The sequence below is a fragment of the Tympanuchus pallidicinctus genome, unplaced genomic scaffold (genome assembly GCF_026119805.1).
Source record: "Tympanuchus pallidicinctus isolate F22 unplaced genomic scaffold, pur_lepc_1.0 scaffold1, whole genome shotgun sequence".
In the NCBI taxonomy this organism is placed as follows: domain Eukaryota; kingdom Metazoa; phylum Chordata; class Aves; order Galliformes; family Phasianidae; genus Tympanuchus; species Tympanuchus pallidicinctus.
Genome location: NW_026294618.1, coordinates 14623040 through 14900283, shown reverse-complemented (window position 1 = coordinate 14900283; position 277244 = coordinate 14623040). Strand labels below are relative to the sequence as shown.

Genomic DNA, 277244 nt, shown 5'->3' with positions numbered 1-277244 from the left:
CCGAGGTGGGTCCGTGGCCGCGCTCAGGTAGCGCGCCCGGCCTGGAGTCTCGCCCCGCGGCCGCGAGGGGAAAAGGATGCGGGAGGGGCGCGGAGAGGGCGCTCATAAATAGACGGGAACACCTGAGAGGAAACGGCATCTTCCTCCCGGGGGCCGGCGGCAGCCGCGGGGCTGCGGGCGGGGCAGCGGCCCTCCGGAATGCGGCTCTGCCGAGCGAGGGCCGGGGTCGGCCCGCGTCACGGGCCACGCGCGGCCGAAGCTGGGAAGGCCCTCCGCGTGCGCCGTGCCCAGCCCAGCTGCAGCGCGGACACGCGGCGTCGTGCGCCGCGTCTGGGGGCTTCTGGGTATCCGAGGAGGAGAGCCCGCGCCTCCGGCTGCCTGTGCTCCGTCACCACACTGCACAGGAGTGCTCCCGGTGCCCACACAGAGCCTCCTGTGCTCCGGTTTGTGCCCAGCGCCTCTTGTTCTGGGCGCCACGGACGGAGTCTGGCTCTGCTCCCTTGCCCTCCCTTCAGGTGTCTCTGGACGTGGAGATGCCCCCGAGCCTCCTGTTCTGCAGGCTGGGCGGTCCCAGCTCCCTCAGCCTTTTCTGGTGGGAGAGGTGCTCCATCCCCATCATAAAGAGTTCTCGACAACTCGGCAAAAAAAACAACAAAACACCTCTTCCAACTTCTGACTTCAGGGAGGTCCATCTACCATGGCTGCAAGCCACAATTTTTCCTTTATTGAGGGTCTGTTGCTTACATACACAAACCTGAAGCAGTACAGCCATAAGTTGTAAGCCTTTCCAGTAGGCTCAGGCTTGCAGTGGTTTCCCCAAAGAAAGCAAGAAGTGACTTGGTGCCAACAGCAACAAACCGATGTGTGGCACAGCTCTTTCTGCCCAGTGAGCCCTGCAACACGAAACGAAGCAAAGTCTTCAGTGACTTGATGTGAGGATGTGCAGCAAGCTGCCGGTTAGCTCGTGCATCAGGATTAGTACTGAGTGGTTCTGCTTTAGTAACCTGCCCTGCTGCTTTCATATTAGAGTCCTCCATTGTGTCAGTGTTCTTCTTCTTATGAACTAAGTTTTTGCATTGATTTTTCTAAAAGACAGAGGAGCCTCCAATGGAACATAGTGCTCTGAATCTGTAACTGCTCAGGAATTCTGGATCTCTTGGCAGAAAGCTGCAGGTTATTCCCTGAAGTTTATTAAACATTTAAAATATATGGATTGGGTATCTTGCCTATAATCCTGCTAAATGTACGTATTTTGCCTGCATATCACATAAATCACTGTGCTTCCCGCAAGCACAAAACTTTCACCTTGGTTTTAAGTACACAAAAAATGAAAATGAAATGTTTGTCTTCCTAGCTGGAAGAACAGCTAGGTGAGTGATTTGCATACCCATTTAAGTTCACAATTAATTCTAATTGGTTGTAGCAGGAAAATGGAGGTATAATTATCTGAAAATATCCGGTGCTTTTCTTATGAGTTGAACACCAGGTCTCTCCTTTTAGCTTGTAGCTGGTCTTTTGTCTGCAGTTAAAGAGACTGGTTAATAGCTACAAATAAGCGGTTTAAATTAGTTTTCTTCACTGTGTGACAAGCAATTACAAGTGTGGTTGCATCCGCAGCTTCAGAAGCAATGGCATGATGTTTTTGTAAGTAAAGCAAAGAGCTGCCTTCAGAAAGGAAAAAAAAAAAAAAAAAAAAAAAAAAAAAAACAACCACCCACACCTTTTCCCAATTAATTCTGAATCAGTCCTGTAAATGTGAACCCCCCAAACGTATCTACATACATGTAAGTAAGTTCACAGGAGTGCAGTGCCACTGGGCTCCATCTGCAATAGGCAATACATACGTGTATAGAAAGGCTAAGCTTATTTCTCTGATTCAATAGTAGACACATCCCTACACAAATATTTGGAAGTCTTAATCTAAATTCTCACCTGAAACTGCACAAGGACTGCTTTAGAGACTGCCCATAGCTAGTTCTGAGGCACAGTCTGGTCACGAGGAATGATTCTAAATAAACCCAGGGAGGTGGTGTTACTGAGAGTTTCATGAAATACATGCACCAAGTAATCGACCTGCTGAATGAAGCTCCTGGGTTCAATTAACAAATTGTCTGAAAATAAGCTCATACTGTCATGGCATAAGAAATCAGCTGGTTTTAAAACACAGTCCTTGCTTTTACAATGATTTTCAGTCTTTTTTGTATGCATATGCTGAGAAAATACAAAAATGCATTTCCTCGCATGACTTTAGCATCTTCAGAGTTCAAACCTGAAGGACACATTTGTTTATACAGTAAACTCCATTATCATTACAAATAGTTGTCAGCTAAGGCATTAAGTTACATGATTGCATCTGTCCAAAGCTTCCATTGGAAAAAGATGCAATGTTTGGAGAAGGTGTTCTTGTGCAGTTATTTAGGAAAGCGTGCATTAGACCATGACAAAGAAATGTGTTTTAAAATAATGGTCCCTTTGTAGTGACAGGGCAGATGAGTTACATGAACAAAAAGGCTCCTGCCCTACACAGCTTAAAATCCAGGTTTTCAATTAAAAGTGAGGCACGCAAATGTCGGCTGGGAAGAAATTAATAGGAAAATAAGCAGTTTATGCTGTAGTGTACCTTTGGTATCAGCTATAAATTGTGTGCTGAGGGCTTTCACAGGCATTACGATAAAACTTGGTCTTCTGGTGCCTTTTTTTTTTTTTTTAAGAGATTTCATTACACATTTTTAGCATTGTTAAGAATTTCCTCCCTCTGTGAAAAGACTGTTGTCTCTGTGTTGTCTGTTGGACAGTGAGACATCGGCTGGTGAACAGCAGCACTCCGCTTTGCACTGACACACTGACAGCCCTGAAAGTTGTATGCAGAAATCCTTCACCTGATGCCGTGAAAAAGCAGGTTGGAAAGTGATACGAAGAAGCTAGCATAGCCAGAGTAGGGAACCTGTAAGAGTTGTTGGTCATGTAAGTGGAACAGTTTTCAATAAATATTACTTACTTTCATGCTGTTGGAAATACTTGCATATAACGAGCAAGAAGCAGTACTTAGAATCACAGCATGGTTTGGGTTGGAAGGGACCTTTAGGATCATCCAGTTCCAACCCCCTGCTACAGGCAGGGACTCCTCCCACCAGACCAGGGTGCTCACAGCCTCATCCAGCCTGGCCTTGAATGCTTCCAGGGAGGGGACACCACAACCTCACTGACAACCTGATCCACTGTCTCAGCCCCCTCACAGCAATGAATTTATTCCTAATATCTCTCTAAATCTACCATCTTCCAGTTTAAAACCATTTCCCCTTATCCTGCCACCACACGCCCATCTAAAAAGTTCCTCTCCAGCTTTCCTGTAGCGCCCCCACTACTTCATGAGGAAATTCCACCAACAGCTGTCAGTCAGAGCTCAGGAGGGGATGTGTTGGTTAAGTAATCCCCAGACAGTGACTCGATGTGCTATGAACTACTTCTGGTGTTCTGTGATTAAGTTTCTGTGGTTCCATAAGTGCTCACGGTTTTATAAAGACGAACTCAAAGGCATCTCAGCCCCAGAGAGGTCACTCGGTCTGTCAGAATGCCGTAGCCTCAATGTAGCAGACATTTCCTGTAAGTGTTGTTTAGCCAAATGACCATGTAAGATATTGGGTTGTTTACAGTACCAGCCTAACCACGTGACATTAAACAATGAAGAACCAAAAGAGAACATCTGTGGAGAGGATAGGCAGAGGCAGTGGGACAATGTTATCAGATGCACCTCACAGGGTGCAGTTTTTATTCCTCTCTCTCTGCTCCGTAAGATAGTTCTGAAAACACAGGAACAATCCTTAGAACTCCTTTTAGCACAACAGATGAATAAGAAAACAAGTTTCAGTATTAGCTCTAGGGAGATTATCCCTTTTCCAGAGTAAAGTCTTATTTTAGCTTTACCTCTCTGGCTGTGATTAGGCTAAAATATCTGAGACTTCATTCTAAAGAGAAAAAAATGTTTCTGCGGAAGCTAATGCCAATCAACCAAACCAAAAATTCTGCTATTGAATTTTGCCATTTGTAGCTAGGTCTCACCATTCCTGCAAAGCAGCCTTTTGCCATCCCTTGAAGTCTTTCAAATATCCAAACACAATAAGTTTCACATGCATCCACTGTTTACTAGTCTAACGTAATCTCTAATTAGTCAGTTCTGCTATATTGGTAATTCAGTGCCCCGTGTGATTCCTGTTCATGTCGGTAGGAATTCTTTAATGATGGCACTGCTCACTGCTAGGTCATGTCAGTTTTGTTTTTCTCTTTAGTTATTAGGGAAAAAAGATAAATACTTTTCTACACTCAGTTGCTAAAATCTCCCTTTAGCTCTTTTAGGACATTTTGGTTTTAGATTCTGGATTTCTTGTGTTTCATTCCTACAGAGCAAAGAAGCCTCTCCACTTATAAGGCAACAACTATCGAAAACAAACAAACAAGCATTTGGGCCAACCTTCTCCCATCTAAGTACTTACGTTTTGTAAGTTCTGCGATGGGGAAATGCATCAGTGTCACCTGGGAACTCCTGCTCAGCCCATGCTGCTTTTCAGTTATGACCTGTCAGCAAATTCAAGCAGGGTTTGTACAGAGGGATGTGGGAAAGCTCACTAGACTTTTCAGCAGTAAGTAGCAGCTCTCAGGTGCAGATCTTAGAAATGGTAATTTCCTGACTAAAGGAGCTCATGCTTGCATGACAAGGACAAAACAACTGACTTGAGCAGCAAGACATTGCTCTAATAAATGAAACACCTTTGCAAAGCAAGTTCTATTCATGAAATAATTTATGGGAAAAAATGCAAACTGACAGTGCAGTGTTTTTAGCTTGCAATAACTTCAGTGCAAGTGGGGTACTGTCACTGATGATCAAAAAGTGTGGGTATTAGAGGCTCTTTTTCAAAACTGCAGTAAAAGCAATGAACTGCAAAGCTAAATTATGAGTTCATAAATTGTTGTTTAGAGCTTAATTAGGCGTGTATAAGACTGTGAACATGAGGTAGATGGAAAGAGAATCTACCTGTCAGTCTATGAAACAGTCCTCAGGAGCTGACAAGGTTACCTATTTTACTGCCCTATTTTTAAAAAGTCATATTAAATGCTTATGGATAAATGTATCATTGATAAATCATTTAGTTTCCTGTTAAATTGCAACAGCACCATGGAAATAACTGCTTTTAATAAGATTCTAAGGTTCCTGGGCTGTCTCCTAGTTGAAAGGGGAAACCTAACTTTTCCTGATATCTGATGTTACAGGTTCTCAAACTGATCCTTACTACACAGAGAGTTCAGTTCCCAGGATCCCTCCCACTTGCCCTAGGTGAGTGCAATAAGATAGGACTAAATCTCTTCTCTGTTTGCATTGTTTCTGAAAGAATAGCACACCTTATTCTTGCCAGAGTTGCTTAAGATTTACTTTTAATTCCAAGATAAGGTTGGTGAATAAGATAAGTTTATTCTAAGAGAATATATTAGTATAGGAGGGGATGTAAAGTACGTAATAAAAAAGCAGTTTGAAGTGATGCTTACCAAATAAGTTTTCCTTTCAGTTGCTTCATGCTCACAGATAAGGCAGATTTACTTTTTGGAATTTTCTTTTTCTGTCCCTTTGAACCAGATTGCCCCAGATAGTTTTCTAAGACATGTGGTCATTGCCACTCAGATCAGGATGGTTCCTTCTGTGCTGAACAGCGTGCATGTTCAGTCCTGATTTTAATTCCATTTGGTTAGAAGTAGGAACTTCTCCTTGAGGGGTTTCTGAAGGTGGTCCTTGTGTGTTCACCTGAGTTTGAATTTCTCTCTTTTGGAAGATTTTTGTTATCAGACCTTCAGGGTCCATTCGTGTTACTCGTCTCATTGCTTGCCATTCCTTTTACACTCTGTATAAAAGTTGCACCTGCTAACAGGATAGGTTTATTCCTGTAACACATAATGCCTGCTTCAATTAGCATTACCACTATCTCCTCTACACACAGCTTTGAAGCTCTTGCTCTGAAAGTTCCTCCCTTACTGCTTCTGACTGTGACACTGGAGCCAGCATAGCTTGAGGTACTTCCTCATTGCCAGCAGACTGCACAGTGGACAGAACCGGTGGTGTGCACAGAAACAGGGCTGTCAGCTGATGAATGGAAAGGTGGTACGGGGGATGCCGCCGCCTGGAACAGCCCAGTGCAATTAAACTTGTCACTGAGTCAGAGCCCAAATGTTTCTGCATTTGTTCCAGGACCCACCTGCTCTTCTCTTCCTTTGTCTGGCTTCAGTCATCAAGAAATTGTTGCCATATGTCCTACGAGGAAGCCTTCATTTTTCAGAGCAGCAGGACAGGGGAATTTTGCTGAGGTTAGAGACCTGAGAAGAAGTGATTCTGGAGCCTCGCACCAGCCAGCCACTGAGCATGAAAGTACTTCACTGAGACTTTGCTAATTACATCTTGATGTCCCATCTGATAAGAGGCCCTCTGCAAGCATTTGGGCCTTGTCCAACGTGTGTCCATTCGTGAGAGGTCATTATAATAATGTAGTCCCCTCCACAACACACACAAATCCTTAATGAGTAACAGTTGGGCACAGCAGCAAGTAGAGTTTCTGAGAGCAACTTCAAGTCACGCACAAACTCAGATATATGTTCTCTCTCCATGATTCCAAGAACCAATATTTGTATTGACAGTAAATTTAACCTGTTTTTACAATATATCATATTTGTGGGGCATATTTGAAACAGGGCCATGAAAATGTAAGTAGCCCAAATGAAATGTTCCATCCTTTTTAGTAGCAGCTACCACTGTTTGAAGAGTGAGATACAACATATCTGCATATAACAAAACCAGTTCATAACACTGGCTTGCTCTGCTCTTACAGAGATCAAAATATCATAACATCATTTCGTAACATTTTGCCTACACAGCTTTCATGTGGTGAGCAAATCTGCCTGACACATTACTTCTTGATTTACTTCATCCTCTTCTTAATTTTGACATTTTTATTTAGCCTTATGATTGTGTTTGCTTTTAATAAGGAGTAGTGAGCACTAAAGATTTCATAGCAACACTGGCTCTGTCGCCTCCTCTTATTTAAATACAATTACAGCATTGAGAAAACAATGAAGAGCTTAACTGTTCTCAGTTTCCATTTGGAAGTACCATATTATAATGAAATTCCACAAGAAAAAAAAGGTAGAGTAGCCAAAAAATTTAAAAGCACATCACTACTTTGTGAAACTAATCACCAGAACATAAAGCCATGCTAAAGGTACGGAAGCATCAGTGACTGTAGACACAATTTATAATTACAAGGAATATAAATCTTTATGCTCTGGACTTCTAGTTCTTAAACTATTGCTAGCTGTTCTGTGGAAGAAACGTGTGTGCATGCCAGGTAGTTTGCTTTTCAGATTTTTTGCACTTTTTATGAACTACTTAGCTACCATCAGAGAGGACGTGAGAGCACTGGCCTGATTCCCAGGCACAGTGAAGGTGCTTCCTCTCTTCCTGACTACACCCATTTCTATTACAGAACTACTGTGACACAGTGGAGAAATACTGACTCTGAGATCCTGCAGTTCATAATGCTACAGGGGACTCCTGAAGCTGAATGGAGCACTGTTCCTGCCGTGCTCCAGTTGGGTGAATGCTATGAATCGTATGATGGATGGTTCTGGGGGTGCACTGCTGCTTTAAACAGGAAGCTCCTCTAGGATCATCCCAGCTCACAAATGAGGCCACTTCCTTAACAATACAATAACAGGAATTTGATCAGAAACTTCAAAATTTGATTCTAGAAGGTTGCTTTCATTCTTGCATTATCTCCAGTTACTAGTTATACAAGTTGTGCTTGTTTAAAAAAACAGGCTTTTCACACAGACAAATCTCGCTCTTTTATGATTGTTAAAATATCATCCTATTTTTGTCTTTTTTTTTTTTTTTTTTTTGCCTAGACCAGATTTACATTGCCAATATCACATATGATTCTGTAGGAAATACTTCTAAGAGCTTTTCTTATCCCTATGCGATACACCAGGAGAACAGGAGTTTTAGACACACGCTGTTCAGATGCATGTGGCTCCAGAGGTAAGCCTCAGCCTCAGCCCTCCTTGTTTTCATTTGCTAACCTCTATACAGATACAAGAAGTACCACAGCAAAATATAACAGAATGCTCTATACTGCAGAACTAAATTACTATCCTTGTTTTGACTGATAAGATTTGCTTTCAGGAGCACCAGGAAAGGTCGAGGGTAGGAAATCATCTCACCTAGTGAGTGCTGTGTCCAGTTCTGGGTTCCCCAGCACTGGAGAGGCACGCGCATAGTGGAGCAAGTTCTGTGAGAGAAAGGTGACCCAAAGCAGAGCATGTGTCGTACAAGGAGAGGCTGAGGCAGCTGGAATTGTTTAGCTGGGAGGAGGGAAGGCTCAGAGAGATTTTATCTGTGTGTGTAAATACTAAAAGGAAGGTAGTAAAAGAACCAGCAGAACCAGCATCTTTTCAGTGCTGTCCAGTCAGAGGACAAGAGGCAATAGGGTGAACTGAAAGACAGGAAATTCCAATCACATAGAAAAAATACCCTTTTTGCAGTGACTGTAGCCAAACACTGAAGCATGTTTCCCAAAGGGGGTGAGGAGTCTTTTGCCCTGAGGATCCTCAAATTCCAACTGGACAAGGCACTGAGCAACCTTCTGTGCTTGTGCCAGGCTTAAGCAAGGTGCAGCTGGTGCTAGGTAATCTGATGGTGTCCCTTCTAGCCTCAGCTATTACTGTTCCATGTTTCAATCAAATTAGGGCAGCCTGAAAGTTTTCAGATAAAGTTTGTCCTACACAAGTGGAGCCCATCAGCTCAAGAAGCCAAGCACAGCCTCAAGTTATTGTTGCCCAAGAGTTTATAGTCATGAATACAGGATTTGTGCATACCAGAAGTGAAATGCACACGGACAAAGGCTTGAAGAGCAGACTTCAACAGTTCCCTTTGGCAGTCTATTCTAAAACACTACTAGATGACCTCCAAACGGAATTTCCAAGTGAAAAGAGACCTTTGACTGAAAAAAGTCACAAAATCCTCTCAAATTGCTGTTGAAGTCTGTTCATTCAAGGAACCTGCTGGGAAACAGTATGATTCAACCATGCACAGAGTTGTGTTGTTAATATATTTGAAGAACGTGATTAAACTGCTAACTCTTAGAAATAGCTAATTGTGGCTTTTCTGGATATTGTGCAACTATGTCATTAGAGAAAGGGAAAATACATGGAGATGCTTCTCTCCACTCTTTTACTGAATCTTTTCTCAGAAATTAAGTTACACTCCAGGCCTTTGGAATTGTCTGGCCTGGTGCCACAACTTGAGTAGTGCTGTGGATAGAGCTCATGTCAGCTACTCCTTTCCTTGCCTTGAAAAAAGAGTGGTTTTTTTCCTAGCTGTGCTCAAACTTACTCTGGATTAAATTCTCTTTCCCTTTTTTTTTTTTTACCCTTCATTTCCCCTCTCACCTCCTTATGGGTCATGGCACAGCACATACCTATAGGCACACTGCACTTAAGCTTTAGGTTCTCTCTTGGATAAGAGATGCTGAAGCCTCTGTTCCTCTGTATGCTTCAGCAATTCAGTCATTCCTCTTGGATCTACAGGGTAATCTGTGCAGGCCTTAACAGAAATGTGACAACTTCCCTACTTTATTCTGATAGACTCCAGTTGTCTCTTTTTGGCCAATGTGAACTAATCTGTCCAGAAAAATTCCAAACACTATTCAGTTACAGATGGGTTCTTACATGCTTAAGAAAGAAGGTGAAGCTGGACCTGCATTTCTCCGCCATGTGCTTGGTGACCTTTCTTCAAACTATTATGGAAGAGGACTATCAGGGTCTCCAGCACGACGGTTCTACATAAAGAATAAAAAGATATCCTTGTTCTAAAATTTTACACTGAGAGAAATGCCACAACCATCAGTTAAATTATTGAGTCCTGGCAAAGGTATGCAAATTGAGGAGGAGTAAAGCTGCATCACGTAAGATAAAAAATATTCACTATTCAGTCTTTGCAATGCATAACTATTTATCTCATGTACATGAAGCCTCCCATAGATTATTAAAAAAACTGTCACAATCTCATATATTAAATTGAGCAGCACTATGCAGTAGGAGTATATGTGTGTGTTTTATACCTGATGTGAAAAAGCCTGTTGACAGATATGCTTGTTTTGAAGGGATTATATGGTGTATGCTCTTTAATTGCACAATTCTCATATTTGCTTATGTACACACTTTGGTTTGTCTGACAAGTTGAGAAGTGCTCTTTCTTTTTTTTATCCCATGCTGCCTTCTATCCCAGGTCATAACACCCATATGCATGCTGTGCTGCTTGGAACTCGAGGCTCTGCTATCCCAGGAGGAGCGCTGGATGTTTCCTCCAGGATTCAGTAAAACAGCCAAACCCTTTTGGGAAAGGGTAGTTTGCTTTCTTTATTAGCCCAAAGCTAGACACTGTTTAAATCCTCCAAAAATCTGCACTTTGCTAATCTAGCTCAATGCTGCATAGAAAAAAAGGAAAAAGGGGGAAAAAAAAAACATGGATTTTCTTTATGCCTGCAAGGCATGCATTCTTATTGGGGAACAATGCACAGACACCGTACAAAGACACTATGGTGCTAAGCAGGAGATAAAGCAGAAAGAGAGGATGCAGTATGGATATGGAGGAGCTAATACACAGCTACCTGGTGGGTTTTCAGAGAAGGATAGCTATCATTGCCTACATTGTTCATTTTTTCTCTGCAGAGAGAACAATACCAATGAAATTGCCTCAAAACTCCAATGTCTCAGTCAGGAAATGGCAGAGACTGGCTATCCCAGCTTGGTGTCTGGTGCTAGTTATACCTGATAGATACACATCATCTTACAAGGAACGCATCTAAAGTATTAGCTAGCTTTTCTCAACGGTCTAAAATGGAGTGGAATACAAATATCCACTTGTTTTCACCATTTGAAATGGTAACCTCAAAAAAATTATTGCCTTGTCCTGAAGGATTAAGAGAGTGCTGGGAAACATTCATGAACACCTACTTGGGTAAAGCTCCGCTTCACCATGTTCTGAAAAAAACGAGCAGCCCGGGATAGCTGAAACCTCTCACTGATTTCACTGTCTTTCAGAATTTATGGGGAACTGAGCCTGTCACCTCCTGACAGAGCCTGAGAGTATCCATAAACAACACGAGACAAGAAATATTTTGTTCTTAGTAGCTTAAAGGCAGCAGAGTTCCACAGTCATAAAGCTACCACACAAGCAATGCTGATCTCAACAAAGAGAGACTAGTGAAATTAATGTCAGACATGTTTGATTCCCTGCTCTTTACAGCAACTTTAAGTGATTGCCTACAACCATGTACAGTGTCAAGTTGCAAAATACCTTGCAACACATTGTCCTCATTTTTGCAGACCTCATGGTATTTTCTTAAGCTTCCAGTGTCTTGTGCTGTTCTGCCTGGAGTGTTTTGTCACAGATTAGTTTTTGGGCTTCATTGGGCAAGCCCTTAATTGCTATGTGGAGCTGTATGTCATGTTTAAACAGAGCACCATGCTAAATTCACAAAGTGTACAAGAAAATATTTAAGGAGCCATGTAAGGTTGCTAAGGAAATGTAAACAGACTGATAAACTGCATGAGTGTGTGCAAACAGGCCAAAACTCACTCTGGGGTGTGACTTCTGGTTTCTTCTGCATTCGAGGGTCTTCTTTTCCCTGACACCTCTTTTTCATTAAGTGAGGATAAGAGTTTGCCTGACCACTATGTGAGACCACACGTGCATCCTGTAAATGCTTGGTTTCTCATTTTCTGGGAAGCAGGAAACAACAGACCAAAGAGTCGGAAGAGTTTTGGATGCCTACCTCCAAACCTGGAGGACTGCTCATGAGACAAGGATCCTATGTCCTTGCATCCATAGCAGCTGCCTCTCAGAGCCCTGGCAAAAGTGCCAGTGCTGAAACTTGCACACACTCCATTTCTGCATGAGTGTTTATGAACCTCCACCTCTGAACCAACAGTCAAAGTGTTTCCCATATACTTACAATAACTTTCTCTTATTTTTTTTTTTGCCTCTCAACTTGGATACAGAAGAGCATTTACTTCTGGCCTGACAGGACAGTGACCTTGCACTCGCACTCCTCAGTACGTGGTTTAGATGTTAGTCCCTCTGTTTCTGTAGTGTCTGCCATGGGAAGAAGCAGCCCATTCAGTATTCCTTCTCAGATAGCAAGACACAGATTTTCAATGTGAGAATTAATTACTTCCATGTTACAGAACGGATTTGCAGATTCTATTTTGTGTCATTTCACTCATGATCTCCTTAGAGCTTTTTGGCTGAAAGTGTCAAAGCAGCAACAGCCCATATTGTGAAAAGGTTATTTTTATTTCTCACTTTGTTGAAGTCTCCTCTGTAGGCTTACTGACCTCCTAGGGAAAGTGATTTGCCTCTCAGCATTAATGTGGTTAAGCAGATAATTAGAGCCTCTGCCAGGTCACTGTTTCACTTTCTCACTACTTGGGCAACCCGCTTGGTCAGACATCTTAGATATGCCTGATTGGGGAAGAGAGGCAATCAGCATGGCTGAGCATTCTCTTACTCTGCAAAGCATTTAAAAGCCTTCTGAACATGTGTGCTGTAAGTGAAAGGAGAAATGTTCTCAATCACTCAGGAGTCTGAGCACAGATCACACTATCCACTGACCAAACCCATTGCCTAACATGCCTTCTCCCTTCAGCACTGGTGGCTGTTAGTCTGTAGCCATCAGGATGAATCTGGAAGAGCGCTGATGCTGCTGCCTTTGAGTGACATGTGCCAAGCACCCTCCCACAAGCACAGCTTATCTGCCACAGCATAGAGAGAAGTGAATGGCTTGTGATTTATCACCAGAAGCTTCCACAATTTAGCTCTAAAAACTCTGAATGCTCAAAGGAACTCTTGCCAAAAAGCATTGGCTGCTGCACTGCCTGGAACAGCTTCCACATAAAACAGACCCACAGTAGAGACTTCTGGTGACTTTTATCTTTAGCAAATGCCATTCACTAAAGCCTTCTCAAGCTGAAAAGCTAAACCACAACTAAACTTCGGTAAAACTTTTCCTCAGTCTAACACCAACACTGTGCTCGTGCAGGTTATTATCAGCAAAGCACAGGTTGTAGTATCTCCCCAATACTACAGTCTTCACACAGTAGACAAACTCTGTATGAAAAGATATTGTTAGCATAAATGAACCCACCAAGAGAATGAAGTTTAAACAGGTGGCTGTACGGAAATTTCTGCAGCGCTGCTGCTGGTTTCGTGATTTTGGGTCTGTTTCTTGACACAGGGCCAGAGAAACTGCTCTGCTCTTGCGAGTTCTGAAAGAGCACATCCATTACAGAAGTCTCATTATGAAGAAACTTGCCCACAGGTATCCAAGGCAGTTTAGTTAAAGCAAAAAGTCTGGCTAGATATAGTTTATTTGGCAGGTCTTCACCCTACAGCTGGATGGAAGCAGCAGTCAGAGAAGCAGTGCAGCACAAGCCATCAGCTGCTTCTGACAATTACTCTGCATTTGAGTTGACCACACTCAGCTACAAGTTCTGTGACCATGATAAAAGCAGCCTCATTTTGTTAGATTAATACGCATACACTTGCATGTATGAAAACATTTCAACCTTTGTGAGGCAATCGTTGAGACACGTTTTATTAAATAATTAAAAAAAAAAATCCCTATGGCAATAGTAGGAGATGTAATCACTCAGTTTATGTATATAAAACCACATTAGTTTGGCTGCCATCCAGGCAAGCAGCAAGCAAGCACTATTACTTGATTTCTCCCATAGATCAAAGCCAGTCAGCCCGTAAGCAAGACAAGATCCTTCCTCACTGCAGGGCTCCCTGTAGCCATTTATCCGGAAATCTCTTCCAACTGCACAGAAATTTCCCTCAAACAGTAACAAAGGTGTCAATCAGCACTTGCTGCCTTGGGGATCTCATCTGGGACAGAGAGGGATCTCTCTCGATCCACCAGTCCTTGGATGATTCTCCTAACCCTGGGGAATGCTGTGCTGAGGAGGTTGCTCCAGGCGGCTGTTGTGACACTGGGTATGACTGCCTCTCGCCAACGCTTTGTGGCGTGCTTTTCTACTCTTTTCCCTATCTCCTCCTCTGAAAATGTGGCTTGTGAAAAAGATAGGGTCATGGAAGGCTCTGTGCTCGAGGCAATGTAAGCGTTTTGCCAGACTCTGCACAGCAAAGGTTTGAAACCTGGGCACATCCAGGCCTAGTTCATGCCTTTCAGTCAAGCCAACCACACGACTGCTGTGCCCACTGGTGGCAGTGAGCAGCCACACGGCGCCATGCAATGTGCTCGATGCCAGCTGAAGTCACAGGGCCTCGGGTCCCTGTCAGGACGTGGCTTGTCCTCCCCACCACTGCACGAGGGAGTGCGGGTGGTTTGGGCCGCACAGAGCCGTGCAATACCACCGTGTAATGCAGTAGGGTGGGAAGCTTGTCCAACAGGCATAAGAGTAGGGGGTGGTGAGTGAAGGATGGACACGATTAAATCCCAGCAGCTTCTGGTTTGCTGCAGCCACGGTGCAAATTAGCAGGGTAAGCACAGGAGCAGCTGAAGCAGGTGCACAAGTGCAACCTGATCTGGGCTTGCAGACTCAGGCTGCCCACACGCCAGAGATCAAATATAGGGACGCAGAGGGCTGGCTGGTTCTCACATAGCGGGCAGAAGCGTGGGCAGGAGCTCACGGCCAGGCCCAGCCGAGTGGGCAGCCATCCCTATCAGCAGCGTGAAGCCACAGAAGAGCTTGGTAGTGCAACGCCAGCAGGCAGATTTGTAACTTCAAACCCTTTCATGTGGCTTCGCCATTGCCAGATCTGCCCCAGCTTTTCTTGTCATGGCCACAGAGCTGTTTCACTTATTTTTTTCATTGACCGGGTGTCTCATTCTCTTTTGTTTCACTTTTGTTTACCTTTATAAACAAAACCACAATTGTTTTATGCAGATAGCAGTAACAAGCATTTGTTCCAGATAGGGAAACAGGTTTGTAACACTTGCAAGGTGACGTTGTGAGAAGCAGGGCTGCCAGGATGGCACTGAGAAGCAGAGATGTGCAGCATCTGAGAGCACCGAGAGCACTGAGAAGCAGGGGAGCAGCATACAGGAGCACAGGCAGAGGAAGACAAGAGATGGGCACAGGCTGGCACTGGAGGTCCCACAGCTGTAAACAGCTCCATCGTGGTCAGCTAAAAAAGCAGGCATGCCTGGGCTGGACAAGATTGGCTTTAGGGATAACAAAGAGAACTATATATCATAAAGTCAGGTGTCACCTGGCTTTGCAAACCAACCAACAAAGACAAAGGTGTATGAGTATGTTAGCAAACAAACATGTCAGCTTGAGCCCACTGCCCTTAGGACCCAGAAGAGCAGTGGAAGGGAGAGCGTGAGAGCAGGAATAGGGATAGAAATGAAGAAGTGTGTGTGTTACAATTTTAATTACTGCTTTTTTATTGCTGTATTTAAGTATCATTCTTGTGTTATTACTATTAGATTTTCTGTAATAGTAGACTAATCTAGATCTAGATCTAAGCTGATGATGATTCCCAAATTAAACTGAGTGGAGTTGAATTATACTAACAATAAACACTTGCCTTTGTTTATAGATAAACATATAGGATATGCTGCTTTTTTTCCCATAAGCGAAGCTTTGAACATAACAAAACTCAACATAGGCTTTCTTTATAGTTCTTGGAATACATCTTGGAAGCCTCAGCAAGAGAGGCATTACACTGAGTAGAGGCTCTGCAGAGTAGACTGGGTGCCTTGACAAGGTCCTGGTGAGATAGCAGCTCAGCAAATGCATGGCAGAAGAACCTGCATCATCCTGATTCATCCAGCTGACTATGTGACTGCACTATATTTCCTAGATTTTAAACCTGAGATGTCTTAATTTAATGTATGATCTAATCATGTACTTGTGAATCTATCGTAAAACAATTGTCCTTAGTATTGTGTTTTCTCTTCTTGTCAGTGTTCTGAAATAACATCTGGATTGAATACAAGATCACTCAGGAGTTCAGATTTAAATGCTATTTAGTGCTTAAAAACAAATAATAGAGATTACTACTAATTGCAGGTATGCATCTTTTCTTACCCAGTAAGTGCACAGCACTTTACAAATGTTGACAGAGTCAGTCTTGCAGTGCCAAGAAAACTAAAGCAAGCATAGATTTCAGCACTCAGTGTGAAACAAGTCTGGTAATACATGTAATATAAGCATGTAATAGTTTGTGCTGACTCTTAAGCCTGTTGACTCACTGTGTAACCAAAACCTGGGTAAAGGAGCCGGGAGTGGCTGTTTGGGATAAGCAGCAAAGACCATGCAGCCTGGAAGGTTGCTAGGGTGGGACACTGCAAACACAAGGCAAAAGCTTGAACAGACGTTTATTTCCTCATCTTATTTTTTTCCTATGGTTGTAGAGTTCCAGAAAGCAATGAGTTACAGTGAGTGTGACACTGAGCAGGTTGGGCTCAACGTCTGTGTGTGTTGGAATTGCATCTGCTTTGAGATGGGGAATTGGAAGAAGAGAAATACTGGAGAACATAAGCAGAGCCAGGCCTCCTCTGACAACCACCTCAGGTATTTCCTTTTACAAATAAATGAAGTTGATATGTAACCACTGTTACATTGTTAGCCCCTGTCCTTCCCACTGGAAATTTATTTTTGAGTCTCATTAGCTTGTTCTGATATCAGTAAAAATCACTTTGGGTACTCCAGTATCCACATGCACTTGAATTTGAACAGTACACTTCCTTTCGTGTTTCTTCAACTCAGAATTTAATTTGAAGTCAAATTCCCATCAATGGTTCTACACTGGAAACTGTATCTAGAAAGCACCTGGTGCTGCTGCTGCTTTCAGTGTGTTAAATCATCCCCATCTTGTTTACTTCCCCCAATGCCAGTGCACTAAAGTATATCCAGAAAGGAAAAAGAAGTCTGTGCAGGCATGGCAAGAATGGGACGAAGGAAGCTTTAGCTGCCTGATCTCCCTCCTCAGCACTGCCAGTTATTAACTGCACAGTTTAAAGGCAACCAGGGGGAACAGGAGAAGGCTACTGCAAAATCCCTCAGCTTATTCAATGGCTTGATTCTATTAAGGCTTTTATTTAAAAAAAAATCCACTGGTGGAGTTAATTGATATTTGCCCCTACAGCTACAAACTGCTCCTTGTTATTAACATATTTTGTAAAAGTTGAAATGAAAGAAATTGAAAATGACAATAAAGTAGAGCATGATTTTGTCTGCAGAATAATATTATATCCGTGGAAGTAATTTGCTGTAAATGCAACAATTTTGCTATCACTTTGATGTGTGTGTTTAAGGTGTTTTCCTTAATTAGCCTGTTTATGCATCCCCGCATTATTCTGAATTAGATACTTAGCATTGGCAGCCCAGAATCCCGTGTTGACTTGTCCTGCTCTGCATTATGGGATCTTTTTTCTCTTGGCAAAGTTCTTGGATTGTTAGCAGAAAGAATGGAGATCACATTAACAAGGCTGTATGCTTTTCTTGCTGGTATTAAATAGATGTGCATTTCAAGCCATTTCAGCTATTCAGTACATTTTAAGCCATGTTCAAACCACAGTCAGACAACCCAAGAAATCCACTGCTGAACTCTACTGTTCTTAAGAAGAAAATGATATGCTTGCATTTGGAGTAGCTTATCAATTTTTTGTTTGTAAGCATGAGTAAAAATCAAATACAAAAGTGTGATTAAAACCAAACCAAGTGTCTTCAGTGCTGTCTGACTTAAATCACAACCTGTCATTAGCCAATGACCAACTCCATCTCACTAGGCAGGTAAGACCCACCCTCAGCAGACTTCAAGGCATGCATCATGCAATTCAGATGTTTTTCAATATTCTTCCATTATCAACATGGATACATGATTTCATACAACTATGGTCGATGATTTTATTGAAGTATTTACCAAGCAAGAACGTATAGTAAAAAATGTGTGGTAGAAGGATTTGCCTTGCAGCAGGTGGCTCCTTCTTACGCTGCTCCTGACAAACTGTCCTGAGCAGAAACACTACAAGTAATTAGTCTACTGGAAATTGCACTTAGCTGTAGTCACTAAACTTTGTTGTACAAAAATAAGAAAAGTTCCTAGAAATAATCGGACAAAACAATCAAAACATTTCAAAGAGTAAAAATACTAAAAATTAAGAAGTGCAAGTCCCTTCTGATTTTATCAAGGTTTTCTTCTTAAAATGAACGAAGAAAGATGAAAAGATTCAGGCAAAAGAGTTGTTCGTGTTACAGCAGTAGAAAATGCTCTTTACTGCACTTTGTACGCAACACTATCCCCTGAATGGCGAGATAGCAACTCACCAGTTTGCATGAGATAAGCAACTGTGTGAAGCCCAGGTCAGAATCCTAAAAGCTGTTTGCTGTAGAATAAAAGATGATGTCTCCGAGTTCTTACATTTTTATTCTTTCTCTGACTGCTGTTTCCTAGCGCATGCTTTCCTAAATGACTAGCTGCTAAATCTCGTCTTTGAACATATTGAGGACGAAGCTGTACAACCATTTTCCTTGACTTTAGGAGAAAACAAGGTTATGTTTGTGGATTAGGTCCAACAAAATATCTTTATGAACTAAAATATTGAGAGCTTGTAACATTCAGATTGGGTCTGAAGTAGTTCTGTAGATAAACTTGTTTTAAAGTTCCATAATGCTGGGATATAACCATCTTTGATGAGCAAATACCTACCGTGAAGCCCTACTGAAGCAGACATTGGGTGATGCTGTTGTAATTTCAGATGACATACACTCAGTGATAACTTGGACCAGTTCTAGTACAGACAGCAGCCTTCCCAGAAGCTCCCTTCATGTCTGATTCTGTCTTGGGGAACACAGCTGGATAGGAGAAGGCCTCAGCTGCAAAAATCTCATCCTGGTAATGTGTTTTCTCCTGTCATTGGTCAGAGGCCCAACAAGGTCATGACAATTGGACCTCTCAGGTTCTGACGTTTTGAGGTTCTGACTTGCAGAATAAAACAGATGTTTTTGGCTGGTTTTACCATTGTTCTGGTATATGTAGGCAGTGTTCTAACACAGACAGTGGTGCTGATGTTTGGCTCACAGTGGTAAGCTCTTCATGGCCAGTAAGGTGATACTGCTTTAACAAAATACTACTTTATTAAAAAAACACATATCTGGCTATTTTTCCTGATCTGTATTAAAAGTTAACCTTCATGTCAGGTGAAAAGACAAGGAAACCATGGCGTGAATAAGGAAGCATCCAGCTCTGAGTTGACTGCTGTTACTGAGCAATCCTATACAGAAATATTACTTGTTCGTACTGCTGCTGAACCTGGTTGTCATGAAAATCAGAATCTTCAGCAGAATTAATTGAATCTCCAATGATCTCAAAATTTAGTACTGTTTTCTAAACTGAAAAAAATAATGAGTTTCAGTGAAAAATAATAGAGAAATATATAGTTTTATGTCATAGAATCATAGAATCAAGGTTGGAAAAGATCATCCAGTTCAACTGTCTACCTACGACCAATACTTGTCACTAAACCATGTCCTCAGTACAACATCTAAAAGTTCCTTGAACACCTCCAAGGGTGGTGACTCCACTGCCTCCCTGGGCAGCCCACTGCAGTGCCTGACCACTCTTTCAGAGAAGTTTTCCTGACATCCAGCCTGAATCTCCTCTGGCACAACTTGAGGCCATTCCCTCTCATCCTATCACTAGTTACACAGGAGAAGAGGCCAACCCACACCTTGCCACAACTTCCTTTCAGTTGTAGAGAGCAAATTGTAAAGAATCTTTCCTGAGCCTCCTTTTCTCCACACTAAACAATCCCAGTTCCCTCAGCCTCTCCTCATAAGGCTTCCTCACAGCTCCATTGCCCTTCTCCAGACATGCTCCAAGGCCTCAATGCCTTTCTAGTAGTGAGGGACCGAAAACTGAAGACAGTACTTGAGGAGCAGCCTCACCGGTGTTGAGTACAAAAGGATGATCGCTTCCCTGCTCCTGCTGGCAATGCTATTTCTGACACAAGCCAGGATGCCATTGGCCTTCTTGACCACCTGGGCACACTACTGGCTCATGTTCAGCCGAGCATCGACCAGCTTCCCCAAGTCCATTTCCTCTACACAGTCTTTCAATCATTCTGCCCCAAACCTGTAACATTGCCTGGGGTTGTTGTGGCCAAAGCACAGGACTCGGCACCTGGTCTTGTTGAACTTCATCCTGCTGGCCTCAGCCCAGTGATCCAGCCTGTGCAGATCCCTCTGTCGGGCTTTCCTATCCCCAGGCAGATTGACACTTCCTCCCAGCTGGGTGTCATCTGCAGACTTACTGAGAAAGCATTCAATCCCCTCGTCCAGGTCATCAGTAAAGATACTGAACAGGACAGGTTCCCAGTACTGTCACTTGAGGAACACTACTCATGACTGGTCTCCATCTGGATTCAAGTCCACTCACCATCACTCTCCGAGCCTGGCCCTCCAGCCAGTTCTTTACCCAGCAAAGAATGTACCTATTCAAGCCACAGGCTGCCAGCTTCTCCAGAATACTGTGGGACACAGTGTCAAAGATTTTGCTGACGTCTAGGTAGACTGCATCAACACCCTCTCCCTCATCCACAGATGAGTCACTTGATTGTAGAGGAGATCAGGTTGGTCAGGACCTGCATTTCATGAACCCATGCTGGTTGGGCCCGATCCCCTGGTTGTCCTGCACATGCCTTGTGAAGTCACTCAAGATGATCTGTTCCATGACCAAGGTCAGGCAGACAGGTCTGTAGTTCCCTGGATCCTCTTCATGACCTTTCTTGTAGATTGGAGTCATGCTGGCAAGTCTTCAATCCTTTAAGACCTCTTCAGTTTTCCAGAACGCTGATAGATGATGGAAAGCAGCTTGGCAATCACCTCTGCCAGCTCCCTCAACACCCTCAGGTGGATTCCATCTGACCTCATGGACTTGTGGCAGTCCCAGTGCTATAGTACATCTCTTAACTGTTTCCACCTGCATCGTAGTGGGGTTTATTCTGCTCCCCATCCTAGACTTTCAGGTCTGAGTTTTAATGACAGGCAGAAAGAAGGCATTGGGTACTTCATCCTTTTCCTTATCCTCAGTGAACATGTTCCCTGTGACATCCAGTAAAGGATGGAGATTCTCCTTAGCCCTCCTCTTACTCTTAACATATTTGTAACAAAAAATGTTTGCTCTCTTTTACTACAGTTGCCAAGTCGAGTTCAGGCTGGGCTTTTGCCTTTCTAATTTTCTGCCTGCATATCTTAACAATTTCTTTGTACTCTCCCCGAGTTGCCTGTCCCTTTTTCCACTGAAGACAGACTCTTTTTCTCCTGGAGTCTCAGAAAAGGGTCCCTGTTCATCCACAGTGTTCTTCTTCCCCGCCAGCTCATCTTACAGCACAGAAGGACAACTTCTTCCTGTGCCTGTAACACTTCCCTCTTGAAGAGCGACCAACCTTCTTGGACCCCTTTGCCCTTCAGGACTGAATCCCAAGGGACTCCCCCTACCAGTGTGCTGAATACATCAAAGTCCAGCCCCTGGAAGTCCAAGGCAGCAGTTTTGCTGGCCCCCCTCCTGACTTCACCAAGAATCAAGGACTCTACCATTTCATGGTCACTCTGCCCAAGACAGCACTCAACCTCCACACTCCAACCAGTCCTTCTCTGTTTGTGAACGGCAGGTCTAGGGGAACCTCCCCTCATAGGCACTCTGACCAGCTGCATCAGGAATGCACCAGCTGCTTCTTCCACACACTCCAGAAACTTCCTGGACTGCCTTTTCTGCACCATACTAAATTTCCAGTTTATACTGCGGAGTTGAAATCTCCCATGAGAACAAGGGCAAGCAATCACGCAACTTCTGCCAGGTGCTTGTCGAATGTCTCATCTGTCTCTTCATTCTGCTTAGTAGGTCTGTAACAGATCCCCACTAGGATGTCAGCCTTGTTGGCCCTCCCCCTGGGCCGTACCCATCCAGACTCAACCTTATCATTCCCAGCCCTGAGGTCAACCATATCAAAACAATCTCTAGCATAGAGCCATGCCACTGCCCCTCCTTCTTTGCCTATCTCTTCTCAAGAGCTCATAGCCATCCATCACAGCATTCACAGCCATCCTTAGCAGCTCTCATAGCCTAGTATGGCTCACTGGTGCTTGGAAATGACAGGAAAAAAAAAGTGTATATTCTTTTAAAACTTGAAATATTAGCTTTTTAAGTCATTAACCTCCGTTAACATTATTAATTTTTGACTGAGCCCTCATTGTTGCTGCCCCACACACAGATTTGTCCCTGCAGCTTCTACAAAAAAAATGGAGGAGATCATCCAGGGAATACACCTGCAACATTCATATTTTGTTGATTATCAGTTCTTAAATGCTGGCCAGCCGAGGTGCATTCTGCCTTTACAGAACCTTTCCAGCTTTTAGAAATTTGTCATGTTCTCCAAAAGACTAAAAGTTCTTTCCCTTGTGATTGTAAGTACTATGGAAAATCAGAAACTGAGGATTCAGAAGATAAACAGTCTAGATCGTGTGGAACATTTGAATTCTTCAACATCTCAGTGGTCCAATTAAACCATTTTCTTTATGAAGACTCAGCTTCATGAAAAACTGAATATACTAATAAAAATGTGAGTCATCGTGCCTTTCTTACCGAGCCTTTTTATCTTTCTGTGTCCGAGGCAACAATAAACATGATTTATATGCACTATGTTTAATTTCCTGCAGTGTTCTGATCTTGCATTGGTGCAGGGGAAAAGTCAATGAAGATGGATGGTGAACAGAATGCAAACTGGGAGGCAGGCAGTAAATGTGGTCACAAATGGGAGGAGATCACACTGCAGAGATAAGTAACACTTCTACATTTCTAAAGCTGCTGCTATTTAGGGTATATTAGAAGAAAAGCTTTAATATGACTGGTAAGGCAGAAAGATAGACTTGTCTGTACCCACAAAAAATACCAGTTTAAATTCTCTTGTGCAGATGAATCATAATGCAGTGCATAGCCCTTACTAGTATTGTTCCCCCCACAGCACTGCCAAACAGGACCACATTTCTTTCAGGATGTTCATGTAACTGTTTTCTGTAAAGGCTGGATGACCCAAACCAACACTGGTCCTAACTGCTGCAGCAGTTCTTCTCACTGAACTGCGTTGACCATATGCCACATACAGTATCACAGGAACTTTCTGTTTCCTCATGTGCCATGGAGATGGCACGGAGCTGCATCAGGAGAGGTTGGGTATTAGGGAAAGGTTCTTGGGTATAAGGGAAAGGTTCTTCACCAGAGGGGTGGGCACAGAACAGGCTCTGCAGGGCAGTGGGCACGGCCCCAGGCTGCTGAGTTCAAGGGGCGTTTGGACAATATTCTCAGACACAGGGTTTGAATTCTGGATCTGGGGCCATGAGTTGGACTCGATGACCATTGTGAGTCTTCCAAAATGGGAAATTCCAAGATTCTAGGTTCCACAGGGGCACAATTTGCAAAATTTAATTCCATTTTTTGAAGTCTAAAGAGTGTTTTCCTAGTGGAAAATTACTAACGGCTATTTTCTGCTTCCTTAATTTCAGAAACATTGTTGGGACTTTCTGTTTTGGGACACTGAAATTGGCTCTGGAAGGCCCTTGCTTTCTTTTATTGGCTTTGATAGTATCCTCCATACAATTGTGTTCTAGTTCCTGTTGAAGTGGTGCTATTTAACTGCACGCTATTTATCTTTCTACTAGGGACAATGAAGTCTCCAGCTTCTGACAGCACCATGACCTTCCTGCCTCCATGCAGACCCCAGAGACAACCCTGCGGCACAAAAGAGGCTCCACTGGCTGCCCGTGAGAACTGGAGTGAAGAAGGATGCCAGAGGAGCTGCTTGAAACGGCAATCAGCACGGGGGGCTGCTACCAGGAAAGCATTTCAGTGTGAAAGTGCAAATCCATATTGACTTTGTTCCTCATAAGGTTACTTACCATGGCTCAAGAAGCCAAGAGCACTGATTTAAAACCATGTTAGTCACAGGCAGGGGAAATTTCAAGGCGAAGGAAACTGCATGTCTCAAAAATGTACATTTCTGTAGAAAAAAGCCTGAGAGAGAAAGGAAACCAGCATCTCTTTCCAAGGAACAGCTATTTGCTGGGCAGTTGCAGCCACTGGAGGGGAATATCCCAAGAAGCCTAGCTTTGTTGTCTTCGGAGTAAAAAAAAGGTCACATTCTATAGGACAACAATAGTCTTTGTGAGCAGATGCTGCTTTATGGATCTTTCTGTGGTCTTAATTGTGAATTATGCTACTTTTTTGTCCACGGAAATGCAGTCCTATAGTTAGAGACAGGCATTTTGGGTTCTGTTTCTCTCCCTCCTCCCTTCCCAATGAATATAGAGATCCTTAACCTACTTTTAGTTATTATACAGCTCAGAGCCTGTGCCCGTTCCCTCAAAGGACAACTGGAAGGCTGCCACTGACTTCAAAAACAGCATGGGCAGGCTTCTTGTTAGTTAACATTTGTAAAGTGCTTGGAGGTACTTAGGCAACAGATGTTACATAAATGCGATTAATTTTATAACTTCACTATCATGTCTGCAATGTTGTATTGCAACTTTGTAGCAGGCGTGAATGGTGAAGTGCTTCATGGTGAAGTGCTGGATGCAGGATTAAGGTTTAGTTAAGCAAAGACAAACGACCTTACCAAATTCAATGCAACTATTCATCCACATAAATAAAGCTTCTACCTTAGTCTCTTAGAATAAGGAAACCACTTGTGTGTGTGTTTTTGTTTGTATGAAAACTCTTCTACAAGTACTTGTTAGCACGGGCTCTTTACGTCTGGTACAGACATAAAACATAGCTGCTAGATGTCATACGCTTGAATCATCACAGATGTCCAGGGAACAGCAATATGATAATAGACACAGAAGGAAAATCACATTTCATACTGATCTCTCAACCACTCCTGTTAGCTTTTTCCAGTTAATTGTTAAAATTTAATTTTATCTTTCAGTGAACCAGAGAAGTCCGCTAACACTTTCAAGCAATGTGGGTCATGTTTATACTTGGGAGGAACTTCTAATGTGCAAATTAATAAAAAGCTATTTATCATTTTACAGTATTTAGGCAGATGTTTCAAAATTGATGGACATTTTAAAATGATTTTCAACACGAATCTTCTAATCAATTTCTTGGTATGACTGAAATCCACCAGGTTGAGGCCATTACAGGCCAAGATTTGAAAAAGATCTCCATATTTTAGAATCCATACCATCACTACAAGAAAGACATTGAGGCCCTGGAGCATGTCCAGAGAAGGGCAACAAAGCTATGAGGGGTCTGGAGCACAAATTCTTATGTGGAGGCTGAGGGAGCTGGGATTGTTTAGTGTGGAGGAGGCTCAGAGAAGATCTTATTGCTCTCCGCAGCTACTTGAAAGGAGGTTGTGGCGAGGTGTGGGTTGGCCTCTTCTCCTGTATAGCTAGTGATAGGATTGCAACTAGGCTGGAGGAATCCCAGGCATATATACAGACTAAGAGGAGCAGTCCTTGAGAAAATCTCTGCAAAGAAGGACCTGGGTGTCCTGCTGGATGAAAAACAACGTGAGCCAGCAGTGCAGCTCGGAAAGCAAATGGTATCCTGGGCTACAATAGAAGAGGGGTGGCCAGCAGGGACAGGGAGGTGATTGTCCCTCTCTCTTGTGCTTGTGAGGCCCCATCTGGAGTACTGCATCCAGGTCTGGAGCCCCCAGTACAAAAAAGACAGGGAGCTGTTGGAGAGGGTCCAGAGGAGCCACAAAGATGATCAGAGGGCTGGAGCACCTCTGCAGACAGGCTGAGAGAGCTGGGCTTGTTCAGCCTGGAGTAAAAAGGCTGCATTGTAACCTCATTGCAGCCTTCCAGTACCTAAAAGAAACCTATAAATAGAAGGGGAGTCAACTCTTTGAAAGGGTAGATAAGAGCAAGGAGAAATGGTTTTAAGTTGAGGTAGGGAAGATTTATTTTGGATGTCAGAGGAAGTTCTTTACAGAGAGAGTGGTGAGGTGCTGGAACAGGCTGCCCAGAGAGGCTGTGGATGCCCCGTGCCTGGAGGTGTTCAAGGCCAGGTTGGATGGGGCCCTGGGCAGCCTGGTCTGGTATTAGATATGGATGTTTGTGGCCCTGCACAAGGCAGGAGGGATGGAGCTTTATGATCCTTGAGGCCTCTTCCAACCCAAACCATTATTTGATCCTGTGATTCTATGATTCTATGAAGAGAGGGAATTGCCTCAAATTGTGCCAGAGAAGATTCACGCTGGACATAAGGAAAGACTTCTCTGAAAGAGTGGTTGACATGCACCACAATGTGCAGTTTATTGCTGAACTGCTTGCTATTTCTTAGTTTATTTTTAATCAGTTGCTATTAAGCACATAAGCAAGGACAGACATTGGGAGGAGCCCTGGCCCTGGGCTGTGGGAAGGAGCCAATATTTTCAGTGTAAGCTTAGTTCCTGCCTCCCAGCAGAAAGGCAGAATCCAGACTCCAGAATAAGGCACTAACATCTTATCGCTAATGTTTGGCTGGCTATGGATAATAGATTTAAACTGTTATAGTCCTAATGAGTTCACCACAGTAACTTAATTAAGCAATTGAACATGACAGGCAATGCATTGTAGGGGGATTATTTTATGCCTTCAGTAAAACAAAAACAAAAACAAAAACAAAAACAAAAAAGAAAGGGATTTCAGCTACCAAGAACCCTCCGAAAACAAATCTCCTGTCCACCACGCTGAGACTAAAGACAACAGAAAAGAATTGTATCTGCAGAAGCCAGATACACATCACCAGCTCTTCTCCAACAGAAGCTATCAATAGCTGTACTAGCAATGACTTCCAAGTTAAGACCTTACCTTCAGGTTTTCATTAGGTGGCATCACATCAATTACAAGCAAATTACATGAATTAAAATAAAAAATGCCATTAATTACAAAACCTTACATTTAGGTTTTGGAAAAGGAATTCAAAAATTGAGAAGTCAGAGTTAAACCAAGAATATCTGAAGCTACTGCTGTTTTTGGAGTTTTTGAGATCAGTATGCTGCTCACTGCACAGAGAAATAACAGATTTTGATTTAATCTGTTTCAGTCTGGAGCAATGAAACAAAGAACAACACGGAGGGTGTTGTGTTCCAGCTTGCAACTGCAGAAGTTTAGCCTTCCTTTTCATCTTTGCTTTTCTACTTGAGCTCTGCTACAAGGCCTCATTGGGCTGTACTCAATCTTCTTGTAGGTCCTTTCCAACCTTGTGATTCTGTGATTCAGCAGCAGAAGTGCGCTGAAGCGTCCCTGCTGCATACCTGATTAGTGTCAGGTGCAGGTAGGAGTTAGGTGCAAACATATTCATCTAACATGGACTGTACTGGCACTGCACAGTATTTGGAAGACTATTCAAAGACCAAACTATGAATTTCATTCTAAACTTCTTCCCTACGTGCCATCCCTACACTTGCCACTGATGGAAAACCTATCAAGTATCCCCCTCACATCTTATTTTTGGTATCAGTGATAAACTGTGTCTTCACAGCAGCGTATGTGTCCACTGAAGAACGGCAGATCAAAAGATGAAGATGTCCAACTTATGCCAGAATTAGCAAGCAGCCAAAATGATGAAGACACCATTCCTATTTAGTGACACCTGAACAACCACTGATAGATAAACCAGTGCTGGTTAAGGAGAAAGAGAGCAGCCATGGAGCTTGGAGTCATCCTCATCTCACACCACCCCTAGATGCAGCACAGACATTCCAGCAACCCCGCCACCAGAGTGAGAGCTGACATTGCCATTTATTTTCCTTCCCTGTTATCTGTCTTAATCACATTAGGAACACACAGTGCTTTCTGTGTTTGGATCTCTAATTATTTTACTCAGTAGGGTAAGTATAATCATCCTCATTTTGAACCACTGTGAGAAGATGAAACAATTTGCCCAACATCTCATAGCAATTCATTTATATAGATGCTTTTCTGTCTATGGCAATCCTAATAATGCATTGCCCTTAGCAATATGTTGTAGCAACGAATCTCGCATGTTAGCTGTGCCCCACACCTCACTATCGGTGTCTCCCAGCAATCTCCACAAAAGACCTGCACCCACCTTGCACCACAGTGCTGCACAGTGCTGTGTCCAGTGGCTGGAACAAAGCTATCTGCTTCGTTCTCTGCAAGGTGAGTAACAAAAACTTTGACATTTTCCCCCGTTCACTCTGATAACGTAGAAATAAAAACCCAGATGCATGCTGACATTTAATTTCTCCCAGTTATTTGTTCTCAGAACAAATACATCACTGAACTTGTCTTCCTCATGGACTGATAAAGTGGTGCACGTAGAAGTTAAGTGAGTTCATGTTCCTTTTTTTAAGCTCTCTTTTGTTGAACTGTTCTTAAGAAAAGTGTATGGCCACCACCCCACCAGTGGTACAGGTGTTCTGTTCAGCATCGTCACTACACTGTGGCACACGAAACCCCTGCTTCCATTCGGTGAGACTGACTTTTGAGAAGCTTTTCCATCAGAGCACACAATTTGGTCTATGTGTCCTCTTTGTATCCATTATTATCACACAGTGTGGGCTATAAAACCAAGCCTCTTTCTGTGGTGCCAACTGGCATCTGTCACCGCTCACTCCTTATCAGCTACCTCTGCCAGATCCCAGCATTAAACGAGGCCATGCCACGCCATCACTGGGATTAGAACTAATGCACTGAGTTCTTCCTGCCCTGTTTATTTTTATCAACTTATTTCGATTGCCACTCTGGGCATCTGAGCTCCAGAAATTGTGGGCGCTGTAATGAGCAGCACATCCACGCGGATCCCGACTGCTCTCTGCCTCGGTCTGTGCATTACGGGGAGGTGCAAAATCCTGCAGTGAGGGAGCAGCAGCCCTACCAGGGTGACTTCCACACCACTGCCACAAGCGCCCAGGGGCTGGGAGGATGTGGGAACGCAGGGAAGGACAGCTGTGGGCCTGCAGCGGGATTCTGCTAATGCCCTGCAGCTCCCGACTGGAAAATTTTACTCCAGTTTCCTACCCTGCTGTGTCTTCATTGGATACTGTGAAATACAACAGACAAGCAGGTACCTGGATTTTATAACTTCCTCCTCTAACATCTAACGACAAAAACTTTGTACCATCCATGGAGCAAAATCCGAATCAGGTCAGATGCCAAGGCTCAGAGCAGGGCTGTGGCCATGAGATAAACAGCTTGGTTCCCATGTGCGGAGGAAAGCAAACGCCTCACTGCAAAGACAGAAAGCACCTGGTGGCTGCTGAATGCCAGTGCAGAGTGATCTCCACTCACTTCCATAAGTATTCTGGACATCTGTATTGCCTCTTATTGTTTCTGATGGAAATACACTGCAGTGTTAGAACACATTTTCCTTCACAGCCACAACAAATTTCTCCCCCAATTTCTCCCTTTACGTCCTTTCTTACTACTGCACAAAATTCTTCAGCTTCTTTATTGTTTACACCTCCCCTAATGTTTATTTGCTTGTTCAGCCTCTCAGTCCCTCTCCACATACTTTAGACTGAACCCCGAAACTTTTAGCTCTCTGGTCTGAGAATAATACAAACGTGAGGCATACAATGAAGAAAACAAAGTTAAAAAAGTTGAGGAAAAAATGGAAACTAATCAAGCTTCCAAGGTAAAATGTTGTGAAATTCTTGTACAGGCTGTTTTAAACAGCAAAAGTATGTACAAGTCCAGAAAGCAGTAAGATTCATGGAGGAAAACTAGTTCCAGTGCTATGAAACAGAAAAGTATCTCCTCTGGGCAGCTCAGCTGCACACCAGTAAGGATAGGAGGTGGATGGGGAAGAATTCATGTCAGCTTCTTTGCTGCTACCCAAGCATCTTGCATTGGCCAAGGTCAGGCAGAGGCTGATGAATCAGAAGGACCTCTGGCCTGATTCAATGCATCAGCCCTTACATATTTTTATCTTCCACGCTGGATGGGTGGATTAGTTTGTTGCTTCCATTTGGCTTCTGTATCAATCATAAACTGCACCCAGAGGACACATGACTGTGTTCTTCATAATGTTTCTGGGACTGAGGTCAGGGAAGGAGTTTCAGAAGAGCTCCTTGAGGTATGTCCTCATGTAGGAAGTGTGCAGCAGGGGATTGGGGGCTGCTAAACAGCCCAGCAATTGCACAGCCTTGCCTGCTGCGCCAGCCTGGTGCTGGAAGCAGCGTGCACAGTGCAGCTCCATTGGCCTCTACAGCAGGGTACCTTACTCACCAAAGCCCAGGATAGTGCTCCTTATGAGAAAAATGTCAGCACCCTGCAGAGCAGCACTGCTTATGGCCACTGAGTTGCCCTGCGTTCCCTGCGTGAAGTTTGTCAGGATGAGCTCCAGGTCACTGGCAGAGGTTTCACTAATTGAAGCTTACACATTCAGGCCACTGCATCTTAGTTTCCTATTCACAGGCTCCACTTTTATCACTTTCCTCTTTTTCTGTTTCACTCGGCTGTAATGCTTGGCTTGTATCATTCATGGCAGGAAGTAATGGGGGGTGGCCAGCAAAAAGTGAAATGGTCAATGGAGACTCATGGACACAAACATGAAGGGGTTTCAGTTTTCTGTTTTCTTACGAAGTAACTGACAACTACACTTATTTAGCTCAAGGAGTGAGGCCAGGTCTGGAGTCCCCAATGCAACAAGGATGGAGAGGGTCCACAGGAGGGCCACAAAGTTGATCAAGGGGCTGGAGCACCTTCCCTACAAAGACAGGTAACCAATCACATGCTATTTTCATGAATGCACAATGTACTCTGTGATTGCCTAACTTGGACTGAGACAGTGATAAGCTGCTGTTTTCACCCATGCAATTCAGTTAAATTTTTGCTCTCTTTGTACCTAACAGTTTCAGTAAAGCAGCCCCTGCATTTGCTGCACTTGAGTCCTCCTGAACATAAAGGTTTGAGAACTGGAGAGGATATGTAAGGCACAATCACAAGCAGCAGACTTGGGTCCTAAGGATGCTGTAGATTTTCAGAAAGAATCCAACATGTTTCCAGCAGATTAAAATATCTCTCCAGTGGGTAAAGTCAAAGCTTCATTGACTCTGAAGGGAAGATATTTTTGTTTCTTAATGATCATTGCCATAACTGACTCTGTTACAAGCAAAAGCCACAGAATAAATACTTTGTGCAGGTAGACTATTTTTCAAGGCAGAAATACTGCATATTCTTTAATCAAAGATATCCAGTGCTTTCTCCATCCTTTGACAATGAAAATCACATCCTTAATTGTACTTTATAGGTCAGTTCTCTTCCTGGACTTCCCTCCAGGATACTGTGATGTTTATCGAGCCTCTGTTCACCAGCAAATGAAGAGAAGAACTGGAGTTCATGTTTTCCTAAGCAATGAAACATATCACTGAACGCTCCCAAGGCCAAATGCTGCCAGCTGCAGACACTCCCCAGTGCACTTCAATCCTCTTCTGACTTCACTTATAAAATATCTGGGGCAGACACACACTCTGAACTCATTCGTACCTGCTGGGAACAATTTTCAAGAGCTCAGGAATAAACAAACCTTCTTCATCTATTTGTCTTCATTTTATCAAACCAAAGCCAGATTATATTAAATTACGTATTTGATCATATTAAAATCATCTTAGTACATGCATCTGCAGTACTCAGCAACTTATAAACATCTGCTTCACGTGTGAGATAAGAGTTTTGGGGGATACTGAAGGACTGACATCCTGATGTGTGTTTGTACACGCAGGATCAGGGGCACAGCTTTCTGGAAAGTCATTTCTAGACAGGAAAACGATACGCTACGTCTCACACTGTGACAGATCTCGTAGTAATACCAAAATCTTCAAGAAAGATCCTGTAAGAGTGTGACTCAGACCAGTCTTGACTGTCAGCATGAGTAAGAGATCAAATGCTCAGGAAAAAAGGGAGTATCAAAGCAAGGAGCCGCAGCTTCATTACTATTCTACGGTGCACGAATCCAAACACATCTGCCACCTGGCTGACAGAAAAGTGGGGAATGCCAAATAAAGGGAAAAATACAGGTAAGGAAGGATGTGAGATGAAGGACTACTTCAGGAATTCATGTAAATGTGACTTTGTCTTAAACAAGATGAGCAGAGATACTAGTAAAACAGAGTAACTCATGGAGAACATACTTGATATGTCCAATCTTTGCAGGCACTGGAAAAGTTGTGTTTCGAGGATTTGTATTCTTACTATAAGTTCACAGTTGTGATTTTTTGGGGAATGTTCATATCAAAAATGTTCTATGGTAAAAATATGGAAAAAATAATATTTTTCACATAATGGGAATTCCTTAAAACGTTTTCTATTTTCAACCACGATTTTAGAATTACATCCCAAACTTCATGTTCTTTATTGTGCGTGTGAATTCAGCAGGTTTTCTATGCTATTTTCACTTGATAATTCAAAATTCTATTTCTGCGTTTAGTGTCATATGCTGCCTTATGTGTTGTTCTACCAGATAAACAAGAACTATTTTTAACCAAATCAGCACAGCGACATGAAGTCACCAGCTCCTCATGACTGAGGAACACTTTTCTGATGTACTTGCAAAGTTATGCATACATTATGCATTTTTCTACAGAAATCTCAAACAGAGATTGTTCTGAAATCCAACAAAAGTGGACCTGCTGGCATGCTGCATCCAAGGTGTACAGCTCAGGGAATCCCCTCAGCCAGTCCCAGGAGGTACTTCAGCTCCCCAGTGCCAAAGGACAAATAGAGGGACATACATGACCTCCTGTGACAACCATGAGCAGCCACATGAGGCATTGTGTTGTCTACAACAAAAAAGTACAGCTATTGTTAATCATAGAATGCATCTCAGCAGGGCTTGAGCTGGAAGCTCAAACCGCTTACTAGCAGTGTTCCTCAGGTCTGGCCTTGTTCAACATCTTCATCAGTGACCTTGATGAGGGGATAATGGCCACCCTCAGCAAGTTTGCTGATGATACGAAGTTGGGAGGATTGGCTGACACACCTGAAGGCTGTGCTGCCATTCAGCAAGACCTGGACAGGCTGGAGAGCTGGGCAGAAAAAAACCAGATGAAGTTTAACAAAAGCAAGTGTAGAGTTTGCATCTGGGGGGGGGAATAATTGCATGCACCAGTACAGGTTGGGGGATGAGCTGCTGGAGAGGAGCTCTGCAGAGAGGGACCTGGGTGTCCTGGTGGACGACAGGCTGGCCATGAGCCAGCAGTGTGCCCTTGTGGCCAAGAGGGCCAGTGGCTTACTGGGGTGCATTAAATAGAGCGTGGCCAGCAGGTCGAGGGAGGTGATCCTCCCCCTCTACTCTGCCCTGGTGAGGCCTCATCTGGAGTACTGTGTCCAGTTCTGGGCTCCCCAGTACAAAAAAGACAGGGATCTCTTGGAAAGAGTCCAGCGGAGGGCCACAAAGATGGTGAAGGGCCTGGAGCATCTCTCCTATGAGGAAAGGCTGAGTGATCTGGGTCTGTTCAGCCTTGAGAAGAGAAGACTGAGAGGGGACCTGATCCAGGTCTATAAATGTCTGAGGTGTGGGGGGCAGAATGGCGAGGCCAGACTCTTTTCAGTGGTGAGTGCAGACAGGACAAGGGGAAACGGCCGGAAACTGCAGCATAGGAAGTTCTGCACAAATGTGCGCAAGAACTTCTTTACAGTGAGGTGACGGAGCACTGGAACAGGCTGCCCAGGGAGGTGGTGGAGTCTCCTTCTCTGGAGATGTTCAAGACCTGCCTGGATGCCGACCTGTGCGACCTGCTGTAGGGAACCTGCTTTGGCAGGGGGTTGGACTCGATGATCTCTGGATCCCTTCCAACCCCTTCGATTCTGTGATTCTGTGGAAGGGCCCTCACAGCGCACACAGCCCCAAGCCCTGCCCTGGGCTGGTTGCCCCCAGCCGGATCCGGCCGCCCAGGGCCCATCCAACCTGGTCTCCAGGATGGGGCACCCACTGCTGCTCTGGAAAGTCGTGCCAGGGCCAGACCGCCTCTGAGAATTCAGTGGGAACTGATCAGCTCTCGCAGGCCTCTGCGGAAGCCGTTTGGTTCTGGTGCTGCCCTGGCACAAACCAGCCTCGCTTCTGCTGGTCCCTGAGGATGCTTGGGCAGGAGCATCTCTGTTTTCTGCTCTCCACAATCCCTGCCCATTCGGCTTCACGACGCCAGTCAGAGATGTGGAATTAAAGAGCTGTGCTCAGGCACCGGCTTTCAAGGGGCAGGATCTCCCTCTGGAGGCCTTCAGCAGCAACTGCTTCTCCCAAGTTTCACAGACCTGGGCAAGAAGTTTCTGTGGAGTCAAAACGCTGCGACAAATCCAAAACTTTGCACCCGACTGGATTTCCTTGCGTTCTACTTTGGCTCGCAACCCTAAACCTTCTGCCTAATGTGGACGTAATCTGCCAACAGCTTCAGAAGTTCCTGGACACATCAGGGTGTAAATAGAGACCCTTTGGAAAAGGAGGGAGAAGAAGCAATTTGTATTGAGAATTTAGCATCAACCTTTAATATAGTAAAGTATCGTGCTAGATTGAATGCATTTCGTTTTGTGCCTTCCACTCTTCCTGAGCTCTACGTTTCACTTTCACTTCAAAACAAGTAATTTTCTTGAGTCTCTTGAACTTGTGTTGACCACACATGGCAGTTTCCTCCAACAGGAATGTGCTCCATGTCATTACACTGTGACACTTCTAAGGGATCTGCTCAGACTGAAATTGTAATAAATTGCAAAAGGTGTTTGAAAAGACATTCCACGATGCCAGTACCTGGGAATGAATATATAAGAAGCTTCTGTGGACTTTCAGACACTTTATTTGACATAACATTCAGGACTAAAGAGGAATTAGCCTTTCAAATTCTACCAGTCAGCACACTGAATACAAAGTAACCAAAAAGCATTTTTGAAGGTGAGTTGTTTTTTTGTTGTTGTTGTTTGTTTGTTTGCCTTTTTTTTATTTGCATGTGTGTATTGTTAATTTTTTTTTTAATAGTGATAGGTTTTTCTCAGACTTTATATGTAAATTTAAAAATGTACAATAAATATCAACTCACTGTCTGAAAGGAGAGATTGCAGTAAAAGTTCATGTGTAGCCATAGATAAAAAAGAAACTATTGCTTAAGCAGTAACAATAAGTCTCGGGTAGAAGTTAGTGGAAGTGAAGGTGTTGGTGGCTTTGGAATCAAGAGGAAAGGAAGCAGAAGCATTTCTGCCCCTCCAAGGAGGCAGACATGGGTCGGGTCACTGCGAGGCGCTGCTGCCCCACTTCTGGGAGCTGTGCTGGGAACAGAGCAGGGGTTATGCTGGGAGATGGACGTACATGCTTGTCTGAACCAATGTTCTTTCAACAACAGAAAGCATTCTGCTTAAAGATTACACCATGCTGAGTGGCTGCCGTACATTCCTTGGGAAATGCCTGGCTTTTCATGCAGCTGGTTTCGTGCTGGGCACTGGAGCTCAGCAAGCATTCTGCAAGTTGCGATGGTTTGGCCAGCAAACTCTTCATGTCTGATTTTGAGCTGTAAAGCTGGTCACTTTGGTTAAAGGGAACTTCAGATCTGTACAGGCAGCCCCATTTTCAAAACAGCACCCCAGTATGGGCACAGAGCATGCAAGGTAATATTTCACTCCTGCACTTGTACAGATGGCATTTTGTAAAGACGATGGCTAAGTCAGAAAAGCAAATAATCATTGTTAGAGTCATTTATGCACCTAGAAAACTGTTACCAGTAGATGCAACTTGTTCTAATTTCAGTGCTTCAGACCTCGCAGTAAGCCAGATGCAGATTAACAAAAAATGCAGTTAAACAGTTTGAAGCAGGGCAGGAATCCTGGGGAGGGTTTTCAGGGGAGGAGGGTGAGCGCACCTGTACATCTCATTTTCTCTTCAATGCTAAAATGACCACAGGTTTATTGTCTTTACTCTAAATTTCAAGATCTTACCCTTCAATCAGACCAGCCACTGCTTTTGAGAAGAAGTAATTAAATTAGTAGCAGGTACAAAAAGAAGAATGCACATACTACAGCCCTGAGTAAAGCATGCTGGCTGAAGGCAGTTCTTCCAAACCAGTGCCACTGGAGAAAGCTATCGACCCCACTGTGCTTTGATCCCTTCTTTTTCCATCAGGGATTAGTATCACTAGAAGATAAATAACATGCCGAAGTAAACTTTTGAAATTAAAAAAAAACAACACAACAACAAAAAAAGTTTCCACGTTTGGTCACTCAGAACAGATCAGCTAAAGTAACACTGCAAATGAGAGGAATGGCACTCACCCTATCATATCCATTAGTGAGGTGTTTCTGAGGCTTTGATGCCTCTTCTAGGTACAATCAACCTTAATGCAGTATTACTGAAGTCGTCGATCTCAGGAGACCTTGAATAAAGGAGAAAATATGTCTAAGCATTTTCACACGTACATGCAAGGACCAATGCACTATGTTCTTCTGTGACCATGTCTTTCTCTGGGATTTCTGTTCTATTCTTGATGAAAGCCCTGGCACGCCTCAGTATGCACACAACTGGACAGTACATCCATGGGGGATGTGGATACGCAGATTGGGTTTGGCATGCTTAATTTGCTTTTGTTCTTTCCATCCTTCTAGGAAATCCCAAAGACATGCGTATTATGTTACAAGATTGTAAGTGGTCCTTATGGTTCTTCCAAGATGGCTTTGTAGAAGAGGAAAAGAGCACAGAGACAAACAGCACTTCACCCCTTGAACTGGAGAAATCATAATCCTTGCAGATTATTTAAAAATTAAATTAGAGGAAGGCTGTTCTTTTGTGATCAGTTGGAACTATAAAGCAAACCACCACTTAAATAAGTGAGTTTAAGGGATTTTAAACACAGTAAAGCCATTCCCATGGTCAACTGCTGCCAAAACTGCAGCCTGCAGCCCTGCTCTCCTTTCCCACCTGCAGTCACATAATGCCCTTGTACTGATGCTTGCTAGATCCTACCACAAGCTGGTTCAAAAATCAGAGCTGACACCCTGCCTACCAGAAAATGCAAGCCACATTTTGTTAGCTCAGCATCCTTGCACCATGTAGTCAGAAAAACGCAAGTACAAGAGAGAATGTGGGACCACATGTCTACACTATGGGATAGGAGAAAGTCAAGGTGTCCATTCTGGTTGCAGTCACCGCCTCTGCTAAACCTGGATCACCAGACCGAAAGCTACACCTTTCTGCCTTCTGCTCTCCTTTAGTGATTGATTTTTGCATAGGCTTTCCCCATTGGATAAGGAATCATTTAATGTTTGCATCTATAGTTAAACTCCTCTTCAGTCAGTTTAAGCCACCTTTCTCCCAAGTAAAATTAAGGACTGCTTTGTGTCTTGCAGACCAAAGACTTTCTACATCTGGCTTCCTTCACCAACAGAAGAAGATGAGCTGCCATCAGAGGACTTTGAGAATCTTTATATACAGTTCCTTCCAGCATCCCACAAATGAGAGAGAACAACTACTGCTTGGACAGCCAGTTACTCCTCCCACCTGCTCCTCAGACCTCTAAAGTACATTGATAAGGCATGCACCAATAATACTGAAGGTCTTTGTTGGAAATTCGGCTGATTTCTAATACACCCTTGTATATATGTTTGCCACTATAGCAAATTACCAAGATATCACCAAAGCAGACCAAATGTAAAATTTTCTGTATCTCTGTCTTCAGTAGTTGTAATAAACCTGCATATCCTTCAGAAGGGTAAGGCCATACCAGCAGGGGCAGCTCCAGAATTTGTTTATCAGCATTAAGAGTTTGGTAGAAAACATTCTGAATAATGATTGATGATATGACAAGTGTATTTGTGCAAGTACTTTGTTCCCACAAGTTCTGTCTCTAACCGCAACCCAGCACAGCATTAGCAGTGTCTGCCTTTTCCTTTATTATTCGAGTTCAGTCACTCTTCCCATTTGTAAAGTCATCATAGAGTTCATAATTAAAGAATCCCATGTAAAGGAAAAATACCTTCTGCTGTAAGTAAATTCTCCCTCTGCTCTGCAAGCATCATAATAAATCAACTGAAATTTGTTCAAATGACGACAAGTCTTTCAGCTTAAAGTCTGGTAACGGTCCTTCAAATTCAAAGCACATAGCAATAATAAGAAATAATTTAAAGGAATGTTAAGAGGAAGAAAAAGAAAACTTCCCTGGAAAAAACAGTGACCGTAATATAAACTTCTATCAACAGCAAGGCAGAGTCTGCATGTTAACAAGTGAGCAAAGCACACTGCCTTTCTCCTGATGTATCTCGCTGTGTGTTGCAAGGATGAAGGTCCCCGACTCCTGCTTCCTAAATGGCAAAACTTCCACTGGCAACTTCAATTCTGCAAGGACCTAAAGTGCATCTGCCAGATCTCAGCTTTAAAGACAGAAATCAAGCCATGGGCAGCAGATAAATATTGAAGAAACTTGAGGTGGATCTGTCATCAAATTTTCCTGTAGACAAAGTAATTAGAAACTAACTTTCACATAAAAAATTAACCAAGATTGGTCTTTCTTCCATTCTAGAACTAAGCCCTAAGAAGGCAAACACCTGTCAAAGGACTTGTGATAAAATCCTCAGAAGTAGCACAGCATGGAAATGCAGCATATTAGCAACATTATGCAGTGAAAACGGAAAACTAGAGTGCAAGAACTAAAAGTAATTCCACACACAACACGGCAGTCACTTCAAGATTAAAGACTTTTGGGTCACAGACATTCTTGCTTGTGCTGATTCATCCACACATCACATCATGTCTGACTCTTTTCTTCCCAATTAAAGAAAATCCTATTTTATTATCTGATTATTTTTCTGGCAAGGACGCTGAGTTTTCCTCACGCACTTCTTAAAAAGAGATTCTTTAACAGCTGGACATCCAACAGAAATGACATCATTCTTTAAATCTGCAGCATCAAAACAAGAAAAACAGAAAAAAACTTTGAGTGCAATGAATACTTTTGACAAAAGGTCCTACATAGGAAATGGGACACAGAATTGTTCTGGGAATCTTTAATATGTGTTTCTCAGAGGAAAGCTGAACTACCTTTTGGAGAAGGATGAAGTAGACTTACAATTTTCTTGTGGCTGTGCTATAACTAAAGTTATTCTTGCCAGGCTAATTTATACTCACTAAAAGCTTCTGCTTTCCTGTTTGGCTGCATGAGGAATTTGACAGCAGAACGGAAGAAGTTTTTCCAGTATCCTGAGTAATTCTTGCTCTTTCTACCCATCACTGAAATCATTCTTTGCATTAGTGTGGTTTTCAGCTGCACTTCATATCTGAAAGCAGAGCTCTTAACAGTTGATAAAATAGATTTCGAAGCACTGTGAATAATGCTACAGGCACAGCAATAAATCATCATGCCAGTAAAGGGTAAAGTAAAAAAAAAGACTTTTGTACTTCTAAGACACTCGAATTGTAGAATTTTTTGTATATTTTAGGCACTCTGGCAAGTACTTCACTTTCTGCACTATCCCTCGTGTTGCCCTGACAAATCAGGTACTTTTAGGGTCTGTGCAAATCTCTTTGTGTCTCCACAAGTTCTGCCAGAGAAGCAGAGAAGAGGCATCTGCATGACTTCCTGATAAGCTGTCAGCTCCTGCTTCCTAAATGGCACCATTTAGCACAAAAGCATTAGGTGACTTTTGGAAGCAAGATAACAAATCTAGTTTGCTTTCCTCAGGAGTTTAAGGGGGTTTCTTTTGTTTGTTTTGGGTGCTGTTTTGTTTCTTTATTTCTGGTTGTTTCTGTAGCTTGTAAGAACAAACTAGAGAAGAGGAATAATTGTGATTACAAGGGATGTTCCCCAATTGGACTGGTCTTTCTCACATTTACTTGAAAAGTATTTATACTTCTTTACATGTGCCTGCACACACAAGAACACACTGTAATAACCAACAGGATACTTTGGATTCTGAAGAACTGCAAGGGGCTTTAGAAAGAGCCATGTCCTTCCTGTGGCAGCCACTGGCAGCAGCAGCCAGGAACAGCTGAACTGCAGCTAGTTGGTTCTGGTTAATGTAAAACTGAGTCCTCTGGAAACCCCCACAAACAGCATCAGATAAACTCGTAGGATAGTCAGCCACAAAGATCACTTACTGCCCCACATTCTGCCTGAAGCTTTCTCTTTTCCTGGTATCCTAACAGTTACCCAGGCTGGCAGCTGGGGTGTAAGAGCCTTCGGTTTCTGTTGTGGGAGAGTGAGGTTAGGGAAGGAGGAGCAGGAACGTCAAGGACTGCAGCTGCGTGATGAGCACTATTGCCACTTAAGCCACACATCCAGCAAGCTGAGCTTTCAATATTCCTTTGTCCCAAATGTCAGAGGACATTGTTCCAGATGGACAGCAAGCCAGCTGTCCCATGTACTCATTTCAGGGTCAGGCTGCCTCGTGAGCTGCTCTCACAGGCTCAGGACAATCTGGGATTGAGCTCTACAAATATCAGTTTTTTCTGTCCTCCCCATTCACCTGACAGTTTCCTTGATGAGCTGACAAAGTCGCTTGAAAATGAAGCAGTTATGCTCATATGTAGATGCTGATCAAAGCACAGAAAACTAGTTTTTTATTATTCTGCCCTCAATCAGGAAAAAATGAAGAGTTTTTTTCCAGAATGAAGAATTCTACAATATCCAAATTGTTAGCGTAAATATAAAAGTTATAGGAAAGCACTGTAACATTGAAATGAAGCATTTCTTTTTTTATCACATTAACCTTTTAAGGAGCCAGAACAGAACAATATTCTGATTTTTTCTTTTTGTAATTTTCCACAGCAAATAATAACTCATGGATAAGAGAGCAGCAAAACATTTTGATTTTACAGCGGCAGCACTTTACATGGGAAAGCATTCCGTAACAGAATTGTCAATCACCTCAGCAGGTCTTGCTTCCCTTCCAGCCAATTATTGCACTGTATTTATATATTTTCTGGAATTGCTCTTTCTTAGACTGTGAGCCATTATGTCACAGTGAGGCCACCTCTTCAGAACTGGTGACAGGCTTCATGAGCAGCTCTTCAGGGATGTAGGACTCCAAAAGAGACATCTTTGGTGGACTGCAAATCCCACTTGGACACACCTTGAATAATTCTTAGATTTAGGGTCAGAAAGTCCTGCCTTCTTACTAGTCATCCGTCACAATACTTGTAATGGCAAACAAAGCTTAGGTAGCTTGTAAGAAGCTCTTTTGCTCCACAGATCAGAATTCATTCTCCTCCTGCAGAAAGCTTCAGCCTGGTCATCACCACACCTATCAGGCCTTCAGAATTCTTTCTCATCTCCAGCTGCATCCAAATTTACCTAAGCCCATCCCCCTACTGCTGTCCTAGGTTCAGGAAAAGAAGGAAAAGTTCTTCCCCTGGGTAACAACAAAGAAGGATGTTTTGCTGTTGTTCTCTATTGTGTTTCCAAAGTAAATCTTCTCATCTCTTGACTATCTCTGTACCCTGGCAGGCCTACCTGACTCACAACATCCATTACTCTCGTGACTGGGGAAAGAAATTAGTCTCTTCAGTCTCTGTAGGGAACAATATAAAAACAAATGATGAAACACTAGTTGTCTTGAATGTATTGCAAAGGCTTAAACTAGTGAAATTTGTATGTTAAGTTGCATTAAACTTAGGTAGTGGTCAAATGCCTACATGTTTTTGCAAGTTGCTGCAAATACGCGCTGACAATAAATATGTGACATCGGTCTACAGGATGTCTTTGAAGGAAGAGCTACTGAAAGGATATTTACTAAAATGTGTACCACAGCTCCCAGAAGCTGAAGAAAAATGAGTATTTAAGACTTGAAATGTTAGATTTTATTCGTAAAAAGTGTCAGAGTGGTAACCTACAGTCGTAGTTACAATAATCCTACTTCTTTTGCTTTACAAAAAAATAAGCTGTGACTGGGAAAATCCTGAAACTTAGAAAAATTCTTGAATTATGTAGCTTTATTGGCTGCTTATTTAAGCAAGAGTTGGCTGGCACTGCAACAGTGGTGTCAGAAGCTGTCTGCTTCACAGAACTTCCCACTGATTAGATGATGGGCAGGTATCTCAGCATTAAGGCTATTGGTTGATTTCATTAAGCTGAGGAATCCATTTTCCTTACGTGTTTTATTTCTTCTTTCAGGCAATAGAATCACAGAATCACAAGGTTGGAAAGGACCTACAAGATCATCTGTTCCAACCATGCTCCCACTACCAATGCTACCACAAGCTACTAAACCGTATCTCGTAGCTCCTCATCCAGATGCCATAAATGCTATAAAAATAGAATAAATGCACACACGTTTCTTTAATCAGTGCATATTGTGGAGGACTTCCCATGCAGTCCGTATTGTTCCTGTGATCTTTTTCATGCTTGTGAGGGACAGTAATCTGACGCATCCCTGGTAGACATTCATCTTGAAAAAGATCTTGTACTATTTGGTGAAAGATCTATTCCTGCCAGGTGCAGACAGATTAAGTTTCTCTATTTCAATACGGCAGTCTTCCATGGGCAACCTGGACATTTTTCCCTACTACTTCCATATAGCGGGGCAGGATCAACATCTTTCAGGAAGTTCTCTTGCAGTTTCCCAAAGTGCTAAGTCAGAATTAGTTATGCAGCACCATGCATCACAGACTTTCAGCCAGCCATAGAGGAAGACATGGACTTATTGTCTTTCTGTCTGAAGTTATTTTCATGACTGCCCCAGATCAGGTACTAATTCATAATCAGGAAAGTGAATACAAAATAGTAAATATCAGAGTGTTACCATTTTTTGCTTGAATTTGTAGCAAGACGTTTTCCCAAGCAAGAGGCAGGCAAGGAGAATTCTCTACCACACAGACTCAGCATCACTGTGCTAAGTGATTTCCACATGTAATATCTAACACTGTTTGGAAGGTTGTTATCATGGTAATAGATTCCACATAACCTTAGAAAAACTACACTGAGCTACCAACAGACACCACGTTAATATTAATAGGCAGCCTGGCTAAAAGATGTCTGTGAAGACTAAAAGTTAGCACTCTTATAATTAATGCCAGTACTGTAGACAGTAAAGGTCAAAACTGAAATATCTGGCAGACATAGAGACTGACTGCATGTTGCTGTGACCTAATTTTATCCAACTTACCACAGAGACTTCTTTTATCACAAGCAGCAAAACAATTCCTTTAAAATGGAAAAGTCTGTTGATTTCAGCAATTTCTCCCTTGTATAGTAAAAGGGAAAACAACATCTCAGAGCTGACCTGACTACAATCCGCACAGTGAACTCGTATCGCCTTACAAATGCTATCCACTGGTAGAAAACATTTTTTCACTCACCTTAAAGTGATTGTGATAAGCTAATTAAGGATTTTATACTGTGCAGGTGATTGTCTGCTTACGTGTAAAGGAGGTTTTGTGTAGTCAAGGTTGGCGGCACCAATGTGCACACTTCAAGTGACACCTTCTCACCAAGTGAACCCGGAGCTGCCTTTAGACACAGATAATGGCAGGCAGATTGCAAGCGGTGGCCTCTGGGCAAAAAGGAAGGCAGCAACTGTTTTATGTGCAGAATTGAACTGTATTGCTCTTAAGCCTTCAGTTAAGCTTTCCTCTGAAAATCACAAAAGACTGATTTTTTTTTTTTCTTTATCTATTATTAATTGACACTATAGTTTGCTGCCATGCACCCTTTCTCTTGGCTTTCAGTTTACCACATCAAGGAATGGCTAAACGGGCAGTACCCACGAGGTCACAGCCACCAGCCACCTCCTTCACTTTAGTGACAATTGCTTGCAGTGAGCAGGGAGCTGTAAAACGATGAGATAAAAGAAAAAACATCATAGTATTTTAAAGAAGAGCATTGATGATGCTACATCACATAAACTACTGCATGTAGATATAAAGGCTTACTGGGGAGCAGTGAGCTTTGCAGCCTCAGCTGCTCACTGATGTGTGCAATACAGCTATTGCTTTAACACTGTGAGCTTACTGCCACGGGTACACCACAGGCACGTTCCAAATCCATGAAGTAAGGCACAAACAGCCTTGCTGGTTGCAAAACTATAGAGCACAGTCACCACTAATGAGGCTTTGCTTTTCTGCTTCTCTGTGAAATAATTCAGCAGATCTTTTTCATTTGCAGATTCAAAAGAAAAGGTAAGGGAAGATGCTGAACTCTAAGCTCTGCAAGAGATAACAGAAAACATAGCCTAGTGGCAGGTAATTTATCTGCTGTCAGTATTTTGTGAAATCACCATATTAATTCCACATCATTGGTATGCACAAGAATTAGATGCCATGTGTTCAAGTGGCCTTAAGTGTAGAAACAAGCTGCTTTCAAAGCTCAATTAATTTGTCACTGAAAGTGTCCATCAGCTTTGTATATGAAATCAAGAACCAATTAACAAAGTGAAGGTGGGGAAAGGTTGAAAGGCATGTCTTTTAGAAGACATTTGGTTGAAAGTAATGCAGGCAGGACAAAACTATTTGGATAACATTATGCTAAGAGTAATTATTAACAGATAACTGTTAAAATTGAAGGACTGATCAAGCAACAGCTTTCTATTAGGTTTGGGGCCACAGGAATTTAGCCCAGGTTCTGCTTCATTCTGAATTGCCTTTGCAACCTGGACGATGGGCTAGAGAATGTTTCTATGAAATCTGCAGACAATATGACACCGTGAGGCACAGAAAGGATATTGGCTGACAGGTTTAGAATTCAAAATGATTTTGACATACTGGAAGAATATTCAGAAAAAAGAGAATTCAGTGGTAATGATGCAAACTTTGGTCATGTTTCCACAAGCCTAAGAGCAAAGTCTGTGTATTTCTCAGTGAGCTACCATTACCTTATCCATAGAAGACCATTTGCAACCTAGAACTGCAGGAGCAACACAGCACTTTCAGCTCTTCCCTGAGCTACAGTAGGAGCAGGCTGGATATCTACCTGGGAGTAGTCAGAGGGCTGTGAGAAGAGATGTGAACCACTCAAAGTACATCACGTATATCTAGGTGAGTACATGCAAGAAAGGGAAAGTGCAATTGTACAGCAGTCAGTGACTCTCAATCTGTTCAGTCCTGCTGTAGTCCTGCCACGCCTCACTTCCCAACGGCATTTCCATCATTTTCTTTTTTTGCTGGTTCTGTCGAGAGGATCAAGTTTTTTCGACTGGTTCTAATGCAACCACATGCCGAGACAATTCAGGGGTTTGACAGCTGCTCCATCAAGAAACTCATTATTTCTGAGGCAGAGCAGATCCCAGATACAGCTCATCACATAACTGTAGGAGTGTGCACAATTAAATTGATAGGAACATGCAACTGAGGTTGAGCAGGGAGGACCATAGCAGCCTAGATGCAGAATACCTTCAATACCTTCAGGCACTAGTGAGCTGTAAAAAGAGAGGACTGAGCTGGCTGCTAAGACTGTGAAGAATTCATCCCAATAGAGAAGATAAAGGGAGTTCCCTTTGACCACCATCTTGTCCCATGAAAAGAGAGGCGTCTCATAGCTGTGAGCTGAGCTCCACGTATGTAGAAATTGGCTATAAAAAATGTCTGACCGCCTGAAGGCCAGAGAAATCGCCCGTAAGGAAGGGAGTCAGATTGCAGACTAGTTGTATCAGGATTCTGCTTCTCTGCTGTCCCTTGCCTGGTGTTTGCAGAAGCAAAGAGGAGCAGATGGCACAACAAGGAGACTGAGAAGCTCAAACAGAGCAATGGTCACCACCTGTGCCTGCCACAACTTGTTCGCTCACCCGGGATAAATGGGAGGGACAAACTGTGCAGAATGCTCTGTCTCTTTCATGCAAAATCCCCGAGTGCTGCTTGCTGTGCTGTGAAATTACACATATGCTGGAGTGAAAGCAATAAACAACTGTTTTCAGCAAGTCTTGCTCCCAGTCTTTTTTTTGATGACACTTGCCTTGCTTTGCATCCCACACCTCCAGCCTTTGCACATATTCAAAAGGCTGTTATTTCACTGGATATTTCCAACACTGCCCTAACAGACACCAGAATTATTATTGCCACTATTCTGTTTGGCAAAAGAAGAGTGTAGATACAACTCAAATCTGTTTAAAGTGTAACAGGATTTGTTAAAGTATAACAAAAAAAGATAGAAGACAGAGAGTACAGGAACAAGAACAGCAGTTAAAATCCCCCATTTAACCACACTGCACTGTGTTCTGCTGCATCCATTCTATCTAGCAATGACCCTTGCAATCTGCTGCTCCTCAAAGGAAGTATTTTTCAGCACCAGAGGAAATCTTCCAGAAAAATGCAGACTACTCTATTTAGGGCACAAATGCTGAGTGTGGTCAGTGTGGAGGAAGGTGCAGATGTGCAGAATGTGGCTGACGATGTGGCAATATCCTGGCCACAGGTGTTAATTCTCCATCATTTCTCCAACTTCAGTAAAAGAAGAGAAAACTTGATCCTCTCGACAGAATCCATAATGGAGAAATCAGCACAAGTGTACGTCTGGAAGCATAAGGAAAGATTAGAGGACTATTTACTTTCTGGAGGGAAAGAAGGAAAGCCTCATAACAGCCTTCAGAACTTTCTAACAATGAGCAGAAGAGCACTGGAACAAACTGCTTGCAGCAACTGCAGTCCTCCTCACTTGAAGTACTAAAGAACTGGTTAGGAATGATGGAGGTACAATCTTGGGAGAACTGGTGGGCTGTGCCACTCCTACCTATTTTTGATGATTCTATACCTTGTACACAACACTGCATTTGCATCCCAGAGCAGACAAACCCCTAAGGAGATTCATTAGATATGGAAGAGGATTAGGGGGATTTCGTTAAGAATATTGCTATCATCAGAACCCCCTCTTATTACACTGAAAGGATGCCTTCTGAGAAATCAGAGGCCCAGACAGCCCTGTAAGCCATACTACAAATAGCATCCCCCTTTTGCCTTCAAAAGAGGAATTACTCAATTACACTTTTAATTACTTTTAATTTGTTTTAATTAAATTTACTCAAATAAAAAAGAATTACTCTTATTTTCCTAGAAAAGAAGCATTCTGTAACTTGTATTTTTATAAACAGCATACAATCCTATGTAGCTGGGCCCTATTCTGTGGACTTCATAACATTTCTAAACATTAAGTTATCATCCAGCGATGAACTAACGCTGTTCTTCTGTCCTTCAGTGTACTGTACGAGCAAGCAGTATCAAGAGAAGTTCTTCTGGAGGCGTTCTCTGCCCTGTAAGATCCACCAGAATGGTTCCAGAAATTATTCTGTCAGTCATCCCTATTTTACTGCACTACCTGCAAGATCTCATTTGGCCGTATAAACTAATGATAGGGGATGAGAAAACAAGAACAAAACGATACCCAACAAATTCCTCTGCTGCTACATGCCCATATATTTCTTTTGAGTGGAGCTTGTGTTGTTTCAGCTACTTTTTTTTTTTTTTTTTTCCCCCCAATAAACTCTTTGGTAACTTCTTAGAGTTAATTCGAATGAGAAATTCTATAAGGCTTTATCCACAATAACACACCCAGCCTTGCTGAACGCGCTGATAAATCCCCATTTCCTATTACAGTTCGTGACTTTGGGCACGTGGATAAAAATATTATACAGCAAACTTTCACTTCTCATCTGAATTTTCAGAGATTTCAAACATGCTTAATGTAGCTTTAGAGACTTTACTTCCCTTTGTTTTCCCTTCTGTTTATTTATACCATTTTAGCCCTCTAGCAACACTAAATAAATAATAATTTCCATCTGTTACAATATATCAATATATAATACTTATTCTAATGTGTGTTTACAATTGTTTCACTTGAAAATCACCATCACCACCAGCCCAAGGTTGCTTAATTCTTCTTACACTCTTAATACAGACCAGAGTTAAAGAATTTATCTCACAGATATTAGAAAAGTAAAAGCAAACAAATCTGTAATTCAGCTGTACAATCTTGCACGAAATCAGAGATAAAACATTTCTTATTTAAAATACACACTGCATAGCGAATGAAAATATTACATTTTTGTGACAAAAGAAGCCAACAGAAGTGTATTTCCTGTTGATACTGAGTCACTAAGTCTGATCCAGCTCTAGAATGAATTCCAGTTTGCAGCCTTCTGTAGAAAGAAAGCTAACTCAGCAGAAGACCTACACAAGGTCTCCAGAGTTTAAGATCTTTAACAAATTAGGCGTCCTGCTCACACAAAATATAGGGGGAAAAAAAGTGATAATAGTGGGATAATTTTCTTTCTTAGATGTCAGAATGAAGATAAAAGGGCCAGGAGGGATTTGATATTGCAGCGGCTGTGGTATGCAATGAGTGCTGGCAGGTAACAAGAGAAGTGCAGAAGGGATTCAGTCTAGCTGCTGTCAGCCTTTAATATGCTACTCACGCCAACATCCATTCTTCAGTACAGTCTCACCGATGCTTCCTCACAGTCCTACCAGGTTTTGTTCTTTTTGGAAACAATGCTTTGTTGTATGCACTCCTCTCATGTGGAAAGCTTAAAATCATCCTGGTACTTCCTTAACAAGACAGACCCCAACATACAATCTTTAATTCTTTGTGGCCGAATTCCTCATGAAACATATGGTAACGCCACCCAAACAGAAAGAGAACCAGGACATCCCAACAAAGTCTGCCAACTGAACCACGCGTATTTCCCATTCCTATGTTTCACACTGAAGTGTGTTTTGCCATGCCATTCCATTTTGTCTATTTTCCTTTTACAAAGTGAGCTCAAAGTATCACCAAATCAAAGCTGACGAGTTCACAGAGCCTGTTAAATACAAAGTCAACTAGCAGAAGTGAGCCACTGGTACTAATCCATGACAATGACAACAGTATTGACAAGGATGTTCAGCCACCTCCCTGTTGGTTACAATTTTACACAAAAATAGCACCTTCTGTGGAAAAGGGAAGTTAGGCTGTGCTAATAATGATCTATGAAAATGACGTTCTGTAACATTAAGGATCACATCAGTGCACAAGGCCTAAGCATCCTCTGGAACAGAGAGTTATCCCCACTGCACCTCGGGAAAAGCAGAATTGTACAAAGGAGAACTGCACTGAGTTGAACAGTGGCACAGCTGAGCACTCAGTGCTCCTGGGCACATTTTACTGTTGCTGTAAGATAATGGTAATCTGCAGTAACGTGAGACAGAACTTTCCTTCTGCAGACTGCTATCACATTCACATTCCCAGAGATTTCAAGACAGCGTCTTGTAGTCTATAGCAGATCCGAACTAGCATCACACAGCACAAGGGAGAAACAGAATTAGAAGAAATAATTCACAGGCTGTCAGGAACTTAGGCAGGGAACGTAGGATGAGAAAAGGGAAAGGTTAAGCACCAGCAAGAGGTCATTTTATATAAACAGAAGACGAGAGCTCTGATTATTTATGTCATATTCAATTCTGCTTGAACATTTGGCTGTGGGATACAAAAATGCTAATGTGACTCTGTGGATATTCTTGAAAGCATAATAAATTTGAAGAGCAGATAGATAAACTCATATAAATAAATACTTTGGACCATGCTAAAATGGCACTCATGACAATACCACTTAGACATTAGAGACATTACAATAATTGCCTTCATGTAAAATAGGCTAAAGACATTGGATTTGTTCCCAGGAGTATGCTAGAATACATCACTGAAGATGAGTTATTTAATTGAATGCATATAGGAATAGATACAACAGCCTCAGCCGCACAGAATGTGTCACAAACCTTCACAATTACGGCTACGTCACATTTTGCAGACCATCCCTACCCATCAAACAGCTCACTTCAGATTTAAAGGTCCAGAATCCCACCAATTTGTTTAAGGGGAGTTTTGTATTCTTTGAGAAAGGAAACACACCGTTCTGCTTTGTACTGAACAGAATCCAGTGCAGTCCTGGAGTGATATGAATAATAAATCTCTCTCTTATGCATTTATAAAGAACCCATCAGTATGATACATATTTAACATATAGGCACTTTAAATCTCATTATATATGTATGTGAACATCAACTGCATTTTCTGGGATTCCATCAATTGTTGTGTATAACTGGACTATAAATATGAGGCAAGTATTTTTATTTTCATTTCCTATCTTCCATTTTTTTAGTACAGTTATAGAAACCAAAGAACTGTTTGCAGCTATGTTTATTCCTTTCCTACTTGGGAAAAGTGTAATCTCTTGATTTTTTAAAAAGGAGCTGCCACTAAGTGTAGGAAGTGAAGAACTTTCATTAGTGCAGTGCACCCACCCTGTTCTGATTCTGTGGAAAAGCAAATACAGAACTACTCAAGCCTGAATGATCATTGTGCCCAAATAATTTGACATCCTGCATTAAAGGACTTCCTCCAACCTTTATTTTTTCTAAAAAGATTGGTATCATAAAGTCAATTATTTTTACCTTTGGTCGAAAACAACTGTGCACTCTCTCTTTTGAGAGTTATCATAAAAGGATACTTTGGAAATAAAGAAACTTGTTCTCTGTTAGTATTAAAATAATGAAATTATGTGAATGGAAATCATGTCATTTCCTTGGGATTTTATATCACATCTTCTGCTTGTTTCTCATGAATTGCTTTCAATTTACTGTAATAATTCTTTTCCTTGGTTAAAGATGAAACAGTGTAGCATTTTTTCAACATTTTCTTTTCTCAACATTTTCTTTAAGTTTTCCAAAACTCAAAAGATTTTTCTAAAAAGAAAAAGTCTGACTGGCTTTCAAAATGGCATTTGTGCTGCTCTGAAGCATTTACTGGAATTCATTTCAAATTTTTGCATTATTCATTACTCTCTTCTAGGAGAAAAATAGGTTGTAAGGTTATAAACGTCAACTTAGATTGCTTACAGCATGTACCAGAGTGGCCTCACTTCAGAGGGGTTCAGAAACCACACACCTCATTTTAAACTGCAGAAACTTTATTATTTATAGATACTCTTAACCTAAACTTCAATGAATCACACAGAAATAATGATCAAATTCTGCTCCTTTAATTCATGAAGACAATCTAATTCCAATGAGTGTGACTAGTTATGTGAACACCAAAGCAACAAAGATTTTAGATTAGGATTTATACATTTAATAAGAACATTGTTCAGGTATTTTAAATTTAGGAGAGGAAAAGCTAACAGTCAATTAATAGCCTCAGAGAGCCTGAACCTCCTGGGCAGCCTCCCTGCTGGTCTCATGAAGGAGAGGATTGCATCAGCTCTCAATATGGTGAAGATACTTCCCGTGACATTTATGCCCCGAGGAAGCATGGGGCAAATCCTCATGCTCAGCTTCCTCTGACCCACATGGACAGGTTTGTCCAGGGCAGCCAGATCTTCCTCATTACTCAGGATGGTAACACAGAGGAACTGAGGGGCTGCCTTAAGCCCCTTACATATTTCAGAGGATGCAACCGCACTGCACACATGCATTACTGCACTGGAAATCTTACTCACAATTCAGCTGTTATTACTTGTTTTTTTATTCCTTTACAATTCTCTAAGTGTTAACATTAACATAAACAAAGGACTTTTTTAATAATTAGTTTTAATGAGATAAACTTACAAGCTACTACACAACAAGCAACATTCTGGCATGTAATTCATTTCTCTTCATTGATAGTATGCTCAGTTTTTTGTGCCAAGGCATAAAAAGGCTTCCAGAACAGGATGCTAAATCTCCTTTGATTCTAACTGTTGGCTCTTGCTGGACTACTTAAACCATATTTTGAGGCAGCATCTTTTCTTTTGTCATTTTAAGGCACACCATGATTGTGCCCTCCTTTCTTCCTATCTTGACTTCAACAACAGACTGTTTTTTTCCTCTGGGTACTGATGGTACCTTCCTTTAGCCACTGACAGATGCATATGCAGCAATGTTTTCACTACCTTTCAGTCACTGTACGATGACACCTAAAGAAAGACTAGCAGACACCTTAAGAGAGTTAGTGCAGCTTTGCTCAAGCACACACACACAAAAAAGATTGAACTTTGGGGCACCCACAGGTCTGTACATTTCTACTAGAGTCTGTCACTGCCTGTCCACTAATCCTACAAAGCCTGGTAGGGATCAGCTGCTGCTAACAATGGAAGAAGGTCTCTGTTGAAATGCTCCTGGTTTTTGTACATATTGAAGAACTCATAAGCCCTATTCAGACTATCTGTTACTCTCCAAACATTAACAGTGCACATAATTCAGACAAACCCCTATTTTTCTCTTTGACTTTTTTCCTATTATTTCCATTAATCACAAATCTTTTTTATTATTTGTGCTTATGCTTTAGTCCACTACCTTTGATAAATGTCACATAAATAAACATTTGGATTTTTTTCTTGCCTTCTTCTTAGTGGTAGAATAATGATTGAATTGATAAAGTTCAAAGCTAAAATGTTTTGCTTGTAGTGGATTTTTTATTACCACTATAAATGCTATCTTCAAAGAGTTAAAGTCAGTCAGTTATTCCAGCCCTGCCCATTTAATGAAATTATTTCGTTTCTTTAAACTCTTTAAGTTATAAGGGAGCCTGGAAATTTAATACACATCTTTCTGTATTGATTCAGTTTTAATTCATTCTGTTTTCTCTCTGAAGTCTATAAGCCTTCAGGTTCTAACTATACTCATTTCTGACATGCGCGTTTCTCTAGTGCCAAGTGCCTCTGCTATTCCTGAAATAGCCCCAAAGATGATTTAAATGCTTATGCTTTGCTTCTTCACTTGTTTACAGTTTCCCACATAATTTCATAATGTACTCAGAAACATTAAAAGTGTATTCTAAGAAACTCTATTATCAAGTCTACCTTAACACTGAAGAGCATTATCCAAGTATAGCCTTTGCATCTATCGCCCTGCATCTGGATGAACGTTGCCAGACCCCTCCATGAATTTGGAAAATGCCTGGCAGCAATTTTGTACTTAGGACTGCTTTTTAAACTGGATAGCATTAGTGTTGATTCACTAATATGTTGTGCTTAAATAGGTAAGATGTAAGCATAGTTAAGGCTATACTGCTAAGACAAGTTCAATGAGAACAGATGACATAATTACTTAGATAGAATAGAATCATAGAATGCATCACAGAATCATAGAATGGCCTGGGTTGAAAAGGACCACAATGATCATCCAGTTTCAACCCCCTGCTGTGTGCAGGGTCACCAACCAGCAGACCAGGCTGCCCAGAGCCACATCCAGCCTGGCCTTGAATGCCTCCAGGGATGGGGCATCCACAACCTCCTTGGGCAACCTGTTCCAGTGTCACCACAATCAGTTTGAAAAACTTCCTCCTAACATCTAACCTAAACCTCCCCTGTCTCAGTTTAAAACCATTCCCCCTTGTCCTATCACTGCCCATCCTCACAAACAGCCATTCCCCCTCCTGTTTATACGCTCCCTTCAAGTACTGGAAGGCTGAAATGAGGTCTCCCTGGAGCCTTCTCTTCTCCAAGCTAAACAAGCCCAGTTCCCTCAACCTTTCCTCATAGGAGAGGTGCTCCAGCCCCCTGACCATTTTAGTTATCCTCCTCTGGACCGGCTCTACGAGTACATGAAATACAATGGCATGCTTGAAAGCCACAAAATGCTGAATTCAAACCGACAGCATGCAGGGTCACAGTGACTGAGGCAGCTAGGTTTAGCAAAATGAGGTGCCAGCCATAGCATTAGTGAACACAGTTAGGATGTGCCTGTCAGTCTGGGACAGAGTCACATACAAAAACAGGCTTTTAAACACAGTGCCAAAATCTCCATATACCCGTCTCACCCATTTCTGGGTACTGGACACAAACAGATGGTTAAGTACATCAGCGGTTAAGCTCAACTACATAAGAACAATGATTGTATGGAATAAAATACTTTTTTTTTTTTTCTTTTTTTTTTTCTCTCCAAGGAAATGTAAAGAGGTCTTCTTAGTTCAATTGTTTAAATTAATTTTGTACATCGGAATCAGAACGTTTCATTTTCAGAAGCTTTTACTAAATACCAAGAAAGAGAGGTTAGACTCATAAAACCGCTGCAGAAGACATGGTTGTTCTTAAAGGCCAGTGACTACAACATTTTCATGGTCATTTAGGAGGAGCTGTGCCCCACTTTCGTACCATTTAGCTCACCAGCATAGATGTGACACGCTGTCCCCCTCAAAGGAGCTGTGCCATGCTCTGTTCTTGGGTGCGGCGGATGTTTGCTGTCATGCCTGCTAAATAATGTTGAGCCACACCAATTACTCCATCTGCTTCTGAAAGAGAAGAACAGTGTCTCAATCCTGAAAGGCGGACAGTTTACCCAAGCAGTAGATTTGAACTGCTGACAACTGTCTCTAGAAAAATTCCCTGACATAAGGAAAAATTTCCAAACTCCCTAGATGTTCTCTGGCTATTAATGGAAGTATAAGACAGAGATACAATTGAAAATCTACTGCCCACCATTCTGAAAGTGCTTACATTTGATAACTTCAGAAAATCAGATCCAGAACTGAACTGGAGTTTTGTAAATAAAATCCTGATACGCAAAGCACAGTCTGAAATGGAAGATGGAGCAGGTCCACACCCTGTAAAACGAGAAAGAGCATCAAAATAAAATCAATCAACACTCATTAAATCAAGTAGGACATATCTCTCCTTCAAATGACACACTTCTACACTCACATTCATCTTAGCCCAGGGTTTCTAGACACTCAAAATCTGCTTTCTATACTGTACGCATTATAGATAAATGACTGTTGTGATGTGCTGTCTCAATTCCCTTTCCACAGCCAGCAGCAACTGAGACAGGCAACAATCACAGGCCTGAATGATTACTACTTCTGCCTGTGGCCATCATGAAAAAAAATCAAGAACACACAAGTAAAAGTAATTTGTTGATTTAGATTTAACATTTCTCTGTATTGCAAAGACAGTGGTCTGCATATTTTAGAGCTGATCTGATTTCTGAGTCTTCTCCTGCCTGCCACCTTCTAGCACAGCAATATGCTGGACAGATGAGGTCAGGTTTACTTCTGTCCTTCCAAGCACCACTGACCTCAATGGACAGCTTCATCAGGCTGCCCTGTATTAGCATGACGTGCTGTGTAGGAGGAAGAAGAAAGGCTATGCTTGCTACTCCTTCAGCTTCTCTCTTTCTGTCCTCACCACTTCTTTTCTTTCACCTCCTGACCTTTCTGAAAGGCCACTTCCTTACCACTGCACTAGTCGGTGCTACAGCCTTTCACCCCTCAAACTCTGACAGCTCACATCCACTCCAATTCCACGAGGCCCCTCAGATCACCCACATCCAAGTAGACAAGCAGCAGAGCAGGAACTCCATATGGGAACCTGTAGCTTAGTCTACCTTACAGCCCTTTGAAGGAAGAGGAGGCAGGGTTAGTAATTGCCTCAGGCAGATGTCTCTAGCTGGACAATTTTGTGGTATATAAGACAGTGACATCTCCATTCTGAAAGTGTGATGTCTGATACAGCACCTCCTTGCTGGAATGCCTTAGAAACAAAGAGCAAACTAATGGCCACAGTGCAAACAGTACTAGTAAGGACAGTTTTTTGTCCACTCCTAGCACATACTGCCAGGTCCCCTTTCTCTAGCTGTACTTCTCAGGCTGATGTTTGCAAGCCATAAAGATTCCTCATACTAACTTACTCTAAATTTCTGTATGTCGAGTGCTAGAAGTAATGTTAAGAAAAAACAAATACAGACGGAAATTTATTAACAGTATGAGTAACCTCAAAAGACAACCAAAACAAGTCTGTGGTGAGGAGATTCAGAAGTGAGAAAGAGAACTGAGATTTTCCTCAATGAACAAAGGTCAGCAATCAATTTGAGCGTGCATACCCTGCAGACATTTGTGTTATTTTGCCTAAGATAACTTACATAACACAGTATTTCCTCACTGACTATAGAACAGGAGCTCTCCTTTGAGAGTGCTTCTACTGCACTGGACTCGTATCTAAATAAGGTTTCACCTACAACTGCCCCATATGATTTTTTTTAAAACCTGTGAAAATCATTTCGTATTTCCTCCCTCATAGTCAGGCCATGTTCTAGTGAACCCCAAGGAAAATTTGAAGTTTTGACTACACTCTCTTTTCATCTCTCGTTATCCATACAGAGATCTCATGATGCCATACAAAATATGTCTTCTCAGTATAACGTGGAGGAATGATCTCTGCAGCATCCTTCCTGCCTGACAGCTCCTGGCCCAAGCTGTACATTTTCTGTAGGCTCTTTCCACTACAGTACTCAGAACTGTGCAAGCACTTCCCATATGAGGATTCAGGCACCTTCTAGGTCCGAAGTGGCAAATCAGTAGAGTACAACAGTCAGAACCATACGCAGGGCAGGATCTTGCTCACACAGATCACAAGTGCAGGATCACAATTTCTGAAGAGAATTCCTTTCTGCACTGCCTGCCCCCTGCCATGTCCCTCACTGCCAAGTAGTTCCCCTGCACAGTAAACCAGCATTTCCTATCATTTCTCATGGATTCCTGATTTTCAGCCTTGGGCAAGCAACCAAGGAAGCAAAAGATGGTCCCCTGAAAGGCATCCATGGCAGCCACTGTATCACTGTCAGATCACTCCCATTCGAGGCTGGTGATCTGACAGAGGTTTGAAAAGTAAGTTGAGGACTTTCTCCTACAAGGCTAGAAGACTTCAGGCCAGAAGACCTCCTTTTGTTTATTAATATATTCCCTACTTTAAAGGTCATCATATTTTATTTAACAGATATTCACCAAGTACATGATTGCATGCTTCAGTCTTGCTTGGAAGACTGACTACAGGAGACCAATTAGGGTAGGTTTTCCTGTTAAATTGTTCTGTTTCAAGCCTAGACTTACTGCAGTGGGGAAACTCTGTATTTCTATATTACATGTTAAAAGCAGGTAACAGCAGTTTTAGTTCCATTTTTTAACAGTCCTTCCTCCATCCTGCTCAGGTCGTGGCCAAACAGGACTAAGTTTAATTTCCTAGGGTTTCATAGTATTTTGAATTGTCTCTTTGAAGAGAGACAACCTTCAGGTTCTCTGTCTAGCTTATAAATTCCAGTGGGGTAATGAAGCACTGATGTTTTCTGAACTGACTTTGAGGAGTCTCTCTTTGACAGCAAATCTAAGAGAGAAATAAAGCTCCTTTGTGTCTGAAAATAAGACAGCTTTTTCTTCTTCTTTTTTTCTAGAAATTCCTGAATCCAAAAACATATCTTCTCTCTTCACTTTGTCTCTTCATTCCTAAACACGATTCAGATGACTTCCATGTCATTCCTGCCACCTGAATGCAGGGTCCTCTGCTGATTCTGAGACTGAATAGTAGTTCTGTAATTTCTCAGAAAAGACTGAGCCTTCCCCTTCTGATATTGTTCTCTGCTCGAGTGAGCAGGCTGGTTTATTATGAGAACTGAGACCCAGAGGTTGTGGTGGTTATGGATAACGACCAAGAGTGAAGAGGCAGTTCATGCAGTGAAAACACAATCTGTACAGCAGCAGCGTTAGAACAGCCTTATTGGAACTGCAGCAAGGTAAGTTTTTAGCTGTTGGTAGCCCTGAGGGCTTCCCATCTAATTCTAGAGATGGCTCAAGGGCCTGCAGCTTGATCCACACAACCTAGTCCAGCCTGAGGCTTCGTGAGGAGAGTAACTCTGGAGGGCAGCCTGAAGTAGCAGCACAGAAAGATTCAGTCAGATCCACTGAAGTGAACACTGGATTCCAAAACCTGAAATGTTTGAATGTAACACATAGGAAAATACACACAGTCATCCATAACACAGCTTACAAGTAGTGACAAGAAGGTATTTTACTAAATTGAAACATTAGGGAAAAAAAAAAAAAAGGTGCAGCTCTGTCAAGGTCCAAAAGAAAAAATTCTTACATTCAAGGGTTTACAGACTCAGACTTTTTCAGTTTCACCATTGAAGTCGTACACCTTCCTTTTCAGTTAAGAGTATCCTTGGGAAATGTTGAGAGAAATGGCACAAATACCAGTACTGTTCTCCTTTTTTTCCTTCCCTGCCCTTGTCTACATGCTACTCCTCCAGGTGCAAGTGCTGTTATTACAAAGAATACTATAGAAAACAGACCTTTGTAAATTCTCCACAAAAGCCTGAGAGAGAAATGGCAACAGAATGTGACCTCATATTAAAGAGTGCTTGTAACACAGGCTGCCAAGTAGGCATTTCCAAACTCAAAAACACCAGAAAAAAGAATCTTCTCTGAACTAACTTAATTTGAAGGATTTTTAGACATAGGGATAACCCACCTGTGGAAATCAGTCTCTAGAAATAGACACATGAGAGCAAATACAACAGATTAAACTATTATCAACAGAGTAATGCCATAAATTCGTTCCTAAACAGCAGACAGGCTGCCATTCTAAAGCTGCTAGGCACAGTAATTAGTATCATTACAAAATGAGTTGGACATTCAAAATTGTGGGTGTAATTTAAAAATAACAAAAATGTGTGCTTTTATAGGGTGTTACACCTTTAGAAACCACAACTTGAAGCCTTTCTCTGAAATTACAGGAAGTAATTTTGGAGAGCGGAGTCTATCTTGAAAGTGATTATCTGAGAACTGAACACCAGGATCTGATACTTCAAGAATAATAAATATTGTAAACCTCTGGATAAAGCCACAGGATCCAGTAAGAGGGCTTATCAACAGTGCTTTACCTATCTACTCTGCCTTACATGCACCCATCATTTTCTGAGTTTAGCACCTACCTGCCTGAAAATTCTCATCTGGTAATTGGCAGCCAATAGACTACATTTATTTGCATGCTTATTTTTTAAGTTTGAAGATAAACAAGACTGATGAGATTTTCTGTGAATCACTTCCTTGTTGCACAAATCACATCTTCAACCAAACTAATAAATAAGCATCAGAATCCTTGGAAATGCTGAGCACCTACAATGAAGGTCAAGAATAAAACATTTGCTAAAACTTTAAGTTATCAAAGAAAATTCTGTGAAAAAACAGCGGTATCAAAGGAAGATAGAGAGAGCAAATACCATGAAAGAACCTGTTATTGAGCTAGTAGGTAAAGGGCAATAATGACACATGACTGCTGTGGAAAAAGAAATCCCTTACACATTTTGAGTCCTATTCCAGGCAGCTGCTTGAGGGATCATCAGCTATGCTAACCAGCTCATCGTGTTCTCTCCTTGCTATTCTTACAACTCCTTCAGCATGTCCTTCTATTGAACGGACATTAACTTCTGTCTCTGATCCACCATGCTAACATCCGACTCTGAACTGATAAAGCCTTAAGGACACAAGGCTTGTGTGCCTTCGCCCAGACTGAGCCTCATTTCTGTAATGATTCCACCCCCGATATCCCAAACCTATCTTATAATCCCTCTTGAGGATCGTACTTAAAATGCCTTAGCCTGTGTGCCAAGATCACACGCTGTCTGTCACACAGACTAAGAGAGGTCCAGTATTTCCTCATATTCACTCAATTAGCTTTCTACTTTCTAATTTTGGATTCTCACATCTCTGGAGACTGCCTGACTCTTTTTTGTCTGTATAGCACCAGGTCTGTGGTTTAGGTTCTTATTGACAGTGATAAAAATCACTATTTTGGCATACAGATATGATTTCTAAAGACACAAGAAACAAAAAGAGAAAGAAACCAGTTCTTTTAAAATCTATCTTGTGATTTTGAAGGTCTAACTCTGCTTTTAACAATACTTGTCGATGGAAACATTAATGCTGGTTTGAAGTCAGCGTAGGAAGAAATATTTGTACAAACAGAGTTTTCTGATTTTCATTTTCTTCTGCAAGGGAAAGAGACTTAAACCCGGTCTTTCTCAGCACTCTCTAGAGATGTGCTCTGTGTGTATCCACAAGATCAAACGCTTTTCAGCAGAGCAACACGCAGAGCTTGAATCTTTGAAAAATGTTTTTGTTCTTTCTTTAGTAGAAGCTTAGAAAAGGAGTTGCACCCTCTAACTGTGTGACCGGGTCAAAGATGGTGATGTTTTATCTAGTATTCATTGCAGGTGAGAAAGGAGTGTCCAAAGCCAGAGAAGATACACAGGGAGGCAGGCAGGCAGGCAGAACCAGGAGACAATACCAAGACCAGCACAAGTGAGCCTTGCTCACAGTTCTCTGACTATTGAGACATTCCACTGAGCAGCTTAGTTACAGATCAAAGAACGGGACTGGATACTGAAATTCAGTGTCGCTCATAAATACGTAGAGGTTAGAGTGGATAATGCTGAACCAGTCTGACACTGGAACCAGAACGCCTAATGAGACTCTTGAACATGTCAGAGAAGGAACAGGAAGCCAAGACAATTTACTGAGGTGTTAGAGCCATAAAAATGATTGAAGGGCTGAGAAAACGTCCTTTCAGTGAGAGATACTGGACTCACACACACTAATAAAACATTACTGCAGAATTACAAGCTACTGCGTGTCAGTTGAACCACTGTCACCATCTGCGTACACAACCCTGGTTTGTGGCCAATACAAAGCAGTTCAAGTTAGCTTGGCCCTCTTAAAAAAAAGAGGACTTAATAAGTTTGCTTTATCAAGAAACAATACTTAGAAATCCTCTCATTACATGAATTCACCTCATATGTGAACGCTTATAGGGAGAAATGTCTGAGTACCAAATAACACACTGAGAAAAACAAGCAATAGCTGGAACATAGAACAATTGTGACTAACTACTGTCCTAGAATGCTAATAGAAGTAGTAGGCTCCCCAGAACGTTTGAGCTTGGAATTATCATTTGAGGTCTTCTGGAAAACCTTCCAGAATGAACTAAGCACACGTATTTGGCTCCAGGATGAAGGAGAGTTGTGAGAAAAGCAGCCTATTATGCAAAAAGACAGACCAAAGTACCTAGGAAATTAATCAGGATGGCAGATTTTTGAATCTATTAAGTTAAAGATCAGGGGATGTCACTGCAATCATCTAACCTAACCTACTGCATAAACATGGTCTACAGAACTTAAGGCCTTATAGTATAAGGATACTGTTTAGATGTATATACTATCAGACAGAAGATGCAACTGCTAGAGGCTGTAGATTTGGACTACATCAGATACAGCTATTCCAACATTGTAACACCCAGTATTTACCTCTCAGACTCTAAGTTTTTAATCCTTTCAAATTTTACAAGTAAACATGCCACAGAGGAAGATATGACAGTTTAAGAATATCAGTGTTTACTAAGTTTAGATGATAGTTTGAGGTTAGGTAATGCTCCAATGATATCATCATCAGCTGATACAGAAATGAAGATGTAATATCACATATATTTTTAGCAAGAATGAGTATTTATACTAAGCCTGGTCATAAGTGCTGGTGACACAGACAAGTTTAACATGTTAACACTGAAATACTCTACATGCTGCGCCTCATTAACAAGCACAAATTTTAACAAGAAGAGGGAAGAATTTATTGTACAACACTGTAGGGAGACAAAAGCAAAGTAACGGTGACAATTTCTTTGAGAGAAAATAAGGAATTACCGGAATGAAAAAAACCTAAGAGTTGCAAAAGGAGAGCACATGTGGACAGCCACTGTTCATTCACCGGCTTTGCTACCATCTGCAAAAGGAATATGTTTGACGAACTTCATCATCTATGTTAAAGGAGAACTTAACACAGTGCCAGCAAAGACTGCCAACGGTACTAACATCCGCTTAGGCCTGCAGTTGTTTACTTGGACGTTTTACAAACACAGCATGAGAGTACCTGCCTGCTCCTCTGAACTCCCGGGGGAGTTTTAAATCACGGTAATAAAGAATCACTCATAGAAAGTGATTAACTTCATCACCAGAGGGGACTGAGAGGCCGCTGGAGGGTTTCTAGGCCAAAATACTGACCCACAAAGCTTTCTGTGCTACGAGGCTGGGAGTCCTCAGTGCTGTGAGGCTAGGAAGATTCACCACTGTAGATCACAGCCCTGCACCCGCACATCGGGCACAGTGGCACCTCCTAACACCCGGTAACAACTCACCGACCGCTCTTCTTCCACCTCAGTGACAAACCCCACAGCTGGGGCTGATTCCTGCATTTTCAGCCTCAATTCATCCTAGCGGCTTTATACAAAAAGCACAAAGCATTCGCTCTGACAGCAACGCTTCCTCTTCCAGCACAGAAAAAGCTTTCTAAGAAACGAGATATAAATGTTATGCGGTATTTTTGTGCGGACCTCTTGGGACCGTGACAGCATTTCTCAGACTTTCCTTTGGCTCCTTTAAAACCGTACCGCAATCCTCGCTGAAGAAATTCCATTCTCCCGGCGCCACGTGCGAGAGGCATCGCCCCGCTACCTGCCCGCAGCCCCGAGGGGCCGCTTTCCAAGCCAGACGGACCCCGCACATCTCTCCCTCCCGCCCTCGGCTCCGTGCCGGTCGTTGTTGTTAGAACACAAGGCGGGACGCGGCCCCGGGAGCGCCCGCCCCTCCCCTCACACAGCCGGGGGGGGGGGGGGGGGTCCAGAGGGAACCGCCATCTTCTGAGGGCGGCAGGTCCCGGCGGGGCGGGAGGGGGGCGCGCTGCGCGGCCGCGCCCCGCCTCCGCCCTGTCTGGGCGTCTGTGTGTGTGCGAGAGGCGGGCTGCGAGGCCGCTCCCGCCGCTGGGCGTGTGCCCGGCGCCGGTGCTGCGTGACCGCGCGGGGAGGAGGAGAAGGAGGAGTGTGGGTGCGGGGAGTTTCCTTGTGCGGCGGCGGAGGAACAACGCCGCGCCGCAGCCCGCGGGGCGGGAGCTGCCGCTGTCGGCTGCCGGGCGATGTGAGGGGGGAGCCCCCCTTGGCCCTCCCCTCCCCCCGGAGCCGCCCGCTCTCCCCCCCTCCCCTCTCTCCTCCCCTCGCCCCGCTCATCCCCGCCCCGCCATGCCGGACCAGATCTCCGTGTCGGAATTCGTGTCCGAGACCAATGAGGATTACAAGTCACCTACTGCCTCCAACTTCACCACCCGGATGGCCCAGTGCAGGAACACGGTGGCGGCCATCGAGGAGGTGAGACGGGGCGCGGGCAGCGCAGCCCCTCGGCCTGGCGGCGGCAAACAAGGCGCTACCGGCGCTGCCGGCTCCCGCCGCTCCCGCCCGGCCCCGAGCGGCGCCCCCGGCCGCCGGCGAGAGGAAGCGGGGAGAGCGGGGAGAAGAGGGAGGGGGAAGGGCTGCGGAGCGCCTGCCCCCGGCCCCTGGGGGGCGGCTCGGCCCGGCAGGGGCAGTCCGGGAACGAGGGAAGTCGAGCCCTCGTCTCTCCTCCGGGAGAAGCACTCGGTGCCGCCCTCCTCTTACCTAGGGAGCGGCCGGAGCTCGGCAGCCTCCGCGCCGTCCTTGGCGGCACACCTGAGGCGCTCGGCCCCGCCGCCGCCGTGCGGGGCGCTCGGCTCTTCTCCCGCCTTCCCCCGTGCTCCTGTGTGTGCCTGCCTGTACAGGTGGGGGTCGATCCTCCTCCCGTCCCCGCAAGCGGGAATGCACCCCCGCCGAGGTTGCCCCACGGGAGCCGCGAGGCAGCGCCTGGCCCCGGCGGGCGTGAGCCGCTCCGGGTCGGACTTCCCTCAGCGCTCGGCGGCCACGGCTCGGTCCTTTTTGTCTGCTCGCGGGCAGCCTGAGCTGCTTTTGTCTGGGGGAGAAGGCTATTTGTTTTCCTGAGAGATCTTGAGATGTGTCATTGAAGCTGACGGTAACAGCCAGCTCTGCCTGGGAGGGCGGCTGCCAGCGCCGGTGTGAGAGACGGGGTGCTTTCCCTGAGAAAGAGACTCCTTTCCCTCCCATTTCAAATCAGACGGAAATCTGGGACAGGTCTGAACACAGTGAGAGCGCATTCCTCATCCCTGTCATATGCACACAATGAGAGAGAGCCGTTCGGTATCTCGATTCCCCCAGCAGCTTCCCTGGAGTAACTTGTGGGAGGGGGATCTTGTTTGTGATGAGGATTAATCTCTCCATCTACCTGTTACATCAGTTGTGGCAGTGCGTTAAGTTCATTTGTTTTGCAGTAAGCAGGTATTCTAAAAAGAGCCTCTTCAGCAGAAGGATCTTGCCAGTAGTTAGTGTCCCTTCTTACAAAAGAGCTGCCACCAGCGATGGATTATTACCTGTACAAAACCCAGGTTAGGGGTTTAAACTCCCTTTTCAAGCTTTTCCTGTTTTGCCAGTTCCCAAAACCACTAAAGCGAGGAGCTGAATTCAAAATAATCTGCACAGAAGGAATTACTGTTTTGTTCCCGAGGTAATTTTCTTCCATGCAAGCTTGCACTTAAGTGCCTGCGTTTAATTACATGTTGTTAGCCTGATAGTCCTAAGATCAACAATTCTGTATCAAAGGTAACTTTTTCTTAAGGAATATTTGTAACAGTGAGTCATTAAAGTTGTGTGGTAGAGCTGCCTGGTAATTGATTGACACAAAATATAATTTAGTGTAAGCACTTGGACTAAAAGCTGTTTTGCTAGAATTAAGAGATTCTTATCTGTGGGTTTCACAAAATTTGGTCTGGCAGCCTTGGATTCTTAGGCTGTATAACTGCAAGAATGTCACATCATTTCTCAGAGAGAAACATGGAAGAAAGTTTTTGTTTTTCAAGTCAGTCTTCTTTCATGCTCATTTTTCCGTGTTTCATTTGCACAGAAATTTCTATATAATGGCATGAAATTTATATGTTATGTATCTTACAGTCTTAAAAATCCAACTCGGAGAGCTGCATCTTGGAAGCTTCTTTAATATCAGAAGAATGATGTGCATTTTAAGCTTTGAATCAGTGGGATTCCTTTCTTACTTCATCTGCCTGCTTGGCGTTTGTGTGTGTTTCAGATGCTGATATACCTCTGCTTGATTTTTAAAGGAGCTCAGTCAGGGTGCTGAAGCCTGTATCTCTGCATATTTCAGATATTAGACACTGCTTGCTTAGATACAAAAATTACCTTTTATGATAAAGTTGATAACGAATGTGCCTTACAGATCTAACTGAAGTTTGCATAGTAGCTGAGGAGAGATTGCATTAACCATAGCCTTCTTAATCTTATCGATCTATCTAGCTGCTTTGGCGAAATATCAGTGGTTGCTGCCCATTCTTACTGCTGTTATACAGTCTGTGTTTAAGTGCTCATTTTCTCTTTATGCATTATCAAAAACAACAAACAAATTTTCATGGTTTCAAAACTATGAAATCTATTTTTACACTATTCAAGTTTGGAAATACTGAAGTCCTTCAAAATTAAGTGCCAGGTTTTTCAGGTTAAATACAATCTGCTGATAAAAATCTGTCTATAAATTGTGTAATGGAGAAGTCAGCATTCAGCACTTTTTTTTTTTTTTTCCAAAAGGCCAAGCAGGAATTAGCTCATCGGGTTGTTATGAACAAGGATTTTAAAAAAATGCATCTAAAACTGTACAGGTAACACAGGGAACCCGTCTCCTTTTCCAGAGTCACGTGTGAAGCATCACTTTCCAGTGTGTGCTGCTGCAGTGTACAGTGCAGCTCTGGAAGCTGGGAGGGTTGGCTCTGTGTGATTCAGGGAATGTGTTACTCAGCATAGGTCCCTTCCAGCTCGGGGTATTCTGTGATTCTCCATGATTCTGTAGGTGAGTTGAAACTTACTGGCTGTGGGCTTTGTGGATAGATTGATTTTACCAAGTGATGGAAGATGGTTGTTTTCGTCTCCCAGGGCATTGTGTATGTATATTAAAAAACACAATAAGTTCTTGTTACTGCTAAATTGTCGTGTTTTGTGGATGTCCCTCAGCTGCTTTTCCTCACAAATCTGTTTCTGAAACGGCCCATGTTCCACAGAGCTGGCTCTGCACTGCCCTGCAGCAGAGGTGTGGGGTGGTTGTGCAGCAGCTGTGGGTTGGTGGGGCTTCTCAGCCTGAGTGCACCTCAGTGCAAACAAAGAGAGCCGTTTCCAGATCCCAATGGGAAGCTTTTTGCACTTAGTAACACTGCTGGCTACCAGTTCTGTAATTCTGTCTTAGTTAATTAGTAGGTATATAACAGTGTCTTAAAGGTTCAGTTAATGAGGCCTTGCTTTCAGTGATGGAGCAGAAGAGGCTTGTTAAGATAGGGGATCAATGAGATGTTGGACAGTTATATGAGTATCATTTACCAGTTATGTCTCTGTGGGCGATGGTACTGCCTTAAATCAGTGTTTTCTGAACTTGGATTAACTGACCTCTGTCAGCTGCAGAGTAGGATTGATTTTTAATGGCAGTGGAGAATACCTGGAGTTTTCCTGTCCTGTGTGATTGTATGGAGCAATGACAGATGGCTGATCACAGCCCTTGAGATTACCAGAAGCGCAGCGCCTATTGAAAAGCATGGAGAAAGAGAAGCTGATCCTTCCCTGCCAGTAGTGGGAAAGGGATTCGGAAAGGCATGCTCTTGGAGTACAGTGTGATTTTGAAGGGAAAGGAGTCGTATAATTTCTGTATTGTTGTTAGGCAAGGGTGTTGTTTAGCAAAATGATGGGAATCTCTTTAGCTTTTACCAAAACTACGTTACAAACAGTATGTCTCAGGCCCTTACAGGTTACTGTTTAATCTTTGTATGTATGATAATGACTACAATTAAACAAGTTTTGATAGAGTCCAGAGCACGGTCACGTGATGGGGGGAGGGGTTGCTTGAAGTCAGTAATCTGATTTGACAAACGCCGACTTCTCAGTTTAAAACTGGTTTGGTTAAAGGTCTCCCATTATCACAGGATCTAACAATGGCTAGTGACTGTTCTTAAGCCACGAATGCTAAAAAGTCTGATTTTAGTATTGCTATTACTTGGAATGTGCACTTCTCTCTTTCAGGTGCTGTAAGTTAAATAAAATAGTCCCCAAACTGTAATGGAGCCTGAAAAAAGATTCTAATAGCTATGAACGTTAATATTTTTGGAAATGATTATCTTATTGAATGATTTAATGAACAGTGTCCAAGTGTGCCACTGTGTTTTGAAGCACAAGTTAAATCTTACAGTAAAGACTGGCACTGAAGCCCATAAAAATTGGAAGTAGTTGTTCCTACTCTTTTCATTTCTTGTGGTACACTGCATCTGGACCAAGAAAGAGGGGCATGGAGGCTCTTGTCTGGGCTACTACATGAATAGAGAGTACCAGAGGGCTGGTGTTCTGAGAGTTGGTGTCCAAGTCAGGATTTCAGGCACAAAGCTTATCCTGCCTACTTAAGCTTCACTAGAGCTGGGATTTCCCTAGAAAGAGTGGAGAGTGGAAACACTGACAGAAGTGTAAAGGGTTACTGGAGCACCATCCCTCAGTGTAGTAGCACTTGCTACTGTGACGAATGCTTTTAGTAGACAAGGCAAATGTGAGGTGGAAAGATGGAGAAGATGGAAGTGAGAGGATTGTGTGGGTAGGCAAACATGGTCTGAGTTGTTTGGATACAAATAATTTTAATTGTTTCAAACTATTTAAAAGCCATTCTGCAGGAATTTCTATAAGTCAGTGAAACTAACGTGGAAACCAGCGTTATAATTTTGGGTTTGTACTTGCCTCTCTTCTGTAAGTCCTCTTCCATGATCACTGCACCTTAACGTGTTCTCATTTTACAGTTAAAATTATTTATATATTTGCAGTTTTCAGTCCTAGAGGTGTAGTGTGTCGTTTCAGTATCAAATCCTTTCCTTCCTTGCTGTCACTTACAGTGCAGATTTTTCTATCAGAAATCATAGCACCTACATCCTATCTAAGGTAATCCCACAGTTTTCAGCTGAATTTCAGAGGCAGGAAGGATCACCTCTCATTGAATTCCATTCTCTCTTCTGAGCTACAGTTTTTAATCTTTCCTGCTCTGTTGTCTTTCTGCAAAGCTAATGAGGGCAAGAGGTGATAACAGCTTGGTATGATCAGTGAGTGAGAGACTGGATACCTGCATACATATGCATGCTATGGGAAATTATTCTTTCTATGTATTTTTGGTTTCTTCGAGGCTGGAGTTATCTCTTAATGCTGCTTTCATGATACTGGCTTGCTTTTGAAGTCTGTGTGAAGAGAACATTTTCGTATATTCTGAGAACTAGTAGAAAATTACTCAGATTGCATTTTGGATAATTTACTATACTATTATCTGCAAACTGTAATGTCTTTGTGCTCACTGTAAGTTACTCCTTCTAGAACATAATTGTGTCCTTTTTATCTCACTGCTAAATAGAGTTCCATAAACGCAGTGTTTAAAGCTTTTTTTGTGTTCAACTTCTGCTTCCTTTCTGTAGTCATAATTTTCTGTCATCTGCCTTGAAAGATGTTTCTGGAAAAGTAATTATGACACAAATGGTGTTATGACTTAGGGAGGGGTGTTGGATTTTTATTTTTTATTTTTTTTTAGAAGAAAACAGAGGATGGAAGTTGTGGGAATACAGGAGCTACATTACAGGTTTTCAGCTGGAGCTCTGTGCGCATTATAAAACAGAACTTCGACCTTGAACATTGCAGACAATGTGCAGCCAGTTATAACAGTTTAAATTGTATAAACAGATCGCTGTATACCTTACCTTGGTGCACCTTGGGACATCTGCTTCTTTATTCCAAATGTCTGGTGGGAATTTCAATGGAAAAATATACCCATTTCCAAAGTATTTTATTAACTGTGGCTTTTGTCCTTGGACTTTTTCTCTAGTGCTGTTGTGTTCCTCAGAACCAGCTCCACTGCGTTTTCTTCGTTCTGGTGATAAAAAAGAGACGTGGAAAGAGGCTTAAATTCTTTCTGCTTAGATTTTACCCACCTCTGATCTTCATGTTGTTCTGTGTACCATAAATGTGGCAGTGCTTGGTAAAAGTGAGGCCTTCATTTCGTAAGTCATTGCACAGGACAAAAGCCTAATCCCCAAAAGCACCTAATGGTCTACATGTGGAACAAGACACGGCTGTTGAATAGATAGCAGAATACAAGAAAACCACTTTGGTTTGTTTTTTATTCATATGCAGTAGAGTAGTTCTTCATGAATGTTTCAGATCAACTCTTACCCTATTTTTTTAATGGTTTTAGCTTTCCACATTTTCTGTGTTACATATACACACATATATAAGGGTGTGTGTGTACATATATACATAAAGTTACGACCAGCCCTTTTTAGAACTCCAGCACTGCAGTCTTTGAGCCTTACTGCTAAGGAACCATGCTGTCAAACCCTCTTCCCTAAAAGTAAGTAACGTTTACACCTGAAGCTTTAGAAAAGTTGCCCCTAACCTCATTTCGGTACCTCTCCCCTCTATTATTTTGGTTATCATTTGAGCTTCCCCATACCTATATTTAACAATCTCCTTATCTCTCCTACTTTCTTAAAGTTGCTGTGGTGCAGCGGTTACCATTGCTTTGCCCTGTCTCCAGGAACTCCCTGGACTTGCCCCGTGGCCCAGCAAAAGGCCAGGTCCTACAAGGGGTGAGGCAGCCCTGTCCGTGGTCCCTGCGCCCCAGCCCAGCTCTGTGGGGCTTTGGCCAGCTGGGCTCTCTCCAGTGGATGGACTGGCAGCAAGAGGCCTCACTTACCTTCAGTGAGTTACTTACCTTCACCCTCACTGGCTCCAAATAAATGTTACATTCAATTAAGTTGCAAGAGAGGGAAGAATCTCCTGTTGATACAAGATTGGCGGAGAAAAAAAGAGAACGGAAAGTCAGGAGATACTCACCGTGTAAAAATTTTCTATAGATTTTTCTGATATAGGAATGTGTTCCATCCCTGCTCTCCTTCCCGTTCTAAGTAAAGTGATGTGTGTAGCTCAGTAGGATTTGTAGATGCTATACAAAATGAGCATGATAAGAAAATTACCAACCACGTATTGGTAAGAAAGCGTGACTGTGTGATTCTGAAAAAGAAGTGGGTGCTGGTAGGTGAAGTAAGTCTGATTGGAGGAGGCAGAGTCAAAAGTGAAGAGGAGCTGACTGGTGTTGCCTTCCTCTAGGCATTGAAATCAAAGACCATTGTCTTACATTTGATGCAAAAGTGAGTGCATTACAACAGCTAGGGAGATCTTCTATGCATTGCATAGAAGATGAACAGAAAGCTTTTTCAGTACTGTCACAAATGGATGTGACTGAGGACTGTTTATTTGTCAGGGCCAGATTTTCGTAGTAATCAAAATGAAATGACGAGGTAAGGAAGCGTTGCAGAGCAAAAGGCTGCTGTGTATGTCATAGAGATATTAGGCAGAAGGAACACTTGCTTGATGGTAGGTGTCAGTTGAAGGCAACCTGTTGGTTATGTGGTTGGGCTGTTTGCTAACATGGCAGGCATGGAGGAAGAGGGCAAGAGGAAGAAAAAAGAGCTGTGTTTCAGCCACATTATGGTTGGGTGTCTGTGGTTACAGCCGGGATGTTCATTTTCACAGGAGGAAACATGTAGGAGCAGGAGAATATACTGTCGTGAGGCAGCAATCGGATGGATGCTGTGGATGAGACAGGAAGCAAGCAAAGTGTTAAATCATTAGAGGTTGTATCATTGTGTATTAAAAGCAAAACACAGCAGTTAAAAGCAAAACAGTCCAAAAAGTTGTAGTTAGAGGAAAAAGTCACAAAACTAAGAGCTGATGAAATCAGTGGAATTGAAGAGTTAATTTACTAAAGCACAAAAAATATAACATACCCCAAGAAAGGGAAAAATCATGGGTGAAACTGTGGTCTTGGAAAATATAGAGAAGAATGTCACAAATGAACAGTGTGTTTCCAAAAGGGGAGGGGGGGAAAGGACTGATCATTAGAGAACAGTTGTGTGTTTGAAGAATATGTGTAAAGGAAAAGGGCCAACTTGTGAAAATCAAGTTTCTCTAGCTGTAGCAGCAGGCAGCAAGGAAAACAAAGGCATTCTTTAGTCATAGAGTTGTGAGGAGACAAAGAAAGGATGGTATGCAGCTAGAATGTTGTGATAAAGGTAATGCAAGTATTACCAAATCTAAACAAGTGTTCTGCTGCAGTTTTCAAACTCTGAGTGGCGAAGTAGGTAGAACTGAAAGCAGGAATAGAAATGCAAGCAAGCAAAGTGAAAAACAAGACTTTGAGCTTAGAGCACTCAATTTGTTGGGACTGGTTAACTTGTTTCCCAGGATTCTGAAGAATGAGGGTATTTAGTTGCAAAGACTCCTAATGAATCCTATGATGACTAAGATGATACTTCACTGAAGCACAGAGGGGTGAAAAAAAAAAGGCAATGGAAGTAGAAGAATAAATAACATTTGCTAATAAAAAGTATTGCAGTAGGTGCAGAAATGCAGACCATGGCTGTAAAAGTGAGGAGGAGGGAGATTTTGATTCAGGTGCTGCAAGTATCCCTGGCTGAGCGGCAGGCCAGCAAAATAACCAGCTCCTCTCCCTGCTTCCAGAAATATGTGAAGAATAATGCCAGCAGCTATTCGCAGAAACTGCCACTGCTAGAGGATGGTTCTTTTATGTTTGCTTTAGTTTTTGAAGTTGTAATGAGTTGTGTGAGAACTTCACGTTGGGAAAAATTGTGAATGAAGGGTTCTGGAAGTTTTTCAGTCCTCTGTTCATTCCTTTGGTGCATTCTTCTGCAGTGTTTGAATGGATAGACCACTGGAATTAATGTCATTGTTATATAAATTGTTTTTAAAAGAGATTGAAGAACTATTTTGAAGTAATGTCTGCTCTTAAACTCCTTTAATGCTTTGATTATTGAGCCTCATTTAAGCAGTGTGTTCTGGCCTCCGGATACAGTATGGCGGCTCCTTCTTTGCTCTTTCCCTGATGCTTACAAGTTCTTAGGAAAACAGAATTGCTGAGAGCCATAATGCTAAAGCTGTGTAGGAAGGTTTTCATGTAAGGTTAAAATCCCTGCTTTTCTCATCTCAGACTTCTTAAACTCGCCTCGAAAATGTAGATAAAGATAGGGAATAAGAATAACACAAGTTTGGTGTCTATAACTGTGGAGTTTATTGCAGGCTGTTAGTAGGGTGATTTCTCTTTTATCCTCCAGTCTTTCCACTGCCTCACGTTTGTTAGCACCAAGCTCAAGCTCTTCTGTATTCAGAAGGCTCACTGTGTGCAGTTGTTCTTGATGGGACAGAGACATGAGCTGGAGGAGATTCTGCTGTTGGATACCAGATTTGCCTGTGATTAAGATGACTATCAGCTTCTTTCATTTGGACTAAATCCAGACTTCTTTCACAAAATTACGTCAATATTGGAATTAAGGGGAGGAGAAGAACTTGGCTAGGAAACAACAGAAGAGGGGAATGCAAGAAACAGTCTTAGAAAGTAACAGACAGCTGAAACATGTAAAAAGAAATACGAGGATCGGTGAAAAGTGAAGAGGATGGAGTCTTGGTTAAAAACAAACGGGGAGCAGAGGGGATCATCCAGCAACAGAAGCACTGATGGTGTGTGTGTTGTGGAGCAGGTCAGGAACTGACATAGGCAGAAGCATGAGAAGGGGGAGAAGGAAATGTATCAGAAGTCTAAGGAAGTTCAGAGAAATAAGAATTGACAGGAACTGTAGAGGAAGGGAGAATGCGTCAGCGTTTCTGCAGAAAGTGGGGTGAAAGTGGCAGACAGCAGGAATGGGCTGAGGGCTGACATGAGGAGGATCAACAGAGGAAGGAGGTGGGCAGGGAGCATAGGAAAGGCATGGTGATGGGGGCTGGTAGCTGTGGTACAGCCTACCCTGCAGTTGGAGAGAGTGCAAGAAGAGCTGTGTGCTATGTCCAGAAAGTGGGACATAAGACTAAGTGTTATGCAGACTCTCTTAGTTGTGTGTATCTCAAAGTTAATTGTGTTTGGATGCAGAAAATAATTTGCCTTGTGGGGGAGAACATATTTATGAAGGAACTGAGATGAAGTGCTTTAAGTGAATAGCTTTGCTCTTAGGAGCAGTGCTGCTTTGCAGGAAATAAGCTTGGGTAGTGTGGTGTAAGTTTTTGTCTAGAGTAGGAGGCTTTGTTTTCAAGTGAGTAGGTGTGGGGCAGAATTTGAAATATTTGCTTTTTTCTATAGGTGAATTCTGTTCACTTTACACCATGTGACGTGAGTGAAATGGATTTCTTTGGAGTATTCTTTAAAAGGTGGCTGTAAAAGTTAACATGACAGAACATGCAGTATAAATTCTACTATCTGACATTTTAAACCAAGAAAAATGAAAATTGAGAGTGAGGGCTGACATTTTGCTCCCTGTTGTCTCAGGGCAGTGTGGTGTAGGGGAGCACCTGCTGACTGCAGACCCCTCAGCTATCCCTGATTAAAGATCAGATTATCAGTGTAGCTCTGGTCTGAAATCTATCATTCTGTCTAGGCATTATGCTAAGTATGCATGTAGATACATGAAAACAGCTGAAGTGATTAGAACTGGGCAAATTACATTTCGGAAAGCTTTGTTCTACATTTAGAAAGAGTGTATGGAGGCAAAATACTGAAGCGATGTGAACATTTGCATAGATTATTTTCTCATGTTTTATGGTTTATGTTCTTTGTAGCAGATTTCTTACCGGGATATGCAATTTTAAGGAAATTTAGGCTGTATTTTAGAGAACGTGGGTTAGAAACAAATGCATTTCCTGATCATTTTAAGCCCCTTCAATCAAACAGGATTACTGTTTGGCTATAGCAATAGGAGTGGAAATTTCCTTAGCACATGCAAGCACAGAGCCCCTGCTCTGTTATCGCATGCAGCACAGACTCATGCTAAGCACATGTTTTTAATCATTTGTTTGTTTTACAGTGCTGTAGGAGCATGTTACCCAACAACAAAAATAACGGTGGAGTCCTCCTACATGTTGAGTTTCTTGTAGGCTAGACACTAGCTGTGCTGAAGAGAGTAGCATTACAGAGGCAGTGAAGTAGTAAATCTTTTGTAAGCTGCTTTTTGTTTGGTTTCATTCATTCTTCTGCTTAGTTCATTCTTTTCTGTTGCTTTACTGCTCTCTTGGTGGCTGTTGGTGGTTGACGTGTATCAGTAGCTTTTGCCAGCCGTGTGTGGAGTTGGCGATGTGTCATGCTATGGGTGCTGAGCCACGTAGGCTCAGACATGAGTCTGTTTCAGACACAGAACTAGTAGCTGGTTCCTGTTCCCCCAGGAACAGAAGTGCTGATAGACCCGCACCTGCCTCTGTGTTGCTGCGATTGGAAAGGCAGTTGTTGTTCAGTGCTTTGTGTTAGGTAGCTGGCTGTGCATGAATTTATCTCCGTGGTGGTCAGTGTTCTTGAATAATCTGTTGACCAGTCCTAGTGGTCAAGAAAGTCTTGATTAATCCATTTTATGGGTATCTTCAGTGTATTTGAATTCCCTCATTAATTTGGCAGAGGTCATGCAGTTGGGAAGGCTTTTATTTTTACATCAAATATGGTGTAAATGGATATTTTTTATCTACTGCTGGATGCCCTAGAAACTCTGTGACTTAAGTATCACTTACACTTTTAGGAAGCTGTCCTTAGTGGCAGGAGTGCCTGAACTGTTAATTTTAGCTGCACTTAAAGCTATTGGAACTCCAATTTCAATGATTGTTTTCAAGAGTGCAGTAGTGGCTTGAGATGTCTTTCGTTCAGCACCTGAGATGAATGCCAATGCACCATGGTTCGGATGGATTCTCCATTTAAAAGCACATTCCCAAAAGGAAATTAAGAGACTACTATTTTTATGGATTTATACAACAGAAATGCCAGCTCTTCACAGATGGTTACAGCATGACAAAGAATCAACAAAATGAAATGAATACAGTTACTTTTTTTTTCCAGTTAACCCATATAGGAAGATACTGATGTTATCAAGTGTTTGATTGGCATAACTGGGCCAATCTTGTTTGCATTAGCTGCTGTTAGTTGTGCTATCATGCAGTTATTCTTTCACTGGAAGAAATGTATTAATATTGAGAGACCGTGCAGAGGTTTTCAAAGGCAATGCACTGCACTACAGAGTTTGGAGTGAAAATTACAGGCTCAAGTCCAGAAGCTACTATAGAAATAATTGTATAGTATTTCAGGAGAAAATGAGTCTTATTATGAAGCACTGTACTTTCACGTGAGAACTGCCAAATTAAACAAAGTTTAACTATAGAAAATGCATTAAGTTGTAAAAGGAAGTAACTCATCAGTAAAGTAAAGTAAGCTGTAGTAGTTAACGTGCCACCAGTGGTACAAACAGACCTATCTCTACTTATCCTAATTTTAACAGCTGGTTCAGCATTTGGTTTAGCTGAGGTGAGTTGTCTTTGTCTTTTGGATCTCCTCTAATTACCTGTCCTTGCAGGAATAGGCTGTCCTAAAAGTTCCCAGTGTATCATAAACTAGGCAGTTTGTGTGCCTATTGCTGCCTTTCAGAATGGCCACCTCATATGTATATGCACACACACACAGGCATATATGGACAGATACACACACATATGTCTACACCAAAGATGTTCATAATATTGATCTTCATTATTTATTTGTGTTGAGAAGCTCTCAGAGGCTTGTCTAGGTTGAGGTTTGAGTAGGCTGTATTACTGTATGCTGTGTTCTATTCCTGGCTGATTTCTTGTCCCTGGAATCACTTGATAAAGTAAGTAGTTAAACTCAAAGAAGATCCAGATGGGCAGGAAGGGGTCAGTTTATTGGCATCCACTAGTTCTGTGCACACACACCACAGAGATTTTCATTTTCAAAGCAGGATGAGTGCATCATTCATTAGGAACATCAACTGTTTAGTTTCTCACTGTTTCACAGAGTTTGCATCTGGGATATATATGTGGTTTAGGCAGATACTGGAAGATTACTGAAAATAAAATAGGCTGCTGATGTGAGAACCTGTCAGTATTTTGAAATTGTTTCATAGTCCTATATAAAACTAAAAATTCTCTATTCAAAAGCTTGTCATACGCCGAATGGAAAGGAGTTACGTTCTGCACAGACTCATTCTTGTTTACTCTGATGTTTAAAAGGGTACAGGGAAAAGAGTACTGCACTGAGATAACTGCAAAAGGAAAATCTCAGCAGCCTGGTTCATTGTAAATGCTGCTGAGTGATATAGGGTGCGGATTAGAATCATACAATGATTAGAGTTGGAAGGGACCTCTGAGGACCATCTAGTCCAACTCCCCTGCGATGAACAGGGACACCACAGCAAGATCAGGTTGTCCAGGGCCTGATCCAGCCTTGAACGGAAAGTCTCCAGGAATGGGGCATCAAACACATCACCGGGCAATCTGTTCCAGTGCCTCTCTATCCTCGCTGTAAAAGACTTTATATCTAACCTAAATCTACCCTTTTTGAGCTTGCAACCATTTCCTCTTGTTCTGTCCCCACAGACCCTGCTAAAGAGTACAGACTCTTTCCTGTAACTCACCTTCCATTCAAAGGTTGCTTTCAGGTCACCTTGGAGTTTTTCTTCTCCAGGCTGAACTGCCCCAGCTCTCCCAGCATGTCCTTGTAGGAGAGGTGTTCCATCCCTTGGATCATTTTTCTGGTCCTTCTCTGGATGTGCTCCAACAGGTCCATGTCTCTCCTGTACTGAGGTCTCCACATCTGGATGCAGAGCTCCAGGTGAAGCCTCACATGAGGCAGAGTAGAGGGGCAGGATCACCTCCCTTGACCTGCTGGCCTTGCTTATTTTGTTGCAGCCCAGAATATGGTTGGCTTTCTGGGCTGCAAAGGCATATTGCTGCCTAATGTCCAGCTTCCTATCCACCATTATCACCAGGTCCTTTTTAGCAGGGTTGCATTCAATGCTTTCATCCCTCAGCTTGTATTGGTAATGGGGGTTGCCTCAACCCAGCTGCAAGGCCTTGCATTTGGATTTGTTGAACCTCATAAGGTTCACCTGTGCCCACTGCTCAAGCCTGTCTAGGACCCACTGGATGGCATCCCATCCCTCTGGTGTGTCAACAGCACCCCACAGCTTGGTGTCATCTGCAAACTTGCTGAGGATGCACTCAACCCCACTGTCAAATGCCATTAATGAAGATATTAAAGAGTATCCATCCCAGCCCTGACCCCTGTGGGACACCACTCGTCTCCAATCTCCATCCAGACACTGAGCAATTGGCCACCACTCTCTGGACTCAACCCTGCAGCCAATTCTTCATCCATCAAACAGCCCACCCATCAAATCCGTATCTTTCCAATCTGGAGAGAAGGATGTTGTGGGATACAACATCCCACAAAGCTGACAGCAGACAGAGGTGCAGATATCAGGCTGGAGAAATGTTCCTGCAGAGTGAGGACTAGAACGTTTCACCACAGATGAAGAGACAGAGAAGTTGACATGGCTGTTCAAGATAGCAGTCAATTGAGCTTCATCTTCAGAAGTGTGTTTTTGAAAAAATGTAATCTTGTTTTACATAATGATGTCTTAGATTGTTGGAGTGAGCGCGTAAGATTAAATATGTGGGTATAAATATCAGCAGTTAGTGCAGCTGGAAAATTAAACAAGAATGAAATCAGGGAGTTCGATTTACACACCTTTTGTTTGAAAAATGATCTGGTGTACAGAAGTAAATTTAACGACTCTGTTACTTTGCTTATGAGTTCTCTATTTAAAATCCACTCGCCTCAGATTTGGAAGCAGATAGCTGCAATTGTGATGGTAAAGTTGTAAAAAGAGAAATTGAGACCATTCTATTCACTATAAAATAAACTAGAATGTGGATGTATTCTCAAGAACTAGCTGGCGTCAGGGCTCTCCATTCTGTTCTCTTAAGCAAGAAGTGTCCTTAAACAAAAATGCTCAGTATTTGCCCCCCTTTGCTTAAGTGTCTGTCCAACTTGATACAGTGAGGGGCCCACCTGGAAACTGAATTAGCAGACTCCTTTTTTGCTTAGCATGCAACGGTGTCATGCAGTGACTTGTCAGGGCTGGGGCTTTGTAGCTCTGAACCTCTCGTTCCAGGTTTCTCTTTACTGATGGAGAGGATTTCTGAATTCAACTGTTTGACCTTGTTCAATGACTTAAATAAAATATTGTGCTCAGGTGTGTTTGTGTGGAGTCTCCTCCTATGGAGACGTTTGAGACCTGCCTGGACACACACCTATGTGACCTATTGTAAGATACCTGTTTTAGCAGCAGGGTTGGACTTGATGGTCTCCTGAGGTCCCTTCCAACCCTTGAGATTCTGTGATTCTGTAATACGGAAGCGTCAGATTTTCCCATCTTTTACTTTGCAGTAGGATTGCTTTTTACTTACAAGTGTAAATTTCCCAGAGCAGCAGCATTACCTCTTTTCATGCATACCCGTAGCTGTATGTGCAGTCGTTTAGAGCTTAAATGCTTACTACTCTTTTCTGCCAGGCAGCTCAGTGCTTGTTCAAACAGATTGCCTTGGCACCAGGCCCACAGGAACCACAAACCCAGATGCTGGAGAACTATTGCTTTTGTGCAAAGGGGCTTTGAGAGACAATTCTGTATTAAACCCCAACTTTTTTATTGATGTCTGTCTCTGTGCTTTCGTAGTCTCTTATGTAGACATGTCTCAGGCCTAAGACCTAAATTAACTATATAATATATAATTATGTATTTATAATATATATATAATAATGATATATAATACATATATATATGTATATCTAAATTAACTGCCGTGATTATTGTAGGATGTAATATTGTGGAACACTCCTTCACGTGTACTTTCCAAATGAAGAAGTCACTCAAAACTAAACTGAGTTGAGAATGTGGGACTTGTGTCCCAGAGGATGCAAATGAAGCCTCTCAGTATGTGCCAGGTGGTCAGCGGACAGAGGTTGGAAGAAGACTAATGCATGGAGGGAGGAAATGACATGAAGAGAAGAGAATGGAAATAGGATTTTGGTGGGGGATGAGGGAACTTAGGAAGCTTTTTACCATCTTCTGTAACAGAAAGATAGATTGAGGGTAGCAGTGCAGAGGGTTAGTTTCCAATAGAAAAATAACAAACTGAGAACGTCTGCGAGTGCCTCTGATCTTCTGACGGAGAGATGTAATTATAGCAAGATCCAGATTGCCTTTAAAGATGCACCAGAAACGTCAAAAGATGGCGCTTACTGGTGCGCTGTGAGTGTTCAGAACTTGCTGTTGCTACTGTGTAAATAAGAGCAGTCTGGCTAAGAGCAGGAGCTGACTTTTGCTCGCTTACTTCTCCTTTCCATACTAGCTGGCTGTGTTTTTTCTGCATCCTTTTGTCTCTGGAAAGGCTGTTCCCATTTGTGTTCAACATTTGCAGCAGCCTCTGGCACTGTTATTTATCCTGAAACACTAGAAGGTGTGAGGTACAGAGTGATTTATGGCTATTGTGTAGCACAGTACTTTAATACAAATTACTAAAATTGAAGATGAGGTTAGATTTTGCTTTAAAGTAGAGCGGTTAAAATCATTGTTTATATTGGATTTAAAAGTAATACGCTGTATTTTATTTGCGTCTTTGTTAGTTAAATGGGCGGTATGGGGTAAAGCAAAGCACACTGCATCTTTCTCCAGGATGATTTGGGGATTTGTTTGCCAGAATGTTGTTATTCCTCTAGCAGGACTTACGTGATCTTCTTGTTGTAGTTCCAACTGACACCCCCCTCTTTAAAAAGAAAGAAAGAAAGAAACATTGGTTGAGACTTTTAACAAATTCAGGTCTAGGTAACCAGGAATCACAAATAGTTAATTTTAGCCTTTCTAAACTGAAACTTCTGTGGGTAAGAAGAATGGAATGTATTAGAGGCTTTCAAATGTTTTAAGTAAGAAAGGGAGCAAAGATGAAGGCCTCCTCCTTCTCCTTCCTCCCTCGCTGCTTCCCACAGCTTGCTGCAGTGCAGTCATCAAAGTTCTCAGGCTGGGCTGCAGAAAAACAGCTTGAGTTTGCTCTTGCTCTTATGTGGAGTTAGAAAACTTGGTTTCCTGTTTCTCTTGAGAGTAGCCTGTTGGGCTGCGTAGCGTTTTCTGGTTGGATGTCTCTCAGTCTTTTCTTCTTAAAGTGCTTGCTGGAATCTAGGAGATTATCCTGGGGAAGGATGTATGTGGGCTTTTCTTCCGTCACTGCTCCAAACATACTGCTGGCCTCTGCTGAGAGAGGATGCCAGGTTAAATGGACTGTTGATCTGACTCAGTGTGGCTATGTTGCTATTCCTTCACATCTATTTTCTGGGCCATAAAGGTATAAGGCACTGGTGCAAGTGGACTTTCCTAAGAAAGGGACCCAGACTTCTGTAAATTTGGCACAAAAGGTGTCTGCACACTTGTGGCTTCCAAGCGACCGTCTAACCAGAGCCCATGGGCTGACCATTCGTCCTGCTACTGCCTGGTTGTTCCCCACGTCCTCTCATTTTTAAAAGGTGCCAAAAATCTTCAGGATGTTTACCCAGTTTGTTACTTATTTTCCTCCTCCAATTAAATATAATAAAAATAGAACAGCTTGTTTTTGCCCTGCTCTACTGAAAAGAACAAGTAACACCTCATTTCTCTGTTGTCAGCCTGAAATGTGCGCAACATATTATTAATTTGAACCATCCTCCCGTCCAGAAGAAAGAATCCTGAATGTTGTACAATCTCTATTGAGAGAATGCAGATTTTTTTACACTGATGCTAGTTTTGAGATTTTGAGGCTAGTCTTTGGGAAGCAACAATAAGTGTTTGAATATTGTATTTCCCAGGGCACTGAAATCTTCCTAGGCAATGTGAAATGCACTTGAACAGATTCATTATTGTTCTTATTTTAAAGTAGCAGGACAGACTGTGGCTCGTGGCCTAGGATGTAGAATAGCATTTCAGGAAGTTTCATTAACCTAGCGCTGATTTCTTCGTTGTAGGATGGGTTTGGTTCTAATTAGCTGGCATGTTTCTTTGTTCAGAATAGAAAGCTTTTAAGCAGTTAAAATGGAAATTGGCCTTTGGCAAGTGGAACTGGACTTTGTTCTTAGAGGAGGAGAAAAGCCGTGCTACTGATGTGAGTTTAGTTCAGCCCTTCTCTCTCAGTATAGCCCTCATTTCAAAAGCTATGTTTTCTTCTCTATCTTGGTATGTTGGCCCCCTGCCTCTAATAATTAAAGACATACATGTTGCTAAATTCTCATCAGGCATGTGGAACTTAGCAAAAAAAAAATTACTGTGATTTGAATTGCTGCTTCTACAGTCAGTGTGTATGGGCCATAGAACTCCATTCACTTTCATGTTGCCATTTTGACATTTTCAGTCTGGGGCATTCCAGAGAGCTAAGTGATGTTACTGAATTCCTTTGGTCACGTACTGATGTATTTTCCCAAGTGTACTTGTGATGGGTGTCGAGATGTTAACCAGAGCTTGTTAGGAAAAAAGTGCAATTTAAAAAGAAGTCATACATTGCAAGTAAGTTGGGTGGGTGGGTGCGTGTGTTGTAGTGATCATGTGTGGTGACCATGTGTGCTAGTGGCACAGGGGATAAAACAAGTCAAAGATAGAGCAAAATAAATTGCAGATATTTCATTTGGAGTAAGTGAACTTGTCTTGTGATCTTTTTCACTGGTCATCACAGATTGTAAGGTACAAGGCATTTTCACACAACATCATATTTCTGTGCTGTTACAAGAGATTAGCTCTGCATTCTGAAGAATACTGATGTGAATATCAAGCTTGGTAACGGACTTCCTTGTGTTCATTTATTTCAATTCAATATTAGCACTTATTTAGAAGCCTTGAAATACACGTCAGGAGAACAAGATCCACTCTGGTTGCTGTTTGTTTTAGTCTGCCCAACAGCTTGGTTCTCAGAGGATGTCTGTAATCTCTAGGTATGCTACAGCAGCACCACATTGGTGCGATGCCAAAAGAAGTGTATCTGAGCATCATTCACACGATTAGCATTAGAAGTCACATAAATGAGCAGAAGCCATAAATACTATGTTCAGAAAAACACTGTGTTGGCAAGGGCACTGTCAAGAAAGTTGCTTTGAGTTTGTTTCAGTTCATGACACGTGGAGCAAATCCTACAACAAAGCTGCTTCTTTACTAATGTACTGTATCTATAGAATGCTTTTTTTTTCCCCCTAAATTAAAGTTGCTTTTACTATTTTTAACAGAAGGGAAGTCAAGGAAGTCTAAGCCCTTATCAGTAGAAACTGAGTGGGAGCATGAAAATAATTCATATGTCCTCTTTGAGTATGTTGTGCTGGAATAAACAGATGCCAAAGTAAACAACTGCCACAGAGTGAGGGATGTTGGACTTTATTTGAGTCAAAGCTGGAAACATTAAATGAGAGGGCAAAGTGATCCCACCATATGAATTAAATGATTCCTTTTTTCTGATACAGAAGTTCTGTGGGCATTGTAAATGGGTTTAAAAAAAAAAAAAAAGGTAGAATATGCAATATCAAAAGCCTCTTTAAATTTCAGTGCTTCTGGCACAGCAGTTGAAGAAGGGAAGGGCAGCATTTTGGTGTGTGTGCGAGTGTGTGTGCGAGTGTGTGTCAGTGCAGTGTGTATGTATTTATGACATGGAAATCACAGAATTGGAGGGGTTAGAAAGAACGTCTAGAGATGATCGAGCCTAACCACCCTGCAGGTTCCATACAGCAGGTCACACAGGTTGGCAACCAGGAGGGCCTTGAATATCCAGGAGGAGACTCCACAGTCTCTCCAGGCAGCCTGTTCCAGTGCTCTGTCATCCTCACAGCAAAGAAGTTCTTCCCTGCACTGTACTGCATGTAAATGAAAATATAATGGAGCTGCAGCTGTATGTAGGCTCATGTCTTATGGTAAGATTTGGACAAAGAAAAGAATGAGAAAATATGAAGAACAGCATTAAAGACAAAGTGCTTATGTTTCAAAATTTTGTACTGAAACGGGACTCCTTTGAATCCTGAGTTGTGAGTAGGGACCTCTTTCATTGAAACAAAAAGTAAGCAAGGCAGAGCCCCATTTTTAGGACCATAAGCAAGGATAAAATATAGTAATAGTGACTGAAAACGTTTCAGTATTTCATGCATAGTCTCCAGACATGCATCACGAAAATGACATAGCATCAAAAGATTTCACATAGGATTGAAGAACTAAAAGAACCCTCCTACAGGCAAGTCTGGCTCTTTACTTCTGCAGGAACCACCACAGCAATCCTTCAGAAATTTATTCAGGCCCCTCTTACGATGGCCTGTTGTTTTTTTTTTTTAACTCTTCATTCCCAGGCTTTCCTGAGCTGGATTTGTTTTCCTGATTCCAGCTGCAGTTTGTTCTCGTGCAGCTTTTACTCAGCTGATTTTATGCTTTTGTTAGTTTTTAGCTTAAATGTTTCTGAGTGCTTATCCCTTTTTCTTCTCTGTTAGCATCAGGTAGGATCATTTCAAGTTTGGAGAGACCAGGCTGCAGCTTGTCTGTCAGGGTACCTGAACAAGCTTAGGGTGTGGGCTATCGGTGCCGTGTTAACCCACCAAAATCAAATTGATTGTCAGTTCTCTAAGTAACAGACTGGAGATCCTGGCAGGAAGGTAGCTATTCCTCTTACAGTTAAAATTTTCTTTATAATCTCTACTGTGCAGTGAATATGTGCTGACTCCCTTTGGCTGCGGGCCTGATGTAGGTTTTCTGTAGCTTATTCCAAATAATCTAATTCCAAAACCAGAACAGTTCAAGAAAGACATTTACTTCCATAGTTCACATCCTAGTGGATGAATACAACATCTGTGTCACATCCTATTTTGTGCATGTAATTTTTCTGGAAGTGTTTGTTACAGAGTCCAATTTCCACTGACTTGGAAAGACCCATAAACTGGTAGGACCAACACCTCGGACCTACAATTGCTATACCAAAATGCTTATTCTCCTTAATTTTTTGGCAGGTGATCTTCCAGTTCATATCTGCATTGTGCCCCACCTGAAATGACTTTGCAGTCTTCACTATTGTATTTCTTACCGTTGTCACTACCGTATCAGTTATTTAAATCAACAATAAAATGCTTACGTTCTTAAAGAATGAAACACAGTTTATTCTTCTGGCAATTTTGTTTTTTCCTTTACAGTATTCCTCTAGGTTTCATACGGAGTGCTTTATGTCACAAATTGCTTCAGAATACTTACTTTTTCAGCTGATTTGGGGAGGAAGTAAGTTGAGTCCACGTTACATTTATACAATGAGAGTATGGATACTTTGCTGCTGGGAGTATACTTCTGTGCTGTTCATGGATGAACACCTGAGCAGAAGCTGGGCGAAGTCCTCAGCAAGCTGCTGCTTCTCCTTGTGGTATTCAGCCATTTAGTTTCAGTCCTGTTGGTTTTTTCAGTGTCTGCTGTCACCTTAGAAGTGTGGTACCACTTTCCAGACAAACTGAACTACTCACCTGGTTTATTGTGGTGAAGGAAGATATGAAGGAAGGTTAAGACTAGTGTAATGCTAAGGGTGAGAAAAGAGAAAAAGAGGGGACAGTAAGTGCTTGCTGCACTCAAGTAGCCATTTATGTAAATCTTGTTCAGAAATGGTCTTGAAGATGTTCTTCAGCAGAAGCACGCAGGTTTGTTGGTCATTCTGCTTATTTCTGCTTGCCTTCTCATCCAGCTGAAAAAAGTTTTCCTTCCTATGTCACTTTGAACACGGATCGCTTGTCTGCTACAGTTCACTGCTTGTCCCCACAAACACTTGTACAGGAGCAGCTGGAAGGGCTAAAGGAGTTCCAAGCAAGCCTATGCTAGTTGTCTGGAAGATGTTGACCAAACTACAGCCTGAGGTTTTGTCTGCTTTGTCGCCCTCAGTCTTCTCTAGAAGTTTTCTTTCTGAATTGCATGTTTTCCATATTTATGTGAACTGACTGCCTGACCTTGCCTAGATATTCAAATTGCCAGCACCATTATGTTATGGCATTAGCTTTATGTTCTGGTGCGTAATCCTAGAGAGGCTGGGAGGTTTTGGCAAACCAAAATGATGACTTCAGTTGAAGAAGAGCTAAAATTTTCCGTTACTGAGAGTCTGTGCTTTCAGACTGAGGCAGTCATGGCCAGTGTACCTTTAGGTCTGTCTGCAGCCCTCACCACGATAGTACGAGTGGTTTGTAATTCAACCAGTGCATTTATCCTTCCTGCACTCTCCTCTTATTGAAAAAAAATACCATATTCTCCTATTTCTTTCTTTTCCACAATTAAAGTGCAAGCATTAAATAATTTATCAGCTGCACACACAAATCTGAGGCTCAGATGGGAACTGAATCTGTAACTTCAAAGTGTCTGGCCATCATCCTTCCCTTGGGCCATTAATTGTGATGCTTGTAGTTGGGGATGTTTCTTTCTTTTCCTCTCCAAGAGAGTAATTGCTCTTTGATGAAGTCATTGATGAAATTATCTTTCCTCTGTAATCAACTGGTCTGATGGGTGCTCTGCTGAGGTTATTTTAGCAATCACTTAGTATGCAATGAAGGAGTTTCCTTCTGTGTTTCCATGCAGGCAGGTGACTGTTCTGACCTTTGAGACTGCACTGTATACTGGTTCGTTTTAATTGCAGCAGTCCAAATTGCTGAGGTGAACAGTCCTGTGTGACTTTTATGGGCTTTCTTAGGGATTTTTTTCAGACCATCACACATGGTAATGTCTCTGTACTTCTACTAATACATTTCAGATGCTGACAGTAAAGGCACAGGAGGTAAAGGTTCCAATGGACGTAGCAGTACTGTCACACTGTGTGCAGTAGGAAGGCAACATCAGAATGTGTGCATTTCCATGGAATGCTGCAAAGATGTTGCCTGCTATTTGCGGTCTAAATTGATTCAGTTTAAGAATACTCCCTTAATTATGATGGATAATCCTTCTGTTTGCATTCTGTATGTTAAGATGGGTTCCTGGGGACTGACTGGTATGCATCATTTGTCTTACACAAATGATGAACAGTGAAACAACAATAGGTTGTTTTTGTTGCTGTTGCAGCTTACTGGAGCCTTTTGAATGAAAACTGGTATGAATTTTGTGCTTTCTATTTGCTGTTGTAGTGTGTGGCATGTTAAATAGCTCTTGGCATAATGTAATTTCTTGGTTTTGGTATTGTTCTTCAGTGAGGCCCAAGCTTTGGAATTCACATTTACATTTTTTTGCAGTTTTGCAAAATTTGTTTGTTTTTTAATCTGCCCGTATTTCACTTTAGTAAGCAAAATGTTTGGTTATCTCAACTTCTTCATTTCAAACGAGTTGATTATAAATGCTTGAGGATTCTGGACAGGATTTAAACTTGAATTTTATGTCGTGTCGGTAAAAGCTCTGCAGAGTGTCAAAAAAACAAGTGGTATTTTTGAGAGAGATTCAATTTATTTTGCGCAGCACAGCAGTCACAAAGTTCATATAACTGGGAAGGCAATTAATTAACTGAATTATTCAGGAAAGCTGAAATTAAGTTCCATTTTTAATATTCTGCCTGGGGAAGTAATATTGCTTGTTTCTTCAGCATCATATGTCAAAACATACGGCAGGCTGATACTATTTTAAGTAAGCTTCTTCAATAATTTAACATAAGAAGATATTGTATAAATGCGTTCATTTTGGAATATTAAACTATTAATAAACCCAGAAGGTGCTGGGTATAAATGAATCCGGTCACCATGGAAAGAGGGAAGATGTATCCTTGTGAACAAAGGGACAGAATGGGTTGTGCAGATGGGGTGGGAGCAACTGGCATGTAATTTAATAATTACAGGAATAAAATTAACTAACACAATCCTGTTGTTTGTACAGAAAGTTTCTAGGGCGCAGATTTACTGGAGGTCAGGCCAGTATTTCACATTTAGTTTGTTTTTTTTCTATTTTAGGCTCTGGATGTTGACCGAACTGTTCTCTACAAAATGAAGAAATCTGTCAAAGCTATCAATGTATCTGGTCTGGGTAAGTAGCTAACAAGTTCTGGTAAGCTGTATTGCTGAAACTGAAGGGTTGGGGAATTGTCGAAGCTGGTCTTCATAATGAAATAGAAAGTTACATGGGCAACTAAGAAAAGAAATATGTGCATTTTAAATAGCAGTCTCAAACGAGCTGCATAATGAGATCAGTAGCAATCAAATTTTGTGAGATAGCTGAACCTGCCATGCCATACTGATACGAAGTGGGGTCCTTCCCCCTCTTCAGGGCTGCCTGCTCTTTCTGCCACCCCTGCTGCTTGACAGATCTCTAGATGGGATTTTCAGCACACGGAAATTTACATAAGCCATTTCAGGTGCTCATCTAACCCCAGTTGTGTTGATTTCACTGCAAGACATGTGATCCTCCAGGACATGGGGGGGAGGCAGGGTGTGAGTGGAAATTATCCTTTTTGTCAGTGATAGGAATCTACACCAACTTAACTGCTTTTATAAACAGCCTCCTGGTGGCTCCCAGTTTTGTGCATTGAGAATTTCGTGACAAGAGAAAGCTGATGAGCTTCAATTTGTTATTGTCATGATATGTCATGATATATTGTCAGATATTTCTGACAAAGTGATAAAAATATGAAGAACTATTGCTGTGTGCATTTTCATCCTGCTCAAATCCCATGGAGTTCTATGTGTTTACTTTTGAAAAAATGAATTACACTTTTGTTTTTATGGATCAGCAACAAGAAGAAACAGCATTTTGTTCATTTCACAGAATGACAGAATCACAGAATTGTAGGGGTTGGAAGGGACCTCCAGAGATCATCAAGTCCAACCCCCCTGCCAAAGCAGGTTCCCTACAGCAGGTCACACAAGTAGGCATCCAGGCAGATCTTGAACATCTCCAGGGAAGGAGACTCCACCACCTCCCTGGGCAGCCTGTTCCAGTGATTTCTGTTCTTATCTTGCAGTTCATAGCAATTGGAGCTAAGAAAACCTATATTATATGCAAAAAAGATAGGCATGGCCATTTTGGAGAGCCACCAATATCTGACAGAACTTATGAGGACTACTATGGTGGTATAATTTGTATCAGCTAATGGAAAGGAAATTCCTTCTTGCTGAAGCCTATGAAGCTGTTATCTTCGGATGGTTGAGTATCCAGTTTAAGATTGATCTGGAGCTGTGTCATCTGTTATGTATTTGTTTGTCATGCTGTGTTCTGTTTTTTGTTTCTTGGTAATTTTTGGTTGCTAGGCTATTCTTCCTCATCATTGTATTTGTTATAGCATTGCAGCAAATCACTGCATTTTTTGCATAAAAATCAGTGCTTTGACTGATTTTTAAATTCATACTGTTCAATCTTGACAATAAACATTTGAGGGCACATCTGTTCCACCAGCACAAATACTGCTTTGCCTCTCTGGCAATGGAGATTTCTGTTGACAAAAGAAAAAACTGTAGCTCTGTATTCAAAAGAGCATGGCTACTGGTGCTTTTTTTTTTTTTTTTTTAATATAGTTTCCCTGATTATAAAACTTACCTGTTTTGTTTTCCTTACATGCGTGAATGGTAGAAACCATTAGGATCCCAATTTGTTTGTCATTCAGTTTCTTAGTAAAAAAAGAGCCTCAAACAAACATGGCTTGGGTGTTTTTTGTTTTGTTTTGGACAGAATCACACAAAGGCCTGGGTTGGAAGGAACCTCACAGCCCACCCGCCCAACCCCTGCCATGGGCTGGCTGCCCCCCACCAGCTCAGGCTGCCCAGGGCCCACCCAACCTGGCTTTGAGCAGCTGCAGGGATGGAGCACCCACAGCTCTCTGGGTAGCTGTGCCAGGGCCTCACCCCCCTCCAAGTAAAGAACTTCCTCCTAACTTCTAATTTAAATCTCTCCTCTTTTGGATTAAAGCCATTCCCCCTTGGTCCCATCATTACAAGAACATGTAAAAAGTTTGTAGAAAACCTTTTGAAGCCCATCAGAAAGAAACCTGAGGGCAAGGGAGAGTATTTTGGGTCAGGAGCTGTGGAAAAAAACCACTTCCTGCTCTTTAGATGTACTTCTGGAGTACCAGCTCAGCTCCCATATAGTGTTGCTACTGTAATGACCAGCAGCATTATGAAGATTGCTTACAACTGTTACAGAGCTGCTGGTCTGTTGACTTCTTAAAATCTGATATGTAGATCCAGAAGCAGCGGCCCAAGTTTTGTATGAAATAGAAGCCTCCTGTATAATCTGGTAAAAAGTCAGCATGGTTCTGCTGACTGCTGATTTCACAACTAACTACAGCAGTTAGCAGCAGCAGCCTTTTCACCTTGTTTTCATGCAGTGGTGGTGTTCTCTTTTTGCTATTTGAATTGTCCTGACCTCCACCCTTACTTGGGTTCAGACATGCAAAGCTAGATGCAGGAAGCAGTAAGGATGAAGAAAGTGATATGGAAATAATTAACCACACTGGGTAGCTGTGTGAATAGTGCAGTTGCAATGAGCCAAACCCTGTTTTTTGCTGTCTGTGCCAGTTTGTTCAAAGCTTCTTCAAGTGTCAGTATGTCTCAGTTCATTCAAAGCTTCTCCAGGTGTATTCATATCATACAATTGTGTTAGCTGTACAGCCTTAATTTATCCTGTAGTTCAAATAGCAAAATGTTTTGGGGAAAGGACACTGCAACATGAATCCTTTGGATATTAAATTGCTAACATACGCAAATGGGCTTGAAATTAAACCAGATCATTGCTAGTTTGAACTAACATTAATCTTCAGGGTTTCTGCTGGTTTCATGTAATGGCCAAGAAGGATTCTTTGTTCTTATTCATACATAATTTGTTTTCTAGGGTGTGGGGTTTTTATTCTTAATTCTTTTGAACCATTAGAAATATGCTGCAACTAGAATAAGAAATATGCAGTATTAACTTAATCAGGTGCCAACTTGATGTGCTTTGCCTTGTGTGCTCAAGCTTAACTCAGTCACTAAGCTCAGAAAGAGGTTTTTTGTTCCTCAGACCAGATTTATGTGCACTTTTTATGTCTGTCTACACTGGACAGTAACTGGTAAACTATGATTGAATTGCTAGTTAGATGAAGACAAGATGGAGGCCCCTCACATTTCCCTTATATTTGAATCAGAGGAGTCTGCTTTGGTGTAGATTTCATCTTGCTCCCTGGGTGGAATAACTCCTCAACACACAGAGTTCATGCTTTGAAGAGCATTAAGGTAGTGCAGCCTACAACTATATTCAGAGCATGTCATCTCCATTAAGCACCAGGACACTTCTGAGAAAGTTTTGTTTTCTTAGGAATGAACCTGATGATCATGAACCAAAACTACTCTGAGAATGCAGTCATCCCATGTTAAATGCAGACTACTAGGATTTGCTTCAGATTCCCACTGCTGGTCTGGATCAGAGAGCTAACACGGATACGGGTTGTATCCTTCCTCATCTGCAGTGTTGGTAGTCCATCTCCTAAGATGACCTGAAAATCTTTGATATATTGCCCTGTACAATAGGGATTCAGCACCGCCAGTGTTTCTGCTCCCCTCTGATTCTTTGGTCAGCACACAGCAGTTAGATTTAAAGAGCATTAACAAAAGACTATAGAAGTTTATTATAGGAGTTAGGAGTTACGTGATCCCTTGTATGTTACAGAAATATTGCATGTCTTTGTAAACAGGATTTTTGTCAGATTATTGTCTTGTTGCAGTGACACTTGCACACATTTGTACAACGTTTGGATAGAAGCACATAAAGCAAAATTAGTGAGATACTTAATACTTCCACCATAACTATTAAAATGCAATTTTTATTATTGATTGAGTAAACAATCATAGTGAGAAACGTTCTGAAAAGTTGTTTTTCTCTGCCATTCTTTTTAAGCTTGGGTGCAATTGTTATAACCTGTTGTCTGCTGACTGTATTTTCATGTTTTGCTCTTTTTGAAGCTCACGTGGAAAATGAAGAACAGTACACACAAGCACTGGAGAAATTTGGAGGCAACTGTGTTTGCAGGGATGACCCAGATTTGGGAACAGCATTTTTGAAATTTTCTGTGTTTACAAAGGAATTAACTGCACTCTTCAAAAATTTGGTAAGAATTTCTTGCATAAAAGCATGTCATCTTTTTAACGGCGCTGTAATTTCTCGGTTTCTGAATTACAGCAGCTCTTCAAGTTAATGATAGGTTGTGCTTTAGCAGTGACTGTTCTTAAGAGAAATAAATAAATAAACAAAAAAGAAAACTTGGTTTAAGGAGATGTATAGCACCTTATCCTTTCACCTTCCAAAACTCAAAAAAGCCCAAACCCAACCACGTAACTCTGCGAGCAATTCTCGTGTCTATATGCTTCCCACAACAAAGTAATATTGTTTTTAAATTGTGAAACCAGTAAAACTCAGCTTGGCTTACTTGGTTTTGATGTTGCTTTTACTTTATATTGTCACACCTTCCATTTGTACTTCTAAAGAGAAATTTTGGTGTTTCTGGAAGAGAGAGTCTGTTGCTTCTCAAGGAGGACAGTCAGGAAGAAGAAATGAAACATGTCATAAGACAATAGTATCCACTGGGGACAAGTTCTGCAACTGAAGCCAATAGGACTTAAAAATACTCTTCAGTGAGCCAGATGGGATGGAGCCAAATGGAAGAATGGGAATTTTAATTATGAATGGAGAATTTTCAGCCTCAGTTTCACATTAATCAGAAAGCACAAACAGAGCAGATTCTGATTCTCCACTCTAGTAGCCAGGGCTGTATCTGGACGAGTCCCATAATTAATTGTTGCCACAGAGCTCTTAAGCCAGGGGTGAGGAAAGGAAGATGACCCAGATTGATACAAACATTTAAAAATCTGCATCTGCTGAAATCGATGGACGTAGACAGATCAGATGCTTTTATGACTCTAGACCAAATGTCTAGTTTGCAGCCAGCTGGTCATAATCAGTTCTTTGGGGAGTGTTTCCAGCTGATGTGATTTAGGGCAGTCTCATTCGCTCCCTGATGCTGTCCTCTCGTTTTACTCAATTGTGATATCAAAGAGAGAGAATCTGGCCCCAAGTGTATTTATCTGCAGTGAAATGTATTTCATATTGGTCACATCGATTTGAATATCTCTGGCTGTACAAATAGCATCTGAGATTATGTGTCAGAAGAGAATCCTTATCAAGTGTGAATCAGTCATTTATCCTGAGTAGTTTTCCATGGAGGTAAACTGCTCAAATAGGAGGGGAAATAGAATGAGTCTGTTGATGAATACCTTCTGTTGACTAAAAAACTCCTCTATCGTACATTAGCTGCAATATGGTGACTTCATTAAACAAATGGATCTGTAAAATGCCATGTTTATGTGGTTTAAAAAAACAATCTACTAAGAGCTGCACCCTCCTCTCCAGAAAAAGAGCTGATCGTGTATTTTATTTTAAGAAGCCAAGCAATAATGTAGTTTTATCAAAGCATTTGTTGTTTCAGTAATTACTGTCTTTATGAAATATTTCTGATGTGAACAACTTTCCTTCCACAAACTTCAATGAAAAACAAAACCACAATGTTTACCTATAGGAGATGGGATACATCTTACTAAATTTATCTTAAGACAGAGCTTTTTGTCTTCTCCAAAGGGTAGCTTTTTGTCCTGTGTTCTGTTTTCCCACTATCATCTATGTATTTTTGCTTCAGTATATATATATATATATATATATAAAACACCTGAGATCATACCTAAGTCTTCACTTTCTCTCTATCTGTGGCTCTTATTTTCTCTATTTTTGAAATGTATACAATTTAGCCTGGTCTGGTGTTTGGTGACCCTGCCTGTGGCAGAGGGGTTGAAACTAGATGATCACTGTGGTCCTTTTCAACCCAGGCCGTTCTATGATTCTTAGTGCATGTGGACATGGCAGTTTATTGTTGGTTGGTTGGTTTTGTGTTTTTTTTTAGTATTGCTGTAGGATAGGCATCTTCTTTCTTAAAAAGAGATGTCTGGTGAACAGTAGGTCTAATGATCTGCTCTTTCGTAATGCACTTCATATTGTTGATTTTAGATTTAAATTTTATTTTCTCCCAACTAGCAAGGGAAAAGGGAAAAAATAGAGGAACAGGATGGACCTTGAATATGGTGTCTTTTAAATGCTTTTTTTTTTTTTTTTTCAGGAAGACAGTTCCTTCTGATCATAAATATGTATTTAAAAAAATAGAAACTTATCATTATTGCTTGAAAATACCACATTTATTTATAAGAATTACAAAATTATGAAACAACTGTAAAACAATTTCAGTGATTTTGGTGACTTTGCTTGTTGCAACTACTAGAATGATTTCTTTGTGACTGAGGTTACTTCAAAAACCTGTTTAGAAGTTTGCTGATGTAGGTCTGATTTTCCAAGAGATTAAAAGGATATTGACTAGCACAAAGAGACCTACATACTGGGTGAAAATAACATTAGGTATTTTTGTTTGTTTGTTTTAATAATCATAGCCATACATGGAACAACCCCCATGCTTTCTCACACTGTTGTGAGATAACAAGCTCTGAATACCTTAAGCACATAGGCATTGAAAAACATTCTCCTTCTAGAGTGTTCCCAGATAGCATCCAACATCCTTTGGTTGAAAGTAGTTTTGTTGGAAATGTGGCTAGTGATGCACAACTTGCTGCTGTTAAGAAAAAACACAGGAAGATGTTATTTAGGTAGACCTGCCCCTGAAGTTTCATAGGGCTCTGAATTTCCCCAGAAGATTTTTAGCTGAAGCAAGTGGGGAATGTGCAGGGAAGTGAGAGGACATGTTCAGACTGGAACAGATGCCAAAGCTATTAACACTGGCAAAGCTTTAAGGCTACTGTCAAGTTTTGCTTTGTCGTGTACTTTGATTTTGCTTCTCAAAGCTGATGTGTTCTGTCAGCTCTCGGTCTGGGTGGCATTTAGAGCTGTGGCTGTAAAGTGCTTCTGCGAAGAGATTTTCTTTTCGACTTGTCTTCAGTAAGATAAAGGAAAGACATAATAAAGTTGCTCTACTTTTAACAAGGTTTTAAAGTTACTCTTTCCTCTAGTATTTTTAAGGGTTTCTCAAAAGACTGCTGTTTCACAGACCTATCAAGACATTAATGTTTTAAACTACTTCATTGGTATCTGAAATAGTTTTTGTTACAATTAAAGTAATCAACTGCAAACTACTGAAGTTCATGTCTTGGAATTGCTTGAGTTTTTATGTGTTTTGCTTTGCTCTTTTTTTTTTTTTTAGAAGAAGAAGAAGAAGAAGAAGTAGAGTTCCTCAAATTTCAAATGATTTCTGAAAATTCTTGAGAGAAAAAAAGAAAAGCTCATTGCATGTCAAGTCCTTGTAGCTACTCACTTCTGCCTAATGCACTGATCAATTTATGATATATTCTGCAGTATTTTTTACCACAGCTTCAATACTAAATTATACATCTTCCTTGAACTTCCTTTGAATTAGAATTGTGTTTGAGATCAGTCAATTAAGAAGTCTTTTTTAATAGTGAAATACAGGGAAAAAAATGGAAGCTTTTTTGCTGTGTTAGAGCTAGCACAGTAGCTTTTGTGGCACATACAGTATTGCTTCTTGGTCTTTTTTCTGATGGTAACTGAGAGGACTGGAATCTGCCTGCTTCACTGCGTATAAGGTAGCTGGAAGGAAGAGATTCAGTGTGAGAAATTTTTTTATTAATAGTTTTCAATTAGGAGAAATGGAAGAACAGTGGTGGCATTTTCCTAAACATATTCGTTTTAATTCATGTGAGAAGAGAGATTTGCTTAGATGTAGAAGATAACCAATAAGAAAACAGAAGGACATATATTTCTGTACTGCATAATGAACTTACAGATTTTTGTGTCCAGAATTTTCTCTTCTGGATAATGGGTCAGTACAGAGTTTTAAAAATATATTTGGTGTCTGAAGCTTTACAAATGTGCATAGTTTAGTAGAAGAATTCATTTAAATTAAGTACATGAAGAACCTATGGATCCAAACCTATATATGGGTTTGGAGTATTATATGTGAAGATTAAAGATTGATGATTAAAGATCATCATGAGGCAATTCCAGTTCAATAAATCAGCTTCATCAGTGGCCCAACTTAAATGCCTCTGTGTAAATTCATATAGCATGGGAATAAACAAGAAGAGTTAGAGACCTGCACACATGTGCAGGGCCATGATTTTGTTGGCACCATGGAGATGTGGGATGGCTCCCATGACCAGAGTGCTGGAATAGAAGAATACAGTCACCTCAGGAATGATAGAGAAAGGAGATAAAGAGGGCATGTTACCGTGTATGTCAGTGACCAGCTGGAGTGCATGGAGCTCTGCCTGGGAATGGATGAGCTGCTGACCAAGAGCTTGTGGGTCAGGGTTAAAGGATGAGCTGGGACAGGTGACATTATAGTGGGGCTTCTGCTGCAGGCCATCCAACCAGGAAGATGGAGCAGATGAGGGCTTCTGCAGGGACAGGAGCAGCCTCGTGTTCTCAAGCCCTGGTCCTTGTGGGGAACTTCACCCTCCCCAGTTTATGTTGTAGAGACAACACAGTAGGACATAAGCAATCCAGGAGGTTCCTGGAGTGTATTAATGGTAGCTTCCTTCTCCAAGTGATAAAGGGGCCAACAAGTAGAGATTCTCTACTTGACTTTGTTCCCATCATCAAGTAGGAACTGATGGGGAACATGGAACTTGAGGGCATCCTTGGCTGCAGTGACAATGACATGGTGGAGTTTGAGATCCTTATGGCAGAGAGGAGGGTGCACAGCAAGCTCACTTCAGGAGAGCAGGCTTTGGCCTTTTCAGGGATCTAGTTGGTTAGAGTCCTGTGTGTCTAAGTGTCCTGGCAGATGAAGTTCCTAAGCTGCTATCCAAAGGCTAGTCTCTCTTATCTCTATACCTGATAAAATCACAGCAGTCTTCCTAGAAACTATGATATTGCACATGGAAAAGAAGGAGGTGACAGCCTCCTTAATGAAGATGGCTTCACTAAGGATGAATAATGCCTGACAAATCTGATGGTCTTTTGTGATGGGCTTTCAACGTTGGTGGATAAAGGAGTTGCAATTATGTGATGTCATCTACTTGGATTTGCACAGAATATTTGACACCATCCCACATGGCATCGTTGTCTCTAAATTGGAGAGACATGAATTTAATGAAGGGGCTAGTTGGTGGATTGGATGATTGCACTCAAAGAGTCGTGGTCAGTGACTCAATGTGAACATGAAGATGAGTGATATTCCTCAGGGATCCCTACTGGGACCAGTGCAGTGTAACATCTTTACTGGTGACATGGATGGTGGGATTGAGTGCACTCATCAGTGAGTTTGCTGATGACACTGAGCCGTGTGGTGTTGTCAGTGAACTGGAGGGAAGGGATTGTTATCCAGAGGGACCTTGGGGGGCATGAGAGATGATAATATTCTAGATCATGAGAAATAAATAAAGAAAAATACAAAGTGAGGACTGTTTCCATTTTCATCCTTTTTAAAAGTTATCTTTAGGAACTACTGAACACAGAATTACCCAGAAGGTCTACATGGATTCAGATGATCAGAAAGTACTGTAAACTTGTGTCTGAAACAGGAAAGAGATGTTAAGGCTTGCTTTTGCAATAAGTATAAAAGTACAGAAATTGCAATAGACCTCTTTGTTGTAGGTGCTAGGAAAAGCAAGATGTAATAACTCCTCTTAATATGGCATAGGTTCAGCTCTGTCTGGAATGTTATCTTTATTTCTTTGCCAAAAAAGTATTGATCCAAGTGGAAAAAAATTCTGAGGACAGTAAGAAAAAAATTGATTGGGGCTTAAATAGGTTGTTTTCTGAAGGAAGCTTAGAAGAATGGGTTTGGCTCAGCAATAACTGTGTGCTTGCAGAAGGGGAACTTAATAAAATGCGTGTAAATGGGCTCTGGCCGTGAAAAATATTAGATGAGGTGGCCCAAAGGAAGCAGTGGAAGCTTCCCTCTTAGATGTTTTAACCTAGGTTAGAGAATGTACAGTTGGGAATTCTCCGCTGGCAAGAAGCATGGGCTGAAATAACTTCAAGTCTCTCCTTGCTTTTAGAGTTATGCACTTTATGCTTTTAAGAATATACTAAAAAAAATGTATTTTCTGTTATGTTATACCTGTAGTTCCTAATCAAGGAAGTTCCAGTCTGTAATTTGTCTACTGGTGATGGTATTGTGCTCATTGCCAGTAGTACGCGGCATGACGTTACCTGCTGTAGGGAACCTGCTATGCAGGACGGTTGGAATAGATGATCTCAAGAGGTTCTTTCCTACAGTTCTGTGGTCCACATTTGTTATGATATGTGAGGATGTTTACATAGCCATCAGAATGAGCAGCTCCATGTGGGCGTTTAGTGTTGGGCAGTCACTGCTTCACTGGAGTCCCATTTCTTGTGGTGTGACACCAGTGATTGCTGTGCCACCAAGTCAGCCTGTCCCAGTTCTGGGACGCGTGATCATGTTGCAGGCAGGGCTGGGAGCAAAGGCACCATTGTGTCCTGGTGTGAGAGCCAGGCGTGGTGAAAAGTCCAAAGTTTTTGTTAACGTGATTTTCCAAAAGCCTATGGTTTGATGCCAGAAGCATCTCTTCTGCCTTCCTGGGTTTTCAGTCACTCCATGCTCATGTTGATTGATCCTGTCCTACTCAAATCACTGGAAAAACTATTGAAAATTATTCAGTGCAATAGTACTTGCCTTAAAAAAGGAAAATAATTACGAGTCAGCAAGCAAAATTGTCACTTGTAAACACTTGAGTTCACTGGTGGTTGAGAAAGCCCGGAGCTTCTTAATACAGGGAATGCATCTAGAATTTGGTGACAGCTGTGAGTCATGTCGTAGGTTCTTCAAGTGTCTGAGTTTTAGTTTAATCAAAATCACTCTGTGCTAAGAAAGCTCCTTGAGAAGTAGTGAAAAAGTTTTTAGTTTCTTTTTTCGTTTCCTTTTTTTGTTTGTTTTGTTTTGGATTTAAAGCAGTTCTAAAAAAAAAAAAAAAGTCTAATTAAAGTAAATAGGAGCTGGCAAATGAAGAACTTCAGTGTTTAGCCATAGACTCTTAAGCTCCTTGAAAATCTTTCTGCTTAACAAATGTTGGTTTGCCTGTTGCCTCTGCCATCACTTCTGGCAGCCATGAGTTCGTTTATTTTTACATTCTCCCTCCTGCCATTTATTCTTCTCCTCCTCTGAGCTTTCTCCAACTTATGACGTTTTAATTTATTATCCTGTCTGTCATCTTATCTTGGTGGAAGCTGTCAGAAGAAAACTGCAAGTGTGCCAAAGCAGCAGTGTTGGAAGTAGAAACCAGGTCAACTATTTCTTTGCTTTGCTTTTCTTCTAATACATTTTTTTCCCCTAAACATGTGGAACTTGCTTGTGTTCCTCTGACAGAGAATTACTTTAATTTCTTTGAAGCTTTCATGCACTTTTGTTCATGTCTCTTTTTAAAAAATATTTTAAAACATAAATAGCTGTATACATTTTAGCTCTATGGACACACATAGTAGGAGCTGCAGCATATTTGTGCTTCTCTGTGTTTGAAAAATGAGTCTGTTTTTTTGATAGTTCAGCTTAAACTTCTCAAGAAAAAGGGAAAAAATATAAGATCATTCTTGTGTATCCTGCTTTGCTGATTTATAAATATGAACAAGTATGAACAAGCCTAACTAGGCTAATAATGACAAATTCATGCATTATGTATGCTTACTTTTGCTGCAAGTAAATCAGGAACATAGGGGATACAGTGGACTGATAATAACTTGCAGGTGGTAGCACACAAAATTGATTTGAACAGGCAAACGTTCTCCCTACACTAAAAATATATATTCTAATTCTTCTGGACTATTGTATTTAGGAGCGTGAGTTCATGCCCCATTAACTGAATCACTAGGGGATATCCAGGACTGTTTTGAAAGCTGATGGTTGGTTGTATGAATATGTCTCCAAATAACTGAGGGTCTGCCATTTTTATGACTTAAGGAAGAAAACGCTTGTCTTGAATTTGCTGTTGAGAAACACCTCACTCCTGCTTTCTTCTTGGTTATGTGGATTTGAACAATGTTTAAATGAAGGCTGTGAAGGCATTGATCTTTAGGCTAGACTTTTTACTACAGTGTAGTGATAAGGTAGAATAACACAGTAGAACACCTTGCATAGGATGAGATCTTACATGAAGCCTTTCTATTTCTCCTCTCGGATAGACATTCTCAGTCTTTTTGTAGAAGTTTTTATTTTTTACCTAAGTTTTGTGTGATTTAAGTGATTTAATATAAGGTTCACTTATATTTTATAAAGTTCTATTTTATTAACTGTAGACACTGTTATGTTGGTATGTAGGTGTTGTAGTGCTGCAGAGAACTTAGAAGGGGGTTGTTTCTACTGTCAACTAAGCATGTGTAGATGCTGCCCATTCCGTTTTTGTAAGAATTATTTTAAAAACAAACACAAAGAGTTGGAATTTAACATGCTGATTCTAAAGGGCTGTGGTTGCATCCTGCAGATTTTTTGGGAGAAGGAAAAGTAGAGTGGAGGAGGGGAAATGTGATTTATTGTAGATACTCAATGGACCAGATTTTATTTCTTCAACGTTCCTAATCATTTCAAGCTTTAAAATTCATGTACGTTCTTTTTCTCTTTGGCTGCTGGCTGAAATTTCAAGCAAATGCAATGAAGTAGCATCTTCAAAAAGGAAAGGCAGGAATTTGGCTGTTTGTTCTTTTGTTTTTAATAGCAGCTGTTGAGGATCATTGAGCATGAAGACCACTGGGGATGAAACCCCTCAGTTTGCTTTAGTGAGGCCACCAGGGGTGATAGATATCTTTCCTGTTTTTCCATTCTGGATTGGCTGAAACTTCACAGTTGGACATATATACAATTAAAAATTCCAGATAAGGAATAATGCCATTCCTTATCTGCCCAGGTTATGCTAAATGAGACTTTGATACTCCTGACTTTTCTTCAGGAACAGAAGCGTTATTTGTTACACGATGCAAAATGTGTTCTCTACTAAAAACTGTTCTGAAAATCTGCTTTCATATGTACATTTCTGTGCTTCTTGAAAAAAGCACATTAAAAAAAAGTGAACAATTCCAACAAAAAAAGAAACCCGCCCAAAGGCAGCTTTCCCTTCACTGCTGCGAAAATTAATCAGATTTTCTTTCTGTCATGTGACTCTGAAGCACTCTGTTTATTACGTTCAGCTCAATCTGTTTGGGTTGTTACAGTTTAAACTGTGCTTAGCTGTCCTGACTCATACTGGGAACGTTGTCTCCAATCATAAAGGGTTGGAAATGAAGTGTTTCTTCTCCTGGTGTATATTACTTTCTTTCTTACTCCTACTGTAAGTCTTCATTTTTTTTCCCTGTCAAAATACTACAGTACAGATCATACATTCAGAACCATTATTTTCTATTTTATTAATTTATTTATCTAAATAAATATTTATGTAAGTTTGTTTTCAATTTTCATTTGAAGTGAAGATTTTTTTTTCATCTCGGATTGTTTGTTCACTTTTGAATTACATGCCTACTCAAGACCTCATAAAATCTTTATTTAAAAATTTTTGTTGATAGGCAAATGGCAAACACAGTACTTTCTAAGAATATACTCTAAATGTTTAACTAGTGGCTTTTTAAAGGCCCGAGTTCTTTGTCTTTGTAGTTTGTCAGAGTAAGACTCTGTGTATTGAGTAACAGACATGTTTTATGGGCCTGAAGAGACTTCAAAATTAAGATTAGTTTAAATGATGCTCAGGCCTGAAGAGACTTCAAAATTAAGATTAGTTTAAATGATGCTCAGGAATTAAGAAACATAAATGCAGAAAAATTGTCCTTGTTTTGATATAACTTAAACAGTAAAATAAGGCAGTGTTAGAAATAGTGGTTTCATTTTGCAGTTGTTGGATGTGATATTTACATGAGCAGGAATTCTGCTGGTTTCTTGCTGGTTTGGATTATAATATCTCCAGAGTAAGTTTAATTAACTCATGTTGCTCATGTTACATCGTTGGTTACCAGTTGTATTAATAAGTATCTTCATAAAGCAGTGCTAGGAAAATAATACATATGATATGCTCTGTTGGCCAAGAAGGTCAATGGCATCCTGACTTAAATCAGAAATAGTGTTGCCAGCAGGAGCAGGGAGGTGAGTGTAACCCTGCACTCAGCTCTGGCGAGGTCACACCTCGAGCACTGTGCAGTTCTGGGCCCCTCACAACAAGAAAGACATTGAGGTGCTGGAGTGTGTCCAGAAAAGGGCAGCAAAGCTGTGAGGGGTCTGGAGCAGAAGTCTTGTGGGTGCGGCTGAGGGAGCTGGGATTGTTCAGTCTGGAGAAGAGGAGGCTCAGGGGAGACCTTATTTGCTCTCTACTGCTGCCTGAAAGGAGGTTGTGGTGAGGTGGGGGTTGGCCTCTTCTCCTGGTAACTGTGATAAGGTGAGAGGTGATGGCTGCACGTTGCACCAGGGGAGGTTTTGGTTGCGTATTAAGAAAGCTTCTCCAGAAGAGTGGTTAGATGCTGGAATGTGCTGCTGGGGAGGTGGTGGAGTCACCATCCCAGGAGGTGCTCAGGAAATGTGCAGATGCGGTCCTAAAGAACGTGGTTTAGTGGACAATGTTGGTTGTAGGTGGACAGTTGGGTTTGATGATCTTAGAGATTCTTCTCACCCTTCGTGATTCTATGAAGATTACTTAGTGAAACTTCTTGTAATTTCTGAATTGAGGCAACGTACATTCTATATTAAAACGCATTAAATATATTTTCATGTAATTTTTTGTTTCACAGATTCAGAATATGAACAACATAATCACTTTTCCGTTGGACAGTTTGCTGAAGGGAGATCTGAAAGGAGTAAAAGGAGTATGTTTATATTCTTATTTATATATGAAATTATTGTTGGTACAGTAGATACATTTAGCTAATGTAATATTTTTATCTTATTTGATATAAAACTTACTAGCTTAATAAACAAGATGGTTATTTTTTATTATGGACTGAGTCATCCGTTCTGTTTGCGGTTGCACATACGGCATGCTTACTGACTACCTATACCAAATATTTGGAAGCTTTAAAAACACTTCTGAGATATAGAAAATAAGCAGAGAAGGAGGTGTAAGAATTGATTTACAGATATTTGCCTAGTTGAAAGGGGCTAGCACCTTAAAAATGAAGAATTGTTATTAATATATATGTTTAGCACTCTACCTTTTTAAGAAAAGCGCTGAATGAATGTACTGTTTTTCTGAAGAAGGGCTAAATCTGCTTTGCCCTGAGTATATTTCCTATTTAAAATAACAGTAACTTAGGACTCTGATAATATGTTTATAATAAATTTCAAAGACCATAGCCAGCAAATGAATTTGGCTTCATTTACTGCTGAGCAAACAGGAAGCAACTGGCAGCTATTGTTCTAGGACATTGAAGGAAGAAGAAGATGTACACAGACTAAAAATGGTCTTTGTATGTTACTGAAAGATGAAACGATTATTTATACACTTATGATTATTTACACACTTACGACCTTTCTGTTGCTTGCTTAGTGTGTTTTGCTCCTCCTTTTCTTCTGTTATTCAGTGTCAGAAAAAGTGCACTTAATACAGTGTTGCTCCATGTTCCTGCCTTGAGAAAACAATCAAATGCTACTTTCATATTGTAACTGTTGAAAAATCCAACTCCAGTGGAGTTCTAGAGATGCTTTCAGTAATGTGAATGTATTACTCTTACGTACAAGATTGCTTTTACATGGTTCTTGTGTAAGCTTTGCAAGAACAAGCAGAATTCTTTGTTCCAGTAGGCACTGCAAGTGGCATAGATTCATAGTTTGATCTGTATTTTTTTCATGTTAATAAGTAACTGCATTATTATTTCTTTTTGGTCTTGACAGGACCTGAAAAAGCCCTTTGATAAAGCTTGGAAGGACTACGAAACTAAAGTGTATGTATATTTTAATCTTCTATATAAAAGTATAATTGAAATCTAAGAAAGTTATTATTTAGTAATACGGTTCCAGGCAGTCCTAGCTGGGAAGATTTTTACCTGAGTAGAAATGTAAATATAGGCAGAATCATTTGAAGTTCTGTAATTCTGTAGTATGCAGCTTGCTTCATGTGTAAATATTTTCCTTTTTTTTTTTTAATGCCATGATAGTATCTCTGATAGACTTGTTAGCTTTATGAAGTTCTAAGTAATCAGAGTAATTTTCCTCTTCGGTTGGGAATGTTTTATTTCAATTGAAATATATAATTTTTAAATTTTTCAGTAATTTCCAGTAAGACTACAAAAAGTATAGCAACATAATTATACACTTGATGCAATTTTAAGGATGTGTTGTTATTTTTTTCTTCTCTTCACGACTAATTCACTGTAATTAGCAAGTTTCTTTAGTTAGAAGACCACAGAAAAAATGTCTGTGTGTATTCATAGAACCACAGAATCACAGAATTGTAGGGGCTGGAAGGAACCTCTAGAGATCATGGAGTGCAGCTCCCCTGCAAAGCAGGCTGCACAGGTAGGCGTCCAGGCGGGTCTTGAATATCTCTGGAGAACGAGACTCCACAGCCTCCTTGGGCAGCCTGTGCCAGTGCTGTGTCACCTCACTGTGAAGAAAAATTCAGTTGTCTCTAAAAAAAGCTCCAAAATGCTGTGATTCCTGATCAGTCCAATAGCACAAACCTTCACAACATTTAATTACTGCAGCTTATTTAAGTATATGAATGTTTTCTGCATTTCATGCCAAGGTTGGATGCTCTTGTACTGTGTACTAAAAGTGAATGGATACCTATATTGCTCTTGTTATCGATATTGTGTGTCTAGCACAATTTATTATAAGCCACTTGCTTGAAGATGTATGATAAGGTGTTGAAATAGCCATAGTATCAGTTTTAATAACATAATTTCATATCTGGCTAAATGAATCAAACAAGTCAACAAATCTTAATTCCTCGGATCAAGCAGAATTAATTTCATTACCTGTCATGACCCAATCAGATCGGGGTCTTTGAGATTTTGAAATTCCCTTGGTCTAAGTTAAGGTGAAATGACACCAAACAATCAGTTAAATGTTTATTTGTATCCCACTATAATACTTAACATAAGATTCTGGGTGTGTATATATATATCTCCATACCTCATTGGTGATAAGCTGATGATATGCTTTGTGTTACATTCTCATCTAGCATGAAAAGAGAGATTGGATAGATGGGTAGGGAAAATCCGTATCACCACTCTTGGTTCCAGTATAGTCTCTGGTCTGGTGATATTAGGGTGGCAGGTGCACACCTGACTGTTGAGTCAAAGTTCTTTTTAGTTATTGCACAAAGGAGATTCTTCACAGATGTGCCTGTTGTTTGCATGTGAGGTGGGAGTGGGTGGGATTCAGCCTTTGAGCATGTGTGGATGGGGGAGGGGTAGCATCAACCCTTTCTACTCCAATTGAGTCAGGGTTTGTGGAGACACCATCCCTTATCACATCAGTCAGGTAGGCGTCTTTTGCGGCTGGGAAACTTGCCCTGACTTCCACAGGGATGTAGGGCCATCCATCCATCCTGTATTCCGCACCCTCCAAGGATCATAGAGTGGTTTGGTTTGGAAGGGACATTTAAGATGGTGTGGCTCCTCCTGCCCTAGGCAGCACGCCTCCCTCTAGACCATGTTGCTCACAGCCCCACCCAGCCTGGCCTTCAGAGCCTCCAGGGAGGGGTCATCCACAGCCTCATTGGACAGCCTGTTCCAGTGTCTCACCACTCTCACAGTGAAGAATTTCTTCCTGATATCTAATCTAAATCTCCCCTCTTCCAGTTCAAAGCCATTTCCCCTCATCCTGTTTCTATGTGCCCTTATATAAAGTCCATTCCTAGCTTTCCTGTAGGCCTCCTTCTGGTACTGGAAGGCTTGCTATGAGATCCCGCCAGAGATGTCTCTTCTCCAAGCTGAAGAGCCCTGGCTCTCTCAGCCTGTTCCTTTACAGAGGTGCTTCAGCCCTCTGATCATCTTTGTGTCCTTCCTCTGGACTCCCCTCTAACTGCTTTATTTCCTTTTTATGTTGGGGGCTCCAGAGCTGGATGCAGAAGGTCTCCTGCAACTGCTTCTGTTTCCCTGCTCCAATTGCAAACTTAAGAACACAATTTCTGCTAATTCTTTGCTGTTAAGCAATGCCCCAGCAGTTGGGACATTGAAACAGTTGCCCTGTGTCAGGAATAAGTATGCTTCCTGGTTTGACCAAGTCAGTTGTGTCAGCACAGCTGATAGTCCCTGAAGCAGAATTTCATGGTGAGTTTTATTTCTTATTCCAATATTACTTGGGTTGTGAGAGTTGGTTGAGTTTTCCTAGCTATCCAGCTAGCATCTTGACCTTCTGAGGTCATCAGCTTCACATGTACTGTATAATTTCTTTGGTGATACAGCTCCAGAATATCACAGTATTTAAACACAAGTATCTTTCAGCAGATCCCTGGCTGCCTAGATTGACTGAGAATCTAGCACCACTTTTTAGTTTATTTTCCAGTTGCACAATGTTGAAATGGTTCTGTGGTGCCTACCGAGTTGACCCATCTGAATTCATGTACAAGCAGGCTTCAAAAGTGATTTCTGTAGGCTGTTTAAGTCACAAAAGCAACAAGCTTAGCAAGTTAGCTGAATCTCGTTATTTCTTTTGAGAATAATAATGAAAATGATCTAATTACTGCTTTCCAGGCTTGATTTTTGAGGACCTTAGTTGTGTTGTATTTTTGAAACTGCCTTGCTATAGCAGGATATTCATAATAAGACATTCTGAAACACTAAGATAAACCCCCAGTCTGAATCCTTGGAACTTGTAACTGTGCCAAGACTATGATGGTTCCAGTGCTCAGTGTTTTTTTTAATACCAGCAAACAATCCTGTTTGGTGCCATGCCAATTTTCAGCTATTGAAGTAATTAAGATTTCTAACCATCGCCCTTGGCAGTAGTTTGCCTCTAAGGATGGGCCATAAAGAACAGCCCTGTAATTTAGTCTGATATTATCTACCTGTGCCTGATCACTGGATCTGAAAGCTTGTTTAATTATGTAGAACTCATTCATAGTGACATCCCACAAAGCTTGTGTGCAGAATTTAAAATAAATACAATTGCAGGCTGCTGAGGCATATTATCAAGAACGCAGTTCCTAGTGGAATAGAATATTCACCAGGATGAGCATGTTAGAATGATGTAAGGGTTTGTGCTTTGATCCTCAGTTTGGTCCTAGTAGCAAGTGGTTTGTTTCAGAGTCACTACACTACAACTATTTTCCTTTTTTTAAAAACAAAAAACAAACAAGGAACTTTAGTAATTGAGAAATAAAAATGCCCATGGGAAATGCATTTGAATCTCATTTGAGTTTAAGGGCAATAGATACAGGAGAAGTTGTGTGCATTGTTACATTTAGCGCGTGAAGATGTGATGTTGGCCTTGTATTTATTTTCTGTCTGTGGGATTGAATCCAACATATGAGATCACAAGATTTAATTATTCTTTTTCCCTTTGAGTGTGACTGTCTTTTAAAAACTCTGCTTTCTAACTTTGCTTTTAATTAAGACACTTCATTTTTTATTCTGAACATGTTCCTTTTTTCAGTGTAAGGAGGTAGTTCTTGGAGATACTTCTTTCCAGGTTGCCTTCATAGTTTTTGCAAAATTCCTTAAGGAATAAAACACATCTCCTTAACAATGCTTATTTTTAAACCACTTATGCTGTAGTTTATTTAACATTTTAAGAGAAAGTTGAAGGTAGCATATGTTCATTAGGAAGTTCTTTCAGATCCATTACCATTTTCTGTGATATTTCCAGGTGGCTGGCTGGTATGGTTGCCATGTTTTTAACTGCTAGCTTTTTAAGCAGTTACATAAAAGCTTCACATCAGTAGTCTAGAGTTTAAAGCTGTTTGTCTAGCCTGTTGGACTCCTTCACTTTGATCAAGACCAAAGGATCATCTGCTTGAGGCTTGGGATAGAGAGCCTGGGAATACCATGTACAGGCAAATTCTTCAAAGCTCTTTATTGTGACTTTTTTTATGGTGGTTGTTTTATGACAGCTTTTTGAGGCTTAAGTTTGTTCATCAGAAACACTATTTTTTCACTGCAATCTGCATCACTTCTACCAAGTGAGTTACCAACTAAATTCGGAATAGAACTTTCCTCACCTCCCTCCAGGAGGCCTGTGGGATTTATCAGAACATCTTGTGTGGAAGACGGGTTTCCAGATAAGCTGAAATGCTCCCAGCTGTCACTGTTTAGCTTGGCCTTACCAAATACTGGAATTTTAGTGGTGTGATTTTCAAGCTGGGGTGAGAACACTGGTTTAAGCCTGAATTTGTTGAGACCAGATTTGTCATCTACTAAATTTTGGACATATGAAAACAGTGAGGTTTTTTTGAGTTGCTGGGGTTGCAACCGTATGTGCCTCAGAGGTTTCTAGAGAAAAGAACTGTTTTGATTCTGTGGCCGTCTCAAATGGGTCTGAACTTCTTTGTGTGTTTTGGTCATCTGTAGCATTGGGTACATGTAGAGTTGTCTCTGCTAACCTCAATCTGCAGTACTGACAGAGGTTTCCTCAGTGTTCTTCAGTGTGTTACCTTAGATGATGCCTTGTTTGGACTGTTTCTAAAGCCTAGGATTATGCTGAGTTAGCTGTCTTTTCTAGTGATATTTCTGTTCCATCTTTTTTTTTTTTTTTTTCTTTTTTTTCCCCTTTCTTTTTTTTCTCCCCTTGAATTCACTAATCATCTAGGTTTCTAAGCAGCGTTGTCTGCCTAATCCTGTTTATCCTATGCTTAAAATCCTGTCACTGGCCTGAGTTTCTGAGTCACAAGTACAAACCTGCGAAGCAAATCGCCAAATAGCAAAGCTGTGTTTTTCTAGTGTGTTCAGAAGTGGCAACGCCTTTATCCTGATTTCTGTCTGGATAAGGAGATCCTTAAACAGTTCTTCAACTCAGTAAATAGAATTCTTCTGATTCTTCTTTACAAAAACAGACTGTTTGCCTCCATATCTCGTCTTTACCTTCCACATCTTTGATGATATTGAGTGTTGATACACCCAAATGTGATCTATTTGAAAAGAAATTCATTAAAGATTTTTTTTTTTCTTTTTCTCCATAATCATTTCTGATCATCTTCAGACTCTGCAGTTGTGTTTGAAAATTGTTTATATATCTGGTCTTGTTTGGGAAGGTAATGTTGATCTGTTCTTAAACTCCTAGATCACCATCAGTGTTGATTATTGTTGATTGATTCTTCCTTTGTAGATACCCAAGTTCTCAGAGCATTTTCCTCAAGATCACCTCAGCTGACGTAATTGGTTTTGTATTTTGGAACTGTTCTCCAATAAGGGAGTAAGAGGAGCAAGCTTTATGCTAGCCAACCATAAGACAAAATTCGGAATATCCTTAGCTGACACCGAGGAATAATTCATCTTTCCTCACCATCCATGATTAGCATGCTTCATTTGTAACACCGAAGATCTTAAAATGTTTTTAAAGCTTTAAGCTAGCTGAAAGATCTCAGTTAATTTCTGTTCAGCCTCCGAGAACTGGACGCTGCTGCTTGCTGCTCCGGGACTGCAGTGGGATGAGTGCGTCTGCTCCTCTGACTGGAATTGGTGCAGTCTGGGCTCTGCTTGTTACGAGGCAGTTGCTTTCCCCCATGTACTTAAACACTAATGGCAGACACACTGAGGGAGCATATGGGCAGAGAGTACATGTCATAAAACTGCTCATACTTCCAGCAGACAGACTGTATTCACCAAGGCAGTGAGCCAGATTTCACCCACATTGTTTAGTTTGATCAGTCCTCTTGTGGTAGATTTTGAGGCAGATATTGTATCACTTCTGTACAGGAGTCAGAACGATAAACTTCCTGAAGCACATTATTTACTCCCCTTTTTAGCTGTGTTGTACTGTCAGTATCCCAGAATCCCAGACACAAACCTGTCTGTCCTGAAAAGAAAAAATGTTAACTTTTTCTTTTAATAAAAATTACTTTGTTTTTAGGCCTGTGAATATTCTCTTTAGAAGTCCTGTGCTTACTAGCACTAGCATTGTGCTAATGCTATTAAAAATAAAGGCTCATTCAAAACTAGCAGGCTTTTCTGGGAAGACTGACTCCCTTTCCTCCTTTGCCATTTTCCTTTGAAAAGCTGGACATGAAGTCTGTTATGCACACTTGAGTGAATAAAACAAGTTATTTGAATGTGCTTAGGAGATTAATAAGATCAAGGCAGTAGTCTGAGGTGTGTTACATCACTGTGCAGAAATGCAGGCACTCACATGTAGATATCATTAATGAATGGTTTTTGAGCCAAGTCAATAGGAGAATGAACAAGTTCTTACTATAGTCTTGTGTAAAGATGTCAACATAGCTATGTAATTAAATGATATTTCTATCATTTAAAACCCATTCTACTCATTTTTAAACAGTATTTAAAAAAAATATCTGAAAATTTTGCAGGCTTTTCTTAAATTACTTCTTTAGATTTCTAACATGACTCAGTAGACCACTGATGTTCATCAGTTGTCAATACTCCTTTCATATTTTCTTTTAAAGCATATACATGAAGCACCTTCCAGGTGCTGTTGCCACTTTTCTGCACCTACGTACTTAGCCTGGCTTACTGCTGTACAGGTACAGGGGAAGAGAGGAAGAAAGACATAGATCCTGCCAGCTTGCTGCTGCTGCTGCCTCTGCTCAGGCCACTCCAGTTTTTTACCCTTCTTCCCTGGCTGAAAGTAAATACCTGCCTTAGGTATGTTAAAGAGCAATAGGTCCTGTCCTTCAATAGTAATAATAAAGCCCACTTTGTTTATATCATAATGTGGAGTAGAATTGAAATGGAAATTTCTACTGAAAAACAGTTGTTTCTCTAATTGGAGCTTTGCAAATAGTCATGCAATGATATTTGAACGGATGAGGCCACTTATTTTGCATCTGACTTACTTTCTTGTTAAAGTCCTTCATCCTCTGTTTCAGCTGTACTTGTCTATTACACGTCTGAGCTCATTGCCTGTTAGTCATGTGCAGGTGTCTTGCAAATGGTCTGAAGGATGCTCAGATTTAAATCATAGTCAGCAAAGTCTACATATGCAGTACGTACTGCATGAGCTTCAAGAACAGCAGTTTTACAAAATGCTTGCCTTTTACTGATCCTAGAAGATTTTCCTAGAGCTTTCTGTATTTAATTGTTTTGTTTCCTTGATCTGCCTGGAAAACTGCATCGTGCCTTATATTTGGAAATCCCACATTGATACGTCGTAAAGCTGTTTTTTCCAGAAGGATTTACTTAACGTCGCAGTACAGGAGCATTTGATGCTGCCAGACCTTGTCTTGACCTTTGAGATATGATAGGAAACACAACTAAGCCTTGCACCCAGAAGATTTGCATGCAACACTGCATTGCTGGTTCCTTTGTTTGCCTAGAAACCAAGTGTCTCGTAGCACTGGTCAGAGAGGAGGCAGTGTTTTGTTGTAAGAGAACAACAGGTTAAATTCTGAATTACAAAGCTGGAAAGGTCATTAGAGATGGAAAGGATAAATAATAAGGAAATGCAAACATAAATAAATGTACCTCTGGTACTTGTTTTTGTTGTTTTAAAGCATCATGAAAGTTGTTGAAACCACTGTGCCTCTTCCCCCAAAGCTCTGCCTTTTAGCAGGTGCCTGACCTCTGAGTTTGTTTCAAGATCCAGCTTCCCATTTCCATAGTGGAAACTTCTAGCTGCTACAGAAATGCAAATGAAGCTCTAGCAAGTGGCCTCAAGGATGCCTTGTTTCTCCTATGTAGTTGGTAGATGTTGGTATGCTTTAGGTTTGATTGAACTACCATATGCTTGTAGGAATATGTTTATCTTTTAAAGAGTAGGCAGACTCTTCCAGCCAAGTCTAACCTATTGTTTAAAAGGAATTCAGTTTCTGAACACAGTGTATACCATAATATTGTGCTTATTGGTTGACTCTTTAGCAGTTAGTTATCTTCTGATTTAATTGGCATTTATCAACACTTTATGACATGTTAATACACTCCTAATATTAGGAGTGATTATGTCACCCTTTGCTCAAGTGTTTTTCTATATAAACAACTGGTAATTGATGGTTATTGAATTTGGATCGCATTTCATCGAATTCATTGAATTGTTAATTGAGTGTGGAAACTAAGAGAACTAAAACTATCCTGAACCATTTCTCTGAGGTTTGACTCTTTTACAACTGTCATGTCATGTATGACTTTGAACCTGGTGTGCTGGGAAGGAGCTCTGTGTTTACTGTTCTCTGTGACTCCTATTGTAGTGGTGTTGTCCGGATAATTCTTTTGTTTGCTTTCCATTTTCTGTGGTTACAAAAGGCATATTTGACAGTAGGTCGGTAAGAGTATAGACTTTTTTGATGAAAATAGAACACTCTGAAATCATGTTTTTCCTCTGGAATCATGTTTTTTCTTAAGCAAATAAAAACTTTCAGGATATTTATTTCAAAGGAGAGGAGCTAGGAGCTTTCCTCAGAACATCTCTTTCCTGTAGAACTTGATGCGCTGAGGAGTGCAGTGTTGGCTGGATGTGCTGACTGCTGTAATACTACAGGGGATTGGCTCCACTGTGCCTGCCAGTAGTGAGGGCAAAATGGGGCTTTTTGGATTGCCATTCAGTATGTTGCCCTCTGGGAATGTTTTGGGATGAGAGTAATGGGATTAATTCTACTTTTCCGTTGCTGCTTGAGGCATAAGAGGAGATAATTTCTCATTCTTGAGAGAGGCTGAATATATTGTGTAAGAATATAGTGGGCAATGTTAACATCAGGTTAAGAGAGCACTTGAGATGCATCATCTCTTCAGAGAGAGAACTGAGAGACACTTGACTGCCCAAGAGGAGGTGTGACTGTTTGTGTTGTTTGTACCTCTCGTCTGCTTCCTGGATTCCTTTCTAATGCTTCCTCCTGTCCAAAAGCAGCATAGCATTTCCTCAGGAAGCTCTTTTCAGAATTTTCTGCCTCTAAGCTGTGCATATGACAGACTGAAAGTCTTTCTCCATAAAACAAGTGCTCATCTATTTTCTTTTATTAGTATCATTTTCCATATTAGGCTGGTCTATCTGGGTAGTGTAACCGTTCACTGATGTTAGCAATACTGCGAAGAATAATGAGGACACAAATGCACGTAGGGGAGTTCTCCCACACGACGAGCATCAGCTCTTCGTTTGCATTCTCCAGGAGAACCTTTTTTTGTTCAGAGCTCTTGGAAAATGTCCGTGGAAACTTTTAGGGAATAAGGACAGCTGGTCTGGCAGACTTTGAAGTCTGCAACACAGCCGGCTGGCCGGCATTCCCAGTGCCAGCTGGCTCAGTAGGAAGTAGAGATGGCAAATGTGATTTTGGCTTAGGAAACCCTGTATATATAGAAGATGACTAGATGACAGGCAAGACTCAATAAATCTGGTGACATAATTGAGCTCCATTAACCAGTGTTTGGTCTGCTGGGATTAAGCATGAATTTTAATTGAAACTGTAGGATTATTTAGTTGCTGATTTTTTTCTCTGGTACAAGAAGTTAATATCTTTCTCTAAATTATTATCTTCCTTTAGAGTATGTCAGGAAATTATTTTAACAGATGATTGAATTAGGTTTTGGCTACTGCTTGTCACTGCTGATCTTTTGTCATTGTCAAATTTCAAATGAATGGCATCTGGAAGTAAGTCTATGCAAAGCTGCAAGACTGGCTCTGCATCTGTCAGTAGACTTTGTGAATAATCAGATTTCCTGAGAGGCTTTCAATTTCTCACTTCACTGACTGATTCTTCACCTTATAGTACAAAAATAGAGAAGGAGAAAAAAGAGCATGCTAAGCTGCATGGGATGATCCGTACAGAAATAAGTGGTGCTGAAATTGCAGAGGAGATGGAGAAAGAAAGAAGGTTCTTCCAGTTACAGATGTGTGAGGTAAGATTCAACATGAAATTTGTCTTGTTCTACCAAAACAATTTTTAGGAACACTTTGAAAAGTGTAAGTATTTCAGGGAAAATGGGATGTTAACAGTAACAAGACAGTAGTGGACCCAACATACATTTTTCTATCCTGATATGCTAACTTTGCTGCAAATTTTCTAGTTTCATGTATAAGTAAATTTTAGAATGCAGAGCTCAGTTGAAGACTAAGAAATGATGATAGGTATACTTTTATACTCCTTCTTCACTCTAAATTATTTTAAGCCCTAGCTCACTCTCTGCGTTGTTCCCTGCACTGCCAGCTGTTGCAGTGTTATGTGAGGAAGGACTCCAGTTTAGCTCTCTTCTGGGCTGGTGCTGGGAAAAGAAAGCTAAGGATGGAGTTCAGTTGCCTTTCAAGATGGCTCAGAATGCTGGCACTTTGAAATCTTTGTGACTTTGGTCTTCGTGATGTTAAATCTGATGCAAATATTTTTGATTTAATTCATTTAAAGACACGTAAGGTTCCATCACTGAGAGCTGAGGCTGTTCTCAATATGCACTAAGTCAAAAACACACCATGTGTGTTTCTTCTCTTTTTAATATTAATGATTAAAGCTAATTTTACCTATACACCAGCCTAATTTTAATACCAGTTTTGGTAACTGCACAAACTGATATTTATTAGAAAAACTTTGTATAGCTGTACAGAGTCAGACTAAAGTATTCAAAGCTGATATTTGAATACTCCATAAATATAAGGATTTTACCAACTAATTGCCCATCTGTGTCATCTGCAAGAAACAGCGTGGAACAGATGCTTCTGTTTCAGTGTGTTACAGTAAAGGAGGAATTCATTTCAGCCACTTCTAGAGATATTAAAATGCAGGGTGAAATCTCTAAAATTACCTTAAATGTGGAGTAGTGGAAATGCATCCTGTATTTTTTCTGGTTTTTAGGAAGAGATTATGCTTAGTTATCTCTGAGGGTAAAAGGAGTATTAGAAAGAGACTTTGTTTTGGTTAATGTGCCAACATAGGTTTACAAGCAGTTGCCTTGAATATCAATTTTACATCTCATGCTAAATTATGTTTTTTGTTGTTAATGTGTATAAAGAGCTGGTAAGAAAATGATAAAATTAGAAGGCAGATTTTAAAAAACTGTTTAAGATAATCCCTCTTCCTTTTGTTGTTGTTCGTTTGTTTGTTTGTTTTTAGTAAATTGTTTTCTTCTGACATCTACTTGGCAATGGATTTAACAATCCATGAGAGAGAGAGATCTTCTTAGGCTGGTAGATTTCAGAATGGATCCCTTAATTCATTGCACAAACTGTTTCACGCTTCCTTTAACAGAAGCTTCCACTAGGAGTCGTGAAGGATGTGATAAGTTTGAACTAATCCTGCTTAAATATCCCCACAGGATATCAAAAAGGAGCAATAGCAGCTATTGCTTTTGTGTCATTAACCCTTGAAGCCACAGTTTGGCTTATTCTTTTAGGCCTCTTAAAACTGGAACTGTTAAAGCTTGTTGAAACATAACTGAAAATAAAATGTAAAAAAAAAACCACTGTGACAGTAATCATTAATTTTTTTGTGTGTATTACTGTGTTAACAGTACCTGCTGAAAGTCAACGAAATCAAGATTAAGAAAGGAGTGGACCTGCTTCAGAACCTGATCAAGTATTTTCATGCTCAATGCAAGTATGTTTTAGGTTTTATACCTACACTATATAATGGAGCAGTTTTCTAATTAAATGTAGACATAACACGTTTCTGAATTTTTAAAAAAATAAATCTAGGATTCGACTGTTCTTGTTGAAATCTTTTGACAAATTGCTCTTGTCAAATAGTTTAGCAGTTGTATTTGTTACTATATTCCAAAAGACTTAATGACTTTTAGAACCATAGAAAATAATTGCTTGTTTCCAAAGGAAGCCCACAGAATAATTTGGTGTATTTCAAAAACTACTCCTGAAATAGAGCAATTATTTTGCTCAATTAGTTAGTGGTCTATTAGTTTTGACATGTTTGATTTCAATTATTTTTTCAGTGTATGTAGCAATGATCTGAATTAAATTTGTGCTCAAGGAAAATAAATTGCATAAGCAGTGAGATAAATCAGTATTGAAAGAATCACTCTTCTTTCTAATTAATTGAAGAACTCGGTAATAAAACACAAAGCTCTCATTAGAATGATCTCCTTTTTTATGGTAGTATTACAGATCAGTAATATGGCAAGGAAGCTATAGCTCTCAACTTGAAAGAGCTTCTGTCTGCTTGTTCAAATCAGTAAATTTTTATCTTAAAATACCAGTTTTGAATCAGTGGAGGGTTTTTTCCCCCTGTATTGCTGCTATGTTGCTTTAAAATCTATTTCACTTGTGCTTTGTCACTCATCTCTGTCCATGTAATAGAATTCCCACAACACCAGTGCTGTGTTGCGTTGTCACTTTCACGTCTGCATCCCAATGAAAATTCTTCCACTGCAAATGTGGCAGCAGTTCTTTAATATTTGTATACCTGTGGTTTGCTTGAATTTACTTTTCAAATCTTCTTTTAAAGAACTGGAACGTTGAAATGTGGAATATTACTGTGCAAATACACCAGAACATATAATAAAGTATGATTCAGCATATTCAGTTTGAATATAGGCTGTAAGTAATGCTTGGGAAACAGAGGCTTTCCTTTAGTGGTGGAATGGCATCAGGTGTGAAAACATTGGCTCCAAGAAGTCGCGGTTATGAGACACTTGGTTGAGCTTTTGCTGTTCTACAATAAATGTTGTTCTAGGTCTTCAAAAAAATGAGATGAGTCCGTGTTTGAGGTGAGAGCAAGGACAACTTACACAGCAGTGGATTGGGGCTGTTGTAAATCTAGTTGAGGATTTTGTATCTTAGGATAAGCTGTGATGGGAATAAAGATGTGAATTGATCAAAGATGCACAGAAAAAGAAATGCTTGAAGTTTTCAAATTCTTGCCACTGCGTAATAATTTACATGTTTTCCTTTGAGCAACTTTTAAACTGAATGTACAAAGTGAAGTTTAATAAGGCTTCTTTTTGTTTTTCATTTTTTAAGTTTCTTTCAGGATGGATTAAAAGCAGTTGAAAGTCTCAAGCCTTCAATTGAGACACTCTCAACAGATCTTTATACGGTGAGTTAGCAACCTTTCACATTTGTGTTGTAAACTGAGCTTTTTACAGTAAAACTGCTAACAGTTTTGTTTAGGTTGGTTGTCTGGCTTAATTGTGTTTTCAGATTTGGGGTAAACTTTTGAGTAGAATTTTGTTATAATGTCTTGTTTGGGAGCTTTGCTTTCAGTTCCAGATCCCCCATGTAAAATGTTAGGGGAACAGCCCTTACTCTACAGAGTTTACTGACTAAGTGAAAAACAACATATGGTTTCAAATTGAGCACAAAGAGACAAGAACAAAGTGACAATGTCAAAGTCTTAACCTGACAGCATCCTAGCCATTATCTAGTTTTCTGGAGATAAAAAGGAAAACAAACTGATTGCAGTGTCTTTCATCTCCATGTTTTAATTCTCGCTGAACACTTCTGAGAAAAATAGACGAATTAAGTAGCAAGTTCAAAAGAACTGTTGACAAGAAAATAATGTTATTTTTAACCTGTATTTTTCTTCTTTCAAGATAAAAAATGTTATTTTTAACCTGTGTTTTTCTTCTTTCAAGATAAAACAAGCACAGGATGAAGAAAGAAGACAATTAACACAGCTCAGAGATATTTTAAAATCTGCACTCCAGGTTGATCAGAAAGAGGTGAGCATATAAGGTGATTTAACCTTTCAATGCCCATTGCATACTTCCAATCTTATGTATTTGAAATAGATTTATTTTAACTTTCATCAGCTGTATAATTTCTTGTGTTTATTCATCTTTGCTTTGATGCTGATATTGAATGTTTCTGACAAAGATATTTTTTAAAAAGAGATTCTCACTTAAAATATATTTAAGACTAATGAACGCAAAAGAATTTATTTTTACTGCTACTGTTACAAAGCATTTTAATTGAGGCACTGCCTCTGAATTAACTTCAGGCAGCAGTACCTATGTTATGCAAATTGAGAACAGAAGAACTTTGACAAAACAAGGACACACAATTAATATAATCTGATCACACTCAAGTATTCCATATAAAGATTACGTATAAAGATGATGTAGAACTAAATATTCCAGAACACTTCTGCTACCACCTGCAAAAATGACAGCGAAGTTGACTGTTCTGCTGCAAGATGCCATTTTTCAAAGGTGTTTTTTGATTTTCAGTTGAGATTGCTGTTAGATTTAAAGCATTCTGGAGTGAATTTATTTGGCAAGCTCTGATCTGGAAGCAAGCATCTTTTGTGTAATCTAATCCTAAACACTGGTTCTACTTCTGTTTCAGATTGCTAGTGCTTCCTCTTCATGTAAATAAAAGCCATCCAGCTTCCTTTGCGTTGCTGCTGGGTCACGAGTAAGGGATGAATGAACTTCTCCCCTTTCAGACTGTCTTTCTGAGAGGGGTTAGAATGAAAACATTTAGTCTGTAGACCTCAGACTTCCTTCATCTGTTTTCTCAGTCTTGCTTTTATCTTTCCACAAAGTGTGTGCTGGCTCCTAGCTTTAACAGGTGGCAGCCAGATGACTTGTTGAGAAGCATTAAATGCTCTTCACTTGGAGGTGCTGTTAGTACTCACATGAAGTCTTTGGTAACTACCATTGTGTGCAAAGTCCTGTTCAGTTTGCACTTTCTTAGATCCTGCCTGCCATTTAGAATTCACTGAGGTATGTATTTGCTAAAACCTCTCAAATTTGAGCTCTGTGTAGTGAAAAATAGTTATCCTAACAGACATGATGGATCTGCCATTGGCTGCTATTAGGCGTGCATTAGGATATCTCCTATTCTGCTTGGGTCTTTGTTCAAGAGAGATAAGAAAAGCACTCAGATTTCATGATTGCTGGGGACTGTCACTCCTCTGCGTTTACCTGTTTACCGATGATATGAACGTGTAATGAAGTTGTGGTAAGCACACCACAAATATATTTATCAATTGAACTGCTTTTGTTGTGCTTGAAAACAGACGTGTCGAAAGTGCCTTATGCTATAGTAGTTATGTGTTAATTCTGCAAATTTAGGTAACGCCTTCAGAGCATGAAATGTAATACACTTATTAATGTTGTTTGAAAAGAATTAATCAGTGGGGTTCCAAATAACCCTGCTGTAAGGTCCACCAGTATTATTCTTGTTGCACTGTAATTTCCTTTACTATAACTGATTTCTTTTTCTTTCCTGAAATGCATTTACATTTTGTGACCGAAGTCTAGGAGAGTAAGTGTTACTGTGTCTTAATGAAAATCATTGGCATGCTTTCCATTCAGATTCCAAGAAACTGGATTTTTCCTCTGAGCTTTTTTCTGTTGGTATGGGAAGAGTGGTTCTTTTATTTGTATTCCCTTGTTTCTGGTATTACCAAAAAAGAAAAAGGAAAAAAAAAAAAAAAGAAGTCAGATTGTTCTTGGAAAAGAAAATTACTGCAGGACAAATTGGTAATTTCCTATTCACTTTCTTTTGGGAATTAAATCCAGTTACTTGATTTGATGTTCTTGCAAGATATTAAGGACACATGTATTCTTAATTAAAATGGCCTTAATGTATGAAACAGTAGAATGTTGCTGAATGCTTCTGCTTAAGAAAACAAAACATGACAAATGTGTGAATATTCATAGTGAACCTTTTTTGTTGCATCTGAATACATTGTTTCCTCCTGCACAGAACTTTCGCAAGCCTGATTTGTACTGAAGCTTCTTTTTAAGAGGTCACTGTGTGTCCATCTTAGATATTTATATGTTGTTTGTCTTTATTTTTTTAACTTTTCCAAACTCTAGAGCTCCTACAGTCATCAAGGTTAACTTTAGAGTAGTATTGTCTTCATTTCTGTCATTCCTGCGTCCTCTTTAATTGTTAAGGTCTTACCTACAAGCTTAAGCTAAAGCAAGACAGTTGGGTTGTTGGACCCTCTCAGTCCATGGGATTGACCTGTTCTGCTCGTGCGTAACTCCAAACTGTTAGCATTAAAGGTAACTTCAAGTCAGTGTTGAAATCTTCTACCACTTCCTCTGCCTCTTTGGTAGAATGTGCAATCTCTTTAGGCAACTGCAAAATGGAATAATCTTTGTCTTAAAATTTTTCACAGCTGTGCTATAGGAGAGGCTGCCTGCAGGAGGTTCTGGCAGATAGATCTGCTGGAGAGCGTGTGGGACTGTAATAGATAGTGATAGGTCACTGAAAAATCCTCCTGGAAGTGATGCCACAAATGTGGGAGAACCTTTTGGAAAGCTCTAAGGGCTTTCTGGCAGCTTTGTGCAGAGGGATATGGGCAGTCTCAACACTTGCTACATGGGAGCTGTGAAATAGCTAGCCAAAATTTTCCATGTAAAATTTAAAGCACCTTCTTTGGAAAGCTCTATTGCATTCAGAGAGTTGGGCTGATAGCTAGGTTTATAGGATCTCTCTTGCCAGTAGAATCACAGAGTGGCTTGGGTTGGAGGGACCCCAAGGATCATAAAGTTAACCTCCCTCACCCCCCACCACAGGCAGGGCCTCCAACCTCCAGATGTGGTACTAAGCCACGTTGCCCAGGGCCCCATCCTGATCTTCAGCACCTCCAGGGACAGAGCATCCACAGCTTCTCTGGGCAGCCTGTTCCAGCACCTCACCACTTCCTCTGTAAAGAAGTTCCTCCTGATAATCTAAACCTTTCCTCCTTGAGCTTAAACCCCCTTGTCCTATCACTGTCTACATTTGTAAAACATTGATTCCCCTCCTGTTTACAATCCCTTTTAAAATATTGGAAGGCTGCAATGAGGTCTCCCCAGAGCCTTCTCCTCACCAGGCTGAACAAGCCCAGCTCCCTCTGCCTGTATTTGTAAGAGATGTGCTCCAGCTCTCTGTTCATCTTCATGGCCCTCTGAACCCTTTCCAACAGCTCCACATCTTTCCAGTATGGGGGACCCAGAACTGGATGCAGTACTTCAGATTGGGGCCCAGTAGTCAGAAATTATCCTTACAGAGTACCGTTGTCACATTCATTTAATTTTTAGTTGTGTAATTAAGCTTTATTTAGAAATCTTCATGAGATTTTGAAGGAAATCATTATGAACCTGTTTATGGTCAGAGAAGTGATTCACTATAAACAAGCTGCAATGAAATGACTCACCTTTTCTTGTACTTTTCAAAGCTGATAAAGCGAACAAAGATCAGCCAGTCTGGCTTGTGTTTTTCAATCTGTCCTGATCTTAGTATGTTCAAGAGAGATTTAAAACAGCAATAATCTGCTTTAGTTTTAATGTCCTACAGCCTGCAGTGCTTTATTTCCTCTCGTAGGTCATGTGCCTTGCTCCTGCTTCTCCATGGCAGCCATGGGGTCAACTGTCTGTGATTTGTTCTCCTGCTGTGTGAAATATACTAATCAGGAAAAAAAAAAAGCAAAAATAAAAGGATGAGCCCACACATGGGAAAGGGATGCTTACATTGTCTGGAAGGATGTTAATTGTGGTGGAGATCGGTCGTATGGCATAATGTCTTTCAGAAGCTAGACCAGAATCACGAACTTACTTGTCCAGAGGCTGTGGAAAGCCATCATCTGGAAATCACATAGCATACCATTAATTTGGTCACTGCCTGAACCAGGGATTTAAAATTGGAAGTCTTTTACTCTTGTCCTTAACCCCCGTCGTGAAAGAACACTGAATTTATAAAGATCCTGTTCATAGAAATGAATGTGTGGAAATACACGTCATCTACAGCAGCTTCCTCTCTAGTTGAAATAAGGCAGGAAGCTTGTATCATTGACTTGCCAGTCTGGCCAAACATAGCAACTGAGAGTAAACAACAGCTGAAGGGAGGTAGTTGAAATGCAGAAAATGTTCCACAAAAAGGAGCAGCATGATCTTAAGTAATGGGAATTCTACTCAGGGCAGGTGTTGGAGGCCATCTGAAATCTCTGTATAATTGAGGATGTGGAGAACTGAAATTAATTTCCTGTAAGGCTTCTAATCTGTTTGGGAATGGAGTTCTTCTACTGAAGCAAGACAATAATGGGAGGCAGAGATTAAGGCATTGCTAGGATATAATAGGCAGTGTCTGATCAGATATTCTTCAGAAGTCAGTAAATGTACATATGCAATGCTTCTTAATCAGTGATAGGAATTCTTTTCAAATGTTTACATGTTTGGCAGTTGGAGTGCAAAACCAAATAATTCTTTATAAACAGACTAAGGAAGAATGATAAACATACTGACTTAAATCTGAACGGATGCTTTGTCAGGCATGGTCATTTTAAGTGGTGGTTTTGCAGTACCTTTGAAAGCTACGTGTGCATGCTGTTGCTACCTGATACAGCTTCCTACAGCACTAGCCAAGAGACAGGGACATGGGCACAGGCTGCTTCTGCCAAAAAAAGAACAGCTGGACTCTGCAGCCTTCAGCTCAGCCCGTGGTTCTCAGCAGGTGGTTCTCTCCAGGCCTGCATTCAGGATGAGCTGGCATCTTGCAGCTGGGAGCTGTGGGGTTAGGCTGGAAGCATGCTGAATGGGGCTTGTAGGTGGTGGCTCTGTCCCTGCCATGTTTCTCACTGCTGTTGCCATTACTGTTGAGGAGGAATTTGTTCTTAGTTTTAGTTGGTTTTTTTTTTCCCACTACTTATACCTGGAGGTATCTCTTAGGCTAAGGAAGTCCGTGAAGCTAATGGTAACTAGAGAGAAATAATGTTTTAAATGCATGCTTCTTAGATTACTGTAGATTTTATCATGTGTACGCTCTGGAAACCCAAACCTAATGTATCTTATGACCATACTCCTCATGTATCTGAGACATACTATCTCATCTTTTACAAAAGAGGATTTTTATCAAGTTTGTGAGTTTATGTCTTACTTGCTCTGAAGGTTTTGTTTGTATTAGCTCAGATAGTCATTAAAGTGAGCTATTTTCTTTGGGATTGTTCTATTTTTCTTGCTCTACTTATATGCTGTATATAATCAAGGTGTCTTACATCAGTATAGCAAAAATAGAGAAGAAAACAATAAATATTATAAATCCTAGTCAGTGTGGGTGCATGCATTACAAAGTCCATTGCATCATGCTGCTGCTGCTGCTGCTGCTCATACAGCATGTCATATCTGATTTTTCATTACGAGGTTCTTGTTTGTTTTTTAATGAACTGGACTCTTGCAGCAGGTGGGTCCTTTATCAGTAGTTTTGAGAGCAGTTGGAATGGTTCAGTTTACTCCTTCCTGTCACAGCATTCTGCTGCATTCAAGATGTTTTGGTTTGGTTTAGATTAGTCTTACAGAAAAAAACTTTACAGTTTTACCTACTAATTCCTGTATGCCTCCTGAGCTGTGTTTCTAGTAAGTCTCTCGCTTTTCAAAGAGAATAGCTTGACTCAGTTTCCACAAGGAAAACCATCTCAAATTTATTTATGTGTTTTTATTTTTTACAATGAAAGAGCACACTAGGAATTGCAGCTAATAATAATCCTTAGTTTGTATGAACTGCAGGGTTTGCATGAATTGGAAAGCCCATTGCTCTGGTTAAAAACATAAAGGCAGTAGCAAAGCTAAGTAAAAGCAAAGGGATTTTAGGAGTCATTTCTAGTACCTTTCAAAGTATCTTCTGTGTCCTCTGAAAAAGAAATTGTGTTTTTCTCCTCGTTGGAGGAAATGTGTGCTTTGATTAGCCTGTCGGATTAGAGCAGAAGGGAAGGCTCTGAAACTCATTAGTAAGATGGATATTTTGGTTGAAAATGTGGAATGGAATACAAATTGCTGTTCTTTGTATTTCAGGATTCTCAGATTCGTCAGAGTACAGCTTACAGTTTACATCAGCCTCAGGGAAACAAGGAACATGGCACTGAACGAAATGGGAGTCTGTACAAGAAAAGTGATGGGTAAGTACTGCTGGGTTCTAGTAGGGAAAAGTATGTCTTAAGACCAAAGTAATGTAATAATGTATTAAAAATTGAATCATTTTTTCTTTTTTCCCTCTCTTTAAACCAGAATCAGAAAAGTGTGGCAGAAAAGGAAGTGCTCAGTTAAAAATGGTTTTCTTACAATTTCCCATGGTACAGTAAGTATTTGTTTACAGTATTTTATGTACATGGTTGCTAATACAAAAAGACAAATATGCTGGTCTATATTTATAATCTGGAGTTAGCTACATTCCTGATGCAGTGTTTTGAATATGATGGATACATTTTTCTAAGGCAGTGTTTCAGAAATATATCAAGACATACACAGTATCTAAAAATACAGCTGCTTTAATGCTAATGACTGCTAATGGAAAAAAAAAAAAGTTTTCTTTTTAAGGACTGATTTTATTCTTATAACTGTTCATATTTTACCAGACTACCTAAAAATTAAATTTTAACTTCAGTATGTGGAAGAGATATGGTTGGGTGTTAGCTGTCTTCTACTTGTGGGTAAAACAACTTTTATGTTTACGAGACAATCTAAAAGAATGTTGAATCTCTTCTCTCACTTAAATTTGCTGCTGTATGATACTCTGTTATGAAGGTAACTTTCTGGAGAGTAACTACTGAAGAAAAGTAACTTTGAAGCCAAAGTCTAGCAGAAAGATGAAAGAGAATGCATTAAAGGCTTCTTTTTCTTTGCTACCAATATTTACAGTGTAGTAACTTTTAATGCTTTATACTTAAAACTTTAAACTTTGGGCTTTCCTACTTCCTAACTTTTACACTTGGCTTTGAACTCAGTTATTTCCCCTTTCCCTTACCTTTCTCTTTTTTAGTTTGCTTTCTTGAAACTTAGGTTTCTTAGAGCAAAAATCAAGTCAGTGGCAGTATTTCCCATTCTTTGTCCAATAAACAGTCCTGTTTCTTGATCCTCTTATGAACCCTTTTGCTCTTTATCTTGTTATGCCTGTTGCTATGACTACAAATTGACCCTGGCAGCAAAAATGAATCAATCCCACATTTGTGCATATAACCAGAAGCTGTTGCTTTTTGAATTGACAGCCAGGAGCTAGGGAGTGCAAAAGAGTCACTGCTCTGACTTTGGAATTCTCCTCTCTGTTTGAGTGTGCCCTTGCTAGAGTAAAATCTGTCAGTATTTCTATACTAATGTCTCTGTGTCCTGTCACTGGACTTGTCATTGAATGTGCGACAACAGGAGTGGACTTGGGGCAGCTTAAAGGTAGCAGAGTCTACAAAATCCACTTGTAGAGCAAAATGTTCAGACTTCTATGTACAAGTGCACTTACTGAGTTCTACCAAGACACCGATTCTATATATGAGTTTTCTACCAGATGGTCATACATTGTTAGGAATTCTAAGTTCCCACTGAAATCTGTGCAGCTGTAGCTGGGAATCAGTTACTTAAATTAGATACTTAAATGTGGGGTTAGCTGTGTAGGTTTCACAAGTGTGGTTTTGATCTTCTTTTAATAAAAAAAATTAGAAGAGTATCTTCTCATTTTAAAACCACTTCTGTTTTTCCTTATTTGCTATGTTTCTCCATATGCACTGGTGGCAGCTCTGTGCAAAATAAATAAATAAATGAATAAATAAATCTACACGTACGTCATAGACACTGAAATGGGTAGTGGCAATTTCTATTTCTTAAGGATTTTCTGGGCTACTCTGAGTAACTTCTGAGATTTTTGGAGCAACAGCATGGATTTCCAAGCTGATACGGTGCTGATACCGTATCAACTAAAATATGATGTGCCATCATCTCTTCCCAGCTGTTCATCAAAATGAACCATTTCTCAGAAATTCAGTAGTCAGTTTTGTTTACTCCGTTAAATAAAAACGTATAAGTTTCTTCCCTTTAAAGGTTACATTTTCTTCATGGGGTTTTCCACTTTGGTCTTGTAACTTTCCTTTTTTGGGTTAGTTTCTACAACAGCTATCTTCAGGCAGTTCCACATGCTTTATTCTCACCCACATTTCCCTGTCAAGTGGTCTGCTGTTATGGATGGGGAAAGTATGATTTCTTCTAACCCAGCTATAATGTTGAACATGCCTGTATCAGAGTATGTGCAGGACCTGGATTTTTAGGCATCTTCAAATAAATTAGTATTCATGGAGCAGTGTGCAAGATAAAGATTGCTGAAAAATAGACACTACTTCTTAGTGTAATTTTTAGCAACTGGAATGTTTTTTGACATCTACCTGACTACAATTTAACATACTCAGATGAGTAAAACAATAACAGAGACCAACTGAACAATATAAACAGGAATTCACAAATGGCTTCAGGATCAAGAAGCACAAAGGTAGAAACTTGAAGATTCATGGTTTGGGTTGGAAGGGCCCCCAGGAATCAAGTTCTAACCCCCCTGCCACAGGCAGGGCTGCCAGCCACTAGATCGAGTAATGGATCAGATTGCCCACTGCCCCATCCAGCCTGGCCTTGAACACCTCCAGGAATGGGGCATCCACAGCCTCTCTGGGCAGCCTGTTCCAGCATCTCACCACTCTCTCAGTAAAAAAAAAAAACTTACCCTCAAAGATTCCCCAAAGATAGTTTGAGTTTCCGGAGAGTAAATGGTATTTGGTTGTGTTCTGCAAATAGAAGACTATGAAAGTTCTACTATCAAGGAATTTTGTTATGGTTTTGGTCCTGGACATTAAATACGTTAGAAATGTATACACTGGAAAGCTTACTGCTATGGCAACTAAGTATATTTAAGTATAACTCAAAACATGAGCTCAAAGTGTCATTTTGAAGATGCGTTCTTGCATCTTCATATTTCTAGTGTCAAAGAACTCTTGTTGCTCATAGGGTAAAATAATGAAAGCTGTGTATCATTTTACAACTAAAATGAATGTCTGTAATTTGATAAGCTGTTCACTAGGCAGAGAATACAATGTGGTTCTCAATTAATTGTCATTTTAGTGCTTCCAAAACCTCTCATGGGTACAATTTAGTTGACACTGCCCAGCTAGTGTCCTGGAGGTTTCAAAACATGCATGACTTTATGTTATGTTTGGTGGCTGGGTTGGGCAAAGAATGAGCTTGCTTGTTTCCAAGGGGGCTATAACACTTTTTTTTCTTAAACAGGAAAAAGTACGTAGTAGTTTCCCTTATGTTCTTCCATGGTTCTGATGTCTCACTGACCTTCGAATAGAATTCTGTTGTTTTCCATTTTTGGCCAGCTGCAACATTTTCTCATATTGTTTCAAGGATTCTTCAGACTTGTTGTTCATTTCTTTTTTGAATGAAATGTTTCCATCAATAAATGTGGAAGATATTAAGAAGATCAACATCTCTTATGATTGATTGCAAGTCAATAACATTAAGTGATAGTTCAGCTTCATTTGATAATTTTTGTTCTTAGATGATTAAATCTTGTTTTAGCAACTTGATATGTTCAAAAGGTTAGAACGCAGCACTAAACACGGTAATGTATTTATGTGTGCTTCTGTCTTTACAGTAGTAATTTCTTAATTCCTAATTCATCAAGCCAAGCTTAAAAATAGCTGTATAGATCCTACTATGGATCTGGAAGACTGGTAGATTAAGGGAAAGAAGAGATTAGTACAGAATTGCTATTCGAAAAGTCTTTGTAGCCTTTATGAGACTTTTTGAAAAGGAAATTTGCTTATTCATTTTGCTTTTAATAAAGCACTGTGACTCCTTACTCATTTTTGCGCATGCTTGGTGCATAACTTTCGTGTGCAGACTTCTTAGTTTCCTTCAGTGTGGAAGGCTGGTGCAATGAGCTGTCTGCTGAGAGTCTTTCTTCACTGGTTATTGAAAATGTAGATTAATTAACTTTTTAAAACTAAATGTCTAAATGTTAGAAGCTTAAACTAAAGTAAAATGAATCTGTCTCTTTGTTATACTTGATGGTTTGAGATAAGTGATATTGGTTAGGTGATCGAAGGACTATCAAAGAATAATTAAAACGATATTTTCCCGTCCCCTCTTACAAAATGCTAGTGTTTGTCCAGTTATCAGTGAGCTAAATGTAAGAAAATGTGATTTACAAAGCCATTGTTCAGAAGAAAACATAATTAAAAACCTGGGTATCTTAAAAATTGAAGCAGCAGTCATTCGTCAAGTCTTTCTGGCACGCTGGATGTTATCCTATGTTTTGGGACTGCAGGGCTCAGTCGGTATTAATATACTAAAACTTGTATCTTGTTTTATCTTTAAATAGGCTAACCGACCTCCAGCAAAGCTCAATCTGTTAACCTGCCAAGTGAAAACAAACCCAGAGGAGAAAAAATGTTTTGACCTCATATCACGTAGGTTTGTTGTTTCGGTTTTTTTACTTGCAGTTAACACTAAAGGATTTTGCTTCGTTTCTGAAGATGTTTCAATGCTGAAGTAAAATGCTAAAGAATGCTAAAATGAATTACAATAAAGGAAGGGCTTTATGAAGTGCCCTTCCTAGGACAGTTTACCATTTCACCCTTGTAGCGTAATGCAAGTTAACTGCACCTGTGTCTTTGGAAAACTGCTTGTTTTTAGAGCTCTGTTGTTCCTTCGTTCCATATCATTTTGTGCCCCTTACCAAGAGTAACAATACTTTTGCTTTGACATTACTCTGCTTATGTCCTTTCGTGCTCCTCCACACTCCCCCCACAATTTTTGTACCTTAGGAATTTTCAGCATAAAATATCTTTCTGTCACCAGTTCTACTCATCTACTCTACATCAACTATTCTAATTTTAAAGCCAACCACATCAGTGAGCTGTGCTGTCATTTCTTTTTTGACTTAAAACGTGTCATGCGTTTTTATTGGATTAGTACAGTGTGATACCAGTGCTTAGAACCATGAAAGTAGTAGTAAATAGAACTTTTTGTTCTATGTAGTTGAAAAAGCTTAGGGCTTATCATGATGGTATCTTTTTCTTGAATTGTGTCTTGTAACTTTGTGTCTGCTTGGTTTGCATTTGTTGATTATTTGGAAGAACGTTGAAATCTTTTCTTAGATACATTGATGAACTCAAGTATGGAGTCTGTATTCTAGACACACTCCTCCTTGCACCCAACAAAACTTCAGACTTAAGATTACTAAGGATGTATCTAGAATATGGAAACTTTCCCCAGGTGCTTGTGCAGGAAAAGCTCAGCTCTGAAGACAGGTTTCTGTTTAAAGAGGAACAAATACTCATATGTAAACACAGATGAGCTAACTGTACCCAGTATGAGTGAAACGTGATGAGTAGGCTTTTAGCCTGTCAGTACTCCAGGGATGAGACTAGAGAGTCAAACGTAATCAATTTTAGATTTTTCTGAGTTTTCTGCAAAAACAGTTTTGTAATCAGTGTGTGAAATATTTATTATGCAGATGACAGGACATACCACTTCCAAGCTGAAGATGAACAGGAATGTCAAATGTGAGTTACTTCCCTAATTTTATTTCTGATGTTTGTGTCCAACTCAGACATTACCTTGAACTTTAGAAGTGCTGAAACATTTAATAGCAAAATATTCCTGCCATTTTAGATGGACATCTGTTCTACAAAACAGCAAAGAGGAAGCTTTAAATAATGCATTCAAAGGAGATGATAACACAGGAGAAAATAATATTGTCCAGGAACTGACAAAAGAAATTATATCTGAAGTCCAAAGGATGACTGGAAATGATGTGTGTTGTGACTGTGGAGCACAAGGTGATTCAATTAAGCATATTTCTAATAGGTAAAACTGTTGTGTATCATGAGAGTGATATTTGACACTTTCACTACTACTGCTTATCTCACAAAGATTATAGATGGAGTAGAATATGCTAATAATTTAATTTACACTGTTTTAGTAAGATTGATTTGTTGTATGCATATTTTGAGTGGAGGGAAATTGTTACTGGAAAGGTAGCTTTTATGCGATGTGTTTTGTTAGTTGTTCCTGTTGCTGATATAAATCAATTGAGCTTTATTAGCTCACACCTTAGATAAGATTTGGGCAAATTTGGAGAACAGTAAGGTACTTGAATCATTTTCCTAATACAACGTTTTTCCCCTTTTTTTGTTTGAAAGTGAGCCAGGGTATTGGTCTAAGACTATTATTTATTTGGAAGAGAATGCACTTGCTGACTGTAGTTTGCTGCATTGAGTTTTGTTGATCTGTGATTTTCTGCTTTTATGCTTTTTAAATTCCTGCTGTTTGCTGTGCTATTTTATGTTAGAGAGGCACTGCAGGACTTGGGCTTTTTGATCTGACGCTTTATCTGAAAACATCAGTTCTGAACCAGTCTGCATTTTTATAGATGAGTAACTTCCAGCAATAGATACGTGTAGAATTGTGAGAAATGTCAATCCTGCTGTCTTTAAAGATGATTCTAAATATCTGCTGTCACATGTTATAAAATAATTTTAAGCATTAAGATTATTTTAAAATAAATAATTTCAAGCAGCCTAAGTATCCTGAAATTATTTCCTTAACTGGAAAATAATAGGATATAACAAGAATGCAAAATAGCAGGAAAAAGGGCAAGGAAGGGTAACGAATGATAGTTGAGTGACAGTGCATTGTAGTGTGGTACTGTATGTATGCTTCTTAATCACTGCTGCTTCACATAAACTAAAACATACTGGAAATAAAGAGAAAAACTCTAAGGCATTGTTAGTTTAGTTTCCATTGCACCTAAAGCGACCTCTTTAAGAATCAGTGACATTTTATTGGTGTGTTATAAAAGAATGGTGTTCCAAGAATTGTAATTACTGAAAGCTGTGGAAAATGACAAGCTAGACTATCTCAGCAGCTTTCTTTACAAACACAAAATTATAAAAAATGTGTTTCCACTGCTTACCCCATAGAAAATCCTGGCTTATGATTCTCAATAGAGAAGATTAAAAAGCATAAATACTGGAATCTGATAATTTATGTATGATAATCTTATTTTTTCTAGGAGATCATTACTGTGTATTACATTTTCTAGAATGAAGTCATTCCCATAAATAATTTTAATCCTGTGAGTACTTTTTGTTTCAGATCCTACCTGGCTTTCAACAAATTTGGGAATTCTAACTTGCATTGAATGCTCAGGAATCCATAGAGAACTTGGTGTTCACTATTCCAGAATGCAATCACTTACATTAGATGTGCTTGGAACATCTGAACTTTTGGTAATTAAATTGCTTTTATTGACTTAGGTAATACTGAAAATACTTCCAAAACAAGTGTGTTTTGATATATTGTTCCAATCTTGAAAATCATCTCTGGTAGCGTAATTTAAGAAGACTTAGATATCAAGATTTAAGGAACCTCATGGAATATGTTGTCTTTCTGTAAACTTTGCCTGATCTTAGAATTCTAATTAATAAAGGCTTAATATTTTTGTTTTCCGAGTCTTCCTACTCTTGGTTGCTCTTCAAATGGCTGTTTGACATACAAATATAAATATGCCTCTGAGATTAAAAATTGAAGGAGTCTGCAAATACTTAGCATGTTAAAATTCTAAAGATGCTGAATAATTAGTCATCAAAGGAAAAAAATTGTGTGTTTGGCTTTGATATACAGAGAGGTAACTGCTATCAGCTGCCCTTTCAGTTTGTTTGTCTGTTAAATCCCAGTTGAAAACTGTTGTCCAATAGCTTACCATGATTGGTTCTTGATCACTGATATAGTAGCAGAAATAAAAACAAGAAACTAGAAGTCCTGGCTACCATTCTCTCTTGTCCTCCCTCTAGTATGTGCATGTCCAGTGACTGAACAAATCTTAAGTGAATTGTGGATGTTTGCTTTTGGTTTTGTTTTTTTACCAGCTTGCAAAGAATATTGGGAATGCTGGTTTTAATGAAATTATGGAATGCTGTCTGCCAGTTGATGAGATGGTCAAACCTAATCCAAGCAGTGATATGTAAGTAAAAAGCTACTTACTGGAAAAAAGGCAGGCATGTTATTTGGCATTGCTAATGACTTGTCCCATTATGGTTTGTGCCAGCACACCATGAAAGATGTGTGATATCTTAAACTTATAATCATGGAGTAAGCTTTCATTTTTTTCTTGATGCTTTACATAGTTGTTTTATTGAATTTTATCTGCTTGTAATTTCCATAATAGAATTCTATTACCAGCTCTCCAAGTCATGAGTTGTGAAACAAGAAGAAATACGAGATTACCCATTAAGGAATTTTAAAGACATACAAGGGCACAAGGATCTGAATTTAAACCAAAACTATTTATTTTGTGCTTTTTTAATACAAAATAGAAGTGAGAATGAAGTGAGCATTTTATCTGACAGGTACTAAATACCTGTTTTGTAGAGACTCTGCCCAGGACCCCAGTCTGTAACTGTATGGAATAAGGAGAGAACATTTAACTGAATTCCTCGAAAACACTGAACTGTGATGGCAGAGACACAGCAAGGACAGCTGCCAACTTGGCTGTATAGGAGAGCTGGTAAACAATGTAGAAACAAACCCAGAAGAGCGGCTTTGGATAACACTATTTATATGTTATCTACACTTCCACCATTCTGACATAGCCAGTATAAAATGCTTCAGTTAAAATAATTTTGACTACTTCTATCCATAATTTAAAAAAAAAAAATATTGATAATTAAAATTGCTCTCACTGAATGCTAAATCAGTAGCATAGAATACTTTAAAAAATGAACCTGAAAAGAGGCACTTTTTAAAATAAAGAAGGAACACAATTCTCTTCTTCAGGGGCAAAAGCTATCCATTAGTTCAGTCTGTTGTTCATCGATTTTTTTATTTTGTATTCTTCCTTTTGCCCATTGTTGTAATGTTGAAGATGATACATTTTGTCTTTGTCTAACGCCTTCTGAGCAATGTTATGTACATCCCAAGAGCTGATAAGGAGTTAGGCTTATGAGAGTCGTGCCAGGTCTTGTCTTACTGTGATGGGAAGAAGAATCGTCATTTGTCAGTTATGTATTAGCAGCATAAGAGGTAATTCCTAAATGGTAGTTTTCATCTCAGTGTGGAGGTGAAACTAAAAACTCTGCTACATTCTCTCTGTTCTGGCTGTGGCAAACAGTTGCTTTACAGACCACAGTCACTGCAGTGAACATAGATTGAAGGCCTGGATAGTCTGACCAGACATAGACTTTTGTGTCCCATGTCTTCCATTCCTTTCCAGCACGCGGAGGAGTACAAGTCAGGAAAACATCAACCTGAAAGACTGTTGCTAGCAAAACAGATTTATGAAGCTTTGATTCAGAGGGAAAAAAACTTATGGTCTGTTTTGATATTGGCTAATTAATCTTCTGTGGTTCCATTTCATCTTGAAAATATGAGATGCCATATCTTAGATGAATATTTTAAGAAGAATAATGAGAAATACAGGCTTTCTCAGCTGTTATTTCAAATGACTTGCATGGATCTATGGAAGTTCTAACTGAAAAAATATAACAGTAAACTATATTCAATTTCAGGAATGCAAGAAAAGATTATATTACTGCCAAGTATATTGAGAGAAAATATGCAAGAAAAAAGCATGCTGACAATGCAGCTAAATTGCATGCTCTTTGTGAAGCTGTCAAGTCAAGAGACATTCTTGGATTAGTTCAAGTGTATGCTGACGGTGTAGATCTCACAGAAAAAATCCCACTGGCCAATGGACATGTAAGTGTGGCAATTTTTAGTAGAAAAAAAGGTTATTAAAAAGTGCAGTATGCTCTTATAATTAAAAAGGACTTTGTTTTCTAATGAAGATAAGATTTTAAGTGCTGCTCTGTACGCTTATGTTATTCCTAGGAGCAAGATGAAACAGCACTCCACCTCGCTGTTAGATCAGTTGATAGGACGTCCCTCCACATAGTTGACTTTTTAGTGCAGAACAGGTGAGTTTGTTGAAAATATTATAATGTTATTGACTCTGCTTTTCTGTCAAGTAATACTTTAAATTATTTTTATTATCTAATTTTATTGTTTAAAAATGTAATGTAGTTTTATTATGCAAAACGTAATTTTATTATTTAAAAATCTTGTAATGATAAAGGCTTATTGATACAGTGTAAGAAAGTGATTTTAATCAGCATTCCCTTTCTTCCTCATACTCCAACAGTGGCAATCTAGACAAGCAGACGTGTAAAGGTAGTACAGCCCTCCACTACTGCTGTCTGACCGACAACGTTGAGTGCCTCAAATTGCTGCTGAGAGGGAAAGCTTCCATTGAAATAGGTAAAAGGGTAATGTGTACTTCAATTTCATATTTGTCACTGCTGCAGATAAGAAAAACACAAGGGTGGAATACATGCTTTTTCTCCTCACCTGTTTTAACAGCTCTGTGAATAGTAATTGTTTGAAAAAATCAATATTCATTGCTTATTTCAAGTTTAAATTGACCTGTGCATTGTACTTGTTTTTAAACAAATCTTGGTAAGCGTTGAGATTTTCGACTGACATCTGGCCTAATTATACACTGCCCTTTCATGGCCATCATTGCATGTGTGTGACACATTGACTTGCTACTGCTTATCATATTCACTGGGCTGGTCTTAGTTGGACCTACATACAAAAGAAAGAAATGAATTCTAGGTTGTGTTGGTATATTACTTCATTATGTGCTTGCAGGTATATCTTTGTCTTTAGCAATGGACAGTAATAATGACTTCTATTGTCCTATCTTTCTTTTCTTGATATAATGCAGCTAATGAATCAGGAGAGACACCACTTGATATAGCTAAGCGCTTAAAGCATGCTCACTGTGAAGAACTGGTAAGTGTGACATCTTTCCTTATGTTTGTTGACTTATAAGCAGAATTATGTCTGAATAAGTGCTTACAATTGAATATTCAACAAAAATTTTCCAGAGTAGTTTTCTGCTTAGGAAAAACAATAAATACTTTTAAGAATTTTTTTTTCTTAGAATCTTTGGAAATATTTTACTTGTTGGGGCCAAAGGATGGTTGTGATTGAGATATTGGAGTCCCATCCACAAAAATTTTGTCAGACAACCTATTGAAATTGAACCAGTAAAATACTTTTTAAGGGTTAAGGCCATAGAAATGAAGTTTGCTACCATCACTATGTCTGCTAAGCCTGGAAAATTGACTGATGGGGTCAGGGTGCCTTGATAAGTGAATCTGTTTCAAAACATCTGCCACTGCAGCTGATTTCTTTGACTTGCAGTTTCTAAGTTGAAGCAAATTGGTTGTGGTGTTTCTTGTCAGAAATTGGAGAGTGGGCCTGTAATGCAAAGACTGGTTCTTTTTGATTCCTTTGTGCTGTGGTTGGTCAGAGCATCACTGTTTGAACTTAACCCATTGTAATGGCTTTCCAAATTACTGAAGTTCGTTTCTAAAACAAAGTTGAAATTTGTACTTGGAAACCAGAACTCCTTCAATGTGTGGTTCTTGTTTGTTTTCAGTTATGGTGTTTTAAAAGTAAGTTCTGCATGTATCATAGGTGTCAACAGTCATGTTTTATTCCTCAGCTAACTCAAGCACTGTCTGGAAGATTTAATTCTCATGTTCATGTAGAATATGAATGGCGATTACTCCATGAAGACCTTGATGAAAGTGATGATGATGTGGATGAAAAGTTACAGGTTTGCATCACTATTAATTTTCTGTTCATGTATCAAGTGTAAGTAAGCTGTTCGTAATGCTCTCAGTAAGACTTCATACTGTGGGAATGAAGATACTGCAAAATGACATTTTGTGGTAAAATGCAGTAGCTTAAATGTTAGTTTCTTAAATTATCTATCTTCTGTTTAATGTAAAATGTTTTTTTTAAAAAAAAAAGACATCTGGCTAATTGCAGTCGGGTCATTGGTCATGTTTTCTTCTTAATGGAGTGAATATACATTCAGTACAGTTGTTATTTTTTTCAATATGTTAGAAATATGTAGGTCTTCTGATCTTGAAGCAGAAGTAACATGCAAGGAAAGGGCCATTACAAAGAGATATACCTTACAGTACCTCTTTGTTTTTGTGAAGCAGCTCCACTGATGGCTATAGTTTTGTTTTCAGTGGCACTAAACTTGTGCATTAAATTAAGCATTTTCAGTAATAGCGAGACTGTCTTAATTCTGTATCTTCCTGTGCAAATACCTTTTCTCTCCATTTTCATACTTCAAGTTTCAGTATTGGGGTGGTGCTACTGGGTCACAGAACTGCACAGAATGGCTGAGGCTGGGAGGGGCCTCTAAAGATGCTCTGGTCCAACCCCTCTGCCTGAGTGGGGTCAGCTAGAGGCTACTGCCCAGAATTATAACCAGATGGCTTTTGAAAATCTCCAAGGATGGTCACGTTACAAGTATTCATATTACAAAGTATTCCGACGCCATAGGAACTTGATTCCATTTAAAAATAACAACAAAAAAAACACATTTCCCAGTTTTGGGATCAACTTAAAAACTATTTAAGCACCTAAACATACAGACAGGGAACAAACTACTAAGCTTTGGTATCAGAACAACTTTGAAAAATGGCTTGCCAAGTAATTTGAAATGGTGCATAGGCTCCAAAATACGGCCTTCTGGAATGTACTCTATGTAGAAGTGTTATGTAGAAGTATTGAACAGATTTGTGTGTGTGTGTGTGCAGAGTTCTTACTGCTTGCACCTTTCTTGCTTTGTTTGAAGGCGCAAAAAATACCCAGGAGCAAGTACAATAGAGATGAGCAATATTTGCTGCTCTCTAGATGGTAGCACAACTATTTTTCTGTTGGAAGTAGCTAAGAAAAGAGTCCTTTATCCTATGGGCAGTTAAATTCAACTTTTCATTCTACAAATTTTGATATTCTAGCATATCTCCTGCAAAGTTCCCCGTATCAGGCAGGGTGTAAATTGCCAGTACTTCAATGATTAATAACATAAAACCAGATCTTGTATGTTGGGTTTTTTAATTTCTTTTCAGAAGTATTAAAACCTCACAGTCGTAGATTCATTCTTTCTTTTCCTTTCACAGACTGTGTTTAAAAATAGGCCATCAGATTTTTGGAACACTTGAATATTTTGGAAATTAATTTTGACATCAGCAGGTTTCCTCTGTTGCAAAATGTCCCTTTGGGAGGGTCCTGTCAGCAGAATTCTTCTCCCATGTCTTGTCCCCTTAGAGCAGGAGAGCTATTACCTCTGACAGTTGAACAAAGAAGTCAGAGTTAGCAAAGAAGAGTAAAAAAGCCACCACAAGTCCTCCCTTTCAACGAACAATTTTTACCTTTTGGGAATTTTCTTAAGATTTTTCTTGAGGATTTTGGTATATATGCAAGAATCTGTAATTTGTGGGCTGTTAAATCCAGTCTTTCTAGTATATCCAAACATTTGTGTATTTCTGTATACTGTGTCGCCATTCAGATGGTAACAGAAGTAATAGTGACCTTTTTGATAAAGCAGCTCAAAACTTTTTCCTGCAGTAAAACCTAGGTAGTTTACAACCAGATGTCTTCTCTGGGACACTGAGCCCTCTAAATTTCTTTTATAAATTTCGATCCATTTTTTTCTTCACTTTATTGTTGCCAGTTGCCTTCTGTGCCTGTTCTTTTTCTCTGGCCAGCCACTGACTTCCACCTCACCTAAAAGTTATCTGCTACTACTCAGCAGTGAGGCTGCTGTAATGAAATTGATTCTTCACTGCCCGCTATCAGTAGACTTATTCCACAGGGAATTTTGAAAGGAGATTAATGGCTATTAATCACAGGCTAGTGTCTGTGACTACACTGAATGCACTGATGCATATTGCTGTTGCTTTGCATCACGTGTGTGATCTGAATTCAGTTTGTAGGTGTCAGTGTATTAGTTGAACTTGTCTGTCTTTCTTTCAAATAAATTTTATCATCTTTGTCAGAAAGGACAATTTCTGAAATGGCAGCTCTTTTAGTCTAATCTGAGCCTAATCTGAAAGAAAGCAAACACAGTCCAGCTGATTTCTGCTACTATTCCACACCCAACTGTCTGATTCAGCCTCACTGTTTGCCTCCAATCTAGCTCAGAGTTGAGCCTGTATCAAGCTTTTTCAGTTTGTATCAAGCTGTTTCAGTGAAAGATAAGTCAGCAAAGCAAAAAATAAATCTAATGGTTTAGAAAGCAGAAGCAAGTGTGGGCTGAAATGAATGTCAGAACCAGGACAGAGGAGACATCAGGTAAGGAGAGGAGTCATCTAGCAAAGAGTGGCGCTGCTAAGCCAAAGGAGAGGCAGGGATTAGTGCAGATGGATGGCATTCACACTGTTTTGAGCTATCACATTGTGCTGTAACATGTCTAAAGGCCTGCCTGATCTTACATGATCTATCCAGAGAAGGCTGTGAATGTGTTCAGAGGAAACTTGATTGCCTATTCATAAGACTGTCAATGAAAGTCTATTCTGCTCAAATGCTTTTACTCTGAATAGTTATTTTAATTTCATACAGACAGTGCAGCTAAGTGTTTATCTAACACTGTTTCTAAAGTCTTATTTAATTACGCTCTCTGAACTGTGGAATGTTGCAACCACTCCTGCAATAGCCATATGAATTTTTTACTTGAGCTATTGTAATGGTTTGATAACAATAATTATCGTGCTTGCTGTTGAAACAGGAAAACTAACATTGCGTGTGTGGCAAACAGATAACTCCCTGCAGATCACAAGGAAAGCTAATTGGAGCTCATTTGATAACGTGCATAGGTTGAGTGGTGTTCTATCCCCTCTGCCAATTAGTTTTCCTACTGGTGCTGTTATTAGTGAGCTAAAAAGAGTTCATGAGAAGTCTGGGCTACTGATGTATTGTAGCTTGAGCTACAGGTAGAATACTCAGATGCAGTTCTGTCCTGTTTTTGAGATGAACCTCATTGGTTTGGGATCTCACGCTCCTGAACTTTGTATGAGGCTTGGATTCTTTGGTTGCTTGAACGTTTTTTGAAAAATATTACATGATATTTTTATGCAGGAACACTTGATCTATTCTGAATTTCTGTACTCATTACTACCTACAGCAGTATAGTTTGTATAGGCCTTTCAAGGTCCCTTCCAATCCCTGACATTCTGTGGTTCAGTGTGTATATACAGAATACAGTATTATTGTATAGGAGCATGCTACAAGAGAAAATGAAAGAACAACTTTTTGAAACGCAATTCACATGATTTTTTTTATTAACATGCACTTTTCCTGAAAGGTGAGGAGTATACATTCCAGATCATGTATTAGAAGCAATGAAAATGCATTTTAGAAGCGATTTGACTATCTTGGAATCAGTAACTTTCTATTAATAAGTAAAGTGAGTACAAATAACACAGTATCACTGAGCACTTCTGTTGTTGTATTAAAGCAACCCAGTCCTAATCGGAGAGAGGACAGGCCCGTCAGCTTCTATCAGCTTGGATCAAACCAACTTCAGCCTAATGTAGCATCGTTGGCAAGAGATGCAGTGAGCATTGCTAAGGATAAGCAGAGGGGATTTATGCCAAGTATACTGCAGAATGAAACGTACGGAGCAATACTCAGTGGCAGTCCGCCTCCCATTCAACCTTCAGTACCTGTTACAAGTAGTGCACCTCCTCTACCTCCAAGAAATATTGGCAAAGGTACTAACACTGGAAAATACGTTAGATGATTGGGACCGTGATCGTTTTTTTCTTTCATTTTCAAGTTTTCTTTTGCAGTTATTTTGAACAGGTAAGTATTGGAACAGTTTGTTGTTACCTTCATCTTGCATATTTGAAGTGAATCTGCACAACCAATTCTGAGTTTGATTTGCAGTGTAAGTGCAAGAAAGTACACAGCAGTGTGTGAGAAAACGATGCCAAGTAACTTCAATAAAATCAAACCTTTTATTAAAAGGAGGGCTACAGTAAATTTAATTTGGCAAGTACTTCTTACTTAAATTCCATCTTCTCTTCTCTTACTTGTAGATGTCATTGTGGAAATTTATAGGTGCAATTTTCTTAATATTTGACTGCTATAGGAAATTGTTTGAATACGCAGGAAAAGGAGAATGTAGGCCAAACAAGAGAGATTTTTAGCATTACAGAGTCTTCTCTTGATAAATAAATGCTTCAAGATTGATAAAATAAAACGGAACAAAGTATAGATTCACAGTATGGAAAACTGGTATGGAAAATTGGAAGTAGAACGGTTGCCAGAACGTAGGTGATCAGTAGAACAATATACATAAAATGTACTGGCTTCATCTCTGTTCAGGAAGGATGCAAAATCTACCATTAAAGCTGACTCCTAAGTCTCATTCTTATGTTCATATATAATCTGTGTGGATATTGGAGAATTGTAGAGAGATTTGTATAGGTTGTCTTTATTCAATACACATTCGGTTGTGTTTCATTGTTTCAGTGCAATTAACAGCTTATTAGTATCAGTGCTGTTTATTAATCCACAATCTCTCATGGGTGCTAAACTTATGTAAAGTTAAAGTCCAGAAAGTGACTGTGTAAACACTTCATTTTCTAATAGATTCCAATTCTGTAAGAGGACATTAGGGATGCAGAATGTTCTAGGCCTGTGAGAGTGATGTCTGCCTTGGAAAGCACTGCACAGAAATTACAATACAGGGCTCCATGTGACAGTGATCATGGCTGAGATTGCAAATTGAACATTTGTGTAATATGGAAACTCAGTTGTTTGTTCCACAGAAGTGGCTGCAGCATAAAAGGAGGATTAAAATGTATTGTTTTGTGAGGAAAAAAGACTGAGAACAATAGAACAGCATGGTTCTGTGCTACTTTGAAAGAGTAGTGTGAGGCTGGCAGAAGTTTAGCTTTGCCTACAGCTATGTTTCTTGGCCAAGGTGGGATTCCTTTTACCTGACATTTTTGCATGAAGTATAAGCTTAATATCAGGATATGTTTTTTACTTAATGAAGAGGAATGCTTCCCCCACCAAACAGGAAAATCTCCCCAGTGTCTTGTCTTTTGGCTGTGAGGGAGCTTGCACTGTCCATTTAACTGTTAGATATTATCCCTAAATAAGTTACATAATTGGATAGTTAAAAAGACTCTTTTACCTTTTGATATTATTTTACTCATGGCAAACCATATGGTTTTACCCAGTGTTTGCCCTTGATTAAATGACACTTGAAATAGGGTCGTTTTAATTTCATTCCTGACCTCAGACTTGTTGGCACCAGTATAGTGTGACTTGTGCCAAGAAAGCATGCTGCCTGGCTCAGAGAGTCTATTAACTCATGTTCTTTACTCTAGCAGTGCATTAGCCTATTACTTTATGTGCTTGGTTATAAGCAATGATAGTATCGCCAGTCTTAGCTTCATGTCAGTAGCTGATATTGTTGTTATGCTTATGATGTATTATTATTATTACTCCTTTATCCTCTTAGCTTTAAGCTGTTCTTCAAGTCTTCTGAGCCTTTTATGCTTTTCCTTGCAACCTGATATTTATTCATACCTTAATCTGTTTTGTTTTTTCTTAGTATGATGCTCGTACTCTCAGTAGGGAAAAATGGCATGAGAAGTGCAAAATACTGGCCTTGTGATGAAAGCCTATAGTGTGCTTTTTACAAATGGGCAGGCAGCTCTTTAGAATGGAATTGTTTAGGAGACTCTGAAAAAGCAGTGCTGTGTAACCAATTCTAGTTTCATACATAGCTATTATAGCTCCTTGTTTGGGTCAAATTCAGTTTTATGTCAATTCCAAATCAAAACTGATGTTTCACTTTGAGTCAGCAAAGTCTGCTAGTATTAAGAGCAAGATCCTTTTTGTTTGGTATACTTGAAATGATTACAGCTATCAGCTACAGGTTAAAGAAGGTAGCAAGAAATGTCTTCTCTCTTCTTGTTAAAAACATTCTGCTTTTGAAGTGTTGATCTACTTTAAAGTAATACTAGAGACAAATTTTAGGGTAAAGGGTTAGTAAGACTTCCGCCAAAAACTTGCATGTATTTTTTTTAGAGCAGATTCTGATTTCTGCTCTAGTATTCCTGGTATTGCAGGATGGCAGTAGTTCTAATTTGGTGAATACAGTGTATAGCTGCACAATTTTAAAAGCACAGGTGTCAATATTAACACTTTGTGCTTAGGGTGAGCAAAAATAATAATGCAGTATTTTCCTCTCTTTTTAGTTCAGCCTTCAGTTCTTGGCAGTGGTATTCAGACAATTTCTTCATCTAATACAATGTGGAAGACAAATTCTTTAGGAGTGGAAAGTATAAGCAGGCAAAGATCTTCATCTGATCCACCAGCTATTCATCCCCCTGTGCCGCCATTGCGTGTAACATCTACAAGTATGTTTCCACTTTCCCCTGTTTTCCCTTCTGCTGTATCTAATCATAGTTGGCTTATTTTTCCATTTTCACAACTCATGCTTCCTCTTTTGGTGACTGTAGCTTTGGCCTGTCGTTCCCATCCAGTGACTTCGTATGAGCCGTCTTCTCCGACGTTCCAGTGAGGACTGTGTGGTGTATTGCAGGGTCAACAGGAAATAGTACTTTACTATTAGTGTTAAAGAGCTTTCCACCTGTATGTATAGGTTTAATGATGCATTTCTCGTTAGTGACTTGTAAAGATAAGTGTTTCATGTAAGCCCAGGGCTCCAGGCTTCCACCTCTCCACCATTGTGCTCAATTCTTGCAGAACGTAATGTTCTTTAGACGTCTTCATGCATCACCAACTGCTGTTGTGGTGTTCCAAGTATTCAGTAGAAATTTGAACTAATTACTAAACCTAATGTGAAGTTTCTTTGACTAAATGTTGTCATAACAGGATTTTAAAAGAAGTTCCTCTGAACAGAATTTCTCAGATATTCACTCAGCTATTTTTCCATAAAAATCAAACCGAGGGTCTTGATTGAGCAAACAGTATTCAGTTAAATATAGTCATATTCTTGCAAATATTAGATCAGAATGACTTTGTTAAGACACAAGAATTTTCAGTTTGTACTTAAATGCTTTGTTGAATGGAAGTACTTGTGAGCTCTCTGATCTTGACTAGGCGAAACTGAAGGTAAGCCTCGTTCCAGAGAGGTCTTCCTTCCAATGGAAGGATTGCTTTACATTTAAATTGTTGATTACAAGTAGTATTTATCTGTGATAGAGATAAATGCTGTAACAGGAAAACCTGTGGATGAGAATCCAAGAGACAAAATGGTAAATCGAAGTCTAATTCCTTTTCACTGTCTAACTTCTTTCTATAGATGTGCTTTCTCCTGCACCACCGCCTCCAGTGGCAAAGACAGCCAGCATTATGGAAGCTTTGAGCCAGCAATCTAAACAGCAGCCAGCTCCTCCACAAACTAAGCCAACCCCGCCACCGCTGCCCCCACAGCCTCCTAGTAGAGTTTCTCAAAGAAAGCCTATTCCTGGGTAATTGATGCCATTTTAGTATTTAATGCATATATTTCATAATTATTATTAACTTTTCAATTATGTGGCACGTAACATGAAAGTCTTCTAAAAGGCACACACACCTTTGCCAGCGATGTGTTCTAAAGTATGCGAATGAACAGAAGACAGATACTAAAGGAAGTTACATTACAAGGATTCCCACAGTAAAAACAGGGTAGACTAGTGATTTAATGTTGGATGACTTGAGTAATATCTACAGAATGATTACCCTTGCTGGAAGTAAGAAGCCATGAAGAATAATCAGTTTCTAGTTTTCTTATAACAAGGAAGAGATAAGAGGATATTATGTCTGATTTTGTCATTTGTTGTTCACGTGTTTGTCCTTCATGCAGTTCCATTCAGTATTTTCATTCATGGTGGAAGTAGACCTGGAGTAGAAAATATTCAGATTTGCAGGAAACAAACTTACAAGGGACCCTTGTCCTGATGGTTGTGATTATATTCAAAGTAGCCTTGAAAAATGGCTGTAGTAGTCTAGGGACAGGAAGGATGTTATTTATTAAGCAACTCTTCGTACTGAGGAACAATCAGCTACAAAAACAGACTAAGAAGAATGGCAAAGTATGGTTAAACAGAAATCCTTTAGAGAAGGAATCTGCAAAGACATAATGAGGCACAAGTAAAAGTTATTCAGAAGACTTAGGAATGAATCCTTCCAACTGTCTCAACAGCAGTGATCCCTCATCTGGAGTACTCTATTTAGTATTGGGTATTGAAGTAAAATAAATATACAAAGTACTGTGGCTGAAACCAGGGGAGATGAGTAAGATAATGAGAAGTCTAGAACATATGGCTCTTATGATAAAAGTTCAGAAGAAATGAGAGTCTTATCTTTTCAAAAAAGAGAAATTGTAGCACAGATACAAGCCTTCGAATATATGCAACAAATTGGATGATGTCATTCCTTTTTATGTTTCAGGGAGGCTCTGAAAATAATATTGTGGTTTAAATTGTAGCAAGAATAATTTAGACGCCAGGGAAAGCTTTCCAAATGAAAGCACAGTGGAATATGTTACCAAATTTTCTAGGAATTTTTTTGATTCTCTGCCACTGAGAATTTGGCAGAATATAGCCTGTACAAACGTAGATAGTTATAAGATATTGGAGCATGTATACATATGTATGTCTGTGTGAGATAATATGTAGCGGTGATGCTTTGTGACGAGAGATAAACGACCTCTGACCTTCGTTTCTAGCCCTCTGATTGTATATAACATACTGAGTAAAAGGGAGAAGCAACTTGAAGTTTGCTATAATGTAGACAATATATAATGATATAATAAATTGCATTGAAGAATATTAAAAAGCAATGGAATGGACTTCAGAACTTAAGAAAAGAAAATCAGCTCTATGCAAACAGCACAAATGGAACCTGAGATTACTCTTCTACCTTACATTTGTAGCTGAAATGCAGCTAATTGTCGGCTTGCTCAAAAATAAGCAAGCTAATATTTTAAAATTAAAATACCAGTCACCAAAAGATACTGATGATATCACAGGAACTTTGTAATTTGAAAAATATCTTGGATTCTTGTGGTTGGTGTCCTTGTTTGTTTCTTAAATGGAAGAATTTCTTACTTCTTTGAATAGGTCTGAGAAGTCATCTGGCTTAAGTAACAAAGGGCAGTCTAGAGGACTTGGGGCTCTACAACAAACTGGTAATTATAGTTTATAGATTTATTTTGCTGCAGTTAATTATTATTATTTACAGTGTAATGGGGCCAGTTATTTCATTTATTTTGTGCATTTACACAGTCAGTACCAGCATTCTTGTTTATTTTCTTGATTGTGTAGGCCTCAATGCTTAAAGCTATTCTGCATGAATAGAGCAATATTTTAGCTACTGTTTTAGGGCACTGCAACAAAATATTGAAAGTTTGCATGGATTCTGTGGTGATTTTAGTGGAATTTCTCCTACCCAATATCCTTTTCCTCTGTATGTTTTCTGTTTATTGGTTGTTACTGTGATAACAACACAGTGAGAATTTTCTAGTCATTGTCTGCTGTTATTGTTAGAAGTTTCCTGTGAAGGTACAGCATCTTGATGAAAATGGCCTTGATTAAGCAAGGAAAGTTCTAAAAGCATGCAGTTTGTAATGAATGTGTGGAGAAGTGAAAAAATTGGTTCTGGTCTCATCTATTCTGTAGGGGTTTTTTTCTCTTGTAACGTATCTGCAATATTAAATGTCTTGCAACACTAAAAAAAATCTGAAGTAACTGTATTTGCAAAAAAATAAACCTTTTTGGTGAAGAATATTGTAGAAAAATTACACTGTTTTTTAGAAAGAACCATTAAAATGAAATACACATAGTATATAAAATTCTTTGTATCCTCCAATTTAGAATGATTCATTTAATTTTAATTTGCATTAATGTTTTTCCTTTTTTAATAATATTTTTTAAAGCGTGCCTAAAATTTAATTGTTTTACTTGCCTTAGCAGCAGGAGAATCTTCTTCTGTATGTGAAATTCCAGTAACACAGACTGGTTCTACAGCAAATACTTTGGCACAGATCCAGCCACCGGCACCAATGCCAAGGAAATCCCAAATAGTAAGTAGACAGTTCAGGTTTGAACTTCATTGAATTTTCCACACACTATTGAACACACTCCTGAGATTAATAATCTGTCCTGCTGGAAGGAAAGTGTGTGAACCATGAAAAATACAAAACCCGTATCCCCTGTTCAGTGTGTGTGACCTCTGGTAGATATTCATGAAAACCTTGCTTCTCTTGCATTTCTTTAGTGATGGTAAATGATTTTTAATTAAAAAGAACACCAACAAAACAAGGTTTAAACCAACAACAGAGCTTGGATTCTTTGCTTGTATCTGAACGTGACACACACCATGTATAAAATGTATGGGTTATTGAGGGTAGATGAGCTTGACAAGTGCACAGTAATAAGTTATTTGTATGTCATTTAAAACTTGATTCTTAAACTTCAGTGAAGTGGTAAGGGAGGTTTTTTGCTTTCTTTTATAATGGAAGTGGATATAATGATTTACCTAAGTACGTCAAATGACTTCAGACTAGACTAGTCAGATCCAGGCTCAAAAGAAGAAAAATTGGATCTTTGGTGAATTAGTTATCTTTGCAACTCTCTGTCATGCTGAGTATAGACAAATGACAATATAGAGATCCCGTGCTCTTGAGGTGCTCTTTGTGACAAGGCCTGGGCTGTTTTGTACTTTAAATTCTGTGTAGGAATATGGTTTATAATAGCCTGAGAGGTGGGAGGTGTGCTGTTTCTGTCTCCAGAACTGTGTTATTAAGGGGTTATATTCTTTCTTCTGTCTCTCCATTCATTTTTCCTTAACTATGTCTGTTGAAATAGTAACTGTCCAGGACAGACTTCAGTGTGTTCATGTGCATAGTCTTGCACATTTGTTTGGTGCTCCTAGAACTCTTACTAGCTTTTGTCATCTGATAATATGAAAAAAGCCACAGAGACATCTGGAGTTCATCTTGCATTAGTTGGTACTGTAAAATCTTCTGTTTTCTTGCCTCTCCCACTCTTGTTTAACCAAGTTAATGTCTGTCTTGCATCAAAATAACTTAGATGGTTTAGACTACAATAAAATTTAATGGTCTGGTTAGTGAGAAATGGAGTAGCTATCCCTTTTGCTTATATGCACTAAGGGAATTGCTGTTTCTGTAAAGCTGTTAAACTCTGATCCCAATTTCTTTTGTGTGTTTTGAGATTCAGATGTGAGCACTGGATGCATCCATTCAGCACACATGATAATTCTCAAACAGCTCCATGCCTGGCTTTCTGTATAAATTAAGGTCGTAGTAGTCCTGTATCTTGTTCACTCCTTTTCTCTTTCATAGGACAGACTGCTTTACTTTTGTGTGAAAGGGCTGTCCTGGCTGATTTTTAGAAACAGTCTGTCTCTACTCACTGTTTAATATTAGTTGCATGTAATGAGGAACATGTCTGACTCCACATACCTCCAGGGCACCAGTAGGCTGAATTTTTTGTCACTGAAAAAATCAGCTGGAAAATATTCTTCTGTCATAAGACAAAGAAGTAAGGGAAACCTGGCTCAGGTTGTATGCTAGTTAAGGTGCTTTAGCTAAATCAATCTAGCTAAAGCATCTTAGCTGAGATTTAGTCAAGGGCCCCCTCAGCTAAGGAGCTTTAGCTAGATCAGTCTAGCTAAAGCACTTGACTAAATCACTCCATTTGGCCTTATACTTCAATATTTTTTGCTATGTCTGCCAGAAATTACAGAAGTCAGCCCAGATTTAGGAAACAATTGCAGAAGTATTCCTTGAGTAAAGAAAAAGGCCTGGTTACACATATGTGTGCAGCCAGTGGTTTGTCTCCTATATAATGCATTTGCCCAATAGCCTGTTTTTCATTTAGAAAGTTCCTGATGCAGCGTTTTTTTCAGTGTATACTTGAGATTCTTGAAAACATTGTTGACATATGGAAAACTTCCCTGGAAGATGTTAGCCTCATGGGAATGGAGATTTATTTTAATTCCTTTGACATCCAAAGAACAAGAAATACTTGGAATTACAACCCTTTGAAGTTAGTAATTATGTCATTGTTGTACTGATGTGAAGCTTTTTCCTCTTGACAAAGTTGGTTGTGGTTCAAACTGTAACTTGGCTGAGATGGAGCAAAATCATTGTGATGCAGTGCAAGGCCATGGGGTACGCACACAAACAGAGCCTAAGGATATGTCTCATCTGGGCAGGACATGGTTTATACTAAAATGCAAATGGATGCTTGTGGATGAAGTCTTTTCACCCAAGCTTTCTGTTCCGTGGCTGACCTAAGCAGAGACTAGGACAAGTTCCCAAACATGCACTGCATTAACATCTTTCTGTTGACTTAAATGGCACTTGCAGATCTGCTCTGGCATCTTAAGGTAGAAACGAAAGACTTTTGGTGACTGCGGCTGGAGAAACTGGAGGAGTGGCTAGATTCATTCTAGAAAGCTTATGCTGTGCTTCCTTATCGTGCACCTCCCCACTCCTTGCATGGAAATCATTATGAGCATAGCATTAGTGTTGATCTGCAACAGGAATTGAAAGCAAATGCAGCAGCCGTAGGTAGCACAGGATCACAGAATCGTAGGGACTGGAAGGGACCTCCAGAGATCGAGTCCAACCCCCCTGCCAAAGCAGGTTCCCTACAGCAGGTCGCACAGGTCGGCATCCAGGCAGGTCTTGAACATCTCCAGAGAAGGAGACTCCACCACCTCCCTGGGCAGCCTGTTCCAGTGCTCCGTCACCTCACTGTAAAGAAGTTCTTGCTCACATTTGTGCAGAACTTCCTATGCTGCAGTTTCCGGCCGTTTCCCCTTGTCCTGTCTCCACTCACCACTGAAAAGAGTCCGGCCTCACCCCTATGGCCCCCACACCTCAGATATTTATAAACCTGGATCAGGTCCCCTCTCAGTCTTCTCTTCTCAAGGCTGAACAGACCCAGTTCACTCAGCCTTTCCTCATAGCAGAGATGCTCCAGGCCCTTCACCATCTTTGTGGCCCTCTGCTGGACTCTTTCCAAGAGATCCCTGTCTTTTTTGTACTGGGGAGCCCAGAACTGGACACAGTACTCCAGATGAGGCCTCACCAGGGCAGAGTAGAGGGGGAGAATCACCTCCCTCGACCTGCTGGCCACGCTCTTTTTAATGCACCCCAGGATGCCATTGGCCCTCTTGGCCACAAGGGCACACTGCTGGTTCATGGCCAACCTGTCGTCCACCAGGACACCCAGGTCCCTCTCTGCAGAGCTCCCCTCCAGCAGCTCATCCCCCAGCCTGTACTGGTGCATGCAATTATTCCCCGCCAGATGCAAGACTCTACACTTGCTTCTGTTAAACCTCATCTGGTTTCTTACTGCCCAGCTCTCCAGCCTGTCCAGGTCTCGCTGAATGGCAGCACAGCCTTCAGGTGTGTCAGCCAATCCTCCCAACTTCGTATCATCAGCAAACTTGCTGAGGGTGGCCATTATCCCCTCATCAAGGTCATTGATGAAGATGTTGAACAAGACCGGACCCAGCACCGACCCCTGAGGAGCACCGCTGGTTACAGGCCTCCAACCGGACTCTGCACCACCAACAACGACCCTCTGTGCTCTGCCAGTCAGCCAGTTCTCAACCCACCTCACTGTCCACTCATCTATCCCACACTTCCTCAACTTTGTTATAAAGTTGTTGTGGGAGACAGTATCAAATGCCTTTCTAAAATCAAGGTAGACTACATCTACCGCTCTTCCCCCATCCACCCATTATGTGACAACATCATAGAAGGCCACCAGGTTGGTCAAGCATGACCTCCCCTTGGTGAACCCATGCTGACTACTCCTGATAACCTCCTTTTCTCCCAGCTGTCTGGAGATGGCATCCAGCACAAGCTGTTTCATCACCTTTCCAGGGACAGAGGTGAGGCTGACTGGGCTATAATTGCCTGGGTCTTCCTTCTTGCCCTTTTTGAAGACCAGAGTGACATTGGCTATCCTCCAGTCTTCAGGGACCTCCCCCATTATCCAAGACCTCTCAAAGATGATGGAGAGAGGTTCAGCAGTGACCTCCGCCAGCTCCCTCAGCACACGAGAGAGGCAGGAGATTAGGGTGGTGGGGTGGTGGATACTGTGATGCTAAGGCAAGACAATTTCAACGTGGTTTCAAACAAGACATTACTAGGATTGGAATCCTACTGCAATATGGAATATCGAAACTCCCTAATAAACAGTAGTGAGAACTTTTCAATTGGAAAACCACTCCTGTGGCTTGCAGTCTTCAGCACTACAGAGAGCCTGAAGATATTCTGGAGAATTTATAGATTGAATTTAAGGATTTAGTAAATTAGAAAAGGGCATATTGGTACGTGACTCAGACCTCACAGCACTCACGGTGTAGCACTTGATTGATCAGCACATATTTGGTGTAAAGTTGTGATTGCTGTAGTGATGTAGAGCTCTGAAGGCTGGCTTGGGTGAGCTGGAATGGAAGATTACGAAGGGAAAGCTGGCCCACATTGATGGCATAGAGGTTCTGAAAGGCTGTGGAATGACAGAGTAAGAGATCTAGCTGAACTCTAACCTATGAAAAATAACTGTACCATTTTTGCTGCTTTCTTTAAATCAAGTCTAAGTCTGCTTTGACTCTTCCATGCTTGTTATTTACGTTTTCTTATTTTTACATTTCAGTCAAAAACTAAACCCAAAAGAGTGAAAGCAATTTATAACTGTGTAGCTGATAACCCAGATGAGCTAACTTTTTCAGAAGGAGATATCATTGTAGTTGATGGCGAAGAAGATCAGGAGTGGTGGGTGAGTATTTTGTGTTTCCTGTCAACATACTTTAAAAGAAATACATGAAACGCAGAGGTTGATTCCCACTTTAAAAGATTCCTGTTGGGTTTCCAAATAGCAGAAGTTTCATCTCATGAAAGCCCTATTCCAGGTGTTTCTTCTGTTCAAAAATTAAGCTTCAGATAAATCTTTAGCGTTTCATTCAGGAAAAAAAAGTTTGATTAGTAGGGTACCCAGTGTGTGTAACTAAGGAAATTCTTGGGTGGGTGTCAGCAACTTAAGAATCTACAACTATTTTGTATTCCTTGAAGATGCCCTATGGTGGTCCTCAGGAGACAGCTTTTTATTGTCCTGATTCTTTAGCTGACTGAAATTGAGAAGTGGTCTATTCTGTGTGCTGGGAAACCAACTCAGCTATTTGCACTCTAGAGCTGCGTCAGCTGAAGAAGTCTTGGAAAATTATTTTGTGTGAAAACACTTGCCTTAGCCTGATTGTTAGCTAGCAAAGAATAGAATTCCATATTGCATCTAAATTGGCAATAATGCTGTGCCTAAGTACAGAAAGATTCATGTAAAACCCCAAATGCTTGAGATTTACTGAAGCTAGATCCATTCATTTCACTTACTGCTAAGAGGAGAAAGGAACAGCAAACAGAGACTGAGCTGCCAGGCATTCCAGAATGAAATGAAACGGCATAGTAGAGGTTCTGCATTATGAAGTGTTGTTTTCAGAAAGATGAATAAAAGAGAATTTGGGGGGAAAAAAAGTTTATAGCTGAATAAAAAATGCATCCTGCTGGTCTGAGTTTTGTCATGATGTTTCTTTGTCTTTGGTAAAAGGAGAAAAAAAGATGTAGGAAGAGACTTGTCATACTTTAGACAGGAAGGTCACTGGTGTTCATTTTGGTGATATTGTAATTCCTTTTTGAGATTAACTTGAAAAATATCTGAACTCTTGTAGATTGGTCATATTGATGGAGATCCGAGTCGGAAAGGAGCTTTCCCTGTATCATTTGTGCACTTTATTGTTGACTAAGTTGCTACTGATGAGTGGAGACATTTCTCATTACCAGCGGTCACAGAAATAAGTTTTGCTCTGTTTCATTTCATCTACCTATCTGCAAACACCTTGCCAGAACACTGCCCAAGTCCTAGGTACTGTAGCTTACTTTTTTATTACGATTGTTCTGATTTTGGGACTTTTAGAACTTTTTTTTATGTGAAAACTTCTCATTATCAGTTTACACTTCAAAAAAAAAAACAAAAAACAAACAAAAAAAACCCCTCTTCCTGTATTTTTTTAAGGTGAACTGAAAAGCTTTAACAATCAAAAATCCATGTAAGTATGTGAACATCACAACATAAAGAATGTTCTTTCTAAACCACTCACTGTTATTTTATTCTCCCTTTTTAACTTGGCAATACCACACTTCAGTGTTGCTTCCCCAATCAAGGAAATTGTGTGCATTTGTAACAGGGCAGTGAATTTATCCAGTTCTCAATACAGTTTGAAGTATTCGGAACCAAAACACGCAAGCTGCTGCTTAGTTCTCAAGTGAACTCATTCAGCATTTTGCCATAGTGGCTGTCATCCAGGATGTCATCTATTGCAGAAGGAACAGTTCTAACTAGGTGTCTTTGGCCAGGTAAAAGTAAAAAGTATTTCAGTTTACCACAGGAGAAACTTCTTTCTTTCAGAATGGATGTAGATATTTGCTTAAAGTTATCTGAAATCTGTGTTAGTCGTTGAACTTTCTAGGTCTGATTTTGTGAGCTTGAGACTTACTTTTCTAGGCTGCACGTGTGTGGAACCTGTTTTTCAAATGTTCTTTGTGTATGTTACATCCATTTTGGTCATTTAATGTGACTACTGCTGGTTAACTAAACTGTGGCAATATTACTGAGTTACTGCATTAACTCAAGGATATGAAAACTGCACTTCCTGAAATGTACTTAACCATGATGATGGATTGCAGAGCATTTCTTACACTTGTATCATTATAGTAGTTAGGCTTTTTGTTTGTTTGTTTGTTTTGGAATTTCTTAATGTGTTCACACAGAACGTATTTGGTGGAAGACTTAGATAACTATCCTTGGTTAATAAGGTCTCTGACACCTCACAAGTACAGTACATTGCGTTCTATTTTATAAAAGTTTGTGTGCCACTACCTTGCAAACAGTAATAGTTTGCTAACTCACTCTGTATTTATATAATATACCCACCTATATGGTAGCTACACTGTTAAATTTGTTTTACTGATTTGTGAACAAAGGCTAGGCTATTGATAATTCCCAGTTGGCTGGTGGAAAGCACCAATGCAACTCAGGTGTCGTTCTGGTGTTGGTATATTCTGGGATTGTACCAGTGGTTGCTTTTATGCTACAGAAGCAGCTGGTAGCATACAGTAAGAAAAATCCATGTCTCGGTCACGTTGGCTTTGACCACATTTTGTGAATATTCTCTCTAGATTTATCAAGAGAGCTTCAAATTTCTGACAAGTGATGTTTAAATTTAGCCATTTTACACAGAACAGAATGGAAAACAAGCCCCTGCATGTACTTATTTGGAGAAAAATCACATATCCCACAGTGCTGGGAGAGCAACACTGATCTTGATCTTACCTTGTATCGCTTTTCCTGAATGTCCACTTGGTCAATAGCCTCTGAAACGTGTGGGTACAGCCAGTATACACATAACTTTCATTTTCCTGATGCTGTTGCTGCAGTTTAAATGGGGAACAAACTGGAATGTTTCAAGATATTTTTGTTGCAAGTTGAAGCAAATTAGTCTGTATTTTCAAAGTTCCCAGTAAAATGATAGAGTAATAGTTTAGCACTACAGTTCTATTCACTTACTGAATTTCAGTTTGCAACACTATTTTGTATGTTTCTATCCCTGATAGAGTCTAGAGAATAAATGGGCATATTATTTTGCACAGATCTCCTAATGTACAGTATTTTTAACACAGAATCTTATAGTGTACAACTCGTAAAGTTTAAACAATGATGCAAATTTTCCTTGGGCTCTGCTAGAAGAGGAACACACTTTAAAATTAGTCGCAGTCCTGTTCACCATTCACTTAGGAAGCCTTTAGACTACACTGCAACAGCACTAGCAGTGCAGACTGTTAAAATGTTGAGGACCAATAAAGAGCAGCTAAATAAAATTTATCCCTAGATTTTCAACATCTCTCAAAGTTTGCTTTTCCTCTGGCAGAGGAAGAAGAAATTCTAGAGCCTGTAGATATCTATTTATAATATAAAATTTAGAATTTTAAGTCCAAAATCTTGGCATATTTCATACAGCTTTTCAAATCTGATCAAAATAATGATTCAAAAAAACTGTTAATAGACTATTAGGTTGCTGTGTTAACTGTTTAAAAAGGAGCAAAGGACACTTAAAAATGCAGCTTAGAATGCTATGAGATGTATAATATTCAATTCAGTGGTTTTTATTTTGTTTAGTTGCAGAGCAACTGTATATATTGTATAACCGAAAATCAGCTCTTATTTTCAATGTCCTGGATGCAGTGATTTATAATTAGAGCATGATTAATAAATTTTACTCTTGTTAACCAGTCAAACATCTGGAGAAATAAAACTACTTTTAAACTCAGTTTGGCTACTTTCTCTCTGTATCGCTTACACAATTTTGTTCTTTGTGTAAAACGAGAATCATAGAATCACAAGATCATCCAGTCCAACCATGCTCCCACTACCACTGCTACCACAAGCACTAAACCAGATCTTGCAGCTCCTCATCCAGACGCCTCTTGAACACTGCCAGGGACGGTGACTCCACCACCTCCCTGGGCAGCCATTCCAGTGCCTGACCACTCTGAGAGAAAAAGTTCTTCCTCACGTCCAACCTAAACCTCCTCTGGTAGAGCTGTGAGAGAGAACTGTGCAGACAGCACATCTTCTATTAAATCAGAGGTATGAAGAACCAACTACTTACAACCACTTCACTGCTCTTGCCCTTTTGTTATGAGATCTCTGTTAAGCAGAACTGAAGTTTATATTAACAAATTCATTTTAAAAAAAATAGAAGCAAGTGTCAGTTTTATTTTACATTTCTACATCAATATACAAAACATGATTTAGAAAAAAAAAATCCATGTTAAATATAAAATCCTGTATTGTTCTGGAAACAACTCTGGTGGAATAGTTTCTTCAAGTCACATCTGGGGAATGATGAAGTACCACAAACATTGTTGCACGTTCTCCTCTCCACAGCAAGTCTTTTCTGAGTTCGTGTGTGGCTGCAGCCAGCCTGCAGTATGACAGAGCCCCATGTCCTCCTCTCACAAAGGCCTCTTGTACTGCACAGTCATGTGCTGCTGGAGAAAATCAGGACTTCTCCGACATCAAAACTGAATCAAAGGCTGTGGATAGCACTTTGCAAATAGCTTGTGCTTGTTCCTGTATTGCATAAAACACATGCATTATTTCTTTCTGAACAACTTCTGAAATCATCGAAACTCAATTAAAGCAGAGCGTGGTCTGTATTGTTCATTGGGCAGACATGCAAAATAGAGTAGCACAAGTGAGATTTAATTGGATTTCTGTGGCCTGCAATGACATGCAGGAAGCTGTTTTAAATGAGCTCTTTTGAAACAAGTCAGAGTTGTTAGCTTTCATCATAGCATGATACCAGCATTCAGAAAGTCAGCACATGTGATCCCCCAGCACCTCTCAGTGTGTGTGTCATGTCATAGTATATCTGACAAAGAATTACCCTACTCCTAAGAGGACATCACTCCCATTGCCTTTAAACATGAATGCATGCTTTATTGCCAGAGTTGTTACTCAATTCCTCCCTGCTCTGTTGGATCTTAAGAAGTTTTGTCTTTGAAAATACAAATGGAGGATTCTCCTTAGCAGCTATGATAGCATACTTAGATTAGCAATGTGCTTTTTCAGGCACGTACATTTACTGGCAGTGTTGGAATGCAGAGATTTTACTCAAGCTGATCAGTCAGGGCAGATTTTTACTCTTTGTAATTAATTGAACAATGCATCTTCTCCCAGAAAGGCTCATGAGGCCCTTGGATTTCAGAATCTCCCTTTACAATCAAAACACCGATAACTGAATTAAAGACTGTAAAGATCAACTCTTACCAAACTACTGCACTGATATACCCAGAGGCTGCATTCTTCAGAGGCTGCATCTGTTGTCTTCAAAGCCAGTAAGCTTTTTCCTGCTCCCAGACCATCATCATAGCAGACCATCCGTACAATTAAATAGAGAGCATGCCTGTGTAAGACATCCTGAAACCATTTGGCAAATAAGTTACTCTGGAGCAGTGCAACAGCTTTTAAGTTTTCTGCATACTTTAATTCTCCCTCTGACAAATCCATTTACACGAAAAAAGTACTCCTTGGTAAAACAATGCTCTTTTTATTTTAAATTAAGAATTTCTTCAGGGTTTTAGAAGCAGTGGTTTAACAGAATTTTAGCTTCAGTTTTTGCTTGAGTTGCATTTGAACGTGGTCCTGGCCACGTTACCAAAGCATATTTGTTTCCCAGCTATCCTCCCCCACCCACTGTACTTAACCCACCTAATGCTGTGTTACTTCCTTACAGCAGGTCCACATTTGAGAAGCACTTTGGTGGCCCTACATCACATACACATAAGATGTGTAGCACACAAACAGCCGAATGATACAGATGATGGCCGAATGATGGCCAAGAGCTGAAAACTGGTGCCTTGGTGCCCCGAAAGCTGACAGGAGAAGGAGCCCAAAGCACTCCACCACACCCCTCCCCTTAGGCTTCAGCTCCCAGGGTTGCTAAAGCCTGCTTGCAAGTCACTTCATGCTCAGTGCCAGCCAGAACCTCACTGGCACCACCCTGTTGTATTGGGAACTACTACCAGCAACGTAAGACCTCCTGCTGTCATGGTGCACTCAGAGAAATCTAACAACTATGATGCAGAAACAGAAATAAGGACTATATAGACAGCTATGGATGTACTACTCAGCACCCTTCTAGTTCTACTTCTCCAGTTATCCATTTTGTGGGTTTTTTTTTGTTTTGTTGTAGGTTTTGTTTTCTCAAAATGGACACAAGTCTCCTAAACAAGATCCATTCTTTTTTAACTCTTTAATTAACAGAAAAATCCATAGAAAACCCTGTGGCAGGAGCCACCTCTTTTTTTCCTCTCTACACACCACTGCTACCTCTGCTCTGAACTGCTTATTTCTGCATCATCACAGATTGCAATGGACACACTGTGCCATAAGTGTATGTGCATACATGCAATGCACAAATACACACACAAAGTCCAAAGCCTAAGCATGCCTTCTATAAGTACTCCTACCAAAGAGGTTTCTAGTGGTTGCCTCTACAAACAGTGCAAATGTGATCAATGAATTACATCCATGTATTTCAGTCACCATTTCCTTAATGCTGGATGAAATCCATGAGGAAAGACTTCTGTATCCTGCAGTCAGTTCTCTCCTTAGCATCTGAAATAGCTGCCTGTTGACCCACAAAGTTACCTACAAATTACAGAACTCTCACCTTGCTCCCAAAGCCTTACAAGATTGAATTATTTGTAGGAATGCAGAGAAAATAACCTTTTCATCCTGCAGCTCTATGAGTGTAGGTGTACCAACACGCTAAAGAGCAAACTAAATGTCAACAGTGACACATGCAAAAAGCCACAATTTGGAAAACAAAACGCAATGCCCAGTGCAAGCTAGCTTCATCACAAAAGGCTTTATCAGCTTGTGCATGCTCTCAGCTTGAAGCCAGAAGAACAATAGATAAAGATCTTACAAATACCTATTTGACCTTTATCAAAGTATGACGTCCTACAGTAACCTATGTCCTTACTGAGTTTAGGATGATGGCAAAAAGAGAAGCCAAAGAAACTCAGCCTGAGGAACTGCACTTCTTCCCACGCATTAGAAACAAGTGTTTTATTTTCTGAGGGGACCCAAAGGAAACTTTCTGGCTCTCTTCAGAGTATTCAGCTGTTGAGCAACACTTATCCACCACTCTCACACTTGAGGCTTTTACGAATGAGCAGTGCTAGGTTGTTGATGGGTCATGACTTTGTAAGGCCGAGTATTTGCAGTATCTGGGGCTCTGAGGGCAACCAGAAGGAAACCACATGACTGCAATACAAAGCTCTACAAAGGCAAGTGGAGGGCCCTGGGGGAGAAACCAGCTTTTTATGTTTAGCAAAACAACTATTTCAAGTGCACTAAGGGAACATACAGTACATATAGGAAATAATGCACACAAATGTTCAATCAGTAAAGTGGAATTATGAGGTCTTAACGCTGGAGTGAACCCCCATTCTCAAGTTAGTAGTGCAAAGCTGGAACTTTGAAGAAAACAATTTAAGTATCCTTGAAAAAAGTATATATTTTTTCTCCCTCCACAATTATATCAACAGAAATTGAATTACCAACTCAGGCCAAAAGAACCTATCGCCTTAGTCACCAGTCACCAACCTTTTCCCACATGAGAGGATGGCAGATCAGCCAAAAAGAAGGTAATGTGTGCCCAAGGAGCATAAAGATTTCCTTTCTTTTTCTCTGATGCTTTCTTAAGAGGAATGGATTTGTGTCAGAGAGCCCAGAAGAGATATGAAATGAAGCAGCCTTCCAGTATCTGAAGGGGTGCTACAGGAAAGCTGGGGAGGAACATTTTATAGGGGCAGGTAGCAACAGGACAAGGGGAAATGGCTTTAAACTGGAAGAGAGCAGATACTAGGAATAAATTCTTTACTGTGAGGGTGGTGAGACACAGGAACAGGTTGCCCAGTGAGGTTGTGGCTGCTCCCCTCCCAGAGGCATTCAGGGCCAGGCTGGATGGGGCTGAGCAACCTGGTCTGGTGGGTGTCCCTGCCTACAGCAGTGGTTGGAACACAGTGCTACTGTGGGAGCTTTTTTTTTTTTTTTTTTTTCCCTAAAGTCAGAAGCGACACCTTGGTCACCCAGGCCGTCTGTCAGAGAAACACAGGAAAAGGCTTTTTAACTCTCATGGAAAGGATTGTTGTAAATCACTTACATACTGGTCAGATGTTGAAACTTTGATGCCATATTTGGAAACGCCCATTATAAACTCCTCTTCACCTGGAACAAAAGGTAACTTTCCATCTTGCTTTGGAGGGAAACAAACAAAAGCCTTTAGTGCAGACAGAATAATATTAACAATGAAGATACAAAGTTGAAAGCGTTTCTATTTGTACTTCACTAGCTTAACAACATCACTATCCCTGCTCGTGTGGTACTGTGAGAAGCCTGATATCCTTGCATTGTCCTATCTCTTTGTTCTATGAAACACAACATGAATCCAGAAAGGCATTTATAATCTTGGGTAGGTGAGGGAAGCTGGGGCTATCACACTGCTCTGACTTCAGCTGATTTACATTCCACACCAGCAGCAACAGCTTTGTATTTGGCTGTAAAAATAATTTCAGCACGTTCAAATACTTGAAGCATCAAGATGTAAGATAAACAGATTCTGTGCTTTAAAGGTACAGTTAACCTGCCTACCCAGAACAACCAGATAGAGCTCTTAGAACAGAAATAAATATAAGAAAACACTTTGGCAAGGATGACCCAAGTATTACCCTGTTTCTTTGGTCACAGGTTCATAAGTGAATGTAAGCAGAAAATGACAATTTTCCTCCACAGAAGAAGTTGTTCTACAGTACTAAGTAAATCCAGAGGAGATATTCTTTGATGGGTACTAATCCTAGCAGTGCTGCAGGTGAGGTGACAGCTGCCAGGTGAGACATTCATTGCATAGTGACTCACAAAAGGTCTGAGTCTGCTTCTCCAGGACTGCTTTTCAGGAGCATCTTCTCCAGTTACTCAACAGCAGGGAACAAGTATGACTGGTGCACTTCATTTTATTTTTTATTAAGCTACTTTATTCTAGTAAGTCTAAAATGTATAGCAAAAGGTCAGATCACGTAAGAACGTGAAAGAAATACACCTAAACTCAGGATATTCTAACACTGTACTCTTTTGTAACACACTTACCTGGGCAACATCTATGTAATTTATCAAGTCCAATGGCCCTTCTAGATTTTTGCTCTCATTATGTTTCAGTTTTTCAATGGCGCCAACATACTTAACTCTGAATTCTGCACATGTATCAGAATTACTATTGCTCTGTCCTGCAACAAAACAAAACAAAGCAACCCTGAATAGCTCAAGAGCATTCATTCTAATTAATAAGTTAGCTCCACTGGCATAATCAAGAAACACAGGAAGCACAAGAAAGCCGACTCTACTTTTCTACAAACATTTTTTAAAGAACTGTTCGTCTTAATAGCGATGCACTGTGATCTGGTAAGCAGGGAGTAAAAGCTAACCTCATTACACTAATCTCGGTGCATATGTCAATTTAGAGAAGTATGAAACACAGTATCCAGAACATTACATCAGATTTGTGCTGTGTAACAGACTGGTAACAAGCTAATTGAATTTTCCTTACTCAGATATCTTGCCTTAAAAGCAATGGTTTTGCACTAGATACCACAGAAGCCAGGAGCTGGTCAGCAGTCTAACAGTTCACTCAATTATGAAAAATAGGTATTTTAATATTTAATTTTCTATTTTTACATTAACATATATAATGTTAATTCTACTCCATACTTATCTACTCAAACTCCAATTACATACCTGAGCTTTTTGTGGAGTCTGTATCAAGACTTGCCACAGTACTGGACCTGGAAAGTCCCCCGAGACTGGAATCTACAGACTAAGAAGAAAATTAACGTCATCAGAAAGTTACCAAGAACATATTGGCAGTTCACTTTTAGCTGCCCTGCCTCAACTTCTTAAAATAAACTAATACTCAATTCAGTTATTTAAGCTGCACTGCAAAATGGGAGGGGAAAAAAAAACCCCACCAACAAAACACAACCCAAAAACCCTAAGCTTTTCCTGAAGCTAGCTTTGTGCCGCACTATAAGCTAGACTGATATAACTCAGCAGTCCATAAACATTCCAAAAGAAGTTGGAAATAAAAAAGAGAAAATGAACTTTAAGGTTATGTCCAGACTTTTCTGGTACTGCATCTTAACTTGAAGAAACTGACAACTACATCCTTGTCACCAGTGCTTGCAATAACAGCAGTGCAAGGGAAGTGAAACCGCAGCTTGGGAAATCCAGAATATGCAGCTGATCATTCCAAACCCATCAGAAAAATGGACGCACTGAAACACTGAGAAACCAACTGATGCTGAAGAACAAACGCATTCTTGGTACCCATCACCAGGCATCCTGAAGGGTGATGTTTATCACCACAGAAGAAACGTGCTGCTCCTCTCCCAGTCCCCAGAACCTGCTGCCAGGATCTGTGTCTGTAGGAGCAATCAAGCAGCCTTCTCAGGATACCATCACCTTACCACGTACTCATTTTCCTACATCTCCCAGCACGGTCTGATGAGTAGTTGAAGCAGGAAGCTCTCCTTACCCAGCACAGCATTATATAGAGATCACAGCCTAAGGTCAGCGCAAGTGACCTTACTCACTGAACTGCCTGCTCCAAACAGATGGATACCTCCCTGGAGGTGTTCAAGGCCAGAATGGATGGGGCCCTGGGCAGCCTGGTCTAGCATTAAATGTGGAGGTTGGAGGCCCTGCATGTGGCAGCTGGGTTGGAGATTCATGATCCTTGAGGTCCCTTCCAACCCTGGCCATTCTGTGATCTGTGAACGTAGCTCCATAAGAGCGCATCCCAAAGCAGCTCACCTTGCTTTTCGTACTGATCTCGCTGCTTTGTGAGCTGCTGCTGCTGTGTCGCTTTTTTCCTTTTCTAAACATGTTTTCATCGTGGGCTGAAGGAAGGCGCTCTAGGCAGGACAGACAGTCATGAAGCTCTAATCCCAAGGAAAGCAGCTCCGTGCAAAGACCAGACTGCGCACAAGAGGCAGGAAGCGGCAGAGCAGAGACCGAGCCGGCGGCGGGAGCAGCTCCTCGGAGCGCGGCTCAAACCTCCTGCACCGGAGGAGCCTCGCGGGCGACAGGAAGAGGCCGCAGGAAGAGCCCTGCAGGCCGCAGCCAGCCGAGCGATGGGCGGCAGCGCTGCGCGCGGCACCGCGCTCCCCGGCGGCCCCCGCTCCGCGCCGCCCCCCGCTCCCCGTCCACCACCCCCAGGCCGCACCGGGGCTCCGAAGCCGCCCAGCGCCGCTCCCGCCGCCCGCTCGCTCACCACCTCCGCCGCCGTGTCCCGCCCCGCCCTAGCGGTGCCTGCGCGCTGCGGCGCTCCCCGCCCAGCGGAAGCGAGGCCGGGAGGAGGGACGGCAGCCATGGCGAAACGGAAAGCCGAGGCCTCGATCCCGGCGGAGGAGAGCGACCAGCTGCTCATCCGGCCCCTGTGAGAGCGGCGGGGCCGTGCTCGGCTCCGCTTTATGCCGCCGGGGGGACGGGGCCGGGAGGCGGAGGGCCGGCCGGCCGTTCGGAGCGCTCCGTCGCGGTGGGGGAGCGCCGCTCCGGCTCGAGCGGCCCTCAGGAGCGGCTCGGAAGGAACCTCGCGACCCCTGCCCGCCTGGTGCTTCGGGAGTCAGGGGTGCGGGCACGCATTGCAACCGACGGCACCGCGGCCGTCTTCCAAAATCCGGGACCTTTTATTCTGGCGGCATTAATTGCATCCCGTTTCCGTTGTGATAGACGTAGTCGTTCAGTTACTTTAAGTATCTGGGCTTAAACGGAGCTGGGCTCGTTCAGCATGCAGAAAAAGGCTGGGAGAGGAAACCTCACTGCGGCCTTCTAGTGCTTAAAGGGAGACTGTAAACAGTAAACGGAAGGGAAGTCTACCCTTTTACATGGGTAGGCAGTGACAGGACAAGGGGCAATGATTTTAAACTAAAGGAGGAGTGAAGTAGGTTAGGTGTCAGGGGAAGCTTTTCACAGAGGGAGCAGTGAGGCCCTGGCACAGCTGCCAGAGAGCTGTGGGTGCCCCATCCCTGGGGGGTTCGAGGCCGGGCTGGCTGTGCACTGGCAGCCTGAGCTGCTGCCTGACCTGGCAGTTGGCAACCTGCTTACAGCATGGGGTTGGAACTACACGATCCTTGAGGTCCCTTCTGTGATTCTGTACTCCACAGTCACTGTTTCTGCACAGAAAACTAATTCCGTGAGAAGATCTGACACACATCTATGGGGCGTGTGTGCTTTTCGTGACTCTGGTATCTTTTTGCAGAGGAGCTGGCCAAGAAGTAGGAAGATCATGCATTATTCTGGAGTTCAAAGGAAGGAAAATAATGGTAATTACTTCACAAGTGTATTTGTGTGCCCTCCCATCAGCCTGATCTACTGTCTGACTTGGTTGGCCATCCCTGCCCGCGACAGGAGGTTGGAACTGGATGACCTGTGAGATCCCTTCCAACCTAAGCCATTCTGCGATCCGTTGCAGTACTGTAGAACACAAAAAGATGCCATTGGTTAAGTCCAGTTCCTCCCTGAAGTCAGCTGTTGCTAGCAGAAGCACATTTTTTGGCTTTTTAAAACAATACAGAATAGGCTTTTACAAGGTGTGTGCTGTAAAATAAATAAATCTGTAAAATAGATCTATTCCCAAATAGAAGGCATATGTCTGTGTGCAGACTGTGAAATCTCTGTGTCAGGCTTCAGTGGTGCCTAAGGTTTGCTTGTATATCCTGTTGTGTATAAACTGTCATGTGTAAACACACACATGTTCTTCTCCCCTTTTTCAGTTGTCTTCACGGAGGGTAGCAGAAATATCTTCCACGTAGCATTCTGTGTATTCAGGTAGTGTGGAAATGTAAATGGAAGCTTGGATTGACACAGTATTACATACAGGGAATGGGGTCTTTTGAAAGGCATTCACTCTCCCAGTGGAGATAAACCATCTAGGCAGACACACAGCTATGAAATCCAATGCTAAAAGTTGTTGAGGAAAAAGTACCTTTTTTGTGTGATCCTAAAGGCTACTAGTTGCTCAGGATTAAATTTTAGAATGGAGGAGTCCTTATACGTTCTTTTAGAGCAGGGGGGTGGGCCTGGTGACCTTCAGAGGTCCCTCCCAACCTCAACCATTCCATGATTCTGTGATGCTCTAATTTTTCTTTGTTCGTTTGTTTTTTCAGCTTGATTGCGGCATCCATCCTGGACTGGAAGGAATGGATGCTCTTCCTTACATTGACTTGATAGACCCTGCTGAGATTGACCTCCTTCTGATTAGCCAGTAAGTTGCACCTACAAGTACAAAACGCACCGAGGTCGTGGTGTGAACACATACATAGGTTGTGAGAGGCTGAAAGTAGGTGTTACAGAGCTGGCAAAACTTTTGTGTCAAGCTGTTTAAAAATGAAGGCTGTTCAGTCACTTTTGACCATTGTGACAGCTTCTAGAATGTATTTCCTACAAGGAGACTGCTCTACTGGCTTGGAATGAAAGAGATTCTCAGAGATTTACACCAGCTTTGAATCTGCTTAGTAACAGAGAGATAAAAGAGATCCAATTGTACATAACCTGTTACAGCTGTCTATGAAATCCTGGGGTTTGATGGTAGGTGTTTGTTCTGCCTGTATTTCAAAAGTAATTCTTTGGAATTCAACTTAGAAATGCAGCCAAATAGTTTTATTTCAGTAGCTCATGTTGTAATTCCTGGTTTCCTACATGCAAACTTAGGAACACTTCTGTCAGCTTTCTTCCATCTCAGACATTCCTTATGTTCCTGATTCCTGTTGTTTTTTCCTTGTCAGAAGTTAGTTCTGAGATTGTGTGGGTGAAGTCTTTGCAATTAATGGAGAATTTCCTGTACTGCTCTTACCTTTCCCAGTTGATGAGCAGTCACTAGTGTACAGGATATAGACCAGCATAGTTAACAGTGAGGTTAAAAGTTCTGCTTCTGCATTTTCAGGACTTTACATCAGACCAGTAAAGAACTGTATGACGTGGTGTTGTGTCATGTTAGCATTTGAGTGAGATCTGCATGTCTCTTTTAAGTTTCCATTTAGATCACTGTGGAGCTTTGCCATGGTTTTTGCAGAAGACAAGTTTTAAAGGAAGGACGTTTATGACTCATGCCACAAAAGCTATTTACAGATGGCTTCTTTCAGACTATGTCAAAGTCAGGTAAGCTGCCCTGTTGGGTTTCTCTTTAACTACTTACTTATTTTCCCAGTGCACCCGATGGGAAGCTGTAAGATGAAGCTGCCACAGATGGCAAACCTGGGCATCACCACAGGTAGCAAGACTGGAACAAAACTAGAAGCAATGCACCATCTTACTGCCTCGTGGATACTGAGTCTCTAAGATCATTTCCTGTCAATCAGCACAAAGTCTTACCTTGTTTCCTCTTATCCTTTTCATTTGCCATATTTGGACTATTTTTTTAGTCCAAATTTTTTTAATTATTTTTTAATCTATTAGCATCTCATCTCCTCTGCCCCCAGGCTCACGCTCTGAACTCACTCTTTCACTCTTATGTGTTTTTATGTCAGTGTTTTTTCTTAAGCTTTACAGAAGTAGGTAATTTTAAGGCCCTAAAGATACAGCCTGCTCTTCAGGACAAGATAAATAAGTTAAATAATACATCTAGGCAAGGCTATTGATAGTGCTGTTATTTGTGTGTTGATTCTTCTCTGTTTTTTCTTTTTTCTCTCCATTAACATGTCTTGAGCACATTTTTTCTGTGTGAGTGCAGAGGTCCTGTGTGTGTGTCAACTCAGCAGATTGGAGATTGGATCAGAAGCCTGCAGGCAGTCTTCTTTTAACCTGTCTGTTCTGGGCCAGGGGGAAAAGTGGTTTGTTTTGCTGTTTGATGACCTAGCTTAGTGTGGAACCTCTGGCAAAGGCTGGGAGCCCGTTGGTACTGTTAGATGGATCCAGAGCAGATCCTGAACTGCAGCAATTATTCTAATGTGCACGGAGAGTTAACATGTCTTTCTTTTGAAAAGGCATCTTAGCTCTGCTTGGGTGAACTGCCTGGGCTTGATTTCCAGTGTGGGAACGTGGCATTTCTGAATGAGAGTCTTGTTCTGGGAAGAACCCAGGAACTTTTTGTTTCAACTGTTGTGTTATCTGAGCCGGTGGGATTAACTCTTACCACTTTCATTATCTGCAGTAATATATCAGCAGATGACATGCTGTATACAGAAACAGACCTGGAAGAAAGCATGGATAAGATTGAAACCATCAACTTTCATGAAGTGAAGGAGGTGGCAGGCATCAAGTTCTGGTGTTACCATGCAGGCCACGTTCTGGGAGCAGCCATGTTCATGATTGAAATAGCTGGTGTGAAGGTATTTCTTTTTTGTTACAGAGTTGAAATTGGGCCTGAATTCTTATGTAGTCATTAATTAATATTTATTATTAAGCCCTACTGCTGTGGTTGGAGCTGTCAGGCAGGCTTGGGCACATAGGTAGGAGGCCTTGACATGGAGCATGTATTTTCTCATGGATTAAAATGAGCAGGTGACATCTGTGTGCTAAACCAGGTGATATGTTTGAGCTTTATGGGACTGAGTTAGGACTCAGGCTTGGAATCAGTAAATATGTGGTGCTCCTGGCTGGTCTGCTTGGAGGCAGCTGATAGCTGAGGCAGTCTCACTGATGCTGCTTTTTAGTAAAAAGCTTGTTTTTCTATTTGCACATCTGCCTGTGGGCTTTTGTCAAAGCATGGGAACTATGTTTTTTTTCCAAAATTCTCATGCTGAAGAACCTAAAGAAATAGAATTATTGTTAATTTTAGGCACCGAGATTGAATAAATTATCATATAATCACAGACAGTACTGTGTAAAAGCCTGACATGAAACTAATCTCATAAACTGGAGTTTGGTAGGATAATCTCCACCCAAAAAAGCCTCAAAAGGGGAAGAGAGGCCCTGAGGCTTGCTGTCTAGCAGGACTTTGTCTGTGGTTTGTAATGATAGAGAATTCCAGACTTAATAAGATTTAGAAAGCATAGAAATAGTTGTATTTAGAGTGATTGCAATAAAATTTAGACATCTTGCTGCTCTTTGTTTTCTTGATTAGGATGAGACAGAGATTTCCCCCCAAGTACTCATTGCTCCAGTGGTTTGGGGTTTTTTTTAGCACACTTTTTTTTTATTTGCTTCCCTGTGAATCATAGAATCAGAAGGTTGGAAACGACCTGTAAGATCATCCAGTCCAACCGTCTTCTCATTACCACTGCTACCACAAGCACTAAACCAGATCTCCCAGCTCGAAGCAAATGAGGAATGTGACAGCAGGTTACCTGTAGGCCGGTTACCAGCTACTGCTGGCTGTGCTTTCTGTTACTATTCACATTTTCATCAATGGAAAAATTAAGTAAAAATATTCAGTTCTGAAACAGTCACTGAGGGCACAGTGAACTGCATTCCACCCTGCAGTTAATGCATTAAAAATGGCTGCCAATCACTTCTTGCTGCAATGGGGAACTCGGCCATTCCGTTTGGGAGCTCTGTTGGATTGCAGGCTTTGTTTTTAGCATCAGAAATTCCTAGAGGGAATTCTAAAAGCAGTTTATTCTTCACTGTATTTGCATTCTGCTGTACAAAATGCTGATTTGTCTCCTTTGTATTTCCATCTGGTACCTGCTGTGTGTTGTTAGGTCAGTTTGTACTTCTCATGGCCAGTGCAAAATGCTGAAAGTGGCACCTCTACGTACAGGATGAGGAGCAACAACAATGCATTTGTTCACCTTGTTCTGTTGTAACTGAGGCACTGCTTGAATTACCTTGCTGTGGTTGAAATGTATGTACTGCCATACTGGTGTGCTACCACCGTGAGCACCATCCACCTCGGAAGAGTCTTTAGCTGAAGTGTAGGAGAGCTTTTTATCATAAACTCCTCACAATTCAATTTGCTAAAACAGACAAACCAACCAGTTTTCCTATACAAAGGCTTTTAAAACTGCTGAGCTGGTAGAACCCATAACCAGAGTAAGTTCTTCTCTATGTCTCTCACAGCTTTTGTATACAGGTGATTTCTCAAGACAGGAAGACAGACATCTGATGGCAGCCGAGATTCCCAACATTAAACCCGATATTCTGATAATTGTAAGTTTTACAAAAGAATTTCTTTAAATCAGTTGTTAAGTATGCACAGGGATAGTACTTCATTGGAGCTGCAGGGGAATGAGAAGGACAGTGGAGGTCAGTGGCAGTGAGTGATTTGTGGTAGGGATAGGAACACTTGGGTGTTCTTACAGTTCTTTTCATTGTATTGAAGTCTTAAAATCTAACTGTCCTTTTGTAATTCTGCTGATGCAGTTCCTTAGGCCTCCAGATGCCTTGTCAGTCCTGGAGATTTACCAGGTGTCAGCTTGTGCTCACTGGATGTATCGCATAAACTTCAATTCAGCCAGATGCCTTTTTTTTTAATAGACCTTAATGTACTTCCAGCTGTATTTGTTGGGTGTTTGTCCTGAGTGGAAGTGTCCTGGGTGCTATTCAGATTTGTTATGTTTTGTTTTCTGAGCAAAATGGTTTTGTTCTGAGTCTGTTCAGAAAATCAGAAGTTTGGGGGGAAGCTCCAAGAGCAACAACTGTCTTTTCAAAACGAAAACTGGCATCTTTTAGAGTAATACTGAAAGTATTGCATTTATTGTGTCCCTTTCAACTGGCTTCTCTCATTGATAGTTACTGCATTTTAAATAACCTGTTCTTCAGAGAAGTGGAGCATTTTCAGTTAGGAAAAGAACGTAAATCAGAAATCACTTAGAAGAAAAATCGTCATTTATAGCTTTCTCTGTCTCTTTTTAATTTTTCTCCCTGGTGGGATCTCTCTACAAATGACAAGGAAGTGTCTGGGGGAGGGGAAGTTGTCATTATTTACCGTGGTGCAGGAGGTGGCATTGGGAATTTGGAGCAGGGTGTTGATTCCAGTATATTCATTCTTTCTGCTCTGCCTCCCCTTTCTCAGCCCCAACATCCTGTCACACTGAAAGCTTCATGCATGCCATGTCACGGCACGTAAATGGAAGTCCTTGGTTGTGAAATGAAAGTTCTGTTTCTGCACTGTAACACCAGTATGCTTTTCTGCGTTTTCTTGTTGGATCACTGAATCACAGAATCACCAAGGTTGGAAAAGACCTTCACGATCATCCAGTCCAACCATCCACCAGTCACCAATAGCTCTCCCTAAACCACGTCCCTCAACACAAAATCCCAGCGTTCCTTGAACACCCCCAGGGTCGGTGACTCCACCACCTCCCTGGGCAGCCCGTTCCAGTGCCTGCCCACTCTTCAGAGAAGTAGTATTTCCTAACGTAGAGGATGCAGAGGAGGTGGTCGGGAATCAGTCTGTGTGCCAGCACTTGCAATAGCAGCTTTCTCTGTCCATAGGAATCCACCTACGGGACTCATATCCATGAGAAGAGGGAAGAGCGAGAGGCCCGGTTCTGCAACACCGTTCACGACATTGTAAATAGAGGAGGGAGAGGCCTCATTCCTGTGTTTGCCCTGGGTCGGGCACAAGAGCTGCTTTTAATTTTGGGTATGTACCTTCCCAGCTCCTCTGAACAAAAGACAAATGAAGTTAAATGGGAGTGCTTTCACGTGCGGTCTTTCAGGTGCAGTGACTTTTTTAACAGCTTTTCAGCCATTTTTCAATGTGTTCATTACCTGACAATGTGTAATATTGTTCAAATGTTAAATTAAAAAAAGAAGTGATCAAACAGCCAAAAAATTATTTTCAAAATGCAGATACAGGACAGGCAGTTTGGCTTTGTGAGCTAGAACAAAGGCATAGACAGGAAAGGGCAATTCCTTATAATCACAAAATCACTGAGCTTGGAAAAGACCACTGGTCCCACTGACGCGTCCCCCAGTGCCACATCTCCACATCCCTTGAGCACCTCCAGGCTCGGTGACTCCACCACCTCCCTGGGCAGCCATGGTAATATGACCTTGACTTTTAACTCTTGCTGAACTGGGATTTCAGCAGATTGGAAGCATCACAATAGATTGCAAAGTGAGTAATCAGAACGTGACTGTTGTATTTAAACTGTTTGCTGAAAGAGGTATGTCTTGTTCCAAAATTTCAGCCTTTAATTTACAAACCTGAGTGAACAAAAGCTGAGGAGACCATAACAAACACTTCTAGCATTTGTGAAGTCTTAATCATAATGGGAAAGCAAATTAGTAAGAGCAAAATGAGGGAAAGGGAATTATACATGGCTTTATACATGGCCATAACGAGGTATTTCTCATAAAAGATGGAAAAAGTTGCTGTGAGGTGCTTTAGAGAAAACTGTTTTTTAAGTAAGCTGTTATCTCCAGGCACACTGAATTTGTACTGTGATGTTTAACTAGTCTTTTCTCCTGGGAAGATCAAAAGATAACTATCTCAAAACTAAAAGAAGTATTTTTGGGAGCATTGGTTCTAAAATGTTACCTGAAACATTGACATTTTTTCTTAATTTCCATTTAAGTTCAGATCAGCATAAAAAACTGATATTTGTCTGGTATTTGTTTTCAGGATGTGTTACTGGTCTGTTCAAATGTTCCCAAAAAATTGGGATCCAGGCACAGTGGTGGTCAGTGCTGTGCAGTGGCATTATTCTTTATGTTGAACCTTTTGGATTTGACAGAGGAGATGAAAACCAAACACTTGAGATCTCCTGTAGCCACTGATTTGTAATTTGTTCATCTTTCCTTGGTGTGTGCAGATGTTAAAGTGACAATACAAAGATAAACATGGAAATATATCTACTCAAGCTCAACATGCAATTGGGCACTTAATTAGGTAGAAAATGTAATTGCATCTCACATGCCTACACAGCTAACCTGCAGGCTTCTGGGTTTGTTGTTCTTCCATTCGTGTCTGTCAAAAAATAAAATACTGCATTGTGATACAGGAAATTCTGCTGCTGGGTGCAGTCTTTTGATATTACAGTAAGTGCTGCCATTGGTTACCTGTTAGTGGCTGTTTCTGCCCTACATTTGGGTTTAGTAAGATATTTGTGGCATTAAGGTCTTCTGATTCAGTCTGATTCAGAACTTTGCAGATCAAAGCTGCTAGGTTAAAGCTGTGTTGTTCTGAATTTACAAACAGGGCCAAAAGAGCATACCGCTCTTTTTTTGATGATTGTTACCCAGTTGTAATATAAATACATTTTATACAAGCAGAGCTGTATCCAAGTGGGAAACGGAGTGAGTTCCACTTGTGTATCTGCATGCACATCTCTTCTTTGTTTTCAGTAAGGGCCATGACTTCTACCATCAGCAATAAGGTATGCTGTGGTTAGTGAAGAACTTCATTTTGCTGTTTTTGTTTCAGTTAAGCTTGTAAAACATTGTATAAAATAAGTGTTGGTGATGCTGCAGGAAGCCAGGCTTAGTAGCAGGTTTATCCCTTCGCTGCTTCAACTCCATGGGATTGTTTCATACTGTTTTTGTGAGTTATCTCATATGTAGGTTGCTTTGTTTTAGATGAATACTGGCAAAATCATCCTGAGCTCCACGACATCCCCATTTACTATGCCTCCTCTCTGGCTAAGAAGTGCATGGCTGTTTATCAGACATACGTCAATGCCATGAATGACAAAATCCGCAAGCAAATCAACATCAACAATCCATTTGTTTTCAAGCATATTAGCAATCTGAAGGTAAGGTTGGCTTACAATAGAGGAACAGTGATACAAGAGTTTGTATTTGCCCCATGGTTTGCACGTACACACTGAATCATTGTATCATTCTGCAATTCTGTGTGTACTACCTGAAGAGACTGGTTGGTTATAGCTTATATCTGAATTATCTGCCCTCCCAGAGGGCTGCTGAGAAGAGCTTGTGCACCTGCCTTTGTCTGTAGATCTGTATGCATATATTTTGCCCCTTATGATGGTCAGTAAGACGAACTTTCCTGCAGAAGTTCTTTTTAAGAGGATGGTGCATGGATGGATGTAGGACTCAATTTATATGTCGTTAAAGGATTGTGGTAACTGAGATTCTTGCTGTTTTCCTCTCAGAGTATGGATCATTTTGATGATATTGGCCCAAGCGTTGTGATGGCTTCCCCAGGTATGATGCAGAGTGGTTTATCCAGAGAGCTGTTTGAGAGCTGGTGCACAGATAAGAGAAATGGAGTAATTATAGCTGGGTACTGTGTTGAAGGAACGCTCGCTAAGGTGAGTTGTTAACGTGCCACAAGTCCTTAAAGTAGTGGTGTTTGGTAAGAGTAGTGTTTGTGTTACGTTTGAAAAGAATTCTCCAGTAGGAAGTGACTTCATTTGTATTTACCAAGAAGACTGTTGTCAACTCTGCATGATTATGTAGGTAAAGTTGAAAGCACTTTGAAGTTAAAGTGCTTTTCTTCCTCTTTAGACCCCTGGGTCTACAAGGGGTCATAACCCTAATTTTAGAGAAGTTGGTGTTAAATCCAACACTACATAAATGTCAGAGATCAGACTGCATTTTGCATGCTGTGCCACTGTCTCATTGTAGAGAATGAAATTCTTTTTTAATTCTAGCAGTTGTGGGCAACTAAAGTGTCTAGGTTGGCTTTTAGGGCTAGAAGTCACACACTCATTATAATTTCAGTGCAAACTGCATTGGGATGCATCTGGACGAAGGACAGACTCCTGCATCAGTTGGCCTTGTGTGTGTTGTGCGTGCTGTTTTTCTGTTTAGGTGCATGCATTTTGTGAAATTGGAGGAGCTTTTTCCGTTCTTTGCGTTGCATCTGGCTGTTAGTAAGGTTTCATTGGTATTTGAAATGTAAAGCCCTGGATTTACAATGTCTATAGAAGACTTCCAGTTTTTTTTGTTAAAGAAACTCTTTTTTTTTCCTAGCATATCATGTCTGAACCTGAAGAGATCACAACTATGTCAGGGCAAAAACTGCCGCTGAAGATGTCTGTGGATTACATTTCTTTCTCTGCTCACACGGATTACCAACAAACCAGTGAGTTTATCCGGGCCTTGAAACCTCCACATGTGGTTAGTATTCATGCTACTTGCTTCTCCAGGGTGGATTCATGTACAAAAAAGTGAAATGGAACATATGTAATGCACTGTGCTTATTTGCATGTGTTTTTTCTACTCACGGTGTGGCATTGTGCCTTTGAATGATACAGGGAATTCAGAGACAAACACTGGACTGTGTGTAGGATAATTGAGCTGATGTTTCTGGCGTTGTGTTCATGAAATACACAAGAGGCAGTTTTCTTGGATAATTTGTTTACTAACCATGCCTGGTTGGACAAATACCTTATGTTAAAAGGAAAACTGTCTTTCCTATAGATTTTAGTTCACGGTGAGCAGAATGAAATGGCCAGATTGAAGGCAGCACTGATAAGGGAATATGAAGATAACGACGAAGTTCACATAGAAGTTCATAATCCTAGGAATACTGAAGCTGTGACATTAAACTTCAGAGGAGAAAAACTTGCAAAGGTATGAAATCAGTATTTTCATCTCCATACAATAATATTTGTTTTCAGTCCTCTGAAACTAAGGTGTATGTTCTCTTCCAAGCCTCTAAGGTAAACTGGTTTTGGGTTGCATGTGTTTTACAAGATCTCAAAGTGTATGAATGTTTTTCTTGGCTAACCTAGATCTATTCTGCTGTCAATAACCTGCTGGTGCTTTTTCAGTCCTGTCATCTCAGTCTGACTTTGCTGTGTAATCTGAACAGCACTCATCAATTTTCTCCTAACAAAGAATATCAATTCCAGTCATGCTAGAGCACTTCATTCTGTCCATAAATAATGTGATAGACTTCATTTACATTTCAGGAAGATGCTGTCAAACACCCGTTCCATCCATGTATACTAGAAGAGAATAATTACTTTGGCTGAATTAAATAATTGCATGCTTGACTATAATCAGGCATTTAGAGATGCTGTCTCTAGATACTTCAATCAGTGAGACAGCTTGTAAACAGGATGCTCTGGCAGAAGGAAGTCTGTAGCCATGAATGTGGTGCATCCAGTAAAATGATCAAAAAAAAACCAAAAACAGCTTAAAGATACTGTTTTGCAAGTTTATTTCTTCTTACTCAGAACACATGCATCTAGAATGTATTTAAGATATCATTATATTTTGTAATACAATCTTTCAGTGTTACAATAAAACCTACATACTGAAATAATTGGAAACCAATGTGTACATGGAAACTGTAGAGAAGTGTATGTTGACTGGACAACAGTTTGCTTCTAATCAGATTCTAGTTTGGGTCCTTTGAAGAATACCCCTTTTTGATGACTGGTCACCTTGTCCCCAGCTTACCTTACACTGCACTGTATTTAGCATTGTTTTTCCCATGACTCTTCAGTTTGGAGGAGGAGTGACTGACAATGTAATGTGCTTGTTCTAATTCTACATTTACTCTTCCTTTAAAATAAAATCCACTGAGAAAGTTTCAGTTTAGCTGTTTGATTCCCAAAGCAGTGTAGTTACAACATGGGATAATTTCAGTCAAAGGGTCCTTGTGAAGCAGGCCCACTTTCACTCACAGCAGGAGCAGCAGCAGCAGGTGGCTTACAGCCTTGTGTGGTCTGCACTTGGATTCCTCCGAAGTCTTCATAACCTCTCTGGACAACTGCTCTGATGTTCAGATATTTGATGGTGGGAAGATTCCAGATCTTTCCCAGAGGTGTAAAAGCAAAGGGGCAGAAGTGGAATCCCACTGGATTGCAGTGCTCATCTCTCAGCTTGTGGAAACTAGCAAATGTTGCTGGAAACTAGAAAGCAGATGAACCTGACTCCTTCTGGGACTTAATTGCACGACCAGTATCTAGAAGATAATCTATACAGTTTGCATGTGTGTTTTCTATGGCAGCTACCAGAGGAAAGCTGCCACATTATTTAGTATTTTATATTTTTACTCTTTAAACCTTTTCTTGTGGCTGTCTGAGGTTGCTGTAACCTCCCTTGATTTTCAGAACAGCTCCATACGATGCTTGGTTGGTTTTTTTTTCTGGGTAACCTATATTTCATCTGTGTAGTTGGCTTCAAGCTTGCTTTGTTGCACTAGGTGTGTTCTTTTCTTTTCAGGTGATGGGATCTTTGGCAGATAAGAAGCCAGAGCAAGGACAGAGAATTTCTGGAATCCTGGTCAAAAGAAATTTTAACTATCACATCCTTTCTCCATGTGACCTCTCCAGTAAGTAAAGGCAGTAATGTACTTGGTGGATAATTGAAGCTCTCTGTATTCCTCTTCTGTCATTAAAACACATACAGTGCTGGCTTTTGTTTGCTTGTTTGTTACTTTGTGTTGGAGGTGATCATTGGACACATGTTGGTGTTAGTTTGGCTTAGCTTTGCCTACATTTCTGAACTTTTTGTGTGAGAAATAAGACATTCAATTCAGTGTCCTCTGAAGTTCAAGACTTTTTCTGCCTTTTCTGCAGAGAAGAAGAAAAATTCCTTTCTCCTGGTTATTTAGAACTTTCCCTATGTTTAAGTACATATAAAAGGTAGCAGTGAGAGCAGAAGATTGCCTTGATCAATTGTCCTGTTACTTTCTGAAATGCCATTAATTTTTAGTGGAAAAATGGCAGCGCAGTGGATGTGTTGTGCACTGCACCTTTGTTGTCTGTTGCTAGAAGAATTGATTTATTCTCAAACAGAAGAGTAATTAAATGGAACAGCAAGGTCAGAAGAGTTGAGGAAAGCAGTTCAGCCGTCCCACCTCGTTCACTCTTTGCTTGTGACAAAATAACAAACTTCTGCTGGCTCCTTGACCACAGATGTATAATCTATCTTACAATAGACATTTCTCTTTACAAACAGTCCTTTTCAACCCTCTGCCTTAAATGTTTCAGTGCCATTGTTTCTCTATATTGACAACTTAATGTTTGAGAAAGTAAACTTAAAGTTTTTTTAAAGGAAACCGTTTTTAATGTTCTTTTAAAAACTCTTTCAGATTATACAGACTTGGCTATGAGCACTGTAACACAGACACTGGCTATTCCCTATACTGGACCTTTCAATCTGCTCTTTTATCAGCTGCAGAAGCTTACTGGTGGGTATTCAGAAAGAAGCGTTTGTGGTTTGTTTTTAAAACAACTTCCAGTCTTCTGGGGAGTTGAGTGGAAATTTCTTGGCTCTGAAGTGCCACAATTTGTTTTGTGTTTCATGGCTTTCATTAGGTAATGCAGCTCCTGCCAAGTCCAGGTCATGAATGTGACTGACCCTCTGTGGGCATCCTAATGTAACTGTAATACAAATCCATCAGCATGCAGCAGTGTAGAACCTCAGTTGATTTTTGTCTCCTGTCAGCCCCCAAAGTGAGCAGCTCAGCCACCCTGATGAAAAATTTAGCAAATGATAATCTTTTATTTCCAGCCCCAAAGTAGAATGGTTAATGACATCTATTTAATAAAAGATGCAAGAAATTGTCTTTCTTTGTGTCAGACAACATATTCTGTTCCTCCCCATGAGGGACTGATCCATCCTTCTTGGCCTTTTCCATGCCAGAAGCCATTTAAATCTGCTGCTAGAGTGATTTCCTGTGCCTCTGTCTGGTTTTCTTAAGGATAGAGGCAACTCCCATCCTGGTTCCTGAAAGGCACAGCATGTACCAGGATCCTTCCCAGATTAAAGCTCAGGAATTCTTTTTTCCCCTCATCTAGTGACAGAGTCAAACGTGTATCACCTGTGAAGAGAAAACCTGCATTCAGTTGGTGTTCAGGTGTCACAGCCTGAGTGCTGCCTCACGCAAGAAAGGCTTTTGTTTTACTTTGTTTTTCTTTTCCATTGGTGTGCTCAGGTCAACGTACAAAGTCAGTCAACTATGAGAATCCAAAGCAAGTAAAAACGCTCAAAAAGCCATGCAGATACAGCTAGTCCTGTTCTCAGGCCATTTTATTCTTGCTAATCATTTGTTGCTGCTTCTTAGGTGATGTAGAGGAAATAGAAATTCAACAAAAACCAGCCCTGAAGGTCTTCAAAAGTATTACTGTAATCCAGGAACCAGGCATGGTGGTCCTTGAGGTAGGCACTGGGGGGAGAAACAACTCTTTTTCATTCTCCAGATCCTGTAGAATAGTGCCATGTAGGTGCTGTGCACAATGAAATGCTTTAAGTGGCTTTCTGTTGGATGATGAGTGGAATGAAAAGGAGACGTTGCCTTTGGCTGCACTCCTGTGCTCATGCATGTTATTTCACTTAGCCGCTTTCTTCTCCTACTGTGACTCAGTGGTTTAATGGTAGATTCAGTGCCCTTTTTAATTGGGGAATTGGTAATTGGAAATAAGGTTAAATAGTGTTCCCTCCTGCTCTCCCAGCCCATAAATTGTTATGTTAATTAATAACTATTTTGTAAATGTGTCCAGAAATATTCAGCAGCTTTAATTTTTCGTGGGAAGTTATTAGAATGCTTCAAGTTACAAATAGTTCAGACTAGTAAATGTGTGACAGTCATTTGAAGCTAGAATTTAGAGGGGAAAAAAAAACAAAGAAAGCCACGAATGTTGTTTTTATGTTGTGTTATTTATTGAGCCCCAACAGCAGGCTGAAATGGTGATTTGATTTCTGTTTTTTTGATCTTCCAGTGGGTGGCAAATCCTGCTAATGACATGTATGCAGACACCGTGACCACAGTGATACTGGAAGTTCAGTCAAATCCTAAAATACAGAAAGGTAATCAGTCCCACTGTGTGCTGCTTCAACTGAGGTTCTCTTCTGAATTTTCGATATCAGGCTTCAAGAGCTTTAGAACACCTTAAAATAGGTTTCCTGCTTTTGTGCTTCACATCGTGAAACTTCTTAAGTGTTTCATGTTCCTCAAATGCAGAATTACATTTACAACTTCATTTTCATTGTTTGTAGCACATCCTCGTGTTGAAGCTTTCTCTTACGCATCGGTTTCTGGCTGTCTGTGGAAAATGCAGCCCTCTTTTAAAAGAAGTTAAATATTAGTCCCTTTTAGTTTTATCATGTAATAGATGGGACCCACTGAAATGTTTCAGCTTCTCATGAGAAAGTCATGGTTACCATTCACAAGCAGTATTCCTGTGACTGCACAACAGAAGGAGTTAGGCAGGGGGTGCTGAAAAGAAGTCTAATTTCACAACTGCACTAAAGCACCAAGTGATATTACTGGGCAGTGAAAGTGTCATCAGATAACAGGCTTGGCATTGCTTCTCGAGAATCAGAACCGTTTTGTTGAGGTTGCCAGTGCTGATAGTTCTTTGTTCTGCTGTTCTGGTTTCAAACACCAATGTCACTATGCTAAAAATCTGGAGCGGACATTGAATATTATGTTGGCATCTCTTTGTGGCACTGAGGATAAATGTTGGCAGCTTGTTAACTGTAAGGCAGATAATTCAATGATAACCCATTTATCATTCTATATCAGGTCCTTTCGTGAAGACTAAGGATCTGGGTCTGCAGTGTATCCTTAAACTAGCCCACAGTTTTAAATTACTAACAATGGGTAGTGAGGGATCTGATTTGATGTCTGTTGTCAACTCACAAAACATTTTATTTACAACACTCCTGGTAGATTTTTCTTTCCAAACCAGTGAGGAGGGCACTGGAGCTATATGAACAAATAGCTGTTTTCTCTGGGTTACTCCTTATGTCTTCTTACTATATATTTTTATCATAGAATCATCATAGAATGGCCTGGGTTGAAAAGGACCACAATGATCATCCAGTTTCAACCCCCTGCTATGTGCAGGGTCACCAACCAGCAGACCAGGCTGCCCAGAGCCACATCCAGCCTGGCCTTGAATGCCTCCAGGGATGGGGCATCCACAGCCTCCTTGGGCAACCTGTTCCACTGCATCACCACCCTCTGTGTGAAAAACTTCCTCCTAATATCTAACATAAGTCTCCCCTGTTTTAGTGTAAAACCATTCCCCAGTAATTACATATAAAACAGCAGTCACTGTTCCCTAGCTGTTTAGTCTCACACCTGACTCAACAATTCTGTTAGAAATTCTTTCTCCCAAGTTTGTAAATTCACACAGCAGTTCTGTTGTTATATTTGGATAAAGGTCATACAGTTCTCTTGCTTGTGATATTTTCAGCATGTATTTTGTCAGCTTCTAGCCGTGTGCTTATGCTCTGATTTGTGAAAACTAACCAAAAGTGCAGATGATACAACTGAAATATCTTGTATTCTTCCTTCATTTCCAAAAGGACAGTGTTCATTTTAAGCTACCTAATGATTTTGAACACGAAGTCTAAAAACAGTATCAGCATTTCCAACCTCCATTTGTTCCAGGAATGTCACTGTTATCATTGCTCACGTTTGGTGTTCAGTTTTACTTTGTGTTTCTGTATGCTCCTACACTCTGTGATGCAGTCCTTTACTACAGCTAAAGAAAATGGAAGGATTATAAACAAGTCATGAGGATTTCTTCCACTTTTAAGTATATGAAAGTAAAATGACTTTTCCTTTTCAGCTGCAGTGCAGAAAGTTTCCACAAAAGTCGACATGGAAGAGTATCGCAAGAGAATGGAAATGATGCTTCAGTAAGTCAGCGTCTGTTTTTCTCAATGAAAGCGATGGCCGTTAATCGTGTACATAGAGTGATTTTATTACAATGCCACTGAAAAGCAGGGTGAATTTAAAATAACCAGTACAGATTAACATTTCTGTGTAGGCCTGGGGTTCAGTAAAGACGGAAGGACCCTGAAAAAGCTCTCAGTATCATTGAGACTACAAATCTGGGGCCCAGTTACTTCATCCATCAATGGAGTTGTACCTTTTCTCCCAAAATTATACTGTGAATTCTTACAGGAAAACATTTTGGATTGTCTCTCTTAAACTTACTCTGGTGTTTGCTCTGTTACTCAAGCAGACCTCTTACCTCTTGGACATTACAGGAATCCATTGCTTTATTTATGAGACTTGTTCTGGTAAAATTCTTACTCTTATGTGACACTGCCTCCCTTAATTTAGATTGTGACCTGTTAGTCATATCTGAATGGGATAAATAATGGCTTCTGAAAGGACACAAAATGCCTTCAGAAGCCTAAGATTAATGGAAAAGAAATGTAAGTTTGCTGTTTGCCAGTTACCTTATGTGAGTCAACCTTTGTTTCAGGGATATGTTTGGAGAAGACTGTGTAAGTTCAAAAGAAGGCTCAATTCTGTGTGTCACAGTAGATGGCAAGACTGCAAACCTTTCACTGGAAACTCGGGTATGGAGAGTGAAGCACTTGTGGTTATTTATCCATGCTGTGTCCAGTAGGATGCAGGAACATCGGTGTGGAGACTTGCTGAGCATCAGTGATGGTATCTCCGTGTGAATCCACTTACAATGTTAATCTGATGCAGTGCAGGTTACTTCACTCACGAAATTACATCTCTGAGGACTGACATTGTGTGTTTTTATTTGATTTTGAATCAGTTGCAAGCTACGGAACTTAAGACATTTCACATAGCATGAAGCAAAGAACTCATCAAACATGACGTTATTTTTCATCATCTTTGGCAAGGTGTATGCAGCTCTTCACTGTACAATTCCACACAGTGGTGGAACATTTAAGAACAGAAATTGCAGCTGAAAGCTCTTGATAACCACAGCTGTAATTTGCGTGACCGCTCTTTCTTTTCCCCATATGCACGAACATTGCTGGTATTCTGAAAAACAATCTGATGTGCTGGTTGTTCTCATATACTTCTTTTTTTGTTCTCAGACAGCTGACTGTGAGCCAGGAAGTGAAGACGACGAATCCCTTCGTGAAATGGTGGAACTGGCTGCACAGAGGCTCTACGATGCCCTCAGCCCAGTGTACTGCTGACCTCTGTAGATACCTAGGACACTTACAGAAAGCTCTGAACGTTCAAATTTATTTGGACTGTTTTTTTAAAGTAAATAAATTTTTTCATCAGCAAGTCAAATGCATTCTATGAGTGGGAAACCAAGTTCAAATAATGGGTGAGCAGCCTTACCTATGTCATCTGCATTTGTGCATGTAGATCATAATAAAGTGTGGTCCTCTTGAGTGGAGGTAGATGTCTGGCAGCAAATCGTGCTGAAAGAACATGATTTCTCTGGGATGCATCCTCTGCTTTTTTGCTTTCCCACCTTGTTGCATAGAATCACAGCATGGTTTGGGTTGGAAGGGACCTTTAAGATCATGCAGTTCCAACCCCCTGCTACAGGCAGGCACACCTCCCTCCAGACCAGGGTGCTCACAGCCCCATCCAGCCTGGCCTTGAATGCTTCCAAGGAGGGGACATCCACAACCTCACTGACAACCTGTTCCAGTGTCTCACCACCCTCACAGCAATGAATTTCTCCTAAATCTACACTCCTCCAGTTTAAAGCCGCTCCCCCTCGTTCTGTCGTTACCTGCAGGCCCTGACAGCCGGCACCGTTGGTGAAGGTCTGTGCGTCCACTCTCCCTGCCCGGCATATCCCTGCCTCGCCAAACACGAGCCTTTGCAAGGTGGTAATTTCATCGCACCACAAAAGAACCCCCTCTTTGAAAAAGCTGAATATGGTACCATTAACTCGTGACGGTGCCGGTGATTGGGTCCGTGTAGAAGGCCGTGTATCGGCCCGTTCCCGCCCGCCGCTCTCCCGCTGCCCAGCACAGCCCGCGGGGCTCCGCCGGAGGCACGGCGCTGCTGCGGGAGCCCTTTAAAGAGCGAAGCCGCCCCTCTCGGCCCCGCCCTCCTCTTCCGCCCTCCTCCCGCCGTGGGAGCCGGACGTCCGGCCGTTATGGCGCTGGCGGAGGCGGTGGCGGCTCGGGGGCGGGCGCTGCCGTGGCCGCGCGTGGTGCTCTTCGGGGACTCCATCACCGAGGTAGCGGCTGCGTGGCGCTGCCCTCGGCTCCGGGGTTTGTCGCTCTGTACGGAGAAATGAGCAGCCGGGGGGAGGGGGGAGCTGGGAGCCGACAGAAGCGGCTCGGCCGAAGGGAGGTGGTTGTTCTTACGGGGAGGTTTGTGCCTAAGCCCGGCCCTCGCGCAGCTCCATCAGCTGGCCGAAGGGAGCGGCGGGGCGGCCCGTGTGCCGCGGGATGCGGGCGCTGCTGGGCCGGGGCGGGCTGAGCCGTGCCGGGCTGCTAACCGTGTGCCGTGCTTTAGTTCTCCTTCCAGGAGGGCGGCTGGGGAGCGTCCCTCGCTGGCAGACTGGTCAGGTAAGAGCAGAGATCTCACAGGTGTAGCTGGAGAAGCGTGTGGCTTCACTGCGAGGTGACAGCGCTGGGATGGGCGTCCCGCAGGGGTGTCTCGTTCTCTGGGGATGTCCAAACCGGCCCGGACGTGCTCCTGTTGGCCGTCAGGGAGAAATGCTTTGCTCAGAGGGCGGTGAGGCCCTGGCACAGCTGCCCGGAGAGCTGTGGGTGCCCCATCCCTGCAGCTGCTCAATGTTGGGTTGGGTGGGCGCTGGGCAGCCTGAGTGGTGGGGGGCAGCCAGCCCACGGCAGGGGTTGGGCGGGTGGGCTGTGAGGTCCCTTCCAACCCAACCGTCCTGTGATCCTGTGCAATTCTAAAACAAAGTTAGAACTGTGTTAGGAAGTCCTGTGAAGTCTCACTGAGACTTGCAGGTGTTGCTCAGAAGGGTGGAGCAGTTCTGTTACTGTGTGTCTGTTTCAGAAAATGCGATGTAGTAAACCGTGGGTTCTCGGGGTACAACACCCGATGGGCTAAACTCATCCTTCCAAGGCTGATCGGTAGAAGTACTGCTGCTGAGAGTACTGTTGCCATCACTATTTTCTTTGGAGCTAATGACAGTGCTTTGAAAGGTACCGTAGCTTCCATTTATTCCTGTGACCTTTTTTCTCTTAAGGCAGTTCTACAGTTAGCAGAAAGGCTGAACGTTGCCCAGGCCTTCCCTCCTTTTTGAGACAGTTGCTCTTTCTTACAGTGGGTTGTTTTCAATTATCATGTTTGTATTTAAACTACGTGCTGCCTTCTCTTTCTCGCTGACCAAGAGATAAGAGTTCAATAATGACAGTAAACTTCGAGGCAGTCAATAACGAACCATGCATCCAACATGTGGAGTTGGGCACCTGGTGGAATTTTCTGCCTTTGAAGCAGTCTGATGGATCTTTGTTAGCTGAGGGAATGGAGGCAGACAGCCTTTGGATTCTCTTTAAGATAAGCATGGCAACATGCTGGCGAGTCTCATCAGAAGGTGAGATCAGTGTGTGAAGGACTGGCTGGGAAGCCCATGGGTGTTGCCAAATTTTTCTTAGCTTTTGTTTTGGATGAAGTTTGAGGCGATTATGTGGTCAGACACTGAAAGTGAACTGAAAATGAGCCGTGCTCATGGTTGTACAAAGCACTGTAGTCATCGTGTGATACGTCTGTGAGCAGCTCCATCTCACACCAGTGATGTGATTCCTCTGACCCCTTGCAGACGTGAACCCTAGGCAGCACGTTCCTTTGGAGGAATACGCCGCCAACCTGACAAGCATGGTGCACTACCTGAAGTCTGTGGACATCACTGAGGACAGGATTATTTTGATAACGCCGCCCCCTCTTCAGGAATCAGCGTGGGAAAAGGAGTGCCTTGCCAAAGGTAAAGGAGTGCTACATGTGGGCAGCATTTCTGCTTTTTAACCCCAGAGCTTCTGAGGTGCCCTTCTGGGTACTTATTTATAGTGCTTAGTTCAGAATCCTGCCAGAAAACATAAAGGCTGTTTCCTGCTGTCAAGAAAGTAGTTTCCAGCTACTTGGATTGAGATGGTTCCCATGTAGTTTGTAATGGGTGATGTCTGCTGATTTCAAAGAGTGAGCTGCATCATTTCTGACTGCTGAATGACCCTGCCTGTCTGACAGGTGACAAGCTGAATCGCCGCAATGCCACCACTGGGGAATATGCACAGGCCTGCGTTCGAGTGGCGAGGGACTGCGGGACCGATGTGCTCGACCTGTGGACATTGATGCAGAAAGATCAGGTATGGTAGCAGAAGGTGGGCTTTGGAACTGTTATAAATAGTGAAATGCGTAATTCTGCATAGAGGAACCAAGAGCCGTGCTGCATTATCACTGGAACAGTCATCTCCAAAAGGAGCAAAATAGTTCAGAGTGCTTTGCACCGGGCCACATGACGTGCTCCTTAACATGAACTGAGCATCACCTGTGGCTAGCAGATATCCCCAGGTGCACTGCAGGTATGTAGTGGTGTCCTTGCTTTGACTCGTGGGATAGGTTGGAAGGGGCCTCAGGAAGCAACTGGTCCCACCTGCTGCATGGTGCTGGCTGAGCTCACAGGTGCACAGGCACCTTCCTCATGCTGCTGAGTGAATGCCCAAGCGTGTCCAAGAGTCAGCAATGGTAGCTTTGCTCCGTAAGCTGTTCACACTGAACCTTTTCTCTGTCCTGCACTTCTGAGAGCAGAGATGAGCCAATGGTGCAGTACTGCGTGGTGCAGAAAACTGACTCAGCAATTTGCTTGCACCATTCCCTCATCACACGGTCATTTCTGCATGAAAGCAGTGACTTTGGCTGCCAAAGCATTCTCTTAATATTTTAGTACCAAGGGCTGCCCTATCTACCAACAAGTTTTGAGTAACTTCCTGAAAAATCACTCATTGCAGCTAGCAGTGCAGCAACACTTGGCTTTTGCTGCCCCTGTAGGATTTTTCGTGCTATTTGTCTGACGGGCTTCACTTATCAATGGAAGGGAATAACTTCCTCGTGGGACAACTCTGGTCACACCTGGAAAAAAGACTCTCGGCTCTCCCTTCATTGCTTCCTTACTGGCGGGACGTGGACCCCCAGCACCCCGAGGTGAGCCTGCTGTGAGGTGCCCTGCAGCAGGGAAGCCCAGCCTGTCTGATGGAGCGAGCGCATGTCCAGCTGCTTTGTACCTCTGCGCCCCTGCTGATGGTGATGAGGACTGAAGTGGACTGTCTGCTCTGTAACCATTTTTTTCAATAAAGATTGGCCAAGGGGTGGAAACAGCACTGGATGGAAGCTGCTGCAGCTGCTGACAACAAGCTGCTGTGTGTGTGTTCAGCAGGGTCTGGAACAGGGCTTAGAGCAGAGGACCGGGTTTGGAGGGCAGAGTTCTGGCCCCGGCTGCCCCCCCACTCACAGGCTTTCAGCTGCAGTTGATGTCTTCTCCAAAAGGACTGCACAGACACAGTTTTTGTTTAATTGATTTTAATATAAAAAGCTTTTACTGTACTGGGAATTAAATTAACTCCTCACACATGTACTCTGCACTGAATCAAAAAAAACAACACAAAACAACCAAACCAAAACCAGTATATAAAAGAAGGGCTATCAGATAGAACACCGTAAGGCACGCATTCAAGTATCAGTGTAACAAGTATTTGGGTGGGGAAGGCAGAGCGGCACTCACGCTCCTCTCATCACAGGTTTGCTTCCTTTCCATCACATGTAAGAACACCAAGGCTTGCCCCAGCTCTGCCTCCCTGGTGGCTGAGTGCAGGCCCGTAACAGGTAAAATGGTTCCCATCCATTCACGCACCCTGTCAGCTTTAACAATGCATTCTTAGGGGAGAAAACAGGCACAATAAGGCGCTCTGCTCCCATGACAGCTGCTCTGTCACTCACCCTGTCAGCCCACCTGAGATCAGGCTGAACTCAGGCTATGGCACCGCTTCTGGCCCACGCATCCCATGTTACAGAGCTCCAACTGAAGGACACCAACAAGTTACCAGCTGTTAACATCACACTGTACTAGCTGTAGGGAAAGTGGAGTTTACAACATCTCCCTAGCACAGCACAGGCCCTGTAAGTCTAACAAAGCTTGCTTTTTCATTGTTCAAATTCACAACTGCTCCCCTGCATGGAGTGCAGGACTCTTGCAGTGATTTTTAAGAGCTTCCCAGGCTCAGCCCTTTGAATAGCTCAACAATAGTGTTACCTTCTCAATAATCAACAGAAAAATCATCAGAGAAACATTTCTGCACTGAAACGTCCATAAGTGGTTCAAACAGCTCTCATCTGCATACGTGATTTCTCCACTTCTTTCCCTTCCCTTCCTTGCCCCCTGCACCCCACTGCAGTGGGAAAACTCTCAGGGAGAACATTTCCCTGCAGTAAAAACACAGGGACAGGGCAGCCTCACAGCTAGAGGGGCATCTCCATACACTGAGCAGGGTTTAACAGCCTCTGCACAACCCTACTATTTATTGAGAAGCTTTCTCACAAACTCCTTGATGCTGATATGCATCTCCACATTATATGCCAAGTATTTTAACTGTTTCCTTCTGTTCTCCAGGTATGTGTAATGCTTATACTTTGGCTTACCTGTACCTCATAGGATCTGATCCACATGGAACACTGTGGAGTATTTGCTTTGCTTTGCTGGCAAAGCCCCTTAATTTCATCTGTCAGTGCCACCAGACTGCAAAATACGACATTACAAAAGGCAGATATACACACAGCGTGATATCCTGGAGGATATTCTGTTCTGCACCACAGGTTGAAGGAAATGTTAGAGGTCGAGAAAGTAGAAAAATCCAATGAGCTTCAAAACCAAGACTGTCTCCATTTGGAGTTCTGGTTTTTAAAAGATATAATGCTCTAATAAATGTAATTTAAGGAAGGTCATACACATGACCAGCATCTGCAGTAGGTCACTTCCTTATTTCTCCCACTCCCTCACAAAAATATATATACATATATCTGTATTTATAGAAATGAAATGGTTGTAGATCCAGAGGAACTTCTGCAGGCGGGAGCCGCGCGGTGGAGGCAGCGGGACATCAGCACTCCGTCTCCTTGCTGTCCACTCGGTTCTGGCGTTGCAGTTTAAAAGACGACGCTTTCTCACTCCTGGTGACAGGATGCTCTGTCAAGTCCTCAAAAGATTTGGCAGCCGAGCTGCTGTTTGGGAAAGGGTCCTTCTCAAACCCGTCCTCGTCAATATGAGAGTCGGTGCTGGGGTCCTCCTGAATTGTGTCCATTCTTTGGTGGTCCTGCTTGGGAGCAGCGGCGGCCGCAGGCGCAGCCACGATGGGCTGCAGGGGTTGGTGCCGGCTGGTGGGCTGCGCTGTGGGGAAGGGCTTCACGATGCGCACAGAGGCCGAATCCAGGCTGCTGGGCACCTCCACGTTCTGCAAGACACGAGTGGCCTCATCAGTGGGGGAGGCAACCATGTTCTCAGTCAGCACTCGCTTTGGGTGCTGGCAGCAAGGAGAACTGGCTAAAGGCGCCTCGGCTGAGCAGCTGCGCCTCTGCCGGTGGTCTGAAAGCCGCTCTTCCCTGGTGGGAAGGAGGGATATGTTAAATTGCATTGATTTCTGCTTCTACTTGAGCATGGTTTGGAAAATAGCCAGGGATTTCCAGGCATGAAAAATCTCTACAGACCTTAGCAAATGCCAACAATGGGCAGGGGAAGGAGAGCAGACAAAGGAATGACATGAGCAGCAGGATGAGACATTTATACGCTAACTACTGCATTTCTGAACTGCTCAGGATGCAGTGGACCCTAGGGATCCCAGATTTCTCTTATAACACTGCTACTGCTGCAAGGAGCCCTCTGAAGACAGCTGCACTCCATGGCTGCATCTGCTTTGGAATCTGAGCAGTAACATCCAAGGAAACTTTTCTATGGCATGGAAGAGCAGTTACAGAGGATCCAGCTACCATCACCTTCAGCTACATCCGAGCAGAGCACAGAGGCAATGCGCCTTCAAGTCTGACTCTGGTTTGCTTCCCTCAGAGGCAAAGGAGCTGTGCAAGGCTTCTTTTCTCCTCTCACTACAAAATGACATTTCCATAACAGTGTTTCAACAAACTGGGTTATCAAAGCACAGGATATGATACCCAAAACTCTGTCAGAAGACACCCTGAGCTGGACTGTAAGATTTAGCTATCCTCAAATCAGTACCTACAGAGTGAGATGTGCCATCACCTCAGAACCAACAGCTCCTGTGCCCCGGGGCTGACTCTCCCACAAGCAAGTGGAAAGCTCAGCACATCTGGCCACTGAGCCTCCTGCAAACCACCATTCTGCAGCGAAGCCACCGCACTTTGCAGAGATCTCCCTGCAGCACTGCCCTGCTGAGCCCTGTGCTGCAAAGCAAAGTGTGGCTGGGAACAGCTGCTCTGTGGCTGGAGCCACAAACGCCCCATAACACAGTGCCTGCTGCTGCAGCAGAGCAGCTTCCTGCCTCAGGCAGTGCAGCTGGTGTGAGCTAACTGCCCTGCCGGCACTGTCAGCACACAACTCACACAAGAAGTGGACTGGTCAAACTGCAGGGCTTGAGATATCAAGCACCAACTCAGTAGAAAAAGGTTCTCTCAAATGGATTCATCCATCCGCAGGTCAAGGCATGGGATTCCAGGTCCATCTACTGTCACTGCTTTGCCGAAATACTCTACAGAAACGTTAGGTTCAGATCTACAACACACTGGATGGCTTTCAGACACAAACTTACACTGGCACAGAACAGAGACTTGTTGTTTTCCTCATATTGCTTGTCCAATTTCTTGTCCTAATGAAAAACAAACCAAAAGTAAATCAAAACACACACAAAAGTAGTTTCCCAGTTGCAAGCAAGGTCCCTGTTCCAGTTGCCCTGCAGGGACACGGCAGGAGTGGGGCTGTTTTTTCCCTTCCCCGAAGTCCCCAGTGTGCTCGTGGGCACAGCAATCCCTGCTCCCACCCCACACCACGTGCTTGGCTGCTGTCGACTCTCTCTACCCCATCTGAACCAAGATCACTTCCTGCTCTGGGTCTCCCCCCAGAACAAAAGTTTTAAGAGGGCTACAGAAAACTTTGACTCTAATGGGAATTGTTAGAACTATATTTGTGCAGAATTTGGAAGGCAGAAGAAGATCTGCCCAGGAAAGAACAGGAACATCTCCAGAACAGTCACTGATGCTCTGGTGTTGCTAGAGCTTGGCAGAGCTCAGGAGGAGCTCTGCCTACTGAAGGGACATTCGCTGGATTCTCCCTTTGGGGTTTGCTAAAATCTCCCCACCGCCAGCTCCCACAGACAGTACACAAGGAGTTTCTCCTCCAGCTCCGTTCAACAGAGCAGTCATCTCCAGCAATACTCACCACACAGTGCACAAGGATGCTGAGAGGAATCCAAAACAGCAAGGAGAAGACGAGCACAGAGCCCACTATGTTATCTGCCAGGAACTTCCCTGTGAATCGGTTCAAACCCATCAGTAACCTGCCAAGTGCAGCTTCATGCCTACACACAAGTCCTTGTTCTACTGCCACTGCAAAATTTGTCAGATAAACACAGGGTGCAGAACTAGGCCAACCTAATAGGAATTACACATTTAAAAAGATTTGATGCAATTTAGTAACACTGTCAACAGTAACATCTTCTCTGATAAGGGATGCTGACAGGCCATATTGTTCAATGTGAGCAGACTTGGAGCAAGCTGCCCTTAGCCAGGGCTCCTCACAATTGCAGGACACTGTGCATCTGTCCCCAACTTCTGATGGTACAACCACAAGACTCCACAACACGCTCATTTTTGGGCAGAGATGCAGAGTGCCTCTACTTGAGCAGACTGAATGGCTTTAATAATCACCTACACAGTATTTCTTATTTTTAACTTTAGAGCTTAGGTTTGAAAGCCTCAAACACACGTCATACAATCAGAGGTTTGAGTTGGAAGGGACCCTTAAAGGCCATCTAGTCCAGCTCCCCTGCCATGAACAGGGACACCTAACAGCTCCATCAGGTTGCTCAGAGCCCCATCCAGTCTGACTTTGAAGGTCAGTGTGCACTGCCCTGTGTATGCACACATTACCACAAACACAGCACTGTTACCCCATTGTTACACAAGCACCTGCTCGTTAACAGTGTCTTCAAGACAACAGTAACAGAAGGAGAGCAGCTGCCCTGGGAGGTGCTGCCTGTTGGCTGCATACTGGGGGTCAGGACCTCTCCATCACCAGCCTGTGACTCACAACAGACACACTGCTGGAGGGGGCTTTATTAAATGAGAGAAATGAAGTCTTCTCTTCTCAGTCCATTGACATTTAAATCCCACTGAGGCCTACTTTAACTGTACCATGCTGAATCTAGCTGACCTCTAAGGAACTGTTATTTCCTTTTCTCTCATTGACCTACTTACTAGTTTTCAGACAAGAAGCTTTCTGGAATAGCTATCACATCTTTTACAAGCTTGGAAGATGACTAGGAAATAACAGAGTAGGAAATAACAGAGTGGAAAAATGCAAAATAATCCTATTCCTTGCCTTACAAGGTAAGATCAGTGCTGTCAAACCTTTAGTTCACACTGAGAAGTAAACCAAACCACAGGACATGGTTATGTAATCTTACCAAAGGTGTTGATGCTAAGCTGGTCTATGAAATCCCAAAATCGTTCAATCACATCCTGTACTTGCTTCTCACATTTGCCCTGTAAAAGCAAGCATCTATTTACAAAATGATCTTAGGCTGTGTAAACATTAACTACTTCTTTCTTGGAGAGGGAAAAGGATGCAGAGATTGTTCTGAAATCAAAACTGCAGAGAAATGGAAGCCCTTCAGACACTGTGAATCGTTTTGAACTCATCCCAGCACCACCGCTCCACTTTTATTGCCTTTATTTTTGACCAAGTTTCAGTTCCACTGCTGACTGCAACAGATTCAGTTGTAATTACTGAAACATGCAAAAAGTGTTTCAACATCACAGGGGACACAAAACCAAAGTTTCTGGAGAGGCTGATGCACTGGAAGCCTCAATTCCCACTGCCCAAGGAAGCCACAGCTCTCAGGACCCCACAGATTGGCTTCCAGGTCTGTGCTGGTTTAACACAGTAAAGCATTGCTGTCCTTTCCATTCTGCAGCAGGACTGGGGTATGCCTCCCACTATTCACTTCTGCCAGCAGAAAGTCCAGCCCTGTTCGCCAGGCCTGCAGACTACATGCTGGCCATGTATCTGTGGTCACCACTGTGGTCACCACAGCAGCAAAGGCTCACAGCTCACCAGATCTTCATGACACTGCTCCTGACTTAGCTGATTTCAGTCAGGATTAACTGGGCTAATATGTGGGCAGCTGAACAGTGCTGCTAACCCAGCCCAGCTTGTGGAAGTGTTCGGTCACTTCCTGTGCACAAGCTGCCAGCTGCTGACATGCAGGAGCAGCTAGAAGGGGCTGTAAGCAGTGGCAGAAGGAACAGCCTCACCCTGCAAAGCCATTTATGGAGCTAAATTCTATGTGCACTATCAGATCCTTGTAACATTTACATCATGGAAAGGCAAATGAGTCCAGATCCTGATCTTCTGCGAACCACTTTCTTCCTCAGCTTTACTGTCAGTCCCCAGGAGCTGAAGGCAGCTGTGCCTCCTCTGCCAGCACACCCACAGCACCAGGCGTCCCGGGCTGGAGGGGACCCACTGCTCTCCTGAGTTTCACTGCACCCAGGCCTGGGAGCGACAGAGCTTTGCCTGCTCTCCATCCAGCTACAAAAGCAGGCTGCGCAGCGCACGGCACCCAAGCACACTCACATTTGTGTCACAGAAGCCCACGGTACAAGGCTTCCCCTTGCGCAGAAACAGGAACTGGTGGTTGGCATCGACGTACGGCGTGCACCGATCCTGCTCGTCCCGGCAGCACACCTTGCAGGAGTTATCCGTTTCTGCAACAAGGCAGCACAGCCCCATCAGCCCCTGCAACCCGCCACAACACGCACAGTCCATGTCCCCCAGCCGACCCTGCTGCTGCTCAGCTTTCCACGGGGAAGGCAGGACTATGCAACCCCATGTCCAAGCCTGACGCTCAAACAGATGCCCAAATTAATGTTCTGGGGGACACAGTGGGACCAAGCTCTGCAGGCTGATACTCCTAGGCTGCAGGTGAGGAAGTTCCAAATGCAATCGTCCAAGATGGATTCAAATACTTCTTGGGTTTCAAGCCCTCCAGGAACCCTTCTCCTCAGCTTATCCTCTGTCTCAAATGGGGGGGCTCACTGTATGTCCCTGGGCACCTCCTGTGGAGTCTTCCTCCTCTTCCCAGCTGCTCTAACACACTTGGGAGATAAGATGGAGATCAAGAAAGCACTGCAGCTCATTGATACAAAGGCAGGACAGGCAGGTATGCACTAGCAGGGCTCGAGGATCCTATGTCCTCAAAGGCACTTTGGCTTCTGAAGTCTCTTTTCTTTTACTTTTTGGAGGTCACATTTGGTCCAGAGGCATCTCCCCACTATCAGAACAGCCAGACTTTCACCTTCTAGTTGTCTAGAGCCAAGGAAGAAGATGGTGGGGATGCCTCCTTCTTTACCTAGGATGCAGACCCTAAGTTTCATCTTAATGTCTTCAAACAAGCTCACCAGAAGACAAAAGGACATTTACATTCCTTTCCACAGAATATCCCAAGCTGGAAGAGACCCATAACAATCACAGAATTCTACCTGAGTCCAAACAGAAAATTCTGCACCCAAAAAAACAGTAAAAAAACCAATCAACAACCCTTAAGGGAACCATTTGCTCAGCTCTCCAACAGATTAGCACAGCGCTACCTGGGGCCAGGCTACACCTCTCAGTGCAGCCCCACACCACCCACCATTGCAGGCACACGAGCGAAGGTTCTTCTCCCTCTCACAGAAGGGGATGCACTCGCCATCCTTGCACTTCCCCATGTCCACACAGATCGTGTCGTCTGGAGCATTCCCAGGAGGAGGGCACTCGCTGCTGTTCCCTGCAGACAGGGGGCAACAGGTAGGAGGACAGTGTTAGAGCAAAGGGCATTGCTGCACTCTGGAGAGCAAGCGGCACACAGCAGATCCCAGAGGCCCCATGAGCAGAGCAGCATAGCTCTGATCTATCCCCTTGCCTCCAGAAAAGATTACAAAGAAGTAGTAAACAAGTGGGGAAGGGAAGCAGAGCTGCTGTAATTCCACCCTTTCTAGGGCAAGATTCAGTTAATCCTCGGCCCTTCCCAGTGACCTGCCCTGCTTTGCTTTCCTTTTCTTAAAGGAAGAAGAAATAAACATTCTTCATGTTCTACTGCGCAGCAAATCACCAAGCAGTTCCTGAACTACAACTTATTATAGAGCAGTTCTGTGGTGCTTAACTGGTCTCTAAAATTAGTTGTACTGGATGAATAAAGGGCGCCGGCTCAAAAGCTGATGGAACAGGACACTGAGCCTGGAGCACTTGGCTAGCTGATGGAGTGAGCACACAGCTCTGTCCTACCCGTGCAAAAAGACTCTCCTTTACAAGTGGCATTTATGGCTTCTTGGCATTTTTTCTGGGCACTTTCAAACTGGCAGCCTTTACAGCAGGGGCTGTTCCGATCACTGTGGAAAGATCAAAATGAAAGGAAGAAATACTGAGCATTTATTTATGTATCTCAAAGAAGTACAAGCACAACAAAAGGCAGAGAAAGAAACTCTCTCCCCCACGTACGAGATGCTGCAGTGCACTTTCCCTTACCTGCATTTGGCACCATCTTTCAGTTTGCAGTCTGCAGAGCAGCAGGGATCAGCTTGTTGGTACAAGAGGCCAGGATCGCATTCCTCGCCTTCGTCCACCCTGGAGTTCCCACACACTTTGTTGTTGCGCTCTTTGAAGCACTCCTGAGCCTTGATCTCTATGGTCCTATGGATGGATTTTTTGCTGCAGCTTGAAAACATCTGGAGAATCATAAAGAGAAAGAGCAGCACTGAGGAGTGCACCCTTCTGTCAACAAATACATCTGTGACAGCCTCAACCTCTTCAGACCTCCACATTTTGGTGTCTTAGAAAGCATTTATTCTTTCCATTGCTGCCATCTTGACGGCTCCGAAGAATTTTAAGATGGGAAAATGGCCACAGCCACAATTGATTACAAACAACACCTGGACATCATGAATCCCAGAGAAACTCAGAAAGCAAAGATGAGTTCATCTTGCAGAGAATCCAACCACAAGAAGTTGTGTTTTCTTTTTATGGTTAATCCATTAAATTCCCATATGCTTCAAAGTGAACGAATCATTAACTAAACAGCCTTCCTGTGTAAAAGGTCACTGACCATAGCAAAGACTTGCACACGTAAGCAAAATTATGCAACTATACCTTATTGTTTTCATGATCTCCACTGACAGCAATTGGATACATAACGTACTTCCCTCCCTGGTCCTCCGTGGGGGCACATTCTGGCAGACTGTCAGGATCGTGCTCTGCTCCGAAGTTATGGCCAAGTTCATGTGTTGTAACCAAGTCGGCCTCCTTTGTTGAAGACGTAAAAAAAATAGGAGTGCTGAAAGACATCATTTCGAGCAGGACAGGACAGGAGATCCCAACTACTTCTGAGTCACCCACAATTCTACAATACACTCAGATGTAAAAGCCATTTCCCCACTATCACAGAAGCAGGGAACTAAAGGCAAGTACAGTTCCGGTTTGCATCCAAAGGCAAGTTCCAGGCTAGGTCAGAATGTTAAAGCCTTGTTAAAGACAAAGTGCTGCCCAAGAATACCATTCAATTTTGTTTTCAGTGTAAAGCAGATACTCAAAATATCACAAACTGATTTTAAACAGCTGGAAGACATGAAAGTTCAACACAAAAACCAATCCAAACAAACACCAGCTACCACAATTAGTCAATCTCTTGTTCAAGCTTATCTTGCCATTAGAATTATTTCTTCTAAATAAATGATTACATCAGGAGCACTGAATAAGCTCTGCTATTACATAACTGCTAAGAAAGACATCTACAAATGCAGCCCGACAGGGAGGAATTTCTAACATCTCCACTGCAGGAGATGATTCCTTGTGCTGAGGATCCCACGCAGCTCCACATGGTGGCACGGCACCTCTCTGCAAGGCTGTGACCAGTAGGTGGTGGCAAGTTCACAAGGTGACAAAAGAAAACGGCACAGAAATATGCTAACCTCAAGCAGATCAGATGCTTCATGACAGAAAGAAGGAAGTTTGGTGAGGTAACAGTCACTGCTGCTGGTGTCCAGTACTAAGCATGCCCACCAGGTGAGCCAGGGCAGGAGAACTGCCCAGAGATCGCATCGGTGCTTTATGGCATTTCATTTGTGGGAAGGCTTTAAACAAATTCTTTTTAAGTCTGATCAGATGCTCTGCAAAAGTCTCCCTGTGAACACAGTCTGTACGTGCCCACTGCCTCAGCCCAAGCTTTGTGGCTCCTACTGGGCCGACGTCAAACTCAATTTCCTTTGTCGTCCAGGACGGGGCTCCAGCTTGGAGACTGAACAACGAATGCAAATAGCATGGCAACAGCCAGAGCTCTTTGTCAACATCCCTCGAGCACAAAGCTTCTCTGTCTTTTTTTCCTAGCTTCTTGACAGCTTCTGCGCCAAGTTTTAGCCCACACATCAATTATGAATTCCCTTTATAATCAGCCTACAGCAAAGCACAGCTGAGAAGTCAGCAGGAGAAAAATACACTGCTGCAAAGATCTGCTAGCTGCAAATGCAGACACTGCTCTGCTATCTTCTCAAGTGAGACAGAGCTCAGACTGAGGCCCTTATGTCTTTATTGTCGCATCAGCTATGAAAAAAATCCAGACAGCATCAATTTACATCAGTGTTAGCACCCCTGCTTATTACACTGTTTTCTGCATCACTTATTCAAGACACATGCACACACAAAAAGCAGGAAGATGAATTTCATTAAAAGGTCCAAACCAGACCTCCTACTTTGCCTACACTACAGCACTGCTTTACCTTGCACGTAGAACAAGCCTACGTACACTATCTTCCGTCTCCATACTGAGGATGCATGCAATAGCAAACACAGTAAGTCCTTATTTCAGACTAATTTTATTCTTGCTGTAAGTCTCCTGGCTGTATAATATTGCCTGTCCTGTTTGAGAATGATTTTTTCTTTATTGGCAATAAAACCCATTTAAATTAATCTCTGCATATCAAAATCCTACTTGTACTTGGATAACTTTTGGACAGTCCTTATTAGACAATGGCTACATTTTCCCCTTACTGTTCCCCAGTGAATTCAGTCTTCGATTGCATTCAATCCTAACACCTTCTGTCAACCAGGACAGAAATGGTGATAAGGGCTCTGTGACCTACATCCCTGTCCCCATGGATCTGACTCCATCTGCAAGCCAGCAGCTTGCTGCTGACAGAGTACAGAACATCATCACAACCCCAGAAAAACACATCACCAACAAACAAGTACATACACCAAACACTCTCTGCAGAGGATACTCTCTTACCTTTGTGAGGATGGTTTTCCCATAGTTCTTGGTGCTGGTTAAGCCACTGTTCAGATAGATGTCTTTCTTTACAATCGGACTGTGATAAGCTATAGATGTGAGACAGAAACAAAACAAATTGACAAGTGTTTTTCTTGTTGTTTTTTTTTGTTTGTTTTGTTTTTTTCCTTTCTAGGAGGTGGGCAGGCAACTATTCTTTGTTTGACAAAATGAACAGCTTTGTTGTTCTCACAGGCTCACCACTGAGCCTCTTGCCAGTTTTCTCCAGTGGGAATTCTTTCAAGCACAGCACAAACAGCTCATGTATTGTTACAGAATTGTAGGTGTTGGAAGGGACCTCCAGAGATCATCCTGTCCAACCCCCCCACTGCAGCAAAGGAGGACAATACAAGAAATTTCCAAGACAACAGCATCTGCCATTTCAAGAACTGTGGCAAGATGCACCCACACAGAGTGGAACTTGGTCTAGCCAGGCCGCAATGGCTTTCACAAAGCTTCTTCACTCCAGATAGCCTTGTGACTCCCCCCCTTCTCTCTTTTTCCAGCTCCAGCCAAGAAAATGGCCATCAATTCTATCCAAAAGACAACCACTAGAGACCATACAAATAACATGTCATGCTCCATGAAAGCTAGAAGAGGATTAAAAAGAAACAACAAAAGTAGCTTTCAAGTCACAGTTGGAAAGAAAGAAAAGGAAGTCTTGCCTTTAGGACAAATGCCACCATGGCTGTTAGGTCTGGGAGAACCAACATAAGCCAGTCCAAGTGTTCCCATATCAAAATCTTGGTATGTGAAGAGATGAGCAAGGCACACATGAGCTGCTTTCTCAGCAATATCAAAGCTAAATTGCTTTGAAGAGAAAAAAAAAAAAGAATATTCTCTGTAAAATGTTTCACTGTGCATACCAGAAATCTATAGATAACTTTTATCTAATCAGCCATGCACCTTCTAAATCTGGCAGAAGCAGATTAAGTCAGGCAAAAGCAGATGATTATCTGTCCTACAAATCTGAATAAACTTAAATGACTACCCACGTACATTGAACATGTTCATTTATGTAACTTGCTGTTCATTTCCCCCTTTTCACATAGAGGGGAAGCCAACTGCACTAATTTTGTGAAGGTCAGAAGGCAGTCAGTCTTAGAGGCAGGACTGCCCTTCTGACTCAAGTTACATATTAATCCCAGTTGGTGTGCACTCCATAATTATACAAAGGAGCCCTTTGCCATGCCATGCACGTGCCCCATGCTCTTGCTACAGGGCACGTTTGCTAGTTTGACTTAGTCTAACATCTATACATCACAGAAAGGAAGTGAAGGGGTCTCATCCACTACTGCAGAAGAGCTATGCAGGGGAATTCCTGCAAAAGGCACAATTATTTAAGGGTTACTACCTACCTCTAGCAGCATTTTCACATCCCATGCATCCTTCTTGTCATCTGGGTAACTTTTTGCCATATTGTAATGCTTTTCTCCAGGTTCTACATGTTCTGGTTCACTGTGGATGATAATCTACATTTCAAAAAGGGCGACAACAATGTAGAAGAATTTTGGTCAATTTTATAACTACAAAAAAGTTTTCAGTGCAATCCTAAAGGTCTCAATAGATCTGCAAGAAGAAAAACTCAGATTCAGCATGCTCTCAGTGTTAAGCTTTCAGCTTCTGCTAGTTAAGATACACTGGCCAGATCACAAGGAATTACACCAGAAATTGCAGAGTAACATCAATGGTCTTCACCAGAATACTATGATTTAGGATGCATGTTACATAAAAACCAAACCCCTAGCAAATACAGCTAGGACTCACATACAGAATTTAATGGATGCTGAACACCACAGAATTTTTGTTTTATTTTTTAATTAACAGAATTGTTAACTGTTAATTAACAGAATTGTTAACTAAGGCATACTTTAAAGGATTGTCGCTTTCCCAGTAGACTAGAGCAGTATGCTTTCCTCCTGCCCCTCAATTAGATGTCCCCATGTGCCACATGCCAGCTCTTGCAGTACTCAAAGCAGATGGATTCATCTTCTTTTTTAATGCCCTCTGCCAAATTCCTGTGCTTTAACTCTGCACTACCTTGATATTATGTTTAACTGCAATCATTGAAGTCACTCAGGATTTGTGTTTCTTTCACATGTTTGAGGCACACTCATGTTCTATTAGCTAAGCACTAGCCACCAATAGAAGTATGTGCATAATGGTATGTCTGATAAACAGGAACAGCCCCAACAGTCAGAAATCCTGACACCTAAAGAGTACTTACAGTTTAAACTGAAAACCCTTTGCCCAGTTCAGTGAATACCAACCTGCTCTATCTGTATGCCATAACCTTTGAAGGCCCCATTGTCCCAGGAAGTATTTCGGTAGATGTCATCCACTCTGTCTATCAACTCAATCTATGCAGGAAAGAATAAAAACTCATGACAGTCCTAAGCTTTTGTGCACCAAAATTCAAGACATCCCAAGAAGCTGCAGCACTTATCTGGAAACACTTCAAATTAAAATTGAACCTTTTAAACATAACAGACATATTCAGTGTTCCACAACCAACAGTGCATGGATCCAAAGAGTACTATCAAGTATCTCTGAAAACATTCCATCACGACAAAGTAGTACAAGCTCTCATTTATCACTTTCACTAGAGCAGAGGAAGAGGTAACATTAAAAACAAGACATCTTGGGAAACGTTTTGTTTGTACAGTGGTTTTCCAGGTTTCTCTGAGGGGAAAGGCAGAGGAGGAAGCTGTTTTTACTGCTTTGTTTCAGCACTGAACTCAACTGATCCCCGAGGCCTCCTTCCCTTTCACAGGCAGTGAACTACCATTTTTTTAATTATGATTCAAGCACGAGGTTTCAGAAAGTCTCTCTTCAGCACTCACAATTAATATCTCCCTTTTTGAACTGTTCTCACCTACTTAAAAATCACCTTCTGCTAGATACAGAGCATCAAACTTGTTCAGAACGAAGAATGACATTTACAGCCACTTAAAAACAACTTTCCATCTCTGTGTTGTTTACAGCACACATCTACCCAGGCAACACAAGAGTAGGTTCAGTCTTGAAGAATCGCATGTCAGACGCTGAGATAAACTGCAAATAGATGAACTAAGATTCAATAACCTGGGGAATGTAAACATTTCTGGGAACAGAGAGGTTGAAAAGACAGGAAAGAAGGCACAGAGTGATCAGTACATCAAAGATTCAGACTCAGAAAGAGACTCATGAGAAACAACACATCATCACAAGTGGTTTCACTTCTTACTCTCTCATGTCCCAGAAGCCATACTCTCCACTCCTGCTGTAGGCAGGTGTTCTATTTCACAACTACACATGCAACCAAACTGCTTGCTTACTGCTCTTATCTCAAAGTTTTGTTGTTCTGGACAGAGAATCTTGGATGAAGTTGAAAAACTACACAAGTTGTTTTTGCCTCCCGTATGAACTTTAAACAGGTTTGGACCATTTACACCAGAATTCAAAGTCCAAGAGAATCTACAACTCCAATCAAAAAACTATTTTTCTTAATGAGAAAACAGCATAGCTACCAGTAGCATGCAAAGGGAAGGGATCTGAAAACTGAAGACTACTTAATTACAGTGTCACCACTACAAAATATTTTTAATGCACGATTTAGCATTTCCCAGGTAAAAAGCACACAGGTGTGATGTACGTATGCTGTAAAAGATCTGTATTAGCTCTATGTTGTTTAACTACTGAATCACTTTTTTCTTTTCTCCATTTGCTCCAACAAATTTGAACAGAGAACCTACCAAATAGTTTATAGTAGTGCTCTCTTCCCCGCGGCCCATGTACTTGAAAAACCGATGGTCTGCCACTACCAACATCTTGCACGTATCTTTGGAGCTGTCTGGAATGGCTCTTTTCTCCCGGTGGATGCTGGCTAATGGGCATTAAAAAAAAAATAAAAATAAACATTCAACAAGCTGTCTATGGCTGTGCCTAATGTCTTTATTTGAAACTTGAACAAGAGACAGGGTGGGATTTTTGGGTTGTCTGATTTTGGGTGGACGTGAGGACTCTTGAATTTGTCTTCGTAACAGTCCTCAGACTTGCTGTAAGAAATGGAATGTACAGTAATGAAATAGAGCTGCTCAATAAATTTACCTACAGAGTTTTTAAGATCATCAGTCTCTGTCCTAACAACACTTCTTTCTGTCCCCAGTCATTACCCCCATCCCTGCTGATGCAGTAGAAGATAGAGGAAAGTGAGACTCAAAGACTCATCACAGCTCAAGAGGCATTATTACAGTGGCCACAGACATCAAATGGGCCCTAGAGTGCACAAGTATAAGGTTGTTTTAGTGTTCACCTTAAAGAGCCTACGAACCTTGTTGTGAGCTGTCACAACAAACACTACCAAGGAAAGAGCTTCCTGTATTTCACTTACATTTGGATAGACCCAGTCATCCTTTTAGCAAGCCAGGAGGAAACATACTACTAAGGACAGCTTATTCTTTTCAGCATTATGGGTTTTGTTGTATGGGAGAGAGAGGGAAAGAGGGCATTAAAACAGGTACTGCTTTCCCTCCTGAACCAGTGACTTCAAAGAATTAAACCAGGAGCAATAGAGATTATTGCCCAGGCTGTGATCTCACTTGCTTACACAAATGGAATTCAAGTATTCATTTGGAAGGTCCTGCTCTCCCAGGATATGGATCCTTACCTTCATTTTGCTTACTCTCTTCCAGTCCTTTAGGTAAAAGATCCTCTTCATTCAGCTTTAAATAACCACATACTTTGGGGGATTGCAGACGTGAGAAATCTTTAATATCTTCAGATCTGTAGACCAGCAATCTTTCATCTTGAACATTATCTATAAATCTCCACAGGGGCTGAGAGCACAAGAGCAGCAGAAACACAGATAGTTAGGAACACAGTCGGTGCAAAGACTGAAGTAGAATACATACATACACACACAGAGCCAAGTCTCCCCAGCTTTATGTGTACACATACACATGTACCTTGCTTTACAATAATTTCCTCCTTGGAAATAAGTCTCCCAACAAAACTACACTGCCAAGAAAGCCAATTGACTTTAACCCTTTACGACCCACATGCATCCAAAGATCTAAGATCATCTCAATAGAGCAGCAGCAGCCCTCTGATTAAGCAATAGGAAAGGGAGTTTTAATTCCCCTCAGGACTAAAAGCAGCCTGAGGAGACATCTCAAGCTCCTCTATTCCCTCCATTACTGACTGGAAGAGGAGACAGCCAGAACATGCTAACTGCACTGACTAGAGGCACAAGGGTCTAAATCTTCCAAACTAACAAAGGATATCCAAGTGCACACCAGAATACCATCAGAGACAGACTCTTCAATATTCCTTAGTCACTAATAAGTGAAAGTTCCTAAAAAATTTTAAAAAAAAAACCAACAAAATCTCAACATAAAAACAACCTAACTGCACAGCAGATACAGATAATAATAGGGAAGTGGCAGTATGCAAGTATCATCTACAGCAACACCAACAAAAAAAAAACCAACACATGGGAGCAGTTCTTTGGGCAAGGCCAAGCAGCACAGACAGTCCAAAACCACCCTGCAGATCACTTGGCTCTGGGCTCCCACTGGGCTTGAGGCAGCACTCTCTGAACTTCAGACAATTCTTATAAGCTGTGAAACTGAGGGCAAACACTCTGCATCCCAGGACAAGACAGGATGCACAAGGCATTTATATTAAGATTCCAAACCTTTCCCAGCAGTGAGGACCATGGAAGCAAGGAAAGCAACACTGGGACAGCTCTGACAGTACTGCCTTTTGGGAATGGTCTTTGGCACCTACCAACTCTGACCACATGCAGGCATGATCTCAGGGTAGTGAGATGTGTGGGATGTGTGGACAAGCTGTAGTCTCTACATGGCTACTGCATGAGAAACTGAGACATGCTTATGTTATTCTTGGACCACAAACACTAAAAATGCTTTCTGTCATGATTGAACAGCTACTGTTTGCCCTTGATGTAAAGCACAGGGAGAATGGTTCGTGTACTCTAATCACATTTTTATACTTTAATAGGACCAGATTTCTCAAACTTACCTATAATTCTGATTATCCTTGGGTTAGGAGACAATTACAATATCCATACAACACTTAGCCATAATTACTGTTATTCATCCACTTTAACACAGCCTGTGTCTGGGAATACACTGCTTTGAACAAGTAATTAGGGTAGCCTTTAATTATACATTTGCTGATCTTTTATTTTAAATGAGTAGTTTAAAATAACACAATAAAAATGGTGAAAAACAGGAAGAAGGGAGCAGGGAAAAAGCAGATTTTTAAACAAAGCCCAGAGAGTGGGAAAAATTTCAAGACACAGCAAAGGCACAATTTTGGAAAGCTCCATAAGCCTCAACTCTGCTCAGAAGGCTGTGCTGCTTGTTCTCCTCTAGGACGTGATCACCACTAATTACCAACGCCATCCACTGCGGTTTCTAAAATCTCTTCCTGTTTAAGATCTATCTTCTCTCTGATGGATCTAAAAGATGCAAATGCCACAGAATGGCAATCACTAATAAAATTCCATTTTTTCTGAAGTGAAAATGGTTTTCCATTTTAATTCCACTTTCCTACTAACTCTAAAACGAATGCCACCACCAAGTCTATTTTGAGCTACAAAACTGTCACTGTGACTGGCTAGAAACAGAAACACCCACAGGAAAAAGAGATTTTTTGACTATTCCCCATAACAGTAAGGCATACCTCTATATTATATTCTTCTCCATCAGTATTGATTCTTACAGTAAAGTCTTCATCCCCAATGTGCGCCACAACCTTGGAATTATGCTCCCCTTTGACACAGAGATTAAAAAAGTCAGCTCCACGTGCATGCATTCCTACAAAAACACTGATTCTACAAACACACTGGGGTTTTTTAATTTTTAATTTTTTATTTTTTAAACTTCAAGGCAGATGAACTTCCTCAGCCTCTAGAGAACATTCTAAAAAGAGAAAAAAAAAGACATGAGCCAGCGCTCCTTCCTCCATCTTAACTTCTCAATGATCACAGGCATTAAGGCTTGGCTTTAACTGATAACATCTGGGTGCTGTTGAGAAGGCCTTGGGGATTGGTTAAAAGGACATGGATAATTCTGGCAACAAAATCCAGATCTCACCATCAGCCAGCAAAATCACAGCATCAGTGTGCATTCCAATGGAAGAAATCCACCCCATCACAAAAACAACATAGAAATCAAAACAACTTAGCAGAAGTGTTACTGTTAGACTAAAGAGGGGCAAAACATCCCTTGTTTCCAGAACAGCAGCCTCCTAAGAATCACATTAAAGTAGTTTAATGTAACAACATGGGCAACACTGCATCATCGCTACCTGGGATTTGCTTTCTGTGACAAAAATACTGAAATCCCACATTCTCCATTATCATCTTAAAAAATAAACAAAGAAAATCACAAGCTGCTACCTGTGCAATCTGTATATTCACATGCTGCCAAGCTCAATGGAAGTCCAAAATCAGAAGCTTGGTACAACAGCTTAAAAAATAAACAAAAACAAACAAAAAAACCCAAACCACCAGAAAACCTGAAGGGCAGAAGAATAAAGTTTGCATATTCAACCTATCCATATTTGATTAAAATGAGTGTAACATAGCATTTACTGTGGCCAAGTGACTCAGCACAGCTGTGCTTTCTCAGCACTGACACAGACTGGTCCATACTAACCAACAACATGTCCAGTGAAAAAGTCTTGCCATTGAACATGATACTCCTTTTCCTTGCCTTCACCATCCACAATTAATGCTTGAAATTTTTCTGAAAAGTGTTCAGCAGTTGCAGTTAAGTATAATTTAAAGTGCCTGTAAAAGAATTTACTTCCATTTATTTTTAAGCAAAAGACAAACACAAAAGTTTTCATTTTTCTGAAGGTCCAAAAGAAGTTAAAAGCATTAACTCTGATGAGCAAAGTACAGAAGCATATACCATGTAATTCAGAACTGTAAATCATCAGTACATCTATAGAGCATTTTTAAGTGCTCAAGATGTTCAATTTTAAACAAAAAAAGAAACAAAAAAACCAACACAAGAGGCAAGGATTGCTCATGATTCACCTCCTCTATACGCATTCAAGCAAAACCTGACACTGCTAACGTATTTAACCAAAGGAAAAGCTGGTAAGGGGATTTGTTCATCTATTTTAAGTTAAATTTTCTCAAGCTTGCTTACTTTTCTTTTTAATCTCTTCTTCCCCTTTCACCAGTGCTTATAATTCACATCTGGTGAAAAGTAGTTTTCTTGAATGCAGAGTTTACGCGTGGTAGGAACAAGATTAAATCACTGCAAAAGAAAAACCTCTTGTGCAACAAAACACACTTTTTCCAAACTGAAGGTACAGATTCTCAGTAACCAAAGGACAATCAAGTTAGACAGTGTTACCAAGATGAGGTAAAAGTGGTAAAATCCAACCCCATCTGTGACAGCAGTCTACCTGAAACTACACCTAAGAACAAAGCAAAAGCAAGCACAGATCGCTGCCATTTCAATAGCCAGGATCCTGACATAATTTTGTTTCCTCTGAGTCTCTCCGAAGCCATTCACACAGCCATGCAGAGCAGTAACTTAAAAGAATGGGCCAGTCATGATAGAAACCACAGTGATTATTTCTGAGTTTGGAACTGTGTGTTATTCATCATAAACTGAAAGACAACATTATTTCATTGCTGATTATTTAATTACCTTTGCAGGGCTGAGAAACTTAAAAGCCTCTCTACATGAGTCTCAGGCTGGAGGTCTCTCTTCTTCAGTGAGTGCTGCTGGATACTGGACTGAGAAAGGATGTCATAATCTGAGAGCATGGATTCAACTGCATCTGGAAGAGAAACAGAAAGTTTGATAGCTTCAACAGGCTATTTCACAAATGCAGACATCAAACAGCAAACCAGAGCCTGCTACAGCAACATCACAGTTTGCTCTAATGTTAGGATAACTGTTGTACATTTCTGCAAAAGTACATTTTGTGCAGCCAAGTAGAAATCATAGCATGAAACAAAAGACGTGATCAGAGAGAAACAGAATTTAATTGACTTCTGAGAGAACTCTTAGAGCAACTAGGCCATCACTTTTACTGCTATGGCTGTGCAGAGCTCATGCCCTCCTGGAAAGCAAGCAGGAAAGAACACTCCCCACTACTCTGGGATGAATAGCTTCTCATCTTCACCTGCTGTTCCCCATTCCATCCAAGGCAAAACATGATTTAAACCGAGGAAACTTCTACCAAATTCACAGCATGTCAGGATTGCAGTTATTACCTCTTTATTCAACAGCAGCCAGAAAATAGATGGCTACATAGCTTCGTCCATCAGAAATAACAAGCCAGGCACCTCACACGAGGTATCCCCTCATTCCCCAGTCACTTATCATTGAGCAGAACTCTGACTTCCCTCCTCCAAACAAGAAAACTTCTTCAGAAGAAGGAGACAAAGGGCATGAAAACCATGCACAAATTACAAATTCAAGCCAATGTTCAGCAGATGCTTGCAAATTTAACAAGTATACAAGCACCTTCGGCAAACAGCATTCACTCCAGCCAATAAGCCCTCCAGCACTCCTTTGCCAGACACAACTTGCACTTCTTCCCTCTGGAGCACTTTCTTTCTTTCTGAGATGCTTCCCTTTGCTTCCACAGGTGATAACAGATTCCTTGCTATTTGCAGGTTTCCACAGAGGCTCCTGCTTCCAGTTCACCATTTTCCTACCCTGTTCCAAACGAGGAGTCAGCCACTGGTTTACAGGAGGCAGATGGGCTTCTATTCTTCCTTTGTTTTTTAAAATCTTCCTTTTTCTCCAAGTCCAGTTGTGCTTTAACGCGTAGGAATTTCCAGTACTTAAAAGGGAGTTCATAAACAGGAGGGAGACTGACTTTTTATGTGTTCTGACAGTGATAGGACAAGGGGCAATGGTTTAAAACTAAAAGGGTGGGGCAGGGAACTGAGACTGAGTGGGCTTCGAAGTCCCTTCCAATCTGAGCCATTCTGTGATTCCATCATACCCCTCTCAGTTCCTCACCAGGCCACGCTACCAAAGCACCCCAAAGGACCCCACAGCCTGCTGACAGATGGCCAATCTGTCCTCATGCTCTCCCACCAGAAGCCACCAGGCCGCAGCTCCTGGGCTGCTCCTTAGCACGTGGCCCCTCCCTGCCATTTGGCAACACAGGAAAGGCAGTGCAAATGCAATTCCCTGATTTCTGTTTACAACACACAGGTCGAAAGCACCTGCAATCGATTACCAAGCATTTCAGGTTATATGCAAAAGCAAATTTCCACCACCTTCCTTTGTGGGATGTTGTAACTGATTGCTTATGGCACAGCACCTTCTCGCAAGTGGCTGCACCTAGCAGGAGGAAACAAGACAAGAGAAACTCTAGTCTTAAACTCTTCTTAATTAAACCTGAGGCGCAGTGGCACTGCGCTGTGCTGCTTGGGGCCTTGCACAGTAACTGCTGACCACGGTCTGCCCAAAGGGCACGGCCCCAGCTGCACAACACAACCAGCCCTGCTGCCTTCTGCTCCTACTTGCAGAGCACTGCCCCAAAACTACAGGAAAGCCAAGGCTAAGAGCAAGATGCAGTCGCCTCCACGGCCAGTCAGAACGACCTGCGTCTCGATTTTGTGACCTGCTAGAGAAATTATGGTTTTGTTGAGTAGGCAGAGAACTTCAGAAGTCCCACTCCAGTCCCGCTCCACTCAGCAAGGGGTGAGTACAGAACACAGCCATGCGATGAGTAACATGTTCTGCTAGAGTAACAGCTGAAACGGGGCACTCCTACTTCCTGGGACACCGAAACAAGAATGCACTTGTTAACATTTCCTTCTTCCTAAATGTTTGCTTTCATTTTACTTGCAACATGTAATTAACTTCTAAGACATGCTGCTGCTAGACATAAATCAGTCAGCTAATTCAGGCATCAGACAGATGTGGAAATCGATAGATTCATAGCACACAAACCCCAGTTTTTCTGTTAAGATTTTCATACTGTGAAAATGAATCCACGCTCATGATTTATTAAACATAACAGATGAAGTGTCATTCTAAACGAAACACAGAGGTGTACAGAGCCCATCCGTAGGCAGCCTGTGGTCAGGAGCCATCACGACCCCAGAGCTCACTACTTTTTATTTGAGTTTAATGATCCAACTGGCATTCCTGCTCCATTATCTCCACTGTGGTCCAAGAGTCACTCCCTGTGGGCTTCAGTGCACTGAGCTGACTCAGGTTTTCCTAAACCACATTCTCGTGGTTCTTTTCCTTCCATCCCCTCCTAGATTTTTGCATTCTTCTCTTTTTGGAGAGGGACGCCTTACCTCCAGCATTTACATCTTCATTTTCATTACCTTATGATAGCCAGCCTTCATCCCACGCACCTTCCCTGCCAGGGGAACCCCTAAAACACACACTGAAAGCACTCAGGTTTGCAAGAGAAACAGTGAAAGAACATTGGTGACAGAGACGACAATCCAAAATCAAAGCAAACCCACAGCAGTGACTTGTCTCCTCACAACTTGTGGTTCTTCCTTTTCCCTCACCCCATTTCAAGGCTAAGTTTACTGCCCCAAAACTACCCCTTAATACAGGAAAGTCTCTTCCAAGCAAACGATGGGCTAATGGGCACTGTACCAGACTACTCCATCAGCAAAGAGCTCAAGAATGTGCTGGCCAACACTTCAGTGGAATTGGAAGCCACTGCCTATTTTTTTCAAATAAGATGTTTCTCTTCTAGTATTCTGCTTCCAATTCAAATACCAATGGCATCTTTCTCCAACCACCCTGGCTTTCATAAGCAGAACAGTGAATTCCCATGATCTCATGCTCAATCTATTGCCCTGAAAGCAACAAGTAAATGAGGCAAGTCAGCCATTTCATAAGCATTCTTTTGAATTACATTATTTATGCAGAGGTTAAGCTTATCTAGAGACACAAATTTTGAAACTAGAAGACATAATTAATATCTTAAAAAATTCTCTTGATAGTTATCTGATTACAGAAAATGTCTCTAGTTGAAATAAGAGATCCAGCAGCATTTAAAAATTTTACCTCCAGGAATTAAAAGTGACCAAAGGAGCTGCAGAGGAGTTTGCAGGAATAATTACAGTTATTATTCCTCCAACCATCCAACAAGAAATAAAAGCAGAAATAAATCTTATGTGAAGGGGCAGTGGGGCGGGATGACAAGCCTGGAGACAGCAGTCTGGGAGCAAGCACAACAAGTACTTGGCTGTGTGACTGTTAAACCACCCGGGTCTCCTAACCTGGAAAAAAAGAAAAGGGCTCTTGTCCATGTTTTGTGTGGCACTTAGTGCCACCTGGGTCCTGAGCTCTAGCTGATTGCCAGCCAGCACCAAACACTCCCAGAAACCAGTGAGCAGCTCACCAACAACTCTTCTGATTCAGCTGGACAATGATTCAATGGCTGAAGGGCTCCATATTCTTCATTAGGCCATCTGATGCTATTCTTCACACATAAAAACACATGAATTCAAGTGAGTAGAGACACTTCAGATGTAACTCACAGTCCTAACCTGGACCAGAAAATACAACCCCAAGTCTTTCCAACCTTAGAAGAGGTAAACAAAGTCTGCAGCACCCCACCTAGAACAGTCGCTCTTGGGCTTGCAGTAACGTCCAGTCAGACTTTTTACACAGGCAGATAGCAGTAAGACAAGGGGGAATGGTTTTAAACTAGAAGAGGGGAGACTGATGTTAGAGATCTGATTTATCCCAGGTATTTCTACAAACTGGGGAAAGAGCTCCTTGAGAGCAGCCTGCAGAGAAGGGTTCTGGTGGACAAGAAGCTGCACATGAGCCAGCAGTGTGCGCTTACAGCCCAGAAGGCCAACTGTGTTCTGGGCTGCATTAAAAGGGCAGCCAGCAGGGAGAGGGAGGTGATTGTACCCCTCTGCTCAGCTCTTGTGAGGCCCCATCTGGCGTACTGCATCCGGCCTGGAGCCCCCAGCACAGGAATCATAGAATCACAGAATCACCAAGGTTGGAAAAGACCTAAAAGCTCATCCAGTCCAACCGTTCACCTATTCCCAATAGCTCCTACTAAACCATGTCCCTCAACACAACATCCAGCCTTTCCTTGAACACCCCCAGGGTCGGTGACTCCACCACCTCCCTGGGCATCCATTCCAGTGCCTGACCACCCTTTCTGAAAAGTAATACTTCCTCACGTCCAGCCTGAATCTCCCCTGCCGTAGCTTGAAACCATTCCCCCTGGTCCTATCACTAATGACACGAGAGAAGAGGCCGACCCCCAGCTCACTACAACCTCCCTTCAGGAAGTTATAGAGAGCAATGAGGTCCCCCCTGAGCTCCTCTTCTCCAGGCTGAACAATCCCAGCTCCTTCAGCCTCTCCTCATATGGCCTGTGTTCCAGACCCCTCACCAGCTTTGTTGCCCTCCTTTGAACACATTCCAGGGCCTCAATGTCTTTCTTGCAGTGAGGGGCCCAAAACTGGACACAGTACTCGAGGAAGGACGTGGAGCTGTTGGAGCGGGTCCAGAGGAGGGCCACTAAGACGATCAGAGGGCTGGAGCACCTCTCCTATGGGGAAAGGTTGAGGGAACTGGGTTTGTTTAGCTTGGAGAAGAGAAGGCTCCTCATGCTGGCCTTCCAGTACTTGAAGGGAGCATATAAACAGGAGGGGGAATGGCTGTTTATGAGGGTAGGTTGCGATAGGACAAGGGGGAATGGTTTTAAACTGAGACAGGGGAGGTTTAGGTCAGATATTGGGAGGAAGTTTTTCACACAGAGGGTGGTGACACACTGGAACAGGTTGCCCAAGGAGGTTGTGGATGCCCCATCCCTGGAGGCATTCAAGGCCAGGCTGGATGTGGCTCTGGGCAGCCTGGTCTGCTGGTTGGTGACCCTGCACACAGCAGGGGGGTTGAAACTAGGTGATCTGGAACGAAATGAACTAAATTGTGGTCCTTTTCAACCCAGACCATTTGATGAGTCTATGATTATGATCCTATGTCAGAAGGCCCTGGCCTTTATCCAGAGGGTGGTGAGGCCCTGGCACAGCTGTCCAGAGAGCTGTGGGTGCCCCATTCCCGCAGTCCCTTAAGGCTGGGTTGAATGGGCTCTGGGCATCCTGAGCTGGTGGGGGGCAGCCAGCCCATGGCAGGGGGTCAGAACTGGATGAGCTTTAAGGTCACTTCCAGCCCAACCATTCTGTGATTCTAGGATGAGATCCATCTGTGGGAAAGCTGTTCCATAGTCATTTGTTACACACGTTACCTCTTCCTCCAGTACCTCTGGTACAGAGCCACTGCCAGACAGAAAACAAAGAGAACTGAAGCACTCTCACTTCATGTGAAAGAGCCCATGCATGCTCTTAATGGTTTCAAGAAATCATTTTACTTATTTCCTCCAAAACAACTGCTGATTTGCTCAGTGAGTATACACAAGAAGAACTTGTGAGAGAAACAGGTTCAAGAACTCAATAGGTGTCAGCCTGCTTATAAAACATTGCACAATAAAGGCTTTGACTGTTCAAACACATTTCTAGACAAGCTCATCAATAAGACTAGCCAGCCACATCAGCAGTGCTAATGCTGAGCATTCCAAAAGGCAAGTTTTTGAGCCGTCCCTAACTCTAACAAAATTGCTAAACCACATCAGAAAGGAGTGCCTGAACTTAGTCACCATGCAGCCAGACAAAGCCTGCAGGTGCACTTACCTCCCAGCCCGAGGGCTGTGTAAGGCAGGCAGCAGATTTACTGCCTCTCCAATGAAGAAAACTGATCTGCCTTTCCTGCAGTTTTAACTACCTTATTCACAGGACACTTTCAGAAGTGGAAGAGCTAGAAGTCTGCAAAACAACCTTTAGCTCATCTCAGGAAAAACTTGCTCATACAGTTGTACTCTTATACTACTCCAATGCTTTTCTGTACAGGGAAACATTCATCAATTTCAGGGCAGTATTTTTCTTTAACAGTGCAGATTTTATTTGGCAGACACTGCACAGATTATTATGCTGCTACTTCTGGTCATTTTGAACACAGCTGAATCCCCCCTTCCCCCCCCCAAGTGGCTTCTATACATAACCTCACAAACTGCCAACCTTGGAAATTTTCTCCTTCACTACACACCTCGTAAATTGAGGCCAGGTAGGAACAAGAGGATTTTCTGTTTGATTTCTCCATGTGCAAGCAGAGAATACTTTCTGGAGGAAAAAAAAAAGGCAATACCTGATCAAATATTGACATTATGAAGATAAGAAAGCCCCCTGAACTAACAATCTCGCATTCAAAGTGAAACAGGACAATACAACTGTCTTGTCTTGAACCAGAACAGCACATGATGCTCAAAAAACCCTAAATCACATGCTTTCATATGTCCTGCTGACAAGAAGAGCCAAGTCACAAGATGCAGTCTTCTCATTTATCCGGCTCTCCAGAAACTGTCAGTCTCACTACTGAGCTTGCAAACCACAAAACCCTGCTGTTTCCCAAATAAATAAATACTAAAAAAAAAAAGAGTGGAACTGATTCCAAGCAGATATTAATTACTGTGTGGGCTACTGTGGTGAGATTGGTCCCCTCCTCTCTGATTGCACTTTTCCTTTTGGACATTACTTTGCACTGGCTCGGATGTGGCCTTCCAAAAACTCAAGGCATATCATAGCACTGAGGGGCAGAGCTTGACAGTTTCAGAAAAATCTGTAAGATAAAAAAAGAAGGCAGGGAATGCAGAGGATACTAAAAACTTGCTCAACATCTCGTTAATTGCAGATCAAAACTGAGTGGGAGGCTGCCACAGGTGCCTCCCTGCAGAACAGAGCCTCCTTCCCCTCTCAGCCCCTAGGCCGTGTACCTGTGTAGGTTAATGCAGGTTTCAAGGAGGAAAAAAGGACAATACTAAAAGCAGCACAGGAAGGCAAGGCAAGAGATTAGGACATGAACCACACAAATACGAGCTGAAAAGTGGAGAAGTTGCAGGCAGACAAACAGTACAGTCACATACATCTCCAGGAATGGCAAGCATCAGGAAGATAATCAGAACCACTGGTATCCAGAGGACTGCAGGAAATCCCCACACCGAGCACGTTAACCCAGAGCAGAAGAGCGAAATTGGGATGAGTCACTGCTGCTATCAGCCATGAACAGCACTACTCAGCTGTCAGTTTTTAACTGTGGGAGAAAAGAAAAAAATACTACAAAGAGCAACCTTGAATGCAAGGAGACGTTCCACTTTTGGTCGCTCATAGTGCTTACATGCGTAAACCAAAGCCACATAACCATATGGATACGTTCTCACAACAAAAATCTTGCAGTAGTTAGTTTGTAACAATGGTAGTGCTGAGGCTCTTCTCTTAGCTGACTTTAAGTACTTGTCTGCGGAATTATACTTCGATCATATTTAATTGTTTTTCTCAGTTGAAAATTAGAATGTTGACTGATTCACATGAACAAGAGAAGACAAGCCACAAGAAGTACTTTAGGCAAGGCTCTGGGGCTACAGGGGTGCCCTGTGTTAGCACACAGTGGAGCAAGCTGGCTCCCTGCAGCTCATGGGCACCAAGCAGAGCAGATCTCCACACGCAGAAGTGGCTGCTGCACAGAGGAGATTGCAGCCCATGGATACATCTGCAGGAGTAACCCCCAGCTGGAGCTGCTGCCCACTGAGAGCAGCCTGTAGTGGCGCAGGAGGACTGAGGGAGCTGCTACCTGCAGGGCCCCGCACTGAAGCAATCCTTGAAGGGTGGGTCCTGTGGTACAGAGCCATGTCAGATTACTGCTTGGAGAGCTGCAGTCTATGGGAAGCCCAGGTGGGATCAGCTCAGGAAGGACAGCATCCTGTGGGAGGGACCTACAAGGTGCAGAGAGTGACCGAGGAGGAGTAGCAGAGATGAAGCGTTATGACTGACCACAGCCCCCACTCCCTTGCATGTGGGGGAGAACAGGAGAAACCTGTTAGTAACAGGCTATAAACTATATTACCCTCACTGTACTGAGTCTGTTTCAGCCATGACAGTAACTGAGTAACTGAGCCCTTTTCCACCGTATTTTCTTCCCCTCTTCCTTTGAGGAGGAGGAATAACGCAGCAGTTCAGCTGACCCTCAGGGTAAAACCACCACAGTTAAGTACCTCTACAGAAACATCCACCAAAACACAGCAAACAAATCAGCATTGATTTTTTTAGTAATCATTGCTTTTTTTAGTAATCATTAGTAAGACAGGCCATGTCTACATGAAGCATTTGCTGTTTGTATGGGAGACAAAGTGGACAGGAGACCATAACTGTACAGGTTTACTACAGCCTGTAACGCTGCCTGTGGAAAACACTGCAATGACCAAAACCATCGCACAGCACCCTGGGCTGGAATCGCACACCAAACACACTGCTGCTCAGGCTGCACGTTCTTGGATTCACCTCTGTGTGGTACACTGTGATGCACACCCCCAAACTTCAGCTTTTGGAGTGAAACTGCTATGCCAGCTCAAACCAAAATAGCTGTTCTGCTATACAGAACATTAAAATAGGACAAGAAACACCAATGGAATGACAGAGCACGGAATTACTTACATTATTTGCCTCTTACCTAGGTCTTGCCCCATTTTCTAACACACACGCTTCCACCCAGAAGAACAAAGTTTAACATCTATTAAACTTTGGCTTCAAGCTGCACCAGGGGAGATTGAGGCTGGACGTTAGGAAATACTACTTTTCTGAAAGAGGCACTGGAACGGGCTGCCCAGGGAGGTGGTGGAGTCACTGACCCTGGAGGCATTCAGGGAACGTTTGGATTTTGTGTTGAGAGATATGGAACTATTGGTGATAGGTGGATGGTTGGACTGGATGATCTTGTAGCTCTTTTCCAACTTCAGTGATTCTACGATTCTGTGTTTCTGTGAACCTTGCATAAGGATTTTGTCAGCAATTATCTCACTGCACACTCCTGACATGAAAGTAAACTTCCAGCTCCTTCCCTCCTGTACAGATATACAGATATGTTCTTGGCTTTAAGGACTTTCTGTGCCTTGTCCCATTGAGGGTGATGGATAATTCAAAATTGACTGTGGATGATTTATGCTGCCTTCTGCATCACTAAGCTAAGTTTATCCATCATCACCACCATTTTTTTTTTTCATTCAATAAGTCATAAATTATGGTCTTCTAATGTATGTCACACAGATCCTTACTGAACGATTTTAATCGGTCATTTCTTTATCTGATGCAATTCATTTTGAGCTGTGTGCGGTCTTTGAGAAGTACTGAGATAAAACAACTCAAGGCCAGATTATCTGCCTCAGAATCTCTTATTGATCTTTTCTATATTGCATAAGTGAGCAATTCAAAGAATGTTGCCTGCCCAAGACAGCAACAGCTATTGCATTTCTCCCTGCCTATTTAGAGATCTCGAGAAATGTTAGACTAAGTCAGATGTTGCTTACAGCAGATTACATTCTGGGCAATCCTGAGTAGGTACATAACACTCTGTGGCAATGTGCTGCAATGGAAAACGGACTGAAGTAATACAGTTATGGCAAAACAGTCAACAACACTGAAGCTGGATATTTGTGCTGTTCTTTTCAAGTACATTAAGCCCCATTATCATTCAGACATTTCTGAGCTCCAACAAACAGCATAAATATTTAATAGTTATAAAAGGTTATCTTCAGAGATAAAGGACAAATGGAAAAAAAAAAAAAAAAGTAAGAACTGGCATTAAATTTTCAAAGGCAAAACTATAATAAGTCATTGTATTGACCAGTAGAAAACCACAGAACATCCCAAGTCGGCAGGGACCCACAACTGAGTCTAACCTCCAGCTCCACACAGGACCAGCCAAAATCAACCCCTGTGTCTGAGAGCAGTGTCCAGATGCTCCTTGAACTCCAGCACTCGGGGCCGTGCCCACAGCCCTGTGCAGCCTGGTCCATGTCCAATGCCTTCTGGTGCAGAACCCACCCCTAACCCCAGCTGTCCCCCAACACAGCTCCATGCCCTTCCCTCGGGCCCTGCTGCAGTCACACAGAGCAGAGCTCAGCGCTGCTCCTCCACTCCCTGTGAGGAACACCGCTTCCACACAAACTGGAAGCCATTCAAACTGAGGCTGATGTGCTCCTACCTCCAATCCTCACCCTGTTCACAATCTCTCCCCATTCCACACACACAGGGCAGTCACTCTGTCAGTGCGTACAGGGAGCAAATGGCACACGCTACCCCAGCAGAGACACTGCGCCCCTTACCAAAAGATGGCGATCAGCTTCCAGGCAGCTCAGCTCCACGCATGCACTCACAAAAATGAGGAAGGGATCAGAAAGCAGGATTGTGGCAGTCCCAATTTAGGTCAGTTTACTGCTGGAGCACCACACCCTAACATTCTTTCAGCTGAAAAATGCTAGGAAATGACACAAGTCTTTTTCATCTACGTATTCTATTCTGTCAAATTCTGTTCTCACTCAATAATACTTTTTCCTTGCTGAAATAAATAAGCTTTTAAAGAGACGAGCAATAAAGCTCTTAGCCATGAAACAACAACCCTTGGAACTTCATGAAGGAGGCTACTTGTCAGAGCTGTGAATTATTTCAGTCTAGAAAACTCAACCTCAGGTTAACCAGAACAAAGAAGTTATTACAAAGAAAAGATGACGTTTCAGAAAACTGAGTTGTGTGTAAAGTTAGGGAAACAGAACTCCAGTGAAAGATGAACATAAAATCAGAGTGAAATAGGCAAAAAGGTTTTGAAGAGTAGTTTGTCAAAAACAAAGCTACCATCTGAAACAGCCATTATTATCACCAAAAGAACAATCCAGAGAAATAATCAAAGGGGCCCCTAAAACAACTAAGCTGCAAAGATGACCCCCAAGAATGAACGCTAAAGAATTGCACCAAAAAAGAACCAAAAAAATCATTGACTTTTGCTTCCCTGACAAACAGATAACAACAACAAAGTGAGAACTACTAGACTTGTGGCTAAATAAGATAGCAGTGAGCAGTCTGCATAAGTCTTTACGGAATTAGCAGTAACTTATTAGCCTTCTGAAAGGAGAAAATGCATGGATAAGCATAACACAATTAACTGAGCCTATCTGGATTTATAAAAATTTTAGATGAGCTCCCTCACAAAATGCTTTTACAGATTCAATTTACTGAGTGATAGAACAACAAAATGCTTCATGAAATTGAGTGTGTGAGATAAACGCAAGAAAAAAAATCACATAAATAAAAACCCACACCAATACAAGGCATATACATGAAAGGAACAGAGACCAGTAAACTCGTGAACTTTTTCTCATGCTAAGAATTATTACACAGACCAAGCTTCTGTCACTTGCAGAAAAAGAAAAAAAAAAAAAAAGACAAAGGTGACAGATTATAAATGTCTGCAAGTCACTACAGTATGGGGAAAATGACTAATTGTTCCATATCCTCTATTTCTGGCAACAGAACCCAAGAGTGACAGTTTAGAAGCAAGTAGAAGAAAGGAGTTTCTCCTCCACACATCACTTAATAAAATGGAAGAGCTCATAGTCTGGGCATGGTGGTATGGAGGCCAGGAACACAAAAGAATCAGGTAAGGTTACACAAGTTTGTAGCAATTGGGTTCTTTAGAAGGCGTAACATCTGATGGCCCCAGATGTGACCTCTGCCTGAAGAAGCCCCTGACCTTGATGCTAAAGGGATGTGCTGTATTTGTTGCATTTTGCTACACTTCCTGGAACATCCCCTGCTGGGTGCTATCCCCACCTGCTTCCTGCAGTGACTAACTGCTGTGGCCTGCACTGAACAAAAAGTCAACCGCAGGTGTGGGAGAGTGACAGAGGCACAGGCTGGTACCTGCCAGGTATCCAAGATCTACACAAGGAGGTGGGCCTAAGGCAGTCACCACTGGCACCTGGAAACATCAGAGTGCGCAATGAGTGACTGCAGCCTCTGCTTCTCTACAGGGAGAAGCTCATGCTCATCACAGAGATCTGCCACATCTTTATGTGGGAGATGACATAGTGTTTTTGCGTAAGTAATAGAATGTTGAACCAAAGGGACATACCTCAGGACCCTTGATACAAGGTAAGGTTTGATTGTGGTTAACGAATAAAGTGTGCACATTGAGAGATAAGAGGAGACTGTCTGGCAGGTTAATTTGTGTACTCTCCTCCCTTGGGGATATCAGTAGGGGAGAGTGAGCTACCAAAGGTAAAGGCTGCAAGACATACATACACACCCAGAACTGCATAAGAAGAAACAAACTTATCTGGCAGGTACATGGTGGGAGATCAGGCAACTGCTTTATGGATTCCACTTACTTGAAGAAACAAAGAGAAACAGACTTTGTCAACTGCGTAGGGGATGCGTGTGCAAAGAATGTGAACCTGGCAGCAGGAAAAGTGTGAGAGCGACAAATATGCTTTTGCAACTGAAAAATCCCACCGACCAGCTAGGATACCAGCTAAGCTTGGATAGGTAGATACGTAGCAGAAAGCAAGAGACTCCAGTGTCAAGATTAGGGAAATGAATGGGGCAGACAAGATAAATATTTACAAAACTAGCAGAGGTCAGGAGGTAACAAATTATGGAGCGATAATGGGAGGGAGATAGCAAGCTTTGGATAGATGGTGAACCTGGAGTACTCAATCAAGGATGAAACAGGAGGCACACTCAGTGTCAGCAGATAGGGGATATAAGTCCATGATGCGTATCTGGTCGTGCACTCTGCTTGCAGGACACCCACCACTGCAATCGCAAATTAAAACTTCTTCACAAGAGACCCGGTCTCCAAGAAATCATTTGAATTATTTCTCACGTTTATTCCAAAGCAAGCACGCAGGTACGGGAGCTAGATAAAACAGCCCTTCTCCACGTTAAGCTCCCTAGAAGCCACCTTCAGCTCCAGCAGCTTCACGCTCTCCGCAGTGGCGACTCCAAACAGAGCCACGAAGGGACAACGTTCACAGGACCGCCCTCGCTACCCCTGCTGCGAGGACCCCTGTGGGCACACAGCGGAGGTACGGCGCTCTCTCCGCACCGAGGCCCAGCGCTTCGCACCGACGGCAGCGGGACCGCAGGGCCTCCGGCAGCCCCAGCCCTGCCCTCACGGCCCTCCCCGCTCAGCGCAGGGCAGCCGCTCTCCCTCACACGTACCCAGGCCCGCGGCAGCGCTCCCCACCTCCTCCCTCCCCACCCCTTACCGTAGCGCAGCTCTCGCGGCGGCCGCCCCAGCGCCCGCAGCCCGCCCGGCGCCCAGAGCAGCATCAGGGCAGAGACCAGCCACAGCCGGAGCCTCATGGTCCGAGCGCGCGGCTCCCTCCCGCTCCTCCGTCCGCCCGCTCCTCCGTTCCGCCGCTCACATTCGGTCCGGCCAACTTCGCGCTCCGCCCGCCCGCAGCACCTCACACCGCCCCGGGCCCGCCGCCCTCCAGGGCCAGTACCCGGAAGCGCGGCCCCGCGCGGAGCACTGTGGGTGCGGGCGGAGCCGCCATCTTAGGCGGCGCTGCGCTGCGCTGCTTCCCGGGTGGCTGTGTGAAGTGAGCGTCAGCTCACATGGGGGATGTTCGGTGCTCTTCTATGAGCTCTTCCAATTCTACTAGACAGCGGGATGGGCGCGGCGTGCAGTGTTGAAGATACGGGCGTGCACTGGATATACAAAGCGGCACAATTGCTTTTTGTGCTCTCGATGTTGGTGGCTTTTTTTTCCTAAATATTAATGTAGTTCACTGTGCTGTTGAATGCTGCCGAGCACTGAGCTGCCACTGTCCTACAGACGCCTACTGGGGTTGCAAGATCTCACTCCTCAAGTGCAGTGGTCTGTGCAAAATGGTCTGTTATTCTCGTAGTACGGAATTATTTTTTCCTCGCTTGCATCACTTTGCATCTCTCAGTACTGAAAATCATCTCTTTTATGGCCAGCCACTGAAGGCTCAGGTCAGCTGCCCAGATGTGAGTTCTGCTTCAGATCAGAGGATGATAGAATGGTTTAGGTTGGAAGGGACCTTTAAGATCATGCAGTTCCAACTCCCTGCTACAGGCAGGCACACCTCCCACCAGACCGGGGTGCTCACAGCCCCATCCAGCCTGGCCTTGAATGCTTCCAGGGAGGGGACATCCACAACCTCACTGACAACCTGTTCCAGCATCTGTCCACCCTCACAGATGGTGTAGGGTATCTTACCAAGGATTCAGACAGCACTGTGAGTCTCCGTGAGGTGAATGCTAGAGCCATTCATTCTGTAGAATGTCTCCCACGTTCCACAGAATAGCTGTGGCTAATTGAGCCCTGAGTACTGAGAGGTTCTACAGTTCTTCTCAGCCACACCTTGTCTTTCCTTCCATGAACAACATGGTATCAGAAGGCTTTGTCTGCTCAGTCCTCGCCTCCTTATTCAAATTATTTATGAGTAAGTAGTCAGATATGAAGGTACATTGATGACTTTCTTTCACTGTGAGATTTGCATACTCCTGGTCTTGTAGCTTTCTCTCTGAATGCTGCTTTTTCACCCAGTTCTCTTGGATTCCAGAACTCACAAGCTTTGGTACTTGATACACTAAGATTATTGAAATTCTCTTGTTCTCTTGCAGATGATTAATTGTTGAGTTTTGTATCTTTTCAATACCATCCATGATTTCTATCATAATCCTCAAAGGCTTGTTTTTCCCCCCCAAAATGAAAGGTTCTATTTCATTTAGTCTTCCCTCGCATGGCATGTTTCATATTTATGTTTATCCTTGTTGACTGTTTCTGTACTTTTGTATATAATATATCTATAATATATATCCTCTGCCACTGCTTGTGTCTAACTTCTGCTGTCTTTTCTGCTTATAGACTTCTACTGAGTACAGAGTAGAGATTTTGGGAAGCTGAAATTTCACCCATATTCCAGGATCTCTTTTCCTAAGTACTAACACCTACTAGATGAACTGGTGTTCCTCATTGTGACTGGTGAAGGATATAACTTGGCATTTGGCATCATTGATTTTCACTTGCTGTTTTGTCAGGTGTCATTTAATATTGTGAGGACCTCCTGCAGCTCTTCAGAATTGACTTTATATAGGGCTTTTCAGAAAGGGTTCTTGCTGGCTTTTGTTTGCTTGGTTGTTTTTTTTATGTTTTGTTGTTGTTGTTTTTAATGTCCAAACTAGCTTTGCCTGTTTTCAAATCATTTATTGGTTTGCACGGGTCTCAGAACAGATCTGTTTTATGTTTTATTGAGGTGTGGAATTTTTATCTTTTGCTGCTTTGTACCTTCTCTAGGCAAGATACAGAAAGCCAAGTAGGTTTCTTTTTCACTTATCAGTTGTATTTTCCCACTCAATATTTTTCTTCCATTTATTTCTTATCTCACAGGGACATGCTAACAATAAAAGTTGTTTGTCCATAAATATTTTTAGGGCTATGGAGTATTTGTGATTTGTATTTTGACAAAATCAAGCACAATGGAGTTGTAGATTAAGATGTTTGGACACTGTAATTAGTATAACAATAAATGGTAATTAAAGAAGTGTGATTGATTTAGTAATATTGTTTGTTCCGTGTAAATAAGAATCACTTATTTTGTATCCCTGTGTTAGTCTGATGGCATATCTGGGTGTAAATTTTGTTTTATTTGGGGGATTTATACAAACATAGCACCATGCCTAGTACAAGAACACTTTCAGAGCTTGCTGATACCCAGTATTGATAGGAATGCTTTCTTCCCCCATTAAGGAATTTTAATTGTTACTTGTGTGGTTAAGAACTAAACAAGAATATGATAAATGCATAAAGAGATGATGAAACATGAATGAGGAAACAGCATTTAGTGTGTTTTGGTGAAAGACATTATATGACTAACCAGAGAATTCCTAAAATATACTGTTTAATGATTTGATTAGAAAGGAAGCTAGATTTTATGGCACGGTGATTGAGAATTACTTTTGTTTAGTGCATGTTTGAATAGGAAATGATGCCCCGAGGCAAAAGTCCTGATCTTGGTTCTGAGCTAATGAGATAAGCAAAACTGCACCCCACCCATGTGCAAGACTGTGGGCTGTACAAAACTGCATATTTTCCCATGGGAATCATTGGATCCCCTATGACTTTCGGGTTTTGAATCTTCAGTTGAGTAAAGACCTGTGTCTTACAAGGAGCGTTCTTCCTTTGGGAGGAGGGTGAGGAGAAACGAATGATTTTGTAACTCTCATCTTTCGTGACTTTCGTGATCATCTACAACAAAAATTCCTTAGAAGCACTCAGGAGTTTCTCAAAGCAAAATAACCCTCACAGCATAAAACAAGAACGGAAAACCAGCAAACAGCCATTCCTGTTTGTGTAACGCAAGGAGTGCTTTATTCTCATTTAATACACCAGAAAATTGGACCTAGTGCCAAGTCTTTTCCCTCGTGCTGTTTGAGATGGTTCTGATAAATGAGATCTGGACGCCTGTGACATGCCAATTCTACCCTTGGCAAGAAAAAGCTGTAGAAGTTTCTAGAATCTCCCTTCCTCTTATTTTCTTCCCTCTTCTCTTCTATGGCTGTCTTTTACCAAGTTGCCCAACTTAGTCTCCCTTCTCAGGCCTTACCCTCACTTAGTTTGGTCTGTTGTCACTTTCTGAATGTGTGTAACAGCCTTCCACTTTAATGATCCAGCAGTTTATGGTATTTACAATATTGTTCTGCTATTTTCCCTACCTGCTCAGCAAGACAGAAGTTTGGCTACAGCTCTGGAAATTAACATAATCCATTATTTTCTGACTACAGGAAACTTCTGTGGTCTTCTATTATCTTTCAAGACTTTGTTAATGCACTGCAACTGGCCTCACTTATATGCCATGATAGTTTTGAAATCTGCTATTACTACAAGCAAAGGAAAACAGAGAAGCCAACATGGGAGAGCTTTTTAAAGGGAGAAGCGACCTTAATTTGTTCTTCGTAGTTGTGTGTGCTCTCCATAATCATAACAACACCAAATGTTTTTCTTCTCTGAAGTGTATCAGAGTGAATAGAGAGGGAATATGCTGTTGTGAAGTTACTTCCTGGTACAGTCCTTTTCAAACCCACAAAGAAATTACTTGTCCCTTCTTTCTGATACAAACTGGTCCCCATTTCCTATATCGACCAGGAGATGGTGCTGCCATTCTTCCATCTGTTCCTTTTTTAGGAAAGGTGATGCGTGTTTACATAGGATTACATACATAAATAACAAAAATACTTCTGCCATCTGACTGATACACTTTTTTCCTAATAGGGGAAAAAAAAATGACACCAACCTTTTTGTTTTTTAAAGCTTGCCACTCTCTTAGAACTGGATGTACATATTAAAGACCCACCATACGTCACCAACAGAGCCACTCTGGAGTTTTCCAGAGTTTTCTAATGCTCCATGTTGTGAGGATGACTACAAAACACTCATCTTTACGATTTGCTGGTTATTTTCCACATCTGCCTTTCTCTCCTTTACAGACATCTCTGGATGCACTCTGGCAAGCTGGTTCATATTTTCATAGATATCCCAGCCCTGATCTGAGAACCAAAACTTTAACGCTGGTTTAAATGCAAACAAGATGGGGTTTAAAATCTTTTCCTAAGTCACATTAGGCAATTCCTGCAATTCCCTTAGTACAGACTCTGATTTTAACAGGTCCTGTGGTTCCACTGTCCATGCCTCACGAAGTCTGACCTGGAAGGACCTCGCAATATGTAGTGGAGGGACACATTCTGTTCTGTTTGATCATTTTGACTGTGATAGCCTATTCTTAGTTTTTAATCTTCTGTCAGTGCTGGGATTACATTTATAAGTATGTATGAATGTATCAGGACTACATACTTCCCTTTAAGTTCAAAGGATCCATTTTGTAGCTTTGTTATTGTCATATCAGTGCAATTGTTTGATAATACTCACAGCTGCAAAAAGGAGAACAGAACCTGATTTCACATTGCCAGGCTTTGTTTTGATTCTAAAATATATCCTTGTGATTTCTCTTTCCCACAGAATAGATGTCATGGACATCTATTATAAAGTTAACATCTCTGGCACTGCTATTCAGCTTTTCATTTGATATCAGTACTTTTACTGATTTTCTTTTTTCTTCTAAGAAAGCAGACTTTTCTTATTTTGAAGTTTGCAATAGAAGAAAAAAGGATCTAAGTATTAGGTAAGATAAAATGTACTTCTGGGCAATATTTTTATATCAGGCTAATACATATATACTGTTAATGCAAGGTCTGCTAATGTGATCTTTTGGGAAGTAATGGAACATGGGCTGGGCTCCAGCAGTACTATTTTGGTGTAGGAGATACAGAGGGAACCTATTACCAGCACACACTAGCAACCCAAGTGAAGTCTGGCAGCTAAACAAATGAACACACATCTACCGGACTGCAAAAAACATTACCAGAAATTTTAGCTGATTAAATTGCACACATGAAGATTTGGAAAGATCTGCAGACTGCTTTGTCTGTGTGTTTGTGTGTATGTGTACGTATCTAAGTCTACATCTTTATATACATAAAATGGTCCCTGTGTATTTTTTGTTAGAACTATTGAGGACACTTTATAAGGCGCAAATCACAGAATCGTAGAGTGCTTTGGGTTGGAAGGGACATGTAAGATCATGCAGTTCCAACCCCCTGCTATGGGCAGGGACACCTCCCTCCACACCAGGGTGCTCTCAGCCCCATCCAGCCTGGCCCTGAATGCTTCCAGGGAGGGGGCATCCACAACCTCACTGGGCAACCTGTTCCAGTGTCTCACCAGCCTCACAGTAAAGAATTTGTTCCTAATATCTACTCTAAACCTGCCCTCTTCCACCTTATAACCATTTCCCCTGTCCCATCGTTCCATGACCTCATAAAAAAAAATTCCTCCCCAGCTTTCCTGTAGGCCCCCTTCAGGTACTGGACTGCTGCTACTGGACTCTTGAAATGAAGCTCTTTGGGACAAGCTCTGAAATCAGTATACATTGACTTCACAAGTGAGGTTTATTCCCATAAGTGAGGGCTGCAAAGTAAAACTCTTGTGGTTTTCCCAAAAGCTATGTTGGCAATATGGTATGTAAGTGTCAGTGCAGACTTAACATTATGAAAAATTAATGTATTGAATGCTGCACAATCTACACTAGCAAGAAACAGAAAAACAAAGTGAGCTAGAAGAAGGCTGTGCTGGAATGCATTAATGCCATCTAGGCTTTTGGCAAGAACTCAAATAGAGAGCAATTCATGGAATACATGGAACGTAGCGTTAGCCTTTGCTCGGTATTCTCATTAGAGCTGTAGTAGGCCACATTTGTGAATGTGGCATTCCTGAGAATAGCTTGAAATGCCTCAGCCAAAAAATAAGACCATGTATCTTACTTGGCTTCCACACTGAAAATAGGAGCTCAGAATCTCCTGCAGAACCAGGTGCTCTTGAATAAACATTCTGCTGTGTTGAAATGTTGCAGGGATTCTTCTCTTACACAGTGAGAAATTGTGTGTCTGTCTTAAGGCTCCCCTGGGCACCATCTTGAAAGCCTCTAGTGAGGGACAAAACCAGGACTTGAAGAAGAAGAAATTCTGATCTCCTGTAATGGCCTGGTAGCTTAGCAGCAGAAGGACAGGGCAGAACTACCTTAGCTTGCACCACTGGCTGAATGAACCTATTTGTGCCAGAACTGGAGGAATGCAGGCAGCTTTTTGCTGAGCTGGTACAGCCTTCAGTGTCAACAAGCTATCAGTCTGTTCAGAAGGTTGATCCTTCACTTTAATTTTCAAGTCATTCAACTCTCTCTTTTCTAAGCAACTGTAGGTATGAAGCATTACTGCTCTAAATAAGTGACTGCACTGAGCAGGAGATCCAGATCCAAGTCCTCACAGTTCTTTCTCTGACCAAATAATCCTGCAAACTCTGTAAGCAAGACCAAGAGGATTTATTTCCAAGTCACTTCTTGGTGTCTACGAGCACTATAACAAAATCATTGCATGATCAGTATCCACACATGAAATCTATTCTAAAAAGAAAAGGAACTCCCTGTGAGCAGCCTGCATCAGGGACACCAGTTCACCGCAGCTAAATGGGCAGGTATGTGTGTGACTTGCAGGCATCCTTCCAGTGTCAGGCTCAGGGGGACCAGCTGGCTCGATTCATTAACAGCTGGGGTTCAGATTACCCAGCCAAGCCATCCTCCACATGGCCAGCATGAAGCAGATGATGCAGGAGGCAGGCTTGAACTGCGTAAAATCTACGGTTCAAGAGTCACCTGCCCGTTGGCTGAGCTTTCGATCGTTACATTTAAGTGTCTTTGTATTAATGTGCCTTTGATCTCTCATCTTCATGGCGCACCATGTCTGTTCCCACTGCAGGGCTTTCAGTTCCATGTGCTGAATATGTGACTCATACAGTTGCCTCTCCCCAGCCCTGCCTGATTACACTCTTGTGTGATTTGCTTACCAGCTAGATCTGATCCAGTACACACAACAGGAAGACAAAGCGACTCATACTTCCAAGGACACTCCTATCTCAGAAGAGTGCTGCTAGAAGGCATGTTCCCTGGCAATACCTGTGTAGGCTGTCATCCTTCTGGATGTGTTAGTAATTAAACTGTACACTGGAGGTTGGGTTGAAAGTGTTCTCTGCATAGTGGTGGTAAAATATCTTGACATCTGCCTTCTTGGTCATCAAATAAGCTGCTGAGCTGGCTTTTTCATTGAACTGGAATGTGTTTGGTGCTGGTAGCACAGCTATGCTGTCACAAGCAGCAGTTCAGTGGTTCTATGTCCTCAACTGTCAAACTAGGTCACCAGTCTCCAGTTTGGACCACTGGAATCTGGTCAACTCTCAAAAGAGCCTACTTGAACATGCTGTTGAAAACACGTTTCATGTCATTCCACAGAGGCTGTACCAGTCGCTCATGGGCACAGTAAGGAAGCTACTGGCAAAACATTTCTTCAGCTGTAATTAGCTCAAGGAACCTGTATGGAAGCAGGGAGAGCTTTGACTAGGTCATCTCCTTTCTATATGTGAGTTTGTTTTCCAGAAGTAAAGTGTGGGTACAGATAGATCAAATATACCCTGTAAGTGCCAAGTATTTGTAGTTATTGCACACCTGCTGCACCTGCTAACGTAAAGCACTAATTCAAAAGAACTGGGAAATGATCTGAAAATGAGCACACTGCCAGATCCATTTTAAGTGGCTATTTTAGAGGCAGGAGAATTTTCCTTATGAGAACTGAGAGTAATACTTAGTGCTCCTGTTTCTCACATGTGATGGCATATTGTTAATGGCAAAGAACTGGTAGGCAGGAAGCTTATAAGGTCCCTAAAGAAGTGAGCATGGGCACAGAATTTACTGCAAATCTAGGACAAAGCTCATACTTGGTTATCACTCATTAATGCTTTTGATCTCAAAAGAACACTGCTTTATACTTAACCAGGGATTTAATATGACTGTTTGTAAATGAAAGTATTTTGGACTTCAGGGTAAATATAATAAAGGTTTGAGTGACTGCTCTGAGCAAATGCCTGTTAGTAAAGATAGCAGGTAAACAGCACTGTAATCAAAGGAATCAAACCCTTTTGAAGTTAATGAGGAAGTATGTGACAAATATCATCAAGAATGCAGTTCAAAGGACACCATTCCTATCTCTAAGATACACATAGGAAGCCTGATTCTGATCTTATGCTACCTGTAGTCCTGGCTTCAGCCAATTCAAATTTGCTCCTCTTTCAGAAATCTGCAGCAGCTAACTCTGCCTCTGGGACACAGACAGGCTGACCCTGTGGGATCAGGGCAGAGAACGGTGCTGAAACAGGCCGTGAAGGAGGCCATGAAAGATGAGGAGGTCAGTAAGTGTCTGAGAACAAAATTTAAGAGAAAAAGATCAAACTCTGTAATGCTGCCGGAGCGTTTGATCTTTCATTTGCCCCCTTGATAGCTTGTCTGCCCTGCCTTTTCTTTTCCCTTTGAGCTCCAGCAAAAATATTGCAATTTGACCAGGGAAGTGGTTCTCAATATGGTTTATCCTTGTATGTGTTATCATTAAACTGCTGTGACTCCTAGGTATGTGGTTTATTTCCCCGGCTGGTTAGTTTGTTGGTGGGTTATGTTCATTTTTTCCTGACTTGTGTTCTTCACAAATATAGCTAATAAAAGGGAGAGTAAAAGGTGTAACTGATAATGCAGAACAAAGGTTTACTTACACTTGCTCTGATGCCTGGGCTGTTTGGAACACTCCCGAAGGTAGCTGACTGGGAAAAGGCCAAGCAGGAAACTTTGTGATTGGACACCGTAGCCCAAATCTTACCTTTTACACAGGAGTCGGTGTTCTTGATACAACTTGTTGAGCAGCAGTGTCTGCAACACCATAGCCACAGAATTACAGTAACAGTGGTTGGGTGTTTACCAATACCTGTTGGGTACCTTCAGTAGGATTACAGTCTGAAAGGATGTACTGCCAGCATTTTTTCACTGCGCATATACTTTGCTATCGGAGTAATTTCCCTGTAGGGCTTATTAATATCACTAGATTGTTCTCTGCAAATTAAACCATTATTTTGATCTAAAAGATGGTCCTATGCATCCTGAAGAGAAACCTTGATGGAACCAGGGTAAGAAAGGATGTGTTGCTACTTTTTTTTTGCTGCAATTATACTGAGATTAAAGAAAACTGAACTTTTTAGGTGAAATTCTTGCAGCGCAAAGAAAAATGCAGTGTAGAATGGCAGACATTTTTGTAAGATCTCTAAATGCATGTTACTTGGTTTCTCCTTGCTCCTGTTAATGCAAAGATATTGCACATATGACAGAAGATAAACCTTAGCTTTTTTTTTTTATTGTGTTTGTTCATCAAACTTCAACATTGCTTCTACAGTGCAAGCCTTTGGCATTTCATGTAACGACTTCAATAACGTTGACATTTAAGTTGTTTGAAAAGGTCAATTTACCTTAAGAAGAAGTATTCAACTGGCTACTTGTACACTGCAGTACAAGAACATAAACAGGACTTTAAGGATTTTACTTGTATTACAATTTCCAGACAATACAACCAGTCGTTACTGTGCCAGATGTGTTTTTAAGTGATCGAACATGCTACAGTCCAAGTAATATATTTAGTGCAAAATTTGAACTTTAATAACACTTTTCTATCTCTATTTGGAAGAAGAAATATGAGTTATGAAAAGGTTTCAGAGGCTCAGAGGACTGAAAACTTGCAGCTGATGATGTGTGGTTACTGGTGTGGGTTCAGCCTAGGTCCTTAGTAACCAACAGTTGTTAATATCTGATTATAACTAATTTCCAAAATGAAATGAGTCAGTTTTCTGCAAACAGACGTGGACACATCTCTTAAATAAATCACAGAACCATCAAAGAATCATAAAATGGTTTGGGTTGGAAAGGACCTTAGAGATGAGATAATTCCAACCACTAGACCAGGCAGTAGATCAGGCTGCGTAGGGCCACATTCAACCTGACCTTGAATGCCTCCAGGGCATCTGCAGCTTCTCTGGGCAGCCTTTGCCAGCACCTCACCACCCTCTGAGTGAAAAATTTCCCCCTAACATCTAATATAAATCTCTTAGTTTAAAACTGTTTGTCCTTGTCCTATTGCTGTCAAACTGTAAAAAATCAATCTCCCTCCTGACTACAAGCTTTAAGTATTGGAAGGCCACAATGGGGTCACCTCAAGCCTTCTCTTCTCCAGGCTGAACAAACCCAGCTCCCTCAGCCTGTCTTCACAGGAGAAGTGTTCCAGTCCTCTGAGCATCCTCGTGGTCTCCTCTGGACCCACTCCACATCTTTCTTGTGCTGAGGGCTCCAGGCCTGGGCACAGTACTTCAGAGGGGGCCTCGTGAGGGTATAGTAGAAGGGAAAAATCACTTCCCTCACCCTGCTGGCCACCTGACTTTTGAGGCAGCCTGGAGTACTGTCAGCTCCTGGCCAGCTTTTTGTCCATCGGGATCCCCAAGTCCTTCCCCCCAGGGCTGCTCTCAATGAGTTTTTCTCCCTGTCTGTATTCACATCCGGGATTGCACTGACCCAGGTGCAACACCTTGCACTTGGCCCTGTTGACCCTCATTTGGTTCACGTGTGCCCCCATCTCAAGCCTGTCCATGTCCCTTTGGATGGCATATCTTCCTTCTATGGTATCAACTGCAACACTCAGCTGGGTGTCATCCACAAATTTATCTTAATCTGCACTTAATCTGATTACCTAAGTCATTGATAAAGATATTAAAGTACACCAGTCCCAAAGCAGACCCCTAGGGGACCCCACTTATCATCGGCCTCCACCTGAACATAGATCCTCTGACTACAACCCTCTGGCTGCAACCAGCCAACCAGTTATTTCTCCACTGAATAGTCCAGCCTTCAAATCCCCGATTTGGAGACAAGGATGTGGTGTGGGACCGTGTCAAAGGCCTTGCACAAGTCCAGCAGGATGACATCAGTTGCCCTTCTTTTGTCCACCAACACCACCACTCCACTGTGAATACATACACACACAAATACGTAGAAAAATATATTCAATGTATATAATACATATATAATGTATATCAATGTATGTATTTCAGTATACACACACCAGCAGAACTGAAACTAGCTGGCACATTAGTTATTATTTTCCCACCCTCTCACTCCCCCAGAATCTGCTGCAACTTTTAAGTTACAATTTTAAGGTGGAGATTCCAACTATTCTTGGCTTCCCAATGAACTGAACAGGAGCGTTGGCCTAGATTATTTCATTTTAGTCAACTAAAACTCTTAGTGAACTAATTTTTAGTGGATAGTTGTTTCTTTTATTAATCCCATACTCTCCCATTTCCTTGATTGCAGGCATTAATACCAGGACATTTCATTCTGGAACACTGCAGAATTAGCTTCCCACACAATAAGCATGGGAAAGCTCAAAGCAAGGTTAGTTTTTTGTGCTTAAACTTGCTTTTAACCCTAAACACAACTGCAAAGGTAAGAAGAAAACAAGAACTGTAGTAAGATATGTTTTGTTTCTATGCCTCTGTTTTTCTGGGCTGTCATTTGGACCGATGGCTCTGCTAAGGTTACCAAGGTTTCTCACTTGATGAAGATGATTTTTGTCCTTTAGTTTAACAACTCTTTTTTTTGTGTGCAATTTACTTTTGAATCGTGGAAATTTTCAGTACTGGAAAGAATTACTTCTAAAGTGACATTTATTGTGCAGCTCTCATGAGTGTGAATCTGGTACCGCTTTGTTTAAACCAACATGAAAATTATAAGACCAAATCCAGAATCCAGTGCAAATTGAACAAATAACCCTACCCTAGGTCAGACAAAGAGGGGTGTTCAGTCATATGCAGGCTTTGTTACATGGCCACATTAGTCCAACCCAATTTGCATTCCCACAGGGAGGAATAGCCCTCCTCATCTCTCCTCCCACACATTTCTGCTGTTCCAAAGCCAGCTTGCTTGTAGGTCAGTGCACAGCTGGGGAAGTGATATGTGGAAGCTGTCCATTTTCATCACCAGTTTTGCATCCAGGCTGCCTAATGTCAGACTAAGGGAGGCACTGGGGACGAGCACAGATGAGAAGGCAGAAGGTTTAAGGAGCAATACAGTTTTTGTTGGATTAAATCGACCGCATAACTGTGGCCTCAGAGGGATGGATGCAGTGCAGTAACTGGTTGTCAGCATAGGAAGCACAGTTAGAGATAACAGGTTGCTGCTGGAGCTTTCTATCATAGCAATTTCAATTTAATGAAATAGTCCTCATGCGCCACTGCAAGCAAGTATACATCAGCACAGCCTTTGGGTTCCTTTAATTTATAAGGCTCAGACTGATACATCTCATCACACAACACTGCTTAAAAGCTGTGCTTAGTGTTTCTAAGCCAGGGATCTGAACAAGGACCTTTGAAATAAGAAAGCAGGTAAACAATTACTAACAGCAAATAAAAGTTTGGGGAATGGGTGGATGCAAGTGGTTATGAAAGCTGAATGACAAGGAAGAGCAACAAAGCAAAATATGTCAGACTGCGTCTACTAGTTGCTTTTGTCTCATTTAGTTTTGTCTTTTCTTGGACAGCAATAATCACACTATTCCATTTGGAAAAGGAAAACATGGAATAATTTCACAAGTCAAGGGAAAAAATAAGTAGCAACAGGCTGGAAATACGCTGTTAAATGTAGAATTTTGAATTTTTGGTCATTCTTTCCACAAAGGGCCTTTAGTATTAACAGGCATTCAATGTTTCTACAGTTAAGCTTTTTTCCATTATCAGATTTCTTTTCTTACTAACCAGTAAGATTTTATCATGCACACATATTTATTTATACAGCAATTAAGAGCTTGAAGATTGTTTTCTTATTGTGTTTTAGAAATTGGGATAGGACTACACAGGGACATGCTTTATGATGGGAATGCAGGGCATGGAAAACAACTGACGTCCCTACATCTCATCCTTGTCTCCGGCTCCACAAGAGGCCGTGTGGACAGAGCACATCTGCCCACACAAGGAGAAAGGAGCTGGAACACAGGGCTGGTAACCGAGTCTAATCCTCCCAAGGAAGAATGTCTGCTTCACAAAACATTTACTCCTCCCTCATACCTGGGCTACAAAACGTATTTCCAGCATCCTGTAACAAACAATGCCAACAGAAATAAGACTGAGAGTCAGGAGAATTCAGGAGAGATTGGCCATTCTATGATTCTGTGACACTGCAAAGACCCAAGGTTTCTGCTGTCATGTAAATTACATGAAATAAACTTCCAGCAATGAGCACTTAACTCCAGATTAAAAAGAAGGAAATAAAAATGATGCCACTTCTTGCAAAATTGATCTGAGTGGACAATTCCTTGAGGCTGTTGGCTGCTTATCACCATCCATGCAGTGTTTGTAGATCAGAGTTGCGCCGAATCTCAAGGATGAACATCTGCTTTCAGGTTATGTGGCTGTTTTGTATAGTTTCCCATCAAAACATTTACCCTCAGCATCTCTCTTCATGCAGATGGAAGTCTTACGTGCTTTCTTGTAATCTGCTCTCATTTTAATGCTAAAAGAGATATGTATCTTTGTAGGTATGGGGTTTTTTTGTAGGTATGGTATGAACAGTGCTTACAGAGAATTATACAACTGGGATACGTAAGGTGGGAACGAAATTCCACGCAAAAACTCTATAGTTTGAAGTTATAGCAATTAAATATTTCAAAGACCTGTCCAGTGAGAATGTTGTGTGTTATGTAGACACTTATCCTGAAATTCTTAACACATCAGATAAGATCTGACACTGGGAGGCCACAGGCTGAGTGATGGAGCGGGAGCAGTCAGTCAGCAAGAAGCACCAAGTGATGGGAAAGGCACATGCAACCAAATGTCATGGGAGGTTTCACTTGCAAGTAAATAAATAAATAAAAATAAAAAATCTTTGAACTATGACAGCCGGCTCGTGGCTGATCCAGGAACAGTAGCAAAAAGCAGCCTTAACACCATTTTAACCAGGTGTTAGTTGGCACCCCTTACCCTTGTCATTTGGATACAAGACAGTGTAATGTAGAAGTAGTCAGTGACACAGGACCTAGCAATGATTATCCCTGCAACTGTGTCTTTGAGCTCGTTTTTCTCCAGTCTTGCTCACACTCATCCATCAGCTGCATCAAACAGGTGTCTCACGCAGCTGAGACAGCAGTTCTGAATTCCAGGCAGATGGCAAGTCATTTTTAAAGGTTTCATCTGAAAGACCAACATAAACATAGAAAACTATGTGGGGTTCAATTAATCAGTCCTTGCAAGGTGATGGAATCAAGTTCAGTTAGCTTCATTTGTTACACAAGGAGATACATTTTCTGTATTTTTTTTATCCCTATTGTCGGTCATTGCTTGCATGAGTAGCTGTGGAATCAGAGACAGCGCTAATGGAAAAGAAAAATTAGGTCATCTGGTCCATCCTCACTGCCAGGGCATGGCTGCTCCCTGCAGTGTATCACTTCCCACACAGTTATCTTTCCAACTGTCCTCTGTAAGATGGAAATGCAATTCAGAGTCCCATTTGCCTCTAACTGCCAGAGCTGCTGAGGAGTCCTGTTGGGACAAAAATGCTTCTGAGAATTGGAGACTCAGAGCTAACAATTTTAAATATGTAGAAAGGAAAAAGAAGGGAAGAAGGAAAGAAGGCAAGAAGGAAAGAAGGAGAGGACAGAAACACTAAGTGTCAGAATATATCCGTCTCAATTAGTAAAATAATTCTGAGGGGAAAAAAAAAAGTGCAATATTTGAGATAATTGGGGTCACTGTTTTCACTCATCCAGGAAATAGTTTCCATGACACAATTCTACAAATGGAACAATGGGTTTCCTGCTACAGCAACAAGCAACTAGTGCTGTTTGTTAGCTGGTTAGGAAGCAGCCTCCCATCAGGAGACTCAGCACTTGCACTGACTGCGGGACTCAAGGCTGCCTTGACTACTTTAAGGGTTTGAGTCCCCATCCTTCGGCTAAACATCTCAGCGTGGCAGCACTGATTTATTAAGCAGGACTGGTTTATTAAGAAGAAAAAAAGAAAAAGGAAAAGAAAAAGGAAAAGGAAAAGGAAAAGGAAAAGGAAAAGGAAAAGGAAAAGGAAAAGGAAAAGGAAAAAGAAAAAGAAAAAGAAAGAAAAAATAGCTATAGTGCTTAATGCAAGGAAATGGCAAACTACTTTCCTTTCAATAGCTGTATCACCAGAAATTGCATGAGAATGCTGTCTGTTAGTCCCTTGACAACACTAATCAAGTAACTCCAGTGGTTTGACAGCCCAAATGTTTCCTGACAGATCGATCTCCTTTCCTTGTTAGCTTGTTTTTCACCAATGTAGTTTCACTTAAAGATTCACTTTCTTAAATCAGGCAAGGATTCTCTTCACATTGCTCAGCTTTGCTATGGCATTTCCTCCTGCCACCAGATTCTCAGATTTCTCTGCTTCCACGTGCTTATCTACATCAGTTCTTGAGTGACGTTTTCAGATCATTACCTTTCTCTGGAGGATTTTGTTTGCATGGCACCCTCACAACAACAGGATAGGACTCAAGAGCATTTAAGGATCTTCAGCAGAAACCCAGCAGTTCAGAAACAAGCACATCACAACAAAATGAGTAATTTCTTCTCTAGAAAGTCTCTGAAAAGACAACTGCTGCAACCTCACATACATGTCAGTACATTTAGTGGCTTTTTGTATCCCACCAGAACTGTAGATTTTCTTAGTGAAGAGCCTTTTCCCTCTCCCACTAAAGAAAGAAGAGTCCCCACAGGTGCTTCTGACTTAAGGAATTACACAGATTACTCTCCACAGCTGCCTTAACAAGTCAGCAATTTAATCCATATAGCTTTCCCTTTTGTCTCCAGCAAATTAGACTCAGGACTACAAGCAAATAGGAGAAATGAAGTAACGTTCCCATAAACCCAGAAGTCACCATCAAGCTCTTACCACGCTACTTATCTTTAAAAGTGTATGAGTACACTCTGCAGTTCTTTCAGAAAAATAATGCTTGGCCTGGTTTTAATTTTAATGGGCTTCATTCCATGTTTTTACATAGTTCTTAAAGCACACAGCTACAAAATGTTGTTCAAAGAAGTCATCAGTCATGAAAGTACGGCCAACATTTCAAATATGGTTTCTCTGGAACACGTGTAAGCATCCAAAAAAAGTGTATGTAAGTCTATTGTGAAGATTTACTGAAATAAAAATGATGAGATTCACTCTGACATGAACAAGTTCATCCAGCTTTCTTGAAGTAACAGGATTTTAGACTCCACCTGTACAGAAAGATGTCATTAACAGCAGAATACACTACTATAGTGTTTTTGGGCACAGCAATTTCATGCTACTGGGGAAAAACAAAACCCCATTCTAGCACTTCAAATCCACTGAGTCGTCATATTCTTTCCCACTATTCTTATTGCACTGCTTAGCTCTACTGATTTACTAATCAGCAGCGAGGCCTGCCTAATTGTCTCTTCGAGCGAAACTTGGAGTCAAGGAATCAAGTATGAAGTTTCCAGATGCTGACACAGACCTCAGATCTTTAAAATTGGATGCTGCTTAGACAAGAACAAACCGCCTTTTCTCCTCTGGTTCTAATTGGGCAAAAATAGTATTTGCAGTTCATCCATCAGTCAGGATGGACAGATGAGCAACACTGCCTGCCTGTGACTAACAACTTCTGTCTTTTAAAGCAGAGTAGCGACAAGTAAACCGCCCTTATAAAGAGCAACAATTTAGGAAAAAAATCTGTTTATTCATTTTGAATGTCAGTGCACACATTGATTAAAGATCATTCTATTAGGCAACCAAGATTAGAATGTAAAGATTCTCCCTCCCATGGCTATTTTAGCTTTTAAATAGATTTTGTGCAGAAGCACAAAACAAAATGCTCTCTTTGCCTATGAAATAATCATTTACAAAATGAAAATGGAACAATTGCAGACCTTCTATCAACAGAATTCCTACTAAAATCAGCAAAACTTGGAGCAAAATGATGTGCAGCCTTGAGATCTGCCTCTGACAACTAATTACTGTTTGAGATACATTGAAGCTCCCAATTCCTACCATTCCTGCAGAGCACAAAAGGTGCCTGGAGCACTCTCATCCATCAATCCAAGATGCAGCCCTCCCGACAGTGGAATGCTTATTGAGCATGGCTGGTTTAGCCAACAGGCAGAACTAATGCATAAACAAATGGGTATAAACTGACCAAGAATGAGTTTTTCATTCAGATTCTAGCTATCAGCAGAGCGACGACCTGGATCAAGCTTCCAGTAGCAGAGGAAGAAGAGAATCTAAACATGAGGCTTTGTAAACATGCTGCATGGTGCCTGTGTGAAGCGAAGATCCAGCAGCTCTCCTTCCACCTTATTTAAGTACATAAACCATGGCAAACATTGTCCCGCTTTGAAGCAAAATTCTTTGATTGTTAGCTTGGCACACTTGGTGCTTTCTTCTCCATAGGAACCATTTATTTACATATTTCTATAAATCATTATTTTGCTATGTATTAAAGCTGCTGGATTTGAAGCACATTCCACAGCTCCACTGGAGATGACTGTGCATTCAGTACAGAACAGCACATACATTTTTCCTTGTAAAAGAAAGGTACACTCTCTACCCACAGCTGTAAGCACATGGTCGGCCTTGGCCACAGGAGAACCTTCATGCCTCTGCACATCCCTGCATCACTGTGTTGAAAGTAAAAAGATACCTGAAGTTATTTCCATGTTGGAAGAAATAGTAAGAGAGGGCTCTTAGCATTCAGTGTTACTCTGATCTTTGAACTCCTTTCCCTTTTCTTGCCTTACCAATGTGTAGATCGCTCCGAAAGTAATGCCTCCTGTTTAGTTGCATAGAAGTTAAAACAAAGAGCACAATAACACTGTTTGATAGAACAAATTCTCAGCTACGAAACACTATTTTTCAACCACCATTAGCTCTGCTTTTTCACCAGCAGTGAACAAGAACCTGCATGCTTTGCTTGTAACAGTGTGCATGGCTGTCCAGAATGCAGCTTGTCTTTCATGTCACTGCAGCACCCACTGCCTCATTGTGCTCACATCCACTGCTTGGTCTCCACAAATGTTCAGCAAGCATCAATGAATGTCAGTGGGTGCAATTATTTCTGCATGGAGGAATTCAGTGACACACCTTTGCTTCATACGTACTTCCGTTTCAAATGCCATTGTGTCAGAGTGCCCCCCTGCTGCCATCTGTCACACAGCAACAACATGTAATGCAATACTGGTGGGAAAGTTCAACCTCTATTTGCCATACCACCAACACCCCCCTTTGACGTCGTTGGCCACCAGATAAAAGAGGAGGCATTACTTTCGGAGCAGCCCTCGTACTTGCACTGGCAATCATTTAGCAGCACCTCTCCCCTCCACAGTCCTGGACACAATGTGCCTGGGTGCAGAGCCCACCCCCTCCTACGGGTACCTTCAAGGTGCAAGAGATGAGAACTAGAGGTGCCTCCAAGAGCAGCAGCAGCTCTCCCCAATACACCGCACACCCGACCGTCACTCCAGGTCCTTGGAGTAGTGAGCAGGAAGGAAGGGCAAGGCCAGGCACATTTAACCCGAGGCCCGCAGGCTGCCTACTGCCTGCCACAGCCCATCGCGCAGCTGCCTCCTGCCATCAGTGCAGTGGCTCTGCTTCACTGTGCAGCCTGGCCCAGCCCTGGGCATGCAGCCATTGCTCAAACGTTACAGAAGTGCCCTGTCAAGAGTCTGGGCTCAAAATGGGGCATGGAGAGGGGCAGAATCACAGAATCACAAGGTTGGAAACGACCTGCAAGATCATCCAGTCCAACCACCCTCCCATTCCTATTAGTACCACAAGCACTAAACCATCTCTCGTAGCTCCTCATCCAGGCGCCTCTTGAACACTGCCAGGGACGGCGACTCCACCACCTCCCTGGGCAGCCATTCCAGTGCCTGACCACCCTTTGAGAGAAAAAGTTTCTCCTTGACACTGTCTCCCACAGCATTCTCCTGCAGCAGCTGGCAGCCAGAGGCTTGGATGGATACACTCTTGGCTGGGTAAGGAGCTGGTTGGAGGGCCGGGCACAGAGAGTGGTGGTGAATGGAGTCAAATCCAGCTGGCGACCGGTTGTGAGTGGTGTTCCCCAGGGGTCGGTGCTGGGGCCTGTCCTCTTCAATATCTTTATTGATGACCTCGATGAGGGCATCGAGTGCACCCTCAGTAAATTTGCAGATGACACCAAATTGGCTGGAAGTGTGGATCTGCCTGGGGGCAGCGAGGCCCTACAGAGGGATCTGGACAGGCTGGAGAGCTGGGCTGAAGCCAATAGGATGAGTTACAACAAGGCCAAATGCCGGGTCCTGCACTTCGGCCACAACAACCCCAGGCGACGCTACAGGCTTGGGGCGGTGTGGCTGGAGGACTGCGTAGAGGAAATGGACCTGGGGGTATTGATTGATGCTCGGCTGAACATGAGCCGACAGTGTGCCCAGGTGGCCGAGAAGGCCAATGGCATCCTGGCTTGCATCAGAAACAGTGTTGCAAGCAGGAGCAGAGAGGTGATTGTTCCCCTGTATTCAGCACTGGTGAGGCCGCACCTCGAGTACTGTGTCCAGTTTTGGGCCCCTCACTGCAAGAAAGACATTGAGGCCCTGGAACGTGTTCAGAGGAGGGCAACAAAGCTGGTGAGGGGTCTGGAACACAGGTCATATGAGGAGAGGCTGAAGGAGCTGGGATTGTTCAGCCTGGAGAAGAGGAGGCTCAGGGGGGACCTCATTGCTCTCTATAACTTCCTGAAGGGAGGCTGTAGTGAGCTGGGGGTCGGCCTCTTCTCACGTGTCATTAGTGATAGGACCAGGGGGAATGGCTTCAAGCTACGGCAGGGGAGATTCAGGCTGGACATGAGGAAGTATTACTTTTCAGAAAGGGTGGTCAGGCACTGGAATGGATGCCCAGGGAGGTGGTGGAGTCACCGAGCCTGGGGGTGTTCAAGGAAAGGCTGGATGTTGTGTTGAGGGACATGGTTTAGTAGGAGCTATTGGGAATAGGTGAACGGTTGGACTGGGTGATCTTTTAGGTCTTTTCCAACCTTGGTGATTCTATGATTCTATGATAATATCCAACCTAAACCTCCTCTGGTATAACTTCTTGCCATTTCCTCGGGTCCTACTATTTGCCTGGGAGAAGAGGACAGACCCTTTTGCACCACAGCCTCCCTTCAGGAAGTTGTAGAGTGCAATGCGGTCTCCCCTGAGCCTCCTCTCCTCCAGACTGAACAATCCCAGCTCCCTCAGCTGCTCCTCATAAGCCCTGTGCTCCAGACCCCTCTCCAGTTTTGTTGCCCTTCTCTGGACACGTTCCAGGGTCTCAATGTCTTTCTTGCAGTGAGGGGCCCAAAACAGAACACAGCACTCGAGGTGCAGCCTCACCAGTGCTGAGTACAGGGGATGATCACCTCCCTGCTCCTGCTGGCCACACTATTTCTAATGCAGGCCAGGATGCCGTTGGCCCTCTTGGCCACCTGGGCACACTGCCATCTCATGTTCAGCCGACCATCAACCAACACCCCCAGGTCCCTTTCCTCTTCACAGTCATCCAGCCACTCATCCCCAAGCCTGTAACGCTGCATGGGGTTGTTGTGGCCAAAGTGCAGACGGTGCAGTGCTAACTCAAGCTATGGCAAATAACACTGTGCATTTTGATTCATTGCCTGATCACGGTCCTGTGAACAGAAAAAAACACGCAGCCTCGCTGCTTTGATACAGGAGTTTGAAAACAGGTTCCAAAATTGCTGAAAAAATCATCAATTTTTGGCATATTTGCGATTCCACTTTCAAATGATGTATATATATTCACACAAAAGAAACTTCAGCATAACTGCAGTTTGCAATGGCAGATCTAAAGCCAGTGTCAACAGAGCTGGCAGAAAATCCTACTAAAGGCCTGATCTGTAAAAATTGAGCTGTATCTAAATGCATTGGTTGTGTATCTGAACTGATTAATTCTAATACTAAAGGTGAATTAAGTGACACTGTCAGCAACTGAAACCATTGAAACCAGCACAATCTTGCACAGGGCCATTTCCTCTGAATACAATTTACCAAATGAACTGCCTAAGCTTGTTCAGAGCGCAGGAGAACACTTCCTTTCTCCTGTTCCTCCATCTTTTCCATGGCCATAGCTAGCTCTTCTATTGCTTCCCACAGGCTTATGACAGTTCTGACAGACCCGGCTTAGCAATAATAAGATCAGCAGTCATACCTTAATTGAAAACTGGAGAGAAGAGGGGGAAAAAAAGGCACACCCCACCCTCATCCAGCAGGTTTTACAAACTGTCCCTTTGCAGATGTAGAGGGATTTTACAGCTGTGGTCACCACAACAGAAGGAACGAGGCTTTAACTAAGTAGGGAGACTGTGCAACTGAGAGTATCATTTGTAAGAAGAGTTTATGAGCCACTTCTAATGGCATTTACAGAATCTCTAGCTCAGATGATTCCGACACTGATGTCAGATCACACACTATGCTGGAGACAAGCCTGCTTTCAACAAGCTTTCCCATGCAGAAATGTGAATTTCGAAGCACTCAGTCACACAGTGTGAGACCACACTCTATGATCAGAAATGTACTCAAGTTGTCCTCTCCATTTCAGGATTCTGGCACAAAAAGACCAGAAGACATAACTCTATGAACTTACAGGCATCACGGTACAGTGGAAAAATATCATGGCAGTCATCCAAATCTGGTAGTAGCATTTCACCCTTCCCACACTGGCATTCTATTCATCTGAAAGCTGGCCAAGCTGTAATTGCTGAAGCTCACAGCAGTCACGTCACCTAGCTACACTCATACAATAGAGGGCAGGAGATCTTATTACGTAAGTCTGGGACTTCATTTGTAGAATTGGGATTGCAGGTTTGAGGCCTTCCAGTAATGTTAGACAGGAACTTCAAGTTTCCATGTTTTCTACATATGATGATTTACTGGCTAACATGATTTGGTAAGGAATTCTGTGCAGATGGGATATAAGTTCAGGTGGCATAAGATGACTCTCACAGTTAAGATATTCAGCTGTGTGGCCCACACTTGAAAACCAGATTAACAGTGAAATCACTGATATATTCTGTATGTTCACCCAATATTCTGTATGTTCTGGTTTCCTGAATCAACACAGCAGAGTAGAGCTGCATGCTTCACACGATCATAAAATATTTTATCTTCTGCTACAATAAACAGCTTTGTAACACACCAAGCTAGACTCAGAAAGACGACGGTGGATGTTGACATTTCAGTAAAGATACTAGGAAACACAAAATTCTGTTTCACTGCTGAGCTGAGTTACTGTGCAAATACCTGAAAAGACAGAAAACTGCTTCGAGTGAGGCACCATCTCCACCACCACGGCCCATCTGGCACAGCAGTAAGGAATCCAGAGCCCAGCCTTTCCACAGGAGTCTGAAAAAACTGAGGGAGCTGAGGTGAGTACTGCACCACTGGGAAATCCTCTGCAGAGATTAAAACAAACTCCACCCCATAAGGATTTACTGTACACATATGTTTACAGCAAGTGAAAATCCCACCTTCAGCAAGGCAATTCTTTTTACTAAGGAGTCTTGGTTCACGTTGTCAGATGTATGTGTGCAAAGCTGTGTTCTTGCAAAGAACACGCAGGGCTCAGGATTGGATCTGTGAGCCTGCCCTGTGTTTCCTTAGCTGTGGGGCATGCTGTCCTCTTAGGTGAGCTGGGGCAGCACACAAGTGCAAATTATCTCCTGCAACTGGGAACACCACATAAATGTGTTTCATTAGCCTGGGTGCTGTGCTAACAATGGCATTTACCTGGGGGACGGGGGACTTTCCAAAGGCATTTAAGAAATGATAGCCTAGTATTTATTTTTTTATCATCATCTTATTTCCCTAAACTTTTTGTTGCCTTCTCAATATAACAGTATGAGAAGGTACTGCACTCACTATTATTAACATTCAAGGGCTGGTACTGCTGTTTCAAGATGCATCCTCTGCACAGAACGCAGATGCAGCAGACAAGCAGCAGCTGGAAGCCTCCATTTTGACAGACATTAGAAAGAACACCTAACAAATTCAGCTGTAATGCAGATAACAAGGCCCAAACAGTGCTGCTGTAACAAACACTGACAACTCACTTTGCACACTGCAAAGGGAAGAAATAAAAAGCAAAGCATCAGCTGACAATGTAGTGCATGCTGAGACAGTATTACAGAAGAGCAACTCAAAAGCAAACTCTTAATTGAGGCTGATGCTGCCTGCTAGTGTATATATACTGAAATATGTTTACAGGAGAATGAGAGCAATTAAAACCTTTACGAAACAAAGGATCAACAGGGAATGTGTGGGGGAGGGGAAGAAATTATGATACCAAAACACCAATTAAGAAGCATATGAGTTTATGTAGAATCCTGCCACACAATACTTTGACAGCAATTCAAAGTGACTGAATGAAGAAAATGGAATTGATACATTAATTTTCTTAAAGCAATGCATGTCAGTTGAAGCATATATAATCTGAACAGTTTTATTGTAGGAATACTCATTGTGCACGCTCAAAAGAATGAACAAAACAGATGGAAGGTGGAAGATGTACCATCAGAAACCTACACAGACTAGCAGTATGTCATTTTCCATAATGTCATATCCTGTCTAGCCAGGACACTAAAAGGAGTTAAATATTTTCAAAAACCCATCAACATGGGGAACTAAGAGGTAGAGATTTAGGAAAAAACTCTGACATGATCTAAGCAAAAAAAAAAAACCAATCAACAACATACACAGAAACCCACAGAGCAGTGTGTTATTACAAAAGCTCCAAAAATTGGGGAACCTGTAGTACTAAAAGCAGCCTAAGAACAAAAGAAAGCAGATTATGACGTGGCAGCACAAAAACTAATGTTCTAGAGGAAGAATTCCTCAGCACTCCTAAAGCTGCATCTGGAATACCATAAAATAGTAACAACAACCATGAGTTTGGGGGGAGGAGGGGAGAGAGAGCAGGAAGACAAATGAGAATTTCAAGATTTCAAGAGATTACAAAAGAGGCTTAATTTAGAAGAGAGAATTTGCAAGCCAGGGAAAAACATCCAAAAATTGGCTACTTGGGTGTTTTTTGTTTTGTTTTTAAGTAATTAATAAGGTGAAGCCATTAGCTCAAGTAGATTTAGTTATTGAGAAGTCCACATGTCAGGTTAACTATGAAAAGTTATCCAGGATGTTTTCATAAAATGCACATTGCTCAAAAACGAGTTTAAGAGCAGACTTTTTACAAGTATGCACTCAATTGGAGAACAACACTTCTAGCACGGGATATTTGAGTTTAGCCCTTAAGCAATTACATGGAATTGTTACAAGCCAACAGTGAGTGGTTTATAAAATGTAATTTTATTTAATGTTACTTTGCTGTTACAGAGGGCATAACATTTTCACAAGGCTTTTTTGGGACTACAATCAATGATTAGCAACACACAATAGTGGTCCGAACTCTCTAAGTAACAATCACTGGACAAACTTGACACCTTCTCACATGTGCACAAACCTGCATGGAAAAGTACTAAATTTTATACTTGGACATGTGAACTTCAATTGGTTTTCCCATTCCAGTGTATTAAGAAATGACATGCACTTTAGTCTGCCAAAAAGCACTGCCTGTACTCCGGCAGTAACATGCTGCTTCTAATACATAGTCAAGTGAATACCAGAACTACAAAGGCAGGAGTGTAAGTGAACTTTTATTGGGAAGGGACATAAACTCAAACAGCAGCAACTGAAGATGAAGAGTAGCCCCTGTTTTCGAACACACGAGCTCCTGTCTTACATTACACAGGAAGCAATTCGATTTGTAAATTTCCAAGCTAGAAATGCTCAACTTGATCAGGACCAATACTTCCATACCTCTACTGAAAAATACACAGTAGCATGTGAAAGTCAATTATGGAAAGGAAAACCTGCAGAATAAGGAGGGAATGTGGAGAATTAAAAGCTATGTGGAACACTCTTTAGTTGCAATTAACTACATTTTCATATCTTACTGTAATATAAAACACAGTCAACTGGCAGGAACTGGTTCAGATTTGTTTTTAAATACCAGGTACACTTTAGTCCGCTACATAAGTGTTTGGAAGTTACTTATGTTTATATGAAATGAAGCTATTAATACTTTTCTACAGCAGTAACCGCACACCAGGAAGGCCAGGACAAACACAAATCAAGGAATGGAGTTTTCCCAAAGCTGCAGTGTGAAAAGACTATAAATTGATTTCCATACACATGGATGGGTTTTCTTTGCTATAGGAAATCCAAGTGGAGCTATAAGGAATGGAGACGTGTAAAAAGGTTTCTTGAGAAGGAAAGGGAGAATGACACCCCATGTGCAGTTTAGTTTTCTGCACCTTCTGCAGCATCACATTCTTCTCCTGCACTGTCTGATGTCCATAACTAGAAAGAAAAGAAAAGTGGTGTCAGCTTTCAGAAGCAGTTTTATTTCCAAAAGGAGACAGCTATCATGCAGAAATAAGCAATTACATTTCAGGAGCTAGGCAAAAGACCAATGCGTTGGAGCTGTACAACCCTGGCTTACGGTACTTGATTGTGCAGGGGTAATTGGAAACATTTCCCCATGCAGCAGGCACAACCAGTGATGCTCCTCAGCCATTAAAGGCAGAGCAGACTGTGAAGTCCAGATTTCTGTGCTCAGTAACAACCTACATCATTAACCTGAGACCACTCAAGTCTGAATGACAACTTCAGGAGAAACATCAGTTTAAAAAGCAGAGCTAGATCCTAAAGCAAAAATGGCCATTTTGGTTATTGAGACAAAGCATTCTATAATGCTAATAAAGCCATTTCTACTGAAGAAATATAATAAAATTATAAATCTTGCTGCAATTTTAAGTGCAGTGAACTGTCCATAGAGAGGATATTCTCTATAAAAATTACCATAGTTACATATTTTAAGAGCCCAAAAGTTCCATTAGGCGCTTTTCTTACAGCTAATCATTACAACATACGCTCAAAAGTCAACTCATCATTAGTATACTGTAATTCCAGACCTTTTGTTTTAATGAAAAAAATCAGGAAAATGAATTAAAGTAAGCTACACTGGATATAACAACAGGAAAGACACCTCGTTTCTGAGGTAACGATCACAGAGTTTTAGAAAGAATCTCTTGACACATCATGGACGACTATTTTTGTACTCCTTGCCCTATTTTGTATGTTAGAATAGCTGAAAGCACCTTCCTCTGTTCCTTTCAAAGGCCATCAAGAAATGAAGAACACAAACAAGCCAAGCTGTCATTCTGTGTTAGACAGCATGCAGTTGATGACATCATAATTCAGCCTTAATGTAGCATAAGTAGAAAATATAATACGGTAAACAGCCTGAATTAACTGCTAAGTTTTGTGCTAAATAATGTTTCCGTTTCATGACAAATTTGGTCTAAGCAATTAAGATTACAGAACTGACAGCACAGAAAACGTCAACTTACTGTTAGGTTGTCTCTAAGTAACTGCATGATGAGGGTACTGTCTTTGTATGAGTCTTCGTTCAGTGTATCAAGTTCTGCAATGGCCTCATCAAACGCCTGCAACGATTAAGCCATCTTTACTCCACTGACCAATCATTAAAAAACAGAAGCTACATTTATCAGTATAGGCAGCTTTTTTTTTTTTAAATCCAAAAAAGTAATGTTAGAAATTAGTGACCTGAATTGCTCTACCAGAAACATGAACAAAGGCAGTAAAAACTTGTCGTGCTGCTTAGGATTTAAATACAACTGGCTTGCACTCCTTTAATTCCACTAACAACATGAGCTCATAAACTTGCTATACAACATAGGATAAACACTAGGAAATAGTCATTCAGATAATTTTAAGCATAAACACTCTTCTACTGTCCAGCATGCACAGAGAACTGAAGAACAACTTACTGTCTTGGCCAGTGTGCAGGCAAGCTCAGGGTTGTTGAGAATCTCATAATAAAATACAGAGAAGTTAAGAGCTAGACCCAAGCGAATCGGATGTGTTGGCTGCATCTCCTTCTTGCTGATATCAAATGCCTCCTGGTAAGCCCCCTGTGAGTTTTCTATTGTCTCTGTTAAAAGAATATGAAATATTTCAGTATGAGTTAGGGTCACTTTGTTTGTTCATTAAAGATACGATGCTTAGCAGGAGAGCAGACAGCCCTCCACTGAGGACTGTCTACTCTGCGTTAAATCATGGCAATCATTTTACATCCATTTTAGGTGGAGGTACCACACTGACAAACCGCAGGAGGCAGATGAAGGTACTACAGAGACAGATAAACCTACAAGGTTAGTAAACACAGACAATGAAAATGACTACAGTACCTCAGCTTGACATATAAACGTATGCCCTCTGACACAACACGATCCTTCGGTATCAAAAAAAATCATCCATTACTTTTTCTACAGAGCTCTCTGCACAGGATGAACATACTCATGTTTGAGTTGGGTGTGTAGCATTAAGAAAGCAACAGTTTGTACAGACCTGCCTCTTTTTGAGGAAGTCTAGAAGGCACGTGCTGCGTGGTTCTGAAAAACTAAGTATCTGCCTCCAAAAACTGGGTGAGGAGAAATAGGAAGTCGAGATTAAAAAAAAACGAGGTCATGCTTAGATTAATTTGGAAAAGTCCCACACTGTGCAGAGGTTAATAGGCCAAAGGAGATACACTTGGAATGCTGCATATGGTCTAGTCAAGATTGGCTTCGGGAACACAACCAAAGGGCCAAAGTAACCCTAAATGCCCCTGCTGAAGTGTCAGTAAAAAAAAAAACCCTCTAAATAAAGTCTGTTAAGTGTTAAGTGAAAGTTGTTAACATACATGGAAGCTTCTCAATATTTATGGTGTAATGAGTACTGATGGTCTATTCTTGATTTACTGAGAACAAGAAAAAAAGGCAAAAAGCCTAGTTAATGCAGGAAACTTGCCTAGATATTAGAGACATTTTCCAAAAGCCAAGCACAGTGTACGTGGTGATACATGTAACACAAGTTCTTCACACGGAAAGCAAGAAAATCCACTAGTAAGGTTATCAATCAGTCCTTCTCTTACAGTAACAACCCGTATCAGCATGTAGCATCACTTTACAAGCAGTCTTTTCAGCTAAGATATGCTGGCATTTCTCTGCTTAGAGAAGTCCAGATCTGTAGCTGTTGCTTGAGACAAAAACATAGATTAGAGTATCTTTGTGAAAAGCAGACACAAGCCGCATCTACTGAACTCGGACCTGCTGGTGTCGTTTGAATAAGATGAAGGGCTAAAAATTCCTGAAAGCAACTAATTAACGTAAAGATTTTTACTCTGTTTTCTGTGTTTTCATCCTCCAACTTCAATCCTTTAAGGCCTTTCATCTCTCTTCTTTACTACACCATCACTCCAGAACTAACTTTTGTTTCTTACACAGAAAGTCATCCTTAACTTCTGCCATACCGCAACTTTTAACATCACAACAGCACCTGGGTACCTTGCAAGACAGTTCTGTTATTTACTTCAGTACATCTCTGGACAGAATTAAAACACTCCCCAGAAGATCTTACTGAGGTACTCAGGACCACCTACGCCTGCACAAGTTCTAAGTGCCTTCTTAGAGGACGCCCAGTGAAAGTAACCCTGCTAGGCTGTGAAGTTTTCCAGGTCTTTGCTGCTGGGTCCAGAAGGGCAAACTAATATTACAGGGATGACATTAGCCCCGAAGGGAGGTTGTGATAAGAAGGGGCTGGCCTCTTCTCCCAGACAACAAATAGGACCCGAGGAAACGGCCACAAGTTGTGCCAGAGGAGATTTAGATTAGACATAAGGACAAATATTTTTTCTCAGAGTGGTCAGGCACTGGAATGGCTGCCCAGGGAGGTGGCGGAGTCACTGTCCCTGGTGGTGCTCAAGAGGTGTCTGGATGAGGAGCTGCGAGATGTGGTTTAGTAACTCAGTGCGTAGTAATGGTGATAGGAGGACGGTTGGACTGGATGATCTTGTAGGTCCTTTCCAACCTTGTGATTCGGTGATTCTATGATCCCTACCAACATCAAGTTTCCCAGGGAGCTTATACTTTTCTCCATGGTTACTGAACTAGTAATGCTGTTACTTATTTAAAATCTTAGTTGGATGATTACAATGAAGACTACTCCACATTTAGATGGTTAAAATCATAAATAAGCATAACATGTTCATGGATGATGACATCAAGTATATTCCCAGACTAACACCTATTTTTTTTCCCAAAAGCTCTGAATGAGCATTATTAGACAGCTATCCAGAAGCACAGGGTAGATGGCAAGAACACCAGCCAAAATCTCCCTGCATACTGTGTTAAAGGTGTATTCAGAATTTTACCCTCTGCCTATAGAAACAAGCCTGGTCTTTCCCACACTGCTGACTTAAACATAAATTCAGTCAGACACTGATGTGTGTAGTTCACTTACTGTCCTCTCCCCCATGGCTCACAATTGAAGTTCATTAGCTAACAATGACCTAAGGACCAAAAGGCACTCACGTTTTCTGTCATCACCACAGGCAACTTCAGCAAGGTACCGAAAGTAGTCTCCCTTCATCTTCAGGTAGAATACCTTGCTCTCTGGATTAGTTGCATTAGCTATTAAATATTTGTCCAACAGCTCCTGGAAAAAAAAAAAAAAGAGAATCAAGACATTAGCATGTTATAAACACTGTTTCAACTAAGTTAAATTTATTTTCTTCAGCATTTTTACATAGACTTTAATGTTAGCTACAAATTAACGCCAAAAAAAAAGTTTAAAGAGCATTTTAGATAGACTGAACAAACTGTGCAAATGCACAAAGCTAGATACTCTATTAAGATGATCATTTCAGTCAATTATCTGATCAGAGTGCAGAAAAAGTAACAAAAAAAGGCTTACTGGCATAGAGTTTCAGGACTGAGTTTCATTTCAGAATAGATACTTCTCATAAAAACATCACTTCAAAGAAGTAAGCTTTTACTGGAAAAACGAAACATTATGCAATAATTGCCAAAGCTATTTATAAGAACTCATTCTGCTTCACAGGAAAAAAAAAGCACGAGGAATAACTGTGCAGCATTCTGTACAAACTGCATTCATTAGTCTTGAGATAAAGGATCTGCAACCCACCCACCAGAGGCAGCTACAGGTCTGCACCCATCCAGTTGGCAGCCAGCCTCATCAGACAGCAGCACCAGGAGCTGGTACAGCCAGACCCTGCTGGCCAGCACCATCCTGAATCCCTGCTCGCTTGCTCACACAGCTCTTCTTCCCCTGAGGCCTTGACAAATTGAAGGTCTGAGCAATCACCAACCGTGAAGCTGAACAACAGCAAGTGCTGGATTTTGTGCCTAGGAGAGGGCAGCTATGGCTATATGTACAGACTGGGAAATGAGAGGCTGGAGTGCAGCCTGCAGAAAGGGATCTGGGGATTCTGGCTAACTGCAAGAGGAACGTGAGCCAGCAGCCCAAAGGACCAGCTGGACCCTGGGGTGCACCGGGCCCAGCAGTGCCACCAGAAAAGGGGAGGGGGTGTCCTGCAATGCTCTGTGCAATCTCACCTCCTGCACTGGGTGGGGCTTGGGGGGGGGTAGAGGGAGGACAGTACACAAAGGACATTTGTATTGTGCCAGAGGCCCCTCGGTGTGCTCAGCTCAGGGCAGAGGAGCTGAGGGGAGGCCTGATGGCAGGAGGGCAGCGCTGAGCTCTGCTCCGTGTGACAACGACAGGGCCGAGGGAACGGCATGGAGCTGTGCCAGGGGAGGGCAGCTGGGGGTGAGGGAAAGGGTCTGCGCCAGAGGGCAGAGGGCATGGAACAGGCTGCACAGGGCTGTGCGCACGGCCCGAGTGCTGGAGTTCAAGGAGCATCTGGACACTGCTCTCAGACACAGGGGTTGATTTTGGGTGGTCCTGTGCGGAGCCAGAGGAGGGAGTGGATCCCCATCAACTCAGAGAATTCTATGTTCCCTACAGCCAGAGGAACAGGGACAGGTTTGCAGACCTCTAGGCAAGATGAGATGAGTTTATTTTCCAAGCTGTGCAGCATTCTGTATAAATGCACCCCTAGCCCTTCCATGGTAGGAGTGAAGGAGGAGGTTTGGATTTCCTGCAAGTGATAGCAGCACTTCGCTTTCAGGTGCTTCAGAGAACCGACAGGGAGAATGTTTTCTGTCTTCCCTGTCCCCAAGCCCCATGGATTTTTCCTGACTCCTGACCCCAAAGCAGCCATGCTCTCTGGAGTTTACAAAAGATGCCAGTAGGCTCCAACACACTCAAGCCCCACAGAACTGAGAACAACTTTACACTAAGAAGTGAAGCGATAATGATCTGTATTTAGTTACTTGGAAAATTATCAGGTCATAAAAACTGCAGAAAGTCAACTTCAAGCAGCTACAAAAGTAATGTTCGAGTTCAACTGAATTTTAGATACAAACATTCTTCCTCCAATGCCTACTGCAACAGCATTACCACTACCTACCAGCAACCCATCTGCAAGAGCTTACTCATCCCAAACCCTCTGAGGTGTTTGTTGGTAATGATTCTAAACTGCCATTTGTAGCAGAGCACTTCTAGCTGGGTGAAAAAAAGCCTTCTGAGCTTCTACACAGCATTCTTACCATGGATATAACATCACAATACAGTCTGCTTTGTAGCTCCTTTCAAACATCCTCCTACCACCACATTAGGGAACAGCAAAGAGCTGGAAGCACTCCTACTACACTCCATGGGAACACAGCAGCAGAGAAGGTGCTACCTGGCACCCGACATCCTTCCACTTACCAAGTCAGAAACAGTTTAAGTCTTGTAATGTTAGAAAAAGACTACCAAAGACCACACACTGCCTAACATGGCATACAAACTATTAAAAAAACCTCTTTGCTTCACACGGTGAAGTATGGAAGGGCTTGCATGAATGTATTAAATAGCACACTTCAATAGTGTTATGGAAGCAACAGCAAAACCTTAGATATGTTTCAAAACAAGAAGTAAGACAGAGTAGGCAGATGGGTAATAAAATCGCATTAACACTGTTATTTTGCATGAGTCACTCACTTTACAGCAAGTTATTCCCACCCTGCAGGTTTGAGCTCTGCGTAGGTAGTTTCCCAATGCCTCTCTCCATAGATGGATGTCTATGCCAGCCACGATAGCACAAAACAGTTTCAAAGGCTCAGAGACAGCAATGCAGTACCCTCAGCTACAATGAAGAAGTTCCAAAGAAACCTCTCAGAGATGAGAAAGTTGATTCTTGACACAGCTGTGCTTAGAAAGGTTCCTTAAACTGGTGAGGAAAACTTAGCGATCTCTGAAGGACGTTCTAATGCTGGGACTACCTTAAGCAGGTGAGATCCGATTTATACATGTACACAGATTACAGGTGAGAAATGATGCCAGTCTAAGGAACACTGACCAGACAACTAAGAAGGAAGCATTGTACAAGATTTTTAAACAAGTACTTGATAAGACTATATCCCTGATTATTCTTACTTTTATTAATGCCAAAATAAGACTGCGTAGAGACATGATAAGGTAGGTGATGATCCATACTAAGAGTCACCAAGGTCAGGCCAGTGAGTGAATCTCAGTCATCTCAGAATCTCAAAGATGGAGACTCCACAGCCTCTATGAGCAATCTGTTGCAGCATTCAGTCATCCATGCAGTAAATAAGTTCTTCCTCAGAGCTCCCCACATTTCAGTTTCACACCTGCTGCCTCCTGCCCTATGGCTGCTCACCACCTCACGAAGAAGAAACGTTGCGTTGTTGTAGGCAACTCCATTTGGAGGGATCAGATCCAATCAGCCCATTTTTTTTTTCCTCTTCAGAGTTAGCAGGGTTGACTTAAAAGAGCTTTAGAGTAGTTTCAAGGACGAAAAGGGGTAAGTAACAGGCTTCTTAATGGTAAACCATAGGATGGCAAGACAGTGGTTGAGGGACAATGTGCTGATGACAGCTTTCATCCTGTTCTACCATGTACTGAGTAAGCTGGAATGTATTTGAGATGTGCAACACCAATGCACTCAGGAGAAGAATCGACAGGAGGAACAAGACTTTGGTAAGTCCCTGCTAAAGATGCCTTCTCTGTCTTTAAAAGCAATAATGGGCTGAAAGACCACAGCTACAGTATAGGTAAGCTGGCATTGAACTTGTATAGGATTTGCTGCTGCACAGATGTCTATGGGGCCTGATGAGATTCATCCTAGGGTTCTGAATTGACCATCAATACCATGAGCCTTCTCTCAGTTGTTTGGCAACAGCACAGGTGTTCAACCTTTTGGCTTGCCACATGGAGTGAAGAACTGTCTCAGGCCACATACAAAATATAAACCAGTTATTGCACTTCATGTTTTCATTAAAAAAAAAACAACTGTAAAAGCAACCATAAAACTAGTAGGATATCTGACCTCGTTTCTGAAAAAACTAATGCCTGAGTCTGGTTTGATGGCAGCGGCTGTAATTCTTAGTGAGCTCTCAAGGTGCTCATCAGAGATTTCTCATGACATTTTATTTTTCCTGTGCTTCACCTTGAAAACAGTTGCCCACAAATGTACATACTGCCAAGAAGTGATGACATGGAGCCAAACCAGGCTGCCTGATGGGGCAGAGGCACAGCCATCAGGACCCTGGGCAGGTGCAGGATGCGCTGTGCTGGGCTGAATGCAGCTTGCACGTTGGGAAAGGCTGGTCAACAGTCTGCAGAAACTGCAGAGGCTCCAGTCAGCTGGAAGCTGCCAAATGTTATTCCAATTTTCAAGAAAGGCAGAAAAGACGACTCATAATTATAGGTCTGTCAGTTTCGCTTCAGTGTCTGGTAAAATTATGGAGAGAGTTATTCAAAGTCACTTGAAAGACAATGCAGTCATCTGACAAAACTAACATGGGTTCATGAAGGCAAAATCATGTCTTACTAACTTAATATCCTTCTGTGACAAATATACCTGCCTAGGGAATGTGTGGTTTGTGGGTTTTAGAAGAGCTTCTACAGCCATCTCTCACAGTATCCTCCTGGACACACAGCTGGACTCCCAAGTATGAGCCTGACGCTTCAAGCCCATCAAAGTTGTAGTAAATGGAGTTACACCAGGCTGCTGACCCAACAAAAGCAGGGTTCCCCATAGCTCAACTCTAGGGCCAGCTATCTTCAGTGTTTCCATCAATGACCCAGACAACGGAGTTGAGTGCACACTAAGTAAGTCTGCACACATTAAATTAGGAGTTGCTGATTCTCTTGAGGCCCTACAGAGATGCACAGTGTGTCAGTGCATTCTCAAAGCGCTGCCTGCATCATGCAGGCTTGAAACCTCGTGATTCCATGCAGAACTCTAAGAAAACTATCAGAAAAAAAAGTCAATGTTTGGAAAGTCTTTTTCAGACAGCAAAGAGCAAGTTACATATGCTGCTTTATTTCCTAGGTGCTCCTCAGCTGGAGGAGTAGAACTGTCCAGACAGCAGCTCCCACTGACAGCTCATCGCTGATTTAGGGCCTCCAAAATCATCATCACACCACATAAGGTTTTACACTTGGGCCAGAGGAATCCCAGGTATCGATACAGACTGGAAGGAGCAGTCCTTGAGAGCAGCCCTGTGGAGAAGGACCTGGGGGCCCTGATGGATGAAAAGCTTCACATGAGCCAGGAGTGTGCCCTTGCAGCTCAGCAAGTGATATACTGGGCTCCAACAGAACAGGGGAGGCCAGCAGGGACAGGGAGGTGATTGCCCCCCTCTACTCTGCTCTTGTGAGGCCCCATCTGGAGTACTGCATCCAGGTCTGGAGCCTCCAGTACAAGAAAGACAGGGAGCTGTTGGAGAGGGTGCAGAGAAGAGCCACAAAGATGATCAGGGGACTGGAGCATCTCCTACAAAGGCTGAGGGAGCTGTGCTTGTTCAGCCTGGGAAAAGAAGGCTGCAAGGTGACCTCATTGCAGCCTCCCAATGCCTAAAGGGAGCCTACAATCAGAGGGGGAGGGGGGGGGGGTCAACTCTTTGAAAGGGTAGATAACAGCAGGACAAGGGGAAATTGTTTTAAGTTGAGGGAGGGGAGATTTATGTTGGATATCAGGCGGAAGTTCTTCACAGAGAGAGTGGTGAGGTGTTGGAACAGGCTGCCCAGAGAGGTTGTGGATGCCCCGTGCCTGGAGTGTTCAAGGCCAGGTTGGATGGGGCCCTGGGCAGCCTGGCCTGGTATTAGATATGGATGTTTGTGGCCCTGCATGAGGAAGGGGGGTTGGAGCTTGATGATCCTTGAGGTCCCTTCCAACTCTGGCCATTCAGTGATTCTGTGGTAAGAGATCTGCACCGCCACCACTGAGAGTGGAGCATATCTTTTCTTTTTTTTTTTTTTTTTTTTAAATAGCCTTAAGTGGACCAAGATTTTGTGTTTATCAGTCATGTAGGACAGAAGAAAATGCAAACAGACTGAGTAAAGCTAATTTATCCTCATCCTGATTATCTTTCAAATCTGTAAGGTATTTGGAATGCTTAGTGAGCCATTCATCTCAAGACATCATCATTATCATGTCTTGCAATCCATCATACCTCCCTCTAATAGATGTAAAATGCTGTTAGGGCAGTGAGAGCTGACATGCATGGTAAGAATTTGCTTCGCAGTAACAGACTAGAAAACTCCAGATGTCCTACAACCACTCCCCATTTGGGCTTTTCTGTCTTTCCATCATACAGCAATCAGTCACAGAATCTTACATCAAGTACAAGTTTAATCACGGAATCACAGAATCGTAGGGACTGGAAGGGACCTCCAGAGATCATCGAGTCCAACCCCCCCGCCAAAGCAGGTTCCCTACAGCAGGTCGCACAGGTCGGCATCCAGGCAGGTCTTGAACATCTCCAGAGAAGGAGACTCCACCACCTCCCTGGGCAGCCTGTTCCAGTGCTCCGTCACCTCACTGTAAAGAAGTTCTTGCGCACATTGGTGCAGAACTTCCTATGCTGCAGTTTCCGGCCGTTTCCCCTTGTCCTGTCTCCACTCACCACTGAAAAGAGTCCGGCCTCACCATTCTGCCCCCCACACCTCAGATATTTATAGACCTGGATCAGGTCCCCTCTCAGTCTTCTCTTCTCAAGGCTGAACAGACCCAGATCACTCAGCCTTTCCTCATAGCAGAGATGCTCCAGGCCCTTCACCATCTTTGTGGCCCTCCGCTGGACTCTTTCCAAGAGATCCCTGTCTTTTTTGTACTGGGGAGCCCAGAACTGGACACAGTACTCCAGATGAGGTCTTACCAGGACAGAGTAGAGGGGGAGGATCACCTCCCTCGACCTGCTGGCCACGCTCTTTTTAATGCACCCCAGGATGCCACTGGCCCTCTTGGCCACAAGGGCACACTGCTGGCTCATGGCCAGCCTGTCGTCCACCAGGACACCCAGGTCCCTCTCTGCAGAGCTCCCCTCCAGCAGCTCATCCCCCAGCCTGTACTGGTGCATGCAATTATTCCCCCCCAGATGCAAGACTCTACAGTTGCTTTTGTTAAACTTCATCTGGTTTTTTTCTGCCCAGCTCTCCAGCCTGTCCAGGTCTTGCTGAATGGCAGCACAGCCTTCAGGCGTGTCAGCCAATCCTCCAAACTTCGTATCATCAGCAAACTTGCTGAGGGTGGCCATTATCCCCTCATCAAGGTCATTGATGAAGATGTTGAACAAGACCGGACCCAGCACCAAGCTCTGAGGAACACCGCTGCTTACAGGCCTCCAACCGGACTCTGCACCACCAACAACGACCCTCTGCGCTCTGTCAGTCAGCCTGTTCTCAACCCACCTCACTGTCCACTCATCTATCCCACAGTTAATAGTAACTTAATTAACTTATTATTAACTTAATTAATTATCAACTTATTAACTTAATAATTAGTTAACTTATTATTAACTTAGTTATTAGTAACTAAAATGAAAATGGGCAGCCTGAACAATGAGGGAGATCTCAGCCACCTCAAAATTTATTAAGGCAAGTTTTACTGAAAAACAGAGTTGGGGACTCCCATATGTATGATTTCAAGAAAGTTTCGTAATATGTCAGACTGCCATTTCAATTCATGTAGACCAAATGTGCCTATTACTTTTTTTTTTTTTTTTTTTTTTTTTTTTTAATCTAAGGGGGCACGGACCAGGTTAGAGAAGTGTATGTGTACAGTTGGCACCATCAAAATCTGCAATGGCTCTTAGTATCTTTTAAAGAACTAGTCATTACCTGTTCTAGCAAATGAAACATACCTTAGATGCCTCCTTGAAAAGCCACATGATACTCGAGTCCTTTTCTGCTGGCTTGCCCTGCTGCTGAGTGACTCTCCAAACCACAAGCAGTATGAAGAAGCAGGAGTCAAGAGTCTGTTCTCAAACCAGACCGTTCATTTCAGGATGACTGCATGAGAATAGGTTTGCACTGTGACAATCTGTGGTTGGATCTGCCGCTTCCTGGACACGCGTTATTCTCCAGCAGCACACTGACCCTCCTGCATTGTGACAGGATTTCCCCTCTTCCTTCCCATTAGCGTTGCTTACATATCTCAATTCACTTCTACCTTTGCAGAGGGCCAACACTTGCCATCCTTTCAACATCAAGTTCCCATAGACAACCTATTAACATCAAGCTCCCATAGACAATATTCTTATCCCACCTCCCCACCAAAGGGAGGCCTTTTTTTTTTTTTTTTTTTTTTTTTTTTTTAAATAGAATTTATTTAAAAGAATAAACTTATTTTCTAAAGAGATGCCAGCAACGTGGTCTCCGGAGCAGATCCACAGCTGCCTGAAGGGGCCATGTTAGGAAGCCAGTTAGGAACCTCTAAACAAACCACTTCTTCCCCCTCTAAAGCTGAATTTTATTGTGATACCCTCCCTCAACCATTGGCACACTTATTCCTTTACATGACAAAAACAACCCTATATTTCAATTGCCTTTTTGGACCCTTCTCTAATTCTCCTTTTGCTCTCTCCCAACTGAGAAGCTTTACCATTACTTTCACTCTTCCCTCACTGTGTAAGCAGGAACAATGGTTAGCATGTAGCCACAGCATCAGACTATTGCAACCAGACCGAGCCAGAAACATTACATCCAATTCGTCTGCTCTCATCACATCCTTATCATTATGCCTTACGAAGTGCAAGCCCTGAAGGAATAAGCCAGCCATGTATTCACTTGGAGTACCTGACAGAGACAGAGAAGCTCCCTAAAGACTCAGGCCCCTCATAATTATTTGTGCATGCATCCAGCCCCTACAATTCATGAACCAGCTGCATGCCATGCATGCTTTCTCCTGCCCCCTTTTCCAGAGAAGTCAGCCTCCTCCCCACAATCTATTTCAGAAGAGAAGTTTGCCTTAGGGTATCAAGTTCAACCACAACACGCATTAAGTACCTTCTGCACAACTTAGCTATGTATTATGTTTGAACAGAAGAGAAATAATACCACTTTCTGATCTGTGCTGTTCTCTCTCCTCACATACTTTGCTGTCAAGATTCCTGATAGCCAAGATCTTTAAGCAGCACACTCAGTACTAAGTTGATAGCTGCCTTCAGCACCTGCACCACTATTGCATATGCTTTTCTTACCGAATGCCATTAACATACGTATTTGCATATCAATGTTACCTAATGGCTTTGGCATCTATTCTTCACATTTACCAGTTTAATACTAAAGGATGAACATGAACCAGGTCAGTTCCAAAGACTATCTACTTTGGGGTTGCTGGAGACCATGACATTTGTGGGACCCTCCCAACTCAGGCACTTCTATGATTAGAAGTAGCTCAAGGTCTATTTTTCAAAGCAAGCTAAAGTTACTGCAGACTTCCAGAAGCAATTTATTTAATGTCAAGCCACTAAAAGACTCATCTGCATTGGGTTTTACCTTTGTCACCAACTTGATTTGGTACTACATTACTTACATTCCATCAAGAAAGAAATAGAGCCAGTTAATACCAAGATCAAGCATCACAAGCTGCAACGTTCTCCAGAAGTCTGCTTCCAGGAACATCAACTGCATAGGCTGTGCCTCGTCGGAAGAAGCGTGCTGATGTTCAAAATCCCTGGCAGAGTTTCATGAATAGAGTTCTGATAAAGTTTGATTTTTTCAAGTCAGACTATTTCAGCAACATTCTCATGCTTAAGGCCTTGACGTCTTACTTCAAGTTAATTAAAACAGCTTATTCCATTACCATCTCCATCTTTTGGGCATAGAATTTTGCTATTCTTTAAAAGCAAACATAATAGTTTGTGGGGAAGCAATCTGGATTTGCAGGTTTTAGTGACTGAAAGAAATATTCACACTAGGGTTTCACTAGCATGATCAAAATAAAGTATCTGCAAAAAGGAAATCTCATTAGGATTTCTCCTTGACAGAAAGAGAAGCAAATCAATATTTACATGTATAGTATTAAAAAAGTTGCATCCTTCCATTGCCAAGAAAGAAGTTCAGACATGGAATAAAAAGAGATCAGCTCCTCAAACTTCAGCTTCTCCAGTGCTCTGCTGTCCAAACGCTCCTCAGCCCTACCAGAGGAGGTGCTCCTCAGTAGTTCTTTAAGAGACCAGGTTCAGTACCTTCAGGTCTCCCAGGCATTCCTCCCTCAGCTGATGCAGAACATTCTGTATTTTCCATTTTTATTTAAGATTTTGAAGTTAACCACCAGAACACATTATACGGGTGAGAACAGGTAACTGTAATTAGCTGAACGTCGTACTTGCCTGCAACAGCACACACTGGTCAAACTCCACCAAGACAAACAGCTGCGTGTAAGCAAAGAAACTGTTTCAAAGCAAATCTATTTTTGAGGCAAGGTACCTCAGAAACAAACACACACACATATGCTCAGAGTGCATGTCAGAACTCTTTTTTCAGTAAGTTAACTCATTGTTCCAAACATAGATTCAAGGTCACACTCAGTCTCAACTGGGAGACAAGCAGCTTAAATCCAACAGACACGCTATGCAAAGCACACAACCCTTCCCAAATTCAGCCAGGTCTACAACACACAAAATACTGGAGACTAAGGAATTTTCCCAGTTGTAAGTCCATCGTAGCCCCGTATGAGATAGGTCACCTATAAGCAGATCCAGGGAAGTGGTTTCCACCAATAGAAAAAAAATAAAGCTGAGAAGTTGAGACGGTTCAGACCAATGCATTCCTTCAAGGCAATTATCACCTGCAAGTTTAAACAGTCCAAATGTTACGTGTTCCAAACCATCTGACAGCACAGACCAGTGCTGTATGCTCTGACCTCTCAGTCAGACCCGTACTCACATACAACCTCCTGTTTTGACTGTCTAGTACATGGGTATTCTAAGAGCCCCTGACTAGTTCAAGTCTCAGTCAGTCATTCCAAAGTCCACAGCATGACTCACTGCAACCTAGGTGTGTTTTAACATTCAGCAGTTGTTTTCTTGACAGGAAAGGGAGAGTCCCTGCTGTAGCACTAAAGATCACTTTACTTTCAAAACTAATTCAGCAGAAGTAAGCGCTTCATCCTTCTGGATTCAAGCTCTCAGCATCACCTCCTTTGGGGAGAGCATGAAACAGTTTCCATGCAGACCTCCTAAGACATCTGTACTGCAGTGCATATATTGAACAAAATATGCATGTGCCTTTCCAATAATGGCACGACCTTGCAAGATGACCTGACAAAGCACCACAGAGAAGAGGCAAACACCAGGCACAGAAACAGAGAGATGACCTAATTCATCTTTTCCATTCGGTCCTCAGCAGCTGTCTACACAGTTTTAAGAACTGGCAGTCTGTATTTAGGACTGGCCCTGAACGATCTGGAATCCCATTTAGTAGATGCATTGGGAACTTCAGCTACAGCACATCTGCCTACACCTGGGGCAGAGATCGATTTCATCTAGCATTAGCATTCCATGCTTACATTACTCCTAAAGCAAGAAGTTAAGTTCTGTGGTCCCCAAAGAACTACGTAAGCCAGGAACACTAAGCGTGGAAATGCAAGTTCTCCTTTCCATAGGTCTTCATCAGACAAAGCCAACAATCCAGCAAAAGCCAAAGGATTATTCAAGTTCTCATGAAAGATGCCTGAAGTCTGACAGTTTTTTCTCCTGCCAAAGAGAAATGAGTTCAAAAAGTGTTATTTTTTCAATAATTGCAGTTTCTGATTAAATAATAGCTATACAGTACAGCCAAAGCTCTCAGGAAAGGGTGGGTTTTTTTTTTTTCCTTTGTATGGACAGGTTAATCTCCAACTGATCAGTAGCCTTCTTCCATAACTCCATTTACAGATTTCCCCTGATACACTTCCAGTGTTATTTTACACTTAGCAAACATATTACTGATAATAAATTCTTCCCTTCAGGACCTTGACTACCTAGAAGTCTCCTCCTGTGTGCTCCATTTGCAGTCTTCCATAATGACAGAATAGCAGTCCAAGCCTAAATTTGCATTTAAAAATTACTTACGTGATCTGCGGCCATGGAAGTGCTGAAGGCCCTGAGATACAAGACCAGCAACACTCAAAGTGAACCCAGAGCAAGGAGCTACACAGGGTTTACTGGCAGCGGCTCCTGTGCGGCCAACTTGTTTTTAAAGCCAACCTTTCAAGCTGTCAAATGAACTCTGAGCAACAGCTCTCTGATTGTTTTTATTCAGTTCACTTTTTGCTCTGTTTGGAAGCCCTCGATCAAAGGCTTGTTATCACTGACAGCCAGAAAGGTAATAGAATTTCATATGCTTCCCTCTCTCTCTCACTGCTCAGAGCTGCTGGAAGAAGAGCCTTTTGTATTGCTCTACTCCATGGTAACTTCGAGGAGAGACAAATATATGGTTTTTTATTTAGCCCATTAACAGTATGCCAGTAATTTGTTATCCTCCACCCAGACAACTTTAAGCTAAGGAAGTCTAACAACTCTAAGTTCTGAGAGCTAAATGCCAACATTCCAGATAACCTCTAACAAGTTCTCATAGAAAGCCAGCCCTGACTTTGGTGCTAAGTCCCTGCCTGCCCACCTCCACGTACAACAATCTCCACTTAGAAGAACTTCACAGCATTCATTCATCTGGCATTGAAGCTTCCTGAGGAAGTTTTATCCAGAAAATAAGATGGTGTCAGCCTGGTATGACTGTATGTAGGACATTTAGCATCAGAGCAAACAGCTTCCTGCTTTCAGAGCATAATGTGGCTCCTGTATCTATAGGAATTAAAGGCTAGAATAAACACTTTCATCAATGTTAGGAATTGGTACAACACTACTTACTTTGTTCCTTTTACAAACTAAGAAGAAAGCACAAACAAGACCACAGGTAACTCGGGACTTCTTGGTTTACAGGCCTTCTATGTTTTGGTGGGTGCTCAGAGCCATAGGACATGGAATTATTTCCAGTGCCTGGTATGGCTGCAGAGCCCAGTTCACATGAACTGCCATTCCGATGCACGGGGTGAATGACACAAACTAGAAGGCAGCTGTATGCTCAGCTGCAGCTTCCTGGAAATAAGTGAGGAGGAACCTGGAAGGCTCAAACCACTGAACAACGTGGAGCTGTACAAAATTAAGCACTGCAAGTCATCAATAGTCTTACTTAACTTAGCTAGTCAGCCTCCGATTGAATTAGACTTATGCTAACTGTCAAGTACAAAAGCATTTGAACACTACAGTAACACTCAGGGTCAGCAAACCCATGGTTCTTGTATGGGAACTGCTGAGTCACGGCCTGAACCTCTGATGGATCACCTGAGGCGAGCCGTGAGTCAGCCAGAGGAGCACAGGTGGAGGCAACTCACCTGTGCTGCTGAAAGGTGTGGAGCCTGGCTGCACCTCTCCTAGACCTATTCAAGAGCTGGCTACCAGTGGGGAAGGATCTCTTCAGTAGAGGCGATCTCCAGGTGTCTTGTGAGTGAACCCAGAATAGGGGTAAGCCTTCTATTTATTCTCTTTTGTTACCATAGTCTGCTTTGCCTAACTCTTGTTTATTTTGTGATTATAACATCCTAACATCTTTGATTATACAGTTCTCAAAGACCAAAAGCATAACATAAAAGAAGAAGAGAGATTTACAGAACTGAGACAGCACAGATCATTAACAAACATCTCCGCCCCACAAACTAAAGAGAAGAAGAAAATATCGCCATCACTGCTGTAGCACCTTCCCCATCACCTCCAGTTTTCCTCATTGCCCTCCTCTGAAAATCTGCTGCTCCCCATTACTGAAAGCACAGCATCAGGCTTCGGCTCCCATACAGAAACAACCACAAGTCTATGGCTCTCACGACGTGCCAGCCAACCCCAATTTATATTTATGCCTTCCTAAAGATACAAACTACTCAGCCTTCAAGCTCTACAATGTTCCTTCTACTTCAAGTTCTATTTCTTCAATATAGAGACTTCTACTCTTTATTTTAAAAAGGCATCTATTGTACAACTATCTGCTGTTGTTCTCTGCTCACCTGCTGGATAGGAAAAATGCCTGCATGAGAGTGATTTAGAAGCAGCTGTTACGTGTCATTTCCTCAGCAGGGTAAAAAAAAATTCCAACATAGGTGCCTTTTGTTACCTTGCAAGTATGTCCCATTTCCTCAGCACCAGCACACCAATAAAAGACCTCCACTAAATCTAATAATTCTTGATGAACAAGAAGTATTATAGGCGCTTTAACAGGCTTGACTACAACCATGCTAGTTAATCTACAGCTTAACCTAATTAAAATATGGATTTGACACCACAGATGGATGAAGCTTTGGCTGCCCCACTCTCAACAGCTGGGTCACCTGCATTAGTGCTATGGCTTCCTATTCCCATTACTGCACACCCTGCTTCTCTCAGGAGAACACTGGAGCCACTAGTAGCCATGACTTTGCAGGAGTGCTAATGATCACTTCCTGAACTCTTAAGAGCAGACATGCCTCAAGCCAATGCTTTTCTACCTTCCACAGACGTTAATTAACCCCATTCTCAGCTTCACCTCAAGATTTAGATATCTGTGTATATCAAATCAGTGATCTGAACTCACCCCAACAGCTTCTAAAAAAGGAAATAAGGCTGCACGCACAGAGGCACAAGCTTCCAGGACCTCAGACAGAATGCTTTGCTGCCATTTATCCTGCATCCTTCACCACTCCGCACACATTTCAGAAGTTCAGCATCCAGCAGGGTGGCTGGCATGCTGCAAGGGATGGCTGCACGGGAGGGAGAATCCCCTGTCCTATTTTTATTGTGATCCAGCAGATCTCAGTCACTCTAAGAACCTCCATGCATTCTAGGACTTCTCCTACAACTCTCAATCCTTTCTCAGAAACAGATTCAGTTTTCCTTGTAGGAAAACACGTAGCACTCCAGCAGCAGATTCTAATGAAGGACAAAAAAAAAAAAAGACCTAAGATACAGCTATGAGTAAGTTAAATATAGAATTCATGATCTGAACTTAAATTTAAAACAGTCTTCAACGGTAACTCCACAACTGGGGATGTGCCAAGAAGTACTGCTCCCAATCTAAGGCCTGGCTCCGTGCCATGAAGTAGCTGCTTTTTAGCCAGTTACTCACGAGGATGAGTCAACAGCATTTGCTTCAATGTAAAGATGGCAAAAAATGACTTGAGGCACTACCCCAACTGCTGTCAGGAGAACTGGTACCAGTCGCAAAGCATTGTTAACTGCAGTGGTTTAGTGTATCTGATCTTCAGATTAATGCTGCATCTTAGCTCCCATCCTCAGAAGACTGTAACGCCCCTTTACTCAGATGCCACTTTCACCTCTACAACACTTTCTGTATGAACTTCGCCAGCTCATTTAGAATAGGAAAGCAGAAAGAAACAGATTTTGTTCGTGTAACAGCACCAAGCTGACATTTACTGAACTTACCAGATGCTTTGAGCACCCTGGTCTAGAGGGAGGTGTCCCTGCCTATAGCAGGGCATTGGAACTAGATGGTCTTAAAGCTAAACCATTCTATGATGCCCACATGTACAATTCAAAAATTAAACAATAAATCAGGATTTCCATTTTTTCTGAGGCCAAAGATAACAGCAGTGAAAAACAGGGTTAGGTTCAAAGCTTGTTCATCATTTGACACCGGGTAATTTTAGTTGAAATCAGGAATCTATTTGCTTTTGCATTAATCCACCGACTTCATTTTCAATGAAATAATTAATTTGTGCTGCTGGAAAAGCAGTGTCTTCTAATACATGGCTTTCAATGGTGGTTGGTTGTTGTTGGGTTTTTTTTTTTTTGCTTTCTTTTTCAGTTCAATAGGTTAGCTCTAGAACAAGATCCACAGTAAAACCACAAGGACAGAGACTTTACCCTTAGTATTCGTTGTTTCTTAATTACACGAAGCAGAAGTATTAACAATGCTGCAGTCTGAAGAGGGAGGTTGAGGAGGAAGGAAGGAAAGGGGAGCTGGCAAAAGCACCGTGCTAAGCCACACTTTCAGAATTGAACGCTGCAACCTCACAGAAGATCAAACATTTACAAGCATCCTCTAAACCTGAAGGCACTAATAACTGAAGTGAGGTACATCCTCCTGCTCAAGACTAGTTCATTACAGGTACTGCCCACAGGGTACAGAAAACAACCACCAGCACAAGCAACACTCCCTTCAGTCCGTTCTTCAAACTCCAAGATGCACTCTCTCATTCCTAGAAATACCTGACAGGTGCAATGGAGAGCTGTTTGTGGAAGACATCCTGAAGGGGCATCTGGAAACAAGCAAGAAACCTCACATCTCTAAGTCTTCTGCAGTAACAGAAGAACCAGATTAGAACAACGGTTTGCATTTCAGCTACAGCCATGAGGATGTAACCACCACCATACTGCTGTTTCAAGGCCTTTGCAGCTTTAGCCACTACCTCTTCACCAAGTTCTAAGCCATAAGCAAGCAGCCATCAAAACTCTCTCTCTACTGCTCCACGAAGGGCACAAATCACACTAAGACCCAGACACAGCCCATATGCTGCACTACTGAATACGTGAGGGAAAAAAATGCTCCAGAAGCCGGTGAAAAGTTAAGTGCTTTCAGTCAAGGGTTGGTGTCCTGCTTCTCATTACACTATTTTCCTTCCCCTTCCCCAAAAGAGCCTGAACATAATGCAAGTTACTGATATGCCAAGGGACCTAGTTTATCAAACCCAGCACTTTGATCCACATACTCAGACAAGTCTCATTTAAAAGTTACCCTCCTGGAAAACCTGAGGAACCCAGAATCACAGCCTGGTATCACACATCTCCTATTATCCAGCCACCCTGCCTTGAAATCACCCACTGAATGTGAAAGAAACATGAACTTTGCTCTCAAGGTGGATGGGGCGAGTAAAGTTGCCAACCTATTTCTCTATTCATAAAGAAAAGGGTTTCCAGAACCATTTGGACTCTGATTCCTAAGGAGCAATCCAACATCAATTCTCTCAGTTACAAGATAATCCAGCCATCAGTGCAAGAATAAAACTTGTTGGTGTCACTTTCAAATAAAGCATTTCATGCACACTGTTTGACAAATCATACCATTTCTTCACTGAAGAGTCATTTCAAAGACCAGTCACCAAATCAAGAGCTGAGAAGAGCTCAGACCACATCTGCTCCTACTTGGATGGCAGACATTCAACATTTTCACTGCTTGGCACAAGATGCAATCTCTCACACCGTACTACAACTACTGACAAGGCACACTGATTAAATCATTAGTAACACAGATGAATATTTTCATACATTTTTATGTATACAGATGCGCACAAGTATATGCGCATTTGAGATATACCTCTCTGTATGATTTTGGATGCTCCTACTCTCGTGATGTTTAAGTCCTTATCAAGCCACAGCCTAAAGTCATGCCTTATCTAATTATTTTGAGGCATTCTTCATAGCAAAGGAGTAATTATGGATTCAGTGCTGGCGGTTTCACCAGCAATCAGCAGTATTTTGTAACGCTAGCACAGGTATTTCTACAAGAGCAAATACGTTTCACTTTGAAAAGCTGTGCCATGCCAGAAATCAAAAAAATTTTTGAAAAAAAACCTGTTAGTGGTATGACTAACAGCAGCCACTCCACCCAGCGCATCCACCCTTGCTAAATCCAAATATCCAGATGACAAGCAACCTTTCCATACTACTTGCCAGCAGTTGCTTCAGCTTAGCTGCCTTCCCAGAACTGAAAAAGCATCACCAAAGTTCAAATTCAAAGATCAAAAGATGTCTAAAGATGCAAGCAGACACCATAATATTAGTAGCTAAGAAATACCATTCGAAGATGAAGGAATCAAAAGTTCTTTGTGGCTTAGCTTTAGGAAACCCATCCTTTGTAGTGCCTGCACATTGTAAGTTTCAACCTCGGCTGCTGACTCACGGGGCAGAGCAGCAGTAGGTAGATGGAGGAGGAAAGAAGCAGAGCAGAACATAACTGCGCATGGCACTCAACAGAGAGTAAAAGCACAAAGGCTTGCAGCAGGTAACTGTCATCTCCGAGCAAGAGACACACCTTAGCCAGCAGGGTGGAACTGGGCAGGCATGCTCATCTGGAGGTTTCTATCTTCACTTCCTGCAGCCTTCCGGGCAAGGAGGATGAAGCTGCCAACCAGACTGTGGCTGTTAACAAAGGAAACGGACTAGAACTTGGGGAAGATGACAGTTACAGGGCAGGAGAAGCTCACCTTCCCTACATGAGAGGTTTGTGCTAGCACTGCTGCACACCATTAGACACAACTAGAATAATTTCAGTATAACCACTCTTTAATATGGCTTGTCAATTTACCATCCAGAGGTGTTCAACCTTCCCAGACAAACACAAACACAAGCTCCGTGTTACAATGGCACAGCATGGGATTTTACTCATAACCTACCCTTAGGATCCGTATCTCAGAGGACAGAGGCAGATTAAGAAGTCTGAAGAATAAGCTTTATGCTCAGATTCCAAAGGGAATCCAAAGAAGATGGAGCAGAATCACAATGGCATTAGTATCAACACCCAAATTTCAGCGCCAATCTTTTCACAGGAAACCACAATCAGTGCCCTATACAAGTTGCACCATTTTCACAAAGGTGAAGCTTTTGCAAATTAACTATAGGCACAACTGTAGAAACAATTTCTTTGGAAGATGGAGAATCTTAAACACAGCAAGAAATTTATTCAGTTCATTCAATGAATGTATTTCCAAGTTATTTTCAAGCAACAGTAACTTATTTTAGAGAAGTCTCTAACTTGTGGTTAGAAACTAATCTAGGTGGCAGCATGCAAGGAAGCACATAGGTAGTTTCAGCACAATCCAAAGCAGCACCCTTGTACTTGAACCAGAACACTTATCAAGATGCAAATTCTGTTACTTTTAAACTCAGGTCTCCTAACCCAATTCAGGGTTAAATCAAAAACTTACTTGCTTCCTTTCTCATGCTTGCAATACTAGACTTCAAAAATACACAGCATAACCACTGAAGACTGCATGCCACACCATTACCACTGCACTACACACACACACAGCTTCCTGCAGCCAGAATATCTTGATCACACAGAATAGGTTCGCATACTTTCCATACTGCTGACACAGGTCTGTGGAGCTCCTGCTGCACTGCAATGCTGCTTCACTATCAAAAGCATCTGGAATCCTGCTCCTGGCACAGAGATATATTTACTCCTGGGCTTTGAAACACGCTCAGGTGTACTATACCTGTCATAGAATATCCTGTTTCCAAACCTCAGTTGATCATTAGTCCAAAATTTGCTGCATATTTGTTTTGAACAGACCCCAGTAAGTCAACTCGAGTCTGACAAAGCCAATTTCTACCTCTTTCTTTCCAACTTTTAAAGGAAGATGTCTTACTTAGATAATAAAGTATAATTTTATTAAGAAAGAAGATCTAAAAATGTCTCTTGAAGGCCTCTGTTTTTCCTTGCATGAAGCAGCACGTTAAATGAACACCAATAATTTAAATGCACTTAACAAGTTACTAGCTCCTACCTTAAGAAATAAAGGGCTTTCATTTTCTTTTCAGTTTACCTTATGAAGATGAGCTTACTAACAACAGGACCAACAAGCACAAGCCTAAATTCTCTGCATCTCTGTGCTCAGCTAGTGTAGTACTGCACACAGGTCACTTCATCAGACACACATCTCAAATACAGCTGAGCACATCTCAATTACCTCTGCACATACAGCACCCACAGCAAAGTGCAGACGATTTTCTGCCTCACAATAACCGACACAGCAGCTACAAAAGTTACTGCACTGACTCCCCCCACCGCAGCATAATACCTCACATGTTCCCCAGCCAATTGCCCACCTTCGCTCCTGAAAACAGCAGCATACCGCTTCTCTCACGATAAAACACAGAAGAAGCAAAGCCCCCACTCACCAGTACAGTGGTGCAGATGGACCTGAGCTCAGACTCCACCTTCTCCCTATAGTCCTTGATAAGCTGCATCTTCTTGTCGCTGGTGTCTGTCTTTTGCTCGATGCTGGAGATAACTCTCCAGGCAGAGCGTCGCCCCCCCACCACATTCTTGTAGGCCACGGAGAGCAGGTTGCGCTCCTCGTTGGACAGCTCGGCCCCCTGCTCCGTCACCGCCTTCATGCAGGTGGCCATGTCGTCGTAGCGCTCGGCCTGCTCCGCCAGCTTGGCTTTCTGGATCAACTCGGTCTTATCCATGGTGGCCGGCGGCGGGGCGAGGGCAGTATCGCAGCAAAGGCAGGAGAAGCCGGAGACGTCACGCCGCCAGCGAGAGAACGAGCCTCAGAGCCTGCCAGGAGAAGGATGGCGACCGTGACTCCGGGAGCCGGCGCTTCGCACCGCGCCCTCGCAGCCCGCTTACCGGGGCCGCAGAGAGCTCCCCATCCCCACACGCGTCCCGCGGCGCAGCGCCGGTACCCTCCCACCCTGCGGCAGGGACGGGCGCCGGTCCCGGGGCCCGCCCCGGGGAAACGACAGCGCGGAGACCCAGCCAGGGACGGGACGCAGCTCCAGCCGAGGAGCCGGTAAGATGCACCGGCGTACGGAGCGGCTTCTTGTCCTCACCCTGCGCGCCCCGATCGAGCGCACCGAAGCGCTGCTAAACGCGGGGACGCGCAGGAGGACGGCCGGCTCCCAGAGAGCCCCTTCGTGCCCGCACCCCGCAGGGGAGGGCCGAAGGAAGGCGGGATACGGAAAAAGATACTTCAACAGAAAGCGAGCGGCGCGGTGCGCTCGGCCCCGAGGCCGCAGCCCAGCGGGGCGGGAGGCGATACCGGGACCGGGCGGGGCCCCGCGGGCAGCACGGGCCGCTTCGCCTCCTGGTGGCGGGGCGCGGCGGGACAGACCCTCCCCCCGGCGGGAGCGGCCCCGGCCCGGGACGGAGGCCTTCCATTCCCATCCAGGAGCGCCACGGCCGTCGCCGGGCGGGGTCAGGTTCGGGGACGAGGCGAGGGCGGGGGCCCGACGGCTTCGCGGCGGCCTCGTCCCCGGGGACGGCGGGGCTGGGGGCGCCGAGGCGGGAGGCGGCGGCGGAGCGGGAAGGTCGGGGCCTGGAGCGGAGGGGAAAAGCTCCGGCGGGTGTGAAATGGCGGCGCCGCCCGGCGGCTCCTTCCGCCGCCCGCGGCCGCCGAACGCTCCGCACCGCGCTCACAAAATGGAGGACGAGGAGCCGAGGCGAGGCGGGGCCCGGCGGCCGCCGGTGGAACGCGGCGCCGTGCTCACCTGAGTCCGCTACGCTAGGCCGGGCCGCGGGCGGCACCCGATCGGCTGTGCCTCGCTCGGGGCTGTGGCGGAGAGAAAGAGCCGCTCCCGTCGCGGGCGAGAGCCAGCGCTAAAGGGCGTTGGCACAGGCAAGCCTACCCGCTGCTCAGCCCGCGCCCACGCGGCCAATCGCGGCCTCTTCTGCGAGCCCGGCCCCGCCCCCCTGCGCCCGCACAGCCAATCCGAGGACGGCGCGCCGCCGCGGGGGCGAGCGCAGGCAGAGCACAAGCTCGGTTGGCCCGTGGGCTGCGGCTGGGGCCACGGGGTTTCCTCCAATTAGATCCAGGGTGAGATGACGTCACTGTCGCCATAGCGATACTGCTACAACCCCCCCCCCCCCCCTCCGCTCTCCCCCGGCAGCCGCCTGGCAGCGGCGCGGGAGCGGGCGAGGGCGGCGAGTGGGGGCGCGGCCCGTGCGAGGGTGTCCGTGCTGAGAGGGGGGCGGGCCTCACCGCGCCTTCTGCGCTGTGGCGCCGGAGGGCTGTGCGGGGCGGGCTCGGTGCGAGGGGCCGCGGCTGAGGGGCCGGGGGCGGGTGTCGTACCGGAGGTGCCTCCAACAAAGGGCGGCTGTGGGAGGACAAAGTGCGTGGTCCCGAGGCCGGGCTGGAGGCGGGCTGCCCGGCGCCCTCCTGGCGCGTTCGCTCCGCGCGGGAATGCCGCCTTTGTGTCGGCGGCCGCGCGTTTCCCAGCGAGAGATTTCCAGGAGCCGCTGGCAGATGCCCGCGGCCGAGCCGTGCCCCGGGAGCCCGGTGACAGGAAATTGCTCGTGAAGAGTTAATGGCGCTGTGCCGTGGGGCCCCGGGCAGGGAGAGGCCGGCGCTGCCATGGGCAGCGATCGATACATTTGCTTTTCCCCCCGTCCCGATTTCACCTGGACTTAATTTGCAGGAGGTCGTAGATGCAGTGCACTGAGGCAGGAGTTTTAGGCTCGTACTGTTAGTACATACAAATAATAAAGTAATGCCCATCCATCGTGAGCCAGCCGTTGTGTGCGTCTCCAAAAGCTGCCCAGATCCCAGAGGATCTGGAGAGGATCTCCGCTAACGGGAGAGCGGCCTTGTGCCTGCGTCACTGTGCTCAGGAGGGCTCCAAAGCCCTTTGGTCCGTCAGGCCTCAGGCTCGTACATCCCTTCACACAGCACACCATGTCTGTGAAGCAGTGAAATCCCTCACCTTTGCTTTCAGCATCACCAAATTTAGTCATGTCCAGCAACTCCGGCATCCTGACAGGATGATGAATGCTCTGAATCACCTCAGGATGTTGTCGTCTCAGCTCCTGTCTGTGTTTGGATAGGGCTGCGATGCACGTGGGCATGAGGTCTGTGCTGTGAACCAATGCTGTTGGTCATTTGAGTGGGGGATGCATTTATTCTGTTATAAAAGAGAGCCTATTGATAATACTCCTTGTGAAGTTAACGAAACTCTTTCAGAAAGAAATGGAAATGTATTACTCTCTCTCAGAAATAACTATCCTGGCAATTTCCTATGGCTTTAGTTTGCCTTTTTGTTCTTTCTTGACAGTAGGATATCCTCTTGTTTTCACCAGATCCCAAGTCATCATCTCAATTTACATGTGAAGCAACAACCAAAATCGACCAGTTGTGCTACAAAACGTATGATTAATATCTTGTCTCCATCAGAGACAAAACTATTTCACCGGTAAGACACAGAGTGTGGATTTCACTTAAGGAAGGATAGCTGATCTAATCAAGGCTACCTCCCTCACTGATTCCCCTCCAAAATTGTAATAGTGGTACAATTAGTCTCTCACACAACATAGCCCATACCTCCTTCCCACCTGCTGAGAACTTGCATGAAGAGGGGAGATTTAGATTGGGAATAAAGAAAAAGGTTTTTATACAATAAGGGGAGCAAGTCACTGGCACAGGTTGCCCAGAGAGGTGGTGGATGCTCCATCCCTGGAGATGCTCAAGCTCAGGCTGGTTGAGGCTCTGAGCACCTGATGGAGCTATGGGTGTCCCTGTTCACTGCAAGGGAGCTGGACCACATAACCTTTAAGGGTCCCTTCCGACTGAAATGATTCTATGACTAAGAGCTGCAGAACTGTCTTATAAGTGTGGAAGTGCTGGTCACAGCAGGGCTGTGTGCAGAGAGCTGTGTGATGAGCCAGGATATAACTGCACATGCTGTGCAGTCGCTGTGTCTACAGGTCAGCGGCATGGCTTGAGTAGCTGATTCCAGAGCTGTGCTACAGTTTTTGTCAGGCATCTGTTCTGGGGGCTTTAGAGCACCATATGGTTTTAAAAATCACAGTCATAATCTTGTTTCCCCATTGGAACCCTATCTTGAAGTAGGAATTGTGATCTTTCATGAGAGGAGGCTGGAAGAAGTTGTTGTGTTTAGATTAACAAAAGTTAGGCGGAAATTTGGTGCCTGAAAGGAGGTTAAGCATTGGTAGATTATTGTATTGGTATTGGTATTTAAATGTAAGACAATGTATAAAACGGGCATTGATGAAGTTACACTGTGAATTAGAAGATCTGGTATTTTCAGAGCAATGAGTTTGTGGAGCAACTTTCCTGCACTGAGAGCTGCGAGCCCATCTGCTTTGAAATCGAGTCCTGATCAATCTATAAAAGTGCTTATGTGATACAGTTGCCTGAGATAGCAGGAGACTAAACTCCAGAAGCTTTCCAATTCCTTGTTTCTATTTAATGTTGCTTTTAATGCTTATTCCATGTATAATTTAATGCACGATTTACTGCACAGCACTATCATCCATTAAATAAAAATATTAATTTCCTTTAGAGCATTTTAGAAATGCTGTCATCCTGCTAAACATTAACAGTGTTATCTGTGTAACACCATTATGAAATGGATGGCATTATCTTTTCTTATGTCCAGGAAATGAAAAAATAACACCTCTAGATACCTGTGTGGTGAAATATAAGGATTCCTTTTGCAGCGTGTTGGACAATCAAAGGCTTACATTTCAACTTTCTAATGCTTACATGTATTCAGAGTCCACTTCTCACTGACTTTAGATGTGCCTATGGATGTTCAGCATCTCAGCAGCTCACATAACAAATTACTCAACTGAGGTGGGGCAGAAAATGAGGAATACACATAACACAAATTCCTTAGATTTGCATGTGAATTTGAGGATGGAGTTAGAATTCAGCTTTCTAGAGGTTTAATCATTTGCCGTAACTTTAAGGCTGCTTTCCCTTTCTTTACCTCACCTTTTGCTCAGCTCTTGCCCATATTCTCCCTAGTCTTGCCCTCCTTCCTGTAATTCCTTACCCACTTCTACTCACTGGCCTTTTCTTTTTCTCAGCTCCCAAGAAAACCTGTGAGTGCAGGACAGGGCTTGCTTAAGAGGACTGAACATTCAGTAGTCTTATGTGAGAGCTGGACTATGGAGGCTTGAGAAAATGTACTGGCAAATTTTAAGACGTTTCCTGAGCATACTCAAATGGAGTTTTTTTGTGAAGTTTACCACATTTGGGTAGTTTTCCATGAAACCTGCAGAAGACTTGACCTCAACTGGCCAACTTCTTGCTAAGTTTAAAGGAGCCACTCTAGTGGTTGTAGATGGTTTGGAGACTTGGGAACAAAGGAATAAGGTGAAGGTCTTCTGTTACACTACCGTAATTTGTGTTTACTCTGTAAAGGTGCCGGAGATTGACAAAAGTGCTCTTCATGTTAAACCTACATTAAAGGTAAAAAGACACCCATCTACGAGGCAAAAGCATCACCATCGTCCAGTAAGTAACACATAACTGTGAGCTTCTGGGACCAAGCTCTTTAGACTTTATTCAGCCTGACTCCACATTGTATCTGCATTATGCTGTGAGGAAGGCCACAGGACTTCCTATGTTTTGAAAATACTCGCAGGGTTCGTTCATTACTGTGTTAAACAAGTCACTTCAGGGAGGGCAAGCCTCTAAAGGAAGTTGTTGAGTGTGTAGACTTATAATGGGTGCAGTTTTTCTGCAAACTGTGTCCTCATGGGAGAAGAAAAATCACAACATGTCTGGGTTAGGAAAGGTGAGTGTCAGTGTGGGGTGGTGGCATTGAATTTCATGTCTACTGCTGTTCACCATTTGTCTGGTTTAGCTTGCTGCATGTTAAGTGTATCTGTGCTGGGAGTCATTTGTCTTTGCTGCTGAAGGATGATGCTGATGGTTATTGATACCTGCTGCTGGGGTAAATGCTGCTGTAGCCTGATAGACTGGAGCAGCTATTGATCATGGGTGGTAGTAAAATCTCAGTATTTGACACTTGCTTTTTCATACCATTGCAGTTGTTAATGTTAAATTCTACCTCTCTCTCTGGGTGTGAAATTACTGTCACGTTATTGCATATAACTGTGTTTCTCTGCATCTTTTCCTTCTGTGTTGTGTGGTACAGAGGAGTGGAAGAAACTCTGGGGAGTGCAGTCAAATCTCTTTTATCCAAGTGAGCTGCCTACCTCCCTGCCACAGGCCTGGGAGGATGCTGGCTGGACACAGAGCAGTTCCTCTTTGTGCTGTTTGGATAAGAACACAGGCCTGGCAGTGCTGGCCCCAAGCAGGTCCAAGGAACCTCTTGCAGAGTGGCTCTTAAGCCTTAGGGCCAGTCTAGGCTGCAGCTGCCAGGAGAGAGCTGTGAAGGAGTCCCAGAGGGGATTCCTCTCCCGAAATGCCATGCATGGGTCTAGCAAGGCCTAAGGACAACACTTTTGAAGATATCCCTTGTGCCTCTTTTTGTTTTGCCTGTCCCAAAAACTTTGACTTGCAAGGGGAAGGGCAGAGGAGCCAGCTGGGGCTAAATGACATCCATGAAAGTTGAGGTGTGTCTTTTTTTTATAGAAATGAAACAAACAGTCTTGTAATGGATTCTGTTCAGTGAAATGCAACTTGTTCTGCCAAAACATAATAAAGCGCCCGCTTTTGCATGATCAAACAGGAGTGGCAGAAGTCACAGAGACTGCCAAGTAAATGTTATCCTCCTGAAGCTTCTCCTATTGGGAGGTAACAATAGGACCCCTAGAATTAAGATAAATGCAGCTAATTTCCTCATAATGGTGATTTGATTATTCTTTCTTTACAAGTAACTAGTTCCCTTTTCTAATTATATAGCTTGCTTTTATCCAAGAAAAATTACCCAATTTACGAGAGTGAACCATTAAAGTCACTCATCTGTGAAGAGCTTATTGTAGTGCCAGCTTCAGAAAACATCTATATTGCAAGGGATACATATAGATTTTTGTATCTTCTGCTGTTTTGCTAACGGTCGTGACAAATGAGAAAGCAGATAGCAGGAATGGATGTGTAAGTGGAAATGAAATCACGGCGCTGGAAGCATAGACCCTTACAGCCATGTAGCGTGTCTTTAAAGCAGGGAGAAGGTCTTGGAGGGAAAGGGGGTACTGAGGGACAAGACAGAAACGTGTGATGTTATGCTGGTGGTTGGCGACCCTGCACATAGCAGGTGGGTTGAAACTAAATGGCCATTATGGTCCTTTTCAATCCAGGCCATTCTGTGATTCTATGATTCCTTCTCTGGCAGCTGCTCTAGGGCTCTCCAAAGGGGAGATGGGACTTCACCCAACCCGACTGCACAGCAGGATGGGAGTGTTGGTGTGTAGCCAGGAGCATGGTGAGTTTGGGAGAGAGCTCAGGTTCCGCTGGTAGGCTGCTGCTGGCTGCTCTGATTAGTCTGGTTGTCCAGAACTGTGTAGCGAGGGATGTAAGCGACATAGCTGGTGCAGAGGTGTACACCCTCCTACTAATGATATTACATCAAACAACAGTTGCAAAATGTAGACAAGCATTTGATCCAAAAGCATCCATTCTCTGTATAAGTAAAACATAATCCTTTGCTCTATGATATTATCATATTAATGATGATAGATATTGAAGGTCAAGGACTTGTCTGAATTGGGAAGCTGACTGTTAAAGAAATCAAAAGAAGCATCTGTAGTTATGTAAGCTGGGGTAATTCCCCATGTGAAAACTGTTCTAGAAAAAAAGCCACTTTTATTCTGAAATGCTTCTGCTAAGGGATCAATAACAGCAGAACTGCAATTATCAGATTATTCTCAGTGTTGGCAAACCATAAGAACAAAGGATATAAGGGAGAGGACAGAAAAGATGGGGTAGGAAAGAAGGTAGAGAAGCAATGCCTGTGGGACAACTATCCAGACTCCTGTGAACTCTGCAAGCCAACATAAAGGTTGTAGAAAGAATCAGAACAGAAGTTTGTTTCAAGGTAAGCTATTTTTTTCAAACTCTGTTTTGAAGTGTTCCTGTGTTAGCTTCCCATGCCAATAGGATGTGTGCATACCGAACTTTTTCTTACAATCTGTAATGGAAAGAGTCTTGGTTATGAATTTATTTAGGACTCAGTACAGCCTTCTTTGTATGCAGGTCAGAAATCTGAAGACTATGACAAAGCATGTTAGGTCCCTACCTAGTTGTGATTGCATGCCCAGTACACAATAGTGATTTATATGCAGAATGAAATAATTTTTCAGTTGAAAAAGGGGATGACACGTGCATGTATGTGTGTATGCATATATGCATATTTTAGGCTTAAAGCTCTTTGATAAGCCAAGAACAGGACACTATGTCTGCATCTTTAATAATTGAGCTTCTTGTAGTGTTTAGCATACAACATCTTTGCTTTACTGAAATATTTTATCACGGTCATATACTGTGATTATAAGCAAGCTGCTTAATGATGACCCATGCTAATGCAAATTGTGTCACTTAACTACTTGCATTAATATTGTAGGAAGCCTCAGATACATGGAATGAGCATCCATGGAGTTGCAAGCAAGAGAAAAGAATGAGACTAGTGAAAGAGGTCTCTAGGCAATGAGTTGTCTCCTACATTAGTGGGATGAGCTTACCTATGGGAAGTTTTCCCATAGGTAAAAACTATTTCCTTCCCATTTCCTTCTGGAGAAACCTAAGTGAGAGATACTCCCTCCACCCCTTTCTTCTCTTCCCATTCTGCTGCTAATGAGAGAGTAATGCTTTCAGTTGAGGTAAACAGCTATGCCTACAATATGTAGCCCCAAAACATCAAGGTAACACATCGTGGTTTGCTGTGTTAGGTAATGCTTTTTCTGTAGTGGGAGATACTTCTGAATAGAGAGACTTAAATGTGAGACTCATTCATGGATGAGTAGATGAGGGGTTTAGTGTGAGGGTACTACATGTTCACTATGGCAAACAGGGATACTGGGAGGAGTTTTTAGAACTAATTTCCATGTACTTAAACACCGGAGACTTTCAAACAGAATACACAACTGTAATTAAATTCTGATATTTATTTCATTCTGTTTCTTTATAGGATTCCTCCTAGTGCAGCTAAATTGTTCTTGTTCTTCTCAAATTATTCTTTCAGTGTAACTTTCAGTAAAGTGTTTTTCAGCGGTTAATACTTACTGATACACAGCTAGCATGCTCCCTCCTTGTTCTTACCAACAGGGAGTTCTGTGAATTCGTTTAATTTATGTAAGTTTGAGCACCATGTTTTTTATAAAACTGCCTATGCTTAGAAGTTATGCATGGATCATCAAAATGGTAAGATAATTAAGAGGAAAGCTTTAGTATAAAAGATTTTGTTAACTATATCAAGTGTTCCATAAATCTGTTTTTCTAACATCATAGCAATCTTAGCTACTTTATTCAAAACTTTCCAAGTTTGATATTTTTTATTTCCTTGGTTAATTTTAAATATAGAGTGATTTTCTTATCTTTTCCTTATCTCCAGCATAAGAAACTTCTCAAAGCTGAAGTTTTATTGATCGTTACTTTTCCAGCAGCCCCTCCTTGTGTTTCAGCAGATAACACTGGATCAGAGCCAGAGCCGTTCCTGGCTTCATTCCAAACATTTCCCTGAAAATGAATACACAAACTGCCCATCCTTCCTATACTATGGACTCAGTGTGCATAATACAGAAGAAACGTCTGGTTTTGTAATGTGATGCCAAAAACAAAGCTTTCATTACTCCTTGTGAATAGGTATTTCTTCTTAGTGTGCATAACTTAAAAAATATGTCGTTGCTGTTATTGTGGCTGTCATACTATTCCATTCTGGAATCTGGAATATTATAGAAATGAAATACTATATGAGAAGTGAACCTTGACAGACATTTTCCTAGAACATGTCTGAAGCGACCTTTCTGGGAACAAATGAATAAAATTCATCCTTCTCAAAGCAACGGTCAATTTGTTCTTAAGAGCCATCAAATCTGTGGCTTGTACACATATTTTGTCCAGTGAAAAAGCATAATTTTCCTTTTTTCTTTTAGATGGAAAATGGCAATCAGTTATACCTCTCAAGTCTGGAAGGCCTTTCTGCTTGAAATGGTCTTCGAGTCTGGGTCATGACACAAAGTGCTGCGCGTTGGTGTTGGTGTAATGGGTTTTCTTTTTTGACCAGCACCCTGTTGTCTTCAGGTTTTTAAACTGTAAGACAGTTAAACCATTTTAAACAACTCATCTTGACTCCAAATATTTTTGTAAGAAAATAGTCCTTTGGTGAAGTTGACTAGATTGGCAGGTAGCCATCAGTGAGGGCAGAAAACCGTTATGTACGTAGGAGAATATTGTAGCCGTCTCTGCTAGGTAGCTGCCCAGGTACCATGCTGGCATGCTGGCAGCAGTCTATGTAGACATGATGTGAAATAACAAAGACTTCACCTGGCCAGCAGTTGTTTGAGAAGCAATTAGTTCTCCAGTTTCATAAGTTTACAAAGGAGCTAAGAACCCATTTTGGAGTCTTGTGGAATAATTAGAATTTCCGCATCGAATTTTTGTTGAATATGAATTAACTCTTACAGATTGATAGGATGATGTATCCTGGAACATAAATGCTGTTTTACAGGATTTTGCTAGGACACTCCCCAAAAAGACACGTGAGTTTCTCCCTTGTAGGTACAGTTCCGAGTTCCTGAAATTTTGAGCATGGAGGCCCTAGCATCTCTTTGTTGCCTGCAGAAGGCATTTCCAGAGGACAATTCTTCCCATCCCACTGAGACTCTGGAAAAGTCTCTTTCCAGATCCTTTAGCAGCTGCACTCCTAACAAGATGAAACTGGCTGAACATAAGGCAAAGGCTAGCAATATGAGAGCAATTTGATAAATATTCATCATGGCTGAAGTTTCCTCCTCATGGACCAATACAGAGACTATATACTATTTGAGTGGAGGCTGAGTTCACTCAGGTGGTGCCCAAGTGATGGTCAGGCCCTCACTGACACTGTATGTAGAACTGAATTTCATATTGTTTAAAGCATCGTTTGTCAGGACCCTGATTTCTCTAGATTTTCTCCCTTTGTATCACACATACTTTCATTCAAAATCATACTTCCTTCAGGTGGAGAGGAATATTCTGCATTGCTGATGCAGTTGACTTTATGATTGTTGGCACACAGCAGTTTAATAGGTTTGAGCAAACAGTAGTTGCAGAGCCCAGTAGATACAATGATTGTCATCAGGAGTCATTTAGTGCTTTCTTTTACAGGGCACAAACACCCTGTGACTCACACTAACAGGATAAGGTCAGATTTTCATGTGGCGTAAAGCAGAGGAAAACGTTGCCTGTGGTAATGTGTGCGTTTTCTGTATTAAATTAATTAAAGATTTTTTTCTTGTGTGCTCCTTGTAAGATTTATATAATCTGAGTCAGTCCAACCCTGCATCTGAAATTCTTCTGTTGTGCTTTTCTGGACACTTTCTCTTTCACATGAATCTCTGTGATGGGAAACTTGGAACAGAACACCAACTGCAAGGTGAGACCGTATTGATTTAGACAGTGGTTTAATGCTTTCTTTTTTTCTCTGTCCAATACTTTCTCATACTTTGTCAGCTCTTTAGAGTGTTTCTGAACATTGTGCAAATGTTCTTATTTTGCTGACCACATCAATACTCAAATATTTTTTCCAAGGCTGTAGTTGATAACATGAAGTTTTCCTCGTTTTTTGTGTTGCCCACTCAACCAGCGTCTGTTAGATCTGTATGCAGTTTTTTCACAGCCTTATCTCAGGCTTCTGTTTTGACTGTCAAATAACATCATGTCACTTGCAAATTCACCCTGCTCAATCACTTTTCCAGATCATTAGTCGAGACGTTGAGCAGCACTCTGCATCTTTAGGCACTGTGCAGTTAATCTTTGGCCTCAGTGAAAGTAAAGCACACATTCCCACTTTTCTGTCTGCATTGGTGACAACAGCAAACATTAATATGGCTGATAAGGCAACTAAAAAAAATCTTTTC

At 42.0% G+C, this 277244-nt stretch overlaps 6 protein-coding genes and 4 long non-coding RNA genes across 17 annotated transcripts; 6 read left to right on the top strand and 4 right to left on the bottom strand.

Moving 5' to 3' along the window:
- Nucleotides 1-3468: 3468 nt before the first annotated feature.
- LOC128083803 (uncharacterized) lies at nt 3469-10896 on the top strand. The gene is made up of 3 exons (XR_008208195.1): nt 3469-5329; nt 7521-8074; nt 10322-10896. It is a non-coding gene; the product is annotated as an uncharacterized LOC128083803 (long non-coding RNA).
- A 51863-nt stretch (nt 10897-62759) lies between these two features.
- On the top strand, nt 62760-152597 carry ASAP2 (ArfGAP with SH3 domain, ankyrin repeat and PH domain 2). 3 transcript variants are annotated; one of them, XM_052698451.1, is made up of 28 exons: nt 62760-62934; nt 86540-86612; nt 90515-90660; nt 101343-101417; nt 102442-102491; nt 112364-112493; nt 114093-114178; nt 115555-115630; nt 116169-116255; nt 122319-122422; nt 122532-122601; nt 126661-126748; nt 127798-127846; nt 127956-128122; nt 129441-129574; nt 130214-130308; nt 131852-132041; nt 132174-132259; nt 132484-132599; nt 133069-133136; nt 133855-133968; nt 137668-137923; nt 140429-140590; nt 141499-141667; nt 143300-143367; nt 144152-144261; nt 148877-148999; nt 149943-152597. In XM_052698451.1, the coding sequence occupies exons 1-28, from the start codon at nt 62809-62811 to the stop codon at nt 150015-150017; spliced, it is 3093 nt and encodes a 1030-aa protein (XP_052554411.1). In that variant the 5' UTR covers nt 62760-62808; the 3' UTR covers nt 150018-152597. The 3 variants fall into 3 exon arrangements, with proteins under 3 accessions (XP_052554411.1, XP_052554402.1, XP_052554420.1); XM_052698442.1 differs by having other exon boundaries at nt 62761-62934; nt 144149-144261; XM_052698460.1 differs by lacking the exon at nt 140429-140590 and having other exon boundaries at nt 62761-62934; nt 144149-144261.
- Nucleotides 152598-153026: 429 nt separating this feature from the next.
- ITGB1BP1 (integrin subunit beta 1 binding protein 1) lies at nt 153027-160252 on the bottom strand. Of its 3 annotated transcripts, none has more exons than XM_052698533.1 (7): nt 160167-160252; nt 159707-159807; nt 158633-158711; nt 157988-158124; nt 157008-157100; nt 154103-154252; nt 153027-153403 (listed from the first exon to the last, which is right to left on the bottom strand). In XM_052698533.1, the coding sequence occupies exons 2-7, from the start codon at nt 159776-159778 to the stop codon at nt 153332-153334; spliced, it is 603 nt and encodes a 200-aa protein (XP_052554493.1). In that variant the 5' UTR covers nt 159779-159807; nt 160167-160252; the 3' UTR covers nt 153027-153331. The 3 variants fall into 3 exon arrangements, with proteins under 3 accessions (XP_052554493.1, XP_052554499.1, XP_052554507.1); XM_052698539.1 differs by lacking the exon at nt 160167-160252 and adding an exon at nt 160119-160139; XM_052698547.1 differs by lacking the exon at nt 160167-160252 and having other exon boundaries at nt 157008-157124; nt 159707-160065.
- CPSF3 (cleavage and polyadenylation specific factor 3) lies at nt 160197-178727 on the top strand. 3 transcript variants are annotated; one of them, XM_052698491.1, is made up of 18 exons: nt 160197-160331; nt 161154-161217; nt 162061-162158; nt 162923-163051; nt 164043-164220; nt 165893-165982; nt 167270-167420; nt 169358-169533; nt 169894-170052; nt 170717-170863; nt 171167-171319; nt 172922-173030; nt 173793-173891; nt 174768-174862; nt 175423-175510; nt 177283-177352; nt 177928-178024; nt 178523-178727. In XM_052698491.1, the coding sequence occupies exons 1-18, from the start codon at nt 160264-160266 to the stop codon at nt 178625-178627; spliced, it is 2076 nt and encodes a 691-aa protein (XP_052554451.1). In that variant the 5' UTR covers nt 160197-160263; the 3' UTR covers nt 178628-178727. The 3 variants fall into 3 exon arrangements, with proteins under 3 accessions (XP_052554451.1, XP_052554443.1, XP_052554460.1); XM_052698483.1 differs by lacking the exon at nt 160197-160331 and adding an exon at nt 160338-160523; XM_052698500.1 differs by lacking the exons at nt 160197-160331; nt 161154-161217; nt 162061-162158 and having other exon boundaries at nt 163000-163051; nt 164171-164220.
- On the bottom strand, nt 178200-179472 carry LOC128088240 (uncharacterized). The gene is made up of 3 exons (XR_008210195.1): nt 179337-179472; nt 178779-178914; nt 178200-178640 (listed from the first exon to the last, which is right to left on the bottom strand). It is a non-coding gene; the product is annotated as an uncharacterized LOC128088240 (long non-coding RNA).
- A 28-nt stretch (nt 179473-179500) lies between these two features.
- On the top strand, nt 179501-182746 carry IAH1 (isoamyl acetate hydrolyzing esterase 1 (putative)). Of its 2 annotated transcripts, XM_052698514.1 has the most exons (6): nt 179501-179637; nt 179919-179971; nt 180429-180577; nt 181195-181356; nt 181617-181735; nt 182418-182746. In XM_052698514.1, the coding sequence occupies exons 1-6, from the start codon at nt 179554-179556 to the stop codon at nt 182583-182585; spliced, it is 735 nt and encodes a 244-aa protein (XP_052554474.1). In that variant the 5' UTR covers nt 179501-179553; the 3' UTR covers nt 182586-182746. The 2 variants fall into 2 exon arrangements, with proteins under 2 accessions (XP_052554474.1, XP_052554481.1); XM_052698521.1 differs by lacking the exons at nt 179501-179637; nt 180429-180577 and having other exon boundaries at nt 179922-179971.
- A 182-nt stretch (nt 182747-182928) lies between these two features.
- Nucleotides 182929-216332, bottom strand: ADAM17 (ADAM metallopeptidase domain 17). Its single transcript, XM_052698475.1, has 19 exons — nt 216104-216332; nt 202639-202771; nt 201628-201761; nt 200651-200739; nt 198609-198777; nt 197695-197825; nt 196231-196320; nt 195319-195432; nt 194626-194770; nt 193922-194010; nt 191791-191943; nt 191170-191369; nt 190930-191033; nt 190298-190432; nt 189241-189371; nt 188069-188147; nt 186823-186911; nt 186197-186253; nt 182929-184870 (listed from the first exon to the last, which is right to left on the bottom strand). The coding sequence occupies exons 1-19, from the start codon at nt 216198-216200 to the stop codon at nt 184520-184522; spliced, it is 2490 nt and encodes an 829-aa protein (XP_052554435.1). The 5' UTR covers nt 216201-216332; the 3' UTR covers nt 182929-184519.
- A 24404-nt stretch (nt 216333-240736) lies between these two features.
- On the bottom strand, nt 240737-267113 carry YWHAQ (tyrosine 3-monooxygenase/tryptophan 5-monooxygenase activation protein theta). Its single transcript, XM_052696741.1, has 6 exons — nt 266972-267113; nt 265655-266039; nt 245885-246008; nt 243302-243465; nt 242861-242956; nt 240737-241808 (listed from the first exon to the last, which is right to left on the bottom strand). The coding sequence occupies exons 2-6, from the start codon at nt 265946-265948 to the stop codon at nt 241749-241751; spliced, it is 738 nt and encodes a 245-aa protein (XP_052552701.1). The 5' UTR covers nt 265949-266039; nt 266972-267113; the 3' UTR covers nt 240737-241748.
- On the top strand, nt 259011-259432 carry LOC128087386 (uncharacterized). The gene is made up of 2 exons (XR_008209824.1): nt 259011-259234; nt 259333-259432. It is a non-coding gene; the product is annotated as an uncharacterized LOC128087386 (long non-coding RNA).
- A 454-nt stretch (nt 267114-267567) lies between the features above and the next one.
- Nucleotides 267568-276629, top strand: LOC128087354 (uncharacterized). Its single transcript, XR_008209801.1, has 2 exons — nt 267568-270738; nt 275280-276629. It is a non-coding gene; the product is annotated as an uncharacterized LOC128087354 (long non-coding RNA).
- The last annotated feature ends 615 nt before the right edge of the window (nt 276630-277244 follow it).

Coding starts and splice junctions, on each gene's coding strand:
- ITGB1BP1 (XM_052698547.1), bottom strand. CDS start 159,778: ATGTTTAGAAAAGGAAAAAAGCGACACAGCAGCAGCAGCTCACAAAGC. Junction 158,712..159,706: donor AGATCAGTACGAAAAGCAAG/GTGAGCTGCTTT, acceptor TTTTCTTCTTAG/TCTGTAGATTCCAGTCTCGG. Junction 158,125..158,632: donor AGACTCCACAAAAAGCTCAG/GTATGTAATTGG, acceptor GTTTTGTTGCAG/GACAGAGCAATAGTAATTCT.
- ADAM17 (XM_052698475.1), bottom strand. CDS start 216,200: ATGAGGCTCCGGCTGTGGCTGGTCTCTGCCCTGATGCTGCTCTGGGCG. Junction 200,740..201,627: donor TTTCACTGGACATGTTGTTG/GTTAGTATGGAC, acceptor TCTGTGTCAAAG/GGGAGCATAATTCCAAGGTT. Junction 194,771..195,318: donor ATGTGAAAATGCTGCTAGAG/GTAGGTAGTAAC, acceptor TTCTCTTCAAAG/CAATTTAGCTTTGATATTGC.
- IAH1 (XM_052698514.1), top strand. CDS start 179,554: ATGGCGCTGGCGGAGGCGGTGGCGGCTCGGGGGCGGGCGCTGCCGTGG. Junction 179,638..179,918: donor TCGGGGACTCCATCACCGAG/GTAGCGGCTGCG, acceptor GCCGTGCTTTAG/TTCTCCTTCCAGGAGGGCGG. Junction 180,578..181,194: donor TAATGACAGTGCTTTGAAAG/GTACCGTAGCTT, acceptor GACCCCTTGCAG/ACGTGAACCCTAGGCAGCAC.
- CPSF3 (XM_052698483.1), top strand. CDS start 160,366: ATGCCGCCGGGGGGACGGGGCCGGGAGGCGGAGGGCCGGCCGGCCGTT. Junction 164,221..165,892: donor TTGAAATAGCTGGTGTGAAG/GTATTTCTTTTT, acceptor TGTCTCTCACAG/CTTTTGTATACAGGTGATTT. Junction 170,864..171,166: donor CCTTGAAACCTCCACATGTG/GTTAGTATTCAT, acceptor TCTTTCCTATAG/ATTTTAGTTCACGGTGAGCA.
- YWHAQ (XM_052696741.1), bottom strand. CDS start 265,948: ATGGATAAGACCGAGTTGATCCAGAAAGCCAAGCTGGCGGAGCAGGCC. Junction 243,466..245,884: donor CTGTGGTGATGACAGAAAAC/GTGAGTGCCTTT, acceptor TTCTTTTAACAG/AGACAATAGAAAACTCACAG. Junction 242,957..243,301: donor CCTGCACACTGGCCAAGACA/GTAAGTTGTTCT, acceptor TAATCGTTGCAG/GCGTTTGATGAGGCCATTGC.
- ASAP2 (XM_052698442.1), top strand. CDS start 62,809: ATGCCGGACCAGATCTCCGTGTCGGAATTCGTGTCCGAGACCAATGAG. Junction 137,924..140,428: donor TCCAAGAAATATTGGCAAAG/GTACTAACACTG, acceptor CTCTCTTTTTAG/TTCAGCCTTCAGTTCTTGGC. Junction 141,668..143,299: donor CAAAGAAAGCCTATTCCTGG/GTAATTGATGCC, acceptor TTCTTTGAATAG/GTCTGAGAAGTCATCTGGCT.